Source organism: Scatophagus argus, chromosome 3, assembly GCF_020382885.2.
Source record: "Scatophagus argus isolate fScaArg1 chromosome 3, fScaArg1.pri, whole genome shotgun sequence".
Taxonomy (NCBI): Eukaryota; Metazoa; Chordata; class Actinopteri; family Scatophagidae; genus Scatophagus; species Scatophagus argus.
Genome location: NC_058495.1, coordinates 15,250,381 through 15,532,484, shown reverse-complemented (window position 1 = coordinate 15,532,484; position 282,104 = coordinate 15,250,381). Strand labels below are relative to the sequence as shown.

The 282,104-nt window shown below is 40.7% G+C and overlaps 21 protein-coding genes and 1 long non-coding RNA gene across 71 annotated transcripts in view; 11 read left to right on the top strand and 11 right to left on the bottom strand.

The window, feature by feature from the left end:
• Positions 1-4,613, top strand: part of prph (peripherin) — a 6,750-nt gene extending 2,137 nt beyond the window's left edge. The window contains exons 2-9 of the mRNA XM_046384086.1: positions 1,027-1,087; positions 1,527-1,622; positions 2,373-2,537; positions 2,623-2,748; positions 2,843-3,063; positions 3,306-3,358; positions 3,690-3,763; positions 3,874-4,613. Coding sequence (XP_046240042.1) covers positions 1,027-1,087; positions 1,527-1,622; positions 2,373-2,537; positions 2,623-2,748; positions 2,843-3,063; positions 3,306-3,358; positions 3,690-3,763; positions 3,874-3,948 — 871 coding nt within the window. The 3' untranslated portion in view covers positions 3,949-4,613. The remainder of the gene's footprint in view (positions 1-1,026; positions 1,088-1,526; positions 1,623-2,372; positions 2,538-2,622; positions 2,749-2,842; positions 3,064-3,305; positions 3,359-3,689; positions 3,764-3,873) is intronic.
• Positions 4,614-5,438: 825 nt separating this feature from the next.
• timeless (timeless circadian clock) lies at positions 5,439-15,118 on the top strand. Its single transcript, XM_046384084.1, has 30 exons — positions 5,439-5,610; positions 6,135-6,217; positions 6,335-6,488; positions 6,578-6,692; positions 6,780-6,842; positions 6,966-7,067; positions 7,176-7,331; positions 7,419-7,552; positions 7,889-7,976; positions 8,078-8,254; positions 8,629-8,846; positions 8,923-9,026; positions 9,292-9,461; positions 9,552-9,677; positions 9,784-9,935; positions 10,022-10,119; positions 10,205-10,325; positions 10,412-10,613; positions 10,728-10,867; positions 10,968-11,047; positions 11,154-11,277; positions 11,402-11,484; positions 11,619-11,773; positions 12,515-12,740; positions 12,863-12,931; positions 13,075-13,193; positions 13,424-13,670; positions 14,072-14,123; positions 14,237-14,301; positions 14,513-15,118. The coding sequence occupies exons 2-30, from the start codon at positions 6,136-6,138 to the stop codon at positions 14,638-14,640; spliced, it is 3,750 nt and encodes a 1,249-aa protein (XP_046240040.1). The 5' UTR covers positions 5,439-5,610; position 6,135; the 3' UTR covers positions 14,641-15,118.
• A 2,766-nt stretch (positions 15,119-17,884) lies between these two features.
• Positions 17,885-30,846, top strand: LOC124056538 (transmembrane protein 198-like). 5 transcript variants are annotated; one of them, XR_006842983.1, is made up of 6 exons: positions 17,885-18,393; positions 27,331-27,564; positions 27,763-28,338; positions 29,519-29,596; positions 29,783-30,208; positions 30,462-30,846. XR_006842983.1 is itself a non-coding variant. In XM_046384083.1 (5 exons), the coding sequence occupies exons 2-5, from the start codon at positions 27,411-27,413 to the stop codon at positions 29,833-29,835; spliced, it is 861 nt and encodes a 286-aa protein (XP_046240039.1). In that variant the 5' UTR covers positions 17,885-18,393; positions 27,331-27,410; the 3' UTR covers positions 29,836-30,846. The 5 variants fall into 5 exon arrangements, 2 of the variants coding, with proteins under 2 accessions (XP_046240039.1, XP_046240038.1); XR_006842982.1 differs by having other exon boundaries at positions 17,887-18,393; positions 29,519-29,667; positions 29,783-30,007; positions 30,051-30,846; XR_006842981.1 differs by having other exon boundaries at positions 17,887-18,393; positions 29,519-29,667.
• Positions 30,847-37,088: 6,242 nt separating this feature from the next.
• Positions 37,089-41,508, bottom strand: mmp19 (matrix metallopeptidase 19). Its single transcript, XM_046384081.1, has 9 exons — positions 41,209-41,508; positions 41,012-41,097; positions 40,693-40,823; positions 39,748-39,960; positions 39,416-39,661; positions 38,705-38,833; positions 38,232-38,396; positions 38,016-38,143; positions 37,089-37,903 (listed from the first exon to the last, which is right to left on the bottom strand). The coding sequence occupies exons 1-9, from the start codon at positions 41,299-41,301 to the stop codon at positions 37,673-37,675; spliced, it is 1,422 nt and encodes a 473-aa protein (XP_046240037.1). The 5' UTR covers positions 41,302-41,508; the 3' UTR covers positions 37,089-37,672.
• Positions 41,509-44,840: 3,332 nt separating this feature from the next.
• suox (sulfite oxidase) lies at positions 44,841-52,127 on the bottom strand. Of its 2 annotated transcripts, XM_046384077.1 has the most exons (6): positions 51,972-52,095; positions 50,710-50,759; positions 49,856-49,926; positions 49,305-49,485; positions 48,344-48,616; positions 44,841-47,206 (listed from the first exon to the last, which is right to left on the bottom strand). In XM_046384077.1, exons 3-6 carry the CDS (start codon positions 49,912-49,914, stop codon positions 45,983-45,985), a joined length of 1,737 nt encoding a protein of 578 aa, XP_046240033.1. In that variant the 5' UTR covers positions 49,915-49,926; positions 50,710-50,759; positions 51,972-52,095; the 3' UTR covers positions 44,841-45,982. The 2 variants fall into 2 exon arrangements, with proteins under 2 accessions (XP_046240033.1, XP_046240032.1); XM_046384076.1 differs by lacking the exon at positions 50,710-50,759 and having other exon boundaries at positions 51,972-52,127.
• Positions 52,128-54,237: 2,110 nt separating this feature from the next.
• Positions 54,238-59,813, bottom strand: mcrs1 (microspherule protein 1). The gene is made up of 14 exons (XM_046384080.1): positions 59,642-59,813; positions 58,669-58,823; positions 58,397-58,535; positions 58,146-58,310; positions 57,942-58,051; positions 57,730-57,838; positions 57,350-57,488; positions 56,649-56,724; positions 56,487-56,515; positions 56,074-56,166; positions 55,902-55,984; positions 55,693-55,780; positions 54,762-54,889; positions 54,238-54,653 (listed from the first exon to the last, which is right to left on the bottom strand). The coding sequence occupies exons 2-14, from the start codon at positions 58,821-58,823 to the stop codon at positions 54,567-54,569; spliced, it is 1,401 nt and encodes a 466-aa protein (XP_046240036.1). The 5' UTR covers positions 59,642-59,813; the 3' UTR covers positions 54,238-54,566.
• Positions 59,814-60,904: 1,091 nt separating this feature from the next.
• LOC124056533 (25-hydroxyvitamin D-1 alpha hydroxylase, mitochondrial) lies at positions 60,905-67,782 on the bottom strand. 2 transcript variants are annotated; one of them, XM_046384078.1, is made up of 9 exons: positions 67,439-67,782; positions 66,794-66,984; positions 65,564-65,754; positions 64,260-64,460; positions 63,462-63,625; positions 63,212-63,378; positions 63,039-63,120; positions 62,670-62,867; positions 60,905-62,066 (listed from the first exon to the last, which is right to left on the bottom strand). In XM_046384078.1, exons 1-9 carry the CDS (start codon positions 67,658-67,660, stop codon positions 61,953-61,955), a joined length of 1,530 nt encoding a protein of 509 aa, XP_046240034.1. In that variant the 5' UTR covers positions 67,661-67,782; the 3' UTR covers positions 60,905-61,952. The 2 variants fall into 2 exon arrangements, with proteins under 2 accessions (XP_046240034.1, XP_046240035.1); XM_046384079.1 differs by having other exon boundaries at positions 66,794-67,099; positions 67,439-67,567.
• A 10,315-nt stretch (positions 67,783-78,097) lies between these two features.
• On the bottom strand, positions 78,098-85,861 carry mettl1 (methyltransferase 1, tRNA methylguanosine). Its single transcript, XM_046384075.1, has 6 exons — positions 85,670-85,861; positions 85,367-85,494; positions 85,097-85,281; positions 81,142-81,255; positions 79,390-79,491; positions 78,098-78,826 (listed from the first exon to the last, which is right to left on the bottom strand). The coding sequence occupies exons 1-6, from the start codon at positions 85,747-85,749 to the stop codon at positions 78,710-78,712; spliced, it is 726 nt and encodes a 241-aa protein (XP_046240031.1). The 5' UTR covers positions 85,750-85,861; the 3' UTR covers positions 78,098-78,709.
• A 2,001-nt stretch (positions 85,862-87,862) lies between these two features.
• Positions 87,863-95,975, bottom strand: LOC124056529 (E3 ubiquitin-protein ligase MARCHF9-like). Its single transcript, XM_046384074.1, has 4 exons — positions 94,083-95,975; positions 90,925-91,080; positions 89,607-89,799; positions 87,863-88,842 (listed from the first exon to the last, which is right to left on the bottom strand). Exons 1-4 carry the CDS (start codon positions 94,428-94,430, stop codon positions 88,529-88,531), a joined length of 1,011 nt encoding a protein of 336 aa, XP_046240030.1. The 5' UTR covers positions 94,431-95,975; the 3' UTR covers positions 87,863-88,528.
• Positions 95,976-96,578: 603 nt separating this feature from the next.
• On the bottom strand, positions 96,579-98,897 carry LOC124057183. The gene is made up of 3 exons (XR_006843069.1): positions 98,614-98,897; positions 98,149-98,492; positions 96,579-97,001 (listed from the first exon to the last, which is right to left on the bottom strand). It is a non-coding gene; the product is annotated as an uncharacterized LOC124057183 (long non-coding RNA).
• Positions 98,898-100,312: 1,415 nt separating this feature from the next.
• On the top strand, positions 100,313-111,385 carry cdk4 (cyclin-dependent kinase 4). Of its 6 annotated transcripts, none has more exons than XM_046384069.1 (8): positions 100,313-100,523; positions 106,165-106,399; positions 106,492-106,627; positions 106,784-106,951; positions 107,508-107,617; positions 109,327-109,377; positions 109,479-109,614; positions 110,251-111,385. In XM_046384069.1, the coding sequence occupies exons 2-8, from the start codon at positions 106,182-106,184 to the stop codon at positions 110,350-110,352; spliced, it is 921 nt and encodes a 306-aa protein (XP_046240025.1). In that variant the 5' UTR covers positions 100,313-100,523; positions 106,165-106,181; the 3' UTR covers positions 110,353-111,385. The 6 variants fall into 6 exon arrangements, with proteins under 6 accessions (XP_046240025.1, XP_046240024.1, XP_046240026.1 ...); XM_046384068.1 differs by having other exon boundaries at positions 100,313-100,598; XM_046384070.1 differs by lacking the exon at positions 100,313-100,523 and adding an exon at positions 100,664-100,813.
• A 602-nt stretch (positions 111,386-111,987) lies between these two features.
• Positions 111,988-130,929, top strand: LOC124056527 (arf-GAP with GTPase, ANK repeat and PH domain-containing protein 1-like). The gene is made up of 20 exons (XM_046384067.1): positions 111,988-113,685; positions 114,232-115,498; positions 120,616-120,674; positions 120,765-120,852; positions 121,034-121,119; positions 121,219-121,360; positions 121,461-121,595; positions 121,704-121,825; positions 122,560-122,721; positions 123,505-123,588; positions 123,861-123,965; positions 124,066-124,225; positions 124,755-124,883; positions 125,014-125,151; positions 125,359-125,418; positions 125,641-125,792; positions 128,023-128,113; positions 129,380-129,602; positions 129,770-130,073; positions 130,644-130,929. Exons 2-20 carry the CDS (start codon positions 114,316-114,318, stop codon positions 130,887-130,889), a joined length of 3,669 nt encoding a protein of 1,222 aa, XP_046240023.1. The 5' UTR covers positions 111,988-113,685; positions 114,232-114,315; the 3' UTR covers positions 130,890-130,929.
• Positions 130,930-134,071: 3,142 nt separating this feature from the next.
• LOC124056526 (phosphatidylinositol 5-phosphate 4-kinase type-2 gamma-like) lies at positions 134,072-140,235 on the bottom strand. 2 transcript variants are annotated; one of them, XM_046384064.1, is made up of 10 exons: positions 139,492-140,235; positions 139,304-139,401; positions 138,320-138,416; positions 137,583-137,732; positions 136,509-136,655; positions 136,158-136,196; positions 135,110-135,223; positions 134,769-135,024; positions 134,506-134,609; positions 134,072-134,374 (listed from the first exon to the last, which is right to left on the bottom strand). In XM_046384064.1, the coding sequence occupies exons 1-10, from the start codon at positions 139,639-139,641 to the stop codon at positions 134,294-134,296; spliced, it is 1,236 nt and encodes a 411-aa protein (XP_046240020.1). In that variant the 5' UTR covers positions 139,642-140,235; the 3' UTR covers positions 134,072-134,293. The 2 variants fall into 2 exon arrangements, with proteins under 2 accessions (XP_046240020.1, XP_046240021.1); XM_046384065.1 differs by having other exon boundaries at positions 139,488-139,627.
• Positions 140,236-141,081: 846 nt separating this feature from the next.
• On the bottom strand, positions 141,082-143,889 carry LOC124056525 (insulin-like growth factor-binding protein 5). Its single transcript, XM_046384063.1, has 4 exons — positions 143,092-143,889; positions 142,466-142,494; positions 142,245-142,364; positions 141,082-142,138 (listed from the first exon to the last, which is right to left on the bottom strand). Exons 1-4 carry the CDS (start codon positions 143,405-143,407, stop codon positions 142,034-142,036), a joined length of 570 nt encoding a protein of 189 aa, XP_046240019.1. The 5' UTR covers positions 143,408-143,889; the 3' UTR covers positions 141,082-142,033.
• A 1,847-nt stretch (positions 143,890-145,736) lies between these two features.
• LOC124056523 (SPRY domain-containing protein 3-like) lies at positions 145,737-161,231 on the top strand. Of its 3 annotated transcripts, none has more exons than XM_046384061.1 (11): positions 145,737-145,868; positions 147,938-148,084; positions 148,255-148,330; positions 151,708-151,832; positions 152,869-153,001; positions 153,137-153,325; positions 154,463-154,612; positions 157,381-157,438; positions 158,106-158,225; positions 158,318-158,439; positions 158,546-161,231. In XM_046384061.1, exons 2-11 carry the CDS (start codon positions 147,957-147,959, stop codon positions 158,678-158,680), a joined length of 1,236 nt encoding a protein of 411 aa, XP_046240017.1. In that variant the 5' UTR covers positions 145,737-145,868; positions 147,938-147,956; the 3' UTR covers positions 158,681-161,231. The 3 variants fall into 3 exon arrangements, with proteins under 3 accessions (XP_046240017.1, XP_046240016.1, XP_046240018.1); XM_046384060.1 differs by having other exon boundaries at positions 145,774-145,922; XM_046384062.1 differs by lacking the exon at positions 145,737-145,868 and adding an exon at positions 145,923-146,059.
• Positions 161,232-161,792: 561 nt separating this feature from the next.
• On the bottom strand, positions 161,793-175,327 carry LOC124056522 (LIM domain and actin-binding protein 1-like). Of its 2 annotated transcripts, none has more exons than XM_046384058.1 (10): positions 175,185-175,327; positions 171,556-171,695; positions 171,148-171,190; positions 167,921-168,364; positions 165,746-165,800; positions 165,435-165,532; positions 164,761-164,839; positions 164,562-164,593; positions 164,322-164,455; positions 161,793-164,210 (listed from the first exon to the last, which is right to left on the bottom strand). In XM_046384058.1, the coding sequence occupies exons 2-10, from the start codon at positions 171,672-171,674 to the stop codon at positions 163,136-163,138; spliced, it is 2,079 nt and encodes a 692-aa protein (XP_046240014.1). In that variant the 5' UTR covers positions 171,675-171,695; positions 175,185-175,327; the 3' UTR covers positions 161,793-163,135. The 2 variants fall into 2 exon arrangements, with proteins under 2 accessions (XP_046240014.1, XP_046240015.1); XM_046384059.1 differs by lacking the exon at positions 175,185-175,327 and adding an exon at positions 172,095-172,657.
• A 2,330-nt stretch (positions 175,328-177,657) lies between these two features.
• znf740a (zinc finger protein 740a) lies at positions 177,658-201,386 on the top strand. Of its 28 annotated transcripts, none has more exons than XR_006842979.1 (21): positions 177,659-178,109; positions 180,943-181,105; positions 181,290-181,472; positions 181,965-182,111; positions 182,684-182,801; positions 183,051-183,134; positions 185,159-185,242; positions 187,007-187,090; positions 187,597-187,680; positions 188,119-188,202; positions 188,581-188,664; positions 189,323-189,406; positions 192,431-192,514; positions 192,860-192,943; positions 193,307-193,390; positions 193,862-193,945; positions 194,722-194,805; positions 195,261-195,344; positions 196,783-196,878; positions 197,168-197,251; positions 197,648-197,665. XR_006842979.1 is itself a non-coding variant. In XM_046384029.1 (21 exons), the coding sequence occupies exons 2-21, from the start codon at positions 181,061-181,063 to the stop codon at positions 198,094-198,096; spliced, it is 1,962 nt and encodes a 653-aa protein (XP_046239985.1). In that variant the 5' UTR covers positions 177,666-178,109; positions 180,943-181,060; the 3' UTR covers positions 198,097-201,386. The 28 variants fall into 28 exon arrangements, 27 of the variants coding, with proteins under 27 accessions (XP_046239994.1, XP_046240002.1, XP_046240007.1 ...); XM_046384029.1 differs by lacking the exon at positions 196,783-196,878 and adding an exon at positions 197,923-201,386 and having other exon boundaries at positions 177,666-178,109; positions 197,648-197,766; XM_046384031.1 differs by lacking the exon at positions 196,783-196,878 and adding an exon at positions 197,923-201,386 and having other exon boundaries at positions 177,667-178,109; positions 181,965-182,081; positions 197,648-197,766.
• A 1,312-nt stretch (positions 201,387-202,698) lies between these two features.
• On the top strand, positions 202,699-205,651 carry smug1 (single-strand-selective monofunctional uracil-DNA glycosylase 1). Of its 2 annotated transcripts, XM_046384028.1 has the most exons (3): positions 202,699-202,916; positions 203,017-203,212; positions 204,120-205,651. In XM_046384028.1, the coding sequence occupies exons 2-3, from the start codon at positions 203,177-203,179 to the stop codon at positions 204,648-204,650; spliced, it is 567 nt and encodes a 188-aa protein (XP_046239984.1). In that variant the 5' UTR covers positions 202,699-202,916; positions 203,017-203,176; the 3' UTR covers positions 204,651-205,651. The 2 variants fall into 2 exon arrangements, with proteins under 2 accessions (XP_046239984.1, XP_046239982.1); XM_046384026.1 differs by having other exon boundaries at positions 202,699-203,212.
• A 3,030-nt stretch (positions 205,652-208,681) lies between these two features.
• LOC124056518 (calcium-binding and coiled-coil domain-containing protein 1-like) lies at positions 208,682-216,006 on the top strand. The gene is made up of 13 exons (XM_046384025.1): positions 208,682-208,830; positions 208,927-209,029; positions 209,686-209,888; positions 210,126-210,338; positions 210,461-210,609; positions 210,695-210,764; positions 211,028-211,282; positions 211,409-211,534; positions 212,943-213,026; positions 213,599-213,686; positions 213,777-213,943; positions 214,535-214,617; positions 214,969-216,006. The coding sequence occupies exons 1-13, from the start codon at positions 208,699-208,701 to the stop codon at positions 214,994-214,996; spliced, it is 1,701 nt and encodes a 566-aa protein (XP_046239981.1). The 5' UTR covers positions 208,682-208,698; the 3' UTR covers positions 214,997-216,006.
• Positions 216,007-216,018: 12 nt separating this feature from the next.
• Positions 216,019-256,668, bottom strand: LOC124056516 (retinoic acid receptor gamma-A-like). Of its 3 annotated transcripts, none has more exons than XM_046384023.1 (9): positions 256,556-256,668; positions 237,315-237,723; positions 221,413-221,561; positions 220,435-220,576; positions 220,178-220,341; positions 219,858-220,034; positions 219,447-219,651; positions 219,144-219,302; positions 216,019-218,832 (listed from the first exon to the last, which is right to left on the bottom strand). In XM_046384023.1, the coding sequence occupies exons 2-9, from the start codon at positions 237,481-237,483 to the stop codon at positions 218,537-218,539; spliced, it is 1,461 nt and encodes a 486-aa protein (XP_046239979.1). In that variant the 5' UTR covers positions 237,484-237,723; positions 256,556-256,668; the 3' UTR covers positions 216,019-218,536. The 3 variants fall into 3 exon arrangements, with proteins under 3 accessions (XP_046239979.1, XP_046239978.1, XP_046239980.1); XM_046384022.1 differs by lacking the exon at positions 256,556-256,668 and adding an exon at positions 249,083-249,259; XM_046384024.1 differs by lacking the exons at positions 237,315-237,723; positions 256,556-256,668 and adding an exon at positions 231,090-231,672.
• Positions 256,669-261,841: 5,173 nt separating this feature from the next.
• On the top strand, positions 261,842-273,437 carry LOC124056515 (nuclear receptor subfamily 1 group D member 1-like). 4 transcript variants are annotated; one of them, XM_046384019.1, is made up of 9 exons: positions 261,850-261,994; positions 262,476-262,686; positions 268,550-268,861; positions 268,972-269,060; positions 269,181-269,325; positions 270,885-271,456; positions 271,562-271,747; positions 271,856-272,066; positions 272,172-273,437. In XM_046384019.1, exons 2-9 carry the CDS (start codon positions 262,668-262,670, stop codon positions 272,366-272,368), a joined length of 1,731 nt encoding a protein of 576 aa, XP_046239975.1. In that variant the 5' UTR covers positions 261,850-261,994; positions 262,476-262,667; the 3' UTR covers positions 272,369-273,437. The 4 variants fall into 4 exon arrangements, with proteins under 4 accessions (XP_046239976.1, XP_046239975.1, XP_046239974.1 ...); XM_046384020.1 differs by lacking the exon at positions 262,476-262,686 and having other exon boundaries at positions 261,842-261,994; XM_046384018.1 differs by lacking the exon at positions 261,850-261,994 and having other exon boundaries at positions 262,016-262,686.
• Positions 273,438-277,028: 3,591 nt separating this feature from the next.
• Positions 277,029-280,784, top strand: faim2b (Fas apoptotic inhibitory molecule 2b). 2 transcript variants are annotated; one of them, XM_046384017.1, is made up of 12 exons: positions 277,029-277,265; positions 277,793-277,838; positions 278,137-278,204; positions 278,294-278,358; positions 278,455-278,508; positions 278,595-278,645; positions 278,760-278,799; positions 278,929-278,966; positions 279,050-279,137; positions 279,238-279,333; positions 279,574-279,627; positions 279,726-280,784. In XM_046384017.1, exons 1-12 carry the CDS (start codon positions 277,251-277,253, stop codon positions 279,873-279,875), a joined length of 765 nt encoding a protein of 254 aa, XP_046239973.1. In that variant the 5' UTR covers positions 277,029-277,250; the 3' UTR covers positions 279,876-280,784. The 2 variants fall into 2 exon arrangements, with proteins under 2 accessions (XP_046239973.1, XP_046239972.1); XM_046384016.1 differs by having other exon boundaries at positions 277,790-277,838.
• The last annotated feature ends 1,320 nt before the right edge of the window (positions 280,785-282,104 follow it).

Genomic DNA, 282,104 nt, shown 5'->3' with positions numbered 1-282,104 from the left:
AACCAGACTCAGGGTGGGGCTGGCTGAAGAGCAGGGAGGGGAGAGAGTGAGAGAGGAAATGGGTCCAGAGGAAGAGAGACTGGATATCGGGCTTGGTGAGAATAGCGTCAGGAAAAATCAATGTGACTCAATGACTCCATTAGGTGTGTTTTCAGTGTCCCTCTGTGCTGATGGGACGGTGCCAGAGACCCCATTAGGACAAAAGGACCCCTGTAACACAACATGAATTAAAGATGAGGAAGCAGGGCTCACTATACGATGTGTTCCCCACTAATCCACTTTATGTCCTGTCTGGACATGACTTCTGTCTGGCAGGACAGATGGGGCTAGAATCAAATTCACATCCAGACATCGACCACACACACGGCCCATCAGACAAAAACTGTTAGCAGAGGATGAGTAAACTTATGTATTGTACATTGTGATGACTCATGACAGTGACTCATGAATTGTAACTGAGTTTGCCAAAGCATTAGTAATCATCCTGTTTCATTTTGATTTCATTTTGCTCATTTTTGCAGGAGCATCAAGCAATGTTTTGGCTGAAGGCGGCCTACTAATCTCTCAGTTTGCTGAAGCAAATCCCACAAAGTGAAGATTTAAAGTTACTGTCCTATAAATGTCACACCCATCATCTGTACGGCACCCACTGTATACTGGCCAATGTTAAAATGACCATTTAAAACCTTTAAAAGATGGGAGGTGTGTGTACATAACCTTGGTGAGTGTGTGCAATGACCTTATTGAACTGTAGAGAAACCACATTAGTTGAATGGAGCAGCTGCTGATCCCAATGGGCACACTCCCAAACCCCGTTTACAGAACAGTGAATTAACAAATTGATCCAGGAAGCTTTTTGCCAGCTGATGCCCTGGTGAAACCTCAGACAGGAAGGCTGTCCTTTGACAAATTCATCAACTTCTTCTGTCTTCTGTCTCCCTTTAGCACTAAGGAGACTCTTGTAGTCTGAATGAAATCTTTGCATTGTTTGAAATAATTTTTTTTGTCTCACTTCTTGTCCTCAAGGCTGGAAGAAGAAGCCCAGAAGAGGGCAGATGCTGAGAATAACCTGGTTGCTTTCCGGAAGGTAAACACTCAGCTAGTTTGGCCATGACTGTCATTGTGGTCACAGTGTCCTGGATAAAAGGTCATAACGGACAGATTTGTTCCATCCCAAACACTTTCACAATAATATTGACACAGTAATGTGGACAAGACAAACAAACAAACAAATGTTATTGATCTGGACTACTGCACAATAAAGAGCCATTTATTTCTGCTACAGCACTTTTGTATTGAAAATTTTCCCAAACATTGCAAATGCATTAGTCTGTTTTTATTTTACTTGGAAATAAAAATCCACACTCCTGAACAGAATTTCATAAACAATGTGTGTCTCAGAGATACTGTCACACCATTTTATGAAGTAAGTTAATAATGATCAGGTGTTTCAGCGATGAAAGATAAATATTGCAACTATGACAACATGATTATGGTAAACTATGTTTTTCTCACAAACAAACTAGGATGTGGATGATGCCACATTGTCCCGTCTGGAGCTGGAGAGGAAAATTGAGTCTCTGATGGATGAGATTGAATTCCTTAAGAAGCTCCATGATGAAGTGAGTGACTTATGATGGTAATACTCAACTTTTGCATGCACATGTACTGCACATATTGTATTTGATAGTAGTTGTAACTGACTGAAGATGTTTCCCTGCAATGAGATCATCCCAGTTAGCTGAGCAACACTGCAATTAGTGCTGCAGAGAGTAGTTTCATGTGCTGAGCTAACAAGCAGGAACATGAGTGGGTACATACCACTGGTACATCAGAAAATCTGAACAGGCAGCAATATCTGCAAGGCAACTAGTCACTATATATGTGTGTGTGTGTGTGTGTGTGTGTGTGTACACTATATAGACAAAATTATGCAGACACACCGACACACCTCTTTATGGGGCTGTTTTTCAGCGACTGGGCTTGGCCCCTTACTTCCAGTGAACAGAAATCTTAATGCTCCAGCACACCAAGACATTTTGGACGATGCTTCCAACTTTGTGGCAACAGTTTGGGGAAGGATCTTTTTTATTCCAGCATGCCCCAGTGCACAAAGCAAAGTCCATAAAGACATGGCTGGATGAGTTTGGTATGGAAGAACTTGAATGGCCCGCACAGAGCGCTGACCTCAACCCCATCAAACAACTTTGGGATGAACTGGAATGCATGAATGGGCACAAATTCCCATAATTCCAGAAACACTCCAAAGTCTTGTGGAAAGCCTTCCAAGAAGAGTGAAAGCTGTTATGTTGGCAATGCACTGTCAACATTTTACCATATTTTACCATTTGTCTGTATCTTGGTATTAACAGGAAATCCAAGAAGTACAAGTGAGTGTCCAGACCCAGCAGCTGAAGATGGAAGTGGACAGCAGCGCCAGGCCAGACCTAACTGGTGCTCTGAGGGAGATCAGAGCCCAGTATGAGACCATTGCTCTAAAGAACATGCAGGAATCTGAGGACTGGTACAAGTCCAAGGTGGGCAGACAGAAACACTGAGTGTCATACATGAACATACCAACACATAATTCATTCTTTTGTGCTTCCTGTTTTGCTCCTGCAGTTTGCTGATCTGACTGAGTCTGCAAAGCGCAACAGCGATTCTCTGAGGCAGGCCAAGCAGGAGGCCAATGAGTCCAGGAGACAGATTCAGTCTCTCAACTGTGAAATTGATGCACTGAAGAACACGGTGAGACCAAACAACACCAGTCATTTGTCAATATTAACTTGTCAGTATACATTCTCTTATTACACTGTGCTGCATGTGCTGCTGTGGTGTCCAGAATGAAGCTCTGCTGAGGCAGATGCGTGAAATGGAGGACCAGTTTGGCAATGAGATTGGTAACTACCAGGACAATATAGGCAGGCTGGAGGATGAAATCCGCCACCTGAAGGAGGAGATGGCTCGCCACCTTCGGGAGTACCAAGACCTCCTCAATGTCAAAATGGCTCTGGACATTGAGATTGCTACTTACCGTAAACTGCTGGAGGGGGAAGAGAGTAGGTAAGGGAGAACATACTGAGGGCCAGGTCCAAATGTTTTTTGACAGGGACTGCTAACTGTACACCTGTTGGGGATTTTCTTGTGTTATAAATGACTTTCTGGATGTTTAAGTTTCCACACAACAGCTGAATGTTTTTTTTTCTTGTAATGTCTTTAAAAATACCTCAGAGTTATTGATAAGTAAATTACTTTTCAGTATAATACAGTCTTTATAACAAACAAATTTTATATCCCCTGTTTAGGATTACTGTTCCCATTGTCAATCTTGGCATGACCAATCACTTTGGTGACCGAGGTAAGTTGCAGTTCTGTTCATTCAGGATCAAATATAACAGGATTATACTCAGAGACCATTTTAACCTTTTAATTTTAAAGTTGTGAAGTAGGAGAAGTCACTGGTTCTGGAAAAGATTTTCCCCACTCTGAATTTCCATTTTCCATTTTTCTTTAAGCAAAATCCTCAATAACCAGAGAACCAGAAATCTTCGACCGATTACAAAAAATTCTCGATAATTTAAACCTCTGAGGTGAATCCTAAAAGCTCAAAAACCACTACTTTGTGAATGCAACTGTATGTGGAAGTCTATCTAAAAAACTCAGAAGCACTTTAATGTGGCTCTTTACAGACTATGAACAAACTCCAAGCAGCGTAAGCAAGAAGACTGTGGTGATAAAGACAGTTGAGACTAGAGATGGAGAGGTATGGTGATCAGTACATAACATAATGCAAAGTAACTATCTTGATATCAAGATACCATATCAAGATACCATTAGAAGGTAAAATTGAACAAATCTGTTTTTGTCCATCAGGTGGTGAAGGAATCCAGGAGGGAGAAGGAGAGAGACTCAGATCGCTCTGATAGAACTGACAAGGACGACGAGTAGATGATTGATCAGAAAATGGGAAGAGGAAAAAACTAGATAAAAATAGGAAACAAAATGAACTCTGATCCATATAGTCTCCATTTCCACAAGTTAGGTTAGGTGTTTTATTGTCTAGCAAAATGTCTCTCAGTGTAGGTGCAATGTTGAACAACTCCCTTTAGACAGTGTCACTTTGGTGCTATTTAAGCCACCCAGTTTTTGCTAAACACTTGTCTCATCTGTAGGGCTAATGAAAACCACTTTATTAACATACCACTTGAGGCCTTGATTTACAGTGCAATCCCTTGAAACCCTGCAGTGACCACACATTTGTAGCAGAGTATTAAACCACAGTCTAAAAGGGTAGTTCAAATGTAGAATTTTAGCAGTTACTGTTGTAGATATGACTTACAAACAAAACTTCACACTGTCCTTTGGTCAACATACCTTCTAAGACACACTGAAAATAAATTAAGCTACTTGCATTTGTTTTAGAAGCTTTGCTATCCTTTTATTGCGCAAATCAACAAAAGACATGGATCACTAATAAACATGTAACACACAGAAAATGTTGACAGTGAAAATCTGACAGTTGGCAACTGAAAAGACTTGCTGAATGTGCTTTGCAATGCTGAGTGTATCTGGCACGATTGATGGATGAATATGTAAGTGCAAATAAACTTAACTGGAGCAAATCTGTGTTGTCTTTCCATATAACCAATGAATGTATACATTAACTCATGGTTGTTGTTTTTTTTTTTACAAATTTCCTCTTTGTATAAGAACATTTTGTTTCATACAACCCCAGGTCCCTAAACCTATAACCTGCACTTTTAGCTTTTAATGACACAAGTTTTAGGTCTGTCACTCACAGTCAGTGGCCTACATAAAATATTACATGTGCACATTAAGAAACAATGTGACAATGGGAATTCTTGTAGTATTTTGTCTTGACAGGTGCAAAGTATGAATATAAAACACTGTAAATTTGTCAAACTTTTTCTCACACATACAATTACTCAAATGTATTTTACTTTGTAAATACATCACATGGATAATTCTGAAAACTGAGCTTGGTTAGACATTCACACTGCTCTTTGGCCTTAGACATGTCTGACTTCTTATTCAGTCGTGTTGCCCAGCAGATTGCCTCAAGTTCTTCCCCTCTGGCAGTATTTTTGATTCCTACCAAGTGAATGAGGTAAACTGGTGGCTTCAGTATAGTGACAATAGCACAGATACACTCTATACTGCCACAAACCCAACAAGGCTCTGCCCTAAGTACAACCTCACAGGCGATACTTTAGCTCGAACTGTATTTATATTCCACTAATTGTCAGATCCCGTCACATCCAAACGTCCACACATACCAAGGCTAGAGCCCCAGGATTACCGTCTTTGCCTTAACTTGACACAGCCATTTTATTTTATTGTTAAGCCTGGAGTTCGTTTGATGTGAAAACTTGTGAAGGCGCAGCCTGAAATGCCTAAATGAGGGCAAAAATGCTTCTTCGTATGACGACATTCTACATCCGCTTTCCGAGTGGTCTTGGCGCGAGCGAGATCTGTTGAGTTTCTGGACTGCAGACTGGAAACCCGCATTATATTGATGGAAGAGCTCTTAACTTTATATGCGACAAGTTGCTGTAGACACCCGCAGAGTATCAGTATTTAAACGATTAGGTAAGTTAGTCTGTGTTGTTTTTCTATCTCCGGAAGTCTCAAATCTTTGCGCGGTCTGGCTTCTGTCATCCGAAGCTAAGTTGTTAACTGTCTCAGCTACAAAACATTAGCGGTAATTTACGTGGAGATAAGTCGTCCTTTGTGCTATTAGCTAGCTAGAGACTACGACTGGTATAAACATTTGAATGTTTAACTAAGTGATAACAGTCAACGTGTTCTTAATGTTAGCATCGTCCCCTGGTTAGTTTGGTTTCCACTGACTGTAAGGTAACGTTACAATGAACAGTAGAATACAAAGAAGTGTTGGTAAGCTGTAAATAATAACTATGTCAACAAGTTTACAAGTCATGTGTAGGCTCACCTTCTTAAGCAAATATTGATTGGACTGAACAGGTGCAGGTAAACACAAAACATTTTGAGATGCTCTGTGATCCTGATCCGTTGGTCTTTCTATATCCCACTGTGTGGCTGATTAAACTCAACCTCCAACTTTGGATCGGCTAATGGTGCTTGAACGTGTTCAGAATGAATTGCGAGATTTTGGCAACGTGTAGCGCTCTGGGCTACCTGGAGGGAGACACCTACCACAAGGAAGCCGATTGCTTAGGTGAGTCTTTTGCTTTCCCGCATCATCAAAGGGAAGAATGTATCGATGGTATGAATTAAAGACAGAGAGGCGTTTGCGGCTGTCCTTTTCCTGACTGTTTTGTGTACGTGGTTGCAGAGAGTGTGAAAGACTTGATCAGGTATTTACGCCACGAAGATGACTCCCGTGATGTCCGCCAGCAACTTGGTGCAAGCCAGATTGTACAGAATGACCTCCTGCCTATTATCATTCAGCATGGACAAGATAGGACCTTATTCGACGCCTGCATCAGGTATAAACCCTGACATGAAACTTCTCTCTTGAACGTGAACTGTGTGCTAATTATGGTTTCTCATACGAGTCTTCTCTGGTTTTTCTCAGACTCATGGTCAACCTCACTCAGCCTGCCATGCTTTGCTTTGGTAAAGTTCCCGATGATCCTGTGTTCAGACATCACTTTTTGCAAGTGACATCTCATTTACAAGCATATAAAGAGGTATCTCAGTCTAAGTGCCATACCATTATAATTTAATATTTAAAAAAAAATACTGTATTGTATAATAACAAGTACTGTTATTGTCAGGCATTTGCCACTGAGAGGGTGTTTGGCATTTTAAGCGAGACATTATACAGCCTCCTGCAATTGGTGAGTGTTTCACTGGTTAAACAAAAAAATCATCACAGCTGTTTGCTGTGATATATCAGGAAAATGGTGTTGTGTGTGTGTGAGTGTCTTTGTGTTTGTCCCTACTCACCTTCTTGTCTTTAGGACTGGGAGCAGAGACAGGAGGAGGATAACCTCTTGATAGAGAGGATCTTGCTGCTGGTCAGGAATGTGCTTCATGTACCTGCGGACCCCTGTGAAGAGAAGGTCTGACTTCAACTTGAGTGTTGATGTGATCATGTGCCAAATCTGTTTGTCCTCATCTTTTAGCACTTATCTCACCTGTATTCCTGCCCTAATCTGTCTCCCTTATAGAAAGTGGATGATGATGCCAGCATCCACGACAGACTGCTGTGGGCACTTCACATGAGTGGCTTTGATGACCTGGTCAAGTTCCTGGCTTCGGCCCAGAGTGAGCAGCAGTGGAGTATGCATGTGTTGGAAATAATCTCCCTCATGTTCAGAGACCAGGTTAGACTGAATAACCTGTTGGAGGTACACACATAGATCTCCAGCTGTTCTGTGTTTGAGCTCTTTATTTTTTTACTTTGCTTACAGACACCCGAGGCCTTGGTGAGCGCCGGTCACGCTCGCTCAGCAGAAGAGAAGCAGAGGGACTCTCAGGAGCTGGAGGCACTGAGGCAGAAGGAACATGCAGCTAAACGTTCTCGCACATTTCAAAGAGGAACCAGGTACGATCAAGCTGACGTACAATCACCACTTTAAAAACAGTTTCAGATTGGTGCAATTTTAGGTTTTTATACTGTGCTGGAATTTGTGGCCTGTGCAGGACTCTAAAGGAAAGCCTTTCCTGCTGTCACACAAGGGTTGTAATTTCAAACTCAAAAGACTTCAGCCAGTTACTTCTGGCTGAATTTCCCAGCCAATCATGCGAATTTGCATTTCAAGCGAACCACAGATGTTCATTTTTCATACGAGATTTGTTTTATTTTCTATTTTGGCGTGAAAGATGGCGTGCTTCATGCTTTTGTAAATAACTGTTCTGTTTGTGTGTGTTTCACTTTCAGACACTCTCGCTTTGGAGGGTCCTTTGTTGTTCAAGGCCTCAAGGCAATTGGGGAGAAAGATGTGATTTATCACAGAAATCTCCATAGTGTGAGTTGTAAGCTCCTGCAGCTCATCTGTGATCTGAAGTAGCATTGTGCTTGCAAAAATAAATTTAATTTGAATCCATGTTTTGTTTTGTTTTTTTCTAGTTCAAAAATTATACTCATGACACAGGAAAAGCAGTGAGACGTGTTCCGAAGAGGAATCGACAGGCTCAGGAATGTAAGGACAAACGACGTTCGGCCCTAAATGTTCGACTCTTCTTGCGCGAGTTTTGCGTGGACTTCCTGGAAAACTGCTACAATCGGCTGATGTACCTTGTCAAGGTTAGCTGATGTAAAAGTTATTAATTATTGTTTTTTTGTAGCATAGACTCACAGACCCAGTACAACAAAGGACCTTTCTAACTTCTGGTCAGTAGAATACAAATGGAAAATAGGATGCCACCGTACCACATCATCAAACCCTTAGCACTGATTGTTAGTAAGTCATGTTAATAAGAATATGAATAAAAAGCAAGAGATGCAGTAAAGTGGGGCAAACTTTACAAGACACTAAAACACTCAATTTGATGTTGACCTGTGTGTGTGTGGATATCTGGTATATTTATGTGGATTAGATATTAGATAACTCACAAGTAAATCATTCTTATTAGGTTCACTACAAAACTCAGCACTGTTATTCTTTATCTCCTCTACAGGAAAGTCTCATTCGAGAGCAAACTCAGCAACATGACGAGACGTACTACCTCTGGGCGCTAAGCTTTTTCATGGCTTTCAACCGTGGCAATGGTTTCCGCGCTGACTTAGTTTCTGAGACCATGTCCATCCGCGCTTTCCATTTCATTGAGCGCAACGTCACCAACTACTATGAGATGATTCTCACAGACCGCAAAGAAGCCACATCCTGGTCACGCAGGTAAGATTATTAGGAAGCAACTTGATGTAAAAATCTGTGCGCTGGTCCCTGACTCATTATCACTTGCTCTTTCTAGAATGCACCTGGCACTAAAGGCATATCAGGAACTGCTGCTAACTGTGAACGAGATGGACCGCTCACCGGATGAAAGCATCCGTCAGAGTTCCAACATTATTAAAAGTAGGATGCTTGTTCTCTTTTCAGTAATAAAATTTGAATTATAGCCATTTTCAGGATAATTAAGCTCAAATGGAGCATGTTTTTGCACATTCTTTCATTGCATAATCCTTCTAGTATATGGATATTGTTATTTTTATATTATATTGTTAAGACATTATTCTGGCTGGTACATTCTTGGCTGGTAAATCTTGTTTTAAGTCTAAAATATGGAAAAGGATTTTTATTATTGTACTAGCTGCCTAATGTACTTAACTTCACTTTCTAGGTAACATATTTTACCTGATGGAATACAGGGAGATTTTTCTGACCTTGCTGAGAAAGTATGATGAAACCAAACAGCCTCACTCCTACCTCATTGACTTGGTGGAGTCAACTCATCTCTTTTTGCGCATGTTGGAACGCTTCTGCAAAGGTCGCAGAAACTTGATGGTGCAGGTATGTTGAACATTCATTGTGCTAAACCGTGTGTAAATTGTTTCTATTTGTACCTGCTTGAAATATCATTTTGCTCTGTTACCTCTGCAGAAGAAGAAGGTGAAGCGGAAAAGGTCTCAAGGTGAAAAAAGACCTTCAGCTGTTGAAACTAGTTCAGAGGCCCTGGCAGAAACCTGGAAGGTTGTTGAGGAAGAGCTTAGGGCTACAGGGTTTCAGGTCAGTGAGAGGATCAACCTCAAGGGGCAGCAGAGGGTCTTGTTAGAGGGAAGAGGAGTGCAAATGCACCAACACCAAATACCACATCTTTGTCTTCTGTGTGCAGCTGTCAGAGTCTCTGACTGAGAGCATCGTGCCATTCGACGCCACATCTGAAATTCCTCTTGAGGAGCAGCGGACCGAGGCGATGGTGCGGGTGCAGGATGCCCTGCTGGTTCGAATGGGACCAGAAGCGCTGGGACTGCTTCGTGCTGCCAGGTCAGCGACACTCAACTCTCCGTCAGCCCCTCAAACTAATGGCACATGTTTATTTATGTAAGTATTTACCAGATTCTTGTGCTCAGGGAGGTGTGGCCAGAGGGGGATGTGTTTGGTTCAGCTGATGTGGAACCTGAAGAGGAACTGGAACTCCTTAAGCAGATCCTGCACGCCAACCTGCCAAGTATGTTTTTTTAAAAGTTGGACTTATGTTGCACTTTGTATAGCAGGATCTGTGCAGCTTTCCAGCATGGCCTTTTTACTTTCAGGGTCATCACCTCCTGAGCCTGTGGTGGAGGATGAGGAAGATGCAGATGAGTTAGAAGAGGAAGAGTTGGAGTCTGTCCAGGTTTCTGAAAGAGAGTTCAACTTTCTAGACTTCATCAAGAGGTGAGCAAAACAGTTATCATGTTGTTCCACTGCATGCCTCATTGTACTTTTGTGACATTTGTTACCCTTCTCTTATCCCCTCACAGGTTTGCCAACCCCAGTATCGTGCGTCCCTACCTCCTCTTATTAAAATCATACTCTAAAAACACACCTCACACCAACCACTGCATTGTAAAAATGCTCCACCGCTTGGCTGTCAACCTCAAAATGGACGCCCTGTTTTTCCAGCTGTCTGTCTTCAGTGTTTTCCACAAGATCCTGAGCGACCCTGCTGCAGCTGCTTACACGGTACAGCAGTGACATGAGAACAAACATTCTTCTGTGTTGTCAAGCAAGCTACTGGTGATATAAGGTCAGCTGTAGATTGGACACAAGTGCTTACCTATATTCTCTCCTTTACAGGAGCTGGTGACCTTTGCCAAATATGTGCTGAACCATTTCTTTTCAGTGGCAGCACAAAACAACAAGGCGTATGTGGAGCTGCTGTTCTGGAAAAATGTCGGGGCTGTACGTGAGATGACTGAGGGCTACAGGAAAGATGGGTCGGTGCTCTCTCTGTCTTGTATGTCTCTACTGTTGTGTGTCATAACTTTATGGCTCTGCAGTTTGAAACATTGCATCTTGTTCTCCTAAATATGTCAGCGAGGGAAAGAAACCAGCGTGGACCGAAGAAGAGGAAGAAGAGTTGCGCAAGCTCTATGAGGAGCATCGTGATACTGAAGGTCTGCTTTATTTATTTGTTGTGTTAGAAGCTACAAGATGCAGTTGTAGTTATGTGTGCTCGGATCTTGATTGATTCTTTTATTCACCGTTAACTCTTGCATTTAGTGCCAGATATCGTGGAGACTCTGCTTCCATTGCTAAGCAATAGCAGCCGCACTCGGCGCCAGGTAGTGACGCAGCTGGTACACATGGGCCTGGTGGACAATGCTAAGGAACTGAAGAAACCGAAGTATGTACTCCAGACAGAATGAGTAATATATTAATGTTAATAATGTATAGAGAATGTCTCTCTAAATCTTAGTCAACATCTTAGTCCGTTAACAAGTTTTTGTTTTTGTTTTCTTTTGCAAAAGGAAAGGTACCCGGATTGTTCTTTGGACTGAGGAGCAGGAGCAGGAGCTGGAGATGCTCTACGAGGAGTACAAAGACTCTGATGGTACCAGAAATCATGTTATCATTGTTTAGTGCATGAGAGGAAAATGAAGCAGCCATTCATTGTCCCTCAGTCCTCAGTTGAACATCATGGTTTGTTTGATGACTCACTTTATTGATAAATTTGTATTTTCACAGATGTGTTGGGAAATATCATGAAGAAGCTCACGGCCAAACGCTCACGTGCACGTGTGGTGGACAAGTTGCTCAGTATGGGGTTGGTGTCTGAGAGGCGAGAGCTTTACAAGAAGAGGAGTCGCAGCGCTAAAGAGAAGAACTCTGGACACGCAATGGTAAAGTTAATCTAGATGTACTTTGTTCTTTAACAATAACAGTATGAATCATATTAAGAAGATGAAGACAAAAAGAATCAGTAAAATCAGTTCTACTTTATTTTCATTAGAACGATTCTCTGTCATGGTGCATGATAGATGACATGAATTGTTTACAAAAAGAGGAAAATAACAGTACAATAACGGCAAACAATGTAGAATTGCACTTAAGGTATTGCACAGTAAGATATTATGTATGAGGCAGCTTTAGTTTACTGCAGTTGGCCAGTATGATTTCAACTCTACATCTGTAAGATGATTAAAAGATAATAAAATTATGGATGCACAATATGGATTTTCCTCATTCAGTATCAATAACTGGCAGCTTGTTATGGACATCACCAATCAGATCATCCATAGTGTCCCATTTTTGTGTTTTGTAAAGAAGTTCATAACCTGTATTTTATTCACACTTGGGGTTAAGAAAGGTTAAGATGTGTATTGAGCAAAGATGGATGATTTGATATTCCATAGCTCGTGTTTTCTTCATGTGAAACTGCAAAAAATTAGCGTGCAGGTGAAAAAAAATGTTTGTCTCTCTAATCTGCACTGTGTGGCTCTTCTCAGGTATAGCAGGTTGACATCATGAGTGTGATCAGAGCATCCTGTGTTGTTCTTCCTCTCTGTGTTTATTGGTGGAACACAAACAAACATGCATAATAAATTAAGAAATTCTATAATGAAGGTCCCTTTTTTCTGCAGACTGAAGAAGAGTTTCTAGAAGGCCTGACACAAGGTTTCCCAGATGATCCCGTGGACAGAGATGATGAAGATGAAGAAGAAGATGAGTCTGAAGAGAGTGAGGAAGAGGAAGACGAAGAGCAAGAAAGGAAGAAATCACAAAATGGAGGAAGGAGGAGCCAAAACCTGAGCTCCCCAGTAGAGAGAGCTGATGTAGGCTCCATGGTGTGTGCTCTACAACAGGAAGGTGAGACTTTCAAATATCTCTCTCTTTTTGTTAAATGAAATCAAGGAAATAAAGAGCAGTTGTTGATGTACAAAGCTGCTGTTGGCATGTGTGTTTCATTATGAACTCTGTGTTGATAACAGGCATGTCTGGGCCCATGTTGTGGCTACAGAATTGTCTGAATAGAACCGCAGAGGACCGTGAAGAAGATGGTAAGAGCAACTGTGAAACAAAACACTTTATTTATTCTCTATTGCAAGTGATTTTAGCTCCTATGTAAGCTGCAGCATGTGTGTGGGGGAAAAACTCGACGTTGTTAATGCTGTTGGGCTGTTAATGAAACTCTGCTCTCCAGGTTTCTCCCAGGCGGTGCCACTTGTTCCTCTGACGGAGGCAAATGAGGAAGCTATGGAAAACAAGAGCTTCCGGAAACTGTTGCGTAAACTGGGAATGCGAGCACCTGCAAATGAACAGGTGTGTTTTTCTTGTGTGATATTTCACTACCAAATAATTTGAAAACGTCAGTCTACTTAGAGCCCTTTGAACCACCCTTTGCACTTTAATTTGAGACCAGATTGTTAATTGTGATTGAGACCAGTTTATTTTTTTTATTTGATTACAACATGACTTTTAAATAATGGATTGAAAAACATGTGAAATGCTACACGTCTGATTTGGGTTATTTTTCGCTCTTCTGTAACCAGGAGACATTTTGGAGGATCCCAGCAAAGATCAGCGCATCCCAGCTCCGGAGTGCAGCTGCAGCTCTCAGTCCAACAGAGGAAGAACCTAAAGGAGGTGATGAGCAAAATGGCACTATGAGTCTAACCGGCGAATCCAAGGAAGAGGAGGAGGATGAGGGGGAGGAGGTCTCAGGTGAACAGAGAGCTCAAGCTCTGAGAGCTCTGCTGCTTGCACGCAAGAGGAAACAACACACCTCGGGGCATACAGGTAGGCATGGGAGTGTCATATTCTGTGTGTTGTCTCGAGTGACAGCAGTTAATTACAGCTTTATCACGCAGGTAAGCATTAAGTTACATGGTGCACCTAAAATGAGTCTCTTTAGTAGCCTGCTTTGGCTAATCTAATAGCAAAGGATGCGGTAGTGAGTATTTTTAAATGTGAAAAGTCGATGTTCATCTTTCAGTTTACTGAGAAATTAACAGACATCCACAATGGCAATGTTCTCACAGTTGAGTTTCATTTCAGCTCTGAACTGGAAAAGCAGAAATGTAATTTGCTAGACACAAAGAACATAAAAAAATCAATATATAGGCAGAAGATGAAATATAATAATAAGATAAGATTCCCCTGGTAAGCCAGTTTAAGAGCTGCTTTTTTGTTGTTTTTAGCTCCCGTGTCAGATTTCTCTCCTGTTGAGGATGCAGACAGTGCAACTGAGAGGTGAGCTGTCGCCCTATGTTTTTTGTTAATCCGTTAAGACGAACAACAGCTGAGGAACGTCTATTTTTAATTCTAAACACTTTTAATTCCTAATGTATTCCTGTTCACATCAGGTCCCAAGAGAAGACCTCAACCAAAAGAAACAGAAGCAGAGTGCTGGACGATGATGAGGAGAATGGTATTTTATTGTTGGAAATTCAGTTGATGCATAATGTGTTACTTTGATAATCTGGAGCTGGCCAGCCAGCCAGAAAGCGGTTAATAGTAAGTTTAGGATATTCTGATAAATGTAACAGCAGCAGTCCAGGACCACTATAGCCTCTGACAACAGTGCTGTTCAAGGATGACTTGACTTCAGCAGTTTGGTTCACACATTGCTGTCTTCACAGAGGATTCCAACACTGCAGTGGATATGGCTACCAACGGTGATGCAGATTCAGACAGAGAGGATATCTCCGCTCCTATGAAGCGTAGACGGAAGATGCTCTTAATTGACGAAGAGGAAGATGAGGATTAGTGTCTTTCTTTAATGGACTGTAACAATAAATAAAACCCTGCACATAAGGGAGACATAAAAGTCCCTCACTTTGCTCAGAGGTGAATGCAGCCCCCTGGAGGTCTGCAGTCCAGCGGTGGAAACTATTAATGGAATACCAAACAACCCAAGCAAAATAGGCCCTCAGATCCGCCCCTATGGATATGTAGATCCTGTTAACTTTGTCATCGTTTTTGTAAGCTTAATTGGTGCCTTTATATCCAGAGAAGTTATGCCAGTCTTGTTGTGAGTTGTTCTTTTTCTCTTAGCGTTCTCAGCATCATACAGATACAGAAGAGTTTTGTATCACCAAACTTTATAAATCAAATGTTTCTAAATCAATAATTTCATCACTTCTGTGAAAGCTGTTTGTTAATTGTGTCACTGTTCTGATAAAGTTCCATTTGAACCGGAATGAAATTCATGTCTACTTATTCATTAAAAAGCACTCTTGTCAAAATAGAGGCTCACTGGTGCCTTTTGATTTGTCACTTTGTTGCTCTGGGTCATTTTAAACACTAGAGGGCACATGTTGAGCTATTAGCCTCGTGGGTTAAAGAAAGAAGAATTACTTGAATGTGCAGAATATTCCATTTGAACTTTTGAATATGATGTATGTCCCTTTTATAAAAGAGTTTTTGAAAAACGCTGTTCAGTATTGAACCTCTGCAGTGTGTGAGGACAGGCTCACTAAAAATGAGGACAGATAAAAATCTCAGTTGGTTCATATTTGTCTTCAAAATTACACAAATGTCTTGTGTTTAAGCTTTCCTCAATGCAGGGATTCTGTTTGTGTCTGTAGTCGCTGGCTATAGTTGTCCATATTTTGCAGCTGTGTCTGAGGTGGTCTCTTGTCCTTACATCTGGACCATGTTAGTAACTTCCTGTCACAGCATCTGCTCTGCCCCCACTAGATGCAGAGCTGGAAATCCACACAGTGCTGTGAGTTAAGCATGTGAACACAATGGGTGGATGTAGTTTATGAAGCTAAGAGATTAAAGGTAGATCACTTTCTCTACAAAGCAATGTCTGTCTCCACGTATCAGCTTCAACCAGCCTCGGACAGTCTGTGTATAAAATAGACAGGGGTGACTCGTAATGGATGTTTTGTAAGAGAACATAAAACTCCAGTAGGCTGTGTTGCATAAATATCAGTAACATGCAAACTTTTAGTTTGAGAGGCTATGCTTTAGATGGTGAAAATGAAGGCTTGAGTGTTGACACAGTGACGCAAATCACCCCTGAGCGTTTGAGTTTACACGTTTGAGACTTAACAAATGTATAACTCGGATTCGAAGTAGGTGTTTTGCAGAAAAGTGTAAGAAAAGATGTTTCAAGCACATCTAAACCGAGTTGCAATGATAAGTCTAATAATCTATCTGAACTATTAGTCAAAAGAAACTTAATTATCAAATACTTTGATAAACACTTGATCAGTTCATTCGTTTCTCAAGCAGAGAAGTCAAACATTTGCAGGTTCCAGCTCCAGAGTCTTTTGGAGGCTCTGGGAATATGTGATGAGCATTTTTCTGACTTTTTTCCCCACATTTGATAGACTAAACAACCAAACGTTATGAGATTAATCTATAATAAAAATAATCATTTGTTGCAGCCCTAATGTAAACATCAAACAAGCAGAATACCACTTCTCACGCTCAAATGTCTCATTAATTGGAAAGTCTTGTGAAGGTTGTAGAAGGCCTGTGAATCATCCTTCTGCTGTAGCTCACTTTGAGGTACCAGCCTAATACTTTAGATTCATGATGAAACATACTTGCCTGTTCAGGTTGTGAGGGGTGGGGGGGGGAGAAAAATCCTCATTTGTTTGTCATTCAGTTTCCCAGAACTTGATTGTATTGGATTGGAACTGAGGTTCAAGTCACAACACAGTACTATTGCTTTAACATTGCTTTAATGGATTATACAGATGAGTAGTGACTTTTCAGAGATGTAGACATTTACTGGAAAGTAGAGAACAGCATCTTTATTGGCAGGGGGATATACCAGGAAGAGAACAAGAATCCAAGATTGGTTCAAATGCTCAATTGCAGTTTGTCGGATACTTTATCCTGAAGAATATAGCCAAATGTTTGTCTATTGCTAAATCCTCCTGGAAATGCAGTGAAAGCGATGAATAACGGTGCAAATAAATGAATAAATTACTGTGCTATTTTAATGCAAGTTCAAGTAATAATGCAACAGTAAAGTCAACCTGAATGTGTAGATGATTATGCAAATGTAGACAATGATGAACACCTGTGGGTGTAGGTATTGAACTGTTAGTGTTGTCTCCATGCAGTCTATGGCCGTGGCTATAAATAAGACCACCAACCCCTCCTCTGGGGAGAGCATGTGAGAAAGGAGTGCTCCTACAGTCTCAGCTGCAGCTCATTCCCTCTGCATGTACCAACACACTCCACAGGGTCTTGTGTCACCAGTTGTTACCCTCTGGACTCCACAAATTCCCAGCCCTCGTCAGTGTTCAACAGTGTGAATGCAGAAAGGAGAAGAGAATGAGTGAGCTTGAAACATACAGTACAACTTGTCTGCCCTGACATTCAAACATTTGGTCACCGTCTTAACACATGGTCATTGCAGTTGGGCCTGTTTCAGTTTCTAAAACTCATCCTTTAAAAAGCAAACTGAGTATTTAATTGTTAAATCAGGAACAGTTCTAATCCATCATTGGTTGTCAGGTTATAAAAATGTCTAGTTCATTATTGCAACATTTATTATTAGTTAAAACGCTCTATAAAGTGTTAGTGAATAATTTAATTGTCATTATTTAAAATTTAGCATTCACAAACTGGTGCTTTATTAGAAAATGAAAGCTCGTTAGCACTTAAGCTACTCCTGACAAGGGCTGTGATACATTGTCAGGAGTGATACATAATACGTACTCTATATTAGAGTTTGTTGGTTTATTGGACATTGTATCTTCCAACATCCTCTGAAGTTAACTTGTGTGGCCCTTCATACTAAGGGTTGGTGGGGGGGGGCGACTTCAGATAAAGTCTTTGTATAAATGGACTTCTGCGAGTCATAGCAGTTCATTGTTGTTTCTTCTATTTCCGACTGTGCGGAAAAAATTAAGAGCTTCTCAGTTTATAACAGGAGCTCAGGGACAGCAAGCCAACTCATCCATAGCTGTGCTCACAAACCACCCCCCTCCCTCCCTGCGCTTCCAACGGTCCAACTGACGACGCTGGATGGAGGTAGCGAGGGGATCGCCTCCGAAGGAGAGAGGGAAAAACTTTTTCCCCTTTGTTTTCTTTAAGTACCGTTTACTTCAGCAGAGGGAAAGGAAGAGGGGAGGTGTGTGTGTGAGGGAGGATCGTTAAGATTTTCCAGAGAGAGATGTGGAAGGTTTTTTTTGGTGTGGAGTCACAAACGGGAACTTCAACGGTTAATTTAGTTAGAAAGTTCTGTGACTCGGGCATCAGCGGAGAATGGAAACTAGCTAACCCTACTCACATCTGTGGTCAGAGCTAGCTTGTTTCACGTTTCTAAATATTTGCGTGAGTCAGGGGTAGGGGAAAAACGATGCTGTTGTCGTCTGTTTTGTTCAGCCTGTGAGTTAGAAAAGAGCCCAGGGAAAAGTTGGGAGAAAACCGGTTTTCCCTGGTACCCTACCACCGCTTTTGTGTTTGTGAATGGTGGGGTGTTTTTCCTGTTTGACAGGGCCGATTGGCAAGGAGAAGTAACGTTACAACTGCCGAAAAAACGGGCTTATTGGTAAGTTTTTAAAATCACTTTTACTGCAGCTTAAATTATTTCTTGTTTTGCAGATGTCTGAGTCACTCCGCCAGGCTTCACTTCATTTTAACCCCCAAAGTTTAGATGTCAGTTTGTTCTCTACAAGGAGAAATTTGAATTCGGTTAACTCCAATCTGTCACTGGAAACAATAGCCGCGTACTTCATTACCGATAATGACTGATTATAGATGAGCTGATTCTGGCTGATCATGGCCAAACTCTGCAGCTGGAAATGTTTGTAATAACACGTAGCAAGCCAGACTGCTTCCATGGCTGCTCCCCTTTCAAAGTATTTTACACTTGAGGCACATAATGCAACTTATCCTTCAGCCTTTAAGGACAAAGACATAATGATCCAGGATAATAAAAGCTGTCTTTGTGTGCACTGAACCAAACATTTAGAGAAAAATCTTCCAATTTTGTGCCTTAATCGGTGCTGGCTAACAAGTCCAGATACGCAGAAGTTGTGTTAATGAGAGATGAGAATCCTATAACAAAAATATAAAATCAGGACAGATTTGTTTGATTAAAATCCAGTACAGGTTGTTTGATAAATCTGATCAAACAGAACTCATAACCTATCCATATTGACTGTGGAGAAGTTTAACTATATGGAAACATCCTTCATCTTGTAGGGCAAACATTTCATGACTCTTTATGGCCTGTGTAGCGTGCCAAAAGCCCTGGCCCTGCGGTTCTGCTGTGTGATCCAGGGTAGGAGTGTCTCTTGGGTTTTTGGGCTGTGATGACAGTCTATGGGTCCTGTCTTTACTGCAGAGTGTAGTCTGTAGTTACACCCCCACAGCGAGCCCCCTCCATCTACATGACCTACTCTGTCAGCCTGCACCAGATGGTTTTGCCCCTTTGAAACAGCAGAGAGGAAGCCCTTCCCTGCTTTGGGGAAAAAGAGAAGGGTTGATGAAAGTTAGACTGCACATGTTTTTTTGCATGGTACCTTTTAATTAGCATAGATGCAGGGCTCTCATTTTTGTCTGGTCTTTGTTAGAAAATTATGCTAACACCATGACTTCTCTTCATCGATTAAACGCACGTCATTACATTTAATAATTTAACAGACATATTAAATAAAACTAAACTTCAGTGAAGATACTGGAAGCATCTTCATTAAAGTTTAACTTCACTAAAGCTAAACTTTAGTGAAGATACTGGCAGCAGCCTTCACTAGAGAGTTGTGTTGGAAGACAGAGTCCACAGTAAGAAAGAGCAGCTGACCAGCACAGCAAAGTAGGAATTCTCGTTTTATGAGGACAAGCTTTAATTTGAAGTTTGGATAATTACTGTGTTTGAATCTGCTTTCTTCTTTAAACAGAAGCAGTCTTTTTTCCCCCTTAAGCCAGCAGGGCCATAGGCTATAAGGTTTATTCATCTAATTAAATTCTGATTAAGGTATGGGCAGGATGGCCATCTCTACAGTATACATACATTTCCAAACTTATGTGAGATGGTGGCATTGGATAACTTTGTATTTTGCACTATAAAGTAAAAGTAAAATAATTATTTTGTTTTGTTTTTTAATTTACATTGTAAAAGAAAACTCTTTAGCTTAAGCTGTCCCAAGAAATTTAGGTTATTCCTAGTTTTGCTTTCAGCTGTTTTATGTCTGTGATGAACTTCATTGCTGCCTGTGGTTAGTTTAAACCATAATTTAGTTATTTGTTCAGCAGTATTATACCGTATATTTTCTTCAATAAGAACCAATGATAGAATCATGTATACTCAGCTTCTTCATTATTGTTAAATGTCATATCCGGATGTGATTTAAGCTCAAAGCTGTCACAAAGGCAAATTCCTTTTCACAGTGACACCTTGAGTAATGATTATTCAGGTGAGTGTACCTCAGAAGTCGTCAGAGTTGTTACGTTAACGCTCCAGCTCTGTCAGACCACATGCTCAGGCCACCTGCGTCTGTACATATGCGCCGCACATGGTCAAAAAAATCTGTTCACTGAGGACTGACTCTTAACTTGTCAATTTGAATAGATCTGAGGAAGAGCTGGAATGTACAATCTGTTCAAGATCCGTGTCTGTTTTCAATCTAATACTGAAACTGTTGTGCTCTTTGACTTTCTCTTCTTACAGCAAAATTCATTGTGTGTATTCCTATAAAACACCTCAATGAAATGCTTTATAAGGGATCAAACACTCAGAGAACAATTTAAATGGTGCCAGATGTAATGTTTTATGTATATTGTTTTTGAGTTCATTTTTAAAATACAGGACCATTAATGTAGTTGCTTTCATTATCAAGCGCACTTAATCCTGATTTTAATTCTGAAGTCACTAATTAAAAAATCCCAACTGCAAGACGAACTGACATGGCTGAGGTGCAACCTGACTTTGTGTTAGACTCTGAGATGGAAGGATCTCGAAACACTTGGGTACGAAAAACGGTGTCCCATTGTCACATGGAAACCACATAAAAAACTGATACCAGTCATTTCAAAACATCCATCCATAGGCTACTTATAGCACTTTAAACATTGGTTATAGTTATGACATGCGAGCAGTGTTGAGTTGGCTTGGAAAATGAAGGACATGTGATATTTTAGGCTCGTGAGATCGCTGTAGGAGGTACAATTATTGTCTACTGGAATTTGACAAAGAGGGTTAAATGTCTCCTCTAAATGATAGAGCTGCTGTGGAAGTGCTGCAAACATACTGTATATAGGCACCGCACTGAGGTCTGAACCACTACTGTGTCCTGACACAGTGATCACAATTCAATCAGGCCTATGTTTTATATTTGATTTTGCTTTAGTTGTCTGCCAAAGCAAACTATTTCTTGTACACCAATTTGACAAGAGCTCAACAAAGTTTCAGTAAGCTGTAATAATATCATCACACCCCAGTGAAATTTCTTCAGCTCAAGGTTTAAACACCCCGGGAACTTGGGTAGTGTCATTCTCAAAGATATGTCTGCATCATGGGTGGTTACATTTAGGTTTTCTACTCCAACCTAAAATTCTTCAGCAGTGTGTATTATCTTGTGCCATACTGTCATGCTCATGACATACCATATGGGCATCAGATGCTGCTTTCCACCACAAACCGTAGTAGAACATTGTGGAACTCCTTACTACACATACTGTATGCAATAACCCCTGCTGCTGCATCACAGCTGTAATTTACTTCAGCATAGAGAGTCATTAGTCCTTACCATGGTTTTACCATCTTAATGACCATGTGTATTTCTAATGTACAGTATACCTGCACACCACTGACATGTGATTCTCGTTGTGTTTCTGATTTTTTTTTTCCTGCCTCCCTTAAGTAGCTCTCTACAGTCTTAAGTTGAAAGGCCTCTATTGTTCAGACTAAAGTCAGGCAGGTATGAGATTGAGAGATTATGAGGAAAAAACTTGTACTCTAATAATACGATATTGCCACAAGTGATCATTATTGGGTCCATGATCAGAGGGAAAATGATTTGGCACTGTGACTTATAAACTATATTTATAATTTCTGAAATGATCTTTATTCAGAAATAGGAGACTTCAGTTAAAGTCTTTTAACCTCCAGTTATAATGAGATTGACATATGGTCATTTGAACAGGTGCCCATTGTCTGTATACAAAAGCTATTGAGTATGACCAAATATTGCAGAATGTCAGAAGTGTCAGAAAACTCTGAGTAGTGAGCAAAATCGAGGAACTCTGGTTGTGCTGCATGCAAAATGAAGTTGTTTGGGTGAACTGAGTTAGTTTTGGGAGAAAAACAGTTTTTCAAGTGAAGCATCTTTTTTCTTCAGGTTCCTTAGTACAAGAAAGATCCATTGCACATATTGCATATTTTTTTTGTCATATATCTTGTCAGAGAGTTGCATTAAAACCATGTTTTGGGTAAAGTCTGATTGAGATGGCTTTGGGTGAAGCAGCTGATGACCATGTGATGCCCTGAGAAGAAAACTTCAAAAGAGAAGACATAAATATGAATATGAGATCTGCACAGGACAAAATACACCAGTAATATAAGTTGTAAGCTGTTTTGAATGCATCCATAATGCAATGAGGACTCTTCACTGCACTCACTCAAGTCACATGCAAAAGTTTTCCGAGACACGTGTCTTTATGAGTATTGTCGATGCAGTAGTATCCAAAGGGTCACACACTTTGTGGTTATCTTTGTAGTGTGGAGATGTGGAGAACACAGCAGAGCTTTTGAAACACAGTCAATTAACCAATGCCACACACTCTGGTAAGACTCTGAAGCTGAGGGCTCCTGCAGCAAAAAGAAAATGAGAGGAATGTGGCTGGTGGAGAGTTGTGTGGCACTGACAGGTTGATTTTTCAATATAAAGACTGAATAAATGTGTAAAGCTTTTGCACATTTTTGTTCGCTGCACCATTGTGGTTTGGATATGGCTACATGGAGCTCATACCCAGAATTTATGGATAGAAATGACAAAACTGCTGAGCATTCAAAGCCTGGAAAGAAAAACTCACATGGTACTTTGTTCATTATGCAAGTTGTTACTACATTTGGTGACACAATAGCAAGTGTTATGAAGATTAGCCTGTGAGCCAGACAGATTACACCATTATTTTCACTGCAAGGGTGCCATTCCTGCTATTTCCTCAGAACGGCCAAATTGCTCATGCCCAGTCGTTTCTATTGACAGTTCTAACGTTCTTACTTACGCAGAGTCTGGTAGCTATCTCGTGCTTCCCAGCCCCAGATTCTCACTTGAAATCAAGGAAATGGTGTTGTTGAGGTAAAGTGATGTTTTATTGTTGATGAGCCAGCTTTTTGTGCCTGTCTCTGCTCTGTGTCACAAACACAAGGGTCAGTTCCTGCTGAAGTCTGATCTTCCACTTCCTCATCTGGTCCTGAGCTTCCTGCTGTGAAGGCACAGGAAGCTCAGCAATGGGCCATATGATATGCTGTAATCTAAGGTGAAACCAGATGGTATTGTGATGATGAGGATAAATTTATTCATGTTTATCCAGTGTTATGCTAAGCACAATTTGGCATCTGTTTTAATAGCTCTCACTGTGACAGCATATTTCCCAGCCTTTTGTCTGGATTCGATCAGTCTTTTCAGCTTGTTGGGGTGTTCAGCTGAAAGAGGCGTGACTTATGGCTGCAACTGCACAGCGCAGAATCAGATACATCTTGCATTCTTGCAAGTGAAATTGTCAGAGAGCCAAGTCGTAACACTGCAGGTTTTCAGCTTCTCAGCTGGCCCTGGTCATCAAGTCGGAGGAGCACTTGCAGCACCCTTGGCGGGGATCACGCACACACACACACACACCCCTTCATTAAATACACCCAAATTAGCTATGTGGGGAACTTGAAGTTGGCCCTGCCTGTTCCTCAGCAGCTGAGCACTCAAATCTGCGTACTCAGCCTCCTGCAGTATTTGTTCAGGGGGAGTATACTCAGGGGCAGGTTTCTGTTGCAAAGGCAAGCTAATGTTCCAGTAGCTCATCTGCAGCTGATGCTTATTGTGTGTTAATGCACAGATTCCACCTACTGCCTCTTAAGTAAATGTAAGTCATATTTCTGGAGGCCTTTATGTGTTTTTGCTTTTTTATGGCTGTTCAAGTACAAATAAATTGGTTTGATACTTTTCAAGCCTTCGATGGTGAAGCTAGTCCATGCTGGAAATGAAATAGTCAACTTCTTAGCTTCAGTCAGTCAGTTGGTCAGTTCACCACTCAACAACTATCAGATGTGATTTGTATTGATTTAGTTGTCAGGCGATTTTAGCTTGTAGAAATCTCAGCTAGGAAGCATGGGGAGGTTTTGGGGCCTCCGGACAACTCGGTCATTAAGACAGATAGTTCTGTTTCTGGTTAGGCGCCCCTCCCTCCATCACTCACCAGCCCTCAGAAGGAGAATACTTGGCACCCATGTTAAAGCAAACACTTGGGATCTACCAGTTTCCTTGGCGCTTTCAGCCATTTATACGCTGTCTCCCTTTTTGTCCGCATGGTTTCCTCTGAGTGCCACTAGAGGTCACAGCATGGGCCTCAGGGTCTTTGTTTTGCCCCATAATGGCTCTATTCTCCCAAAGCGGCTAGGACTTCCAAGCCTGCTAGACATAGGACACCATTGTGACTCTCAGAGGAGTAACATGAGGCTGACGCACAGAAATGTGGGAGTGTACATGGGCGTGCTTGTAGGATTTAGTGAATAATCTTTTTAAAATGGTATTGAAATAATAACTCACGCTCACGCTCATAGTGATAGTAGCTGGTAAACCAAAAAAAGTTGTTTGAATGTAAAGTTTAACATTAACCAAATGTGATATGTGAGAGAGAGAAGGACACTGGACTTAATTATTTTCTATTGGCGATGATGACTTCTCATGCCTTGTAACTAAATTCGATAAGCTTACCACAAAGCGCTCATTCAAAGTCTTGGGCCACTACAAGCCAAAGAGGAAGTTGTCAGTGTCCAATTGCAGTAATTATTAAGAATAAACTAGTGTGTTAGGTGATGTGTCACTATGTTATCTACCCACAAAATGTAGTACAAAGCTGTATTCAAATTTCATGTGTATGTTTAGTACAAGAGGCATCAAATCTCTTTTTTTGAGACAGCAGAAGAACTAGATGATTTTTTTTTTTTTTACTTAATTGCTGTAGGTTAATTAATTATCTTTGAACACTCAGTAACAAACACAGCATCTGTTGTTCCTACGAAAGTCCATGAAGTCCATTGTGTAGTAGAAGATGAGGTTATTAACTGTCATTAAAGTTTCACATTTCTCACAAGAAAAAAAAAAAAAAGAACTGCAAACGGCCAAAGGTCATGTAGAAGGTAAATAGGGGAAAGGCCTCAGAGCAGAGTCAGTCACAGCAAGCTCCACAAGTTACAGGAACAGGTGTTTCATATCCAAACCAACCAGGTGGCTTTATGCTACATTCATTTTAAACAAATGCAGACAGGGGTACAAGGCTCTGAGTCAAACCAGTGGCAATCAACAACATCAAGTTGAACTTAGTCGGAAGTTTTTTGGTTAACCTTTTAACAGTTCCTTGTTGTAAAAAATCTCCTCTTCTTCTCATATGGCTGAGTCAACACCAACATGCAGAGGCAGATCAAAGTTACAAGACCAAACAGTGAAACAAAAGGCATAACAATGATTTTCCTGTCTCTGTTAATCCATTTTCCAACCTCTTATCCTGTCCTGGGGTCACATGTAGCTTGAGACTTTGCTTATTGGTCAAGGGAAGCCAGTCTGTCACAAAGACAAACACACTGACACTCATATTTGCATCAGTCAGACGTATTAGGTGTCTTAATATGTAGACCATTATAGATAGAGAGAGGATTATGAACTAAAACAGAAAATCCCAGACAACTTTAAGTTTGTTGTACTGAGAATCATAAACCGAGTCACCGCAGTTTGTAATATTTTTATTGGATTTTTGTTTTATGCAACTGTCATACAGATTTTCTCTTTGTCATCTATTTCTTATCTTCATAATGTAACACCAAACCATGGTCTCCAGACTTTAACTGGCCACGTACACGTACTGGATACATTTCTCTTAAATTCTCTCACAAAAAGAAATGAGAGCAGTTGTCACTGATGGAAAGCAGAAGGGAGACATAAGTACTGGAAGTGCAAGTGACTAAAGAAGAAAAGAAAACTTTCCAGTGGACTTTCATTTTTTCCATGTAAAGTCATTCATAGGCAGGACATACAAATTACATAGTCTTGTGTCTGAGGAAAAAGGTGAAACAAATGAGGCCTTTCCATGAGAAAACAGATAGAAGTTTGGGAATATTCCAGGTAAAGAAGGAGAGGCGTAGGATAGTCAGTGCAGACAGAGAAAGATCTGGCAAGGAGCAAACAATAAAGGCAGGGCCGAGTGTTCCTGACTGTTTGTCTAAAGTAGAAAACGTGAGTTAGCTGTAATCGGATCTCAGCTGTGGTGAGATCATACAGGAGGCCTGCCAGCAGCCTCAGATTGAGCAGTCCACCCATAAGCCTTTAGCCCCGCTGCAGCGCTCTGTGGCTCTCAACAGGCCTGCCAGCTTAAATATCATATATAATTTTGAGTAGAGTACTAGTGCACTTCCTAGAAATTACAGAGTATGTTGAAGTGAAATGTAAAGTACCCTACTAATACTACAACAACCCTTTTTTGGACCAGTGGCCCCTGTCCACTATCCAGCGCCCTTACCTCCCTCATCAAATAAAATATAGGAAAATTAGCTTCCCTGAATATTAATTATTAATTGATTAGAATTCTGTATTATATCATTAAAAAAAGCAAAACTGAATGCCAAATAACAGGTCAAATTTGGACATTAGAAGTAGTTCCAGCGAAACTGTCTGTTCCCAATTCTAAATTAATTCATTGGCAGCAGATACCTCAACATTCAAAAAAAATTTAAAAAAAATCAGTTCTGAGTGTAATCTTTCAGTGCTTCATCCTCACTACAAGATGGCAGCTGTAACAGAAATAGCCTACACTGCCTCCTGAACCACCTGGTAATAAAAAACCTTTTGAAATTTTGCGTGCAAATTCTGAGTGCAAAACACATTGAAATATGAGTTAATATTCCACCTAATTAAACTAACTAGGCTAGCTAGTTAGTTTACTGCTCAGTTGAGGAGGAAACCATGACTTTACATCCCGCACTTATGAACACGAGCCTTGAGCAGTTTGTCTTTCCTTCTGTGCAGTGATGCGGTAGAAGCAAAATAAAGAGTTGAAAAGTTTCATTAAGTTTGTGACAGCTGCACACTGACAGAGCAGTGAGGAAGAAGTTACAGTTGACCTTTAGATTTCACACATCGCGTTTACCCCAGGAGTGCTTGAGTGTTCTGTGCTGATCAGGGTACTTTTAGTATGTTTTTTTTTGTTTTTTTTAAACAAATTTTGTTGTTTTTTTTCTGAAATTCGTGAACATTTTCTCTCCCCTTCCTGTCACCAGATCTGCTCAGATGGACCTAAGATAACACCACCAGATATCCTACCCTCGTCTCGAACTTCAGCCTCCCACAATCTCCCAGAATGGCAGATCCCACTGGGCTGAGCTCTGAAGGAGCAGGGGCAGGCGTGGTTGACGTCGACACCTGCAGTTTGGAGATAGAAAGGAAGTATGACATCATCCCTGCCGTCATCTGCTCCATGTGTTGCCTGTTTGGCATCATCTACTGCTTCTTTGGTGAGGATCCCTGCTGGCTCACAGACCTTGACATCAAGCAAGCTTTTGGGATGACATAACACATGATCAAAATGTGACTTGTAACCATAAACTTTCCTCCATACTGAAGCCTTTTAATATATCAAATCAAACAGCCACATTCTAGAGGGAATCTGTTTGTTGTTAAAGATTTGACATTGTAGCTCTCTCTTCTTCTAGGTTACCGCTGTTTCAAGGCTGTCATGTTTCTGTCTGGTCTGATGTTTGGCTCTGTCATCATCTTCTTGCTGTGCCACAAGGAGCATGTGCTGGACACTCAGCTGAGCGTGGAGGCCAGTGCGGGTATCGGTCTCGGTATCGGCCTGCTGTGCGGTCTGGTCACTATGCTGGTGCGAAGCGTCGGGCTCTTCATGACCGGCCTGCTACTGGGCCTCCTCCTGGCCCTCGCGGCCCTGCTGGTCACTCACCAATTCTACACTCCAACCACAGTCTGGGTCCCACTGGGTGCACTTTTGGGAACAGGCATGCTGTTCGCCGTGTTGACACTGCAGTGGCAGAAGCTCTTCACCATGCTGTCCACGGCTGTGTTTGGGGCAGCTATCATGACGGTGTGTGCTGATTATTTTGTGGAGATGCTGGTTTTGGCCACACATGTGTATGAATGCTTGCGCCTCACTCCTGGGCCACCTCTCTGCTGGTACAGCTGGGTCATTCTGGGCATCTGGCCTGCTCTCAGCCTCATAGGAGTACTGGTCCAGTGGAAACTGACGGATGACAGCTTCTCACACACCGAGGGTAAGAAGGAAACATTAAGATGCATTGAAAGTGATTGGCACCACAATCTTTGCAACTGTTTTCAACTTGATAAAAGTGTAAAAAGGAAGTGTAACATCCTAGTAAATGCTCAAATAATAAAAGGCTAAAAATATCATATTGTAAATATAAGTTTTTAATTTTAAGACACTGGGACTCTCTTAAATTCAAGATTTTGATAATGGTAATGGTAATTTTTTCTTAAACTGACAATAGATATGCTTTTGGTTTAACATGTCATTATGAAGTAAATATTGATTGCCAATGTAATAAATAATTTCTGACATCATCAACTGAGCCAAACTTGAAAGGTCAAGATTTCCATTATCGCAGACTGTCCTGTGACAGTCAGCTTCTTCTTGGCTTTACCAACTGAGCAGAGTTCCATGATCTCACTATCACATCAAACTGCTTGATGACAAAATGAATTAAGATTGCAATCTTGTATGCTTCTGGCTATGATGAAATGCAATTTGCCATAATCTGCCCAAACCTGTTTCAGGTGGGATTAGCCCAGACATGCTTTATTGATTTGGTCTATTACTAGTTGACATTGTCTGAAATTAGTAGTGAAAGACTTGAAATAAAATTAATATCTGTGTATTGAGCTAAGGATGCAACAAAACCAGGCCACTATAAGCTGTAATGTGCAAATTTCCTGAATCTGTATCACAAAGATAGAAAACCTTGAAGTCAACATAGTGTAAATATCTACCCATGAAATAAAACCACTGTAATATTACAAACAATGACAAGTATGAAAAGTTAGCTACAGTAGTTAAAAAAATGATTGAGTGATATTTTTAATGTTCAGATTACAAATTATTTGCTTTTATTAATGGGATTACTGTAAAACATTCTGCATCAACTATTTACATGAGTACATGTTGCAAATTATCTTTTGGGATTCTGGGATGTTCGATACAAATTTCAACCCAATCCAACTAAAAATCTGCAATTGTTGAGGCTTAGAATACGCATACAAGCAATCACAAAACTTATGACATTAAATTTCTGGATGATTTGTCATGGAACTGACTCAGTTCTGATTTTACAAATATACTTCATCTCTACTATATTTCATTTTTTGTCTAGAATGATGGTTGTGTAATGATAAAGTGATATTAAAACCCCCCCTTTTGACCCCCCTTTGTCCTCATAGTCGTCATCAGTCGGAGGCAGAAGAGAGTCCAGCTGATGCGGATTCGAGAGAAGGAAGCCAAGAAGCGACAGCAGGCAGGTGGGCAGGAAGGCACATACCGCCGTAAACCCACCCCAGTGAAACGTTACGCCGGGGACCTACTGGCACCGGTCAGTGCACCCAGAATGGCGTGTGCTGTAGATACTGATGCCTTAAAATCCTCTTCACATTGACCCCACCATTTTTTTGTACCTAAAGCATTTCTCCATTTGTTGTTCTTTTCAGAGCTACCTGCAAAGTCTGCGGGACAGACAGATGGGAACTGGCACTTCCCTTAGCAGCTTGGGCACTGCCAATCACACCATGATCGACTTGGATTATGACACCGGATCCACCGCACCCCTCACAGCTACCACCCCAGTTGTCAGGGTCTGAGCAACAAAGAGATGAGGAAGGGACTGCTTAGTGCTCTCTGGTTCTCCAGCTCTGTCTTCCTAATGTAGAGTAGAACCAATAAACTGCTCCCCTCAGCTGTGGGTTTAGCCTGCCCTTGATTTGGAACGAGGCTGGATTACTTTCTATTGGTGTGCCAGCCCTGGGTGTTCAGTGAAAGAGAATGCTGCTTTTTGGGGAGAAATAAGAGGTATCACGTTGTAACCTCTGCAACCACTGTATTTCTCAGAGCAACACTTAAAATCTGATACTAACCAAGTAAGGTCCTTCATTTCCTCTCATTGTGTATTAAATACATAAACAACATGTACGAGCCTTAAGAAAACTGATATATTTCTGTTTTGCTAGTGAACATGACAAAGCAATCTGTTTGACATTACATGTACTGTACTTAAGTTAGTCATTGCCATGAAGTGTTGTGTTTTTATCTGTCTTACTGTTTTAACTGTGTGATTGTAGGATTTATGAAAGTTTATTATTATAATGATTTTCGTTTTGTGTATTTTTTTAGATGGTGTGTGGAGAGAGTAAGATGTGACTTGTAGGTGGATACAGCGAGTATTACAAAGTGAAGCAAAAACTAAAAGATGCAAATAAAGTACAGTTTGTTTTAAAAGCTCTTTGCATGAGCCTGAAGCAGGATCTTTTACAGCAGCACTCTTTAATTCTGTGACCTTTTTAATGTTTTTAATGTAGCTCATTAATTTATATAAAGCCTGTGTACATGGTAATGTTTCATAAAAAAAAGACAAAAAACAAAGCATGTCTGTTGTTAATTTGTAGATTTTTAAGTGATTAGCAGTCTTTAGTTGAGGGGACAATGTACTTGTTTCCTGAATTTGTACATACTTGTTTATAGAAATGTCAATGATACATAAATGTGTTTGATACAAAAACGGTTTTTAGGTTTTGCTTATTGGTTGAGTTGGATAAATTGCACTGTTTGTCTCTTGGCTCTTGACACTGACCGCATTACTCACCAGATTTTTCACAGACAAGAAGGAGGTCATGCAACTGGTGGGGTTGCCATGGTGCCTCCAAAGTTGTTTTTTTGCCGGCAACACAATACAGGGCAGAGTGGCCTTTCATCATAGCAAACATCACATATTTTTGTATACTTTTTCTAGGAATGTTGAGCCTCTTTTATGGTGACAGGTAATTTAAAACAGAAAGATGTTTTCTTTGCTGACATTCTGTCTTGTTAAATTGTAAAAGATGTTATAGTTTAACTTAAAAGCATTAGGACAGGATCCGTGTCACATGGTTCCTCACAGACCAGATTTGATTCATGGGATAACTGAAGTGTTAGTAACATTTAAGGGCGCTGAACACACTTGAAAAGTAAACGAATGTTGAAACAAAAAGTGCACTCCCATCATCATATTACATCTTACTGAAACTATTAAGACATTTAATCCAACACATATGTTTGAGAGAAAAACAGAAGGCCTCCCTTGATTTCTTCCTGAGATCATACAAAAGCTTACATAATTCTCATAGTCACAAAGTGTACTCAAAAACTCAGCCTCATTATCGTCAGCGTGCCGTGGAGAGCAGGAGTAGCTTAATTAAAATCCAGTGAAATAAAATCTATTCCTGCACTATTTTTTTTTAACATGATAGATGACAATATGCAATCAGTCTCTGCTGTTGTGGTTGCCTGGTTGTCAGCGCCCCTGGAGTGGAACCAGAACCCCATACTGAAGACCCCTTGGTGCCTGCTGCCCCCTGATGGTCAATTTTTAGCATGGCAATGAGAAATCATACTTAATTAAGCTAAAAATACTCCAGTGGGCATCAAAACAACATTAAATAAAGAAATGAAAAATAACCAGCAGTCTATATATAGGTATTAGTGTCCTTTGAATAATGTAATGTTAACTTTTTCCACCTTTTCCTCTTTCTCCTCTTTTAACTTCTCTTTTAACCATCTTTGGCTTGAATTTCCCTTGGGATCAATAAAGAATCTATCTATCTATCTATCTATCTATCTATCTATCTATTTAACTCATGGAAACTCAACTGGTCCTCACTTTATCTGACAGGGTTGGCCAGGCAGCAGGACCAGAAAGTGCTGCCTTGTTACAGACTGTGCTCTAACCATACATGATGTTTAGGTGGATAAGTTTCCATCAGTAGCTACAGTAGTGGGTGAACATGGGGTGAGTGGTATAATTGGTGTGCCTGCAGGCAAAAACAGAAATGCATAAGTGTGCAACTGTAATTTGCAATAATAATAATATCACAGTAATCAAACCAGTTTGAAACTCACCTGCTGCAGGCAATGATGAAGAACCAGAACATGAAGGGTCCATAAGCTGAGTTTGGACTCGGAGTTTGACTGTCACTTTCTCAAACCCCTGTGGGGCAAAGTAACTAAGTACATCCATTCAAGGGTTGTACATAAATAAGATTTTGATTTGCTTGTACTTCACTTTAGCTATTCAGTTTACTGTTACTTTATACATTTTACTCCTCTACAATTCAGAAGCAAATATTGTACTACACTACATTTATCACTTAACTTCAGTCACTAGTTACTCTGCAGGTTTTGTTTGGTAATGCAAAATACAATCAACAAATAAATAATGATATAGTATTATAGATCAAAATAAAACTTTACTGATCCCAGAAGACTATAAAGTAGTTAAACCACCTTTACCATCTTTAACATTAAAAGGTTATTAACACATCAATGCATCAGTAATTGTAGTTAATTAATATAATGTGTATAATAGCAAAACGTGAATTTCCCCACTGCAGGACTAATAAAGGATTTTCTTATCTTAATGTGTACATTAGTCTGAAATATGGTATTCTGCATAATTATATACTTAATTTTTTGCATGACTTTTCCGTGTAACAGGGCATTTCTACACTGTAGTATTACTTTTACTTAAGTACAAGATCTGAGTACTACTTCTGCCTCACCCTAACCAAATACTTTTTATGTCTTAGCCTAACCATATCTACTATGTACAATCAGATGCAGAGAAGGGTGGATCTTTCCCAGATAAGCAGTAGGATTTATATATATATTATATTTATGGAGCCACAGATATATAGAGAAGACATTCCCATTCATATCTATGGATGGAGCAGGGGTCCTGCCACAGGAATGAGCTGCTTGTGTTTATGCCCGATGATAATGCGCGGATCGCAGTTATATCCGCGGTTAATACGCGGATCGGGCGGGCCGGGTCACAAAAATGAATGTCCTGATTGGTATCCGATGGCTTGTGGGACTGAAAACGTGACGGTCTTCTAAGATTCCTTTTTTCGTCAGGCACGGATTAGCAGGCCAGACTCTTACTGACTGCACCAACTGCAGGGTCCATTTGTCTTAGCAGTACGCAATGGAGGCAAAAAAGATCCGAGAGAAAATTAAAAGAGGGGAATTAAAAACAAAGAAAAAGGAGGGGTTGAAAAGTTCCGTGTGGCTGCGATTTAGTGAAGTAGTTTACCACGACGAGTCAAGCGCTGGCTACGTCATATGCAACGGCTGCGAGGCGCTTTATGTGTATGATAGCCACAAAACTGGTACCTCAAACATGGTACATCATGCATGTGCCAAGTCCAGAGGCCAGTCAAGTCCGACAAGCACCCTGACATCCTTCGTCCGACGAGACAGCAAAACAGCAACCTTACCGCTGGACGTGAAGTCTAAGTTCGTGGATGACTGTGTGGACATGTGTTGTTTGGATATGCGCCCTTTCGATACTGTCACCGGCAAAGGATTCGTCCAAGTGGCCCAGACACTAATAAACATTGGAGCTAAGTACGGTGCTGTTGATGCTGAGGCCATCATACCCCATCGTCAAACTGTGTGTGACAGGGCAAAGAAACAGGCTTCTGCATATAAGGAGAAACTATTTAAAGTCATCCAGAAAGCGGTGGACGACGGCGGAATCGCTGTCACCCCGGATATGTGGACAGACCAATTCACCAACAGGGCTTACACAGTCCTTACATGTCACTACGTAAGTGAGAAGTGGCGCCTGGAGAGCCGCGTACTGGCTACAGCGGAGTTTGACTGTCACTTCACAAACACCAGCGAAAATATCCACGACCAAATCACCAATGTGCTGATGAATTATGGTATATCGGCGGAAAAAGTCGTCTTCGTCGGTGATCATGTCTCTAATATAAAGGCTGCACTCCGGACCTACCACTGGGTCCCGTGCTCAGCGCGCACACTGAACGCGGTGTTGACAGACACGTTCACTGAGAAGGATGCACGTGAAGGCATCACTGACATCGACGACGTGGTGGAGATGCTGGACAACTGCAGAAACCTCGTATCATTCCTGAAGAGGACAGGGGCTGTTCGGGGTTTGTCGCACGTTGTGATTCAAGAATGTGAAGTTCGCTGGAGCAGCAAAGTCCAAATGCTGGAAACGATCGTAAGACAGTACGGTGACATCAGGAAGACGCTGCAGGACAGAGACCAGCTGCACCGGATGGACGGCATCTTTCAAGAGCAGCTGACGCACTTGATCGAATTCCTCACTCTCTTCAAACTGGCCATCAGCGAGATGGAAGCAGAGAAATACCCGACAGTCCACACGGTGCTGCTGTGGTTTCTCAAACTCAAGAAGCACTGCGAGCCCAAGTTTGGAGATCCGTCCTACATGGTCCTCCTCCGTGCTCGCGCATCCTACCTGCTTGAGGAGAAAATGCTCCTAACTCCTATTCACAAGGTCGCCACGTTTCTCTGTCCCAGATTTAAATCACTGAAAATGTTAAATCTGGAGGAGAGACAGGAGGTGATGAGCCAAGTGCGGGCACTTATAGATGAAGAGTCCAGCGTCAGTCCGGATGCAGGACTCACAGACGCATCATCAGGGGCAGGACAAGGTAAATGTAACCTAATGACTTCATTTTGGAAATTCAGCGTGAAGCGGTTTTATTTCCTACATACATACATACTATTGTGCAACGTTAAACTAAAACTAGACATGAGGACACACTAGTTAACTGAAATAACATAGAGAAAACTGTTTTATAAATTTTGATAATATGCTGAAAAAAAAACTAACTAACTAACTAAAACTAAGCATTTTTGCACAGTAAAGTCTAAACTGAAACAAGTAAACCCACTCTAGAAACTAGCTGATCGTAGACTGAACTTTAAACAACAGTTGGAAACAAAATAAAAACAAATGAAAGAGTCAAAATGATAATAACTGCCACTATGTATATCACCTGTGCAGCCTTGTATCTCTGTTTTTTGTTTCAGGTGACCGTGGCAGCAAACGAGCAAAAAAGAAGAAGGTGGACTTCACTGAATGGGAAGATGAGACTCCGAAATTTGTGGATGAGGTGGAGGAGTACTGCTCCACGAACTTCCAGCCTGAGGAGTCATCAGAGGAAAATTTGCTTTCTTTCTGGGAGAAACAAGACCGCTCATTCCCACGGCTGCAGCACCTAGCAAGGAGAATCTTGTGCATTCCTGCCACAAGTGCTGCAAGCGAACACTCACTCAGAGCAGCAGAGGCGGCGCGGAATCGCCTGAATCCTGGCACAGTTGACACTATTTTATTTTTGCACAATGCAAAGAAAAAGTCTATGTAGATTAAACCCTTGCATTATGTCTTTAGTCTGGCTTGGCACTTGAAATTTGTTGTGTTAATGAAGTTGCAGAGGCGTGAAGGGACTGAAGATGTCGGCCTGTGTTCGGGCTGTTGTTGGACATACCTGTTGCCATTTTCTTTTTTAACTTTTACTTCAGATGCACGTTCATTTATTTAAATGATTTGGCCGTACGTGTGGATTCGGAAGACGTCAAATCCAGTCCACACAGCTCTAATGCCTGAGCATGCAGGACTGGACTGGGTTCAGTTTGTGACAGCTGCACACACACAGAGCAGTGAGGAAGAAGTCACGGTTGACCTTAAGATTTCACACGTTTACCTCAGGGGTGCTTGAGTTTTCTGCCTTGATCAGGGTAAAGCTTTTTTTTTTTTTTTTACCTCACACACAAACTTTCATTTTTCTGAAATTCATCAGTCATCATTTTGCTTCTCTCTTCTTTTCACTTCCTGTCACCAGATCTGCTCAGATGGACTTAAGATAACGCCACCAGATATCCTACCCTCGTCTCGACCTTCAGCCTCCCACAAAGTCCTAGAATGGCAGATCCCACTGGGCTGAGCTCTGAAGGAGCAGGGGCAGGCGTGACGGACTCGACACCCGTACACACCATCAAAATGTGACTTGTAACCATAAACTTTCCTCCATACTGCAGCCTTTTAATATATCAAATCAAACAGCCACATTCTAGAGGGAATCTGTTTGTTGTTAAAGATTTGACATTGTAGCTCTCTCTTCTTCTAGGTTACCGCTGTTTCAAGGCTGTCATGTTTCTGTCTGGTCTGATGTTTGGCTCTGTCATCATCTTCTTGCTGTGCCACAAGGAGCATGTGCTGGACACTCAGCTGAGCGTGGAGGCCAGTGCGGGTAGCGGTCTCGGTATCGGCCTGCTGTGCGGTCTGGAAGCGGTCTTCATGACCACCTCTCTGCTGGTACAGCTGGGTCACTCTGGGCATCTGGCCCGCCCTCAGCCTCACAGTAACTGTCCAATGGAAACTGAACAGCCAATCAGAGACTTGGATTTACTTTACCCTCTTTCTTCATTCTTGTTCAAAACAAATCTACACATTTTCTCAGTGAAGTGTTATTCTGCCACATATTATGTGATTTAAATGTTTTAATATTTTAGTGAACTTCTCTATTTCTACACTGGCCATAAATATTTAAGAGTCTAAATAATTTGATCATAACTGTGGCAGGAAAAAAAACCTGGTGGGAGAAAACATACAAAAAGGAGAATAAAGTACCTCACTGACACATGCAATCATGCCACCAAATCTTTGCAGTTGCTTTTAACCCTGATAAATGCAATATATACATATATATATACACACACACATAAAGAAATAAAAGCGGAGACGTGAAGGGTGAAAGTAAGAGGTGTTGAGCTATAATCATTAACGCTGGGCTCTTGACGCTGACTGCATTTTTCACAAGAAAGAGGTCATGAATAAGACTTCTTGCTCTGAAATCCACCAGACAACACAATGCAGGACAGGCTGACCTGTCATCATTAGAGAACATCAAATAATTTTCAGAAATATAATTTCATTGCTGACAATATGTCTTGTTTAATTGTAAAAAAAAAGTTACATTTTAACTTAAAAGCATCAGAATAGGATCCTTTTCACGTGATTTCTCACAGACCAGTTTGATTCATGAGATAACTGAAGTGTTAGTACTTATGAGCTCTGAACATACTTGAAAAGTAGACTGGTTAAATGAAATGTCAGAAACAAAAAATGCACTCCCAACATCATATTACATCTTTCTGAAACTATTAAGGTGCTTAATCCAACACATATGTTTGAGAGAAAAACAGGCCTCCCTTGATTTCTACCTGAGATCATACAAAAGCTTGCATGATATTTGCAGTCACAAAGTGTGCTCAATAACTAAGCCTCATTAACATCAGCCTGCTGTGGAGGGCAGGAGTAGCTTAATTAAAATCCAGTGAAATAAAATGAACCATTATCATTATCATCGTTATTATTATTATTGAACATTTTAGATGACAATTCACAAACAGTCACTGCTGATGAGGTTGCCTGGTTGTCAGTGCCCCTGGTGTGGAACTAGCACCCTCTGATGTTAACCTCTTGGTACCTGCTGCCCCCTAATGGCTGATCCTTAGCATCGCATCCAGCGCTCCTTCTTGCTCAGTGGGTATCCTCTGTCGACTCTCAGCATCTCATTCACACGCCAGTAATCGTCTCCCTTAAAGAAGAAGATCTTGCCGTTGGTCCAGGTGAAGGCGGCATCTGGACTGGATGGCACACCGGTGAAGAGCATAGACAGCGGTTTGGGGTAGAGAGTCATGTCGGTGAACTTCAGCTCATCCCACTGCCAGTGCTCTGAACCCTATACAAGCAGACAGCAAAAAGATGGAATAAGAACTGACAGTTTCTGCAAGAAGAGTGATAAATATGGTCATATTTACTGCTGCTGCTCCTCAAGTTTTGATTGTGGGTACCTTGATAAAGACCAGCTTCTTGTTCATCTCCAGGTACAAGGCTGTATCGATATTAGGAGGGATCCGTTTGACCTCTTTCGGGTAGCCATAGTCCAACGCAAACATGGTGTACCTCCAAACTTTATTACCTGAAACAGTACAAACACTTAGTTCTGGACCCACAGCTGGAAGAACAGTGGGTATACACATGACAGAAGTACTGGACAACAACTGTACCTTTAAAGAAGTATGTCTTGTTGGTTCTTGGAGAGTGCACTGCAGCATTCAGGCTTCCAGGGAGTGCCCCCCATAATCTGTGAATCTTTATTGGTGTGTTGTGTCCCAGATCAGAGATGGTCCACACATAATCGCCACTGAAAGCAAAGGTTTTCCTCCATGGACCTGGTTAAACATACAGTGACCCACTAATCTATTTGTGACACATTTTGGTTCTAAAAATGACTAATGTACTGTCACAGATGGTTTGGTGTTTGTGGAGCTCCAGTGCTTGTTGTCTCATGTTTGTTTGGGAACTTTCATGTCACAATACAACATTTTCAGACTTTTATTGCAACCCACAAACACTGTTAATTTGAGTTACTATTATTTTGTATATTCCATCTAAATCCAGAGTGTTGTGGTATAAGGTAAAATCAGAATACAATGCACAAAACTGGAGCTTCACCAACAACAGCTAATTTATAACTTACCTAACATGATGGCGTCCAGTGTGGCAGTGCAGGGGTTAGGAATGCTCTCAGCACTAGGGCTGCTTTCTGTGGGAAACAGAGGGCTGTCTGAGGCTGTTGGACTGGCCAAACTACTGGTGATGCGTTTGCCTGTGAAACAGAGAGGTAACAAATATCAGGAAGATTGCAAGACTTTGTTATTTAAAAAAAAATCAAACCATGGATAATGTAGGTACAGTTCAAATAGATTATAACATGAATTGTTTTCTTATATATATATATATCTATATAATGATATAATATATATGATTAGTAGAAATATTGATAAACATACCTATCTTTACCTCATCATAAGATGAGTAATCAAACAGCATATTAATAATGTAAAATAATAAGATGTATTGATTTCTTAGAGCACACAGTTGCTAAAGGACCATGTTGTATAATGAACATGAACTATGCAATGGCATTGCTGTCAATTAAACTATCCATAAACATATCTTTGCCATGTCTGTACTGGATTTCTTTGATATTTACCAATCAACATCCCATATAAGCTGACATCAGCCCCAAGATTTATCTGTCAGACTAATCATCTGTATCTGCAGGTCAACACATGCATGAAGAAAAGACTAGTGTCAGGTCTAGTGTCAGATCCTGATCTTATGCAAATTCAGTCAAAACAAAATTGTCAGCTCTGACCAGCCCAGCAGGCCTCTGTGACGCACTCACCGTACAATGCCTGGATGCCTTTGACATCATCCGAATGCAGCCTGAAGTTGGCACGGTAACCAGAGTAGACCGGAGCCATGAGAGCACTTCTGAACTGAGAGTGACCCAGGCCGAGAGCGTGGCCAATTTCATGGGCAGCTACAATACGCAGATTAGTACCATAATATGATCTCTCAGTCCAGAACTCATCCTCATCAAAATGGACAATACCAGATTCTGGTGACTCAGCATGGGCCAGTACATGACCTGCAGGTCGCACAAATAAACACTTTTAAATTAGTGTTTCAGGGGACAGTAGGGCAAATAGCATTTGTTAAAAGAAACACACTAACCACGGCCATCAAATGGGACGGAGCAGTAGCCATCTTTCTTATGGAAGGAGATCCTTATGTCGGCCCTGCCATAGTGGACCTCTCTGAAGGTCAAAGCAGCCACATCACTCCAATACCTGAAGGCAGAGCGGATGGCTGCCGTGACATCTGCCTTCTTCATGTCAGGTGTGTAGTTATAAATGCGGTAGGTCAGACTCCTCTTTCTCCAACGACCTACAAAAGAAGAATCCTCTTTTCAAGATCACCACAACAAAAAGTCTACCTCCGTAAAAGTCTCATATTTGCTTTGGATAATGTTTTTTAAAAAGCGTTAGTGTACATAACAACAAGTTTGGATTTGATCTCCCAACAAGTAGTAAAACAAGTAGATCCAATTCCAGCAAGTTAACAAGTTTTCACATGAACATCTGGCTTTCGTTTTAAGATTAGTTATGCATGATCTCTTGCTGAACAATAAATGAGTATTCAGTCAGTGAGTCTGCTAAGAAAAGAGAGTAATCCACAGCTTTATTTTGCATTTCCAAATTTCCTAATTATTTTGTCTTTAACACAACATAGCAAGGATCATCTCTTTTCATAATACTTTGAGTACACTTTAGATAAAGCCTACTGCTGCTTGAGTTGAGTTCATTCAAGTGCCTTTATTTTCTTACCAGTATTTCTACGTGAGTGGAACTTTTCAACAAACTTTCTACTGTCCATTGAAATTAAAAGTCTGAAAGTTGCTGTCTTTGGGCGACCCAACAAAAGTTTCTAAATGTCTGAAAAGTCTGAGACTTAGCAGATATAGGCCTTTACTATTTAAGCCTTTGTGACAACAGTTGTCGCAGTTGCAACTAACACTAAATTTTCTCATGCTGCAGAACCTGTAACTAACTTCAAAGCACATGCATAGCAAAAATACAAAGAAACTACTTGCTGACAGTTTTGTCATTCTTGACTTACCCATCACTCTGTATTTGTGATATTTCTTGTTGAAGGGGTCCTCCATGCCACAACGCGGCTGTCTCATCACATACAGAGTAGCTTCATCTAATTCCCCAGTAGGAGGTAGATCATTCACCCTCTGGAAAACCCTGGAGACAAAACAAACATCTGCAAAGTGACTGAACAGCACAAGAAAGGCAGCTCAGATCGTCTTCCACCATGTCTGTTATTCCAACAGACCCTCATGTGGAGCCAACATGTGCTATGAAATTAACTTTATGTCAGTAAGGAACAAACAACCTGTGTTTCTTCTTGAAAGTACAATAATGTATTTTACCTGAGAGCTTCAATGACCTCTTCCAGGTGATGAGGGTCTTGTGGATCAGCAGGGTCGTTCAGGTAGCCGTACTGCTTCAAATAGGCCTGTGAATAAGGAAAACATATTTAAGATGTCTATACAGTACATATACTCATTGTTTAAATAAGCATCTTGTGAGTGTACTAATCAAAATATAATGAAACCTATCAGCATACCTTTGCTTCATCTAATTCTGTCCATTGTATCACTGCACAAATTACTCCACTGAGGTTGAGCAGCAGCAGCAGCAGCAACTGTGTGTAGTTCATATTCAGGTTTAATCGAGAGTTTTTGTCCCAAATATCCAGGCCTGAGAAGTGCTCGGCAGAGTCCCACAGAAGACTCTGTTTGTTCTCTGAGCGCTACAGCAGCTTTTAACTCTGCCCAGTGTATGAGTCAGCCCTGTGGCTACAGTGATCCATCCCTGAGGAATGAGGATTGCAAGATCAGCCAGTTGTCCTCAAGCCAACATGTCTGCTGTTAGCTGCTCAGAGAGGATACAGTGCAACAGCAGCGTTTTTCATACTTCACCAATTCATAGGATCAAGCTACTGTTTAACTTCCTGAGAAGAGATAGTTTACTGTGAACAAAACTATCACCGTAATACTTCTGTATTATTTCTCTGTTTTTTTGTTGTTTCCGTGGTGTTAGCACTGCACTGTATGTCCTATGTATCACAGTTCAGTTATGAACCCAAACCACAGACAGTGTCTTTGCCTTCTATTTCCACACTCCTGTCATTCCCACAACTATCCCATTAGAGACAAATATTTTTGTTTACTAAAATGCAAATTGATCCATTATTTGACCAGTTCATGTTGATGGGTGACAGGATGAATCAGATATTGTGCATCCTCACCTCACCACCAACATACAAAAACACATTTTTCCGAGCCGTTGACAGAGAGTAGAAGTGAGTAAATGTGGGACTTCACACGCAAATTCATCACATGGCCAGAAACATGACACCATTGTGAAGAAAATGTTGTGTTGTGACTGTTGGGTGCGTAAAAAAACAAAAACATTGTTTGCTAACACATTAGCCATGACATCTTTATTTGGGTTTTGTGTGGTTGTCAGTTTTTTTCCCCTGGTGGCCAAAAAGTAAATTTAAATGAATAGAGTTTTAAGGGTGCAATATGTAAGAATTGGTCATTCATACTCCAAAAATAGGGTCCGTTTCAAAAAAGAAACTGCTACCCGCTGCTAACTGTATTCTCTTCATACAACCATGACTGTAGATGCCATTAGCTAGTTAGCTCAGTTAGCCATGCAGCCAGCTGGACTACAGGCGGGACTTTAGGTGTTTACACATCCAACTCAGAGTCTCAGTGACAGTGATTTTTCTCTGTAATAAGGAAAATAGGTGTAAGAAAATTTAAGTTCCTGACATTTTGTGAGATTATTTTGTTTATTAGTCTATAAAAGTTTAGAGTTTGTAGTACATAGCAAACTTGCAGCTTGCACACACCTCCAAGCTGTACAAAGTGATATTATAAGATGGGTTGGGGATAGTTGGTTAGCAAGACAGCTTCAGACAACTTCTTTGCAACACAATATCTTTGACATAATGGCAGACAGTTATTTTGTTACATTCCATTAGCAGTTTTAGATGATTGATGATTTAAACTGAATTGCTACGTATTGCATCTTTAAATCAAATTCTTGAGCCATAAATAGAAATATAATTAATATGGTTGCAAATATTAGAAAAAAAAAGTTGTGCTGGACAATAATGCTGGTGGATTTGTGATGTATTTTGGGTATTACGCAATATTATATACCCTTTTGCTTTATTGAGGCTTTTGTAAGGAATCTACAAAACTTGGGTTGCGATCACAGCATACTGAATGTTGTAAATGTTAGAGTAGTATTAGCCACAAAACACCTGGTCTCAAGATGGGAGTGCATGGTGGATGGTCGGCATTGTACCGCTTTAAGTTCCCTTACAGACTTAAACCTGAGAAAACACACCTAAGGATTGTCTTTGTATGCCAACAGTGTCTGATGGACTGTGGGTGTTATTAGCTTTAGTAGGATTTAGCATTAAGCTTAGAATTACTCATCCACACAATTAGGTCAGGCCTTTCCTTGTATATTCCTTTGATAATTTTCACAAAGTCCTCCAACAGATATATTTAGCCAGTCCACATGTTGCACATTCCTCACTGTATCACAACTTACCACACAGAGAAATTGTGCTTCACCACCAATGCAACATTAGTGTCTGTATTTGCTGACCTAAAAAAATGGTAAAACTACTTATCAGCTTTATCTGCTTCCTTCTGTATATTTCATTATTGTGAAAGAATTGGTATTACAAACAATGTAAATAAAGGAACAAAAAGAAGGAACAAGCAAATAAGCAGTACAGTATAGTCTATTTTGGATGACACATTTGCCAATTATAATTCTTCCGTTGCTGAGTTTGCTTTCCTTGACTTTGTCATCTGCTCCTAAGACTTTGAGTAGAGCATGGTTACACTTTACTGAACACAAACTCATAGCTGCATCAAGTGTGCCACAAACCAACAATAGATCAATTCTCACACCCTTCAACTGCCAAACCAGAAAAAAGAAGTTTTCTTTATCTCCTTGACGCACTTACCGCTTACCACAATTTTAGTCATTTCTGACTCAGAAACACATCAGAACGAAAAGTTTACAACAAACGTAATTTCCAAACAGTTTCCCCCCTGCTTATGGAAACTTCTGGATATCTGGTTTGAGCATAAACACATATATCTGTAAAAATAAATGTAATATATGTAAATATGTTACATATATAAAAAAAAAGTATACTTAAGTCTCAGTGAAAACAACTTGTAGGAGACCATCTTCTATTTCAATTCAAAAAGTACATTTCATCAACATGACAATCTCATGACTCATAGTTCTTAAGAAATTTTACAAATAATGAACTGTTATTTGTAGGATGGATACAATCCATTAAATAACTGCACATTAGATTCTATATTTTATGACTGTTTCTCCAAAAGTTGTTTGTCTTAACATGACACCTCATCTGTTCCATCAACTTTTCCTCCCTTCAGTTTCCTGCTGCTCACCTTCCTGCCAGCTGCAGCATCTTTATTCAGGATGCTGTCTGAGTCGCTTCATATCCTGTTTCCTCTGTAACCACATTTAGGAGTCACTCAGTAAAAGAAGCATGATACATTTTGGACTGAGTGCATCTTTGCAGTTGAAACTTTCTGCATTATTATTGAAATATTTAATCTTAAAGCTGTTCTCAGTCAATTACAGCATTCTGTTGTTGACAGCCAACATGTGAGACTTATGTTCATTTTCAGGTTACCTCCATTATATTATGGGGGGGGCTCTTAAGTGGCACTTCCTAGACTTCCCAGTGAACAAAGAAAGATGCACACTGTAAGTTTGATACAGTAAATGGTAAACATGTATAGCACTTTTCATGTCTAAATGCTCCCTAAAAAAAATCAATCTGCAGTGAAATTTGTCTTTCATCAGATGAGGTGGCAGTCGTGGATCAGCGGTTAGGGTGTCGGACCCGTAACCGGTGGATCGCTGGTTCGATTCCCTGTACCGGTGTCCATGGCTGAGGTACCCTTGAGCAAGGTACCTAACCCCCACTGCTCCCCGGGCGCTGCACGCGGTCGCCCACTGCCCCGGGTTTGCTGTGTGTGTGTGCACGTCACTTGGGTGGGTTAAATGCAGAGCACAAATTTCGTTGGAGTGAGTTCCCTCCAATGACAAAATATGTCACTTTCAGATCAGGACTGTTTTGCAATTATTTTTTAGGATATTTCAGCAACAGAATCAGCAGTATTTCAGAGTAAAATTAGAGCTCTTTATTCATCATCTCAACGATAATGCCCATTTTACACAATACACAGTATAATGCAAGAGCTGATCAAAGGAATTCAGCACCTTTGACAAAATGACTCCTATGAATTAACATTAATAGAACTCAATTTCAATTTCAAAGACCCTTAAAAACATGGTTTTGAAGAGGTTGTGCGTTCATTCAAGATCAAACAAGCTTTTAAAATTGACAATATTTAGGTTGACACATTTCCTTTTACTCTCACTCTCTTCTCAAGAAGAAACCAACACTCACCCATCTTTCTAGAAATCCTAAATCCTTCCTATATGCACCCGCACAGAGGTCAAAACTGTGATCAAGAAATGTCCAGGCCACTGCAATATGCTGTAGTGTTGCTGCATAAACACAGCTAACTTTAGTGAGATCTCCACACTTAGGTGTGATGCTTCATGCTGACTTTGAAACAGTTAGGAAGTTCACCTCAGCTGCTCAAACTTCTCCCAGAAAAAGTATTATTTTCTTGTATACAGAGAAAAAAAAGTTCCCAATATTTTAAAACTTCCAACTTCAATCCAGTCATGGTAAATTCCAGTTGTTTTCTCTAAAGTGAAATGAATGCTCCATGCAACTTCATTTAAACTAGTGACTACTAATAAACTTAATAATAATAATACCACCTTTAATAACACCCCCTTTACAATTTTATAGTATTATTTAAAATAATGATTTTACATTATAATATCTGTTAAGTAATTCAACTCTTTCCATATTCATATGCAAACTTCTCCCACATTAAAAATGTCAGTACTGATTACAAAAATAAAAGCCCCATTTCTCTACAGAATTAACGGAATCACATGCTCACTTAAGATCACCTCACAAAAACTGGAAATATTTTTGGTTTTAATATTTCCAGCCTTTAGCTTTATGCTGGCTATGCAGTACTGGAAAAACTTCAAATCTCATAGGCAATATGAGTGCTTAAATACATCATGGCAGTGCATCAAAAAGCTGCTGTATTTGTCCCTACGCTTCAAACAGTTGTGTTAGCTTTTCCTGCTGAGCGTCAGATTTAAAACAACGTCCTCTCTGATGACTCTGTTTCACCTGTGAACCTTTAGGAATGTGGATAAAACAGCAGAGTCTATTCCTTGGTCTCATCCTCTCTGATCTTCACCTTCACTCTGTGCCAGGCGTTGCTGAGGACGCCCCTCAGGTTCCAGATGGGAGAAACTGTATCCGGCTGCATGTTGTAACTGTTGTCAACTGCTTTGCAAACTATCTCCAGCTCCTGAGTCTCAGGAGGAAGAGGCGTCGTTAGCTCCCACAGCTTCCATGCCCAGGCTTGTCCCGGTGGAGGCGATGGTTCAGGGGCTTGTCCCTTCTCGCTGCCCTTTAGCTGGGCCACCTGCCACGTCTTTCCTCCATCCAAAGAGACGTCTACTCGTACCACCTCTCTGCCACCACCACTCCAGGCGTAACCCTTCACTGTCACCTCTTCACTGCTGCGATCGACCACAGCACCATCTGCTGGAGTGGTGATTGCTGACTGAATGGGAAGCTCCTGGATGGCTGGAGCAGACTTGAAGTCCACTGTGTCCCAGTCAGTCCCAGGGGAGAAGCCCTTGTAGTCATTCTGCTGCCAGTGGCTGCTGCTCTCCTCTGCACTCACTATTATCTTCCCCAGCCATTTAACATTGCGTGCACCCACTGTTCCTGGTACTACAACGCGAACAGGGTAGCCGTGGTCGGCAGGGAGATCCTCGCCGTTCATTTCATAAGCCAGCAGGACATCACCTTCCTCGCTAACGGCCTTGTTCAAAGGTATGGAGGATCCGTAGGTAGTCCCAGTCACGTCTTTGTCCAGTCCTTCAAACTGAACATGGCGAGCCCACTTGGTCACATCTGGCCCATAACCAGCAGCCAGCAGCACATCCCTGAGCCTTGCACCGCTCCATGTAGCGTTACTGATGGCAGCGATGCCCCAGTTCAGTCCTTTAACCTGCTTGACCTCATTCATCTCAGAGCGGCGGTTACCGGCACACTGCAGGGTGGCGGTGATGGTGTGTTTGGGGAATCGAGCCTTCAGCTCTTCTAAAGACAGTGTAAGCACTCCTCCAGGAAGTCCCTCCACATGGAGTTGATAAGAAGCCGGGTCCACCTGAGGAACTGGCAGGTGGTTTCTTTTGAAAAAGATAGCAGACGGGGTGATGTAGGTGTCAGTGAGGAGTTCAGGAGGCGGCTCAGCATTGAAAGGCTTGAGACTGTTGACGCGCAGGACAGGGTGACGCTTGGGGTCTGATGAGTAGGGGTCAGATGATTTTACAGTCTGCTGCTTCTCCCGGTCTTGTGCACTCAGCTCGCCAACCTTGCATTAATCACAAACAAAGGTTTTATGAGACCTCATGGGGCTAACTCCATGCTCTTTTCTGTTCATCTTAAATGGCCTAAAATGCAAATCAAAGGCAAAGAAAAGACAAAGAGCTGTATATGTTTACAATGATATGCCATAGGAAAACATGAGCAAAGCATATTTCTCATGGACCACGAGAGGGAGTGCCAGTATGTACCTTACAGCTGTTAACTTTCCTTTTTAATACACATCATGTGTGACTCCAGTGATCAAGCAAGATTAATGGAAGTGAAGTAAGTTAATTTGAGGATAAATTCAATGAACATCTCCTGCTACACGGCTGCACTGGCTTCACAATGTAGTCTCCATTCCTCAAAAATACAGCAAATGTTTTTAATGGATTTGTAGGCTAAATAGATGCTTGGGGGGTTACTAATCGAGCAGTAATTGCTCTGTGTTTAAGTGAAAGCATTTAAAGGAAATGAGTATTACAGCTTTAGTTTTATTTTTCTAGCTTTGGCTATGAAGCTTGACGTGTCACCATGATCCATGATCTTGGATCATGGTGACACTGCTAAAACTAGGCTCAACAAGAGCCTAAATATGAGCAGTATGAGCAAAGCTACAGTATGTCAAAGTTCAATCAGAACCTCTGTCTGTAAACTGCAACGGCTAACAGACAAACCGGGCAATAGTTTTATCATTTTTTCTGTTTCAACTGGCTGCAGGTGGTTTTCTACACTACAGTTTCTGTTTGATTTTCCAGCCACAGCTACAGTGTTTGGTGCTCACAGCCAACTATTGTCTCAGATTTATGTTGAAACCCCTGTTGGATGGAACTTGTTCCACCCAGTGAAAACCCTTTCTTTCCATGTATTCGATTGTGAGTACTCTACCAAAAGTTCACCAGTTTTATAGTGAGTCTTTTTTTCTGTACAAGAAAATAGCAACAGTAATGCACCTTTTAATAAACTGCTACTTCTACTACCTGTAGTAGTCACCAGACATTTTAGTTTTTGATCTTGACCTCACGGTTTTAGAAGACAAAATTCTGTCTTTTATTGCACTTTGGTTTAAACAGAAACTTTTTAAGCCAGACACAAAGCGCAGCTCATCTTTACAATTTTCATTTATTAGAATTACTCAGCTCACCTTATATTCTGAGAGGATTTCCACAACGTGTTTCTGGTTGTGGACAGCATACAGCGCCCAAAAGGGTTCAAGGTCTCCACCTGCCGCCAGCAAGATTTTATCTCCACCGGGATGCATGGCCACAAACTCTGTGATGTCAAAGACTTCACCTTTGTAAGTGACCCACACGCCGTCCTCCAGAGAGCGGTGACTGGCGACCTCTTCCTGGGTGAAGATGGGAAGAGATGGGGTCTTTTCTATGGTCTGCACTCCAAAGGTATCTGCCCGTTCAGCCTGCATCAGAGACAAGAGAGGAAACATCCATTTTGTGATCCATCAGAAAGGAAAAGAGAAAGACTGAAAGCCCAGTATGGGAGACAATTATTTACCTTGAAAGGAGTACACATACAAAAACAGCTACAGGCTGACATTTTGTAACATGACTGTGTTAATCATTCATGAAATCTTTTAAGGACATATGCATTGCTGCTGGAGTTGTTAATGTTTTTTCTTTCCACTGTATTTGTGAAAACTTTATGGCTCTGTAAACATCATTTACAATATTTGAAACTCCCCAGCGGAAGGCTGGGGCTGAGAGTGCAGTTTGGCTACACAAAACCAAAATGAAGAAAAGCAGATGTCATAATCCATTCTTGACTTGATGTCAAGTCTAAACTTCCTTTTCTTCTGAATGGGTGAGCTCAAGATATGTATGCATGTTGAGTCACATAAAATGTGGGAGTGAAAACTGACAAATGAGCTGACATTGTGAGCTGGTCACTGCCCCGAATGTAAATAGCAAAAGACCACAAAAGGGTGTGGCCGAGAGGAAACACTGCAAATTCTCTTCTTAAATTTAACATTAATAAACACATCAAATAAAACAATACTTACATAATGTCAAATACCCATCCCCAGTGTCTTGATCTTGTTGTTTTTTTAAGAAGAACAAAATCAAATTACACACTTATCTCCTCCTAACCTTGTGTTGATGGAGGCCATAAGCCAGTACAGCCCCTGTCCCAGCCAGCAGTCCTGCCAAAGCATGTCTCCATCTGGGACCGTGGGCATGCCAATATGATCTCCGGTCCTCACCGCTGCTGCTGCTGCTGCTGCTCCAGACACGAACGGCACACGATGCCACGGCAGGTGCCACTTGATGCCTATTAAATTGAAAAAACAAATGTTATATATATATATATATATATATTTTATACACATCAAGCTGAGCTTATTATTTCTCAAGTGAACCCAAGTGTTTTAAAATAATGACACAAATCTGGTGTGAAATAAAAACGTGACGAACAGAACTAGTCAGATTACGTCAATCACAAAGACGCGGCAGAGGTTGTTTTTAAAAATGAAGTTGCAAAAGCACTGCTTGAGTTGTCCATTATAGCATGCTTCATTAAACTCAGTCATCTGACTGGGTAGAGTTCAGACTAGATAAAACTTAACTACTCTGCTAGCAGCAGGTCAAATAAATAACAGCACATAAACGCGACGCGTAGCCTTTTTGTTGCATTACTGTACCATTTAGTGTTGAGAGGGCCAAGTCGACTCAGGCTGTGGCAGCGTCTGAGAAGCAGCATTGCACTGATGTTCTGAGAAGAAAAGCAAATTGACAATGAAACAACAAATAATATCTTACAAAAGAAGTTTGGATTTATATCAAAGAGTTGCTTAAGTTCCTTTAATAAACCACAAACCGACGGTGAAATACAACCTACAGAGTTCAGACTGTTGCTTCTTTCTTTGCAGAGTAGATTGTGAACATGTCTCTGTATTCCCAACAATGGAAAGTTAAAAGCAAACCAGCAGTATGTGACATGTTTCAAAACACCTGGAGCCATTGATTTCAACAAGTTAAGATTAGCTTACAAAGACCTGGCTTGGGCTTATTTGTGTACAGTGGTGCAGTGAGTGTAGTACGGGGTAGCTGGTAAAAACAAACATGCAACTGTGTGCATGATGTTTTTAATAACCATGAAAGGCATGTACAGTCTAATTTACAGTTTATTTAGGTCACCAAACCTGCTAACGTGTTTCTGTTAAGACAACCAAGTGAACTTTTAAAACCTTCAACTCCTACTGAACTGGCCAACCAGGAGTTACTTCAACCTTCAAAAGCCAACCGGTTGAGGGGGAGTGACAAGAGGAGAGGAGAAGGAGGAGGCTTCAGTTCACTCTTCTCAAACCACAGACATGAACAGTAACAGCAAACACTGATAGCTTGTCCAGTGTTAAGAAACTTATTATCAGTTCACTGGAAAATCTAACTTTGTCTTCTTCTGTTGACAACACTTGACATTTTGACAGTAAGGAAGAAAGTAATGACTTAATAATCTCCAGCTTGAATCAAGGAATGAGCTAAAATGTGCTCTCACCTTTAGAAAACATCACTGGGTAGGGTTCCTTTAGGTCTGTAACTGACTAACTGGAAAGATAAAGATACACAGATCCCCTGAAAACAATGGACCAAAACTGGTGGCACAAACTTTCCTTGAGGAGGTTTCATTACTGTGTTTTAAAAGATGTTGTTGCAAACTGCAAGGTGGGGGACCAAAGCATTACTAACGGGTCACACATAAAATGACAGACAACATGTGCAGGAGCTCTGCTTTATCAGTTCATTGCACCGGTCTTATCACTTTCAACAGTCATTAAGATTACTCTGGGTTATCTTTAACCAGCTTTCACTGTGACAGAAGGCTTACCAGGAGCCAGAACAGTGCCACTTAATCTCCTAACGTTTTTATTGAGTCTCATTGCAGTTTTAGTAAGAAACACTACTGCTTTTTCGAGAAAGAAACAGTAATGCAGAACCTCTGAGCCATACCTTACCACCGGTGAATTAAAACAATGTCGTCACCTCAACTTGCCTTACTCAAAACAATGCAGGAATAATTCGCCCGTTAACAAAAGTTATAGTCAGTTATATGAAATTATATAATATTATTATTATATATTATTATTTACTCCATTAATTACATCAGGTAAACACACGACAGTTAAGTAGGATTGTTATCAATGAGGTGTTGAACGTGGACTCACTTAAAATAACGACTTTTCTGCAAAATAAAATTCCCTGGTGTTGAGAAATTACAGGATCCCTACACAAGATGTCTGTTGAACACCCATCACATCCTCCTGACAAACCTGATGCTGATTTATTTCTGCTGACAAGCTAAGAAGTCTAAAAGTCTGAATTAATTAACTTCACAGTTTCGAACCACATAAATTATATCTCTATCTATAGATGTAGATATAGCTATAGATATAGATTTTTTTTCCCATTAACTTAATTTAGGCTAGCTAAAATGACATTGAAGGCAACACCAGATCAAACCCTTCTAAGTCATTCAGTACAAACTGACCATGTTATCATACCAATAACAGCACGTTAAAGCTTCTGTGTGTAACTTTCAAAAATGTATCGTCTCTAACTAACGTCAAATCGGACGAAGTACCACTTCATCGCTATCACCATCACCATCATCATCCTCGTGGCTAACTTAGCTAACACTCAAGTTAGCAGCTGATGGCCGGCTTGTTCGTCTTCACCCACTCACTCTGATATGCTCAGAGAGACTAAACGTAAGTATTATTTGCTGTTGCCATCTAACATAAACCAAACTAACGTACTCACTTGTTTTGTGCCAGTTGCCTCCTTGTACCCAGATGCTTTCCACGATGCACAACCGAAACAAACAAGTACGCTGCACAGCCGTGCACTCAAACAGATCGCGTGGCGTTCAAGTGACGGAGTATTTTTTTTTTTTTAATCTCTACCCAAAGACTTTGAGGAGAACAGGCGAGGCAATCACCCTCAGAGAATAATTAGGTGGAAGGACACCAGATGACCAGGATGAGCGGTGCTTTAGTGCTTTTATTTATTTTAAAAAAAGGCTGCAAAATATATGAAACAACATCTATTTCCATTAGCTTATTATCGCGATGTATAGCTGCAGTGTTACAGAAAACAAAGAACAGTGAAGTTTTTTTTCCACACCCTGACGATCAACCAAAAATGTGTTCTTATTAATGGCTCATGGTTATTAAGGATTTACTTTATGACCTGAGTCTCGGTAAGGCCGTTAATTACAACTTCTTCACAAGAAGTGTTAAAATAAACGCGTGTAACAATAACAACAAAAAAATCAGCAGTGACAAATGAAATAATGTGACGTTAGATGCACTGGTTCTCAAAAGAAAAAACACATTTCCCATAAAGCACATGGTTTTGTATCAAATGTGAGCACTCTTCCCAAGCTTCACATGTGAATTTTTTAAGCTAATAATACTTTAATTATTTTCATGTATTGCTTAGAATCTGAGTACTTCCTCCACCAGTGTTTTAGGCATTTAAAGCTGAAAAGCCACTGAACTGAAATGACACATGTTTGAGAAGCAGAATATTACAGAAGTGTGATGTTTGGATTTGACCTGTGCTGTGTAAAATGTGGCTGGTTGGTTAGTGTGTTTCCCTTGTTTAAACTTTGCTAGCAGGAGCCAGTCAAAATATGGTCTGAGGCTCGTGCTGAGTTTCTATGGCAACAACAGATTCACTGGAACTGTGTTTTGATGATAATATTTCCGACAGGTTTCTTATTTATCCAGTGCCAGTGTCATTTCACAGACACAACAGTTGCCCGAGCTCACAGATGTCTCTCATCTCCACAGCAAAAAAAAAAAAAAAAGCCAACAACCAGGTTGCAGTTAAACTTTACACACACACCTTAAACACACAGTTAGGTGTGGCTTGTCAGTGTATTAGAGTTGTATATGCTTTAAAGGTATTCACAAATGTCATGTCAGATTTTTTTTTTTTTTTTTGACATGTAATATCAAATGCTAATCAGCTTTGAACGATTGTGTACATAATTGTAGTTTGTAGCAGTAACTTTTTACCAACTGCCCTGAGATGGGTGATCAGTAATTCAGCCTGACCAGGACGTTATACATTTGTTAAACATTTGTTATGTGGACAAACCATGTTATTAGCATGTAGAACCAATTACAAGGCCATTCTTGTCTTGGACTTAAATATTAAGTTTGTCTAAATTATTATTTTCTTTTGTTTGTTTGATAGACTCTTAATAACTCTGCTTTTAAAAAGGGGCTATTGAGTTTTACTTGTGTAGAGCAGCACTCTACCAAGCTGACACATTCTGATTTTACAGGAACAGACTGTAACGAGCTCACAGTTCAGTGTGATATCACTGCTATTAAGAGTTCTGAACACTTCAACCTTGTGTGATTTTGCTTGAGTGTTTGACAATGAAAACACGTTATAGAAAATCAGTCTTAAATTTGCACATTTCCATCATAAACCTCCGATCTCCAGCTTGATAACAATGTGACTAATTATACCCGATGCATCAACTAGATTTGACTCGAGCTCGAACTGATTTCACTGATAAAAAGGATCAATAAACACTTAGCTTTTCTATTCTATTAATTTACTGCCGGGCCATAAAAAATAGACTCACGAGTCTCATGAATTAACTGTCCATTCTGGGTGTAGGAAGCAGCCTTCACTGGTGCTCTGTGGTCCAGCATTAAAGTGATCTTTTACTCCACTAAGAGTTTGTGGTATATTGTTTCTGTTTGCTTTGCCGCTACTATTTTCTGACAGATCAAACATTAAAGAAAAAAAAAAAGAAAAGAAAAATAAAAGCATACAGAAGCTATAATATTAAAGATACACCGTGAGAGATTTGGGTCACAGGTAACAAGCTGAATGATACTGCACCTGGAGTCCCTTTATTACACCTCCATGAGTGCAGACTCTGATTTGTGATATTGGGATATATAAATAATAATAAAAAAAGACTCAACTTTTATTTCATTTTTTCCAACTACTTGTGGATAGATGATGGATGGGGAGGACTGATAAACAGAACTTTGGAACAGTGTGTATACAAGTTTAATACTTTACTGAAAAAGCTTTCCTACAGAATTTAAATACAATATTGTGAAAAAATTGGAAAAACAAAGCTCTACCATGAGAGTGTCTACATTACAAAATGGAAAATAATCCACACAAGTAAAACCAGTAGCCATCTTGTTTCAGGATTAAGCTGTAGTCTGTTTAAAATTCACAGTTAAGGTAAATGGCTGTCGGACTCGTGGCGGCACTACTGCGCTTCGTGGGATGAACTGTTAACTGCTGTTAGGCACAGACAGACAGGCTGGATCCAGTGTGTCCTGTATGTTCACTCTTCTGCTGGTTGGCTGACATTCACTGCTGCGTCATCTTGGCTGCTTCAGCTTTGATTAGTGAGATGAGCTCCAGGTTAATTAGAAACACAAAGCGAAGTCCTGCAATCTGAACAGACAGACACAACATGTTAGCATGTCTCACTCAGTGCGACTCAAATTTATCAAGGTGCTAAAATTTGAATCGTGTGCGACTCGGGCGACACCCTCCACGCACCTCCACCACTGAGTTGTTGTTGAGCTTCCACTTGTTGCCCGACAGGACTGGCCTTCCATCTATGTAGATGGGTCGCCTGCCCTCATTGGCGATGAAGAAATCACCATTATTCTTCAATTTAATAATCCCTGCGGACATTAAAAGATGCGGTAAAACACAAATTTTAAGTGACCAACTGGTAACTGGTAGTTTAGTTCCTCCAGCAGTATCAGAGGCTACCAACTGCAAACACTTACTGTTTTAACATGAGAATAATCAATTAAAGAGAAAGAAAAGAGTTGTCGATTAAAGCTGTGACCTTCTGAGATACAAACTACAAGAGGAAAAAAAATCTCTTTATTGTGTAAATTCTGCTGGCTGAAACCAAAGCAGAAGCTTAGCTGTTATTTTCAGATGAAACAAAGCACAAGCGATGTATATCCCCCCTCCCCGACCACAATGCTGTGGACCATTAACCAAGTTCCAGTAGAGTGCAGCACCCAAAGCAGGGAACTTCTGTCAGTCAGCTACAGTAGAAGAAATATATAGTCCCTGGTTCCTCTGAACCCCAGTTACTAAGAAAGTTCCAGCAGTGGAGATGAACTATAGTTTGTGTTTCAGCAGCAGTATTCAGTTAGACAACTCAAATTTGACACATTCAGGGTCCAGACTTGTCTGAGCCAAATACGAATGAGGTCACTGGCAACAAAATTCACTTTTAAAAATGTAACAGATGTGGTAATCATTAGGCTAAATAATTTCAATGTATATCTATCTATATATCTATATATATATCTATATATAAATATTATAAAACAAGAAAAATGTTCAAATGTTCCAAAAACTCAAATTGTGGGAATGTTTGCTGGTATCTACTCTTTCCATTCTCCCACCAGCTAGTAACCAATAGCAAATTATTTTAAAACATGTCATGTTTCAGTTTTGTTTTCACCTTGTTTTCTTGATATTTTCCAGGCTGGTCCCTCTAGTGACAGATCTACATCTATGGGTTTGTCCTTGGTCGCTCTACCCAAAGTAATCTGTGTGAACATGAATAAAATATAATCAGTAACACAGTGAAAATAAATCCTTACTTCTTCTGTCCATTTTCTTCTCACAAATATGATAACTCAACGACAACAATTTCTGAATATTTCTTACCTCTCGTGATCTCATGAGGTAGCGCACCATTCGTCCTCGTAACGCTGCCAGTGTCTGGTTGTCAAAGTCAGGCATGCTCATACCTGATGACCCCACATACACATGAAATCAAATAAGTTCCACCAAACTAGATTCCTTGACTGGATTCTGCGGTGAGTGAAAGTTAACATACCTGTGATATTGTCCACGAGGACCTGCCAACGAGGCAGCTCCTGCTCTAACTGTCTGATCTCCCTTTTCTGGTGTCGATCAGAAATCATCAGCTCTGGAAGGGGAGATGAAGGTTAAGCAGGCATGAGGAAATTTGTGTAATGTAAATGGGATGATCCAGGATTTCCATCAACATTAGACAGAAAACAAATCCACTAGGACATTTTAATTTCACACAACGTACAACAGAATTCTTCTAGCTGCCAATAGACTGAATGACTGTGCTTCCCTTACAATAAGAACTCAAATCTTATGTAAAGCAGACTTTGAACTCAACAGCTAATGAAGTTTCACTCTCATGTTGGTACATGAGGTAAGTAATGCTGTGTAAGATTCATTATATTCAACTTCATCATTCATAATCCAATTTCTTACCGTGTTCCAACACCTCATCTCTACTCTCCCTGTGTGAAAAGACAGGAAAAAAACTGGCATTGAATTTTTATGGACAAACAATTCCTAAGTGTGAAGATTGAAAACACTTTCTTATCAGCAACAATAACATGAGATGAAAACAGTAAAACGAAAGATTCTTACTTTAACTTAACGTCATCAACCATCTGCTCAGCATCAGAAAAGTTGAGGACCTGGTCGCCTTTAGGGAGAGGCTGGACTGCAATACATAATGAAATCCAACAACACATGAAGACAGGGAACCGTTACACCCATCACTTTATAAAAGGAAACAACACCCAGGATTTCCACGCATATCACACTCATACAGGTTTTTCAGAATTTTGTTACACAACTGATAAAATAGGAACCTAATTACAACTTGGGAAAATTCAATTTTCTTCTCAATTACATGAGTTTGCCATGCTAGTTAGCTCAATTAAGAGCTGAAAAGCCCTCTTGTATGTCATGAAAATCACAAAATTTGAACAGTCAAAATCTAGTTAATTTCCACAATTATCCTAAACTATCTGTTTAGGATAAAGCTGGGGTAAGCAGCATATTTTTTTGTGGGCAAAGATTGTACAACATTTCAGCATATTGTAATTTCTGCTCTTCGGGCTTAAGGAAAAATCACAGGTCATTTCAACAGAAGGAAGTTCATACTGGCTTTGGGAGCTTTGGGCTCACTATGTTCAATGGCTTTTAAAGTTACTGTGTGCTGCTGTCAGATGTCAGAAATACTCAAGACATTTTTTTCCAATGTGCCCTAATAAAACAAAACAATTAACAAACTAAATGCTTTAAAGTTATACTGGAATGAAAGTGTAGGCAACTCAACATACCACTCTGGTCATCCAGCAGGTAGTACTGCTTTAGCAGCTGCCAGTGTACCAGCAGGCTCTTGGGCGTGCGAGATGGATGAAAGACACTGGGGTGTTTACTCAAAAGCTCCTGGAACACATCCAGCTTGGGCTGACTAGTCTGTTTAATGACAAATTAAATACAAAACCATTTGTGAATACAACAGACATCAGCAGAGGTCAGTTATGACAAATTAAAACCTGCCAGAAGCTATATAAACAAAAGCTGTTAAACAGTTTTTTAATTATATTTAATTCTCAATTATTTGACCAGTAAATATAAGTTATTTAGATTACTAGATTTTATGTTAAATTATTTTACTACAACAGTGAAATGTTCCGAAAGTAACAGCTTCACTTACTGAACCAATCTTAGCCAGCAGTGCTTCCTCAGCCTGACTGAAGAGAGCTTTGCTTTGGATTGCTGCAATGGCTTCTGGGTGAAGTTGACGCATGGCCTGCCATGCCAGTCTAAACAAAGAAACAACAGAGAGAATTTAAGTACCTTATAAATGAGTAACTAATGTAGGAACTTGGAATGGAGGGCAAAGCTAGGCCAGGTAAAGTAACTTACTTTGAGATGACAGGATCGTAGAGAAGGGCGTACCACCTCTCTTTAATTTCCCGCAATGTGAAACGACAGCTGAACTTGACCCCCAGGTGAACAGATGTTAGATCTGTGGTCTGCGGACAAATACTGCCTCGTTAGATCATAAACTGACAAACAGGGTTACACAGATAAACTCGTCACTATACTTTCAGACAATATACTACTCACCTGTAACACTGCATTTATAAGCAGCAGGTCATCAGTGGGCTTCCATCGTCCCAAGTCTTTAGTAATATGTAGAGGCTGCTTACTTTTCTTTACTCTCTTAGTGATGGGTGCATGGTTCACTACCATGGTGAGAGGTGGCGTGAGAGCAGTTCCTGATTTTGTCACCTGACAGAACCACAAAAGACATTAAAATAATCCATCAAACCCATGTAACCATATCAATATCTCCAAGAATCTGTTGTCCTACGTACCTTCTTCTTCTCATTAGATGAAGGTTCACTCCCCGAACAGCGAACAGGCTCTATGACAGGAGGGCCTTTGACTCTACTGGACGACTTGACAAGACTGCTCTCCACCAGCTCATCATCAAACTTCTTCCTCTTTATCGACCTAAGAAACGTACACAACAATTTTTCGTAGATAAACAGAAACAGAAATAACAAATCCGTATTTACTTTTAATGCAAACAAAATGCACTAATAACTCTAAGACACAGTGCACAACACAAGACATTAACTCAGACCTGGACGAACTTCTGCGCTTGGGAACAGCACTACCAAACGCTTGTGTTGCCGTCCTTTTCACGTCTTTCACTCCAAGTGACTCTTCATCCTCTGACCGACTCTGAGCACCAGCAACTGCCATCGCTGCACTGACCACGGGGTCACCAGCTTGCATCTGTTCAGCCACAACATGAAATATATCACAAAACAAAACACACAGATTCTCAGTGACCTCATCAGAATAACAGTGTCATCCCGTCAATGGCGCACGTCAGAGTTGCCGTGTCCATGGAGCATACGCTTTAGCTTATTGCAGGTTGCACACAATTACTGCAATCCAAGACCAGTTTCATTTTATTTTGAAAGAGTTGCTGACTTTAAAGGTGATGTTGTTTATGAGGTAAGCATCAAGTATGTGGACTTCAGGAGTATTTTACTTTACCGACCAGTTATTATTGGGTCCTTAAGAGTAAATAAATAAGGAACGAGAAGGCCCGCGTTCAGCCGTCTATAACAACTGCTGTTCATCCTTGACACAACAAAGCAACAACATTGTATGGCAACATATTACAGCTTTCCAAAAACTACAATTGGAAACGTAGCATCAAAGCTATATGTAAACAGAGGGATTACTTCTCAGATAAAAATAATTTATTCACTTTACTTTAGACCCGAGTATGTTTATGGGTGGGGAATGGTCAGGCTAATAAACTTAGCTTACTTGCCTTTGTTTACATGTGATGTTAAATGTACAAGCTCTCCTGTTGCCTTCGATAGATCATAATTAGTACAGAATAGTTGCGGCACGCTAGACAGCCAGCCCCACTAAAACTGCGTTACTCTCCGTTTGGTTAACCAACATAATTCGATCCAAATACGCTGGTTTATTTTGGCTAGCTAGCATTAGCACAGCTAACACAACATTCTTACGTCAACGCTAGCTCATTAGCAAGCTAATACAATTAGCTAACGATACATTGTATTGTGACTCACCTTTCCTCGCTATTTACCTACGCAGTGATATCTGATATCAGTCAACTGGAGTCTTATGGTCTATTTAAGCATTTTAAAGACCCATCGTTCGCTTGCTACATTGCTAACTGGCTTAGCACTAGCTGTTCTGTTTTCTTCCTGCGGGGTTCTATCGCGGTTGTCAAACAGCTTTACGGCTCGCTACCTCCGCCCTCTGGCCATTATGTGTAGGCCTACCTAGGCCAACTTTATTGCGTTTTATATGCTGTTTATTATTTATTACATGGCTAATTTACATCTACATGAATGATTTACGCCATAATTGACTCATCCATAGTATTTTAAAGTGAAGTTGTACCTTTTAGGGGAAATTTTCAATGTTATCACATATACACCTTTGGTTTAGTCTGCACGGTATCATTACCAACATGTCATCACTCTCCCTGCCCCTGAAGATACTGCAGTGTTTGTTTGTTCTTCGAAGACCACATCTCATTCTTTGTCCTTTTCCCAACAGGAATCTAAAACTTTTTAGCTTTGCAGTATTTCTGTTTGTCCTTGCATGTTTACCCAGCATAGACACTAAACCAGCATTTCTCTAAACTCTGGGGTTGTTTCTTTCATGGTCCATCTCTCCACACATAAACATTGATCTTCTATAGTCTTTTGCTACACAGTCTTTCCATATCAAACGTCTGTTAACTGTAATAATACACATCTGTAATACACACAAGTGTGAATGCAACAATAAATATTTCAAGTCCACAGTGAGGTGTCCATTTATATCATTTTGTAAGTCATAATTTGGGTTCTACTTTAAGTTTTAGAACTGATGTCACATTCTGAATGAAAATTTAAAGTTAAATAATATGATTTCTGTTTTGAGGTGGATTGTTGGTTTTATTCTCTTTCTCAGAGACAGGTGACCTTGACAGGCATGGCAGTGGAGTGATTTGGTCCAAGTTATCGACCTACAGCTGCTGCACCACAGTGCACACAGTCACGTCACACAGGAGCTCAGTGTTGTATTTCTTAGAAATTACTGCCTACGTGCTTATTGGTTGTTCGCTGGCATCAAACTAATGACCATTAGAGACACATCTGATTGGTTAAACCTAATGTGACGCAGCCGCAGGCATTAAGTCTTACAACTAATGCCGAGATGTGACAGAAGGAATTTCTCTTTTAATAAGAGTGTATTTCATTAACGTAAAGGGAGCAGGTGATCTTACTGATGTAGAATGCATTCTCATTGGTTGAGCCAAAAGAAAAAAAAAGCAAATGTCCAACTGGAAACCTTTTAATGACATTTACAGTAAAAGTTTCAAAATGTGTTAAATTAGAATAAATACAGAGTTCAGATACAGAGGCTTACATTTACAAAATTGGTTTTCTATCACTCATGGGAGGTTAAGAAAAAAAAATTAAGACAGATAATTTTGCATTGCGCTGCACTGTTGAATTGTGGCATACACTTACATTTCAAAGACAATACAAACAGATTTACACAACCTAAGTGTGGGGCTTTTAAACAGTGGCACCATACATTCTTACACAAGAACAATTTAAAGAGCTGCCATTTGTTTTTTAAGGAACATTAAATACTGAACATCATATCCACACAAACCTCTCACAGTAACTCAATAAGAGCTGAAGATATTAGAAACAGTGTGTTCATGTGCCAGTCTGAGACTCACCTAATATGCGTGGATAATTTAAGGCCGAGTATCTCAGACTGAGCGAGACATGTAATGTGCCTCTTAGCATACTGGAGTAACATAAGCAGAAATGCTCTTGAAATGAAATGTTTGCATGGCCAGGACACACAGGAAATCACTGATGCTGCTGTCTCTAGTAGAGAGTGCAGAAGATCCCAGTTCATAATCAGATTTAGATTAGCCAGACTCAGAAAAAACATGGAGATTTCAAATTCTATCAAACGCAACATGGTCTGAGTCACTTTAAGGATAAAACAAAGTCGGCTGGTCCTGAAGGAGATCACTGGCTTGCTCTTGCCCTCTGTGCAAATAAGTGCATAAGTGCTTGATGCCGATTTTGTTTTAAAAAATTTGGAATTATGCCGCTCCCAGTGCAAAGCCCTCAGTGATGAAGTGTCACAGCTCATCCTTCATTCGTGTGTCCTCCTCCACATGTCGGCCTCTGCTCAATAGGTGACAGGTACGGAGGGATTTGGCCTCTGCTGTGTCAAAGGTTGAAGGTCCACTCTAATATGATCCACTGCATGCTCAGGTTCCTGTGATGACCGCCTGTTCGCGCTCTCTTTTGCGGAGAGACTTTCGTACTAATTCATGTAACAGCAGAGGAGAGTGGGTCATCGTTCAATAAACTGGAGGTTAATGACATTTTCAGGGACCAGAAGAGTCCGTGTCATGGGCTTCACAGAAATCCCTTCTGGATCTGGCTTCACATCAAACTCCATGAGGATCTAATGAGACCAGAAAACAGAGAAACCAGATTTACTACAGTGTGGCTGTAATGAAACAGATCAAATGTTCATCATGTGCTATGATAAATGTTTGGTAGTGACTCTTAACTGAAATCACTGGGTTAAGTAATCAAATTAATGCATTAGGAACTGGATAGGCACAATGGTTTAGATCCTCTTTGTGAGAACAAAAAAGCAGCAAGAGGATCTGATGGAAACGATGCAGTCTCTGACAAACCACATTTAATCAATTTAAATGGCTTGTTATATAATTTAAGTGAAATAATTTGAGTACTTGCAGGGTGTGACAGGCTGTGTTACACTGCCTTGAGCGTCAGCACATATTTTATGTTAAAACTAGTTAAAAACTGATTTGCAACAGATAATCAAACAATGAATTCCTGCTGGATATACAAAGTGAAGCAGTGCATTGTAACTGGGTTTTGTTGGGTCTCTCCAAAAATCAAATCAAAGAGTTTGGTCTAGACCTGCTCTGATTGGAAAGCGTCATGAGACAACTTCAGCTGCGATTTGTCGCTATATAAATTAACTGAACTGAACTGGATTGAAAAATCTAAATTATAAAAAGTTCAGTCAATTCACCCTGGCAAGAGCGAGGTAGAGCTCCAGCTCAGCGATACGTCGACCTATGCAGCTGCGTTTCCCCACCCCAAAGGGTACAGAGGCGTACGGGTGATGAGTCTGATCCTTGTTCAGCCATCGATGAGGGTGGAACTCGTCTGGATTTGGAAACACTGCTGGGTCACGTGATGTTGCAAAATGGCACAGGGTAATCAGAGTCTGGATGGAAAGAGTTTACTGTCAGAGGTGTACCATTAATCCAACATTCACATTCAGCCCATTGTGAAGGCTCCTTATAGCTTGGCACAAGACAGGATCAACTCCACATACAGAGTATCACACAGAGTACAAATGATTTCAAAGTGCACTTAATTCCCTCGACACACTCACATTTTTAGGGATGATGTAACCTCCAACCTGGATGTCTCTCTCTGTAATGACTCTTGCATTGGCAGGAATAACAGGGTACAACCTTGAAAACAGAAGATCGATAATTTAATTAAACCTGAAAAATTGAAAACCGGGTGTTTTTTAGGAGATGAAGCGAAACATCTGATTTGTACCTAAGCACTTCTTTGACTGTGGCCTTCAGGAGAGGCATGCGCGCCACATCTTCTGCCAATGGGATCCTCCGACCCCCCATTACACTCAGCACCTCCTCCCGGAGCGACGTCTGTACCTCAGGGTGACGGGACAGCTCGTACAATGACCAGGACATCGTGCTGGAGATCTGAAAAGACACAAGAGGTTGGTAAATGTACAGGACAGGCAGCAGAGGCCGGTGAAGAAGATGGGCAGAGCGATCGTTCTTACCGTGTCGACTCCTGCGAGAAGCAGCTCTGTAACGTTGCTGTACACGGTCTTCATCGGCAGCCCGGTCTGCGACAGGAAGTAGGTGAGATAACGGCCCTCCACCTTCTCTCCGCGTGTGACCTTCTCTGCCTCGGCTGTCATACGCTGGTCGATGTGACCTTTTGCTGGAAGATTGGAGATTAGAAGCCATTATGGCAGTGAAGGCACAGTATGAAAAAGCAAAGAAAATCTTACTTAGTTAAAGGGGGGGGGACACAACAGTTTGATCATCGTGACTGATGTTTGAGAACTCAAGCTGGTTTCAGCGGCTCTTGCAGTGCGTGAGGGTTAAAGACTTTAATCTCCTGCTTCCTGATCCAGTTTACCCCAGCGTGATTATTTTAAACATGTTCGATTTTGACGTCTCAGATCTGGATAAGTCTTCATGTACCATGAGAGAGAGAGAGATAGAGAGAAAGGGGGATGATAACCCAGTGCTGAGTGGAAACCAGCAATGGCCAGTAAGGACTGAGAAGGGGCAGAAGGAAAATAATTACATAAAGTGTGAAATGATGCACAGTATGTTCCACTGCCATGTTTGTTTTGGTTCCACATTGTAGTCCAGCTCCAACTCATGGAGTGCATCTCCAGCTTGTAAGCTTCCTTTTTAATATCATCTAGATCCCTTTTATGTTTGTGCATTTATATATGAATGTTTTTTTATTATGTCTTCCTATTTTCTCACTTTGCGTAAAATACATATGTTAAATATTAACTGTCACTGTCACAAAACATAAATGTTTAGGACAAATGACCTACCAAAGTCAAACATGTAGTCCCAGCACTGACAGAAGATGCTCCAGGGTTTAGGAAACAGCTGGTGCAACCAACTTGGCATGGCCATGGTAAGAAGCGTCATTACAAACATGGTATTGATTGACTGGATGAAACGCTCCGTCTCTTCGGGAACAACCTGATCCAGGCAGCCGATTCGGGATTCAAACAACACTGAGGAAATGCCTGCCAATAATTAAAAAAAATAAAATTAAATTAAAAATAAAGGAAATGAGGAGGTGAGAAAGACAAGAGCTGAAAGAAATGTACCGCAACCTCATCATGAAACCACATCTAAGGCTTTTTAATATGAACTGTTTTTCAAGTTGTCAGCGGATCCGTCACGGTAACAATGTAAGTCACAGTACACAGTCTTGACCCAGCTTCCATTCAACAATGATGTAATTTTGGCGATGAGTTGAAGTTTGAGAGGCGTGCATGTGACCACACAGTCACCAGATTGAAACTGTGTGTTTAGTCTGGTAAAATCTGGGAGAGGAAAATGAATGAATGCAGTTCTCTCTTAGTACAAAAAGAAGAGATGAGGAGCCTTGAGGCATGTGTGTACCCTCAATTCATTTGATTTAAATGGTGAGCTGTAAAATGAGCTTAACTGTATTCAGCATGCATTCCTCACTATGAGCTGATACCAGGGCTGAAAAATGAAATACTGAAATACTGAAATACTGAAATACTGAAATAAAAAGTGTTCTCTTCAAATAGGAAAGGTACAGTGGTGGAAGGTAACAAAATGTATTTACTAAAGTATCCTACTCATCACGTACTCTAATTCTGAGATGTTTGTAGTTTATTTTTATTTTCCTATCTACTTCCACGTGAGTACATTTTCGATGTAAACATTGGTAATCCATTTATCTGATAGTTATGGGTGTTAACTTAACTTACTGAACCAGTTTGTAGACTATGATGCTGTGTTATAGCTTAAACTACTCAAAAGCATATACAGTAGTTTAAATTACAATTACTTAATTGTTATTAATTACTATCACGTATTAGTTGGTATTACTTGTAAATTAGTATGAATTACTACTTTAATGCAATGCAAAGATCCTGAATACTTTTTCCATCTCTGGAAAAGTGACATGAAGGCTACTTGAAAATATGTGGGCACGTCAGGCTTTGACAGACGTGAATGTTTAAAATGTTAGTGTCCTAACATAAATCTGCATCCTGCATGTGGCTGGTCCTAATTACCAGCTCTCACATGTGGTGGCACAATGTGCAGCGACGCGTGATATTTGCACTCCTCAAACCTCAGGAAACCTTACCTTCGAGGCCGAAGCGATAGAACTCGCTGGCAATGTCGGTGATGAGGCCTTGGGAGCGTCTCTGAAGGCGAAGTTTAGCAATGAGGTCACCGACCACGCTGTTCAGGGTTTGATCGTAAGCTTCCACTGCCTTCGGCCGCAGCATGTGCTTCCCCAGGAGGCTTCTCACCGACTGCCATTCCTCCCCCTCACTGGGAACCCACACAGAGCGAGAACGAACAAACTGTCACGTCAGCGTAGCATCAGTGCACACAGTTCAGCAGCAGTAATTCAGGGTTTCACAAGTACTTGACTGCTGCATTAAAAAGGTTTAGTCCTGTTTACTTCAGTCAGAATCTGCAACTAAGTATGCTGGTAATAGTAGTATTAGCAATTGTAGTTTTCCATTGTGTTACATAAGAGTAGACCATATTTATGGAGTTTTGTTAAGGAGGAGTGATTACTCATATGGCACTGCCACTTTATAAGGCCCATGCTGATCAAATGACATCAACATCGTTACTCATGTACAACAACTTCCTTACTTACTGCCAATAACCAGTAATTAGAAGGTTAAACTCCAAGTTAGTGAACTATTTTGTTGTAGAATATAATCACACGTAATAAAGAATTAATAATTGCTTTATAATTTTTAATAATAGTATATATGCAATATGGAAGCAGCTAGTTAGTGGAGAACATGTGTTCCTGGTCTAAAGTGTTACCCTGTTACTGTTACTCATATTAGTATGAAGAAAATCATTCAAGTTTAGTTTGACTTTGTCTTTTAATGTGGGAGGACCAGTGGTGGAAAAGAGCCAAGTACATTACTCCAGTACTCTACTAAAGTATTGTGCGTTTTACTCCATTAAATTTATTTGGCAACTTTAGTCACCACTTACTTCGCAAATTTAGTTGAGTAATGCAAAATATATTCAGTAAATACATTGTGATGTAATTTTACAGATTCAGATAAAACTTTATTGATCCTCGAAGTGAAATTCACAAGCTCCACCAGAAGACAAACTACACCAAGTAGTTAAACCATATACCATAATACACATTATTCTGAAATATGCCACTCTGCATAATGAGTATTTTTACTTTTAGTACACTGAGCATATTTCGATGCTTATACTTCTGTACTTTTTGTAACGGAGCATTACTGCACTGTGTTATTGCTATTTTAACCACACAATCTGAGTGCCGAGGACAAAGAACAGGAAACATCTGAGTCAGTGAAACACTCACGATGTCAGGAGTCCATAGTGGTGTCCTCTGAGCTTCCTGTAGTCCTTCCAGGAGGACAGGTCAGAGCGCATTGGGTGCTGGCCCTCCTGCCTCAGCACCTGCTCAATGAGCGCTGGATCAGCCACATGGACTGTCAGGATGGGGCCGAAGCTCGCCTTCCACATGGGCCCGTACCGCCGCACGCCTTCCAGCTGAGCCATGGGACAGAGAGAGAGGGGTGACCTCGTAAAAACCCCGCAGCCTATGAGATGGCTGGCATCATCTTAGGTGCCTACAGGCTCTTCTAACGCACTTATGCTCATGTAACTTTAATTGAAGATACATAACTTTAGTTTAGGTCAGTTTGGAGTTTCTTTGCGGAGGAGCCACAACAAACAAGACGTATTGTTCAAAATGCTTCAGCGTCTTAAGACATTTCACAGTCATTTACAAGTTAAAAGTACAAATTCTTGACCAGTTATTATTTTTACTTTTAATTATCTTTTTTTTCCTCTTCAAACTTCTCTGTATCACTATGTTTTGTTGTTGTTTTTTTATCATATCCCACCATGATTCAGCTTGTACTGCATGTGGTAAAAAAAAACAAAACAAGTATAGCAGACTTATAACTTTAACTTCAGTCCCTGCTGTACGTCATCGTCGTACCTGTAACTCGTGCAGCCTCGACAGCCCACGTTTGGCGAACAAGTCCCAGGCGAAGCTGGCGACCGACGGTCCGGGCATGTCGTCCAGAGTCCTCACTGCCTTGGCTTCCCCCGGGCGGGCTGATGCGCCCTCAATCCACCTCTCCACCCACTTGACGAGGGGGAAGGCGCTCCGGCCGGACACTCTTAGGGCTTGCTGCAGCATCCTTCTCGCAAAGTGCATGAAGCGGTGGCCGGACGCGAATCTCTTGCAGCCCAGCGCTCATTTTCATTTGCCCGACCGAAGGCCGTATTTATAACGAGCGACCTGCTTCTCGAACCCGCGGAGATAAAGCTGTAAATTTTATTAGTCTGGGCCAATCACGGGAGTAAATGCAGGACAGGCCCCGCCCCGCCCGGTCGAGACGGCGAAGGCGTGAGGCGAGAGGAAGGTGTGTCCAATCAGAGGGCAGAGCTCAGACCATCCCAGACACAGCACACGTGCAGGTCCTGAATAAATAATACACGACTTCTCGCTCCATCCACCATCCCCTCCCTTTAAGAGAGATAACGCCGTTGTGGAAATGGTGTCTCGTGTGCTTAAAAGATCACTTACCCTCAAGGCCAATGCAGTTAAAAATCACTGGCTGAATGTAGGCCAGCCACAAGCACAAACAGTTGGATCAATGAAGTGCCACAAATTCCGATTTTGCCACTGACACAAAGCAACAGAGACAGGCGTATTATTAAAAAGAATAAGTTTGCATAGTGGGAGACAGTAGAACATTATGTCAAGCTTTGCATGGAAAAAGAGGCCCAGGGTAGCTGTGTCCTTTTCAGTCCTGCTGGAGCTTTGTTTACCCAGATCTGACCAACACTTTTGCTGACTTGGTGAGTTTCCTAGTGAGGGAGAAAATCCTGACCTGATTTCATTTGAAATGGAATTAGTCCAAGGCACCATGTGTGTGGACTGTGAAGTAACAACCCCGGGGCTGTACTCAGAATCTGCTTTGACATTTACTCCAGTATTTCGTATGCTCTAACTGGAAATCTTAGATCATCCCGTTTCAGAGAAACACAGAGGGAAACGCAGGAGTGCTGGTCAGTCCTCAGCTCTGAAATAATCAAGCGCTTTGCACTCCACTAGACTAGCATGCATTATTTTTATCCATTACGATGCATTTAAACACATTCAGTGTTTACAGCATTAGCCTTTTGTTTACAAGAGGCTCCTGGTAAGTTCAAAACAAAGACAGAAATACTGACAAAAATCATGATGCAAAGTGAATAAGAAAAAGGCCAGTTTTGATTGATTATGAATTTAATATGTAACATTTATGTGTGAGGGAAAGTTATTCTAATCAAAGGGAGCCTTAAAAGAAAATATGTGAATGTAAAAACCCCTTTGAATTCAAACCAGTGAACATGAATATGAACTAAAGACGTATAACACAAAGACTTCTGGGATTCAGACAATTAAGAGCCTCAACGAAAATTATATTTTAAAATAAATATATGCCTATATAACATTGTTGCAAATAATATCTAAAGATAAAAGATGATACTTAAGTCAGTTTTATTTATTTACAGCATAATCATAAATAGGTACAACAAAAGATTTGGCGACATTAAAAGACATAACATATTTGGACCCATAACACACAGATTTTGGTTTACATTTTGGAGCTCAGAATCAACACCAAAGTTTTGTAACCCCCTCCCCCCACCACCACACGCGCACACACACACACACACACAGGATGTAAAACTGAAAGTACATGCGAGGACCATTTACCATGGCCCTGTTGCTTTCAAGCTGCAATTTTTCTTTGATAATGCATGATTAATAATGATCCTTTAAGCCACTTGTCCCCCTCCCATTTCCGGGCCTTAAGAAGGCCCTGAGTAATGAGCACTATAACTTGCAATAAATGCCCCTTACACTAATACTACAGCCAATTCCTGCAGTCCTGTAAGTGCATATATAAAATGTGACCAGCCTGAAGGAGAAATAAATATGAGTTTGGTTACAAAAGGTTGTTAACAACGTGAAAGTTTTGCCTGTTTTCCTGTCTACTTATAATGACAATAGTGGACCAGCATATGATTTATACATGCAGCACATTTACTACGGTGCTGCAGGTCTGCTGCCCTGTGATGTTGTGACTGAATCATGAACAGACTAAGTGCTTTTTGCCACAGAAGTTCTTCCCATGACAGAGTCTCGTACCTGGTCGGCCTACCGCTGGGTCACTACTGAACATTTTGACTTGCAGCATCTAGCTGGTGTCATGGGATCTTTTGCAGAACACTTAGAACACAGTCTTTATTTTCTGGGCCGATCTCATGTGTCAGTATCCTGCAAAGCTCAAGTAAAGTGAGTATGAATTATTTTGCTGTGGGCTGGAGGAGAATTCAGTCTCCTGAGTATGACCTGCTACTGCTTCTGCAGGCTGGATGTGATGAAATTGTAATGACACAAAGCAAATTTACTCTAATAAACAGAAACGATGATAAATTAACAAGTGTTTCTTATAGATGTGGAGAAACAGTTATAAATTACAACCAGAATAGTTATAATCTGTCTATCAAACCATGAAATTCATTTTAATGCACAGAAGTCGGTGTTGCTTGCAAGCAGCTTGAAAAGCTTGAATAAGATAAAGAGCAGTGGTAGGACTGTGACATAAGAAAGGCACATTAGGTTGCATAATGATGAACATAGACACTGAAGATGACAAAGATGGATCGATGAAAACACTTGACAACAGCTTCAGCCATATCGAGTGAAGCCTTAAAGGGGGAAAAGTAATATCGGTATACCAATTTTAAGCATCGTAGCAATCACCGCATATCTGACCTCACTATTTACAGTACTTGACCTGAACATGTGAATCGGAGCTCTCTTTCAGAACAGACAAAACAAACTGTGATGCTGAGTTATAGGGATGAAACATAGAGCAAAGATCAAACCCGGTCTGTCGGAAAACGTCTACACAGACACACGAGACCTCCTGAGTGGAAGACTGAGAGTTATCTTCGAGGATGAAAGATAAACATAATGACCTCTGAAATGTATGTGAACACATAAACAACTTTTAAACAGGGTCACCAGTGTCTTTGTGATTTGCTGGTCTTACACAACACACTCCAAACAAATCAAACCAAAGATTTATTTGGTGAAATTGATTTTTTTTTCTTTATGACATCTGTCTATTCAGGACTGCATGCATGTTTCTGCTATGAAAATTTATTCAGCATTTCTCTCATCTGAGTTCTTCTATCAGAAGATGCACATATCTTCACATTTCTGCTGTAGTCTTACAGATATTCATTTTCAGGTTCTTCTTCAGCTGGCTGGTAATTTAAGACCACACAAGAAGCTGACATAAATAACAAGACATCCCTGGTTAATCTTGCCTTGTTTATAGGGGATTAACATTGATTATTGACATAATAAGAAATCCTGTGAAAGAACGGCTTCTTTGTGCTGTTGTGTGGTGTGAATTGATGTGGTCCTGTTGTAGCTCATGCTACAGCCTGAGAGGTACCTGGCATTTCCTTTTATTGTATTGGCCCAGTGCCCAAAAGGGAGTCTGCTATACTCCCAGACTAGTGAGTTTTAAGTTCATGGCCGCAGTCTGCCTGTCTGTCTGGGTGGTATCACAAGGGTGTGAATGCACCCCGAGGTGCAGATGAATCAGTAAATGTGTTAACTGTTCTCACTCATTCAGCAAACTAGTCAGGATGGTGTATTTATTCCACCCTGGGTTTCTACTATAGACTTATACAGTGCTTGAAAGGTCATGTTTGTGAAATGGTCACCCCATATATGCATTAAGTTAGAGGTTCAGTATCTGTTTTCAGATGAGTACCCATTTAATGCAATTAACCACCATGACACAAGATATTCCCATGAATGGGAAATAAACTCCATGTTATTAAACAATTTTATTACGATAAATGGACAATATTGTTATACAGAAATGGATAACACTACAGCATTTCTTTCCTACAATTTAACTGTCAACTACCACTTGGAGTGGCGGAAGCTGAACCAAAGTCAGTTCAGATGGTTTTTGTTACTGAGACTGTTTGGTATCCATTAGGGGAGAACAGGATAAGTCGAGCTAGCGAGCAAACCGAGCCACCCCGTGTCTAGGCAACCATTAAAAAAGCAATAAATATGATTTGGACACTATATTTTAGACTGACTTAAATTAAATTTAGGTCAGTGTAAGCTACAAAACAGTCAGTATAAGCTGTGAAACAGTTTTGTCAAGAACATGGTTGTGGTGATAAAATGTGCCAGTGATGTTAGGGCATGTTGGGTCAATGGCTCGATTTAGCCCTGAAAAGTTGTAACAGGCTACATATGTATAGAGAAACCTGTGCTTTTAAGTGTTTTAATGATTTATGAAATAGGTCAAGATGGTAAGGTAGAACAAAAGAAAGACAAACAGAGTCTCAACTTGACTGGATGATCTAAAGTGTCAGAGGTCCATTCAGTCTGTGGCACAACACAGGAGACAGAAGTACCCACGACAGGTCGTGCCAGACTAGCAAACGCTCACCAGACCTTTTTGAAAATGATAACATGGAGTTTAAATTTGCCAAGCAGCTACGTCAAGAATATAATAAACCAGTTTAATAGACTGACTCCTTTAAAATGCAGAGAACCTGAAAACCGGGCAGAGTTAAAGAGAGAAGGTTGGTTGTGTTGTTGTGTAAGTTATTTTTATGTTGGAAGTGCAATCTTAAAATATTTTTATTACAAAATTATTACTTTGATGGGTTTCAGCTCCTTTCATGTGTCTTAAAAATGAGGCCAAGGCAGAAGTGCTAAAAACTGCAGTTCCTCAAACGGCGACTTGAGGCTGGCTCCATAAGTGAGTCAATCCCAAAAAAAATCCCATATTAAATGACCCACTGTACTGCAGAAGATATTTACAGCCTAGCCTAATTCACTCAGTTATGACTAGGGGTGAATTTTTATATAAGGTTATTTGCTATAATTTCCATGTGCACACAACAACCTGAGACATATATTGAAACAACATACTTTTATTTTGCAGTATTTAAACTGTTCATAGCTTTCATCCTTTTCAATTTCTTTATTCGTTACTTTTATCTATTTAAAATCTTTATCCACTACATTTAGCCGAAAATATTTATTCATCATAACTTTTGAGCAAAATATTTCTGTTTATTCATTACTTCTAACTAAATATTTCAACAGTTTATCCATTAGTGTATAACAATTTTGACTCTGCTTGTTCACAAACTCAATGTTTGTCAAATGTTAGCTGTATGATAATAGACTGAGGAGCTGAGGTGTGCAGAGTTAGGAACAACATTGTCCACATGTCCAACAGCTGCTCATGAGCACACAGGATATGAAGATGTGGTAATGAAGAACAAAAATAGAGCAATAAAATTACTGAATAATGATTTTCATTGCCTTCCATGCAGTAATCAATTAAGACTGTGCAGATTTTTAAAGACATTTTCATGTCATTAATATAAAATAGGTTTTTAATGTGTAGTAAAGGGCATCTGTTGAATTAAGAGCACACATGGACACCAGATGTGCTCTGTCGATATGTTAGAGACTTTTGAGAGAGACATTCTGGCAACATATGATACAGGTCCACTGCAGTGACAGGATGTGATAGATAATGAACTATCTTTGCTCTTGAGAAGTACGTGAAAAGGTGCAGGTCCACTGACTGTACAGAAAAAAAATATTTCAATGATGATTTCTCACTGAAAGTGTGAATTTAGCATTTGCAGTATTTGTAGTTTAATTATGTCCATGAAATCACATCACATCTGAATGATAAAGCTTTGCAAAAGCAGAAGTATTTAAAAACTCAGACTGGAGATGCCCTCATAATATAATACCTGTTGACCTCACTGCTGTTACAAAACCATGATTACAATTTTCATCGCCGCTGGTTTTTTTTTCATACTTATTGTTTTCTGTTAGCTTTGGATTTGTTTCCGCTAAAGTTTGTTTTTATTCTGGGGTCTGAGCTCCTGTATGACATTTTCAGCAGCAGCATCTTTGTATATTTGATTAGCAGCATATAAAAGACAAAACCAGACACTGGGGTGGTTTACCCTACATGCTTGGAAGATGAAGAAGTGGAAGAAGATGAAGGATGAACATGCAAGAAACTTATGGTAACGGAAATAAATTTATAGAATTTGTTCTCAGTGTGAATAAGTTTATTTCCTATAATGAACTATCCCTTGAAATCTCCTCTTGGACCACCAGACATGTGAACAAATCAAATGACTTTACCAACTTATTATGCTGTTAGCATGGCAAAGACAAACCAGGCAGGACAAATCAAAGAGGGGAGACTGAGACTGAAGACAGAAAGACACTGGTTCGGCCTGAAGAGAGACACAGCTACAACCTCAGGAAACACTTTTGTCTGCTATCAGATGGTTAATGTACAGCCAGCATGCAGCGGTCGAGACACGACTGGTGAACACTCGGCACTGGTCATCTGATGCAAGCTGTCTCAAATAATGAAGCAATCATGAAGTTATGGGCAGCAGGTGTAAACAGTTAGGGAACCAAAGAGAGCCGCAGCTGCTCTCCACTTCAGAATAATTACTGGTGTCCATCAGCAGCAGAGCTTACTTTGAAAAGTTTGGACATATCGCATTTCCTAATAGTTATCACTTACACGTGGTGGAGAGACAAACATGCAATAAAGACCGCTGTTTTGTTTATTTGGTACAACCCTACTGACAGTCATTTATTTTCTGAGCTGGTTCAATTGGTTATGTGGTCAGATTGAGAAGTTTTACTTTTGATGTTTAGATTTCCACAGAATTTGTTTCACTAAATGTAAACTGATTTTGAGATATGAAACGTTCAGCTGTTTAGCCGAGTGCGTGACGAACGTACCTTTGGCCTAAAATTTAACCTGTGATCATACAAAATAAAAGTATTATAAGTAATGGGTCAAACATATTACTATTTCACGAGCTGACACAACATCATGTCATCTGCTCTCTGATCTGAAATCTCCCTGCCATTAAAAATGTGTTTTTCTTATTGTTCTTTTAAACTATATGTTTGAGCTTTGCTGTGCATATGTACGTGCAGACTTTAACAGTAAATGGATCTTCTCACATTCGTTTGCTGAAGGAGGAATGTTTCTCTTTGTTCGCCTTAGTTTAACACACATATGTATGAGCTGAGTTTGTACCATCACAGTTAATTTGGAAGCCAGGCCTGGTCCAGTATGTACCTTAAGAGTATGACATGGACACCTGAAGCTTCCTTTGGTAAAACACTGAGATGGACTTTCCAGTCGGAGACTTCTTATTTCCGGCAGTTCCTCTACTGAGGAAGAAGTAGATGTGAAGGAATTTCATTTCATAAAAACATGTCTGGTTAGTTAGATAAAACTATAATCTATGTTTAAAAATATTGAAATTAAGACATTTATGTTTAGCTTGTGTATGCGGTCATGTATGGACGGTGTCTGCGTGGCATTCTTTTTTTTGTTTTATTTTTTTGATATTCACACTTTCTAATGTCTAATGAATGCAATCATGGAATGAACTTGACGCCCATGAACATTTGAGCAGGAAATGCTGCATGCAATGGTCAGGAATAACATACTGACACTGCATGTCGGTCCACAAATGAAAGAAATGTGATTCCAACACAATAAAATGAAAGGAAAAACTGTTTTGTTATATATATTTCTTTACAAGTGAAAACATGAAAGGTTGAAGAGAAAACTTTGGGATAGATAGGGTGTGACTCCTGAAAAGTTATTTCAGTCTGAGGGGAGCCAACAGGTTCTAATGATGGGTTTGGGTGGAGGAGTTACCAAACTATTGATGGACAGGAGGCTCAACCACAATGGGGTATTTTTGTTCACTCTCGAGGGTGAACATAGAACAATTGGGAGACGTCAGAGACAAAGAGAACAGTTTTTCTTTGTTTGAGCTGAAGGGCCTGAAAAGATTGGGTTGGAAACTCCAGTCAGTAGAGGTTTCTCATTAGTCTAGACCTGAGTCTCAAGTGATGAAGAATTTTATGCTAGCCTGCAGGATGGCAGATCTGCTGTGATGTGGTTGTTTTCTGCGCAAGCGCAGCAGCTCAGATTGGCTAAAGCTGTGCTTGAGGTGGTGGGCACACATCCAGCTGGAGATGTCAACCAGACAGCAGAGATGCACGCCTCAACCTGAGCCAGGAAAAGAGTGGCAGAGTTTTGTGTAAGTAGGGACTGTTGTATGATCCATGATAAATGATGAGCACACACATCCAGAGATCCTCATGTCAGCTTGTGCTGGAGTCTAAAGGTTGACAGTATTAAAAGCTTTGAAATAGTCCAGGGGAATGAAGACTGAGGAAGATGAAGCAGTTTAAAGGACTAGCTCAGCATTTTATGGAATACTCTTATTGGCTTTGAGAGGATCATTACCACCCTGATATTGGAAAGGTTCATGTGAGATTACAGCCAACACCCAGGTGTACATCTAGCCTGGCTCTGTCCAGAGCTAACAAAATCAGCCTCTAATACTCACTTATTAACATGGAAAACCTCCACGCATTTGTTTAATCACTACAAAAACCCAAGTATAAAAACAAGAAGTTGCATTTTTTACTGTGTGGTCATGTACCGTCCTGTTTCTTGGCCAGTCTGGAGACTGCAGACAATAACTGCTCCTGGCTAAAAACAAAAAGCACAACCTCTCAAACTGCAGGCTGCTGGTAGATGTACTTTTATTTTGTCGCTAGCTTGTGATTTCTGTTTCCATTTTTCCTTTGTGATAAACTAAGAGAGAGTGTTATCAATCTGGGAATAAAGGAAATATTTCTCAAAATGTCAAACAATACTGCTTTAACTGTGTGAAATGATCGCCAAATAATTTGCATTTGGTTGCTCATAACAGTAGACAGCTGCCTCTGTAAACACTCTCAGAGGGGCATTAACCTTTGACCTCAATAACTGATGTCCAGATGCAACAAATTCTTTCAGTATGAAGCAAAGACAACATTCACATTTGCTTCGCGTTGCCAAATGCTAATCATTAAGTTTCTCTTTGATTTCTCTGCAGCGCATTCAATTAAACTCTTGTTTGATGACCTGATGGTACTAAAATGCTAGTTGATGTACTTTGGCTGATTCTGGTTGCTTTGCTGCCACATGGCAATAATAAGTGATAACATCGCATATTTCATGGACTTCAGTGGTTAAAATTTTCACACCATAAAAAATTCCATTATTACTTCCTGTATTTATTAAACCAAATGTGGACCTGAGGAAATGACTCAGAGATATGAGTTATAAGGTTCATTCTTGACCTTGGAATGGGTAATTAGGCAAATAATCCTCAGCACAAGGTCCAGACAGCCTGATTTTTAAAGCTTTCAGCTGCTTCTCATGGCCTTCCTCCAGAAGTGGCTGAAAGCTTTTGAAGATAAGCAGCCAGAAGGACGCTTTTTTGTTTGAAAAACAAAACAGCAGCTAAAAATTTATTGGGATTGTTCACTGTATGATGAACAATATTACAATCGCTCTGACAAATATGAATAACACATCATATGAAGCTTGATAATGTGCCATAAAGAAAAACACCTAAGGCTTCTTTTTTTCTTTTAGTCAGACCACTTCTCATGTCACGATTAATTCTGCACAGGAAACACTCTCTCGCTCCCTTTATCTTGATGATAAAAATGTTGATCAATCAGTTTTCCCCCTTGTGGCCGACACAATTTCTTGAGCTTCCAAGAACAGAAAATTCAACTTATTTTAGAATCAACAATTGCATTCTCACGGGCACAGATAACCAGAGAGGTTGCTTCACTGTTAAACGGTTTCATCATAACCTGGAGTGATTTAGCATAAAGCGTCTGAGCAAATACTGCTGCGCGACGGCGGGCATGTATCATACATGTTGATCAGGCCACAGATGTACTTTAGCATGCAGACACATGGTGAATATGTACATTTTGTGCTGTACACTTACGAAAATTGAGAGAGGAAAATTAAACTGTCGCCCTACTGAACAGTCACAGATGCTGTTTCCAGATCGGCTTTCTCTGAATACTGGAAGCAATCCAAATACACCTATCAGTTTGCAGAGTGATTCCAAAATGCCAATAACCTGAGCAAAGGACACAGAAGCTAAATGTTTTCTAATACTGATATGCTGCTTCAATTATTCTCTGCGATCTTCTGAAATTTTCCAGTGTCTGGCTTCAATCCCAGAGGGCATGTTCAGCCCTCTTCCTTATCATCACATCCTGCAGCAGCAAAAGGTCACATTTCTAAACTCCTGACAGACTAAAATACCATTCTATAACATACAGCTAAAGATCAAGAAATGAACACAGAAAACCACTGTTTCTGTTACAGAGTCCTTTGATTTGGGCATCACAGAGATTCTTAGCAGACATGTCTAGCGGATGAATGTAATATAATGGGTCTTTCAGTGCGTATCATAATGCAAGTGGGGTTGTGGTCATATTGTGCATTACATTTAAATCACATTAAAGAGAACTACTGCTACCGTCTCAGGCATTAATTCCACGGCTTTCACGTGTTGTTGACTGAACAAGTTCTTCAAAGAACTTTGTCAAAAAGGCAGAAAAGATTTTGAACACGACTGAGTCGCCAGTCAGCGCCTTGAACACATTCAGCGTGCTGCAGCTTGCCGTTTTATTTTTAAATCAGACAATGACCCACAGCAAACAAGCTAGATGCAGACTGTTTGCAAACTTCTTAGTCTAATCCATTTCAGACTCTGCCACCAATGCTGCCAATTACCATCACGGAGCCAACAAAGTTATATCATCACATGGAAATGTTTGTCATTTTAAAAAGGCTTTGAAAATGAATAGCAAACACAAAGGCTCTGCCTCCAGAAGCAGGAGTTAGAAAAGATGGATGGATACATACACTGGAGAAAATTGGGGGGGGGGGGGGGGGGGTTTAAAAGTTATACAGCAAACCCAAAACAACCGCAATACAAAACCAAAGATATAAACTAAAAGTTGAGCCTGAAGACACCCTTTAACAATTCACTTTCCTTGTGCTGTCTTTCATGAGCTGGGGAAAGAAATATATAAATTAAGTGGAAAAAACTCAAATCCACATTCAGGTATTGATGTAAAGGTTTGTTCCATAATACCAGAAAAGCGGTTCATCTGCTGGGTGGGGGGACAAGCCACAGCTCTTCATATTATTCTCCAAGCAGACCAGACCGCGTAAGAGCAGCATTTCAGTTTATTGTGCGTCCAAACTGCCTGGACTCAGTTTGAATCCTCAATCCTCCTGAAAACTGCAAGGAAGTTCTTGCCTCCATTTCTTTGGACTTTCTTTCCTTCCTCTGTACAGGTACCCAGTCGACTCACAATGACGTCACCGACCTGTCAAAATAAGGTCAAACACTACTACATTATCACACTCACCTAAAGTTTTGCTTGTGACAGAGTTTATTCACACCATCTGTTAACTTATTATCACCACCGTAGTCTTTATTATTATACTGAAGTATGTTAACTGTAAAAAAGTAAACTAAACATAACTTACTTATGCTGGTTATGCTCAGTGACGTAAACATGACTAGTACAACATTTCAGAAAATATGCTTATTTACTTTCTTTGTGAGATAGTGAGGTTAGGGGTGGGTTTTCTAACCATCTTAGAATAATATGCAAACATTAGCATGTCAGAATAACAGGCAGTTTTTCTGCATGAATGCTGTATAAGCTTTGGCTTCTTGTCTGCTGGCTGCAACTTCATCTATTATACAGACGAGAGAGGAATGTTTCTCATCAAACTAAGAAAGTGACAAAAAGCATTTATCCCAAAATGTAGAAAGAAATGCAAATCACTAGTTTGACTTCCTTTCCCCCAATGAGCAGATGAACAACATATGCTGTTGTCAGGACCTGCAGACGCACGGACGAAAAGCGGCTCGTCGACCTACCAGCTCTTCATCGGAGACACGTGTAAACAGTGGATGTTCTGTGAAATGCTTCACCATCCAGACGTGCACTTCCTCCACATCCGTCATGGTATACACCAAGCCCTGACATGGCCAGACAAACACATGGAGGTTATTAACACAGTTCTGTGAAATTAAAAAAAAAAACAAGCTAACAAAGCTTCCCTGGCTATCGAACACAAAACAAACTGTAGCATTTGCCAAAACAAACAAACAAACAAAAAAAAGATTAAAGCTAACTAATTTTTTTTCCCCCCTTTCTCAGTCAACATTTCAGCTTTGGAGATAAATGGTTTCTTCACCTCTGGAGAGTAACACTCCTCCCTAAAAAGATAAAAATAACCTACAGACAACATGGAGGTTAATCACCTGTGTCACTGAGGTTTACTTTGGAGGTTGGACAGATAACATTTCTGGAACAAGGACTTCTTAGAAAACTCAGCATGGGCACACATGTGGTTTTGTTTCAGAGAAGACAGGTTGAGGGACTGCGTGCCTGTTGTCATTGCTCACAATCACGTTAATCACACCTGTTTACTCTTTCAGGTGCAGTGTGGTTCAAAAGATATTCTCTAATAAACAACAGGCTTGGGTTTGTTTTGGCATGAAACTGCCTCTATAAATGAGTGTTTTCTTCACAGCCTCTATGCCCACCAGCACAGCTATGGCTGCATACTAATGATGAAGGCCCTAGTAGACACACACACACACACACACACACACACACACACACGAGGACACACACACACACCTTAGACACAGGCTTTCCATTGTTCCCAACAACCTCCAGCACTTGCGTCTTGTTCAAGTCCCACCGCGGCTCTGACAGCTCTGACAGGCAGAAGCGGTTTGCAGATGTGTGCAGAAGTCAACCAGCTGCAGGCCACACCGGCTGCTCAATACAATATTGTACACTGCAATCGACTGATAAAATGATGAGGAGAGAGCCAATCTGTTGTGCAACAATTAACTCGTTTTGAGATGTTTTTGTGTTGTTACATCTATGAGGGCAGCCAATCCTCCAAAATCCAATTCTCCTTCACTTTGTGTGTTGAGGTTGTGAATAAAGTCTCAGTAGCAGCTACGTAAAAACCTCTGAAAGCATAACTGAAACTGCAGTATCTTACACTGTATATTTTTTAACCCATCCCATTAAAAGCTCAAAACCAACAACAGCTCTATCATACTAACAGGTTTGACTTCCTGTGTAGCCAAAGCCTGATATGTCCACGGCTCCATTATTGTCTAAAAACTACTAAAAACAAGCATGAGCCACACCGCCGTGCTGGCTGACTTGTTCCTTTATTGCAATGAGAGTGAGAACTTTGAGTAATTTTAAGTCAAGCCACCGTCCCGTTTCTGGAAGTACTTCAGCCACCACGTATGTATTAGTCCGCATTTGACATTAGTCCCCAACAAATGGTGACTATTTATTGCAGTCTGAGCAATGTTTTTGAGCTATTTATGTTATAAAAAAAATCTGCCTTTCTTTCTTTCTTTTTTTTTTTTTTAAGATTAACTGATTAAACTTAAGTCTAAGAAATGTCAGTCTCACAGTTTGAAATTGAAATTTCTTGCTCAGCTGAAAGGTATTCCATTTAGAACAATCTGTATGTCTTTATGTCTGAAACCACTGAATGTTTGGAATTTTTGCCTAATAAACACCTCTGAAAAATATCAAACTCATTGCTAATTAAACATCTGTGGATCCACCAGCCTTACGGATGTACGTACCCCGACTCTCAGCGTGTAGGCATATTCTGCCAACAGTGTGGGACTAATGATCCTCCATTTGTGCTTGGTCTTCTTAAAGTGAGGGTCAGGGAAGAGGAAGAACATCTTACTGAGCTGAAAGACACACACATAAACAAACACAAAGATTTTTTTTTTTATTATTACTTTAAATCAGTGTCATTCCCTCACAAACTTACTATTTCTATCTACTTTAATGCTATGCTCCTAAAATGTATGAAACTTGTCACTTAAATGTGGGCCCCACGTTATATTTTTGTGGTTTGTTTTTAGGCTCCGCTGACTGCCAAACTGGAATTTCCCTCCTGGATTTTTTTTTTCCTTTCTGTGTCTCTATCTTTGACCACAAGTGAAGGCTCCATTGATATTAGTCTGGCTGACAAATTCAAAACCACTGCGGTACCTTTTCATTAGTTAAAATAAATAATGTCAGGTACAGACAGAGAGAGACGTGGGGATAATCACTGGGGACTGCTGCCGCCTAGGGGCTGACGGAAGATGGAAAAACCTTCACACACTGAATTATTTTTGGGTTACAAAACATAGAAATAGTAGCAGTAGTGGTAGTAGTAGTAGTAGGGGAGGGGAAAAAAGCATTTCAGGCCTCTTAAAAATGCTGTTTCAACACTCGAAACACATCATGCATGTAAGAAGGTCTGGGTATAGATTTTGAGAACTACTGGGTGGTCCCTTAGTTCTCCTGTTCAAAAACCTGGGTATGCAAGGGAGACGACAACTACAGCTACAGCAAGCTGCAGCTAAAGAAATGTTCACCTCCAGTGAATAAAACGAGTCAACAGATGCGGTTCATGAACAGGATAAAGGCAGCGCTGCCATGTGCAAAATAAAGCAGCTTAATGCAAAACCAAGCCAACCCTCACTTTCCTCTCAAATGTTTCTACTCTCAGCTTGGCAAGAGGCCTCAACTCGGGCTGTGCAAACATATATTGTTTAAAATGACCTGAGACAGCATATTAAAATAATTATAAAAGATTAAATAAATCCATGCACTTTTACATGAAACACATGTATGATTTGCATCCATAAAATGTGTCAGTTTTCCAGCAATTACTCTCCCGTGTTTGTCTTTTAGTTTATACCAGCTCAGGGCATTTGAGGTGAAGTTTCTTATCCAGGGTACCTAAATTAACCCTGGTACACTAAGCCCACTGTATAAACTAATGCCAGTTTCAACAAGTCACAGATTACCTCAGCTAATTGGAACGGATAAGTGGCGTCTTGCAGTGCTTCACACTCAGCTGATGTGATGCCTTGTGTGTCAATCAATGACCCCATTGTTGTGAAATCCTGGATTTATTGAGCAATCCCTACAAATTAATTCAGTCCATATGTTAAATACGAGGAAATCGATTATTTTCATTCAGAAACATTATGCCTGCGTACTCTAGCCAGGAGAGACTTTCAGCTTTAGTTTAATTGTATTGCAGGCCCAGTCAGATGAGCTATTACAGAGCTGCAGACTTTTTGTGTGCTCCAATTCAGCTCCAATTAACGTCATATATGTGTTATTTCTACATAAAATCGAGTACATAAAAGGTCAGCTGAAGTTTACAAAAAAATGCGCCTCCAGTCGTGGGGCAGTCGTGGATCAGCGGTTAGGGTGTCGGACCCGTAACCGGTGGATCGCTGGTTCGATTCCCCGTCCCGGTGTCCATGGCTGAGGTACCCTTGAGCAAGGTACCTAACCCCCACTGCTCCCCGGGCGCTGCACGCGGTCGCCCACTGCCCCGGGTTTGCTGTGTGTGTGTGCACGTCACTTGGGTGGGTTAAATGCAGAGAACAAATTTCGTTGGAGTGAGTTCCCTCCAATGACAAAATATGTCACTTTAATCTTTAATCTTAATCTTTTTACCACACAGCTTTAGTTTGTAAAGATGGTGTGCTGTTTTTATTCTTAATGTAATAAACAGTCGTGAAAAATCAAACTATTTCTGTTAATGCCATTATCACGCTGATTTCAGAGAGTGCCGTGAACACAGCACACCTCCCCTGCCTTTATTAGCAGTTTTATTTTGATAACCCACGACAGTCAAACAGATAGGGCAGGACCAGGAGCAGAACCAGGCTCCTTGTCTGCCCGGTTTCAGTCACTCTGACCTTTGCTAACGCTGACAAAAACTACACGACCTACTGATGTGTGGAAATGCTCTGATACAATTTTTCCTTCCTGATATGATTTTGACAAACCTGAACCTGAATCTTGGTTGATAATGAGCACCGATCTGATACCAGCGTGTTATATATATATACACATCATAACACACTGGAATAATCTGGAATGAAGTCGTCGCCTTCTCTCGCCAAGAAAAAAAAAAAAAAAAAAACACACGAGGAGAGAAAAAAACGAGCTATGATATTTAAAGAGAAATGAGGCGTCCAACTAATGCATCAGCCTGATGACATGAACATCTGACCACAGCTGGATGTCAGTTGGCTTTAACAGCTGTAGAGCCTTTTGACGGACTAAAGGCATATGGTTACCACTGCAAACTGGTGCCTGCTGTTTAACAAAGAGCAAGACATGAACAACAAGCTGCATTCTGTGTTTATGCTTCTCGGAAGCGCAAGAACCGTTTCTACTATGATGATTATGTTGTCATTAAAATACTGGAAATTATTTATTATGTTTCAGCAAAAAAAATGGAAATAATAGAACATATCAAATCTCTCACTCAGGAATTCTAAGCCTCACACGTGACTGAACAGAGATGACGACAAATGATGTGAAACTTGTTTCCTGCTGACAGACAGACTGACTCTCGCTCTGATTTTAATTGCATCTTCAAGAAAAGTTAACATAAACTCAACTCACAAATCATAAACTGTGACAGAACCAAAAACACAAAAAAACTAATTTCCAGTCAACTGCCTCGAATGTCTGTTATTTCTTTCCTTTTAGTTTCTATTTGCTCAGGTGTGATGATGGTGTGAAGTCACTTTTTTTTTTTTTTTAATTGTCCAGGTGTTGAGAAAACTATCGCTGGGATTCACCGTCTCCACCCCACAACAGAAATGGACAGAATGTAGTCTCTTACTGGACTGAAAAATGAAATTTAAAGTTGTCACGGGTTCAACAGTTTTCCAGTGAAAACCGTTCATAGTAATGTCTTTGGATTAAACAGGGTATTGATTTTTTCCAGACTCTTGAAAGAGATGCTTGTAGAACAGGATGTTGGGTGTAATAAAACCTTTAGGGTCTGTCCCACTCCTGCCTACACAACCCATCGGGGATCAGACCGGCTTATCGCTGGAAGAGAGCATTTTGTATCACTTAGACATATTTACAGTAAACACGTTTGCTTTTCTGACAAATGTATAAACATGTGTAAACATTGTATTACTGGATATAATTAAGAAGCACAACAGTTAAACATACACGACTTAATCTTGTGGATTAGTTAAACAAACCATCCATTGTGCTGGCTGTGTGCTGGCCTGTATTAACATTTATATGATGGTCACTGAGAATTCTTGATTCCTATTGGCTGGAAGGTGTTGACTGATGTTGATGAATGCGCCACATGAGGTAAAGACAGCCCATTGGTTCATTTCCCTTTCACTATTCCGTGAAAAACATCAGCGCTGAGATGTCTCCTTTTCTAACTAAATGTGAGGTGTGTGTGACTTAAATATTGAAAAAACAAAAGTAAAAAAAAAAAAAAACATTACAAACAACTACCATTTAACAGGTTCTGATACCAATGTAAACAGAAGACTATGGAAATAATATAACAAATATCTAAATCTAACTTATTTGTACTCGTACTTTGAAAGGGTTGAAAATTATGATTCTTAACTGGGTCATTTTATGTAGTCAGGGACAATTATTTGCAACATTGTGAGGAGGACAACACTGCAAACTGTCGGGACCAAAAGTTCCTGGAGGGAATGACTCCCTGTGCACGTGCAAACCTACCTGTCCTTTAGTAAAGAAGTTGGGGAGGTACTTCATGGCGTTGCTTCGAATGCAGGCGATGTTCTGGTAGCTCCCAGGCTCTGAGGCCCGCAGTGACTGGATACGATCCCGGACATAATCGGACACTTTCACTCGGATCTCCATGCCCAGGATGAGCTTGTCTGGGAAAAGTGGAGACAACTCCACTGTGTGAAGATAAGGACATGAACAATCAGCACAGAGCAGAACTAGGACCTGTAAGAACTGTATGTGGTCGGAGCAGCAACACACCTAAAAGCCCCCCGTATCCACATCCAATGTCTGCAAACTCAACACAGTGAGTCTCCGTCCCAGAAGGGCTGCCGGTGAAGAAGTCTGGATACAGCTCGGACCAGTTCATGTCCTCAGGACACACAGGGCTGAGGAGGAAAGGGGGGAGGTTTTCACTGTCTTTATGGTGAAGAAAACTTTTTACATGGCTACATATCACCAGAGTGAAGAGAGCAGCTACATTCATATATGCACAGCTGACAACAACAGTGTACGTGAGCAGGCGGTGACAAAGAACAGGCATCAAACATGGACATCACTCACTAATCAAACGTGTGGTAAGCCATCGGGTTTGAATGGGCTCGCTGTCTGTAGTAACGCTTCTGCGGCATTGACAAACTCATGATGGACGAAAATAAAGACGTTACTCCCCCAGAAATGATCAGACCGCCTCGTAATTGTTAAATAAACCCCTTGTGAACTTTAACTCCCAGACAGTCACGTTTATTTCTCGTTAGACTACGAGAAGTTTAGTGTCGCGGCGTTTTTGCGTCATCACCAAGCGTCCCCGAGGTTGCCAGGTTTGTTGAAAGCAAAGAGAGCCGTACTTCACACAGGTTTTCTCTCTCTATGTGTCTGTGTTTAATTCTACACTATATATTTAAAAGCGGTGCTATAATGTAGATTAAATCATTACAACTTACTCGCTTCTGTTCTTGTTATATTATCTGCTGACTCGCTATTAGCCTACTTATGCAGAACTGCGACTTTTTATCATAGGTTGTTGTACGTTGTGATAGGCTTGTTAAATCTGAGTAGTAGTAAAGCAAATAAATTAAATAGCATAGTTACATAAAAGTCTGGGAAGTAAACTTAATTTCAAGTAGTCTATTTTTTTCCTTGTTTCTTGCTTGAGTGACCTACTCAGTATAGGTACTATGAGGAAGTTTAATTTTTAAGTTTATAAGCAAAACTGCTGCTATCAAGTAAATCACATAAGCCTAGTGGGAAAAGTAGGCCGAGGTATATAACACATTCGTGCGATACAATGGAAATAGTTAAGAATAATGCAAGCAAGTTAAAAAAAATTGTGGTTAATTGCAGTACATTAATAAACAAACACTTATGCTGTGTAATGAAGCTACACGCTGTGGTATATGCATAAATCCATGTGTGATGGGAGAGTCTGTGCTTTTTATTTTGCCGCTGTTAAAATCAAATGATTCCAATAGAAATTGCAGCCCAACCACCATTGAATATCAAGAATACAGAGTTTGGATAATTTAGCAGGAAATAAGCAAAGTGCTCTTATCCTAAAAATGTTAGAATTTCCCCAGTGGATCATATATACTTCAACAGCAAAGCCTCAAAGCAACAGCCAAGTTTGTTTTACACTCTGCAGGATGGAACTTCACCTCACGGGTCCAAACAGCCACACAGCCTGTTGTAATTGTCGCTGTGTTGTGTATTAAATGGAAATACTTCAGTTGTTCCCCCTGGGTGTCTTCTGCGTCACCTCTAATATCCTTTTCAACCCAGTCTGTTGAGAACAAGGTGACACATTATGGTCCCCTCCTGGTGCGAGGCTGCATGCATACACAGAAGTCTGTCTGCTGTAAACTGAGCTGTGTCTCTTGTCCCTCTCCATCCTTAGGTATGAGATTTATTCGTTTTTGGGACACAGTTGTTTTTCTGATTTTCTGTCCAGCTTTTTTCCCAGGTTTTCTACATTTGATAGTTGACAGTGAGGAGAGACTGAGGAAAATGACATGCAACATAACACTTTGAATGTATTTAAACTCAAGATTTGTGTTGTTTGATTTCTTGCACAGTAATTTGCTAAATGCTGGTTTGTACAAATAACTTGTTCAAAGAAACTGAAATTCCTGCAGAGACATCATCTCAGTCATCAGCATGCATGATAAAGAAAAACAACAGTAGAATAACATTCATATTTTTATTTGAACTTTAATTTACTGCTGTATTTAAAATCTCGCCCTTTGTTTCTATCATCTGTCTTCATAACTGATCTCAGAATGCTGAAATCATTCTCACCTGCATGTACCTGCATGTTTTGCCTGAGGTACAGCACCATGTTAGCGCCACATGAGTGGCGATGAGTGAGGTTAGCCTTAAGGTAAGGATTTAAAATGCAAAAAACCCAAAACAAAATAAAAACTGCAACAGCATTCATGTTGAAGTTTGATAATCCAAACTGTAATATGTGTTAACAGGAAACGGTATGAAGTGTACTATTCTTACAACAACATCTGAGTACCACAGAGGACATTAAAATGATATAGAATGAAATAAACAAATATCTGCCAGTGAAATCAGTTGGCATGTGAGATGAGTGTTTTTATTCAGTTGTTTTTACCAATATTTGAACATAGCTGCATTCATTTATTTGATTTGCGTAATCCCAACAGGAAAAATTAAATCCGCATATACAGATTTGTATGTTCTGATGTTTGTTTTCAAGACAGATTTGCTAAAAGATCCAGCAAAATACCAAAGTTTTCCTCTGAGATCCACAAAGTCTTTATTACAAGATGTGAATCGTACTTTAAGGGTATATTTTAAGCAATTGTGTCATGTATCAAAGTTTTATTGGGCATCTTAATGTCTGATTCATCCATGCTGCTGCTTCAAGTGAAAATCTACCAGACTGTAGTGGACCCTCAGGGGTATGTTGAATAAATTAGTGAGGGGGTGAGGTCATTAGATAAGTAGGATTACAGTGATTTTCACCATCGTGCTCTCTATTCAAAATCCAATTCAAACATATTAACATTATTTTTATTTTTTCTTTAGAAAGCAAACCTGTAACAGTTCAATGACATTTCATAACAGTAGTCAAGGTGCTAGAAAATGGTCAAGAGCTTTAAAAATCAAAGCTTTTTGTTTTTCAAAATGTACTGGTGTACATTTTTCTTATTTGTCTTATTTTCAATGTCTGAGTCCTTAAAGACTCATAAAACTGCAATGTGCTCCCTTTGCCAAAATCTGAGAAATATTTCTATTGTCCACTCTGACCCAAAGGAGAATCTGCAAGAAAAATACAAGACTAGAAGTTAACGGCAGTGATAATGTGACAAATTAGGATTTCTTTTTTATTATTGTTATTATTAATCCCAGTCACTCCTTAATCATGGGAGCATTTTATGTCTGTATAACCCAGCCTCATACAGTGGTCACCCTCATGACCACCTCCTGGTTGGCACGGTGAAGGTTGTTGGGTCTTAACTGGCTGAGGATGTGCAAAATAGTGTAGCGGCAGTGGTGGCTGAGAATAGTCCTGACATGTCGACCCGCCCTCCGCCTGCTGTCTGTAACAGTGTGAGCAGAGTTCCTCTCAGTACGACCTTTACTGTTGGAGCTGATGGGGTCGTCCAAGTCCTTCGCTTTCTCATAATTCAGCACTTTCCACTGCTGGTTCACCGCCTGCCAGCGCTTAAAGATCCGGTACACAGATGATCCTTCGTGGATTATAAGTCCTGGGCATAAAGAACAAAGGTTAGGGGAGGTCAGAAACAGGAAACGCAGTTATATATACACAAACAGTTGTTTATTTATTGAGAATTAGGAGGTACTAAAAGGTTGAAGGTACAGAGTTTATAGAAACTGTATATTCTCAAACATTGTCATTGCAAGCACGTTACCACATTGGAGTTAGCATTTAGCTCAAAGAATTGCTGTGGTTAAGTGCAGTCTCACAGAGCTGCTAGCATGGCTGCAGACTGTCAGTCTTGTTAATAAGATGTGTAAAAAAAAGACGTGTTAATTGAAAACCAAACTATTAACGCTTTATTTACAGGGTCTCTAATTTTCTAATGATTTTCTGAGTAATTTCCTGGAAAAAAAAGTGTAATTTTGTGCTAACTACAGGGAAATGGGGAATTTCCTTGAAAGAGCTGTTCCATTTAAACCAAAATAAGTATTAATTCATCATTAATTTGTGATGAAAAGCATTTGTATACATATATATGTTGAATTGTGTGTTTACTTTTCCATGCTGAGCTGACCTGTTGGGCACGTAGGCTACCAAAACACTCTCTGATAGAAATTAGTTGGAATGAATCAGTTGCTGTACACATACCATTAAAAACTATCTCGACATTCCTGGAAATTATTAGGAAATCACGGACATGTGAAATACAGTGTTACCACATTATGTCAAAGTGACCTCGAAACTTGTTAATATGCCCAACAGCCACCAGTGAAATAACACAGCGCGGCAGCCTCGATGTCTGTGTTTTACCTATACAAACTATGTCCATGAAGCCATACATGCCGTAGCATATCTGGAAGAGAAGGTCCTGCCGCTGCCATTTGGCTGAGGGGCTGAGAGAGGACCACACCAACCAGGAGATACTGGCTATGAGGAACAGAGATCCCAGGATGATGGCTGCAATCTGCACCCTCTCGATCACAGTCAAAGAGATGGCCTGCCACTGGAAAAAAGACACAAAAAGAGACTGAAACCCTCTAGACCTTGTAGTGTACATTGCGCAATACTTCTTGATCACGTGAGATGCTGTAATAGTGAAGGGTTTGTCTCAGTTTCTGAAAAAAAAAAAAAAATCAAAATCTTTATCAATCAAGTGATTGCACGAAACTGTGCCTCTAAAGAGCACCTCACATTCAAGTCAACATTTCATGTCCAGAGTGTAATCAGTGGGCTTCGCAGGGACTGAAACACAGCTGAGAATAGAGGCAATAATGAACTTCAGCAGTTCTTTTTGCCTCATTTATCCGTAGCAGGCAAATTATATAAACCAGTCTATCTTAAGTCAGTAAATTTAAATTTTTCTGTCTTAAAATCTAACAAATGATGCCACTGGTTTCACATCAAGCACATTCTAGAGACAATTATACCACAAAACAAAGTTAAAGCAATGCCAACAGCTTGTTGAGATGGATGAAACCATGTGTCACATGGTCCACACTCTGGACATTACACAGATAATAAAAACCTGTTAAATCAGACCGCTCTTAAATGAATTAAGCCATTTTGCAGATACTACATCACATCAAGTCTCCAAAAACATTCCACTGTTTCAGAGAAGCCATGATTGTCCGATCGACAAGCGTGTGATCTGATATTATCTCTGCTCCAGCATTCAGAGGCTGAAATCGTTTGCTGATCCTGTCTGCTCGTCTGCTGTCCATGTGCCACACACATTGTTTAAACTGGGTGCCAGTTCTTTGAAATGTGTTCCTGGCATCTTCCTATAAGTTCATCTTCACTTTCTTCTTCTTCTTCTTCTACTCTTGTCTTTAAAAACAATATAAATAGCTCTGTGGAAACTGAGACTGGCATCTCGCTCTTTCGTCTGTCGGCAGCAATGTGGAAGTAAAGAGCCTGTTGTCGGGAATCAGCGCTGACTGGATAAAATTTCATTAAATTCACATAAAGATCTAATGTGATTAATATGCTTTTCATTCAACTTATGGAGCTCACAGACAGACAGACAGACAGACAGACAGACAGATAGATAGATAGATAGATAGATACTTTATTGATCCCGAGGGAAATTCAAGCTCTTTTAACTGTTTCTCCCACAGTACCCACATACCTGCAGTGGGTTTTTGGTGCTGATGGCCAGGACTTGGTACTTGAAGTAGCAGAGCTCACAGCTCCAGGAGCCCCTCTCACTGATCCAGCGGATAAGGCAGGACTGGTGGGTACAGCGCACAGAGCCGTCACAGCGACAAGGGCTCAACAACTCCCCCTGCAGGACACAAAGAGCAGCTGCATGGGATGCACAGCATTCACAGAGGACGCTGGGTGTTCCAACTGTTATTGAATCTGTTTCACAACTTGACTTTAAAAAATAAAGATAAAGGTCTTTATGATGAATAGACCGACTTGGGAATCTCCAGCCTGGACAATATTACAGTCACATTTTATCTCCTGACAGTATGGTTTGAGGGTATGGCGTGTGCTGTCGTCTCTGCCTTGAAGCTGAGGATTTAAAAAGACAGGTGACACTCTTGATCAAGAACCAACAGATATGATCAATATGAAACAATGCTGCATGTATGCAAATGACACGATAATATGTGACATAGTAACTCTAGAAAGGTTAAACATTAGAAAAACGGGTCTGTTTTTTGTGGTGCACCCCATCATTATGGCAAAGTGAACAGAAATTTGAGGAAAAAGTGCCACTGCAAAGGGCAAATTTAATTCGTTTTTTTTGGTTTTTTTACCCAACACATCTTATGTTTAGCTGAATATGATGTTAGTCTGTGTGTTTCATATATTGACAGTCGAGGTGCAGCGCTGGTATTTGTCAGAGAGAGAGAGAGGATCACAAACTGGCATGACATAATAGTGACGAATTGCACATGATGTCAAAAAGCTCTGTCACAGACTAGTTTTGTCGTATAGTATATGGACCTTTCTTTTAAAAATGTTCAATCGACCGCCAATCTACTGCTATTTTTATGTTTCTTTGAGTCCACTGGATCAAACCGGCGCAGCTCTTTTATCTTCAGTTGTTGTGAGACTGAGCGACGTCGGCCTGTTTACAGGGTATATTTGATACAGTCGATACAAATGTGATCAAATTAACTCTAAAAGTGGCACTTTTGCTCTGCTTGGTGCTTCAACATAAAACCTCTCTCGCTTTTTCAGTCACTGATAAGTTTGCATCGATTAACCTCACAGTGTTGAACTGTTTCCATCAGTAGTTTCCACTTTCTGTCCTTTGCTTTTACTTTGCACCACCGATGAAGAATTTTTAAAATGTATTTATTTATTTTTACAGCTGTTATAACTCCGTGAGCAGTTTCACAAAACAATCATCTAATTGCGCTTGGCTCAGTCCAGATGAACATTTGGGATGAGATTTTTGGAGCGACTCCCAGCTTGTCACACTTGCAGAAATAACTAGAGTCAATGCAGGCCAGAATTCCTGAGAAAAAACTTTTGGCAGTTGATCCTCCTTGTTTATAATTTTATCATAGCTATTTAGGGTCTCATTAATATGAAGATATTTCAAGCATCCTGCACTCTGAATAGATAGTTAGATGATGACTTGAAAGGAAAATGTCCCTGGTTGTTATGTTCACTGCTCCATATCCAGTCAGAGGATGCACATGCCTTTATATCTTCAGCTTCAGCCATTGTAAACATGAATCAAAATGTAATAAAGGCAGATTACACGACATACTTGTTTTGACACACTATCTGCTGCCTAACTCCTTCATCTGAGTAAAGTTTGCTTCTCTCGCGTCACTTTCCTGCAGCCCCAAAAGAAATCACAGGACATCTGGTGCAGGTTTTTTGTTGTCAGCGTGAGAGTCCCTAAGGCCCTCGGACTGACAACGCTCTCTCACATCTCACTTTATTTTCTGTCTTTAATTAGTTGAATATCTGGAGGGAAAACTAAAACTTTCCGAGACCTCCAGCGAAGTCTGTCTCTTCAAGGTTGATTTCATCCGCTACATTTGACGCGCTCAGACCTCCACGTCTCGCACTGAGGGCTGGCGTCAACATTTTAGAAAACAATTTCACTTAACTTTCAGCGCTTCCGCTCCCTCTGTTTTCCTTCACGTGGGTCGAAGATATTTACGTCGTATTTAGCGTGACCTTCCTGCAGCCTGAAGAAACGACTAAAGAGTTGATTCCTTGACTGAGGCTCTTTGCAACTTGAACTTGAGCTTGTGCTGCCTCCCTCATTTAAATCCCTCAGAATAATAATGAGTATAAATGGAAGACTTTTCTCCATTGCATTTTCAAAAATAAAATCATTTTGTGCATCACACTGCTGTAAGGCCTTCTTCGCTGGTTAAAGCTCCTCCTGCTTCTCCCCAGCCTATTCTTAACTGATGCCCTTCGCCTGCCCACTGCTATTTTCAGATCTCTGTTGATAGACTGAGTCCTTTTTTTAGTCTAAGTCATTCTGGGGTTTCACTTTGCATCTGAACAGACTTGATGTAGCTTTTTTTTTTAAAGAAATGATTTGAAACAGTTTGATATTGATGGTGACTCACGTCTTCATCACAAGGTTTAACTACTGAATTTGTTAATGTCTTCTGTGATGATCTCGTCCCGGTGATGTTTGTCTGGTTTATCTCAGTTTGAGTTTGGAAACTGCACTTGGAGAACAACAGAAAAACCTGCTCTACAAACTGACATGGAGGTGACACTGGTGAAGCAGAAAAAGTCATACAAAAAGATGCTACGATTTTCTTCCATACTAAGGACTAAAACTCACAATATGTCAGCCTCTGCTGCTACAGTTTTGATGATTCTTTGTCCTTTGCAAAGAATCATCAAAATTTACCCTAAATTCACTGAATTGCTTGAGTATCTGTTTAATGCTTAAAAAACTGTTTCTAAACTTGGATATTGTTTGGGGATATAATTCACTGATACTGTAGCCTACAAAATATTCTTGAATGGGTAAACTTCTCAACAGTGTCGACATTTTAACGTCTTGAGTGTTGCCTGCTGGGTTTGTTTTCCTCAGATATACAGCACGTCGATGAATTGTCACTTCTCACTTTTACTGCTTCATTTTCATGATAGCAGGAGTTTTTATGGATCCTTGCCTTCAAACAGGGTCAGTCTATTGACCTGCTTGAAAAGCTGAGGGCCCATGGACCACAAAGCAACTGTGCTGTTGAGGAGCCTGCAAGCTCCAGGAACCTGCACACATGTGCACCAGGGTCCAGCTGAACAGTTAAAAGAAAAGGATCCCACAGTAATGCCTGTTTTATTTACCTTCTCCGGCCCCTGGAAGCAGATCCGGCACTGCGGTGATCGCATCCCGCTCTCTGAGAGACTCGGGAGGGAAGCGGCGTCCAGGCCTCCTCCCTTGGGTTTGGTCTCGTCCTCATTACCTTCAAAAGCCAGGCTGCGTGGCCGGGGGTCAGAGCCGTAATATTCCTCCTCATCGTCCCTTTGAGAGCAGTTCAACGGCGGCCAACCACAGCCTCCAATGGCGAGCCCTCGCATCCTGGTCCGAGTGTCCGGGTCTGTGCCTGTGTCAGTCCTCCTGCTTGATCCAGAACGCATCAGTAGCAACACTTTGAGTTCATTGAAAAACATCCGGATCCGATACTTAAACATTCTTCAACAGCTTTACACAGACACCACTGCTTTGCGAAATAAAACAGTCCTCAGCTTATTATTGTTATTATTAAGCTGAAACATTTGATTCAAGTGTACAGTTCACATCCTATTTAATAAAATAAAAAAACAGATCTCGGTCAAAAAAGCGTGCGGAAAACATGATAGGCTATTAGATCAGCCCATAGCTCTTTGCATATCCTGTTGTTATAGCATGTGCACCGCAATCCAGCCAATGGGGAGGGATTATTTTTCATGGATGGAGGCGTTTTGTGTAGGGATTCAATGGAGGCTGAAAGCCACGAACTGAGAGGCACCGACGTTAAAGTCCGAAGGGTCCAGCAGCATCCCCTCATAGCGACATTTTCTGCCCGGTTTGTTTGTGAACATCCCGCGGTTCAGACGGGTCCTGTTGGTGCTCACGGTGAACAGGAGCTGTCCAACAAAATTCCGGGTGTCTTAGTCTTCTGCAGCCTGAAAAGGCAGCGAGGGTGCCAGAGGTGGTGGGGGGATATTAAATCCTATTAACAACTAAGTTGAAGCCGATTTATATCAGAGCTCCTCAGTCCCTGCGGGGGAGGTGAAATCACACGAGGTAACAAGCGTGCACACTTCGCTTTGTCGCGAGCCACCAAATCACCATCCAAATCTCCAGCTTCCTCTTCCGAGCTGCTGGTCTTGGTTTTTTTTTTTTTTTTTGACCTGAAAATCGAGCCTGTTTCGTCCCACACTTTCACCCCTTAAAGCAAGTCCGACGACCCGGTTTCAGAGTTACAATCCGGCAGCTTTGCATGCTGGAGATGGATGCCAAAAACAAAAAGATGAACAATAAATAAACAAACAACCCATTTCACTTGCAATGCGGGTTGTCTGCTTTTCCCCAACCATCTCTGCACCACACATCAAGACGGGGGTGACAGATGTGGATTCCTGCACAGCCACGAAATGAGCCGACGGCAGAATGCAGCCGGCCCTTCCGGGTTGTCAAAAACAACTGCAAATCATCATCATCATCATCATACCTTCATCAAATGAAACCAAGGCCCTGCGTGAATCAGTGGGACAATAAAATAGCCGTTCACATGGCAGGCTCGAGTCGAGGATCTCCGGGATGTTAAAACTTGATTTCAGCCGGTGTTCAGGCGCGTCGGGTCAAACACCTGAACTTCTCCGTGTGTGCGGTTCCACGCCGCCGCTGTCCGGTGAAAACATCCTCCCTCCGTGCGCCTGAGAAGAGCTGAGCTCCGTCCATAGGCAGGCAGGCTGGCTGAGGCTGCTGTCCAAGGTGCTGGTATTCACGTGACGTGGGGGCCACGTGCTGATATTCATGGACTGATGGTCAAAAGAAAAGAAAAAAAACAATTATTGTAAGAGACGGTCTGACTGTGTGTGTGTGTGTTTTGCCCTCTCCTGCGTGGTGTCATGAGACCAGTAAAACGGGACAAAGACACCCACTGGGGGCAATGAGCACACGGTGGATTCAGTGGATCCCCACAGGACCACAACACGATCTGTCACGTCGCTGTTTGAGAGGAGGCTGACTGCTGTCTCTTATCAGATGAACAGGCGCCTGCTTCACCATCATAAAGACAAGACTTGAGGCAGTTTGCTGAATTGGCTAAAGATATAAGCATTGTGAAATATTATCTGCAGAAAATCAACTGCCATTTCTAAAGTAAAATAAAATAAAAATAAAAAGACTTTCAAGAAGTGTTCAGGTTTATGGATTATGTGGTTTCTTGTGCATGATTTATAACATGTTTTCAGCCTGCTCCCGTCGTCCTTCACCGCAGCCAGTGGGGCAGAAAATTCTTTTGTTTAAGGGTATCAAAGTGAAATAAGTGTTAAGGAGCTGCAGGAGAGGCAAGCAATCGAGCTCATGTTTGCATTAACATTTTGCTCTAGCAGCACACGTTCACAAAAAGAATAACATCATGAAATTCTGATCTCATTTTTCTGGTTTGCAGTATTGAAAGCAATCAAAGTCAAATTTGTTTAATCCTTGAATCAATTATTGTTTCCAGGAAGTTAACACATTAAGTAAGTTAATTTGACTATTCTCCCACAAAAATCCAACAGCGATCGGTGAATATTGATCTACATGGGTCAATTCATTGACCTTAGTGGTCAGAGAGCAGTGGTAAGTATATGGATTACTTCTCAAATGAGTGCTTTATTAAAATAGAGAATAATAAAAGACTACAACAATGCAAGCTGATGAAACGCACAAAGAAATAAAGAGGTGCTCCGGCTGACTGCGCTTGGTGGAGATCTTGAGAGACTGAGGCTGCTCAGTAATGCAGAGATGATGATATGTGTTAACCTTTTTGTTTTAAGAAACTTACTTCAGCCTGGAGATTATAAATGCTTATAAGTGTACACAGTTAGCAACACACTACAGCAGGGAGGAAAACCACCTACAGGCGTAGGCTGTAGATTGCTGTGGGCTGATGGGTCCACACGTTATTACAGAGCCAGAGGGGGGTTTTATGTCCCACGTGAGCTGGTGCACCGAAGCCTCTTTGGGATAACATTGGTTTTAAGAGGAACGTCCACTAAATCTCATCCGCTCTATGAAACGAATACAAATCAGAAACGCTGTGTCAACCGATTAGTCAGCAAGGGTGGAGACAAAACTGAGAAGCTTTTGTCTTACTCTCAGCACAAACAGGAGTTGATATCTCTAAGCTAACTTCTTGTTCTTCTTCCTCCTATCATTCAGAAATGAGCACAGCTGAGTCTGTAAGTGTTTCTTTCTCAGTGCTGACATTCTTAGGGGAGCAGTGACTTGTTTTAGACTTTTGTCCCAGCCACCGAGACAGTCTGCATGCCAATGTCCCTGCACGGCATCCCCATTTCTGGCTACAAGTGCGGATACTGGCACTGACATGCACTGGGAACACAAATGTAGAAGGGACGACTGGGAAGAAAACTGTAAAAAGCACTCAAGGACTGTATCTCAAATGGAACGGCTGTGCAGGACGCATAAACTGTAACTGACAAACTGGGATTTTATTTATACACAAGCAAAAGTCAACAAATGCTTTTTTTTTTTTTCTCTGTGATCATGTGTTGTTTTCAAAGCAGGCAGACTTTATGCAGTCGGGTTGTAACCAGTGAAAATCAGCGAAGGAATCAAATTTCCACATCTAACGTCTGATCGGTTAATAGTAACTTGTATTTTCATTGCAGATTATTAGCATTAAGTCACAAACCCAAACTGCATTCAGTCCATTTCTCTGCAAAAACACACAAGCCAGGAGGCAGCAGAATGTAGACAGCCAAACGTATTATTTTTCCTTTTTCTTTTATAGTTACTACTGGTTTATTATAAATGAATAAAACAAAAAGGGGTCTTTCTGATATTTATGTTTCTGTATTAAAGGAGCAGCAATCAGAGTAGCCGTCCTATTTACGAATGTTTTCATTTTAATAATTCATTTCAATAATAATGATTTACTAATGAAAAATTCATGTCAGTACACCATGTAGCACTCATTGTATTGTTAGATTTCAGATGTTCAGTAAAGCAAAGTCCACCAGAAGGAGACAACACACAGTGGCACAAACAACATGACGAATTAAAGGCAAAACCAACATTAAGTGTCACCATCCATCCCCATCCTTGTGAGTGTGATATCACATTAACACCTTTAGCACAAACTAACCCTTGATTTATTTACCCTTGACCGTTTTTTGTTTCTCTTTGGGAACTTACACACTACAGCAGTAGTCCAACACGAGCTCATTGGTTCTGATGATACTGAGCCTCAGGCGATTGTCGCTGCACCAGGTGGTGAAGCTCTCTGCTGGCGCTCTGAGTAACCAGACTCTAAATGTTCATTTTTCTCACTGGAAATTATTCAGCGGAGTCGTACGCGTCAGCATAGCGATGATCTTCATTGTGCCAAAAAATACACTTTTTTATTATTTCAAAGTGTAATGAAGGTCCTCTTTCAATACTGATTTTCCTAGCATTTCCTCTCTTTTTGAGGGTATTGAAAATGTTTGGTTTGGTGATGTGGGAGGTGCTTCTCAGTTGAAGTGGAATTGAGTCCTGGCCTACAATGATAAGAGGAGACAAAGCAAACTTAGTGGGGCTAATCAAACATGTGGTCTTAGTAGTGTTACCACTTCTACAGTGATGCCTTAATTATACACTATTGTGTGGAAGATCACTCACCTGTGGTCTTTGTTCCAAGGTGTTCACGCAAAAAGAATCCCTGGGAAAACTGAACGCCTTTTTAAGGTTCTGGGAGATACCATATTGTTAATAGGAAAGGGGGTGAAAATGTATTGTATGTTTTCTTTCCAGGTTTCTGTCACATTATTGTATAGTAGGATATAAATTGAGAGCATGCCGGCTGTGGGAGACAAATGTAGGGGATATGTATTTTAATTCTGTTTGTAAATTGTTGTAATGTTTGATGTTAGGAGAGGGGTATATTTCCCTATGTTTGGTAGTGGCTGAGGTCCCAATCAGTGGCAGAGTATAAAAGGCTGCCAGTATTTAGGAGGGCTGGCTGTCATGAGTTCATCCACCACATGGCCATCCTAACACAAGGTTTTCACTACATCTGTCATATTGTGAACAGACACAGATGTGCATTGCAGTTTGACTGCTGTTACTACCTTTGGTGGAATAAATATGTGTTTGGAAATTAAGTTATAACCAAAATTTAGAATACTTATACCTAATGAAACTCTTTCCAATTTTATAGAAATAATAGATGAATTTAATGTGTATAAGTGCTGGTAGATGTGGTAAGTATATAAATGTACAGTGTGCGTACACACATAATAGATCAGTTTATCAGAGTGTCTGTAAGCAAATATATATTTCTCTTTACTGATTCTACTGAATTATTGAGTAAATGTGTACTGAGTTTTCTGTCTATTCCACACACACTTTATCACATTTCCTTTCTTTCATTATGAACACTTGGCAATGACATGACTGAAGTAGTGAAATGATGACAATTTAAAAACAAAAAAAAAAAATCTGTCAAACATGTTAAAACAAAAAGACAAATCTTTGCCACCAGCTCCATTTACTACTATATACTGTACATATAACGAATATTTAAATATTTGTTTAAATATATTTACTTGACCAGCCAAACTACTATAAATTTTTTATGTATGAATCTTGTATTTATTTTCTTATAGGCTCTTTCATATAATCAATTGTCTATTCTTTTTTTTCCTTCTGTATGTTGTGCTAATAATTTTGATTCTTGCTTTTTATTTCTTTATTTATCAATTTTGTACTCCCTTAAAGTATTTTGCTATTTTGTAAATTGTGCAAAAAAAAAAAAAAAAAAAGAAACAGAAAAAAAGGGAAAGGAACTAAATGAAAAAAATAATATAGTATATAGTATAAAAGGAGTTTCACTGGACAATAAAGTATACTCATACAAGGAATTTGGTTGCTTTCAAAATATATTCTATTTAAATATAGAAATTATTGTATATATTATACAACAATACGATACTGAATAGGTGATGTAATAGATTACTGGATATGACAGTCTGAAATGTCTATATGCAGTGTGCTTGGACTCATATGTCACAATGACGGTGAGATGAAAGCGCTCACGTCACAAGAACAAGTGAAATGATTCGGCTTATCATTATTATCAATCACCTGTTGATATTTTAGGATCACTGCGCGCGAAGGGAGGGGGGTGGTGGGTGGCGTTTCGAGTATCTGCAAAAATAAGAAAACAAAAACATTTCTCTCTTCATATAAAACAAATACAACAAATCAAATCAGCAGTCGGCTGCTTTTAAGTCTTCATGAATTATATTAACGCTGGGAAGATGTTTTAGCCCCGCCTCCTGCAAGAGTTGCTAGAAGCAACAGGAAGCGACACCCCCCCCCCCTTTAAAAAAAAAAGAAGAGTGCAGGCTGGAAGGAAAAAAAGCAGTGGAGGAGGCCGAAATCATATCGCTTGATTGGCTTGTCCACATCACAGCCGCTACCGGGGGCTGTGAAACCCTCAGCTCGGGCCCGACCTGCCACTTGTGACCCGGTTCTGTCGGAGTTATACGTGGCAGACTAAACGAGCATGTCCTCCTCATGAAGCTAAAGTGAGCCTTTTGCCTTTTCTTTTTTTTTTTTTTTTTTTTCTTTTATTAACCTGCCGCACAGAAGAAACGGGCGAGGTGAGTTCAAGTGTCTCAACTGTCCGCTTGCGTGAAACTGATTGTGATTCGTACGTGTGACACTTTGGCAGCGGACATTTATGTAATGTGGCACAGATGTGGAAGTGGAAGTTGCTGGCGGTGATCTGTCTCATCCGCGTCCCCACCGCCCGGTCTCTACTTTTTGTGTGTGCGTGTTACCGTTTTCTCCCTCCGCCACGTCAGTGATCATGTAGGTGAGGAAGAAAGACCTCCGTGTGGCCTGTTTGTTGTTGCTTCACTTTGTAAAGTTAGTTTAATTGACAAAGGAGCGCTATGGAGGAGCACCACGTGTCGGGAGAGGGCTTTTCCGTCTGTCCCGGCCTGTCTCTGTCTGTCTGCCTCCGCCCACTGGCCTTCAGTGTCCGTCTAGATTTGAGTTGATCAAGCGGATAAATGAATGAAATGTGAGCCGTGTGATGATCAATGCTCACAGGCCTGCAGGTTAACGACCTCAGTGTTGTGAGACATCAGTGAAACCTCCAGGTGTTGTGCTAAAGTCTGTCCTGTCTCTCTCTCCTTCGCTTTCCCCTGGTGGTATGAGCTGTTTGTGTCACTGAACCAGAAAAAGGAGGAGATGTTTTGAAGGTGATAAGTCATGTACAGTCTGTCCACTTCCTGTAGAACCCGAGGGGGTTTTACCTGAAGACCACATCAGGCCTGAGCCTTCACATTCAACAGGCTAATCCTCTAATCTGTTAGTTTAACTCTAAACCACTTTGTTCTGTTTTGTCTTTTCACTTAGACTGGAGACGTGTGAAGGGTTAAAAGGCAGCCAGGTAAATCAGCCACATGGTATTAACAGGAAAACAAGATACGTTATCGCTAGTTTAACTTGTTATCTAGTTTGTCATTTACAGAGCAACGATGAGTTCATTTTTTGACTTTTAAATATCCTGCTCAGTGGTCGTAATTCACATCCTTAATTTAGGTCAAAGTACTAATACCACACTGCAGAAATACTCCACTACAAGTAAGAAGTAGAAAGTATGAAAATGTTCCTTAAGCAAATGTATGTAATCAGGGAACTGTACATAAAGTAAAAGTCGTCATTGTAGAAAAATTGTTCTCTGCTACAGATATATTATTATTTTCTCTGTGGATTATTGTTACTCATGTGGTAATATTAAAGTCGCATTGTACTGTTGTAGTTTGTTGAGGCTATTTTTATTTATAGAACTGCGGCTAATTATAATTTTCATTGTGGTGAATCTGCTGAAATGTTTCATGAATTTTTTTTTGCCGTGAAAAGTGACTGAAATGCTGATCAACCTTCTCATTAATCCCCTGCTTGTTTCAGCTGTTTGTCTCGAACCTTAATACATCCATCACCTGTAAACCTTAACTTGTGATGCAACCAGCAACTAAAGCCATGCGATGTTTGTGGTGGAGTAAAATGTACAATATCTCCTCTTAAATGTGATGCAGTAGAATGTAGCATGTGAAGCAGAAGCCTGCCTCAAAGTTGTACTTGAGTACAGTAAAAGTACTTGGTTACATTCCGCCGCTGGTTTTATGTTATGCAGTTCAGTTAAAAATGAAAACGAGCTGCTTTCTCGGATCTTTGCGGCTGTGTTGCCTCCCACAGTCAGTTGCCACACAGTCTGCCTGCAGTGGAAAGTTTGACAAGTGCAGTGAGCGGTGGCTGATAAACACCTAATATCAGCATCATTAATTTTATGAGTCATCTGGGAAATCTGAGAAGCCGTAACATGAATGATCAATACACCACAGTCGCATGAGCTTTATTTCAACGCACGATATGGAGTCTCTGCCGTGAGGCGGGGTCTCTCAATAAAAAGAAATTAAGCACATTAAACAAAATAAACAAATGAAACTAGTTTTGAGTGGCATTTTTGACAGCAGTGTCAAAAAGTTCTGTGAAAGTTACCGAAGTTTATCGTTAAACACTGTAAAGGGTGCTGGTCGTTTGCTTGTGTTTTTGTAAGGCAGGCTGCCTGGTTCCTTGTTGTATTTGGCTGGTTGTCGCAGTTTTAGTCGCCTGAAAATTTTAATTCCATTGTGGCACAATTTGTTTCCACATAAAGACTCTTTAATTCTAAATATGAATTTAAAACTGTATATTGTATTCATATCAATTTATTTCCAACACAAAAAATAATCTAAATCTATGTTATAGCCTGGTAAGCTTCATCAAAAACTGAGTAACATCACACTATGTTTGAGGAAATATCATTTGTCTTATGGCGTGTCAGTGAAGGGTACTTCAAGACAATTAAAATCAAGTTTTTAAAAAAAACAAAAAATTTCATTTGAATGGTTCCAGTTCATGATCTCCTGCAGGGTTGTTACATGAGCTTTTAAGATAGACAGACAGAATTTTCTTTCCGTAAAAAATGTTTTATAAGAGCGTCACAAAGGTAAAAATCCGAGCAATAAAAGCATTCAAATGTTTCTTGGGTGATATTGGTGGTATTTTTATTTGATGTTTCTCTGTACGGCTGAAGGAACTCAGTTAAGTTTCAGGAAAGTGTTATTTGTCAGTTCAGTCTGAACCTGAACGTCGTCAGAGGAATTTGTATTTGTTGCAGACTCAGGAATGCAGGCAGATTTTTTGTCTGCAGACGCTCTGACTCAACGTTCTTTGCACAAGAGGAAGAAATGTGGTGTGTTGGGCAGGAATAATGCAACGTCTCTTCCTCTCAGTAGCTATTATTATAACCGTTTATAATGGCCACTTGAGTAATTGTGGTTTGGGAGCACATGTGAATATTCAAGCCCTCAGTGATGAGATGTTTAAACCTTGTGTCAGTTTGCGTCATGTTCCCTTTCACCTGCAGCTGATCCGGTAGTTCAGTCCACACAGTTAGACTTCACTCAGTGTTTTGTAAAGCCTGCTGTATGTGTACCTGTTGGTCTGTAAATGGTTAGTAGAAGAGTTGATCACAGCTCTGGTGACATTTTTTCCTACGGACCCAAAGGGCTGTTAACATTTTATCAAATCATCTGAATCTTACAAATCAGCCCCAAAAGGCGTATTTGTTGCTACATTCAATAGCAGCTCAGCATTTTGTTTTTCTTCTTCTTCTGAACCGGACTCGATGTTGTTTACAAAGTTAGAGTCCAAACTTGCTGTCTCATGCTGTTAACAGAGAGACTGAAAGCCATTCAGAGTGTTTGACTTCTGCAGTAAGCAGCTTTAGACGGCGAAGCTGCGGAGCTGATGAAGCTGGTGAAGCACAGTGTGCTGAAGAACGGAGGAGAATGAACTTCTCCTTGTTGAGTTTGACTTGCCGGTGGATTGTGTTCATTGTTGCTTTATTTTTTCTCACTCGCCTCTGCAGAAACGGTTGCCTTTACTTCATCTCTGTCACACTTCATGTCGCCCACCAACAAGTTCGCTGTGATCATAGTTTATATATAGTTATACACTGTAATGTCTTCCACTGGCTGCTCTTTTTTTCGTTATTATTATTCATAATAATATCACACGTTCTCTCGCTGAAGGAGAAGCAAAGACGCGTGGTACTGGAGCTAACTTATTCAACTTAAATTGATATAGATGGGAAATAGAGTGTAAGAGTGACAATAAAGACCGTGAGTCAGTAGAAATGTGTCGACTGTGAGATAAATTGCAGTGAGGTAACTATAGTTTAATTATCTCTGCTTATATTGGGTCATAAATCACTGAGCAGAACTGCTTTGTGACAATATTTGATTTACAATATCAGATTTTCATATCACTGAGATGAAATACTTTCTTTCAGGTATTTATTTCACTAGACATCACACATCAGACACTCCCATGCGGATGTCTATTTTAAAAAAAAAATATTTTCTACAATGTGATATGTGTTAATAAAGTAACAAAATAGAAAAGATTCTGTGAGAGAATATTTGACTCACGTTTCACACTCCCACTGGCCCATTTAGCTCCTTGGCACATCTGCCATTGTGCTGGGTTTCTGCATATGGCTGTACTGTGACACTACACAGCAGTAGACGGTGTGAAGCAGTCACTTGTACAAATCGAATTGCTTAAACCGTAAAACAACACCCTTGTCCCCCTTAGGAGAGCGTAGTGGTACACCAGCTGGGTGTGTTGTTGTACTGGTACGTGAAGTACTCCCACTGAGACACAGCCATGACACATCCATCCTTCCTCCACGGACACTGATGAGGGTCTGTGCTTCACTGAACTCCTGCAATGACATCTTTTTGCTCATAAGCTGAGCGTGTTTGGATGTGATATCTTGACTAAAAATAAATGAGTTAAATCAGATATTATCAGACATCCAAGGAATTCACAGAACTCCAGAACACAACTAAGGACACAGCGAGACACGCTGCTGGCAGTGAGAATAGACTCTTCTTTCACTCAGGAATTGATATTGAGGCATAAGGGCTCTTGGGTAGCATCTGTTCGCTTTGGATGCAATGGGGTTCAGAAATAAAACGGCAATGAATTTCAGCTTCTGCAGCGTGTTATTCTTAGCCAGAGGACAGCTCTGTCTTTATTGCTGAAATATCCATCAGCTTCTCAGAGAGGAATGGACAGTTCATTAAGCTGGTTTACTGTTGTGAGGTATTTTTTTTTGTTGACATTCGAGTTGTTCTGCATCCAAACATTTCTAGTCTAGAGGCTCCGTAGAAAGCAGTACACTAATTTGGTCCAAAATTGAATATTTCCGCTGTTGGATCGATTGTCATGAAATGATGTACAGACTTTCAATGTAACAACCAGATTTTATTTTCTGCCATTAAATTTGTTATGGAAATTCATGTCTTCCACAATATGCACTGTAATAACATTGGTGCAGCACTGTCAGGGTAGTAATTCAAGTGGCCAATACTTGGTATGGGACCAAATGCTAGCAAAACTAACAACTTTTCCATCAGCCTCAGTTGCATTTGTGTTTAATGTTAAATGGCAGATGTTAGTGTGTTAATACACACCTGCTAAACATCAGAACGTTAACATTGTCACTGTGAGCATGTTTGCATGCTGGCGTTTTACATTAAAGCACTGCCCTGTCGAAGTACAAACTCAGGAGGAGCTGCTAGCAAGGCTGTAAAGTCGTTATAATGTACAACATTTAGAAATGCAAACTTCTGTTGCATTTGGGCGTAGTCTGCAAATGTAATAATAAGAAATGACAAATTATCGAAAAAGATTTTTGAAGAAAATTAACAAGAAAATAAAATAAACGTAAAACAGTCATTTATCTCAGATATGTGAGCTTTGAGGATTATTGGTTGTTTCTTCAATTATGTGTTTCGAGGGGACAATTTGCTGCAGCTATGCTTTCTGCACAGTCTGGACTGGGTGTGTTTGGGTCGATTGTTGTTTTGGCTTACATGGGCAGTGAGACCGAGACTGTTGAGAGCAGGTTTATGTTATTTTCTGTTATGGTGATGTGTATAAAGCATGGGTCAGGTTTAACAGTTAGTACATTGTTAATTTCCCGTATTTACTGGTTTCACTATTGGTGTGTTGTTTCAGAATCTCTTTTCGTCATCTCAGTATCGTAATTAATAGCATTTAAAGCTTTTGCGTCTTACACGTCTGTCGCTCTTTGTCTCTCAGTCTGTTTCATACTGGCCATGGCCCAGGGCACCAGTATCCAGTATGAGCCAGTGGCAGAGATCGGAGGAGGCGCTTATGGGACCGTTTATAAGGCCCGAGACACGGAGAGCGGGCAGTTTGTGGCTCTGAAGAGTGTGCGTGTCCAGACGGACCAAAACGGCCTACCGGTATCCACAGTCAGAGAGGTGGCACTGCTGAGGAGGCTGGAGCAGTTTGACCACCCTAATGTTGTCAGGTAAGACTGTTATCAAAGTGTTGTGTGTGTGTTGTCTACTGCTCACTGTGAACACCTCTCACCAGATTCACTGTTTGTATTGTGCACGGCAGGCTTATGGATGTGTGTGCCACCCAGAGGTCGGACCAGGAGACTAAAGTCACTCTGGTGTTTGAACATGTGGACCAAGACCTCAGGACGTACCTAGAGAGGGCCCCAGCCCCAGGATTATCCCCCAGCCACATTAAAGTGAGAACTAGCTGAAGCAACATCTAAACTAATCTGAATAATCTGTTAAATTGGTTTGAAGGAAGAAAGGGGTTTTAGGATCTTTGAAGCCTTTTTAAAAGCAGCTTCTGTTGAAATATTTAACTTCCGTTGAACTTATCCTGTGTGTGTTTGCAGGACCTGATGAGGCAGCTGCTGTGTGGTCTTGCATTCCTTCACTCTAACCGCGTGATGCACCGAGACCTGAAACCGGAGAATATTCTGGTAACCAGCCAAGGTCAGGTGAAGCTGGCTGACTTTGGCCTGGCCAGGATCTACAGCTGCCACATGGCCCTCACTCCTGTGGTAAGAGCTCACCTGGACCACAGCAGTACCTAACTGTATCTGACGCTTACAGCATACTGTGATTTGTATTTAATATTATTTTATTTCTGATTTCCAATCACATCGGCCATTCAAAGCCATTAATATATGTGCATTGCTTTAATGTTCTTAGATGTTGAAAATTTTAGCATCACTTTTTATTAAGATTAGAGATTTTTCAGCCATGCTATTGGATCTGTGAGGCAGCACTTAGGCTACAGTATGCAGACATTGACATGCTGCCCTTCTAGTATTCATCAGGTCACATTTACCAAGCCAAGCCTCGGTTTAGCCTGTTAGCCTAATAACACTGGCTAAGTTGATACTTGTATACTGTAGTAAAATGAATTCAACAAACTGACCACTTGGAAGGCAGGAAGTCTGAAAACATATGATGAGCTTTGGAAAATGGTCGGTGGAAACGGCTAAATTATGTGTATTTTGCAAAGAAAAGTACAATTCATGTGGCTGTAAGTTTGTGTTACTTCTCTCTCATTTGGTCTTACCTCTGTTGATGAACTCTTTGTTTGCCTGCCAGGTGGTGACCCTGTGGTACCGACCCCCCGAGGTTCTGCTGCAGTCCAGTTACGCCACACCTGTGGACATCTGGAGCACCGGCTGCATCTTCGCTGAGATGTTCAGACGCAAGTAAGTCAGCAGAGTAACGTTCAGACAGAAGAAGGCTGACGCTATATATATTTATGTTTCTAATTTTGTCATGATCTTCATGTTCTAATTTTTCTATGTAATTTGGTAGGAGACAAAGGAACAGCGCAGTTTGCTGGTGATCAGGCGTCATTTTCATAAAGCTTCCTCGTGCAAAGAGTTGACGCTTGTGATGAAATTCTTTATCCCTTTAAAGTTATTGCTAAATCCTGGTAAATATAAAAGTTAGTGACAAAGCATCTTAGCCCGTCGGAGAACTCCAAAGGTGAAGAGCTTTTCAGAGTATGGAGGAGGACTTTTAAGAAGCTTAAGAGTTTCTTAAGCCGAGGAGAAAATGGCAGAAAGACGCAGATGCAAGAGAAATTTTGTGTCTTACCTAGCCAAAGGTTAAACCACACCTCCACACTAAGACAAAAGTTTCTGTCCCTTTTTTAGGAGGATTTTTTCTAAATCACTCCTAAGCTAGGACTTCTCGCTAGAATTTTTTTAGCCTAAGTTAGAAGCTACCCGAGAGTATTCAGCCCCGGACTGATTAAATTTCAAATTAACAGAGATTTGATTACATATCCTGAAGGTACCTTTGCTGAGTAGAAGCTTGTGTTACAAAGTGAGCTCTAGTGTCTCATGTAACTCCTCAGGCTATCTGAGAGTTTGAAACTAACAAAGTTGGAAATCGAGTTGCTTGACACACACACCAACCATGTCTCCTGTAAAATACATTGATGTACTACTGTTTAGCTTTTGCAAATACATTCTGGAGGAAACTTGCGCTTGGATAATGTTTTGTGGTAACGTGTGGGCTCTATGGCATCTTTATACCACACATATCATGAGTAGGGAGGTTAAAGCACAGGACTTTTTTCAGAAAGTCTTATTTGTTAGATTTTACAGGACTAAAACGAAGGGTTCGGCTTAGGGAAAAAAATGTGTTTTTTGGTAAAACAAAGTCTACAGCATGTATGTTTCCTGTCAAGTCTTTTTGCTAATGCTAATTTAAAAGAGGAATATTTCACAGTTTTGCTTTTTTCACAGTTCACATTTTAAATCAAACACGTCCTACATTTTTGTGTCAGCGTCACAGCAGCTGTGATGAGTGTGACAGCAGTTCAGGAAGCCTAAGATTTTATCTGTAAATGTTCTACATTATCAGATTAACTACATGCAGTATAGTTAATATGCAAAGGTTTTGTTTCAGTCCTGTCCTTCTTGTAACCAAGTCCAGTTATCACTAAACAAGGAAAAATAGATTTTAAATGCCATAGATTTTAAATGCATTTCTGTCTGTCGGCTTGGAGACAGTCGAGCATTTTATGATTTTGTGATCTCTGCAGTCACATACACAGCAGCTCCATCTGGTGGTAAAATGACACATTGCATGAATTTTATAAAGAGATTTATGTCTCAAAATAATTGCCTTGGGAACGATCAGTGTAATGATGGTGGTAACATAATGATACATGGACAGAGCAGAGGCACATCACGGTGATGTTATAGCTTGTAGTATCATGAATAATTAACAAATGGATCTTGGTGAGATGTTGCAGCCTAACAGTACAATTACTCAGCTTCAGCCAAGCTGGTAAGCAGTTGCTGTTTGCCCTCATGCTCAAGCAGGGACTGCAGAGAGGAGAACTGATAAAATGACACCCGCTTCAGTCTAATGACTTTTGTAAAAACCTTCTCTCTCTTAGGCCTTTGTTTTGCGGAGAATCAGAAGTGGACCAACTTGGGAAAATTCTTGAGTGAGTCACAAATATTTCTATCACATGTTACTTGACTAGGAGATTCCTTGGCAGAGGATTCATATTATGCTGATTTCAATGAAAATTATATGTGATTTCAGAGTTATTGGCTTGCCACCAGAGGAGGAGTGGCCGACCGATGTTACACTCTCAAGAACAAACTTCCCCCCTCTCTTACCTGGCCCAATCACTGACTTTGTTCCAGAGATAAATGAGCAGGGGGCACAACTGTTGCTGGTAAGACTTTGCCATGAATTAAGGCAACAACATGGTATTTTAATTTAAGCTGTATATAGAGTTGAAACCAGGACAGTAACTGATAAGTAACCACAGACTCCAGAAGAATTTTCTGTGCTCACAGTCTGCTGATGCTCAACTAAAGCCACAAGAATTTTACTGGTGCAATACTAGAGGTTCTTGTGACTAATGTTACTTATTAAGATGGTTAAACTACATGAGCGAGAGCGGGACTCACAGCAGGCCTGGTAAAATAAAACTATTCCTTCTGCATTAAAATTTTCAGTGTGGATGAATCTTAAAAGATGACTTTAAACTCGACAGTCGATGACAGTGCAGATGTACAGTAAATCTGGCTTTTACATCTGGCTTCAACATCATTAAAGCACTCCGCACATTTTATTGTGACTCTATGATGGAGAAAATACAGATTTAAGTGTGCCTCATGCCTCTAGTCTTTATGCTCAGCTAAGCTATCCTGCTGCTGACTTCACATTTAATGGTCAGACATGAGAGTCCTTGGCTAACTCTCAGCGAGAAAGTGAATAAGAGTATTTCCTCAAAATGTTCTTTTAAGACAAAAAAGTCTTGAGAAAGTGACACAGTTCTCATATCCTGCTACTCTCTCCTCTACAGAAAATGCTGACCTTTGACCCCTTAAAACGAATATCTGCCCTGAATGCCCTGGATCATCCATATTTCAAGGACGAGGAGACATTGACTCAGACAAAAAGCTGAAATGATGCAGTGAAACATGCAGAGAGAGGTAACAGCGTCTAAGTTTAGACCCTGACCTAACCATAAAGGATTTCAGTTTTAATTCAGTGCATTGCCTTTCAAGACATCTGGGTTTTGCTTTGGGATATATTTTGTTACTCCTGCATCAAAAAAGGATTAAAGTCTGAGAAATGGATTTAAAAAAAAAAGAAGAGGAGTGAACTTAAGGATCACTGGCATGCTTTCCAACATGTAAATGTCACAATTAATGATGTTAACATGTCATGTCTTCAAGGACAGTACCAGTGTTTTTGATGTTTGATTTTTATATCAGTCTTATCCGCAGGGACTGATGAACAGAGACGTCTGACATCTCTGAAATGTTGCTGTGGTTATTTTTGTATAATGTTTAGACAGAAGGAACTGGAGATGTCGCCTTTTTGCGTTACAGGCTGAACAGAGTCTGACAGAAGGGACACCTCAGGGTTAGAACAGCCAGTCTTCAGTGATTTTACTGTATTTGTATTAGTATTTATCCTATAAATGGAACAAAAACACCATAAGCCTGTGACGGGCATTAAGCTGTATGAAAATCATGAGGAAACTGAAAAAATAGTCTGAAGCAGTAAAAGAAAAATGCACAAGAAAGACACACATGACAAAAATACTGGTATTGCCCTTAAATACTCTAATGAAGTGAAAGAAATTGTTTCTTCAGAGGACTGAAGGGTTCATTTCATGTTTAACATTTTTTGCTAAAACCGCGTGAAATCAACCAGCATTGCAACTTCAAATGGAAATAAAACAAAAATACATTTTACTCACATTCAGACTTAATTTGTGTATTGCCGTACAGATGGCGGTCCATATGAATACATATGAATAAATGTGATCCTATGAAAAAAGGACTGAAATATTGTGGAGAAAAACAAAACAAAACAAAGAACTGTATTGAATACTAACAGAAATTAAAAAAAGACCAAGTAGCCTCAATATACTGCTTTTGTCTTCTAATATTGACCAAATAAACTGTAAACCCATGTGGCTCTCTAAATCAGTGAGATGTTTTCTTTGTTGTTGTTTTTTTGTATTATGTTTCACATAGTTGAGGTTGAAAGTGTCTTTCTCTTAGACCCTTTCTGCCCATCAATTCCACCTCCAAGCCCTGATGACTTGAAAAAGATCTTCTAACTCTCACGTTTAATTTATGCCTCTGTCTGCGCTGAGTAGCATTTCACATGGGGAGACATGGTAAATACAGCTAAAGTCGCTTTTCTTTAAATTATTTGAATTTGTCACTCTGCTCACAATTGGAAATGAATCTTATGAACTAATATTCTCAAATATAAGATAATGTCATGTCAAATTGGCAAAGTCAACCCCTAACTTTCTGTGTTATTCACATAGTCACCTCCCTGCTGAGAGTTAGAGAAGATTAATATTATTCTCACATCTGTAAGCTAAGTATGTAGCTGGAGTCAGCAGCCAGTTAGATGAGCTTAGCATAAAGAGTGGGAGCCAGCTAATTAATGTACTATATCTCAGTTAATCTGTGACATAATCCGCACAAAGCCAAAGTTTCCCATGTTTATGCTAAGCTAAGCTAACTGGCTGCTGGCTCCAATTACGTGCTGAGTTTACAGGCATGAAAATCTTCTCCTAACTCTCAACAGGGAAGCATATAAACAAATAACTCAAAATGTCAGTCGTTTAAGCAGTCAGATTATCCACTCAGCAGCACTTAACTTGAGTAAAAGTTTAGTGCTAGCTGTTTGGCTACAATTAATAACAGACGATCAGCGGACACAGTTTGATCAAAATAATCAAATTTCATAAAGTCATATAGTATGTAAATCAAAGGAGGAGGAGAAAAAAAGTATTTTCACCCTGCTGAGCCACAAATCTACAAATTTCATTTGTGACATGACTACACTATTAGCATGCCATGTAAAATATTCACATGCACACATAAGCTTTATCTATATTCTAAAGTAGATATTTAAACAACTTTGCTTTTGCTTAGTGTTTCGTGCTTTAACCTTGTGTGGTTATAATTGGTGTGTTCTGATTGCTTCAAATATCAAGTGGATTTATGGAGGGCTCATGTTTAGCTGAGTGACAAGAAAAAGCTAATTAACTCGATTATTTAATCACTTTTTGAAATGTTTAACAGGTTAACGGTTAGGGGATGAGCAGAGAGGCAATATAAGTGGCTTGTCCTTGAAGAGTAGTGTGTAGTGGTGGGAAATATTTTAAAAGCTATATTCTACATGTTTTATTTCTGTAAAACACATTTTACACTTCCCTCTCTTTAATATTCTTCTCCTGTCCTGCATCATCACCTGCACACCCACATTAGGATCCTCAGTTTCCTCTCCAGGGAGTTTAATTACATGCTACTTAATTCAGTTTCCCTTGCTACACATTTTTCATTGTCTTTCTATTTTAATGTCCTGCTGCAATGATCCAAAGACATCCAGATTTTTCCCTCCTGTGCATCCCGACTTTCTCCCTCAGCGGGGACAGACAGTGAGGCAGGGAGAGAGAACAGGAGCTGCCCATAAATCGAAAAGGAGAGGGGAGAGAAAGAGCTGGAGACAGAGCAGATGCATTGGCAGGAGCAGAGCCGAGGGCTTTTCTTTCTCCCTCCTGTCTCTTTTGTTGTGTCGGCACAGATAAAAATCTGATGAACGTGGACCACCACCACCACCACCTCACTGCAAGCCTCTTATCCTCAGCCTGTTGGCTGGAGCTGGAGCTGGGTGTGCGGCAGGCTAACGGCGAGCTAGCAGGGGGGCTGCAAAGCTCTGTGGCAGCGAGAAGAGGAGGAAAAAAAAGGAGGAGGGGCTGTGGTGAGCTGGTGGGCTTCCTCTGCCTCACAGACACATTTTATTGACTTGCTAATTGGATGAGGCACTCGGAGGAGAGGATGCAGTGAACGAAAGGAGCTGCTCTCCAGAGGGATACGGCCAAAAGGAAGCATTGTTTGGGTTGCATAAATCTGGCTACTTTATCTCTTTTTTTAAAAAAAAAATTCTGGAGACATAACAACAGATGTTTTTCAGCGTCTTCCAGTGACCCTCACACCGTGCATACATAATTTTATGCATGACATTGTCGAATGGAGGCTCCAGCTGCCAGACGCTTCGTGACAAGTGAATGATTTCCATTTTGATGTTTTTGCACCCTGTTCCCTTTCACCTGTTTTTTTTCCCCCTCTTGAACTCCTTTTTTACCTCAGCCTTGTTTGATGTGCCATTTGACATGAATGGTAATCTGATGGTGAGATAAATTCTTCAACAAATCAAATGTACAAGGAACTGTGCAATGGATATTCTTCAGGGAGAAATGAAGGTATGATATGAGCAAAAGCCCAGACATATACTGTAGTAAGGTGGCATTTTTCATCCAGTATTCATTTATTCCTAGTCAAGAAATGGATCAACCTAATGCACTGACTGTTGCATAATTCCAGGCTGAAATCAACACAGTAAAGGGAAATGTCGTGCCTCATATCTGTCTGTGTGTCTACATGTCAGATTTGTGCAGAATAAATTGAGTTTAGGAAGCAAAGCAAAGCAAAGAGCAGGGAGGATTATGAATGAATCAGTGTTAAAGACCAGTAGTAGCGGTGTGCATTGAGGAGGATTAATGGAGGCATTAAAAAAACAGTCTAGACTTGTTTTACCACTGGGTCAGCCCTTTGAATATATTCTAGAAATTTGCAATTCTAAGAATTCATCTTTTTTTTTTAAACAGACTTTCTATGTCTTTATTTTAAAATGACACTGGGATTCCTGTCAAGTGATCAGGCCTGATATCAGACAAAATCAGCTACACATGCAGGATTTGATCAGGTACCTGTGTTTGATGTTAGATTTTCTCTCTCCCCTGCTTCAGTCTTGTCATGGTTGCCATGACTGAGGTGTGCAGGTCTGGCTAGGTCAGAGAGCAGGTGCCACTGTGCTGAAGTCTGCTGTCCCAATGAGCAAGGCAGGCAACCCACAGAGACGCACCACCTACCTCATTTCCCTCACTCTGGTGAAGGTTGAGGCTGTGCCAGAAAATGTAGCAGCGAACCAGAAGGAGGCTCTTCCAGAGGGGGAAGGGAGCCCTAAAAAGGAGGAGGAGGAAGACGAGGAGGAGGAGGAGAAGGAGGCGGAGAAGGAGAAGGAAGTGAGCAATGCCCCTGAAAAGGAGGAAGGACCTATATGTACACAAGTGGTGGAGAGAGAAACCACACAGGTGGAGGAAGAAGTGGAACAGGTGCAGGTCAGGTATGGCAGCCCCATTGAGAGCTGGGGGAAGTCTGAGAGGAGGGAAACTTATGGACACCAAAAAGACATTGTTTCAGTTGGTAAAAACAAAGACACTTCTTTTGTACATCCGCCTGTTAGGCAGATGATCAAAGTGTATGGAGGAGCTACCACTGAGGGAACTGTGCGTCGAGAGGGCCCGCGCTCAGATGCCCTGCGCCCCAAGACGGAGCTCTACAGAGAGCCCCCGGTCCTGTTCCTAAAGGGTGAAAATGGAGCGGACCTGAGCAGTCGCTCACGTTGCAGCCTCCCTTTTTCCATCCCACCGCAGGTCAGCCAGCGTCCTGAAGTCCTGATGAGGTCACATGCAGGAGGCAACTCCGCATGCTGGAGGGAACTCAGAGAGGCAAACACAAGCATGTATCACTCTGCTAAGACTTTAGATCGAAGGGACAACCGTATCGGAGACCAATCCCCTTTAATGGCAGCTACAACTCTTGGTCCTTACAGGGCGTCCTGGGCCGACAGCGATGGCAGGGGCACACTCATTCGCCCCGGAGCTCCCATCAGCGGAGGATTTTCAGGGGTAATGACAAGGGACAGCCCTCAGGGGGAGAGATTTAAGACGGTGTCTGTTTCCTTCCCTGCACCTCTTGCCACCGACATATCCAGGCCTCAAAGAAAAGGTACAAGTCGTACCCTGGACAGCAGTGAGCCAGATTCCCTCTCTGAGGAGCTGAAGAAGGGAAAGGAAGGCCAGGGGGGAACAATCCAGCGAGCTCCTCCCCGCGACAGAAAGATGCTGAAGTTTATCAGTGGCATTTTCACCAAAAGTACAACTGTGCCGCCCAGCGTCAACACTGCACCTCCCCTCTATCCAGCTGTGGAGAGGGGCTCGAGTGAGGAGGAAGGTAAGGCCATCTCATGCATCTACTGTGTCTGTACACAGAACTCTACGACTTTACTGCTTACTGATACAATGCGCTTGATAATTTATATCACATGATTTCATACATTTTGATTCTTCTTATTGATTTGAACCCCCAGAGTACTTGACATACTTGGAGGAAAACAATAATAAAGAGGACAAATGATCACATGAAGCGATGAAGTTATGCAATTTGGTGAATGAAACGCAAAACGGCTCTTCTGTGAGAATTTGGTGATGGTGGTAACAAAAGAAACTTTCTCATCTGTTGTTGAAGCTCACAGCGATCAGTGACCACTTGGTATGAAATTCAACAAACTAAGAAGAGCATTTTGCTTAATGTGATTACACATTCATCACTCAGTTGTGTGAAACTAAACTATCTTAAACTTGTTTAGTCCCAGTAATGATCTTCTATGTTATTTTACTTAAACATCGATCCAATACTCAGTTATCAGGTGACCATAAATTTATTGCTTATTTTCATTCAAAATGGATTTGAATTTGACTTTAGCACTAAAAATGTCTTCTGTGGTTATATGCACCTGCTTTGATTTAATCTCCATCTGATGTGACTGAAAGCTTGTCCAAGATGACAGTTAAGTAACCTTTCAAATCTTTGAGAGATTTGGTGAGGATTTGGTGGATATTGCACTCTCGGTGTATCTAAAACTTGTTCTTAACTTTCAGTAACTGCATCTGGTGAAAATATATCTACAATCATATATGATGATGAGGTTCTCCTTTGTTGAAATGCAGGCTTACAGAACAGAACACGTGCAGATCTTCCATGGGAGCTGCAGAATGAAACACTGGCACAAACTTTCAGAGCAAAATGACATCTCAGGTGTTAGTTTGGCACATATTAAAGACTGTGCTGCAAGTTATGAGCGTTTATGTGGCTTTTTCCTCTTAATAGTCCGATTTTACTCCGTCAAGGCACAAGGGGGTGAGTTATAACTGATTCATTAATGATGTTGAGGTAAAACAATTTGTTGTGTATCCAGTTAGGTGAGAAAATAAATCAACAGCTTTTCTGATCATTGATTAATCCTTTAGGTCATTTGTTTAAATTTTAGATTTTTTTTTTCTTATTCTCTTAGTATTGACCTGTGTTCAAACAAAATAAGCTACTGGATTGGAGGGAATTGTCGAGTCCATTTTTCACTATTTTCTGACATTTCAAACAATCAATTGCACAAATTGTCAGACTGACTGAAAATGACAATAATCTTTTCCGCTTTGTAATGTTTGCTAGAAATGTTTGCTAGATTTGTGATCAAAATATTAAATGTCAGGTTAATCTGGCTCTGTTTCATAAGATCATTTAGACCTCCAACAGGTCTGTTAGAGAAGTGGATGGAATGTTTTGCTGTAAATAAAACAGCTGTTACGGATACACAACTAAAGTACAACCACCCACAGATTAGAATTTTAACATTATTAATGTTGCTGACAAAGTTTAAAAATTTAGTACAGACTGTTCTTTATCAGCTTTTAGTAGTAAAAAAATGCTATGGTCTTTCTCAACACTTGTGTCAGTACTTGTGACTTCTTAGTGCTAATGAACATTTTCCAAACTCTGACACTACAAAGGAAGATTGTTAAACTTTAACAATCTTGAATCTTTATTGATATGTTCTTAATAAAATCACCTTTGACGGAGAGTGTGGTGTCGGAGTAAGCTCTGAATAATTTGTCAGTAGTAAGTGGGACATGAATAATTAAGGTTGGGGATACACAGAGCTGTGTTCATCAGAGAAGAGCGGGAACCTGCCACTTCCTGCTCTGTGCATAGAGTTAATCAGCCTTCAAATGGAGCCTATTCATTCGTTGATGTTATATTGTGTTCAAGTCTCTGGGCTTGTTGAACCTGTGATTCCAGCATTTTGTATCAGTTTGCTGATGACAGATGAACATCATTGAACACATTTAGTTTATAAAGTATTGATCAGAAGACACATGCCTGCATTTTTTCAGCATCATATGTGCACAGGTGGACATCACGTCTGTGTGCCTCTCACACACGTTGCTGTATCCGTGAGAGACCATTTATTGTATAGAGACTGGGTCTGGAGGCTTCTGGAAAATGGAGTTGCCATGGCAACAGCAAGCCGTGAGAGATGCTATTCGGTGTGTGGTGTGACGCTGTTGATTGAGGGGAGTGTGTGGGGGTGTGGGGATTGCCCAAAGATGGGGATGAAGGGGTTTTAAAGTTAGAATCTGTGTCGCCCAGAGAGGCGACCGATGCTGTGGCTCCGCCCGAACACACCATCGTGACCTGACAGTTTCACTGTGTGTGGGTGTGTCTGTGTGTGTGTGTGTGTGTGTGTGTGTGTGTGTACGCAGACATGCATTACTCTGTATGGTGATGATGATTTCTACATGATTTACATCTGTAGACACTTCCACAGTGTGTGTGTGTGTGTGTGTGTGTGTGTGTTTTATTAAAGGTCCATTCACAGAGGCACCTTGGCTCTAATTCTGCTGAGGTTAGAGCTTAGACATTCAAATCATAATGTTAAGTGCAACCTCAGTACAAAGATACCCCCAGCTACTCTTTTAATGGGGTACTTAAACCTTCAAAATGTGAAAAAAAAACCCACGTCTGTCAGTAGTGAAAAGTATTCGTAGTAATTTCTTTAAAGAAATCTTGTTTTAGGTATTGTTTCCATTTGTCATTTCCTGACTCCAGTGGACTGTCTTATCCCACCTCATTGCAAGGTACTCGTTATCCAAAACCCTGAAACTGGTGGAGGCTTTTCTGTAATGATGTACCGGCTGAGTGATTTCTTTGCAGGAAAACGTTATGGCCGAGTGTGAGAGAGGAAGCTGCTCATGATTTAGATTTTTTTCTAGCGCGCAGAACAGAAATACATCCGTGACCTCAGGATTAAATTAGAGAGTGAGCTGTGGAGTAGTAAAACTAAGAATAAGAATACATTTAAACATCTACAGTAGTGCTGTAACTCCACCTTATGACTCCAGTAAAAACTGAAATGAAATTGAGCTTCCTTTCTGTACCACCTCTATGATTTTTTTTTTCTTTTACAAAGTCTAATTTTAGTACATCAGTGCCAAATCTGATAAAGCATTACTTAGTAACACAATAAACTCGCACAGCTGGAGGATCATTATGATCACAGTTGAGGAATGAAGTAGATATATTTGGCCATAATCACGCAACTATTTATCATCAGGACACTTGGAACATAATGGGGTTGTTTTTAATATTAACACCCAGTCATCATATTATCACTGCCAAGTGGATTTCCTTATCACTAAAACCAATTCCAGACAACCAACACAATCACGGCTCTATTTGAGCTGTTAAACCTTAAATAAATGGTAATAAATCATCTCAGGAATGTAAAAGTGAAAATAAAATAGAATGAGGTGCATTGGGTTTTCACTGGCAGTTCATTTACATTAAACACATTCCACTTTTCCCTGTTTAAATTAAAGGCATTTGTCTTTTTAGTTTTGTTTGATATCCTAGTTAAAAAGTGATAAAGTGATTATATTTAGTAAAATCTGTAAAACCCTGACTGAGGAACGAGTTTTCTCATCTCTGGGGAGGCTGACGTCTGCTGCAACCTGAACACGATGTTTTGTAACAGAATGAGTCACTTGACAGTAGTTATCTTCAATCATCTCTACCAGAGCCATTTCCTTTCTGTCTGATACCACATAATGCTGCACATTTAAGCAACCACAACCCCACTGTAGGTCATTCACCATAAAAACAACCGTGTTGACAAGTAATCTGGTACCATATTGAAAGAAAAAAATCACCAGTGCCATAATTTCATTTGTCCTGCCGCAGTTTCCCCTTTTTCCGGAATATTTTATGAGTTATAGTCAATGTAACAGTACTGGATAAGTGAATCTTTGATGAAACTGCAAAATTTCTGCATTAACGTATAATTTTAAAAAAAATTTAGGTTGTTTGAATCAGGATTCACCTGACACCGCAGAGCACCAAGTGGCATATTCTGTCTTGTTCCAGCTGACACTAACTTCTATAAAATTCATGAAATGAGGGAAACTGCACTGGGAATAAGATGATTTATCTCACCACAGCTGGCTGAATTCTTTGTCAAGGCTGAATTAAAGAACAAATGACTCGTTAGGAGAGTTTTTTGGCAGGCTAACCATCATAAAAAGCAAAAAACTTGGTGTGTCTAATGGTATTAAGGTAAACTAAAGATATCTGGCATGCTCTCTGACTCAAATATACTCGCACATTTGTACACTTGATTGAATTTTCTGGGTGCTCAGTGTCTGGGAGCTGCAGGTTCTCCATGCCCAGTGAGACATCATCCCGACTCTCCTCACTGTGCTCACAGGCAGTCAGACGAAACCTGGCCAGCAGTCAGCAATTACTCTTTTAAAGGAACACTACAACGTTTTGGGGGAAAATAGTGGGAGTTTGGCTCAGAGTCTGTTATCAACTTCTTCTTCTTCTTTGTACATTCACAGAAATAGGTTTAGCTCTTGTTTAGCTTGGCTTAGCTTGTCTTAGCTCAGCTTGGCACAAAGACTGAAAGCAGAGGGAATGGTTGGCCTACTTAGCTTTTCTCCAAACCAGTGACCAGTGGTACCTACCTGCCACAGTTTCATCACTCAATCCCAGGTGTCTTATGGCTGTGTTGTTGACAATGCTAACAACTTTTAACATATCAATAAGAAGAGTTTGGGAGTTGTCAAAAGATCTATGTATGGATGATGGAGGACAACCACTTTTGCATCCTGTTTGTACCATCTTGGTCCCAGCATGTGGTACACCTCTTAAAGCAGTCTGATATTTCTAAAAATACTTGGCCTTCTTGCTCACAGTCAGATGGGACAATCGATGATGTGTTTCCAGGGCAGAAATTGATCTGGGGAGTTAATTTTTAGCCAAGGCGAGTGCAAAGCCGGGGGAAACCCCTCTTAGTTCTGTTAAAGCACAGCTTCCAGCAATAGCAACGTTTTCTTATCTGCAGTTTGTATCCTGTATACCAAAACATCAACTCATCACAGACTGAGCTTAGTTTTAACATTTTGTTAATGAATCCTTTCTCATCCTCACCCATTGTTATTTTTTTTCGTCTTCAGCTGCATGCACCAGCAGTCAGGAATGGACCATGAGCCAAACTATACAAGAGCTTCACTTGGTAAGTGTTGGGATTTAACTTTCGCAAATCAGTGAGCAAGGTTTAATATTAAATTCGTGTTTCCTCTCCATGTGTATCTGTGCACTGCAGGGTGTTTTGGGAGGTCTGTGCAGTGGGAAGTCTGCCCTGGTCCACAGACACTTGACAGGAAGTTACCTACAGCTGGAGAATGCTGAGGGTTGGTTACACATGTCCTTATCTGAAACACAGATCAATAGACATTAATACTGACTGTATTCCATTTAGATGATCCAGAGGCAGGGCCATGGAAAGATATTCATGCTGCTATAACAGGTTAAAATATCTGCTGTGCAAAAGGTCTGTTACAGCTCCCGTTTATTGCCTCTGTGTATATGCAGGGCGCCAGTACATTAAGGATGTCCTTGTTGATGGACAGAGCCACCTGTTGATAATCAGAGAAGAGACGGAGCTCCCAAGTGCTCAGGTGGGTTGGTAAAACTGGACAAGCAAGTCAACTTGATGTAAACTGGTCCTGACGCACCTGTGTGTTTTGACTGATCCTCCTCTTCTCCATTCCCCTCAGTTTGCAAGTTGGGTGGATGCAGTTATTTTGGTCTTCAGTCTGGAAAATGAGGCCAGCTTTCAGGAAGTTTACAAAATCTACCACCAGCTCGCTATCCACCGGCCTGTTTCTGAGATACCGTTCATAGTAGTCGGCACTCAAGGTAAGACACTCACACATAAGACTGTGCTCTGATTTCAGATGTTCGCAGAGTTGGAGCTTTGTCACATTTGTGATTTGGTTTTTTTTTGTTTTTTTTCTAGATAAGATCAGCAGCACCAATCCCAGAGTAATAGATGATGCCAGAGCCAGACAGCTTTGCTCAGACGTGCGGCGCTGCACTTACTATGAAACCTGTGCAACGTACGGCCTCAATGTGAACAGAGTCTTCACTGATGGTATGAGTCCCTTTCAAATTCACACCCGAGCACTGAGGGTTCTAAGATGAGATGCAGAAATATCAAAGTTTTGTGTCTTATTAGAGCTAATGTTTTTTTGTTCCACAGCTGCTCAGAAGATTATAACAGCCAAGAAACAAGCTGCTCTACTGGCGTCCTGTAAATCTCTCCCCAACTCTCCCAGTCACTCTGGAGGTTCCACCCCAGTGTCGGGAGTCTTTCCAGGACAGGTAGGACCGTTGTGAACCATCTGCTCCACACTATCTGAAAAAAAAGGTACTAAGTTGTACCACTTAAATTTAAACTATATAGACACATCCAGACACACCTCTTCATGGGGCTGTTTTTCAGGAGTTGGGCTCAACCACTTACTTCCAGTGAAGGGAAATCTTAATGCTTCAGCATACCAAGACAATGCTATGCTTCCAACTTTGTGGCAACAGTATGGGGAAGGTCCTTTTCTATTCCAGCATGACTGTGTCCCAGTGCACAAAGCAAAGTCCATAAAGACATGGCTGGATGAGTTTGGTGTGGAGGAACTTGATTGGCCCACACAGAATCCTGACCTCAACCCCATCCAACACCTTTGGGATGAACTGGAGCAGAGATTGTTAGTCAGGCCTTTTGGTCCAACATCAGTGCCTGATCTCACAAATGCTCTACTGCATGAATGGGCAAAAATTCCCACAGAAACACTCCAAACTCTTGTGGAAAGCCTTCACAGAAGAGTGGAAGCTGTTACAGCTGCAAAGCTGTCTGTGTGTTTAGAATGCGATGCCATTAAAGTCCCTGTTGGTGTAATGGTGTAGTGTCCCAGTGCTTTTTTCTATATAGTGTACATTTTCATGCTGAGTGTCTGGTTATTTTTGCTGTTGTAATAAACTCACTCATCTCACTCTTCTGTGTGATTATCGCTTACTTTATTGGATACATCCCCTTTGCTTGGACTCTTTCATTTCTTTAGGCCAGTAATGGTGGTCAAAGCAGTGACTACTCCTCATCACTTCCCTCCACTCCTGTGATCAGCCATAAGGAGCTCGGCAGGACAGTGAGGGGGGAAAAACAGGAAGGTGCCACGCCTGGGTCAGTCCGCAGTGCCACCCGGAGACGTACCTCCAGATTTGCGGTATATACTTGTCAAGTTATTGTTTTTCAGGGGCCTAAAGCAGCCATGAGGCTCAACCAAGGAAAATTTTTCCTTTTCCATCTTGTCATGGAAATTGTCTGTGAATACGCAGCACCTCATGAAATGAATACACAAAAACATTGATGGTTTTAGAGTAATCATATTGTCAAATCATCACAATAGGAGATAAACAAACTTTAATCCAGGAAGTCAGAAGGAGTGTCTGAACGGACAGGATGGACACACTGTCTCATATAGTTTTCCAGCCAGTGAGCTGACCATTGGCAACTTTCCAGGTGGAATAAACAAAGGCTCATTCCAGGACTTTACCTTCTAAAGAGGCTACACAAGAGGCTACAACTGTTGTTCCAATGAACAGAAATTTAAAAAAAAGTTCAAAAAAACAAATTTACAACCACTTTATTTTTATATTTCCTTTCTTTCTTTTTTCTTTTTAAATTTTGACCTTACTTATTACCAGAATCACATGCTTTTATTTGACTCTAGACACTGGTAATAGTTGTCAGAAATCTTGGTGCTTAAAAACGAATCAAGACCCCGGGTAGCAGAAATGGAAATGGTTAAGCTCAATTTATAAGCCAGCTTTTGCAGTCAGCTGAAACTCCATTTACATTTCCAAATACCTTTAATACTTTTGTGTTTAAATGCAAAGCAGCTCCTAAGAAAATCTTCTTTCTTTAATTCTAAATTATACATATATATTTTTAGCCAACTACCCCATTCTTCCCTCTGATGCAGTTATTACTTCTGTTGTTTGCTTAGGGCCGGAGAGGCAGTGACTCAAACAGAAGGAGTGCAGACTGTAAGGCAGATCTGGGCAGTGGACGCTCCATTCCCATCAAACAGGTAGGACACAGATTCGCACCCGATGCAGAAACAAATATGATGTAACTAAATCTGTCTGGAGAGGGCACACGACCAGCAATCACTTGAAATGTGTGAAGGCAGCCTCATCATGCAGAGTGATGAAGTGTTGTGATCTCCCATGTTGGCCTGATGAATAGGCTAGTGGGTGTTTCTGGCAGCCAGCAGTCGTTATGTTGCAGGAATCTGTGAGATGAACACACAAGACTTTGGTTATAAATTCTCACTCCTCAGTTTTTTGTCACCTGCATCAGGGCATCTTGCTGAAGCGCAGTGGGAACTCACTGAACAAAGAGTGGAAGAAGAAGTATGTCACGTTGTCCAACGATGGCATACTGTCCTATCACTCCAGTGTCAATGTGAGTCAGTGTGTTGACAGAGCCCTCTGAAGTATTATGCCACTGCAAGCCCCAGTGGCAGCTAATGGTTTATGGTAATGACCGATGTTTGACTTGGCAGGACTACATGCTAAATGCCCCCGGGAAAGAGATGGACCTGCTGCGAGTGACAGTGAAGGTGCCGGGAAAGCGACCGCCTCGTGCTGTACCCGCCTGCGGCCTTCCAGTTGGACTCAATGGACGGGTCAAAGATGCGCCAGCACTTGAGGGTGTCAGCCCAGGTCAAAGAATAAATGTTTTTTGAATTTAAGTCCTTAAAAACAAGTATACAAAGCTTAGGTACAGATTTTTGAAAAAGCATAAAACAATAAGAAAAAAATACAATCTGAATAGTATTTCTTAACTAATCTAATCTCAACTTTGCAAGTTTAAAGACACATAATAGCTCTGGTGTTGGGCTACATGTGTGTGAGGACTTGAACAGGAATGATGAATAGTAAGAAAAAACAGAAACAAAATCCTGATGAAACATACTTGTTGAGGGCAAAAAGCAGAGAAATTCAAGACTACAGTAAATGTACAGTTCCTTTAATCTGAAGACTTTTGTGACAAAGGATTAAGCATGGCAATGTTTTACAAAAGAAAAGTGCACTGAGAGTTTGAAAGCCTTCAGTACTCCATGCGTCATGCTGTCTCTGGAGTTCAAACATTACCAGTAATGCACTTTTTAATTGCCTTTGCTCTATTTTTCATTCGATGTTTGCCTAAATTACTCTATTATTAAGTACATGTTTGATGTCATCCCTACAGTTCCTGTCAGTGCCAGCAGCCTCCTGCAAGTGGAGGAAATGGAAGGGCTGGGTAGTGCGCTCTTCCTGAGGAGTAACAGAGGTGTGCAGCGATGTCCATCTGCACTGTCTAATCACGCTCAAAGTGTTGGTGAGCAAAGGACCTTTTAATCTGTGCATATGTTTAGCTTAAAAGACATAAATGTTTTGTATCTGATTTAATTTGGGTTTTTGTGTGTGTGTGTGCGTGTGCGTGTGTGTGTGTGTGTTCTTGTGGACAGACTCTGCAGTTGAGGGTGTGTCTAGCTCGTCCTCCACCAAAGACGTGGGCTCCTCTTCCCCCGTGACAGACAGGAAGAAGCATCGCAGAAAGAAGAGCATGAACCAGAAAGGGGATGCAACCATTGGCCAAGCAGATGGTAAAGGCTAAGAATTCCATGTGTCTTTGTCTTCAGCGTTTAGCAAATCCCAGACAATAACTGCAACAATCACACTCTGATCGTTAAGATGTAATGTTAATTTAATTTAAAAAGTAATTTAATTATGTTTTATTTCATCATGTAATCTTCATTATTTCCTTTTTTCTCTCTTTGGCTTTTTGTAACATTTTCTGTCTCCTCATGTAGCCAAGCGCAAAATGTGGAAGCTTAAAAGCTTTGGTAGCTTAAGAAATGTGAGCAAGACAGGTAATCTGCCATTTTACACCTTTTAAGCTCTGACATAAAAACATGCTTTTACCCAACGGTGGTCAGACATGGACACTTGACTGCAATATTGCATGCAAACAAAACTGTCTTCTTAGTTCACAATGCTTACTGTTGCTGAGGTTTCTACGTTTGAATGACAGTCGATGAAAAGTCTCTTGTACGTTCCATGTTGATGTTTTTTTCTGTGTGTGTGTCTGTCAGATGAGGATAACTTTGACTTCCTCATTGTGTCGAGCACTGGCCAGACTTGGCACTTTGAAGCCCAGAGTGTGGAAGAGAGGGACTCCTGGGTCCAAGCCATTGAGAGCCAGATCCTGGCCAGCCTGCAGCTGTGTGAGAGCAGCAAAAACAAGGCAAGAAGAAACAAAGGCATACACTGCATTAATACCATGATCATTCCTTTTTAATATATTTGACTGACATGTATTAACTTCACTGATTATGTCCTGAATTCCTAACCCTGCAGTTGTTATGATTTAGCTGTTGTCACTGTAGTCATGAAAACTCTAAGAAACTCTAAGAAAGGTAAAAAAAAATAACAAAAAGAAGAAGGAATTTGATTTAATAAATAAAAGTGTGTCATTTACAATGAAGCTCAGTAAGCTGTAGGTATGTGTGAGCATAGTTTATATCAACATACAGAGCCAAATACTTTTAATTGCTTTTAACTTGCTTCACAAAAACAAGAATCTGGATACCACAGAAATGTTCAAAACACATTATGTTGCACAATTCCAGTAGATTTGAGCATTTAGCATGATCAAAATATGTGGGTGTATATGCAGACGAATCAAATTTAACGTTTATTGGTGGTGATAAAATAACACAACACAACATAATAAAAAAACACCTTTGTATCTTCTTCGTATAATCTGTCCATGTGTGTGCAGCAGTAGTGTTATGTGCACCACCACAATGATAATTTAAATGACAACTGACAAAATATTATGAATATTGCTTGAAAAATGTTCTCCCACGCTTTCATGCAGCTACAAAGCAAACAGTGGCACAAATGTGGTTAAAATGCTGTTGTTTTGTTTTTTTATGGCGCACAATGCCTTTTTTGTTATCAGCATTATGTTGCCCTGCTTGCACCAAGGAGGGCAAAGTCCCACACCTGAGGTTGTGTTTATGCAGATGATCAAGTGGTGCAGTGCAATCATGTGCCCATATTAGCATGAAATTGTGTCCTTGTCCTTGTTTCCATCTGCTCAGACCAACTTTCAATGCAGAACAATTCTTAAGACATTTTATACAGAGAATATGCATTAACTGTTTATGTAGTGAAACCATTTGTACACTAGTTGGTGGGTATAGGATGTGTCTGTAGGATGCAGCTTAAGCTCTATCAAAGATTTACTCAAAATTTCTAAAGCAGATTTTTTTTGTTTGAAATCAGAAATAATCTATTGGTTGTGTAAACTCTTATCAGAGCTTCAAAGCAGAGGCACTGTTGTACTATTGTAAATGTATTCAAATATGACCAGTGGAAGGCAGCCTTTGTTATTTTAGTAAGCACAAAACAGACAGCAGTCCCGCAAACACCTTTATTTTATGACATAACATTTAAATTCAGTTTCAAAACTGATTTTATCTGCCTTGGCGTACATTTTTAGGGTTGTATAATCATATATCTGTGCTGCGTATTTGTACTTTGGGACTCCTGGATAAGAACAGTTTCCTCATAAGAGAAGCTGGACTCTCTTCTCAGCCCATTAGGAAACTGTTACTGCTGTGGCTTTTAAAAGGGATGAGGACAGCTAATTAGGTTGGCCATTACCAAAACCCGCCCCATCTCCAGAACTGTATGCGGTCCCGTCCACTAATGGGCTGTGCTGGTTTCTTGTGTTGAGAGCCTGTCCTTCTGTGGAATCACTTTCATCATCTCCAAAAATGGTAATTGCCACTAATATAATGATTCTCAATAATTACTTTAATCCCTGATGCGTTAATGTTATGAGGACTGTATGTCTTAGGAGGTGAAAACTGATCACTTTACAGCTCTAAATGGTTATAATAATGATTATAGCCTTCTTGCACAGATTTTTCTCCCTCTCAGACATGCACGCTTCTGTGGACATCATGCATGGGGTGGAGGGGGGCGACTTTATCCAAAATCGCTTTGCCCAGACTTTATCCAGCCAGCTCAAATCTGACTGAGCTCATGTGTGAATAGAGCAGGACATTGTCTGGAGAATTTCCACTGAGCGAGTAGAAGTCTTGACGACATTGCAAAGAACGTAGCTGCTTCTTACCCTTTTCTTCTTGCTTGTAGGTTGCTCTTTTATCAATATATTCCCAAATACATGTAGTAAAATCAGTCATCATTATGGATAAGTTCTCCTGTTCCTGTACCCAGCTGCCACCCCTTGCCTACAATTAAATGGAAGTGAGAACTTGGCACTGAAAATCTCCTCTTATGTGCTACGTGTGTGGAAAAGGCAACTCTGTGACGGAACCTGATTGTTATGTGTAAAAACAGCTTTGGAAATTGTAATCATTGTTGTTGATAATGAGAGCAGCTAGCAGAGCTAGTACCTCATGGGGTTATCTCACTGGTGTTTCTCTCTATGTTCTCCACAGGCTCGCAAGAACAGCCAGAGCGAAGCAGTGGCTCTGCAGGCGATCCGCAACGCAAAGGGCAACAACTTCTGTGTTGACTGCGATGCTCCGAGTTAGTGGCGCATACTTATAAGTTTTCTCCCACATGTTCATAACTGTGTCTGGCTTTGGTACATTGTTAATCTTGTCTCGTATCAACACTGCATGTGTCTTCCCTCCTGAAGCTTTTTTTTTTTTTCATTTGCTCTTTGCTCGTGTTTTCCATGTTAAGCGTCTGTGATGTAGCATAGGCATGAGGCATAAGAATCAAACAGTTTCACACTACAGCCAGGATGTCCATACGTTTTAGAGTACTTTTATTTAGGTGGGGCAATAAGCTGTGATGAATGTGGAGGAAAATCATTTGTTAAACACTTGAGGCTTTGTATATTTTCCCTCTCCGAGAGCAAAGTTGGTCAGTCACTAGAAAATGGATGTGACACTACTACATACATTTTTTGACTACATGGGAAGTCAAAAAAGACCGAGTGATTCTGACCCTCCCCTACCTTTGGACTATTCATATACATTTAACATAACATACTATTTAAAAACACTGTTGTCAGATGTTGTAAAAACACAAAATGATCGTATCACTCGAACACAAATAAAGTTACTAACTTGCCCTACTTTACATGTTATCACAGATAAACTCAGATGTGGCATCACTTTTTTGTTTTCTGTGTGGGTTTTCTGAATTTGAATTAATGTAGAAGAAAGTTAGTGTTTCTTTCAATAATAATTGCTTTCATGTTGTGTAACTGTGAAGGCAGGCTTAAGAAACCTGAATTACATGAAACTCATAACCTAAATACCGAATCTTTTCTCAATCCTCTTATGTCATAAAACAAAATGTCTGCCTAAACAGTTGCTGCAGTGCTAATTGCAAGGTAAATGAGCCAGTTAGGCAGGGACGTACAGACATTTGGATGCGTTCGGTTTCAGTCCAACGCAGGAGCAATAAGCTGCAAAGCATATTTATGGTGAACTTTTTGTTATTTTTTAGAAATACAGTCAGCAAAGTTTCATTTCAATGTCATTAATATACTCTGTAATTATGATGACTTAGACATCACTAAACCAAATAAAAATAGATGAAATGCTGAATATTCTAATGTTGGAAGACTTTAAAGGGCCAGAGCTTCAGTGGAAAATATTCTTTGGCACATTGGCCACAGATTTAACAGCTCAGCTTTAAAATTTGTCCAAACAGGATTTCACACAACTTTAGACACTTGTGTGGCAACTGGGAGAAATCTACATGGAAAAAATCTATCAGCTGTACACAAATAGCCATAGTCAATGAAGCTGTGGCCTAATTCATTGTGTTCTCTCTCAGATCCAACCTGGGCCAGCCTGAACCTGGGCGCTCTCATATGCATTGAGTGTTCAGGGATCCACAGAAACCTGGGGACCCACCTGTCACGTGTTCGCTCGCTGGACCTTGATGATCTGCCACGGGAGCTCACGCTGGTTCTCAGTGCCATCGGCAACCACATGGTGAACAGTATATGGGAGGCGCGCACTCTGGGCCATCGTAAACCAGCACCTGATGCTACACGGTAAAGACACACCGTCGCAAAAGACAAGAATGGAAAACAAATATGAAGAAATGATGTGTCTGAGGTTACCAGTTTCAGTAAAAATCAGTTGTCATTCTTGAACAGCAGAAAGACAAGAAGCTTTTTCACTGAGTATTCATCATCTTCTACTCGTTTCTCTTGTTCAGTGAGGAACGGGAGTCGTGGATCAGGGCCAAGTATGAGCAAAAACTGTTTGTGGCACCGTTGCCTCCTCCCACTCCTGGCGAGGGCCCAGACATCACGCTATCTGGCCGTCTTCTTTTGGCAGTGATGGAGCACAACCTCCCCAAGCTGCTGCTACTTTTGGCCCACTGCACTAAAGAGGACATTAATGCTCCTCTCAGCATGGCGCTCTCCTCCAGGTCACTCTTAGCGCTGCGACTGCCCGGCTCTGCCCTGCACGCGGCCTGTCAGCAGAGTGATGTGGTGATGACGCAGCTTCTGGTTTGGGTGTGTTTACCTCCCTCTCCCTCTCTGATATAGGAATCATTAAAAATGTTGTATAGATTATCTGATTGCATGGGTACAGTGAAGGTACATTAAAATGTAGTAAAGGATGATCCACAAGGTGTGAAACTGTGGAAAATACTCCATCAGTATATTGCATAAGTTACACAGGGAGAAAAAGGGGGACTGGGTATGAAATAAGTAGCTATAGATGGGTGGAGGAGCCCCATACACAATGTGCAGGACCCAGAATTTTGTGCTGCACCCCTGGAGTTACGCCAGTCTGGCAAAATAATAAATGTTACCCTTCAAGAACCTCTAAGCAATTTCCTCAGCAAAAAACAAAAAGCATTTAACCAGATGACTCAGCAGACCACTCAAGGGTGATCAATATGTGTGAAAGGCACTAAAACTCACCGAGTCACACCTTGCCGGGATCATTTAAGACCGTCCTGCAAGGCTGAGGTTGCAGTCTGTTCCACATGTGATAAAAACCTTCTTAAAATGAATATGGGTTAATTACATAAGCTAATAAATATTTTATTTTCTCTTTTGTTATATATGCATCATCAGTATGGCTGTGATGTTCGATATCGGGACGCTCAGGGGCAGACAGCACTGGTTCTGGCTCGCAATGCTGGCAGCCAGGAGTGTGTTGACATCTTGCTTCAGTACGGATGCCCAAATGAACCAACCACCGCTGTCGGTTTCACAGCACCTGCGACATCCAGCCTGACGGTTGCCACGACACTCAAGATCTCGCACAAGAGCAGCAGCACCAGCTTGAGTTACAGCACGTCGAGAAGAGCAGTGTCATAATCAAAACGTGTCATCGTGGTAAACTCTGTGTGTGTGTGTGTGTGTGTGTGTGTGTGTGTGTGTGTGAGCATGTCGCTTTGCCGTCATAGAGTCCTGTACACTCAGGACAGGAACAGCAGGACTGATGGATATGTTGCCAGATGTTGCACTCCCTAAGGTGTGTCTGCTGGAATGATTTAACCAAAACTAAAAGAGACATTTTCCTGATTACACTTCCTGTGTAGACTATGAAAATGAAAAATGTTATCAGTAGGAATGTATTGCACTGTGTACCAGCTGGTATGATTCATATTTCACCATGCAGTCAATATTCAACTTTACTCTACACTCAGTTAAAGAACGGAAATTTGCCTTCGGCCTCAAACAAGCTTATCCGAGCATCACGAACCCAGAGAAAAAGAACTGCAATAAGTTTGCGATTTCATAGATGGATGTCGCTATTTTCAAGTCTGCCTCTGTCTGCTTGAAATTCTACCCTTACAAACGTACCCATATTTCTTACCTTTATTGACGGCGAATGTCGGTTTTCGTTTCAGAGTGCATATGCTGTGTTACGTTCAACACAGCCGGTCGCTCAATGCATAAATAATGTTGTGCAAGCCTGGGAAAAAAAAAAGAAGAAAAACAGAACAGTGACTGAAAAAGAGAGGCTGTTTCAAAGCTAATCAAAACAACTGTATAGAAATGCATTGATAAAATATTATAATTCTAAAAATTTAAAAAAGTGCTTCATTTTCCAGATTGTTATTGTATGATTTGTACAGTTGGTTCTGTGTATAAAACTCAAAGGGTTACTCTCAGCTGTTCAGAGGCTTGCTGTGCAGCGTCTTGGTTCGGTTGTCCTTTAAGTAACCACCTGATTAACTCTTTGACACCCAAGACTGAGATTTCTATGTTACGTTTGTATCACTGTGTGTGACATGAACACTGTACATGATGTGTGCATTATGACTTCAGCAGCAGCAGCAGCTCGTTATCAAGGCGAGTGTAAAACTAGATGTGTAAATGAACAAGTGAAATGCCTTGATATCGATTGAATGTATACAAAAGCCGATGGTTTGAGTTCATTATTTCCCACACTTATGTGTTTTATAGATGATACAGTTTTGGTGACTGTCAGGGCATTTATTTTTTACTTACAACATATTATTCTTACTGTGACTAATTAAATAGTTTGGTTTGATAGATTAAAATTTGGCAAAGGTTCTGATCTATAAAACCGGGCCTTCGAATGACTATGATTATATTTGTAAGTGGATGAAGATCAACACAAAATAAGGGAATGTTGCCCAATTTAACATTTAAAAAAAAAGGTATAAAAAATAACCCTCCTGCAGTACTGTGTGTATTTTTGTGTTACTCTGAAGACACCGCTGAGTGTACATGTCTGTGATGTAAGCATCTCTCCATTTGTATTATTTGTATTTTTTTACTCATGCGATGGTTCATAGAGCATTCATTATCAATACACTCTAAGGCTACTGCCCAAGATGTGGTCGTGTTGTTCAGAGTTGTGTGTGTGTTTATTTCTGCACCTGGACTAACAGCAGACCTCATTTCAGAAGGTGAGCTGAGTTTTTGTTTGTTAAATTTCCATTAAGGAAAGCGAGGAAGACTTTAGCAGACAGTATAATCGTATGCTGGTGTTCAGAGGGCTGACATTTCAGATGGAACCAAAAGCTGTTTTCTGGACACGCAGAGCCAGTGGCCATGACTTAATACTCAACCAGTATTTGAATGTGACGTCTTCCGGATCAAACCAGCTCTCGCTAAAGTCCTCTACTGGCTTTGATCCACTTACTTCTAGGTCAAAGTCGTGGACTCATTTTTTAAAAAACTATTTATATCTTCCCTGAGATGGTTTCAGTTTCATATATTCGCATAAATAAAGTGATTCACTGGGCACACATAGGGACAAAGGTGACATCACGAGGGTCAGACTTTCAGCAAACCCTCCAGCCTGTGGGCCACACCTTCTCACATACACAGGTTGAAGATCCAAATGTCAGATTATACGTATTTAAAAGTCGATTCTGACAAGCCAACTATAAATTATTAATAAGCTCCTTTAAGAGTTAATCACTATAACTGACTAGTAGAGATTTAATTTTCACATTCTAACGTGTCATTTCCACTTATGAAGTTTCAGGTTCAGATATGTTAACTATCATCTGGTTTTCTCTTTCACTCTTCAGTCTTAATGGGTCATATGTTAGTAAGCAACGTTAGTTAGTGAGCGACGGTGGATGGTCAGTTTGTCTGTTTAAAGAGTAGGCCTATAAGAGATAATATGGCTGACATATCTGAATGTATTTGTATGGGAGGCACAACACCAATCTGGCGTGAGCCAAAATCTTTTCCAGTGCTCTGGTATACTCCGATCAGCCACCACAACATTGAAACCACTGACAGGTGAAGTGAATGAAATTAATCATAGGTTTACAATCCAGCGTTCTGAGGGGAAATCTTGGGTTCTGTGACACACACCACCCATCTCCCCATCTGGACAATGTACCCCGTCACATTTCAAAAACAGCTCAGGAATGTCACAAGGACCACAACAACAACCTGTGGACTCCCCAGATCTGAACCCAATCAAGAATCTGTGGGATACGCCAGAATAAGCTCAATCTACCTTTGCACGAGGTGGGGCCACCCACCTGGAGGCCTAAATAAACTAATAAAAGGCCTTATAAGGGCCTATTTTAGAGTGATTTTTACAAACTTTGTTTCTCTCAATCTTGTCCCTTCACCCTTGTTTGTCCACTCAGCTATTGAAAGTAAAGTCCTCATGATAATCTTAGAAGTAGATTAAGGAATGTATGCCAGGAGGACTGGGACAGAGGAGACTTTCTAAATAAAGACCAAAATGAATGCTTTACCACTGAGAATAAATTTTAGATAGATTTAGATTTAGATTCCACGAATCACATTTTTTCTTTCATGCGCAATCACTTGTTAGCTTTACACCAATCTGAGGTTTGTGGTTTACGTTGTTGAATAGTTAATATCTTTCAAAACAAGCGATAACCAACATGAGTCTGGATCAAAGCTACAACATCAGAAAAAAGCTGGACGGTTTATTAATTAGTGCGCTATGTGCCTGTCAGATGATACAAGCTTTCTGTTTTTAGCAATCCTGCAATCCTGTATGTCTGGCTGACGTCAAAGGACAAAGCCCCATTAACAACAATGAGTGGCCAAGAGGACTTTTCCTCCTGTCTGCAAATTCCAGTTTTCCCTTAATATAAAAAGCACATTCCAACAACATGGATTATTTATAAATACTTTATAAGCACTACATGTTCAGTGTTTCTCAAGTTGATTTGAGATGACATGAAAAACTGCTCAGTGAGACTCCTCTTGCAGTAAATTATGTCCTTGGCCAGGATTAAGTCTTTGAACTAGGCAAAGATCTTAGCGATGAACTCCCGGAAACGTTTGGCGTACTGCTCCGGGTGAACTGTCGAGATTTCAGCTCCCGCCTGCAAAACACGCACAGACACAGTCAATTAGAGATAACTGGATGGAAAACAAAACCTTGTGCGTTTTGCAGTGTAAACATCTAAACACAGCACAAGCTATCAGTCCCTTTAAAGAACAACTAGTCTCTCACCCCGTGTTTGACAGCCTTGGCAGCGTGAGCAGCTTTCTTCTTGGTGTCGTACTGCGTCAGCACGTCAATCAAACCCATAAAATACACCTCCCTCTGCGGTGCACCTACGTGGCAGTGATTCAGAGCATTTGGTGAGTGATATCGATCTGCACGTCCAATCTTATCTGCTGGAGCCCAGCAGAAAATGTAGGGTGTGTTTCACAGCATAGGGCTCCTGTAACCTACTTAAATCCACCAGAGATATCTCAGCTCTCAGGACTCACCTACAGCGCTCTGAATGGCGTACACATCCACGTAAGGGTCGAACTCTCCGGGACCCATGGGTTTGAAGGCGTTCATGTAGCCACCGATACCCTCAGGTGAAGGGGATCCCTGAGCAGGAGCCAGGTTACTTTCATCCTCCTCTTCCTCCTCATAGGATGACTCCATCTCCTCCTCCTCCTCCTCCCTCTCAGCTCGCTCCACATCATGGATGCCCAACAGCAGGCTGTAGTCCATAATCCTCATTCGCACCAGAAACTGCAGCAAGAGGACACACGTGCACAAAGTTATGTCAGAGGATTAAAAATAAAGGCTGCATGCTTCTTCAGTGCCTTTTTCTTACTTCAGTATCTCTGCCGAGCTTGTCCATGATCTTCTCCTTCTCCTCATTGCTCACATAAACTTTTTGCATGTTATTCCTGAAGTCTACATCTTTATAAGTGGGGAGCTCCTTCACCTGGAGGTACACAATGAAGGTCAACTACTGTGAAATCACAGTATTCATTAGCATTTTTCTCATTAAAACATAATCAGTGGTCGTGTTCCCAGTGAAACCAAATAATTTTACCCCAAATAGGCTTACTGCTTTCCAAATCAACACATTTGGAAAGATCAAAGGTTTCCACAGCTCTGCAGTTATTTGATCTCCATCCATTCTGCTATTTGTAAGTCTTTCTATTGAGGTCAGAGGGGTTCTGATGTTATTTAAACTTTACTGATGGGTGATTTTTCGTTGAAAACATTTCCAAAATTCTAATATTAAAATCCCATTTGTCACAATGCACAAACAACAACAATTAGATACAATATAGGTTGTGATTTCTCACTCTGCCCTCAACCAGACATTTCTGTGGTTTGTTGGTTTGTTGTTAGAGGCAGAACATGAATATCAGGGCGTCATGAGTTGTTCTTGTCAAGCAAACAAGAAAGAATTACAGGTTTAATTATATTTCACCATAATTCTTTCAGTTACCGGGGTCTTTGTTTTTGTTAGAAATATGAATCAAAAGCACAGAACTGGTTCAGGGGGTTGAAAAAGGGGCATCCCACCAATTTTACATGTTAAAATCAGTTCTTCAGAAGAAATAACCATCAGCTGGTGAAAGCAGTTATATTGTGTCTTCTGTCCTGTGCCCATTGTATGATGAAATATCTCAGCAGGATACCATCAATTAAAGCTAACAAGCTCAAACAATCACCAATTCATCATCTTTTCAATGAGCATGAGTCAAAAGAAAAAGATGAAAAAGAACAGATTAATGTGGTTAGTAAAACTGAAAAACTGAACCTCTCCAAGACCACACTCATGCTTGCTTGTTGCTGAAAACAAGCTGCTAATGGTCCACCCAGCTGTAGGTCTGCCTTCTGCAGTCCTACAGTGTCAATCTCACCTTCTCTTTAAAACTTGCTTCACGAGACACCAAGGAGCCCTGAGGAAAGAAAACACCTCCACAGTCACTCATACTTGAAGCCAAAACACCACAGAAACCATATTCACACTTTACTTTTCAAAGCTATGACTGTTATCTCGGCTAATCCCTATCAATCACGAGCCCCTGACAGTCAGTGTCTTCGGACGTGATACGTGAACGATCATGACTCCAAATGTTTGATCAGTGGTGATCGATCAGTTTACGGTTTATGCTTCCAAACAAGACTCAACGAATTCAGGAATATAATGAAAGTTCCAACACGTCCAGTAACATGAGGTGGTCAGATGAGGTGAGGCCTTGAGGATTTACCTTGAGGTCATACTTCCTGTGTACATGCAGTCTGTGGCTGAACATGTTCCTCATGACTAACAGGTAGGTGTCCTCGTTCTCCACAGTGACTCTGTACATGGCCAGGAACTGAGGGAGCAGCGTGTAGCCGTGGCAGGTGACAATATGCTAGAAGAGAACAGCAGTGAATGGGCAGTGGATGACGGGAAAATTAGGGAGACTCACTGCATCTACGGGCTTAACGAACCAACAAGGACAACAGTGGACGACGCTTTCAAACACATTTTATGATCTTCACTAGCATAACTCTGATCAAACTTTACTTGCTGATGACCACTGTGTGATGCAGTTCAAAGCTCTGGAACCTGATATGTGGCCACTATGTCGTGGTTCTTATCAAACAGGGTCCGTCTGCAAGCATTTTTACATTGTCATGGACTTTTTTGACAATAGATGCTTTAACCTGTCACAGTAGCAAAAGAACAGATGGAAGTACTACGATTAACGACAGCTCAATTCCATTTAGCTGTTGTGACAAAAAAGGTCTATTTGGACAAAAAGATGCAAAAATCCATATATAAAACTCCAACATTTTGTTTTGCTTGCATACAAACTCTAAATTTAGTTCAATGTTTTTATGGAGAGCATCATGTTCGTCATGATCATGATCAGGCTGCTCTTCATATATTTCTGTAGAAGCATAACACAGTTGTGACAGTGTGTCTTTAACTTTTATTAGATAGCTTTATAGATGCATTTAAATATTCAGACAAGAGCAGGGGTCATGTGTCATTACTTGTGGGAGAAAATCTCTGAAACACAGACTCACATCCTCATCTTTCTGCTTTGATGCTGGAAAAACCTTTGCCATGGTAACCAGGGATATCACAAAAAGAGCACATTTTCTCCTGACATACAAAAGACAAAAGGAGTGGAAAATATGTGACTAATAAGTGTGATCTCAGATTTTTACTGACTTTGAGTGTGAGTCTCAAGCTAGACCAGACAAGGCTCACTAAAATGTGGGTCAAGACCTTGTGAAATGTCATTTAAACCTCCTACCAGAAGTGCATTTTCCACCCATGTTAATTCTACCTGGTGATACTCGGAGAGGATGTTGTGCATTTCCTCCACCTCCTCACTGGAGATTTCTTTCACCACCAAAGTGCGGTCGTATGAGGTCAGCAGCAGCCCCACGCGCTGCCCGTCCTCGTCTTTGAGTGGAGGACTGCGGGCAAGAGACACCTGTTGGTGAGAGAGAGGACGGCACCTCAGAGCACTGCAAACATGTGACACGAGCTGTACAACACATCCACCCAGTGAAACCTTTTACATCCATCACACTGGCATCCTATTTCAAAACAGTCACTAAAACAGTCATTTATAAATGTAAACAAGATAGGAAATTTAAAAAGGTCAGACATATTTGTGTTATCAGGCTGTATTTTGCATTGAGGCACACAAAGCATGCACCTCGCATTGCCCTTGCAGATGTGCAGAAATGAACTGTCCATCATCGTACACTTTAAAGTGCACATGCAGCACACATCACATACAGTAATTGTGTGCTTAAGCAAATGTGTACTGAGCAGAGCGAATGATGAGTGTGTGCCACCTGGTGCATGCAAATATCATACAAAGAAATGCAAATTTAGAAGGGAGGAGATCATTACATGGAGACAAATGTTTCATATAGAAGAAAAAAAAAAACTTAAGATGTTCTGTGTTTGTGAAAGTCTGTGTCTTGGTTTTCAGACATCCTGTTACTCTGAACGCATCTCTGATTGTTGCAAAGTCAAACGTTGATTTGCAGGGGAAGTTTATCATCATACCTGGTAATCTTGATCCTCGATTCCAAAGCGCTCTCGCAGGTTTCTGAACACCTGTGGACAGTACTCTTTGAATTTGAACTGTCCGGGAAGATTCTCTCTGGGAAGCAAAGACATTTAATAGATAAAGAAAAAGTCACATAGCTTGAAAACATTAATTGTGCGTGCGTTTAATAGCACAGTGGAGTCTGCCAGCATTTTCATCATCCAAATAGACAACAACATCATTGGTTGAATCCTTCTTTAGCATCCTGCTGTTCCACTTGAACATGATTTCACCAAGGTAACAGCACTTCAGCTTCAGAAAACATATTTCATTGTTCTTCCCACCTCTCTCTTTATGAGTCTTTACGCGACCTGGATTCCTGAATGGATTAAAGGATTACTGAAAGCCACTCAAGTTTTCTAGATTCCATCCGTATAGAAACCTCTGAGCAGACAGGGTGCACAGCTCAGCTTCCATAAATCATTACTCTTCAACAGGCTCTGTCGAACACTTTGCCTGACTGACGCTCATCCTCTGTGAGCCGCACAACATCTTCTGATGAGTTCATCCATTTGGTTCGTCTGTGACTTTATGTTAATGTTCTGTAAGAGTAATGATCTGGTGTTACACAACCACTTAAACAACTAACAGGTTGGAAATGATGCTGCATTTCCAACTCTGGTCTGCTGTATGGTGTCACTCTTTTACAAAACCATAACAATATTGCATACTGCATCGCCAGGAAAAGCCAAATCATTTCTTCTTTCATCTTTTTGGCTGGTTTCGCTCTTATTGTCAGCGATAATAGCTGTAGCTGTGGTACTTTTAAAAGGTATTGTGAGGGTGGAAAAGCATCGTTGTTCTCCAAAAGGGTCTGCAATTTCTGATAAGCAACATGCAGGCAAATAAATCATAAGAGCCACATGAATCTGTGCAAATAACAGGAAGAAGGATGAAGGCTCCTACAGTCTGGCAGACAGAGTTGAGAGGAGCACAGTTACTTGTTGAAGAGGTGGTTGTTCACTTTGATCTTGGTGCTGGCTTTGAAGTCGTCTGGAAGCAGCATGACAGGTACAGGCACCTGGCCCAGGTCATTAATCTGCGCATGATCGATGAGGAATAGTTAATGTACAACATTCACACCCACGGACCAATAGAAGAGGACTCATGAAGGGGCGCACGCACCTACCGAGTGACTGACTCCCCACATCAGGACGCTCAACACGGGGTCACTGGCTCGGAAAACCTCCACTTTCTGCTGCACAAAGTGTTTCTTCTTCGTCTTCCTCTTTGGCGCCAGGGTGCTCAGGGTGTTGGAGGTTGCGCTGGGAGAAGACATCGTGCTCTGCCTGAGCACCCGTGTCTCAGTGTGAGCAGGTTTTTTTAGTTGTCATATGTGGCGTCCTGTTTATGTAAAGTAGCCTGAAGCCCGCCTTGTTGGGCGTCTCTGAAGCAGGAACCTGCAGGGCGCAGTGAAGCCAGTAACACCTCCTGGTCCGGAGACTTTTGTTCGGTGCAACAGGTGCAAACACCGGGACAGCGTCGGGAAAAAATCAGAACGGAAGTCAGTAAACTTTCTTGCAACCTAATCTTTGCTCGCCCCATGTATGTCTTGATGGACTGACTTTTTAAAGTATTTAAACATCAGAATGTGTTAACATGTTGTTATTTAAATGTAGCACTTAAAACTAAAATTAATAGGACTACTACTCCTACTTCTTCTTCTCCTACTACTACTCCTACTACTGCTACTACCGGGATTAATTTCCCCCGAGGCCCTTACAAATACACCAGTAGTCCTGTGATAAACGATGCATCTGTGAACCTGTAGAAAGTGGTGTTTTTGTTTAAAATGACACCATATTCAAAGCAGCATTTTCTAATCTTTTTTCCTCATGTCTAAGCTATACTACATAGACAAAAGTACTGGAACACGTGAACATCACACCAAGAGGGATTGTAATGACATTGCATTCTACATGCACAGACAGCTTTGCAGCTCTTCTGGGAAGGCTTTCCACAAGATTTGTGTTTCTGTCGGAATTTTTGCCCATTCACGCAGTAGAGCATTCGTTAAGTCAGGCACTGATGTTGGACCAAAAGGTCTGGTTCACAATCTCTGTTCCACTTCATCTCAAAGGTGTTGGATGGGGTTGACTTCAGGGCTCTGTGTGGGCCAGTGAACACCGAACTCATCTAGCCATGTCTTCATGGACTTTGCTTTGTGCACTGGGGCACAAAGTTGTTACAAAGTTGGAAGCATAGCATTGTCCAAAATGTCTTGGTATGCTGAAGCATTAAGATTTCCCTTCACTGGAAGTAAGGGGCTGAGCCCAAACCCTGAAACACAGCCCCATAAAGAGGTGTCTGGATACTTTTGTCTATATAGTGTATATCACCACTGACAGCATATAAAGATTATATAGCCTACATCACACCTTATGGCCTTTATGTTGACTTGCATTATGAGCAACCAGAGAGTCATTTTTCCCTAAATGAAGCCTGAAGAGTCAGTTTTATTTCCATAATGGTTTACTAAAGCACAAAGGCACTTTGATGAAAAAGAGCTTATTGAGTTTGAGCTCAGGATAGTTTATATCTCCTCTCTGTTAAATTTTGTGAAAAGAAGTTTTAAGACTTATAGGCTTTGTATGCTGCAATCATAATAAACATAATTCATCATCCCTGATGTTGGTTTAAACCCCAGGACCAAATTTATTTTCTTTAACAATCCACCAAGCACCACATTGACAGAATGTATGAGTATTTTGGTCAATTTCATGCGTGTTCTTTAATAAAACATCTCAAAAGAAAATTCTTATCAGATGAATTGTGTGGTCTAAATTGTGTCAGTCTAGAGATCCTTGACTTAAAGAAGAGAAACTACATGGATTTACTACTTGAGCAAAGAAGTTTTTTTTTATTTAAAAAATGTTAAGAAAACATTATTTAAATGCACAAACGTTTACAGTCTTGCCCGTCAGTGTCAGTCTTTTTATTAAACACACCTAACACGCTAATTGTTCAAGAGGCAAATTTTCTTGATGAATGTCAAAAAGAAAGCCATAAAAATAATGCCACCATTAGAAATACTGCTTATTTAAAATAATACCTCAATTGTCTGCTCTGATAAATTACTTATTGAAATGAGCATTAATATTAATATAAATAGAATATCATATTCAAAGTAACATAAATAGGATTATATTTAGAGATTATGTACAGCAATTACAGTAATACAGTTACAGTGGTTTCAAAGTAAAATAAAATACTGAAAATACATGATTAAATACAGTCTGTCCAAATCATATTGATCCTGAAAGCTGGTTGATGGTGTGAAATATTAACGGTGCAGTTATTGTTATCGGGTTAGGTTCTGGGCAAGAGACAGTTCAAGTTAGTTCAGCACAATCTCTTTCATTGTGACACACTGGCTGGATAATTTTACATGCTGGTATAAGTTTGATATCTACATCTAATATAAGTAGATGTCTAAGGATTGTCTGATTAATACCATCCTAATATGTTCAGTAGAGGGCGCAAGGAGGCAAAGTTAAACCTGTTTTTGAAGCAGATTCACGCTGACAGAGAGCTGCTTCTGACTGGTGAAGAGTGAAACATGAGACTGTGTGCTGTGCTTCTTTAGACTCTGGTATGGTCTTCCTTCATCTTCATCTCATATCGGTGATGAAGCCTCAGCCTCCTCTGCTTCAGTCAAGGCTTTGTGCATTTTAACAACTCAGACTGCCCTTTTGCTTAGTGCCTGAGGAGACCGGCATGCCATTCTGGTCCACGCACCAGCACTTGCCACGCCGCATCCCTCGAGATGACCAACACTGAATCAACAGAATAGAAACAGAGATACAAACCACATGTCTGCAGGAAAGTATCATTAATATGACTTCAGTGTTTGTCTGTGATTCATCATGTTTGCAAACTCACCTGCTTCTTTCTGAAGAAGCCACGCTTGTCACAGTTGGGCATGTAGATATCATGGTTTGAGTCAAATAAATGGGCATCAAGACCTTTGATAAGTGTAGTTAGCAGTCTACGACATGGAGCCTGTGGGTACAGATCAACAGATGTAATTGCCACCCTGGTTGCATGTACTGTTTCTCTCAATTATTAGGGTCATTTGATAGAGGTTTAGGTTAGATTTTTACCTCATTTGGGTCCTCAGTGGGTGCTGGGTCTAGCGTCAGATAAAGACAAAAGCATTCTGTTGGATCTGTCATTACTGTATGAACACCTGTTTAAACTCATTTCATTTCATTGTGATGTCGCCTCAAATATTGTTTTATTGTAAACTTTTAGATTTATTCTTGTCAGTTTTGGTCATGCACTTCACTCATAGTTCACTAATAATAAACCACTAATAGTAGAGCTATTAGTGATCATTTTTCTTGAAGACCAAATCAGTGGTTGTACTGCCGTCACTGAGACATGAAAACATTTTTATATAAACTACTGTGATATTTCACTATGTGTGGATTTATGTTAACAGGTTGTCCAGACAGCACTTGGCTGTGGAAAAAATAAGCTCAGTGTGTATACACAGGTGTGTTTCTCAGTTCATATATACTCTCTACTAATGCAAACTCATGATCTCATTACAGGATGAATGACTGAACGCTCATTTGTTGATTAAATGTGAAATGTAAGGAAATAAAATTTTCAAAAACTGACAAATAAATCAGCAAATATTGAGTATTGCTGTTGAAAATCCATACGCTATCAGCCTCACCTAAAGCCTAAGTTACTCTGCGGGCACAGTGAGTGTGACCCTTACCTGCCGTGTAGATGTTCTCAGTCGGGCTGAGGCTGCTGACGTTAGTGCAGAGTCCCCTGCCTTCCAGCAGGGCGCGGAGGGGCCTCGGCTCATCCTCTGGAGGTGCACAGCGTAGACCCTGGGCGCAGCTCAGCGTGTAGACCCCACATGGCTCTCCAACGCCCAGAGAGGTGGCGTTTAAATCTACAGACAACTGACTCTGTGTAGGCTTCGATTTACAGGTGGGACATCCCCTGGACGGTGTGGTTAGCAGCGTCGGGCTTTGCAGAGCCGGCTGCAGGAGGAGCAGCACCAGAATATTTAGATACAGAGACATCTCACACTGGAAGAGTGGAAGTCGTCCACTGAGAGTTTTTGATCGTTAATTTCTATGAGGACTTCTGATCTTAGATTAGATCCGCCGACGGTGGATAGTGAGGTGGATAGTTATTCTCTCAAGTCAAGACAGAGTGGTAATAAGGCTGACAGACACTGCTGGCAGCAGCTTTTAAAGAGCGCAAACCAGTGGGGAAAGGTATGGGAGGGTACGTGATGGAGAATGTTAGTTTTCCCTCTCATTTCCACACTGCTGAGCACACCCCATTTCCCCTTGTCTCTGACACACACACACAGTCACGCATGCTCATACCATTTGTTATTTGTCATCTTGCAGGTTAGTAATGCTTCTACACGGATATAAATCACCAGTGATTGCTGTGCATGCTTCTCCATAGCTCTGCCTTTTCCCCTCTGAGAGGGTCATTTATTTACAGAAGTGACACTTTCATGTGACCAACCAATCATGGATCAGCAGGCAAGAGTTTCGCCTTGTAAGTTTAAAAATTACTGCTGTCCATCATAAAAAAAAAGGACAAAAATCAAATTCAATATCGCTATCTGCATGGACAGAATTCATTAGTTTTTGTATCTTGTAATCAGTCACAACAAAACTGAAGTAACCAAGTCACGTAAAAGTATAAAATAAAATGAGAAGGTCAGCCAGCAATGGTGGGATCTAAATAAGTACAGATGTTCCTGTATGGTATACTGTAATTTTACAGTAGTTATAATTTAGTTGTGTACTTTGAACTGATGCTATGTCATAGTTATTCTTTACTCATTTTTACAAGCAAATATTGTACTTCTTTCTCCACTATAATCATATGACAGTTGCAGTTACTTTTTAATTTGGAGATTTTACATCCAAAACTTCTTAAGAGATTATTGAATATAATATAAAATGTTAAACTTATCTCCGTATGGCTCTAGAGTAAGTCATTTGGCTACAGCACTGGGGAGTTGACAATGCAGTACTTGTGTGCAAAAAAATGTGCAAATAAACTTACAATAAAATACCTGTAATAAAACAACAACAAAAAAACAACCAATCAAAATAAAAATGGATTTATTTACTTCCACCCTTTCTATCCTTGTTTCGGATATTGTTATGATTTTTCCTTAAATAGCAACCACTTAATAAACACATTTTTGCCAGAGCGCGTTTACAGAGTCTATAACTGCAGGGCTAAAGATCGAGAGGAAGCGACCCGACGCTGAGAGGGTGAAGGAGTGCCACTCAAGGTGGATGACTAAGACATTAATAGCCACGAGCAAAAAGTCACACCCTGCAAATTCCACTGTCTGTGAGTCACAAACAGATTAAATTGAACGGGGAGACACGATCTTAAATGATCTGCCAGTCTTCTGACTTGATGTATTAATATTCAGACTGTGATTACTTCATCTTGGATACAAATATAATTTAGTTACAAACATGGCCCAATACACCGGGAATGGCTTAAATATCTCTTAAGAACATGTCTGAATGATTTATTTATTTTTTTAAACTGCTTTAGATGTTTAAGGTTAAGCTCATTTAAATACTTTAGATATTGTTTGGTAGTTTAATCTACAGCAGTGTAGTGTCCTATTCTAAAAGATAGTCATGTTTGTAGCATTGCTGACTTGTGACAATGAACCATGATTCTCTAAAAAGTCAACTATTCACGAGATCAGAAAAATATCCGTCTTTTCATCTTTGTTTTTAAAGAGTTTATTTAATTTAAGAAGTAGGAGACATTTCTCAGCCTTTACACATAACCCCTCACTTTATCAGAGAAATTAACTAAAAAGTTTCTATTAACTAAAGCTGACACACAAATGTCTGAGATGTTGGTCTAATGAAGCTGAAATATGAAGTTGTGTAAAGTCAAAGTACTTCAATAGTACCTTGAATCGGGACATAAATATTATACTTAAGTAAGCAATGTGAAGAAGTATTGTACTTAGAAGACAATGAAGTATGTCTGATTGTTTTTAGAATATAAAACCAAAAACTATAAAAAGCCTTATCCCATACAGTCATACCTTACATTATTATCATTTTTTTAAGGAAATAAAAAAAACTTTTCATAAATTGCTGCTTCCTTTGTTACAAAGGTGTGTTAAAGTATTTTTTCCTGTCTAACTATATATGCTCTTCATTTAAAACATATGTAAAAGCAATATGTAAAACACTTACTGTAAAACCAAGGGTAAAACAGACAGACAGACAGACAGACACACACCCACACACACACACACACGTACACACAGACACACACGTACACACAGACACACGTACACGCACACACACACGGGCGGCACTGCAGAGGTTAATGACGCTGTATTTATTCTGCAATGTGATTGGTAGAGAGGGCGGGACTTCCGGTAGCGCAGGTTGGACATAAAGTGACATACTTCACCTCGTTAAAATTGGAAGAAAAACCAAAGGACGACGCGTTACAAGTTTGTAAACAGTAAGGAACCAACACGAGACAAGCAGGTTGTGAACAGTTTGTGGATAACCTGAGGTATAGTCATGTTTACGGGACATTATTAGCCATACGGCACGATAATGTTGTATCGCTGAAAGCAGCTAGCCGGCCCACAGACTCCTGCCCGTAGTTTGGGAAATGCGATGCTGCGTTTAGGATAAGCTCGTAAATAGGTAAACACCTGAAATGATAATATGAGGTTTTTTTATTTGTATACTTTATTAAAACATAATACCAGTTACAGCCTCAACTATTTAATTCAGTCGTATCTGTGCTGGTAAAGTGGAAATTAGCCCTTTCTTATTTGTGAATATTACCCCTTTATTTGCTTTCGTTTTCTTTTTGTTGGTTTTTTTTTTAAGCGAAACAGACAACATTTTCAGGTTGTATTTATTAGAACTGATAGCATAATTCCGCGGGGAACCGTATCACATTGTTATGATCCAATCAGTGAAATATTTTTGCTCTTTAATGTGACTTTGACTGGATAAACAAACCCCGGTTTAAAAAGGTGCGTTCACCTGATTCACCTCAGCTGCGATTACATAAACTGGCATAAGAAATTGAGCTGAAACGATTAATGGATTAGTTGATTGAAAGAGAAATAATCTGCATATAGTTTGATGATTAATACTTTATGTCATGTATTAAGCAAAAAGTGCCAAATACTCCTTAGTTCTTGTGTTTCAGGTTTGCAGGTATGTTTTTTTTTTCCTTCAGTTATTCCAGAGTTACTGAATGTGTTTCAGGTTTTTAAGTGTTGTTCCTAGATTTTATAGAGTAAACCATTGATTAGTTCATTGAGGAAATAGTCAGTCAATCAATAAAGAAAATAATCATGACTTGCACCCTGCAGTTCAAATGTTGACATTCAGTTTGCAGTATTTCAGACACAGGAAGACGTGAAACACATGAGTCTGTCTCTCCTTACAGAAGAGCCAGTCTCTACTTGATTAAGTCACAGTTGACATTGGGTGGAAGACACCCACACCTGACCATCACCGTACTAACACGAATAGGGGACTCACGTTCATGCCTGTTGGCAGTGCACAGTCACTGTCCAGGCCTTTGCTTGTCTTTGGAATGCGGGATTAAATGTAAATGGAAAAACACAAATGTGCCAACTCCTCACGGGGAGGGTTTGGCCTGAGGTTCAAACTCAGGTCCTTCTAGTTGTCAGGCAACAGTGGTAATCATGTTGTGGTCAAACATGTTTGCTGTGGAAGAGGACCTGTACTGTTACTGTATTTGTTTCTTGAAGGTATTCCTTTTCCCCAATAGCTTTTATATGCTTACAGTGATTGACTGTACAAACATTTGTTTGAGATATTTATATTTCAGTCAAACAAATAATCATGCATAAGTTATACTCCGAAATATATAAAAAACAGCCTTTTTTGAAGAAGAATTAGCTTTATTGGCAGTATATATATTTTTACATATGCACACTGAATTTTTCCTCTGCATTTAACCCATCCTTGGTTACACACATGCAACACCCAGCAAATTACATGCAGTGAAACACACAGGAGCAGTGGGCTGCCACTGTCAGGCGCCCAGGGAGCAAACTGGGGATTAAGTGTCTTGCTCAAGGGCACATCAGCTGGCTAATGGTGGGGGGAAGCATTTTTCTCATTAATCACTCCATCACACCCAAATTTTTTTCTGTGAGGGAATCAAACCGGCGACCCTCAGATCACAGTCCCCTTCTCCAACCTCAAGGCCACGGCTGCCCTTTCTTCTGAGCATATCTCTATATGTATCAGCCGACAATGAAATTATGACTGAAAAATAGAGCCGATAAGACAAAGCTCAACAAGACCAGACTACATGTTTGAAATCTGGAGTACATGTTTCACAAGGGTTCATTACATTTTAACTTGTTACTCACAGGTGTGAATAAACTACACAAAAATGTTTTTTTAAAATACAAGAATGTGAAACTGTCAGTTTCACATCAGTTTCTCGAAGCAGGTAGTTTTTGGTTATTGGTATCAGCTGACTTTCTAAAGCCGTGATAGATCTTTTTCACTTGTTTCTCTGTTTGCTAGATTGTGATGATTTTCAGACATGGACGACATAAACCTTCATTATCGCTTTCTGAATTGGAGGAGACGAATTCGAGAAATTCGTGAGGTGCGTGCGGTGCGATACCGGGAGCGGCTCAAAAGGATGCTGAGAGACGGAGACATACTCAGGTAACAGTGATGAGGAAGCGCCACCGTGAGAGTTTGTCGTGTGGTTTATTGCCTCATTATGTGGTCGAGCTCTTCTTTTGCTTGCTGAAACTGCACTTCGCTTTGCTTGCATCTGGTAGAAGTGATGATTAGAGTAATACTTTTGTGTTTGTTTATGGATCTCTCTGTAGGTATCATGGGAATTCAGATGAAGTTGGTTGTTTTGTGGCTGCCAGGCCATTGTCGAGAAGAAATCGCTATTATGAAGTAAGAACTGATCATTTTCTTTCAATCTATGAAAATAAATGTGGCACAAGAGTGGCAATTTAAAGAAATATCACTTTGTTAAGGATAAATACTGCCACACCTGATTTTACATGTGATTTCGTGTCGCTTATGAGTCTCAGTGTGCTGTTCCACCCTAACTTGAAACCTGGGTTATTATGTATGAAAGTGACATATTTTGTATCACAGGCGGTCGCAGCTTCAATGCTGAATGAGAATGGGATGAGATAAAACAGTCTAATTTTAAGACTTGTTTTAACTTAAGTCACTTTATGCCAGAGGAATATACCAGTGAAAAGTTCTGGGAATCATGAAAAACTGGGCTATCCATACATACGTATTAATATGGAAATATCTGTATGCACTATGGTATTTCTACAATACCACACTACAGTACTCATTTGTCAGGAAAGTACTAATGAGCCATGTGTTCATTTCATTTCTCTGTAATTATCGAGTTAAAGCATTCTGCGATGTGTTTGACGCTGACAGCAGTTGATCTTTTATCATTTCTGGTGAGTATAAAGTGATAAAGAGCATTCATGTCTTGTACACTAAGTTAATGATGGTGTTTCTTCCTAACATTAGTATTTATAGTGGCTTACGGACACAGTTGTTGTTCTGTGTTGATGAGAGGAGACTCGTCAGGCCTTCTTGTCTGACTGCTCGACTTCATCTTGTTTAGGCATAACCAAAAAAGAAATCACGCCCCTTGTCTGAGAAACCAGGAAATGGAACAGACTGGAAATAGATTTGTTGAATTACTTGGCAGCTCCTTGGACATTGTGTGCCGGGACTGGGTGTAATTAATTGCTGAGGCTAATGCTGATTTTTCAGGTCATGTGTTCCCAAATTATTTACTCCAAACTCAGGAGCAGGGTCAATTATTGAGTGACGGAACAAATATAATTTTTTAGATTGAAACACATTCATTTCTAAATGCTGAGCAGGTTTGCCACTTTACACCTTTTCCACAACAATTTTGATGTTGACACACAGTTCAGTCGACTTGCCAAGTTCAGTTAGGGTTTAAAAAAATTAGCCTTTTGAGTGCATCACTTTTATCGTAAAGCCTTTGTGATTAAGAAGCGACAACAATGTATTTTTGGATCAGAGAAGTGGGAAGAGCTTCCAGTAAATATAGTAACTGTGGTCCCACACATTTCCTGCAGTTTTTCTGCAGAATGCTTTTGTTGTTAACACTGATTCACTTCATACAAAATAAGCCCCGCCCCTCCTCAGGTAGTGTTGCTCTGCTTGTCGAGCCCTCCGTTCTAAAACTGATTACTTGCTAGTTTGCAATGATAAAGAAGGCAGATTTTCAGTCCTCAGTAATTTTTAAAAGGAGTCCTTGATTTCAGACAGAGGCAGACAAAAACAGGCGTCACAACTCTAACTGGCAGCTTTTGATTTTGAAATTACAGCTGCTGTTGGCAGGTTTTATCAGCTGTAGCTAGCACAGTGACTTGTTTGAAAAGATTATGTAGCTCATTAGATTATGTTGTGCTAAAATGACAGCAACAAGTCTTAGTTGATTGGCTAAAATTTTGAATACTGTGCTGTTGATACGCAAGTCAGCTTCAGCCTCAGTTGGCCTCTAAGAAGGGTCAGTACTTCTCTATGTATTGTAACACAAGAAAGCAGACGGTGCTTTCGGTCGTGCTTTCGTCTTGAGGGGTGCACTAACAGCGGCTTTCTTATCTCAGCCCTGACGAAGTGGTTTCACAGAGGCAAATAAGTTTCGTCTCATTTCAAATCATGTGCTAGTCTGTTTATTTCACTGCCCTTGGTAATCTAGACACTGTAGTGCACAAACATCCTGAGACAGAGACTGTTTCTCAGAGTAAACCATGTTCAGGCTTGCCTAACAGACACATCCTGCCCCCAGTTTTACATGTAGTGAAACAATAACTAACCCTCTCAGCCTTTATACTTATGTGTCTTTCATTATTGTGACTCACTTTGTGGGAGTCATGTAGGAGGAGAGAGGAAGCCACTTGCGTAAATGGGCATATGAGCAAAGAAATGACAGTGAAGTGGATGCTGATTGCAGATTTTAAGGTTCATCTGCATGTTTCACACTGACACAGAAAATGGGGACATGCTGCTTGTCACTCTCTGGAGACCAGTGTTGAGGTCATGGGAAAGAATTTAAGTTTCCTCTTCTTCTTGCCCTGGATTTGCCAGTAGTGCTCCGATTGCAGTGCGTCCACGTAGGGCTCCCTTAGGATGATGTCATATAGTCAGCATTCAGTTATGATAACAATGGTGAAGGGCTGCTCTTTACTTAAGCGTTTTCACTGTGAGCCGGTGTGGGACCGTGTGCAAAGAGATACTGTAGAGCTTCAGTTTGAAAGTTTCATGAAGTGAAAAGAGAAGATGTGTCAACCCAAAAGCGAAATGTAATATCATGTGAAAGTCCAGGGTGGAGCCTGAGCTTTTCTGGCAAATAAACCTGCAGCGCTTGTGTGGGCATTTCAAAAGTTTTCTGCCCCTTTGTATGGATTTCCTGTAATATAATAATAAAGTTTCAACCAGGAGGTATATTGTGGTTCACCAGCGCGGTGACAGAGAGAGTTGAAACTGAAAGCCACTGACCCTGAAAAAATACTGACATTGTACTAAAACACATCATTGGGAAAAAAGACAAACATGGAAAAAAAACAAACAAACAAACAAACAGGGGATTGTCACTGAAAAATGCATCAAAATACAACAAATTTCAAAATAAAATGAAAAATTTTTGAAAGGCTGTTTTGATTTTTAGTGGACCATTTTTTTCAGTGTCGTATTTGTTTTAGTGACAATACAGCATTTTGCAATACAAATGCTTCAATGCCAATGTGTCAGTACACGTTTTGTTTTCAATGCCAAATTTTATTTTTCAGGCCAAAATTCAGTGTCGCTGTTCTAGCCCTATAATAATTGAACAGAAAGGTTAATATCTAAAGCTACTCGCTCTGTTTCGATGCTCTGAGGTAGTTTGTATAATGTAATGAATGAATAATGTTCATCAGTATGTATTTCTTTGCACTATTTGTATTCTTTATTTTCTTCCACAAATTTGTACTCATTCCTGACCATTCTTTATTCTTTAACATACTTTACTTTTATTTCTTCAGCTTTTGTTGCCCTTGTTTTATATGTTTATTCTTGTGTAAGTACATTGAGAACAATGGAAAGAAAAACACAGTCAAATTCCTCGAACGTCTGCACACGCTGGACCAATGAAGCCAATTCTGATTCAGGCTTACGGTTCTAATCAGGCACACTTGAAATTACTGTTTACGGACATACCTGGTATGATCAGGTTTTTTTCTCATGTTTCTTTGTGATGATTCAAACTGTTCTCTTTGCAGGTGACCCTCATCGATACAGGAGTGAGGGGGATGATTGCTGTCGGTTTGGTGCCTCAGTCCTACAAGCTGGACCATCAGCCGGGCTGGCTGCCGAACTCTGTGGCTTTTCATGCCGATGATGGCAAGTATGTGACAAAGAATGATTTTATTTTCCAAGTACAGCACGCGAAACATGTTTTCCCATCACATCTCAGCCTTAAAACAATAGACGGGTACTGATATGAACATTGAAACATATTTTTGCTTACTTTAATGCTTCATCCTTTATCCATACTAACATTCAAGAGATTATTAATTACCGTAATGCGCTTTCAGTGTCTGTTCAAAGGAAACTTTGCTGATTGTCAGCCAGCTTTGTATCATTACAGTGTGAGTAGTATTTGGGATGAACAGTGTTAACTTCCCTCCATGTTACCTGCACTCACAGCTACCTGCTTACTTGACAGCAAAAGTCTACATGTTGTTCAAATCATAGATTGTACCTTTGTGGTTTTGTTTTGTATGCTACCCTAAAAAGACACTAGAAAGAGAGAAAGAAAGAGAAAGAGTTGCAGTGCTGATCAAATATAATTTAAGTGTCTGTCACTGCATTGCCTATTTCTCACCTTGAATGTTTTCAGAATCATATTTTAGTTTCCCGTTTACCTGCTATGTTAACATGAAGGTTTGACACAAGGACAAGGCCGCAGCAACAACACAAGAATTCTGAAGCTGAAAGACACGCAGAGCAAAGAAAATAGAAAGAGCTTTGTTGCCAGACAGCAGAACTGAAACACCATTTCAGCACATGTAGCCGTGCAGGCAGCACAAGGACAACACACAGCTAAGCAGTGCTTATCACAAGTGTTTTTTGATATGTGGAGCATCAAAACAGAAGAACAGTAGATACACATAAAACAGTAGATACAGATACAAAATACAAAGTAAATATGTTGATCTCGATAAAATGTTAAAAGATGGAACATGTACTAATAAACTGGTAATGTATTCATAACACACAGTTGGAGAAAAACCTACTAAATCAACTAAACCAGTAGATGTACCCATACCTAAGCTGCGAAGTTTGTCTTCTCATGTTACTCTCTCACTCTGTCAGTAAATTGTAAAAATGATGAGCCTCAGCGATTGCCGATCCAACCTGTCCTACTTGTCTTTCCATAGGCTGTATAATGGCAACACTGTAGGGCAGCAGTTTGGTCCAAAATGCTGCAGAGGTGACAGAATTGGCTGTGGAATATCCCTGGACTCTGATGATGGGCAGTTAACTGTGTTTTTTACCAAGAATGGCAAGGAAGTAAGTGCTTCATTTTCCATCATATTACTTTACCATTTGTAGACAGAATCTATTCAGCTAGTTTTTATAAGTGGATGTACTTATAGTTCCCAGCTTCAGTTCCTTGAATAATACTGAATCTGAACATGTGCCCAGGTTGGCAGCGTGGAAATCCCAGCATCTCCTGATGCTCTCTATCCTGCCGTGGGAATGCACTCTCTTGGGGAAGAAGTGCTGCTGGACCTGAACGCTGAGTGGGGGACGGAGGACGACGATGGACAGATGATAGTGGATAGTCACGAAGAGGACTGGAGCCGCCTTCATGACGTTAGGGTGACTGGCACAGTAAGTCCTCTTACTTTTTTTTAATCGTTTATATTCATCTCAGTCGATACAGAATTTTTAAGTAAAAGTAAATATTAGCTTTTGCTAAATACCTTGTTTGACCTCCTCCTGTTGGGCGTCCACCCCTCCCTGTGATGGCAGATCTGCAGTGTTTGTGTTTGACTCAGCTGTTGATACACATAAAACCTGAATTAAAAAGGATGGGAGGGGATCACAGCTAAATAGCCGTAGGCAGGAACAAGTAACCTTCATGCAACCCCCACATTTAATTATCCTTTATTTCTGCAAATTTGGCTCTGTCCTGTATGAACGCAGGGCCCACAAACCACAGTCTGATCTCCCTGGAACCCATCAATCACACATGTGCACGTTGTAACACTACATGAGTTGTCAGGACAGAAAAACATGTTGGTAATAAAGCAAGATGTGGGATGGGAAGGCTCATGACAGACAAAGCAGCGTACTTTCATATTGAAGTTTTATTGTGGTATTTAAGCTTTGGATTATGCATCCTGGTTTCTTGATTTTTTTTTTTCTATCTGAGCTGTATTTGCAGTTGCTCTCATTTATACAAGTGATAACTTCAGCTGTGATTCTTCTGAGCTCTGCTGACACTGTTCACAATTCATATGTGTAAGTTTTTGTTTTGCTTTTTAATCAAAGGCCACATTGAGCACTTACTCCAAAATCATTTCCAGTGAAAATAAAAATGAATGTAACCATTCTTTTCACGAATGACTAAATAGAGTACTGGTTATCATGTGAGATTCATAATTTAAAAACTGCCACATTTTTAAGATGTAATCAAAAATTTAATCAGTTCATCCTTGTCAGGGTCCCAACCCAACCAACCAGAGCACGGCTGAAAACAGCTGCCTGACACTCGGAAAATCGAAACCAGGAACTAAAAGAAGCATACAGACACACGGGCACATTTCTTCCATTGTTAATATAAAAGATTGATTGCTGCAGCTTTAGATATATCTGAAATTAAATAACAGCAGAATAAAGCAGGCTTCATAGCGTACAACTTGAAACTGTTTTAAATCTGTGTTCTATTGCTAACAAATGATATGAGACATTAACCCAGTCTCTGTGTCTGGCCATAACCTGTATTTGTCTGCGTTATTTCCGCAGCTGCTGGAGTATGTGGGTAAAGGGAAGAGCATCGTGGACGTGGGCTTGGCTCAGGCCCGTCGGCCTCTCAACACACGCTTCCACTACTTTGAACTGGAGATCACAGATGCTGGAGAGAAGTGTTACATTGCCCTGGGACTGGCACGCAGGGTAAGATCCTCAATGCTTCAGTCATCGCCATTCACCATAACGATCACACGTCATAGTCACTGACATGCTGTGATCAGAAGAGATGGAAACATGGCACCCCGGCGGTGTAATTTTCTCTCTTTTTCTGGCGCGATGCTATGATGCTTCAGGAAGTTAAGCACTTTAGCGCTTGAATAGTTTTCATTGTCCAAGCAGTGCTCTTGCATCGATCAGTCGGCATTGAGTTTAAAAGACACAGTGGAATAAAAAATCATAACCACCGTGACATGTCATTGGCATCTGTGCTGCTTTTGACTGTTCCCATCTTCAATTCAATTCAGTTCAGTTTAGTTTATTTATAAAGCCCCAGATTACAACAAAAGTTGTATCATGACACTTTCCAGTTAGAGCAGGTCTAAACCAAACTCTTTAAATCTTCCAGCGCGTTTGTGACATTGAGTGTTGCATACCAGAAAAAAAGGAAGACAAATGGAAGCCCAACAACCAGCAATGGGAAAGAAGTCAATCAGCTATTTTAAAATTTAGCCACATCTAAAAAATGTGCGTGTATGTTCTAATTTGGGTGTAGAAAGGCTTTACTGTACACATTCTGTGGTTATCAACTACCCCCTTCCACACACACACACACACACACACATATGTTGTCATCGCTCATACACACCACTGTGCTCTCACTGTTTCCAGTCTGAGTGATGGATGACCGAAAGAGGAAAAGCTAACAACAGAATAAATATTGTCTCATTTCATCCCCACATCTGGTTTCCCATAAAAAGCAGCAGGTTGTTCCATTTACATGCTAATCTACCATGTTAACTCGAATACTGAAGTCAAGTATGTGAAAGGTTACTTATGAGCTAAGATGAGATTGTTGTATTTGTTGTCGGTTTCTTTCTGTTTCGGAATAACTTTATCCAGTCACCGCACACAAGAGGGAATAAATAGAAAAGAATTAAAAGTATGCAGGACTTCCTCAGGCTAAGCAATTAATGGTTGATATCCTAATTAATGTGGCTCTAGTAGGTGGTTTTAATCTGAAATGATGACAGCAAATGATGATCCATATTTTGGAAATAAGCTGGGTCTGAGAGAAGACTTGATGAATGTTTACACATCAGAGATGCAATCAACTGCATTGGGCCTCACATGAAATCATCAAGAACTTGTGCACACTGTGTTTAACATAAATAAAATCAGTGTAATAACTACTTGGGGTGCAGTCATCGTGTCATTTTAAGCGGCAGATACGAAGTAAAGTGTGGCTCAGAGGTTGCTGCTCTCGTTGTTCTCGGATATTGGACACTAATTGCTTGAGTGTCAAGCTTGCTAATCATGTTTTGCCAGCTGTGATGGCTCTCACAGCCTGGGAGGTGGCAGATCACTGTTTCACTCGTTCTTAATATTAACTCCCCCTTGACTCCTCTGCCCTTAGTTACTGTGTGCGGGCATGTCGCGCCCCCGGGTCAGACGGCATGGAGAAGCGAGCTTTGTCATTTTGATGATTGTTTTTCCGGGAATTGTTTTTCTCGATGTGTCTGCGGTTCTGGTGGAGCATTATAAATCCATCAAACGGTCATTCCTGAGGTTTTGTATCCTTCCCCCATCATCTCCTGCAAGATACATCAGCCTGCTGATGGGAAGCATTACCTCGTGCTGAAAAAAAAAAGGATGAGAAAAGGTGTCTCTTTTCTGTGTCAGGGTAACACATGCTCAACAGTTAACAGTGGCTCATTGGTTGCATATATTGGATAAAGGAGCACTTGTTTGTGGTGCATTCCTTTTCTCTTTTGTCGCTTCAGGGAAAAGTCTTGTTTTCTACGCACCAGTCATTATCCTTATCTCTTTAATTCAGTGTTATTCCTTCCGTCTTATCTCGTGCTTTCTCCTTCCAACGCCTAATTTTCATACCTGTTGCTGTACCTATCATCACATGAGTGCTCTGAGTCCTCACAGGGGTTTATATGGCTACTCAGACCTCCTAGAATTAGACTAAAAACCTCACTTTAAATTCAATTTTAGCCTAGTTTTTGTTTCAAGAACCCCACCCCTGCATAGTTACCATTGTCTGGAGATTTAACTGATCAGCATCACATTACTTGATGAAAGATGATGTTGGTTTGCCCTTTGTCCCACAGACCATATTTGTTAAAAAGTGACATGACAGGCCCAAAGTTTGATACAAAATATGTGTGTTGCTCTATTTGGAATAAAGAAATATTAGATGATAACAGATGGTTGACCTGTGAGCAAACGGAAAGACTCACCACCCCAATTAACTTAAGATTTTATTGACTGATAATACAACCCAGATATGATGTTTGCAGCTTGTCAAATTGTTATGATGTGCCTCCTCATATTTAATTAGGGGGAACATTCTTAGGTAATTTGCAGTAATGTTTTTGCCCTTCTTTGCTTCATCATCTTTTTTTTTTTTTTTTTTTTAAATAAATGAAAAATCTCACCACTCGGTTTGGTGTCACCTCACAGTTGAGTTCTAATGTCCTGTCTGCATCTGTCTGAGATCAGCCATCAGTTTGGGTTTGAAACTGTGTTGCTGTCTTCCTAACCTGTCACATTAAACACTGACATTTGAAGCAAAATTTTTGCTTTATCATTTTAAAATTTGAGTTCATTTGAGACTCAGGAGACCCTCACGATTCACGAGAAAGTTCCTGAAAGCTTCCATCAGTAAAGAAATAAATGAATGAATAAATAAATGGAGTAATCGTTCAGACTAGTTGATGAATGTGACTTTCTCTTTTGTTCGGCAGGACTATCCCAAAAACAGACATCCAGGTTGGAGCAGAGGGTCCATAGCCTATCATGCAGGTACGTGCTGGCTGATCATGATGCTACATGTGTTTTCTGTGTGAACATGTGCGTTCAAATGAAATCCATATAACGGTAACCTGATGTCATTATGGGCAATGCCAGCATCTTATACACTATGGGTCACCAACAGTCACACTGGTAATGGCAACAAATTGTTAGTCACGTTTCTGGCAGCGGTCAAGAGAACACATTCGTCAGTATTTTATTATTGTTGATGTCAGTAATAATGAAATATTTAACGGTTTAGCTTTCTTTGGCTTCCACCAGCCGGGAACAGCCAGCGGAGTGTGTTGCTGAAAACACTCCCACTTAAGTATTATTGTTCCAACTTAATATTTGATACATGTTCTCCCCTGTGTCTGTGTGGGTTTTCCTCTGGTTGCTCTGGTTTCCTCCCACAGTCCAAATCATACCGGTCAGGTGGACTGGAAACCCTAAATTGCCTGTAGGAGTGAGTGGGAATTAGTCTGCCTGTCTATACAGTGTGGGTAGGCTGAATAGGATCAGTGGTTCAGAAAACGAATGAATGGACGGATTACTTTACGCTACTCAGCCAAACAAAGAGATTTGTATAAAAGCTAGTCATGGCAGAGGTCTTGTGTTCTGACAGTTGCATCTGTGTCTTGATTATGTCTCTCATGCACTAATCAGTTGTCCTTTGTAGATGATGGAAAGTTGTTCCATGGCAGTGGGGTCGGAGACCCATTTGGACCACGCTGCTTTGAAGGGGACATTATGGGCTGCGGGATCATGTTTCCACGTGACTACAGTCTGGATAGTGGAGGTGAACACCTTTTACGTTGTCCCCAAAGCACTGTCTCTTATCATGCACAATCTCTAACTGTCTTTCCTTTACCTGCATCTGGGTTCTTTTAGATGACGCAGATGACTGGGACCTTGAGGTGTTTCCCAAGCCCAGCGAGGTTCAGAATGACTTGTATGCAAACAATGAAGATGAGGGGGACGAGGGAGAGTATTTAGAGGGGAGGAAGGTCACGGTGAGATGCTGTCAAAATCGAGGAACATAAAATCAGGGGACTCTTACATCCTTGAGTGAGATACTATTCATATTATACTCTTTGCTGTTCCATTGTGTTTGAGCAGGTGTTCTTCACCAGAAATGGAAAGGTGGTGGGTCGGCGGGAAGTGGCCTTACCTGTGGGAGGCTTATACCCCACGATTGGCATGATGAGCACTGGTGAGAAGGTCAGAGTGGACCTGCACCCCCTCAGTGGCTGAGCAGAGTGGAGAAAATGAAAACTGAAGAGTGGAGTGGAGCAAGGAAGAATGATTGAGCTCTGGTACATTTTGGAGATCAGATTTTAAATAATACCTCCACACCGACGGGCTCCAAGGTGTGACTTGAAAAGTCACTCCAGTGTAGGGGAGGGGGGACAAGGCTGTGGCGCCTTCATGCTGTAAGAATGATCAGAATAATGTATGTTACTTTTACATGTGTGCCTCAGAGAAGTGTGCTTTATAAAGAAATGGTTTTCCAAAAAAAAAAAAAGTTAAACCAGGGCTTCATGAGGGTTAAACACTATTTATTACAATTTCATCAGAGAGTAAAGTTAATATAATAACATATAATGCCCCCAGAAAGGGTCTTCCTGGAATAATAATCGTAAAGATCCAATCAGAGCAGACTCCAGCTTACAAGCGGACCCTCTTATCAGCAGTCATACGCATCGGCAGATATGTAGCGCCACTCTCACAGCCTGCAGCCACACTGTGATCACTATCTGAGCTCCGCTGTACTTCTTTCAGTCGGCGGTGTGTTACTGACACTCAGTGGTGAGAGTCAAAAATAATGCTCAGAAAGTCTTCCAAAAAACGTGCACTGAATGAGCAGGAAAAGCTAGCTGCTTTAGCATTAGCATTGGTCCTGTACAAGTGCGGGTGCTTTTTCTGAGTCATTACAGCATGTTGGCAACTGTACAAGCCACACGCATTAGGCATTATGGGATAATTAAATGCAATAACAATTTGTTGAAATTAAATCCAAACCGTCATTATGACCTTTAATTGTGATATTTAAAAGCTCAATTCCATCCAGGTTGGTTTTTCTGTGTACCTGTTGTGGTTTTTTTTTTCTGTCATTAAATGTAGCCATAATCACTTCAAAATCTTCAAAACCAAAAAATATCAGAAGAAGAACCCAAAAGAAATGTAGACCAGACTGAGGTGATTGTATGGGTCTAGTGATACATCAAAATTCATACTGTTTTGAGCGGGTTTTTCCAGTATTACGTATTTGCTGAGTGTAACTACACACATGTTCCTGGAGCTTGCCTTACACATTGACACACAAACAAAGAAGATTGCTGATCCTTAATGATACTTAATGCCAAACTCGGTGAAGCCTTTGGATAGACTGAACTTCACAGAAAAAAGACCTTTGAAGTTAAGGGTGGATTCTGTGGATTATGAGGTATTTTTGGCCTCAAAAAGGGAAAACCGTGAAGGGGAAATTCTCTGTGGTGTTAAACCCTGTCAGGACAAGAATAATTAAGGACATAGTGTAACAGTAAATTTCTTATTAGTCTTACATTTGATTATTTTATTAGAGACCTGAATGTTAAAAATGAAGCCATACTGTAACTAATATTTGCTGCTCTCAGGTATATTTGAAAATCAAAATGAGATACCTTGTCTTTTTTATTGTTATTTTTGAGGTTTTGCTGTATGTTGGACCATTGACACAATCTTTTAATGCATTTTTTTTCTTTTGTTTAGTTTCAAACTTAGTTGTTGCTTTACTATGAATCCATCTTTTTTTGCATTGAAGACTATCATAGTGGAAGAGTTTTGGCAGTTTTTTCCCCTAATTCATTTCAACTTACATTAACAAATTTTCTTTTTGTGATGCCAGATTTTACACACAACTCCTACCTTTTGCCAAAACTGTAGAGATAAAAGTGCTGCTTCCTGGTATCAATTCATACTACACTTGTAAACCGAGTTCTCTGCAGACTTGTGTGCTACAGGTTATTCATAAACATAAAAAATAGGCTCATTATGGCTGGTGACAACTGCAATTTTTGAAGGGCTCAAACTTTGGTCTTCATATTGAAAATGACTTTTTTTCATACATAAATAGAAGTACTTGATTGATGCTGATGTAAGTAGGCTTTACAACCAGACTGCTTTTCAACATTGGACCTAATGACCTAATGAGCAAAGCACCTGCGTGAAAAGGTCCAGTCTGGAACCTTTATTAAATGATATGCCTGGTTGTAAGGTCCAGGTGAAGACTCTGCAGCTCATGGAAAAGACTGGGAAAAAAAATGCGTATTGGACTCCATAATGTGTTGGGATGTTCATCTGAATTGCATCCAGGAAATGTCTCCCTGGTTGTGGAGATGCTTTAAAAACTCTGATGTTCGTGTGATGCTCAACTGCTGCTAACTGTGTCCTGAGGAAACTCTGCCCATCATTACATCAGCCTGTACTGGAGATACGGTCTGCTCATGTTTTTCATTATCATTGTCTAGTTTTGTTGATTCATTCTCTTTTTGCATGGGAGCTAATAATGTATTCTGTTGCCTGTTGGCCACCTTCCACTTGCATTTACTATTTAGTCCAACTTTATCTTTTTTTGTAATTAATCACAATGTTAAACACAATCACTGCATCTATCAGTCCAGCCCTTGTGGACACCCTTTTCATGCATGTTTTCCTTTTACCTTGACTTTTCTCTTGTTCCCACTCGTCTCTTTTCACTTGAAGCAATCAGAAAAAAACTATGTAAAAGCAAATTTCAAAAATATTACAGTCACTACACCAGTAACACCTGCTTTCACTCGTTTCTTTTGTGTCAAATTTAATATGGATAACGTTTCATGTCATCTGGAGAGGCGCGGTGGTTAGCCTTGCCGCCTCGCAGCAAGAGGATTCCAAGTTTGACTCCAGGTCTGGGCCCTTCCTTTTGCATGTTCTCCCTGTGCCCACGTGGGTTTTCTCCAGGTACTCTGGCCAGCGTCCTCCCACAGTCCCAAAAACATGCACATTAGGTTAATTGGCTACTCTACATTGCCCCTAGGGGTGAGTGAGTGCGTGTGTGATTGTCTGTCTTTGTGTGTCTGCCCTATGATTGACTGGTGACCAGTCCAGGGTGCACCCCTGCCTCTCGCCTGTAGGCAGCTGGGATAGGCTCCAGCCCCCCCACGAACCTGCATGGATAAAGCGGCGTATAAAATGGACGAGTGGTTTTAGTGTTGTCTGCTGATGTTTAGTTAACCCTCAATGTGTACGGTATCTAAAGTTGCTGTTGTTCCTTACTAAAGATGGAAAACAAAGGGACAGCAAGTCAAATATCTGGTGAAGCATGAAAAAAGGTAGTGCTGAATTCTCTTATTGATGCATTTTAATCGTGTTTCATCAGCAGTTCAGACAGAAATGCCCAATATGTGATCATACAAATAATTTAAAAATATTCTGCAGTGCAAGCATATATTCAACAGCACAGGTTAAAGTACAAAGTGTTTTACATACCATGTATAAGGAATCACATTTGAAAATGCAAATGCAGAAAACCCAAAGAGATGATCTGCAGTGTATTGTGCTATTGAAGGGACAGTAGCACAAGGGTCAGTAGAAATCCTGATTTATTATGTGCTCCCTTTATTGTGATAATGATGACTCGAACAGTTGAAGAGCAGATTTTGATTGGAATCAGGTAGAAAATTTGCAGATAAATAAATGTATTGGCAAGTGAAATTCTTTGACGAAACTATAGTGGAGACATTCTCACTCCCTTCAGATAATTTATAAACACAACTTCACAAAGCAACTTCAGCAAACTTTTTTTTGGTTGGTTTTTCAAAACCAGAGCACCACCTGCAGGATAGTGCTATGAAGGTTTTTAAGTTATGTATATGTCAATTACTTACGATGATAACAGTCAAAGAATTAACTGCATGTTGTCTGCCAAGTCGTATTTTAACAGCATATTCATTTTAACACACCTGATAGCGTCATTGTCCCACAGTTTAAATGCAGTTGGACATGTTGGAGCTCTGAGGTGGTGTCTTCATCCCTGACAAAAGACAAGATGTGTACACTGTGTTGTTTTGCTAAAGCCTAATTCAGAGTATTCTCATTTGGGTGCTGACTTGTTTTTTCTTTATTATTTAGATTGAGTCAATGTGTGAGGATATGACATATAAAATGTCAATGACATTTATTCTTCACAAACACCTTACATGGTGCTGGTGTACGCTTTTTGGTAAAAGATCTTCAGGTTTTTATTTCCTGCATTCTAAATACAAATAATGACTGTTTTGCTTCATGCAGCAGGCTGCTCCCATCCTCAAAAGTGCCACACAAAGTATAATGGTTTTTGGACACACCACCTGCAAGTACTCCACTGATGCTCCAGAGATGTAGTGATTCGATTTAATTGAGGCCCACCTTCCAGAATAATCACAAATCATATAAAAGCTGTATTAGACATTTTTACAGTATATAATTAAAATGTAAAAAAAAGGAAAAAAATCAAACATTTGTACTTAAACAATTAAAGGCAGATATTGCAATATGTATAGATATATATGCACCTATTACACTCTTGTGCTTCTCTCCAGTAACACTATAAAATCTGGCAAAGCTATATTTGTGATCTACCTATAAACTGAGAAAACAAAACTGACTGAACGTGTTGGTATGGTGGCTGGATGTGACTGTCGGATGTTCCTATGAGTCAGAGTCCTCCTCTTCATAGTAGCGGTTCCTCTTGATTATATCCTCTGCACTCAGCTGCTCTGTGTCACTTCCTTCTTTGTCCTCCTCCCAGAAGCCCACATCCTGCGAGGCGCGGTTCTGTTTTGGCTGTAAAGGTGGAGAGGGCGATGGTGAAATATCAGGGGAGATGCTTCTGAGAGAGACCTCTTCTGCTGCCTTCTTCTCTTCTGCTGCCTCTTCTCTCTCTGCTTGTCCATCTCTTTCTTCCTTTTGTTCAGGCCTAGTCTCCACGTCCTCCTCTGAGATGGTCTCACTTGGTATTTGAGGCATCACCTTCTCTTTCTTTTCCTGCTGCTTCACCTGCTGAAGCGCTGGCTTTTCTTCTTTGGGCGGCTCCTCAGGTGGGTTTTTTTCCTCAAATGATTTTTTCCATTCCAGCAGGGATTTGAGAGGGCGACGAGGTTCCCTGGGTCCCAGAGTGGTCGCTGGACTGGGTTTAGCTGCAATTGTAAAAGGCCGACTGCGCTCCTTTAGAGAAGAGCTCCTCCTCAGGCTCACCAGTTCGGCCCGATCTGAGCTCTGGAAGGCTGATGGCACCTCATCCTCTGGAGGCCATTTGGCTCTCCTGGATCGACTTGGGGCAGCTCCCTCTGTGACCGGGCTGACTGCTGCCATTCCAGAGTGGCCCTCAGCTGCCGGAGGAGGCCAGGCGACCCTCAGCCTGCGTGTCTCAGCCAGCCTCTCTGTGGACTGGGCTTTCTCATCGGAGCTGGCGTGTGTCTGCACACGGGTCTCCAGTAAGGCAGTCAGGTCGGTAACCTTGACCTGTGGGGATGTTTGCACAGTTGGTGTTGGCTCTTTGTCTGAGATGCTCTCAGCTGCCACTGCCACTGTCACAGCTGCTGGTACCACTTGTTCTTTTGGCTTCACCGCTTCTTCGCATTCATCTCCATCAGCTCGAGGCTCCCAAAGCTCCTTGTGAGGTCGATGGCCAAAGCCCTCATCATAGTTGCCTTTAGCTTTAAATAGCTGGTTGAAATGGGGCTTGCAGTAGACGTTGCCATGCAGAGAGGCATAGTTCCCAAGACTAGAAATGGAGAGGAGCAAAGATTGAGATTTAAAGTATGTTTACTACTTACATTAAAAGACATAATGAAAATAAGAAAATTCAGGAAACGAGAGACAGTGCGAGACCTACCTGAGCTTTGTGCTGCAGTGAATACAGCGGAAGCAGCTTTTGTGGTAGACGTGTTGAAGAGCCACCAGTCTCTCCAGCGGGTACACGGTCTTCAGGCAGGCGATGCATGTCTCCCTCACAGATGGAGAAAATTTCTAGAGCACACAATAATATTCATATATCCATAAACAACAGTGGTTGAACTTGGTTTTCTTTTGATGGTTCATGCATGTCTCCTACTTGCTGTGATGACTGACTCACCCGAGAAGCTTTGGGTTGCTCGCTGTTCTCCCCTGAAACAGACAAAACACACAAAATGTCAGCTGAAAAAGGGTCATCAAACCAAACAGCATCTCATTCTTGTGAGTTATGTAGGCATACGAATATTGTATTTCACATTTTATACTGCAGGTAATACTGTATCAATAACTTTAAGGCTGGAGTGTCCACTAAGACTCACCATTGCACTCAGGTGCAGGAATGTGTTTCTGATTTACTGCTGCAGATGTTTTTGGAGCTGGCACCTCTGGGGTCAGACCCTGGAGGAAACACAGAGTGAACGAAAAGAGGAAAACAAACATGTTACATGATTAAGTGTTATGGGTTTCTTCTGTGTCTGGTATAAGCAGGAAGAAATAAATTAAAGAACAGGAAAACAGCAAACAATACACAATGATATCTCCATTACTACTGTGTGTAAACTTTATTTTGGGCTTGTTAACAAATGTGGTCATCTTAAAACATCTAAAAACTGGCTTATTCCAGTTCACACATATTTTTATTTTTTTATTATTATTTTTAAACAATCTAAACAGTTATTTTTGTGATGTGGCTGGCAGAGCTGATGATCATCTGAGCTGATTTGTTTACTTATTTACAACAATTACGGATTATACTGTATATTTATTTATATACAAAACTTTAAATAGTTATCTGAAAATCAACAATTGGCTCTTTTGTTTAAACTGAGATTAAAATTGATAATTTTTTTGTGGATCTGAAGATTAAAAAAAAATAATTTCACAATAATCTACCGTATATATAGATAATATAAAAAGTTTCACAAATCATTCATATTGTAGAGAGATATGCCTTGAGAAAGTGTTAAATTCAGCTCCCAGTGCATGAACTCACAGGGCGAGTTGTGCCTTGTTTAGAAACAGCAGCCTGGTACTTGGCCATCTTCTCCTTTGTGGATGTCGACTCCAACACTCTGTCAGGCACAAACGGACCTACAGCAGAGATATAATCACACTTCATCATTTGACAGTAAACGCACATCCAAACTGTGGCTGCAGGTCACTTAGACAACAACTGACTGCTCTTCAGTTCACAAGTACCGATCATGATCCATGATCCAGTATCACCTCCCCTGATATGTAAAAGTCTCAGTGATTATTCAAAGGGTTGTGTGTGTGTGTGTGTGTGTGTGTGCTTGTCTTTACCCCCGTGTTGGTCCGTGTCCTCAGATGAAGTACTGCGCAGTGTTGTCCTTCCACCCTGTAAGAGCAAAATGATTTGTGGAGTCAGAGGTCCAGGTTGTGTTTCCTCTCCTGACTTCAGTTCAAGGCATAAAGCAGTCATTCCATTTTTTCAGAAAATTGAATTATGGTCAACTTAAATTACTTTTTTCAGCAGCGCACAGAGCAGATTGTTTCAGAAACAACGTACTGTAAAAGGGATTCAGACTGGACTGTGATACTAATAATACAGTCTGCTACTTTAGCCTCTCTCAACCATTGTGAAGGGCAAGAGACAGTCTGACATTAGTTCTCAGACAAAGATTACTGGTGAGTACAAGTTTCACATCCTGTATGTGAGACACTGTCTGTCCTGTTGCGTGCCTGACACATGGATACTGCAAACCATGAAGGCTAGTGTAAAACCATCCCACGCAAGACAGCACCGTGAGGTCTCATCTTAAAACAGGTAGAAGATATGAAATGTTATGTTCTCATAAATGTGTTCAAATATAGCCCAGAGTCCCAAATTAACTAGAGACATCTGACATCAAGTTACTGTCCAGAGTGATTCTGGGCAGATGTGCAGCTTTAAAATAAAGCCGTCAGGGATGCTATACCTGCATCCTTGCACCATTTTCTACCTTTACTGATCACATGAACGCCTTTGATGCAGTGTCACAACTATAAAGGCTAGACTACATGTTCCATGTAACAACACTACAATGCAGAGAGAAAAATGCCAGGTGTCCGCATGGACGGCCACCAACATGCCTTTGACCTGGAGTCCAAAGAACCCAAAAAATTCCATTGCATTTAAACTAAAATGATGAGCTTTGTGTGTTGGTGTGTGTGTTCCTACATGTTGCCAATACTAATGAGGAAACCAGACAGTTTTCTCTCAGCAGCTCAGTGATATCTCACACGTTCCTTAACCATCAGCTGGATTATAATAACACGACAAGGATCACTGCATTAATATACAGTCCTTATGTTCACTGAAGACACCACTATTGACAGAATAAGTGTTAAAATGTTTAACCTGTAAATATTCACCAGTATCTGTTAGACTAGTATCTGTTTCCTAGCAGTGATGTTATGGTGGTAGTCATACTCTTAAGTATTTTCAAAAGGCTACAACTTCCAGAGCTGGAGAACCAGGACGCTGGTGGTACAAGGACAAGAGGGTGCTGTTCATTTTCACTTGATTATGAATATTAACCCACGCAAATTAAGTGACGGCTGCTGAATTGAAGACACTGAATCGCACCAAATGACATAAAGACTAAAAACCTAAAACTGAGACCAGGACTGTTTGAAATGCAGACTACACCGTGTGGCTAATGGGAAGTGAGATAAAGACAGTTGCTCCTTAGAGGTGATTCTGTGAAGAATGAGGCAGCCCCAGGTCAGGAATGTTCCTGCATTCCTCTGCTAAGGAAGGTGAAGAGTGGAGGGCTTGTTGTTTTGGACTCAGAGGGAGAGAGACACCCAGTGAGGGCCAAAGGGAAGGACGGCAACTCCAGGTAGAGAAGATGTCATTGTGGTCAGTAATAGTGACTTCTTATCTCTTTTTTACTAATTTAACTAACTAATCACACACTCCCGGATTCACAAGAGAAATAGTAATACTAATTATTGTGTTCTCTTTTGTTTAATATCTTTTTTTATGTTTTTGATTAGCTGTACTAACAGCTTTTTAGTAGACAAACTTTGTAAGTGGCAGCAACAATCGTTGTCGATTAGGATCTAAGTTGACAGAGTTCCTTAAAAAGATGCAAATTAACTGTGGTCATGAAAGCAGCACCAGGTTGTTCAACATAGAATTAGCCACGTGTGAAAAACATTCAACATCAGTGCAGAAAATGTCATCACGAACACAGCGGTTACAGTTTACGCCTGAGAAACATGGCCAGTGGATGCTCAGCTGTCACAACTAAAGAAAAGCTTCATTCATAAGGCTTCAGTGCAAACAAGTATGATCTAAATTAATGCTGAATGTATGCACAAACTGGAGACTTTTGTGCCAGTATTGTGGGTGCTTAAATGATGTAATTATAAATTTGACTGAAGGAATTTAATCCTTGTTAGAGTGTTCATCGCATGGTTCTCAAATGTAGTATGCATGTGTTCTTCTGCAGTGAACCTGTCAGAAGGTACCTTGCTCATGGACTCCTCTCCCCTCTCAAACTTCATCTTCAGGTTGTTCAGTGGCACTCGGGGTTTTTCATAAGAGGCACAGGGGCTGGTTGGAACTTGCTCTTCAAGCTTTTCAGGTCTTTCACCGTGTGTCAGCTCATCCCTGTCCATTCTCCTCTGTTCTCCTCCCTGGGATGCCTTTGGCACTGCTGGGGGCTTCTGGTCACGACTGGCTGTAAGTTGATCTCCTTGACCAGTCAGTGGACTGGGGCTTTTCACTGGAGGATGGTGCTCAGTGATAGAGGCAGGCCTGGCCAAAGCAGGGGGCCTGCGGCGAGAGCTGGACTGGCCGGGAGGTGCAATAGAAGAAGGCTTTGCCTGATCAAGGCTCCCTGCCTGCTCCCAGCGCTTCTTCAGTGCACTCAGGTTAGCTGTACGCAGGGAGGGTGCTGTACTCTCAGAGGTCTGCGGGGGAAGAGAAGAAGAGATTAAAAAAGCGAAAATGACAATCAAAAGCAGCTGTGGTGTCATTCTGTATACAGGCTGAATTATAAAGGTATTTCACATGGCAACAAAGCATACTCTGTAATAAACACACACTTTAAACCCTTAATGCAGCATGATGGGATTAAGGAAAATGTGGGAATCTGAACTTGGCTTCACTGACAGATGAAGTGAACAGCTGTTCAGAGTTGGTCCAGAAAGTGGATGATTTGCTGCGGCTGCTAAGAGCAACGGCAGGCTAAAGACGGAGATGACAGAGCTGGGCGTGCAGGCAGACGATTTCAGACGACTGCATTCTTTTCCACACACACACACAAAAAAAAAAATTCACTGAGGAGGGCTCTGTTCACCACTCAGCCATTCATGACAACAAAACATGAGCAGCAAACAGCACGACAGAACAGGAGGCACATTACTGCTGTGTGACCTCCGAGAACTTCCTCAATTATAGAAGAGCTATGATGTGTTGAAGAAAGAGGACGTTGATGTGTGAATAAATTACCCTCATATAAGTTAACTAATCAAGTAATAAATCCTTGAAAAAAACAAAAAAACAAACAAAAAAAAACAATGAGTTTTTGTAGGCAAGCTTCCCACCCAAAACCAGGGCAGTAGAACACATTCAAACACAATTACACTATGAAAATCACAAAGTGAAAACTCATTTTCATCTAATGTAAAGATGATTAGACATAACAAACAAAGCATATCTTTAGTCCCCGAAAGTCATAAATACTTCAGCGAATCACTACGTAAAATTACTCTGGTACACACAATACATGCACATCTACAGACAGACAGACAAAAAAAAAAGAACGAAAGAGAAGAAGAGAAGAGAGGAGAGAAATCAGGATTCAAAGATAGGGAACCCCCCCTCCACTAGAGTGGACAAAAAACAGACAAACAATTACTGTCTTTGTGAGGCAAGTCCAGAATGAAAAGGAAGAACTGGACAGTGACAACTTGTTCCCCTTTTTTTAAACAAAAAGATGAAAAGAAAAAAGAAAAAAAAAACCTCTGTGCGCTGGAGTGGCCAAACGAGTTGTAAGTACAAGACAGCAGAAAAGTCAGAGTCCTTCGGTTTGTCCTTTTCAACAGGTCAGTGTGCAGAGAGACAGCAAGAGGCAGAGCTCTCCCATATGTTAGCAGCAAGGCAAAATCTGCTTGTAAGGGCCAGTCCAACCCCTTTAACACCAGGAAAGTGAATGAGAGAGAGAGTCAGAATACCCAGGAAACCAGAGCAGGAAATGATACGTTTGGGGAAAAGTTAACTCTTTGTTGACTGTGTCAGAGTTGACATTTTTTGACTTGCAAATTATTCCTGAAGTTGGTAGCGCTAAAACTTGTCCACATTGCACTAATCCTCACAGACTGAACAAAGATGTCAGATAAGAAAAAAAAAAGCACAAAATTTGGAAACAAGATGGAAGGAAAAATAGCAGAGCAACAGAGCTCCGACACTCTGGGAAGTTGTTTCATAAAAAAAACAAGCTCTAATGACAGATGCTAAGTCAGATCTGGATTTGGGTGCACTACAGAGAAATAAACCACACATTATCAGACAAACCACTTACAGTTTTGTGTGTTTAAGTACAAAACTGACTGAGGTTCTTTGTTTAACACAATTTAAAATTCAGTGCATTCTGTGCAAGCTGGAGAACAAACTGACCAGGTGACTTGGTGGCTGGATGTGTTAAGGAAATCATATCAGCCTAAAATGGATGATAAAAGTCTGAATGCTCCTCTACAAAATCCCTCAAGAACGCAGTTGCTTATACATATTCCTTACTGAGCTGAACTAAGCAGATATTGGAAAGACAAATCTCTGTACCAACCCCATCTCATGGTGTCTGATCAATGGTTCAAGTTCTGAGACCAGCTACATCAACTGATACATGAAGATCAATTCTGAGAACATCAAGCCTGTTTGCAGATTCTGAGGGAGGAACATGCACCATAAGAACATTGCTTCCCCCATAGAAATTCTGTAGGGGTAACTGGCCTTAACTGCAAAACACATATGTCTGACTCTTAACACAGTTTTTCCCTTTATCAGTGAACCTAATCTATTCTAAAATTGATTTAAAAAATAATTATAGATGCCCTTTACAAGCTACCAGACCCCAAAGTGAAGCTCAGAAGCTCCATCATAACCAGCATTCACTGACATCAAACAGAGAACAGAAGAAACTCTTCACATTTGAGAAAACATAACCAAAAATATCTGTTATTTTTAACATCTATCCATGTGTTTTACATTACCTCGTATTTCTTCATTGTGTTAGCCGATCAGTTACTCATTTAATCTCAGTCTTGCTTTGTTTATCAGTCGTTCACACTGACAAAGCAGCTAGACACAGAGCATTGCAAGGGGATTACACTGTAGTAGGATTATGTGTTTGATAGCCTGCCCATTGCAACAAGTGGCCAATGAGAGGTCAGCTAAGACATTTGGCTCAGACGGGGTGTTGGCATGGTGAGCATGTGTGTGTACACTCCTGATCTCAACGTGCAACAATTAGTTTAGCACTAGCAGCAGCTACGAAGCAAATGAAGCAAGACATGCAGCATGCACACGCTTCATTAACTCATGTAGCTGATGAGGAGAAGCTTGTCAAAGTGATGTAAACAAGAAGTATCCAGGATTTTAAATTGTGTAAGATGTATACAATTATTTCACAACCCAAAAGTGTGTCTACCTGAAATAAAATGTGTCTATCTTTCGGAAAGCTTAACAGAAATACCTTTTTCTTCTCTGCACTTGACTCCTCAGCAGCTTTCTGGTACCTGAGTGAAAAAGAAACAACACTGACCTCTGGTGACTCAAAACAAAAACAAAAACAACACTGTTCTAAGAACCGTGGCATTTCTTCTCGCAAGAATTTTCAAAGGTCTTCAGGATCAGAAAAGCTGTAGGGATAGCTGTGAAACTTTATATTTTAGTTTTAATTTTTAGATTGTAGCACATGAGGTTATATTTTCTGTTGTATTTTCAACATATGTTAAAACACAGATGGACTAGGTAATGTCATCAACAACAAGAGGTAGTCGGGGCAATGTAGCATTACCTAGAAACGTATTTAGCATTCATGTCTCATACTACAAAAGTGTAAATTAATGGCAAACATTACTGAAGCTCAGGCGTTACTCACTTGGAGAAGCGCTCAGCTATGGCGTTGTTTCTCCCTCGGCCACTCAGTGACAGCTCCTTCGCAGTGACACGCAAAGACTGCGTCACCCAGGACCCACGACTGAATGGACGACTTTCCATCTTTGTCAGCTACTTGAACACCTGAAAGGCAAACACATGAAACTCTAGCCACACCATTAACCATTACCTCATGCCGAGGCACATCCTAGTTTAATTAAAACCAAGAAGTGAGGCCTCACTGGCTTGAAAAATCCTTGCTTCTTGTTGCCAGAAAACAAAATTCTCCTCTTGTCTGCATTTGTTCACCAGTCTTCTATATAAAAGTTGGGTGTTTTAAGTGACTGAGATAAACGTACTGGCAGTCCTGCGTGGTAGTATGGCAGCCCTGTTTTTAATGGATAAACAAAGTTCTACCTATCTAATCTATCTTAACGCATACAGACCCTTCAGTGTGCTGGTGCAACAGTCCAGGTTTGTGCACGTAGAGGAAGTACCTTCTGTGTGAAATCACTGATTTCCTAGATGCTCTCTATCACTTACCTCTTGTCGACCCCCACCATCTGACAAACATACCAAAGGGTGCTCGCACATGTGTGCTCATACAGATATGCATGCAAACGAGTCAACATGTTCAAACTTGCACTCCATCTTGAACTTGATTGCTAGATAGAAGCACAACTACAAATTGTGAGCACATTGTCATTATGAGAGGAGAACTCGCCGACGGCAACATTTACATAACACAGACAACCTTCAACTTCACTCAGTCAAACCCCCACTTAAATTAAACGCTACAGACTGATGACAAGCCTCTGATGCACTGTGAGTCTGGAGAGATATCCTAATGCCAGGCTACGAATCCCTGCTCAGACAGTATGTATTTAAATCACCACCGAGCACGGCCCATAGACTCAGTCATAATCAGCCATTATGTCACCACTCAGATGCAAAGAGATACTGGTGTGGGGACTTTGGACTCAACTGAATTTCAACATAGCAGTGAAATGCGACAACACGTCTAAACGGTATTATCTACAGACATAACGATTTAGATAAATGTAACATGCAACAGTATACATTATTTACTAACAATATGGAATTATATATAGTTATATGTACCTATCTACTGATTTTAAATCAAGAGGTGAGCCGTGAAGATCGCAGTATTATACATCTTCTTACTTCTTTTTCCAAACTTCACATAACTTCACTATAGAGTGATGTAGCTGACAAGATGGTGATGCTGATTGGACAAAGTCCTTCATGTGGCTCTTTCTTGAGTGAAGGATTGTAAATAATGCAATGTGGGTTATAAATAGTGGCATGGCAGATGAGAATCTTGTGCTAAAAAAGAACCATCTTTAATGCAATAGTATGTCTTAATGGTGAAAATAAAGAAACTCAAAAGTCATTTCAAGTCTGACCACTTTGAAGACTTGAAATGACCTTTGAATTTCTCGGTCTGTGAATGCCATTAAATAGACCACAATGTTATTTCTTGGCCAGATCGCCACACCTTGGCCGTTGTTTGTGTTTCTGGATGAGCAGAAGCAACGATTAGTTAGATGCAACAGAGTGATGAGTGATGGTCCACAGCTTAAGTACTTTAATTACATTTCTCACCTCTGAATAGTCTGGGGCTTTTTGCTACAGGCTGTGAGGCCTGACAGAAAAGTAAGTTTACCTTGAGCGCTTTTTTTTTTTCAACATGGCCATCAAGTTATAATATTTTACTTATTCAGCGGTAACTGTACACAGTGTAGTGTATAACTACCTCATTCGCTAACTTGTCTTTTCTACCCTCTGAGTCCTTTTCCAGCATATCAGGGGTGCTGGAGCCTATTCCAGCCTACACTGAAGGGAAAGGCAGGGACACACCCTGGTCTGACCACCAGTCGGTCACAAGGAGGTGGACTGAGTTCAGAGTCGCCAATCCACTTCTTTTGCATATTCCTTGAACCGCTGAGGGAAGCCAGAGCAACTGAAGAAAACAGAACTCCTCACAACAATGTCGAGAGTTGAGAATCAAGTTCTCGTCACTATAGGTGCACAATGAGAAAAGCTGAGCCGACCACAGCTGTAGTCTGAAAATGAATACATGGCAAGAAATGTCACTGATTTAAGAAAAGAATAGGGTGTGGTCATGGCATGTATTTCCTGTATGAGAAACAAATCATAATGGGCTACATTGTTACTTTCTTTCGTGTTACACGCTTTGGAAGACAGAGAATAAAGAAACTAAACTGTCTTTACAGTGTTGTATAAGAAGCTACTATTTCCATTTTAACTCTGCAGATCACCCTCACAGATTATGGCATGTAAGCCACCACTGACATTCAAATAAAGACTGTTTACACCTTTATTTGTGATTTTAACACCTTTACGTTCTCTTCATATCACATGCTCACAAACCGTGGCACGTCCAACAGATGATAAACAGATTTGCATTTACCTGTAATTGAATTCATTTTCATTTGCTAACAGAAGTCTTTCATACTTTTGACAGACAAACCAGAGGCACAGTTTGCAGTAAGTTAATTATTATATAAACAGCAATAAATAAAATGGTATATAAGTCTTCTTATGAGAACAGACCCACCTTTAGTATCAGATAGTAGCCATCAGTTTTTGTCATACAGAAAGTATGACAACAGATAACTGTAATCTTTTGTAAGCGTGTATTTGCTTTTGTTTTTGACAGCTCCACTCTTCCTGGAAGCATATTATTCATTTCACGTATTTCTTCCTTGAATTCAAGCATCAGGACAGAGAACACTGATGAATTCATTATTAATCACAAATAACAAAGGCAACAGAGAGTAAACAAAGCTTTTCCATGGGTGGACCTGTTTGAGCCCCTTACACTGCAAGTAGAGCCCTGAAACCATTGCAGGCTATCTGATGTATGAGCTTTTGAAAACTGATAATCTAAACACACATATTCAGCTTCATCTCCATCACTTGTTATCAGTGAAAAGTGATAGATACTGACCTTTAACCCTTACTTTAAGCCAATCTCTCCCGAACAAGGAAACATAAAACAGTCAGATACAGTATGACTCACAGGTAAGGAGGAGCGTGCATTGCTTCACACACAAATGACCTAAGACACTATTATCATTATTATTATTATTTCAAAAGGATGTTTACACAGGAATGACTTTTTGACTTGAAGTATCAGTACTGAGGCGATGTAATGAACAGACCTTAGAAATCGTAAAGACTGGCAACCCCCTCTCGAGGGTAAACATGTTATTTGAAGAATTTTAATTTAAGGTGTGCAACACTGCAAGCGCTTGGTAGAGAATGTCTTCTGGGAAAAGGCCAAAACTATAGTTGCATACAGGAAGTATATTTCTTTACTTTCATATATAACTCCGTACGTGTGAGTTTTATTTACTGAGAAGTATAAGCCCACAATACGGCCTCAGCAGCTATCGATTACCTGGAGGAACAGTGAGTTTTCTTTTGAGAGCAACACTACGTGCACGTGCGTTATTACATAAAATAACGCAAACCTAAACACTTACAGACTTATTCCACTTTTTTGGTATTCTTTCTTTAAAAGAAAAGCCCTCGCTAGCCGTATTTACACATGTTTTCACGTCCTTGCTGCGGGTTTTGTCTTACCTGTGCGAACTTCCGTTGAGTCACTCTCCTTTTGTGAAACCTTGAGACACCTGACGCTTGCTGCTGCGGCTGCGTCACCGCCCGGTGTGGAGCACTCAGAGGTGGAGTGAACAGGAAGGTGTCGTGGGAGTGGAAGAGCCAGGTCATGTGATTTCAAACACCAATGACCTTAGGTGTTGCATTACGCCTACCTTGTAATATTTACTCATATGAGCGCGCTTGCATACCACCCACCAAAATTCCTGAAGGCAGGAGGTATCTGCTCCCTTATTTTTGAAGCGAGGAGAAAAGAACAGAGGGAAGTGGAAAGAAAACAAGCAGACATAGGCCCACCGAACAGCTCAACTTTGCCAGTACAACGATTGGTTTTCCAGGAATTAGCAATGCAGTGATGTAGGCTGTGACAGAATGTGGTGCAGCACTTTCTGTACCTAATATGCAACCAAAAGTATCGAAAACAAAAGAAATAAATGAACAAATACATACAGCTGATACTTTTAAAAAGAGAGTTCTGACTGAGGCCTTTTCATTCTCTCAAAAGCCTATGTGACAATGTAGGGCCTCACAGCATCACAATGTTTTTGCCAGCCTACCTGACTTCAGAACAATAAAAATAAAATAAAATTCTGTCTTTGTGAGATTTTAAATTGTTAATTATAAAGGCAATATAAGCATATTGCCGATGTGCCTGCTGAGTTGGATTTTTGCATAGCATTTGCCTTCCAAATGAGATTAGCCCAACAGTATAGGATTTAATTTGAAGACCTTGCTTGATGCTCCAGTGTTGCCAGGTTTGCAGTCTACTCAACAGTCCTGGAGTGAGGTAAATCCCAACAACCCAGGGCCAATGCAGTGAAGCAGACTGATTGCTTTATGATCACGAGACATTATAGGTCAGTAAAAGAGAGGTTTAGAGTTTTACAAGTTCATGGTCTCACAAGTTCATGGTCTCACTGATATAAAAAGCGTATTTTTTATCTCTTTACTCACCGACAGTGTAAAGCTGAAGCTTATTGAAAAACAAAATATGATGCCCTTAAAGCATATGATCGCCCCTTCGTTTCCTTTCTTAGTATTGCTCAGTTCCTAGATGCCTATGGGATCACTGGTTATCTGATCTCATAGTTTATAGAAACTCAACAATTGAGCCAAGATAGCTTTATATTGCTGTTTGACATAAATTCAGACTACATCAAATACATAAAAAAGGTCCGTCCCGAGACAATTAATGGTTTCTGCCAAATTTGGGAAAGTGGGAAAAACAGTAGGCCAAAGTTCTGCAAAACTACTGATCTTTTAAACCAAAAGCTAGACTATTCTAAGTCATATCCTCTTGATAATGTAATAACTAATCTATTTTTTTTTTCACTTCCATTCACTGAGCCTTCCGTGAAGCTGTTTGGAGCCCTGCTGTGAGACCCGCTTCCCACTTTGAACCATTGACATATGATACAATATGCTTCTTGTTACTTCAAATTCATTGATGTCATATGATTTTCAAACAGACAATATCAGGGTAGACACAGTTTTAATGTTATTAAACACCACATACATAGACTTGTCAACAGATGCAGTGATTTTATAGACTAGGATATCTGGACTAAAAATGTCTGATTTAAGATGAAAAGATGAAAGTGACATATTTCGTAAATGTTACCTTATAATCTCTCATTTGCATGAACCAGTTTTTGACTCTTCTTTTTTTTTCTTCTTGTTCCCAAAATGATGTTTAAGTGCAATCAAAATCATGCATTCATTTTCAGAAACGGAATGAGCCAATTGCCTAGCAACAGTGTGCTGAAGATTTGCACCAATGGAGTGTCTCCATGTTGAAATACCCACAGTGTCGTGTAGTCTCCTAAAATTTTCTCTTTACTTCTTACTAGACAAACCATGTTCAGTGTTTATTCTGTAGAGAATGGCTCATGGGTTGTGTTTTTGGTTAGATTTTTGTTGTTACTTAATACATAAAAATACACAGTGTTAAGGATATGAGCTCCAACATGATGTTTCCATAGTGTGGGGATGAAGAACTAAGACCGTTATAGAAGCACTCAGTAATCACACAAATTATTATTTCCCCAGATGCATAAAATTTACACAGCGGTGGAGGAAGTATTCAGATCTTTTCCTCAAGTACAAATACCACACAAAATATAACCATGAAAATATGCTTGATGTATTGCAAAGAAAAAGCAGATCCACCACATGCAGTCAAATTAAGCGAAATTAAGAAAGAGAATGTAATAATAATGTTACATTTTAGTTTCAGGTGTGCATGTCAGCCAACCAACCATAAAGAACAAAAAAGAAAGCAATTTGCAGAGTAAACTAATCAAAGGAAATCAATACTGAAACAATTGGATGACGCTATACCCTGTATGACGGTGGCTTGGGAGGTGCTACCTTATATTAATTATTATTTAACATTCATTTGCATGCAAGCTTAAAACATTCAGCGGCTGCAATTCAAACAGCATTCAATAATTTTTATTTTCCCTGGTCTGGCCCGAGGGGCAGTTCAAACAGGGAGCAGCAGATTGAGCCCCTGGGCCTCTATGTCTGCACGTCACTGTTTTCTGTCATTTTAGCGTCCACTCCTTCCTTTTCATCTGCGTCTTTTCAGTCGTCGTCTGAATGTGCAACAATCTGAGGGAGACCAGCTCCATTATAATATCACTCATCGGTATAACCTTAAGTAGTCGGCGTAAAATATCCACCGCAATATAAAATGGATTAACAAACTGGTTTTGTTCGCGCTTTCAAACAACGCTCTCTGTTCCCGGGGAGCTGATGGAAGATGACCCTTTTCTCTTCGCTTGAGGAGGCTGTTCTGCTGTGTGGGGGAGTGGGTTACATCCTGTGGCGTTTCCTGTGTTTGTAAACTAGACCGTCTTGAAAACGTCGGGCGAGTGAAGCTAAAAGGTAAATAATATCTTTTATTTTTCTTCGATGTTCGGTGGATTGTGTTTGTGCATTAAATGCTCTGCGTTTTCATGAGTGAATATGCATGCTCGGATATGGCAGCAAAAGGATTTACCTAATATTACAGCGTCAGTGTTAGCCATGGCTAGCTCGCTAACAAATGTTAGCTTAATCATCGAGAGGGGGAGGCACTCGCAACGACGGCCATCACGAATGTCTTTATCGCTGAATCTTGTCTTGAACGAGTTTGTCTTATGTCTAGTATTATCACGGTGGAAAGGTTCATTGATCAAGTCTGCAAGGTAGGCAGTCTCGTAAAGCTACTGTATCAAACTGATAACCAGATGGGCTAAAAAAATGATCGATTACTAACATTTCTGTGGGCGAGGGCGCCAGCGAGCAGCTAGCTGCTGGCTAGCTTATGTTAGCTAGGTTGTTCAACATCAGCAAAACTAACGTTAGGTCGGATGGTAGTCCGAAGGCCACCTCAGTCTGTGCAGAAAATGCATATTTATTTTCAAAGCAACATTATGTTAGGGGTATGCCGTGTCCTCTGTTGGGACATAACTCAACGGCAGCCGAAAACCTAACGGTACAAAGTATCCATGAATTATTTTAATTAGCGTTAGCCAATGATAGCTTTGCGCTAGCTGTCTATTTTCCTAGCAACGTTAGCCAGCTAAGCAACGCCAATGGTGAAAGCACTGTAGCGTTAAAAGTGTCTGTCTACCGCTATCTGGCTACCGTTAACCTTTTTGTGCTAGCACAGAAGTGTAACAATTAACTTATGCCACAGTTGGAAAAATAACTGACAAAGTCAAAAGGTAGCTGTAAGCCATTACAAGAGCAGTGTTTCTTCGGGCAAAATCATGGCCTCCTCGAAATGTAACGTTTCTTGATTAAAAACCCCATGTCAACAAGCCAGACGTACGGTTTTTATAGACAACTACATATTGGAGATTAATGGTTTCCTTGTAGGTTTATTTGAATTTCGGAGTCGCAGTGTTCTTCTCGGGTTTCCAGACGCTCGAATCCGCCCACTCCAAGTTTACATTTCTGTCTCATATCAGTACTGTGCGAGATGACTAACATGAACACCAGAAACAGACAGCAAATGCTAAATTGTAATTTCTCCCCTCACACTACTTTTTCACAATTCATTCACATTTTTGAGCGATTCTGTTGTATATTGGCAAAATGTTATTCTTATGACCATTTTTCAACACTGAAATACACAGTAATATGAGCATATCTGTTTCATGCTATTTTGAGTTTATTTTTGATTGACCCTGGTCTGTTTCTGTATAACAGTTTTTTTTGTGATTTATTACATGTTAAATATTGACCCGTATTTTGGGAAACTTTAATATAGTGTCATACAAATATAAACCTTGAAATGATGGATTTTAAAAATATAATGAGTAACGAGACCATACATTTAAAAGTAATTGTCTTCCCATCAGTTATACTCATAAAATAGCATTATTGTTTAGTTTTTCTGGTTGTGTTGAACATATTTGTCCTTCAGATTCTTTCTGCTTCCTAAATTTCTCCACAGTGCTCTCTTCATGTTTCAGCTTGTTTCCCTGATGTCCTAGAAACAGTTGTATAAAATATAAATTCTCACAGAACTTGGCTATCGAAGGTCTGTGGTTTTTACAGTAGTGACAAGAGGTAACCACTTAAGACTATTGGCAAGCTCCACAAAACCCTGTAGTGATGGAGTATTTCACACAGCTTGGAAATTTGTGTCGCTAGAGGAAGCATTAGATGTAGCACACTAGAACACTATATTGTTTTGATATCCCTAGTAATAGTCTTGATGGCCTTAAATAAGTTGTTACTAACATAAATGTAAAATACAGACTTGAATAAGAAGCTAGTTTTCCATACATAAAAAGATAATGTTATTTCTGTTTATTGGAAGAATGATCTTCTGTAGTTTTAGGTCATTTCTTTCTCTCTTTTTTTTTCTTTTTTTGCAAATAATTGTGGACGTCCATTAGGCTTGTGTCAGTTGGATTATTTATTGACAGTTGAAGAGGTAACTGATGATTGGTTTGGATTGATGATTGGTTAAGACTGGAAAGACTGCTTTAATTAACCTAGAAAATCAGAAAAAAGATATTGGAAAAATAGTGTCTACAATCTGCGCCCCGCTCTGCATGTAAAGATATTTCTACTGAAGTGTTAGCTGTGAATTTTAAACTTCTAGACAGTTTGCTGTCTCTGTTCCATGGATTGGCACCCTGCATTATGATATGAAAGATAAAATTATGGTAAAGGGTACATGATGCTGTGATACTGTTGCACCAAAGCACATGGACACAAGATATCCCCAAATACAAGATATTCCTTTTTTTAAAAAAAAAAAAAAGTGTCCATGCTTGCATTTGCATTGCATTTCCACCTCCCTGGGGATTGCCTGTCAGTGATTTCATATAACCTTGATTGGATGTATTGAAAGTAGAAGTGATCACCCAACCCTAAAATCCATCAGCTGCAAACCATTGTCTCTAAAATAATAAGAATCACAGCTACAATGTAAATGCAGAGTATGATTATTCAAATATTTACCAGTAAACATTGTGGTCAGTTTTCTTTATGGTGAGTATAATGACTTAATTTGTATGAACAAAAGTCAAGCTAAATTTATTAACGTGGTTATTTGTGCAACTGAATAATTTTTGTGTGTTTATATTATGTGATGTTATATGTCATTGTGAAAAATGACGATCCTAACTCGAGTTAATGGAATGTATAATGTTAAAAGCAGCAAGTGATGCAGAGAGTTAATGTTTGTATGTTTCATCCACATCCTCCTCTTCCTCAGTTTTAATGCTAGATGAGTGAGGTGGGTGTGGCTTCCCACCAGCCCGACCATCCTGACTGACGGATCTCTGGATGACCTTGTCCCCACCCCTGTCCCTGCGCTCACATACACCACAGCAATGTCACATCTGCCCAGCAGCTCAGTCCGCGACCATATGAAATGGGTTTGTTTTGAGAACACCAAAGTGGTTACAAATAACTTTATTTAAAGTCTTGTGTCACTCAGGATGTTGTCGTTGATGACTAGCAAATGCCGTGTCACTGGCAAGAGATTCAGATCATTTCAGATTGTTTTAGAATGTTTGATATTGTTGGTAAAGTTTTGCTTTTCATTCTTTTTCTTTGCAGGCGGGGCTGCTTGGCTGTGAAGCTGTCCTCTCCAGTATGGCCCTAATGCAAGCCAGCTCCATGGCTGCTCCGCCCAAAAAAATGATGGCTCCACTTGGTCATGCACCACCGCAGCGAGAGGGACCTGACCGTGGTCCCCAGAGCCACATGATCCTCCCATCTGGAATGAGCTGTCCACCCCTGGTTAGGACCCAATTGAGAAATTCAGAGTAGAATTGAGGCTGTTTGCTATGCTTTCAATGTTGTGAAGGGTGTGAACCCATTGCCTGAATGGGATTGAAAATTTTGCCATGGGAGGATTTTCCCTCTAAAGTCATGAAGATTTATTTTATGATTCAGCAAATGGATTTGGTTTTTGAAGCTACATTTATCCCGTTGTCCTTATATCTACTCAAATGACAGTTTTCCTGTTCCTGTAAATTTCTGTTGGTTTAAATGTACAAAACCTTGCACTAACCAACATAGAATATGATATTCCTCCTTTTAAATTGTTAGTTTTTCCCAAAACTAAATTACAACCCACAACACACTAAGATTGGCTTTCATATGCTGGCTGTGGCAGAAATGACACATAATGAGTTTACATTTAGCACTTCACTTCATTATAGTCATGTTAAAATAATCTTTTTTTTTTCTCTGAATCTGGGAAATAATTTGTTTTTTCTGGATCTGTAGCTTATTCGGAAGGAAGGTGAATTCCAAGCTCCCCGCCTGCTGGACGAGAAGGAGATGAGGGCCAACGAGGACATGCAGCAGAAAAAAAAGAACAGGAAATCAGTAACGCCCTGTAAAGTGAGAGAACAAGAGGGAAGGGGTGGGAAGGTTAGTGGCTGTGGTTGCTAAATAGGGAATGGTCCGCGTATGTTCATTTTCCTCATTATATAAAATATGCTGTTAGCTGCTTGCATGCATTTTTGTAAAAGCGTTTAACTCCATTCAAGTGTGGCTGACTTGGACCTTTCATGTGTGTACTTTTTGTTTGCGTGGGGGTGGGGGTGGGGGGAGGAGTTCAGGGAAGATGTGGAGGGGGTGGAGGATCTCTAGAGAGGAAAGAGGGGGAGGGGAGCAGAGTGAAGCAGAGCACAATAACTGCAGTTGTGTGTATAATGGGGAGCAGTAACATGAGGGCACTAGGCCATTGGAAGGGAGTGTGGGCTATTTCTCAATTCAGATGTTAATTAAATGTCGTAATAATTGCTGTTTAAGAAAAGAAAAACCATAAAAAAAAATATACATGAAAAATGTGTGCTACGTCTATAGAATGTAATTACACTTGTTGGTTGGTGTGTCTTACACAATGTGCCATTGTGGTAAAATGCCCTGTTTCTTAGTTCATGTCATTAGTGGAAGTTTTAATTGAATGTTGAACCATTATTATTTACTGTCGTCATTAGGGCACAGGAGATGAGAATGGTCCATCATCCAAAGTGCAGAAAAACTTTATTTGTGATCACTGTTACGGAGCATTTAGGAGTGGATACCACCTGAAGAGACATATCCTCATTCATACAGGTATGGATCATGCTTGGAACAACTTGAGTTTCCAGTTAAGCCAAAACAGCTTTTTAATGCCTGATTACATTAATAATTGTTTTGAAAGAGGTCCTGAAAGCTTGAGTTGGACTGAATCTAGGAGTGTGCAGCAACTGTAAGGTTTTGCAATGGCCTGCTTAAAAACCTTGTTTGGTAATAGCTTTTGCCTCACAGCTAATTGGTGGTATCTGTGGGGACTTGAACTAAAACTGGTGCTCTTCGGTTTAGGGGAGAAGCCGTATGCTTGTGCCGTATGTGACATGAGGTTTATTCAGCGTTACCACCTGGAGAGACACAGCCTCATTCACACGGGTATGCGTCCTTTAACCGTACCCATATTACATAAATTGGACTACATCTGTAGTCTGTCACTTGAATCAATGGACAGATGCTCAGGGTTCATTTTGTCTATGGACAGTAATTTCCAACAAAGCCACCCCTCCCCCCTCCAAAAATCTGGTCACCTCAAAAAATTAAACACAGCATTTGTTTTTGTATGGATATTGGTCCCCCAACACCAGGAAAAAATTACAGAAGGCAATATAATACAGTGTGGTCCAATGGTCCCGAGTCCACTATTAAAAACAGTTGTTTTAACATTTGTGGTAAAATTGCTTTTTTCTTCTTTGGGTGTCCGTTACTTGCCATAATCATAGATTTAAATTTTGACTGGTGTCAGATGTAGACATGTTTGGAGGATTGAAGAATTCTTATTATTTTTTTTGCGCTGTTGTACAGCATCCCAGAGATGTAGGAGATACCTTTCTCCTTTTCTCCAGAATGTTAGGTGAGGTTGAGACAGAAGCCTCCCTTGTGACAGTCGTATAACTCTTATTGCAAATCCACAGTTTGATTCATCTGTAAAAGCAAGTTTCTCACTGTGTTCACCAGTGATAGTTGGATGTTGTTTGGCCCATGTACACTTTTGGCCCTTTTTTTTGTTTTGTTTTGTTTTGTTTTGTAGTTAGCAAGTCAAATAGGAGATTCTTTGTTTATTTGTGCTCATTCAAATGTTACTGGTTGCTGCAAAGATGTCATCTTGATACACTGGTCTTCACATGGTGTGGTCACTTGAAAACATAACTCCGCCCAGGCTAATAATTTTGAGTGTTCAGCCATCTAGCAGTTGCTGCATGCTCTGTAAACAACTTGTGCAGTGCAACTCTTCACTGTGCATTGTTGAGCAGTTTTATCACAGCTGCTTGTGATCACAAGTTCAACAGACCACATTTGACAACCCACACTGCTTGACCATCTTAGAAGCACTTTTGTTGAAGCATACTGGCTGCTGTATTCTGAAAAGTCTGCCATGTCATGGCTTTAAAAAAAAAAATCAGTGAGCAGAACCTGTACAACTTTTAGTTTAGAAGATTTGTGCAAGGAAAATTTCTTACTAAAGAGAATCACTTGGATACACAGTATGGGTTTCCAACAATGATGATAGACCAGTTGAAAGTATGTTTCAGTTGAAACATTGAGACCTACAGACAACAGTGACACATAGGCAGCCATATTAATTTTGTATGCTTTTTGTAGACCTCAGACCTCAGTAATTCTCAGCATATATTGAATTGAATTGAATTGAATATATTACAGAGAATGCTTGTGCCACTTATTTAATTAAATGCTCATATTTTTGTGATTTTTTTTTTCTTTGTACATCTCTTAAGTACCAATTAAGTTAGTCATTAATATATAGCTACATGATGACAACAAACAAAAGTTTTTGGTAGTGGACTTGAAAAGTGGACTCAAACATGTGGACCCCAGTGTATATATGTTAAGTCTCTAAGCACAGGCCGCAAAAATATGGAAGATTTGTTTTATTTTTAATTATTTTGTATCTATTGCATTGTTTGTGCAAATGACTGCATGGACATCAAAGGACTATTTTCTTAATTGTTAACATAAAATGAAAATTGTGGACTTTAGTTTAAAATATTTGCATTGTGTCAATATGTGCGTTGCACCCTTTCACACAAAATTCTTTGTTTTTCATTGTTTAAGAAGTATGCTGTGGGTAAGTGAACTTTCAGCCTAATAGTTTCTTTCCAAGCTAGTGCCTTCTGCCCCACTATACGCCAGAAGAAATGCATCAATAGTAAACTAATGTTTTCCAAATCTAGCCAATCAGTTGGCATGATTTATGTACATAACCATATATATAGTTATTTTATTCCAGTTTCCCAATGGCTTGAGTAAGAAGTTGCTCTTAGTGGCAACACTGCATCTGTTCTTTCTGTTTTCCACGTAATAAATTTTGTGACTTTTTTTTCTCACACATTTTCGCATTTGATAGGCTTAATAGCTAATAATTTTATGCTCTGTGTGTGTAGGGGTGAAGCCGTACGCTTGTTCCATGTGTGACATGAGGTTTTTCCAGCGTTACCACCTGGAGAGACACAGACTCACTCATACGGGTATGCGTCCATTTACCGTACCCAGTTCAAGTTAAAAAATAAATAAATAAATAATCAAATCAGTCTCATTGAGAACAAAAACATGACGAAACAACATGCAAACATGCAGGCCCAAAGTAGCCCTTTAGGAGAAAAATCAGATGTTGGTCTTTTACATGTGAGACAGACTGACTGCTGGATTTTTCATTATTTCCCTATTAAGGGATCTGAACTGTAGGATCAGTGTACAAATTGATGTTGATGTTTGGCCCGAGGAATATGTATCTTAATTTTTTTTTCCTTTTCTAAACATGGATTCCCCCCCCCCCCCAACATCATATAATACAGTCCAATTCAAAATCCCTGCGAGTGGGGAAACTATAGAAAGATCCTTTTTGGAGTCCAGAAGTTGAGACAATAGCCTGTAGAATTTCTACAGTGTTGAATCAACACCTGTCTCACTTTTCCCAATATGTAACATGACCATTAAAGCCATGTAATGGACTGTATGAGAAGTTAACGCCTGAAAAAAATTAAAATAGCTCCTGTGGACCCCTCAAAGTGTATTATCCCTCTTGCACCATCGCTGCTTGACAAAATTTTTATTCTCTGATGATATAGATTCTGATGCTTTAGCAGATGGTAGCAGAGCTAAAGAGAAATCTAGCCGTTAGCGGTCATACATTGTTTACATAGTATTGTGCATTAGTACGACACGTATCATGTGTATACATGATATCAGCATATTATGTGATAACTGAGATGTATACACAATATTTATCATTAATCAAAGTTAAGATTGTTAAAGAAAGCGACATGATGTCGTAGCTGCAGAGACGGGCGTCATTGGTCACAATGTACTAAGGACAAAATAATATAATTTCGCAGACAAATTGTGCATGGCTTTGCTTAAATTTGTGAATGAATTATTAATTATTTTAACTTAATGTTTTATAGTAGGTAACAGGTTATGGTAATGCTCCCCTGTCTGATCTAGCTGTATTTTAGTAGCTGATGAACTGGCCATGGTATATTAGGGAATAGTCCTTTGATGTCCACATCTGTTTTAGGTACAGTTTAATGGCTGCACATCTCATATGCCTTATCTGTAATTGTCTGTCTTTTTAAATCTATATTTTTATTATTTAATATTACATAGTTATGATATGGTAGTAGTTCTGTTATATAATATGTTATACCAGTACTTCTACTGTGAGTTATTGCGAAGATCAGATTGGAAGCTTTTGAAAGTTGAGGCAAATCCTTCCTTCGGAGTCCTAGAAAGCAAGCACACTTGTCAAAGCAACACACTTTCTTGCCACCATATATTAACCAGTACGCACTATATTGACATTAAACCCGTTTGACCTCGCACTATGATGCAATAAGTATCCCCACTGCAGTGCTAAACAATGTTGACCCTCGTAGCAGTAAACAGCGAAGAAGTTTGCTAATGTTCTGCTTTAGCTGGCCAGTGTGATGACTGTCTTACACGTTTTTTTGCTATCTTGCTGCTGACTTGTATGTCTTGTTTTAAACATGCTTGGCTTCTTGTTGCTGCTTTTGTCTCATGATGTACTCCAGATTATTTGAAAATGAATGCTACCCACAAAGGAACACACTTAATTTGCAGTAAGAAAAAAGGAAAAAATCACGCTTTCGCATGAAGCTTGATTGGAATATGTAATGTCTGCCAGGTCCTGGTGATTTAATGCCTGTGAATGATGCTTTCCTTTGATTCTTGAGGAACATCCTAGCTAATATGTTGATACTTTGTGTATGTAGGGGTGAAGCCGTACGCTTGCTCCATGTGTGACATGAGGTTCTTCCAACGTTACCATCTGGCAAGACACAGCCTCACTCATACTGGTATGCGTCTGCTCACCCTAGCTCATTAGGTAGTGGTGTTTTAGAAGTGCCAAAACTTTTCAGCTCATAGCAGTGCAAACAGAGGTTTAGGTTGAGTGAAATGATCACCAGCTTCAAATATGCTCTTATTCAGAAAATGAAGATGTATCCAGACATGTGTTAGGATGGTAAGACGGTAAAATGTAAAACTTTTAGCTCTTGATGAAAGTACATGCATACATAGTGGGGCACCTGAATGTACATAACTTGAGCTTTTCCCCTGCTGAATGCTCTGCTTAGTTCTGCACAATTATTTATTTGTTACTACTTGTTTTTAAAGATTTTTTTGTGTGACTGAAATTAACCACTTGTGCTCCCTAATATAGTGCAAAATATACAAAAAGCAGAGTGATGACGTGTGGAAGCATAAGAAGAGCTATTCTAAGGGAAAGGCTGATGGTTATGTGTTGACACTTATTATTTTTTTTCTTTCTAGCTTAATATTTACATACTTTCTATGTGTGTAGGGGTGAAGCCATACGCTTGCTCCATGTGTGACATGAGATTTTTCCAACGCTACCACTTGGCAAGACACAGCCTCACTCACACGGGTATGGGTTCACCACTCTTTGCTACAATAGAGCCCAAATACCCAGTTTACTGAAGTTTCTGTCCCTTTTTTATAGAATGGCTTTTAGTCAGGTCTTTAAAATATTTATAAGCATCAAGCAGTTTTGACAGTTGGAAGGTCGTAAGCTAGTTAGTTAGTTATTACCCAAGTTACCTCCATTGGTACTTCACTGCACTGCCTGCAAATTACACCTCAGACTTTAAAATCTTGGGATTACATGTCAGCTTTGAAAAGCTGACATGTAATCCTGACATTTCCCAGTATTTTCAGTTTCAGTAAGGTCCTTTTTTTCAGTATTTGAAAGATTAGAATGTTAGTGGCCACTGCTTTTGGCATGTCTGGATACATAATATAAGTGAGTGTGTCCTGTTCAGTTCATTGTGATGTTTTTACAAAATATTTTGCTCTGTGTGTGCAGGGGTGAAGCCATATGCTTGCTCCATGTGTGACATGAGATTTTTCCAGAGATACCACCTGGCAAGACACACTCTCACCCATACGGGTATAAGTTTTAATTATCTCCCACTTGACAGTATCAGGGGCTCTAGAAACTTACCCTTGTGTGTAGGCTTTGACTGCCTGTGAGAGTACTTTGACATAAAACAAAATGTAATTTGTACTTCTCAGTCCATAGTCTTGATTATGAAAGGTTCAAGTTTAAGAAGTTTTTTTTCTTTTCTGGTGTACTTATTTTATTTGGTAACTGATTTTAGGGTTGACATGACTTATTTTATGTGTTGTTTGTGTAGAGACCAGTTGACCATGAAAAATACTTAAGACCTTGTAATGAAATAACATTGACTACTGCATGTAAAATGACCTATTTTGTGCACATAGTTCATAAGAACATTTTCTAAAGTTTGGTACTGTGTGCGTTTAGGGGTGAAGCCATACGCTTGCTCCATGTGTGACATGAGATTCTTCCAGCGTTACCATTTGGCAAGACACAGCCTCACTCATACTGGTATGCTTGACTTAATTGTTCCCCTTTCACTATAAATATATAATAGAAGCAACCTATAGAGTTTTTTTAAGTGCCTTAATCTACAATACCACAATTGCCATTGTTGATAAATGAATTTCCCCCTCTCAAAATGTTTAATAGAATTTTTAGGCTTTGTTGGAAAACTGTCCACTGAAAAAGTGACTCCCTCTGTCAGTAACCTTGTTTTGTGTGAACATTGTAATGGTACTATTGCATGTGTATTGTTGAGTACTAAATTAAATATCCAATGAAAGGGACATTACACTAAAAAGCATTTTTAATGCAGGCATCAACAGTTTAAAATCAAAGATGTTGCACCCGGAACATTTGGCTCCCATTAATAGCTTTAAAATTAACTCAAAATGGGTTTTTTCACTACTATAAAGTGTTTACAGGATGACTGACTATTACTCAAGCTGGTCTGAAGTACAGTTTGAAATCCCCTTTTCTGAGCATTTGATGATGCACCTAAACTTTTGATGTCTGCAGGTGTTTATATTGTAATGTCTGTAATAAAGCATGCAATAATAAACTACCTGAAAGTATTGCATTAATTTTTATATTTTCTTTAGATCTTGGTGTCCATGAACTTCATTGGTATGTTGTAACACATCTAACATTTTTGTGCTCTGTTTAGGGGTGAAGCCGTATGCTTGTACCATGTGTGACATGAGGTTTATACAGCGTTACCAGCTGGAGAGACACAGTCTCACTCATACAGGTATGTACTAATTTTTCAAACTTTGATCCTCGCTTTCCCGATCATGCATGCGCTCCACGTTATGTTTACATGGCTGCTTCAAACTCGAGTTTGTATTGCTTTCTGTCACTGTATTGAGTGCTAATGTTTCATGTAGCATGTGCAAGGAGCTTCGTAAGCACTTGCATAACAACACTTCGCCCATACTTTGTATATGAAATGACATGATGACCATGAAGCAAAAATCCACCCACACTCTTTGGTTTGAAGATTTATTCACAATTTTTTCTTAAAATTGTCAGTTTCTAGACTCACTGGCTACTTTATTAATGTTCAGCTGCTCATTAATGCCAATATGCAATCATCTAGTAAAGTGACAGCAACTCGGTGCATTTGGCATGTAGAAATGGACAAGACAATTTGCTGAAGTTCAGATCATCAGAGTGCCAGGCGGGCTCATTTGATTATTTCAGAAACTACTCATCTACAGGGATGTCGCACACCACCATCTCTAGGGTTTACAGAGAATGGTCCAATGAAAGAGAAAATATCCAGTGAACAGCAGTTCTCTGGGCTAAAATGCTGCCAGGGGTCAGAGGAGAAAGGCCAGTCTGATTCGAGCTGATAGAAAGGCAGCAGTTACTCAAAAAATCACTTATTACAGCTGAGGTATGCAGAAGAGCATTTCTGGATTAAAAGTTAAATCAGATGGGCTACGGCAGCAGAAGACCACACCGGGTGCCACTCCTGTAAGATAAGAACATGAAACTGAGACTACCATTGTCATGGGCTCACCAAACTTAAAAAGATGGAAAAGCACTGCCTGTTGAGATGAGTCTCAATTTCTGCTGCGACATTCAGATGGTAGGGTCAGAATTTGTTGTAAACAACACGAAGGCATGGATCCATCCTGCCTTGTATGAACGCTGTAGGCTTGTGGTGGGGCCGTAAAAGTGTGGGGGATGTTTTCTTGGCACACAAATTGAACATTGTTTAAACACCACAGCCTGCCTGATGTCCATCCCTTTATGGTCCACAGTGTACCTGTCCTCTAATGGCTACGTCTGGTGGGATAGTATGCCACGTCACTAAGCTCAGATGATCTCAAACTGTTTTTTTTTTTTTTTTTTTGAACATGGCAATTAGTTCACTGTGTTCAAATGACCTCCGCAGTCACCAGAGAGACCACATTTGGAATGTGGTGGAAAAAGATGTCAGTATGGCCCAAAATCTCTGTTTCACGCAGCTTGTCGATCCTTCTCGGTACTAGCAAGGTATACTTAACAAAGTGGCCGGTGAGTGTAGATGTTCAGTATATTTTTAATTTTTAAATGTTTGGCAAACCAAAATAACTTTGATCGCTGACCAGTTTATTTTCAGACTTTCTGTATTTGAATCAGCTCGGCTTTCTACTTTGATATAGTTCACCATCGAGTAGAGTCAGCTCGCTTGAGTCTGTCTTGTGAAAATCAAAGGTACTGAAAGATTGACTCAAAAAAATTACCAAAACAAAGGAGCCACATCTTCTCATATGTACATGAAATGCATAATGGTTAAAAAGAGGATCTGAAAATTGAACAGACATTTTAATTCAAGCCCAAATAGAGTAAGGAAAGTTTTAACTGACCTAAAACTGGGTCAAGGAGGGCTTTACTATGAAGCAGCTACAGGCATTTGACTGTCTGCAGCTGATCAATTCTAGATCAGTGCTTTTGCACAACTAAAGATAAACAGGAACCAGACTGGCTGTAGCTTCCATGATGAAGGACTCAAGGATTTTCGAGGTTATAGCACAGACTGAGTCTTGTTCACCTCATAACGGTTGTGAGAATGATCATCAAATTCTGAATTTAAGAGGATATGAAACATGCCGATTTAGAGCTGACTGCTCACAGATTTAGTCATTGTGTCATTTCACATTCAAAATAAAGGTGTGGAATAACATATAATCCTCTGCCATGAATAGTTTTATTGTCTGTTGTATTTGAAAACAGGTTTTGTGTAAAGATATTACTTGTATTGTCAGTCTGCTTTTACAGTACAGTTTTAAATTTGAAGAAAGAGCAGAGTTAATGTTTTATGTTTGCTTAAATCGTTTTCTAGGTTCTGTATGATGGTTTCCAGAGCAGCTGCCGTTAACTATAAATCAGTTTTTAAAGTTAAATTACAAGAGTTGCTCTGCAAAGGAATGTTCAATCTTAAAACTGTAGTGCGGGACTTGTACATACAAATTTAGGTGAGTCACATTCAAGCACTTGACAAAAGAGTTGCCACCAGGAAAATCTGTATTTTGCAGTTTATCAGAGTTATCTGGATTCTGTGGTAACATTCCTGCATTGGCTGATGGTGATGCACGATTGTAACAACAGAGAAAACCTGGGAAGCATCCAAGAAAAGTTTCTGGTGCTTCAAATTAAAAAGAAGCATGTTGTTCAGAGGATTTCTGTAATTTCTCATCCTGCCAGAAGGGGGAGACAAAAGTTCCGCACTGCAGGTTTAATGTGTTGTGCATAGTTGTTTACAACTGCCTAAAATTGTCTAACCACTGTGATCAGCGTTACAAAAATTCAAGTATTTACGTTCACAAATCTATTTCAGAAATCTGTATGCGGTATGTTGAAATTGAAACATGAAATATGTTGAAATGAAACAAACACAAGCACCTATTGGCATAGATCGAAAAACTTGATTTTGTGCTAGTTGGAATGTGCCCACTGGGACTTTGTTTTCGCCTCAATTAATTGTCTGGTCATCAGGTATGATTTTAGGTTTGAAGATAAGTTCATTTGGCTTTTTATGCAGGATATTTTTATTTTGACTCAATTTTTCTAATTTGAACTTTGGTCTTAGACCATCAGCAGTTTTTAGATGGGAACATTTAATTTCCAATTGGAATAGCAAATTTCTGAAGCATGCTCAAATTTCCAGTGTAAACAAAGCGCTGATAAGTGCAACCAAACTTTACTAAGCAATTAGTAAAGTTTAATTTCGATCATTTTTGGCAGTTGAGTGTTTTATGCTAAAGTTGGTACTTTGTGTGTATAGGGGTGAAGCCGTACGCTTGCACCATGTGTGACAAGAGGTTTTTTCAGCGCTACCACCTGGCGAGACACAGCCTCACTCATATGGGTATGCGTCAGCCAATCATAACCCAGTCACAAGATTAGGATGCTGCAACATCTGTATGCTTGATCTAGTCTTAAATATCTGTATTTATACACAAATTATTCAAGTAGTAGATGACATCATCATCTCATTTGTTGTGCTGTTTAAGTGGATTTTAGATCTGAATTTGAAACAAGCATCTTATATCATATTGTACCCTTGTAAGTAATTTTAGGGTATGACATTGGTTATTAACCACCGATATCAATTTAGTCCAGATTGGTATTCTTCAGTTTTGAAAAGGAGTACAGATTTATTTATTTTCTCTTGGTGGCAGAGAAAATAATTGTTTTGATGCTCTGCGTTTAGGTGTGAAACCTTATGCTTGCACCATGTGTGACATGAAGTTTTTTCAGCGTTACCACCTGGCGAGACACAGCCTCACTCATACGGGTATGGGTCCGTGCACCGAGCCCATGACATTCAGCGCACATTTAATTCTGTCAGTTCACTTCAGACATATGCCTGTTCAGTTTGAGGGAAATGTCAGCATGGAGTTTTAACAAGGTAGTCTGTTGATATTAGCCATCATCAGTTGAGCAGGATAAACGTTTCATTGTTTTTTTTAATGTTTGTTGGTAATTAGAGCACTATGCAATAGATAAAGGCATTATGAAGAAAATATTTGAGGGGGGGGATGTTTTTGCATGAATTGGCAAATTGTGTGGTTAATAACCAATAGAGTAAATATTAATTCCTAAATTATAAAAATGAAAAGTGAGGCAAAGTAATATAATATTGCTACTTTGCATTTAGGTGTGAAACCTTATGCTTGCACCATGTGTGACAAGAGGTTTTTTCAGCGCTACCACCTGGCGAGACACAGCCTCACTCATATGGGTATGCGTCCGCCCACCTTACCCATGTCACTGAGATCAGACTGTAATTACATTATGTCAGAAATATATAATGTATTAGCTACAGAGCCAGCCATCTTGAGGTAGTTATGAGTGCTCTCTTAAACTGATCACCCTAACCTACATCATGTGTGTAAATGCAACATTAAAGCCAGTCTTAATGTGTTAAGAGATACAGGACTGCAGCATCATCAGCTCATGTGATGTGTTAAGTTGTGGATGTGAGAATTGGTTCACACAGTTTTGATGCATTTTTATTGGATTTGGAGGGAAATCAACCGTTTTAAAGAAATAGAAATCATTTCTTAAAAAGGGAATTTCAAAACCATTGAAGAAAGTGGTTAACAACCCATCAATTGTGAGTAGATATTTAAAGTATATTGCTTATTGATGGATTGTGAACACAAAACAAATTACAAAGTCTGAAAATAATACCGTAATGCTCTGCATTTAGGTGTGAAACCTTTTGCTTGTACCGTGTGTGACATGAGGTTTGTTCAGCGTTACCACCTGGCGAGACACAGCCTCACTCATACGGGTATGCGTCAGTGCACCTGCCCTTGCCACATTTTATACGTCATTATCACATAGCCTTTATTATGCTAATTTATGTAACACAAACACTTTAAACATAGATGTCTTATTTTTGAGAAACTAGCTGTTGTCAGAATTTTAAGCAAAGCGTGTTACATTTCTGTGACCTTTATTGATGCCCTCCAGAACATTAAGCATCTTTTAATGATAAAAGACTGTAATGACTAGCAGTGTTGGGACATTTGGGCCCCATCCTGTGCTTTTAAAAATCTGCTGCATTTTTGGTCACCACATTTCGCTTTTCCAAAAATTATTTACTTTAACAACCCTTCTTTAAATAGACATAATCACTAGTTGTGAAATTACTCTCACTTAAAATGCATCTTGGTGTTATGGTGTCACATTGAAATGTACTTTTAAAAACACACATAACGAAAAATACTTTAATTCTTACCGTGACTTAATTCCTACTTTTGTCAACAAGCTATTAACATGAGGTACACAAACGTAAAGATAGTACTTGCAGTGATTCCCAGCTGTAATTGTAACTCTTAAGAAGAATAATCCATAATCATATTGGCTGGTGATGGCAGCTAAAACGGTCAGTTGTGTAGTTGTCTTTGCTGGTAACAATAAGTGTTACATAGAGGAAACATTTGACTCATCTTTTTTGTTTGTGCATGAATTGGCAAATGTGTGCGTTTTAATGATCAATAGCTCAGGCATTTATTTGTAAAGAATGGAAACTGAGGTGATATAATATTGCTACTTTGCATTTAGGTGTGAAACCTTATGCTTGCACCATGTGTGACAAGAGGTTTTTTCAGCGCTACCACCTGGCGAGACACAGCCTCACTCATATGGGTATGCGTCCGCCCACCTTACCGTTGACACTGAGATCAGCTTGTGCTTGAGGATTACATTAGCTACAGGGGCAGCTGTCTGAGGCTGCCATTATTATTCTGTAAATGGAACTAGCTGTACATTTTGCTTGGTGAGGGCTATCCTGCATTATGTATGTTAATGCACCATTAGAGCCAGTCTTTACATGTAAATGAAAACAGGACTGTGATATCATCAGCTCATGTGATGTGTTTAGTTGTGGATCTGAAATTTTATCAACACAGTTTGAGGTGTTCTTGATTGGATTTGGAGAAAAACAAAAACTCCACATGTATCCTTTTTATAGGGAAAATTTTACACAGTGAAAGTGGTTAGCAACCCATCAATTGTAAATCAATATTTAAATTACTGATTGATGGATTGTGACACGGAAATCAAAAAGTCCTGAAAATAATGCATTGATGCTCTGCGTTTAGGTGTGAAACCTTTTGCTTGTACCATGTGTGACATGAAGTTTGTTCAGCGTTACCACCTGGCGAGACACAGCCTCACTCATACGGGTATGGGTCCGTGCACCTGCCCCTCTCACATTATATAGATCATCATTTCCTTTTTTTTTATCAATGTGAGGTACATATTTGAGTGATTGCAGTAAAGATCAGAACATGTGTTTTTTGTTTTTTTTATTTGTAGGTGTTCCTGTTAGTAAGTGCTGTTAGAAATGCGTTTAAATTACCGGTATATACTCCACAGCTCCGATTGTCACCTGTACTTGAAAGTAGGTAGTTATTTAGCCAAAGAAAAAGAGAGAAGCAGAGAGAGAGTTGCCGTCCAGAATTGTTGGCAGACAGTGTGAACCTTTTGTGTGTTACACACTCCTGGTTAGGCTAATACCCAGCTAGCAAAAAAGCCAGGTATTAAAATACAGTCAGTGTCTAGATATTTTACTTGGATAAAGAAAAACACATTCATGTGTTAGGGACATGTTTAAATGCAATTGATACACTACGACATCGTTCTTAAGAAGAAAAAAAATCCACATTGCGAACTGAAAGGCAACCTAATTTAGCATCCTCCTGCTAGCTTAAAGGTACAGTCAGTAGGTGTAGATAACTAGTGTTCCCTAGTTAAAAGGAATTGAGAAATGAATGAAGCCTGTCAGTCACATTGCTTTCCTTAACTGATGAGTCTACCAGCCCCACCAATTGAGTTTGCATGTTGAGATCACAGTGCACAATCAAGACAATGAGAACATGTTACGGCGGGTTTAAATGTGGCCCATGTCTATGTCTGCTGCCTCGTCCTTAACAACCCTAAAATTTGTGGCGGTTTACTACTGGTATGTAAACCAACAATACTGGAGGGCACTTCAAGAACTGTAATGTGGATGCTCAGAAGTGAATATGTTAGCTTTTAGGTTGTGTTTAGTAGTTTAGTAGCAGTAACAATAATAAAGTAAATAAAGAATCAAATATGTTCAAAGCAAAAAAACTTCTCTCTAGGACATTTGGGTACATATTGTCTTTTGTCCTAAATCGTTTTGTGATTCTTTTTGCTTTACGGGTAAAAATAAATAAATAAATGAAATTCTCTTGCACACCAAAATGAAGTTGCTCTAAACTTTACTCTCCAAAGTGGATAAGCATAATTTAAAAGCACTAAGCTAAACGAATCCACAGTTCTTCCAAATCTGAAATCAGAAGAGGGTCTTAAACTCTGCGGCCTGTTTACTGCTGTGAATCAATGTGAAAGGACTTTAAATAGTTTTGGGGGTTTTTTTGTTTTTTTTAGCGGATCAACACATTCCAAAGGACAACTTTCGTGTTGCTCATAGCTTCCGATTGCACTGATTCAGTGTGTCAGATATTAATTATAGATAGAGATAACACGTATGCTAAATATGCAGTGATGACACGTTCAAATTCAAACTCAAAGACTTGTCGGGGGAAAAATGTTGAAAATGTTCCTAAATTGCGTATTTCTGTGGTTTAAATATAGGTGGCATAGACTGAAGGTGAGAGAGGATGCTGAAAAAGTCTTTTGACAGATGAGGATGTTACTGACGTTTAGTCAGACAAAACACACCGATGAAACGTTAGTCACACACCACATATGATAGATGGTGATTTTTTGCTTTGAAAACACATTTAGCGCCCCAAATCTGACTTAGCTCTATTCACAGTTTAACATATGGTCTTGGTTGCATGTCTGAGCATTCTAACTTATTTTATAAAGAAACAAAAAAAGAAATGCACATTACACACTTAGACATGATGAGCTGTTATTTCTGCCAGTGTTTTAGTCCTAGTGCTAGCTTGAGCAGAAAACTTGTATTTCCTGTTCTTGTGCGTGGTAGGGCTAATATATTGCTCTGTGTGTGTAGGGGTGAAGCCGTATGCTTGTTCCATGTGTGACATGAGGTTTATTCAGCGTAACCACCTGGAGAGACACAGCCTCACTCATACGGGTATGCGTTTCTTTACCGTACCCTCATTGCTGAGACAGGCTCTGGCGCTTGTAACAGAACGGGGTCACAACAAACTCGAGTTTGGATTGTCAAGTCATTTGATGGGATGTTGAACCAGCCTCAAAATACTTGCCCCAGTTTTTTTGGGGTGGGCCACTATGTTGCGTAGATCTGGGCCACGAAAACAAGAAATTCCACTCTGATCTACACATAATGAGTTGATGACGAGGCCTTTAAGAATACCACTATTGAAACACTAATAGGGCAGTTTGTTTTCCAACGTTTTGTAAGTGTTGGAAATATAATTGTGTAAAATTAAAATTAGTGAGTTAAAAATTGCTTGTTGTTACGAGACGCTAAAATTGATGCATTGACTGTATTTGTGTGCTCTTTCAGGAGAGAAGCCATTTGCTTGTGACATGTGTGATATGAGGTTTATCCAGCGCTACCACCTTGAGAGACACAAGCGTGTCCATAGTGGGGAGAAGCCTTACCAGTGTGAACGGTGCCAGCAGGTGTGTATTATGTTATTCATGGGTTGTTCATTCACTTTATACAAAATGAAGATTGATTTCTTGATGTTTTAAAACAGACTTTTGTGTCATTTCTTGCCGTTTGCTCCTGCACATTTCCTTGAAACATTGACGTTTTCCGCTTTTTGTGTTTTGAAGAACTTTTCACGGACAGACAGGCTGTTGCGGCATCGGCGGTTGTGCCAGGGTCGCAGCGTAGCCAAAGTGGAGAACCAGCCGTGCTGCGAACCGCGCCCGTACCCCCAAGAACCCCCACCTGCACCCCCGACCTGGAGTCCCCTGCATCCCCCCCCGGGCCGACTGGCGGTCTGACATTCCACCTTTCCTACATCCACCATGCCGGCAGAGACAGGACAAGCCACAGGGTTTCTTCACAGCTCTGTTCTGAGTGACGCCACACTCTAGCACAGACTGATCTTGCAGCTCCAGTCTTGGTATTACTAATGACCGAAAGACATTCGTGTTTTTGTTTTGTTGACTTTTTACTGTGTCGTTTCCCCCCCCCCCCCCCCCATTTTTTTAAAGACAAGACTTTTCTGTGATGAACAGTGGTCCTGTTTTGTACTTATTCTATTTGATTTTTGCAAAAAAAAAAGGAAAAAAAAGTTTTTATTGTTGTTCAAATATATCTGCATTTGGTGGTACTCGGGAGGGGCGGCGGGTATTGTTTATCCTGACGTTTTAGCAACAAAATGGGATGAAGTGGTGAGAAAACATATTTGAGCGTCTTTCTAATTTTTCCTCATGTGGCCCATTTTGACTCAAAAGGATCATTGCTCAGGTGAAAATTAGTAAAACCAAACTGTACTTCCTGGTAAAGCAAGGAAACCACTCTGCTGGACCTGATCTCACCTGCTGTAGCAGCTAATACAGTGTTGAGCATTATGACATTTCACTGAAAGCAGTTTCTGGTCTACATAGGATTAGAGCAATAGGATTTCCCTGACTTTATCAATATGGGAGGTACAGTTTCGCTCATTATATTGTGTAAATAATTTAAAATGTTTATTATTATTTTTGTTGTGGAACTTGAGTGATGATTTTTTTGTTTTTTTTTTTTAATGTACAAAATGGGCCAGTAACAAACTAAACATTAGAAATTTGTTCAAATACAGCCTGTTACCGCAGTTTCGATGAAATCCTGAGGGAACCTGAGTAACTTTCTGAGTGTGTTTTATTAAAAAAAAGAAAAGTGATATCAAACAGTGCTTCATAACTGTAAACCAGGAGTTCAAAGAAGTGGATGATGAGAGGGCAGCCTGCCGTTGACTGGCGCTTTGTCATACATGAGAAGCATAGTTACGGGAGTGTCACCTGTGGCTCTCATGTTCTGTGTTGTTCTGATGTGCTGGTGACTCAGGAAATGGCACAGGACGGCATCCTTAGCGAGTCGTCCTTCCACACCTGTCGTGTGTTTGGCAGAGAAGCGTCTCTCCTCGCTCTGTCCATACACGCGGTCTAAAGTAGTGCAGGTTGGCCACTTGAAGTCCCATTATGTTGTTTGTACAGATTCTCACATCGTGAGATTAGCGGGGATATACAAAATCTTGTGGCCTTAGTGTGTTTCTTTTTTTTCTTTTTTTTTTTCTTTTTTATTTGCCTTTTTCTCAACTGTTTATTATCGTGGATCAGATGTATTTACTAAGACAAGACAGCCTTTCATCATCATGGTATGTTTTTTTGTTTTGTTTTGTTTTTTTATTAATCCTGAAGCTGTCGTGGTTACAGAATGTTGATGGCTTCCATGGCGCTAAAACAGACTAATGTGTTCTCCTGTCGAGAGAGGTTTGTCTTTTGATGATAATGAATATTTTGGATCATTGTTACTGATTACAGTGTAACACAGTCTATAGTCCTTAAGGAGCCCCTTGGAGTTTGACGGTCCTTGTGAGAAGTCAGTAGTGCTAAATTTTTTCCTCCTGCAGAGCTTTGGCCCCGGTCACAGGCCACAGCAGAATCAACTCTTGCTTGACTCTGTTACACACTAACAATTGCCTTTTTTTATCCAAATATTATGTGATTGGTGTGTATTAATGGATGTCTGTCATGTCATTGGGTTTGGCCTTAAGTAAGTGCGGATACACGAATAATCGTTGTAGTACTAAATTATATCGTAACGAACGATTCCTTTTACTTACGATGAACTGTACTTTGTGAAAGTCTTCGATGGTCAGCCAGCAAAGAGCTGGTTGATCAGGGCCACTTTGCAGCCTATTGGAAATATTTCCCAAACTTGCTCAGTGCTGTGACTGGAGAGCTAGAGACTGATTTGTCCTAACTGTTCTGTTTCACCACAAAATGTCAGTGCTGGGTAGGAGGATTATTCTGCAAGGCCAAACATGCGTGTACTTATCAAGATGTTACAGCTGTTCTCTGATGCAGAGCGAACAACCGCTAACTGAAACCATCAAGGGTGATTTCAGGGGTCAGATGTCTCGTTTGGATCATGCTGAGTGAAGAATTTTTTACAATTTCTTTTAAAGGTCCAGTTAAGCCCTCGACTGAATGTGGAGGTGGAATCCCAGAGTGCTTTATCTGGTCTCTGATTTGTCAGATGAACAGTTTGTTTGATACAAATAAGTGGGTGCTTACCAAGTTATGTGATTTTTTTTTTTTTTTTTTTTTTTTAACCAAAAGTGTTGGGAAAAGTTCTTCTTAAATGGTCCATTGATATCAAGGTGAAGTTGTGTTCGGAGGTGGGATTCAGTAAGTAAAACCCAGTGGCAGCAGAGGGGCCAAGTTTGAGAAATGCATTCGTTTGTGATGGAAACACTATTCCAAATCTGTGGAAGGGATACTGCTGGCACGAGCACATAGTGAAATGGCTAAAGGGCAATAGAGTATATAGTTGACGTCACTTGTTAATACCTTTTTTGTCATTTATTGTTTTTAGTATTCTCAATCTCATTGTCAAAATGCAATAGAATCCTTGAGTCTCAGATCTTTTGTTTATAAGATTGAGGTTTGATTTTTCAGACGGATACGAAGAATCGTTTGTCTGAGAATTTCTCATCACGTTTTGATGATTGTTTCGAGGACCTTTTTTTTATTGATGAAATTGTAAACACTGGAGTGAAAGGAAAAAAGACAAAAAAGAGATGGATATTTTTTTTCCTTCAGACTGTACTAGATTTTAGGTTTTAGACAAAGCCTATTTCTCCTCAACTTGACACGGAAGGTGGACAGAACAATTTGGATCAGTACGGTTGCGAGCCCAGTATGTTCGGTAATTTTGACATTAGAGGCAGTAGTACCACAAGAAAATGTTTTCTTTCTTATATGAAGTCCCTGGTATTTGTAGTAAATTATATTGATAATGGTATTAGATGAACAACAGCAACAGTAGCTATCACAGATTAGTTGTTTTCTTTATTAGTCTTGCATGCAGAGTTATGGTCCTCAGTTAAGATAGGATCTTGATATTGATTATTTTGTGTAGGAAAATGAGTGCATAAGAATAACTTCCTAAAAAAAATGTTACAATGATTATTGTAAAATGGGCTAACTAATATGTACCCTTGTGATCCAATTAGTTTCAAGTATATGAAAATCAGAGGAGAGGCTTCTTACTATTACGCTGAAATAAAAGAATTTGTAATGGACTTTCTTTTGTGTGCTCATTTGGTGTGTTTACCTCAATTTGGTGTTTTTCATTTCACACACACAGACATGTGAGCCGTGTTTGAAATCCTGCTTTAGTCATGCCAACAGCAAAAAAGAAAAAAACCAAACCTCGACACTCATATTTTCTACTTGTTTGCTTGGGTTTGCATAATCTTGCAACCACGTAGGCCTTTTCTGATTTTAAAAATGTTGCACAAACGCATCAATGCAGACCCAGAATTCACAATTCCCATTTGATGGATTGAAAGTATAATTTCAAGGTGTTTGTGTATTCTGAATTAATCATAATTATCATATGAATGGGCACCACCTTTAGTTTGTTAGGACAAGCCTGAAGGTCTGATCTGTGATAGCGAGGTAGGATAACCATCTAGGCTGGAGACCCCAGACCCCTAAGGTCCCAGTTTTCACAACATGTCACTTGGTCTTGGGAATTTGCTCCACTGAGGTACAGAGACAACTAAGGACGAGTCCGGCATTGTTAGATCATTTTGTGGCTCTCAGTGTTTTAGTTCATATTTTTCATTCATGTGGTACATCCTCTAAATAAAAAAAAATAACAATTAATTGTCATTCTTCATTTCATCCCAATAGGTGATGATTTTTTTAATTTATTTATTTTTGCCCCAGGGCCCTGGGTTAATGCAGCCATGAACATAACAGCACACATAACAAAACAAGAGGTCAAGGGATAGAAGTAAAAGCACCCAAAACCAAAACAAATATTCTCATGACAAAGCAATAGTCGTAGATGTCTGAAGAATTGAAAGGTTACACCTTCAAGTGCATTTTGCAGTTTGTGTAGACTTGTTTAGGGAATTTTGCTGCTTGCCTCAGACCTTTGGTTACATCTTTATTGCAATCAGGTTTTATACATGACTTTTCAGCTTTTATAATATTTAATTTGGGCAGTGGTGGATTCAGGCTGACTGAGGGACAGGGATGAAAAAAGTGAACTGTTCCTGTAAAGCAACAAGCAAAAAACATAGAAAGACATTCGTCTGCGGTGTTGTCCTAGTACTCTTCCCTAGTACCCTTTTAAATCATCCCATCCTGCATCACTCGCATTAGAGAGTCTTTATAGCTCACATCCTCAGCCAGCGTCTTTTCATGACAAACTGTATCCTCCACAAACTGACTCTGAATCAGAAGATAATCTCCATACTGATGCTTCTGTACTGACTGCTCTTAACTTAACCCTGACCGCCCCCAAGCAAACTATAAAAAACGTGAAGTACAACTCTGTGCTGTAATGACACAAGTGTTGCTGTAGGTGGCAGTGGCCGCGTTGAATGTGGACCGGCGGAAGACGCAGAAGAAGAAAATACTGCGTTGGAGGAAGTTGTGGTTCATTACGGAAAAAGCTTCCAGCATGATACGTTTTCACTGTCAAAACTTTAAGGAAGTTGTTAAAACGTAACGTCAATGTACTGTTATATCTAACAAACCGGAAGTCTTTTGATACAGCCATAAAATGTCAGGTGACGACACATCTGCAGATGAGACCGGTAAGCTCGCTTGTGGACATGATGGGGACAAGCCTTTGTGTGACTCCAAGGAACAGCATTTTAAACCGACCCCGGAGGTCAACCTGACTCCCTCCTCCAGATTTCTGCAGGTTGAGCTGGAGCTGAACGCCCACCTCCGGAGACTCACCTTCAGCGACCCCGTCCGGTATATTTACAACCCGCTGGAGTACGCCTGGGACACCCACCGCTGCTACGTGGAGAAGTACTGTCGAGGGGGACAAAGGATCCTGTTCTTAGGGATGAATCCAGGACCTTTCGGCATGGCGCAGACAGGGGTGAGCAAAGCACTGAGACAGATGTGCATTTTATTTCATTGGATGCTAAGCTGCCACATCAGGATGGTTGCTGTGAACGCAGTAGCGAACCCAAACAATAACAAGCGTTGTTGTTGTTTTCAGCTGGGGCAGCCATATTTTATAATTGTCTTTCTGTTCTTGAACATCTACATGCGACCCAGCACGTTGCCAGTGTTTTTCTGAATATGCATAAAGCATTTAAAATCAAGAGTCGAATTACTGAATTACCAGCCAGAATAGACAGCTTCGCATCCTGTTGTCTCAGTGTGTCTGTGATTAATTGCGTCTTGATTTGGAAAAACTCACTTAAGGCAGGCTGTTCCTGCATTTCTTCCCCCCAAACCCCCGTAATGGATCAATATAAGATAATATGAACTTTATTGATCCCGCATTGGGGAAATTCACTTGTCGTGACAGCTCACAAGAACAGAAAAGGAGTGCAAAAACAGCTACAAAAAAGTACAGCAGACACAGTACAATGTACAGCTATATACAAGTCCTCATAAGAGAGGAAAAGAGGACTAGACCATTGAATTATACAGTCTAACAGCAGTGGGAATGAAGGACCTGCTGTAGCTCCTTCCTACACTGAGGGTGTAGCAGTCTGTAGTCTGCCGCTGAAGGAGCTGCTCAGGGCCTCCACTGTCTGTGAAATATGTGGTGAAACATACATGTATTCATGAGGAAATCATGTCCAGTCTGGCACTGTTGTTGCTATTTGCTTTGTTTATTCATGCTTTTTTCTGGTGTTGGTGTGCTGGTTACTTAATACAAAATTAAATTTCTCACCTGTTGAAATTGTTGTAATTTTGCTGTACCGCAGTAACAGAATTTTGTGTCTATGACGAGTTCATGAAAGCTAAATAACCTACTTTTCTTTACACAGGTTCCCTTTGGTGAGGTGAAGTCAGTTGTTGATTGGCTGAAGATCACTGGGCAGGTCGGTCATCCTCCTGATGAGCATCCAAAGCGACGGATCACGGGACTTGCCTGCACCCAGAGTGAAGTGAGTGGTGCACGTTTCTGGGGTTTCTTCAGGAAGTTGTGCGTTGATCCAACACTGTTCTTCCAGCACTGTTTCGTACACAATCTGTGCCCTCTCATATTCATGAGTGCCAGCGGAAAGAATTTAACTCCCCCTGAGCTGCCTCTCGCTGAACGGGAGTCCCTCCTGGCCTTCTGTGACACTGCACTGTGCCAGGCGGTGGAGGCCCTGGGCGTCTCCATGGTGATCGGAGTTGGGAGGGTGGCAGAGCAGCGGGCGCGGCGAGCTCTGCTTGCTGCTGGTGTCAACGTGCGAGTGGAGGGCATCATGCATCCGTCGCCGAGGAACCCACGGGCTAATAAAGGCTGGGAGGACGAAGCTAAAACCAAGCTGGAAAAGCTTGGAGTCATGTCGCTGTTCAGCAGTGGGTGAGCAAATCAAACTCCTCTGCGCTCACTCCGACAGTGGATCACCACGTGAAGAGTTCGAGTAAGAGACTCAGTGTGTGTGTGTGTGTGTGTGGGATGTGATCAACGGTTTAGTGTACTGCTAAAAAGTACAGACTCACTTTTCTTCTGCGTAAACACTTTCAGCTTCAGCAGCAGTCGGCTCCGAGCAGAGCGTGTATGACACTAAGGCCTTCACTGCTGTTATCACTAATGCCATAAATACATCTGTTCAGCAACTGCACTTCTTCTTCCATGAAAGTCTGTTTGTTTCTTTCCCGATCAGTGAATAACTCCATTCATTGTAAGAAAAAAAAAAAAAAATACATGATACATTTATACATGAATGTATTTATAAGCTGCTTTTACTTACATACATACATTTATTGTATGTATAAGTTTATATTCAAAACATAAGCTCAGGGTTTTTAAGTTTTATTGCGTTCATTAAACTTCATAAGGCCATAGCTTGGGGGAAAAGCACTAAACTTAATATTAGGGTGTGTGTGTGTGTGTGTGTGTCTAAACTTTGAATTCAGCCTGGGGCACACACAGTGACTTCTAAATGTGACATAAGAAATACATTTGAAATTGCAGTACAATACATATGGCACATTAGACATTTTAATATACCTGCATATACCCTGTATTAATTCACCAGACTGAACAGCTGTCACTGTAACCGTTATGCATATGTTAAATAAACTAAGTCTTGAATGTTCACAAAAAGAAGTCCATGGGAAGAAATACAAGTACACACTTTGCACACACACAATGACCGTGACGTTACACAGTTCAGAAATATTCTGATATGGCCAAAAAAAAAAAAAAGTTGTACAGGTGTCAGTATTCATGCTGAATTGTTACTTTGTTTTAAACTATTTTTTAATTGTCATTTATTTTGTTTATGTGGGTTTATGTGCATTTCTGGGCTCAGTATTCTTGAAATGAAATCCTTTCTGTTTAAATAAAGATTTGAGACTGAAAGACGAAATCACTTTCTACAGAAGCCTTAAAAGGACATGCAATAAACATATTATTTCCTCTGTTTTCCCATGATAACAAATTAATTTTACTTGTTTTCTCGAGATCACAAGTTATTTATGTAATCATCACGAAATTCCATGTTGTTTTCCAGGGACAAGGAGATAATTGTCTCGTTTATTTTACTTACTACGGTTCACTAACAAAACATTCCCACTCCTCACTTCACATGTCAGAGGAGGGAAGAAAACAGTTAGTGTGCCCTCCTTCATAGGTTTCATCCATTTGTACAATTGCATTGTGATTTGAAAAAAAAAATAAATAATACATATACATGAAAATGTTAATCTGAAATTTACAAGGAAGGATCACCAAATGTGTTTAAACTTACTTGCTTTTCCCTGTCACTATTGGGTTTCCTCCATAATAAATTACTGGAGGACTGTGTGATCCAGGTTTCTCTTCATCGCAGACCTTAAGGATGATCTCCTTTGCTGTGACTAATCCATACTAGACCAACAAAGTCTAACAAAGACTTAGAGCCTCTAGCTGTTTCAGCCCGTCTGGGTTAGTTGTTTCTGGATTAGAATTGAGATTGTGTGCATAAACGTGTGAGTAATGAGGAAAAACCTCAGCCCACTTGTCAGCACCAGACTTAGACTAGCTTTAACACCATCTAGTTCTCCATCATTCAAAACACCAACAGTTTTGTGGGGGAAAAAAAGTTCTTAGCAGAGGTATTTGCTCACTGCTGGTTTGGTACACAGATCTCATCAATTTGTTTACCAAAAGAGGCAGTGGAGGAGCAAAAGGAAGTAATTTGATTTTATTAGAAAGCTCAGAAGGATGTCGTCTTTGTGTGTGTCCTTACCAACACTGAGCAACAGCCCATCCAGAATCCAGCTCTCCAGTCTTCATCTGGTTCTCGCCGACACAATATGAATGCTTACTGACAACTAAGCAGGTTTGCAACATGGGGCCTTGAAATCCTTTTGAGTTAAGTTAAAGTTAAAAAGGCCTTGAAAGTAAAGAATACATACAAACAGAAACTGCCTCCCTCTCTCTTCTTGTTGTCTGTGACTAAGGCAAACATCTAGAATGTTAAGATGGTAATGTGTTAGCATGTTACTGAAATGTGCTAAACATTAGCATGCTAACATGCTAAGTAAGGCTCAGTCTGTTTGACGAATCATCCCCTGTGCAAAGGATTGTGGGTCAGAATGGTCAGAAATGCTGACTTTCATACTGGTGGGTTTGTTTGTTTGTTTTGTGCCATTTTGCATTTGACATAAATTTGACTAAATAGTATGCTGGCGTCTGTCTGGCTGGTACAACCAACAGCACTTTCAGCCCTTAGCCAAAAGCTGCAGTTTCTCAATCTACATGTTGGAGCTGAGAAAACCACAGACTTTGACAACAGAGAACAGAATGAGTGAAGACCTTTTGAAAGCAGAAGCTATTGCTTACCTACAAGTGCAAGCGGGAACTTAAGCCACGTTTTGCATCAGCACCACATGGAGAGCAGGATATTCTCTGGTATTTGTGGCAGAGGTCCCTGAGAGGGTGAGGCGTTATGCAGTGAAGTTAGTGGGACAGGAGATGTTTACAACTGTTTACAACTTTTTACACCACTATCACCGACACAATGTCCTGTCCGCTGCTCGGCATTCCAGTATTCACCACCCAACAGACCTGCATTCATGTACACTTTTACCACACTCATGCCACGTGTATATCTGTCTAATCATCTGCCACAATAATCCCGTTTGATTTTGGGCGTACTTTCGTGAATCCCTAAACACACCAAAATATCACTCACTCACTCACTCACTGTGGGATTGTGCTAAAACTACACTGCCATCAAGCGTTCACAAGCAGGACCACTATTCTTGCGCAATCTCCATTATACCACGCAAACAAGAGTCAAGCTTGGAGAATATTTGTACTTGTAGGTTGTATTCAAATTGGAAAACTGCTGTTTGTTTTTTATGTCTTACACTGACTTCAGGACAGTGAGTTCAACACCCCCAAACACGAGAGAGAGCAATAACTACCAGCAGCAGATCCTGTATCCTCTCAGCCCATCCTGTGATGGGAGTTGAAGTGTGCAGCACTACTGTGCCTGCTCACGACCTGCGCGCTCCTGAACTCCATCTCCCATGAGTCACCCAGCATCACTAATTTTACATGGTGGTTCACATGGCTCAGGGGATGTTGTGAAACTCTTGCACCTGACAGGACTGCTCATCACTGTCTACAGACTGATGCACAGCTCTGTCCTTCATCAGGTGGCAGAAAAGACATCACATTCATTTCTCAGCAGAATAAGGTAAGAAAATGTTAACATCACAATAGTTCTTAAAAGCCATGAATTCTTAATTAATTACAGCACTTAAGAGTAAAAGCAAAAGGAAAGATTTCTCTGTTAGAGCTAAATATCTGTTTCGTTTTTAATTCTGCATTTTTTTAAATAATGGCACACATTTAAGAGCGGCTATCACATAATGTCAACTGTCACATGAATTCTGTGTATTTATGACTGAGGTTATGATGTCAGTTTTGTGGCTTTTACAAATGAAATATAAGGACTGGAAAAAGAAAGAAGAAAACAGTTTCGGTACTGGAAACAAACAAACAAACCAAAGCTATTGGTTGGCTATCTTATGTGATTAATAACTAAATCTAAAAATTACAATAAGAATTTGATATCACTTGTAATGTAGGCTGACCGTTAATCATTTTTAATGGTAAAATAATAAAAAAGGATACCTACTCTCACAAGTATACAGTGCAGAGCTACAAACAGTCCTCTCAACAGCTCCGTTTTATCACAGATTACAAGGTCTAAACTCAGTGCTCAGTAGGTAAATGAGCTTGTTGTTTATAAACATATTATGGGACCATAGGACACTGCTGTTATGACCAGGCCACATTTCTGAACTGACTCTGCTATCACCTTTCATCAGCTGTTCTCCTCTGGAATGAAACTGGAGTACATTACACTGGATCCACGTCTGCTTTCTTCCTAAACAGCACAGCTTTCTATTCCCATGGATAAACAGCCTGCGGTGGTGTTTCGAAATGTGGGGCAACTTTACTTCCCCCAAACCAGAGTGGAGTGCCACTACAGTCTGACCCCTGACCATCAGTGGAGCAGCAGTGACTGGATAGGGATCTTTGAGGTAGATTCGCCCCCTGTAGCGCCATCCAGTTGTCACATCAGAGAAATAAGTTCAGCGTCTCAGTTTTATGTTTTATGGTTTGTTATCACGTCACAGGTGGGCTGGTCTTCAGTGAAACAGTATCACACATATTCATGGGCTCTTGTTCCTGAGGGCTACACTGAGGGCACCGGTGTCAACTGCTGTGTAAATTTTCAGGGTAAGAATTTGGTCAGAAATTCGACAGAATACGATGACACCCTAACATCAAGTTAAAATGCAGAGTTTTGCTGCTGCGTCAGGTGGAAAACGTCTCTGACCACACGCAGCATCACTGATGGTTAGATGCTCTGTTGTAATGATGGAAGGTAACTGAGTACATTCACTCAAGTACTGCACTGCAGTTTTGAGTGTTTCTCAAACTGTCTGCTACTTTTTACCAAATAATATGTCAATAATATGCACTTTACACTCTACTTATTTAATGGCTTAAGTTAGTGGTTACAACCAAAATTAACAATCCAAAATATAATCACCCAAAAAATGCATCTGTGGTAACACCCAGCAGTGATGTCACAGTGTACTGACACATCCTGGAGTACACAGCCACATCACTGTGGATTACAAGTTTAACCAGTAGAAATCAGCAAAAACTAAGATTTTGTGCTGCTGTTAAGTTGCCGGAAGAAACTCGCTAACACGACTGCCAGCACTGACTGTGACTTAGTTTGACCACTGTGATCAAATTAAAGCTCACCTGGGTGGGTAGCTGAGGGGTAATTCAAAGTTTGTTCTGTTTCATCACTTCCATTTTTTGTACTTATTTTGCTTCAATCTGTCATACATGCTGGACATTTTTGTGTCTACCTGACATAGCGTCCTACCTGCCCCACCCCAGTGCTGTGGAGTATGAGTTCGTATATTTGGATAGGATGGGACAGGTGTGTGCCCGTAGTCGCCCCTTCACCTTCTGCGCTCCCAAGCCTCTGGAGGAGCTGGAGACCCTGAAAGAGGAGCGAGACGAGGAGGACGGAGAGGAGGAGCTGCTGCTCGTCGTCCCCAGGGCTCACCTGCTGCAGGTGGGAATTTAAAAAAGCCTCTGCATTGCATGGAACTGTTCCTGATAGGTTACCTTTCCTTTCATAGTCATAATAAGAGCTGGTGCAATGACTCCACACTACATTAATCAACTGGGCAGAACCGCTAACATGACAATTTCTTCTCTGCGTGTAAAATGTTTTGATATCTTCTATTTTAAAGCGTCAATGTAAACAATAAATAACCTCCCCCGTCCTCCCTGCCTCTGTTGCGGACAGAGTCGGCTGGAGGAATGCTTAAAAAAACAAGCAGAGATACAGCAGGCCCTGGATGTTACGAAAAAGGAGACAGAGAAAGAGAAGGAGAGCAGCGAAAAAGCAAGGATGGAGTGGGAGCTTGAAAAGGAAGCAATGAAAGAGGAGATCTCAGAGCTCAGAGACAACATAAGACAAAACTATGAGACGCTGAAGAAGATGGAGGGGAAACACAAGGTACAGACAGGCCATGTAGCCATCTCCCTTCAGCCTCTCAAATGTTCTCAGTTTCACTGATATGTTGTTAAAAATGAAAAAGCAGCTGTAACCCCTTTTTCTTCTCTCCACAACATTAAAAGGATGTCACATACAGTCAGGAAAACCTGACCTCTGAACTCAGTAAACTTACAGCTGAAAAAGCTGAAAGTCAGCAGCGAATCAAAGACCTCGAGGAGCACATCAAGGTCCTGAATGACAGGGAGAAGGAAGGAAACACGGAACTGGAAAGGAAAGTGTTTGAGATATATGCTAGCAGTATTTATTCTGTAATCTACTCCTGGGCCTAAAACAACTGTTTTTCTTTTGTCCTGCAGGCTGAAGGAGAGACTGAAGAAAATGTCCAGTCAAATGAAACACGATGAGGAAAAGAGAAAGTCTCTGCAGGTAATTACTTCCTCTTCTTGTGTAAAAGCGCAGAGAGCTTGTTTACAGAGGGGATACAGAGGAACCCCGTAAAGTCCTCCAACTCAACTATTAGCACAGATTTAAGTGGTTAGGTGTCATCTCAACACCTTTATTACAATAACTTTCCTTTTCCTTCTTGTGGCTACATTAAGCCAGAATAGGAAAGGCTGAAAAGTTTGTCTCCCTTATATCATCTTTGCCATTTCGTTTGCCGTTTCTGTACATCTCCGGTCGCTCTTCAGGCGGAGAACGAGGCAGCTCTAGTGGAGGTACAAGGCCTGCAGCAGCGTCTGGAGGCCGGTGAGCATTTAGTCGAAAGCCTGCGCCGGGAGCTGAGGGAGCTGGGCACCCATCAGGGCCACACCCACACCAAGCTGCACCAAGCCCGGCTTCAAGTGGCCCAGCTGACCCTGCAGCTGTCTGAGGAGAACCTGGTTCTCAGGGAGGAACGTGCCAACTGGGCCATTGAAAGAGAAACATACAAACATGCAGCAGAAGTGAGGATGCTGCAGGGCTTGTAGCTGCACATGCTCTACCTATGTGTCTACCTGCCTTAGTTGTAAATTTACTTTTCAGGGTTTTGTTTTTTTTTAAATTGCTATTATTATTATTATTTTATACAGGCTGATAAAAAGAAATTGCAAGAATGGAACTGTGAGGTGCAGAGGACCGAGGAGTGGCTCCAGGAGGAGAGGACGGAGAGGGAGAAACTAGAAGCAGAGCTTGGGACTGAGCGAGACTGCAATCGAGTTAGTATATCAAAGTACACTGCAATCACTATTATTCAACAACACACAAACACATTTAGCCCTAAATATAACCGCTCGCGTGCCACAAATCTGCAGCATCAGACGCTCAGATTACACTTATGGAAACCGCAGAACGGTGCCAGAGTTCAGCACAGTTCTTTTAGAACTCACATACAGGCACAAATAGACAGGCTTCCATGAACAGTGAGTAAACATTTCCTCTCATTATCACATGATCAGCAGCAGGAAAGAGGACAAGCCAGGTCAGATGTGTTTAGAGCAAGGGTGTCAAACTCAGTTGCACACTTTAGATTGTGAACACGTTGAACACATTTTTAAACATACAGAATAAAACCAGACAGGAATATCATTCCAAAATAAATTAATATATATATATATATATATCACCAATGACACAAGGTTAATTGAAGAAAATTCATTTATATATATATATAATAAAATCTCCTGTCAAAACAAGTTAGAAACCTTGAAAAAAAGGGCTTTTCTCACAAGAATGTTTGTAATATACTGAAAAGACTTTAAAACAAGAAGTGTTCAGACATTATTGCTTGAGTAAATGGCACATGATCTCACAGAGGACTTCTTATGGCTCAATTATAGTAGTTGGAATATAGTTTCACATATTGCTAGTGAACTACAATATTTATTATCACCATCAGGCATAGTTTAATTAACTTTCTTTGTAAAGTGTAGGCCTGGTGTTTGCCATATGAGCTAGTAGCAGATGAGGAGATAACTCAGGCCATTCGGCGTCTCCTCGTTAGCTCACAGATCCGACGTCCTTGGCTTTGTTTGCACGTAGGAAATGAAAAAAAAACTCACCCGATCGGTTGGTTTACCGAAGCGATCATGTGGCAGTTAACGACACAGCACGTTGGCGCCATGTTTTAACTTGTTGAAACAAAACAACAGAACGCAAGAGCAGCATCGCGCATGCAGCCGGCGTAAACACACTTTTCAGTCGCCTGCAAAGCCCACAATGCATTGCGGTTTTTCCACTCCGCTACATCACCCTTTCGAGCCAGGGGCGGAGGGAGGGAGCAGTGCGCTAACTGCGCAAGTAGAGACGTTGTTGTTGTGTTGAAAATAATAATAAAAGAGCAAGCTAGGCCAACAAAATCAACAGCCTCGGTTGTATATGACAACAGAGCTCGACTTGATTGACGTTGTTTCCAGGTAGTCAATAGTAAGGCAAGGCGGCAGTTGCGCTGCATTATGGGATCTGTAGTTTGTGTGTTATCAGCGCTTCATATTGGCGGCCCATTAGTAACAATAATAATAGATTTATATGAAATGAGCTCGCGGGCCGGATATAATTACATGCCGGGCCGTGAGTTTGACACATATGGTTTAGAGGGTCTGAGTATGATGCTGCTGCCCCCTGCAGGTGCTGCTGAGAGAGCTGCAGGAGCTGAGGGCCATTCTGAGAAAAACCCAGAAAGAGACAGAGGAGCAGCAGGCAGACAAACAGGCAAGGATTCCACATCAGATTATACTGATTTATACCATACAGTACATAGACAAAAATATTCAAACACACCTCTTTATTATTGAACTCAGGTGTATGTTATGGTATAGGGCTGTTTCTCTTACCTCCAATGAAAGAAAATCTTAATCTCTTTTATTTTTAGCCTCATATTTACTGTCAATGATGGAAAGAAACTCATTTACCCAAATACCTAATACAGTTATATACAATTTTAAGGTACTTATACTTAAGCATTTTTTTTCTGCTACTTAGTTCTTATAATCCACTACATTTCAGAGGATTGTACTTTTTACTCCACTTATTTCATTTGAAAAGTTGCTATGGTGTTTCAGATGAAACAGCATGAAATTTATAAGTCAAGATATGTCTTTTGTTACTGATTACAGTCAATATTTAGTCAATACCTTAATTTACAAAAAGAGAGAAACAACTTCAGAAACTCCAAAAAAAAATGGATTACAATGCCATTATAATGTGAAAGCCACTCAGATTTACTCAGTCAGTCAGTTCTTCTTCTTCTTCATTTTCTTCAAATCTGTGAAATTGAACTGCAGGACCTGGTGAGCTACGCCCGTCAGCTGGAGCAGAAGTTGGTGATTGTGCCAGAATCCGAGTCAAATGGAGAAATTCCCACATGTGTCTGTGAGTGATGAAGTCTCCTTGTACACGTCACTTCTGTTTCACTGCGCCGTAATGAGTACCAAAGTGACGAGTTTGTCCTGATTCAAACAGCTCTCGGCTCTTCCTCTGAGGATGAGGAAGAGGCTTCCTTACCCTCCCCCAGATCGATCAGTTCACTTCTTTTCCTGTCCACTCACCTGGAATCGCCCAGCAGAGCTGAGATCCCTGCTGAGACACACATCCAGGACGAAGAAGGCACGCCAGCCTCTGACACACAGGTATGCTATCCTATTCACATGCAAGCTAAACCAAGTTTGACACCACCTGCATTCCCGTAGACCTCAATGGGCAAATATTTGACTTGTTTCCCAACTGAGTCCTGAAGCTCCCTTGAGGGATTTCATTGGTTTAGAGCTGACTGGTAGAAGGAGGTCATGACAATGTATTTATTCTAAGTGGGTCAGGTCTAAAAGAGGAAACAGGAACACCAAAGTTGCAGAACCACAGAGAAACACAGGTGGCTTAAAAGATGGTCAGACAAAATTATTCCTTCATGCACAGCAGATTATATGGATAAAGAAATTCTTAAACGTCAAATCACATATTTTTAACATCTGCCAATGCAAAAACGCTGTGTTCTTTTGTTATTTTTCAAGCAACCCATGATTGTGCCTTTGTTTCACAACGTTCTGTCAGTGAGAGATCAGGGATGCACAAGGTTCTAGACTACAGATTAGGCTTTCAGACATAGATATTAGATGTTGGATTTTGATTACCAGTCCCTACACAAATATTGTGGATGCGTGTGTGATCAAACGACAGATAAACTTGCAGTTTAGATCCATCTCTGCTTCTGTCTGTTCAACCAGGACATGAGGAAGCAACACGGTGAGAACAGAGCTGATGAAGGGAGGCGACTGATCCTACCACAACTTGCTGACCCCATCCTGAGGTGACAAAGCTGACTTTCTACCAGTCGCAGAGCAAAACCTTGTGTCCCTGCTCTCCTCCATTACAGGAACCACCTCTCCTTAAATGTCATATGAGGACTTCATTCACACCCTCCTCCCTGCATGGCAGAATGGTTTTTATTGTTTTATAAAAAGCTGCTGTTCCGCTTTCTTGTCTTGTGGAGTCACAGAGAGCGTGGGAGAGTAAGAATAAAAGTTTAAATTAAAACATTTGAAATGAGTTAAATTTGATGTTAGGAAAGTGGTACATCAGCATGAGACCTGGGACCAGTGTAGTGTGATTTTATTATCCTTCTCACCATCTTTAAGACCGTCTGTCTCTCTCTCTGCAGTGAGCTGGCAGACTCCCCCATGTGGTAACCCAAAGGAGGATGAAGGACGCCAAGTCCCGCGTCTCCCACCACAGTGCAAGTTCATGTATGTCAAAGGAAAACCAAGTAGCATTTTGTGTTTTGTGTTTTTTTGTGTCTGTTCATACAGAAAATGGCCTTCAAAAATGTCATAATTTAGAGTGCTTTTACCTAATAGTATTGAAAGAAAAGTCTTAAGTCTTTGTAAGTCTTAAGTGGTTTGTTTATTTTATTAGTGTAATACTGGTTTTATGATATTAAGTGTTATTAACACAGTTTTTCATATGCTTCTTATCTTCATGCTGTCCTTGAGACTTTAGCAAGATGACAACAATTTTCTAAGAATGTCTTTCGGCTTTAGGCTTCACTTGCAATTTGTAATTTTCTAGCTTTTTAGCTGATAAAAATGTGAATATTTTGCCACCGTGTACAGAAAAGTGTCAAATGTTGCCAGGATTAGCTTGAATTTGGTACACTACATTTTGCTTTGCTGGCACATCAGTCCATAAGCTCTGCATGTGAGTGTGAATCCTGAAAAAAAGCGTGGGTGTGTGTGTGTCACAGACGAGTGTGAAATGTTCTGGGGCAGATTGTTGAGCACAGAGTCAGGCTGCAAGAACATGAAGGTTAATGTTTGATACTTTCTCTTTAATAAAATGCGATAATAAATACATGTTGAAGGGACTTCTTATACTGCCTTCCAGTGCGGACATACTGTTCTTTTAAAGCATACAACTAGAGGCTTCAAAAGTCTAAAAGTTGCCTTTCCATCCGGAGAATTTCAGTGTAAAGGTGTGTGTGAGAAGCGAAGGCAAAGAAGATGACACCTGGACGCTGAAAGGTCTGAGAACAAAAAAGCGCCTTTATCAAAATTCAAGAAAGACAACAACAAATAACAAATAAGCAAAAAGAAAAAATGTAAAAAACAAGGACAGATCAGCCCAGTCAATGTGTGTGTGTGTTTTGGTACACGTCCAATTAAAATAAAACTCATGAGATGTCTGAATCCCTGAACATGAACACAAGTTATTTGCACGCCACATAGATCCTGTTTATGAAAAGTAACACATCAGTTAAAAAACAACATCAATAAAACGTAACAGAGATAAGATGGTTCCAGCTTCAAAAGGAATTTGGAGATCGTGAAATCTCACCTGCCACACAACACAGAGTGAATATATTTCACATCAATGAGCTTAATACAATGTTTTATTAATTACTGTTTTGTCTTGCTCAGATGTGATGTAGTAGCTGTCTTTGGTATTGTTTAAATTTACTCACATGACCTCCACTGTGACCTCCATGGCTTATCTATTGCACCAGTTCAAATTTAAGAAAAGAAACAGGTTTAAGAAAGCGACAACACAAACAGGAAAACTCTTCATTATGGAATATCATGGTTATGTGTTGTAGAAACTGTTTTAAATACTAAACAACATAGTGTGTACAACTGGTTGACTGTGCAAAATATTGTGTGTGTGAGAGAGAGAGAGAGAAACAGAGTGAGGTAAAATCTGACCTCAGTCACGTGGTTGTGATGTTTCTGTCCTAGAATACAACAAATGACAATTTAACAGTCTAAAAAAACATATAGAAAACAAACAAACAACAATTTAAGACCAGTTTAAGTTTCATATATGCTGGTGTGCTGCCACAACGGTCATGTTGTTATGACAACCAATAAGCACAGTCCTTTTTTATCAGGAGTCACACAGTAGCTCCATCACTGAAACTCACTGCATCCCTCATATCGATAAACTACATCAAAACAAATGTTGCAGCCGTACTGCTGTGATGCTTCACGAAGGACAAGATGCTGATGGAGAATCTTTTTTCCCTTACTGCTCATCAAGGTGTTCAGTAAGACCCACCTTGTCTTTCATTACACAAATAATGACAATTTTGTACATCTCATAAAGCCGTAAATCCTCAATGAAAAACAAATAATGATTTATTTTACAAAATCCATGTTTTGCGTCACTCGTTATAAACAGCACTCGCCATTCGGAAGTACCGTCCTGTGCTTCAGCGGGCAGGCCAGCAACAAGCCCTCGTTTAGTTGTCAGTCATATCGGACGGCTGCAGCCTCGGTTACAGTTGATCATGTGATTGTTGATCAGCTTGAATCAACGTTGCTGTCCCACTGTCCACCAGAAGTCTTCGGGTGAGTGAAAACATTTAGTTTTTGTTAGGGTACACAGCCTGTCAATGTACATTTTTCAAAGAACTAGTAATTTTCGATAAATGTTTAACTGATTATTGGCGGTGATGACAATAACATCTCTATAACGTCACTCTGTGTATTGGAAGTGCTTTTGGTTACACACTGAGCGCACACACATACACACCTGAGGTTTTCTGTGAAATAATCTGGATGATTCTTTTCTCGTACTTACAATATTAAAAGGCTATGGCTTACCTATGTCTGGCTGCTGTACCGAGGGCTTATACAAGCGCGCTCAACAACTTAGATTTTTGATCATCCCTATTCCTTGGTGTATAAAGAATTTTTGCTGAAAAAGGGGGAGTTATATCGAAGCATTCACACCAACAGTTTTCTTGAAATACTGTGCTGACAGGTGAACCTGATACGATCAACCTGAGATTGTGTGATGACACTAAATCCACCCTGCAGATTCTTTCATCTGAGTATTTTTTAAATGACAGTAAGTCTGTATTTTTGTTGAGAGGCGGAGTTATGTTGTTGCATTTGTTTTGCATTCTTTGTTAATATTTTTTGGGGTTTTTTTATCACAAGCACCAGAGTTGAAATTACAAGTTCTCCTCCTTTTATTCTCATTCAGATGTTTTAGATGTTTTCATACCGTGTGCTTGTCATGTTGCGAGGCTTGAGTCCTGCTCTCTCTTTGCTATTGCTTTTCATTGTGTCCAATAAAGCTGAAATGCATAAAATTAAAGACAAGCTTTAAACACACACACACACACACACACACACACACACACACGTCTGGTCAAATGGGAGCAGGACTGAATGAAAAATATACAAAAAAGCAACAAAGAGTACCACAAAAAGGCATAACGAATGAGCAGAAATGTTTACATGCTTAGAAAAAAAAGTACAATAAAAAAATAAGTAGCATATCTCTGAATAGTAATAAATGGAATTCTGAGAAGACATTTGCGGCAGATGGACACCACATAGAGTTCTGTTGTTGCAATGTATTTTTACCATCAATTTTATACAAAGCATAGCCCTTATAGATAGCGGAGGAGTGCATTTTCTTCTGTCCACCACCTCTCGTTCCTCTTTTGGTGGATGAAACACTTTTGTAATACGTTTTAGACAGTTTCATTTTGGCACAGTGATTTTTTTTTTCATGACATTTAGTGCTTTAGCTTCTCCCGCTTCCTTTACAGAGTTTAACACATTTTCCTCTCGGTCAGCATGTACAGTATATGTAAATACTGTATGCGCTGTAAGCAACATCATTGTTGTGTAAGAGCCTAATTGTGTGAGGTTTCTGGGAGGAGATCTTGCTGGGCGAAGGCTCAGTGATCTGAAGAGGGAAGCAGCATCACGGTGTCTCTCTCACTGTGTTTTCCCAGTCACCTCTCCACTTGGCTCCCAGTCACTATCTGCCCCTCCTCTCTCTTTCTCCTCATCCCAGTAGTCGTCGTCTTCCTCCTCCTCTTCCTCCTCAACGTTCGACTCATACGTGGCCTTCTCCTCTTGTTTAATGGTTTGAATTGCAGGGGGAGCAGCTGCAGCACTGTCCACTGAGTCACTGCTGTCCTCGAAGGCCTCAGGGTTCTCCAGCATCTCCCTGATAAGTGGAGGCATGGGTCCTGGGATCTCAGTCTTCAGTGTGATGGCTCTTTCTGCACCTACAGGTGTACACACACACACACACACACACACACACACAGTTATATAATGTCTATTAAGTCTAGAAAGAGTCCTGGAAGCCTCTCACACAATGTCAATATTTCACCTTTAACAGGAGTAACTATACTAGCCTACAACTCTTGTTCCGGTTTAGAAAAAATGATTCCTTTTCATGCCATGTTCTTCATATATGCAGATGATAGTATGTAGTCTCTGAGAGAACTATTATGCATGCATGGTTCTCAGGATACAATGATTTTTCTCTGTCAAATCTTTGTAATCTTTGTAAATTTGTAAAACCTCAGCTGACCTTTGGTGCTGATTCCTCGGAGGTCCGTGACTTTCATCAGCATGCGGGGAAACATGTGAGGCTTGTTTGGGCGTCTGCGGCGGGTGTAGATCTTCAGAGCCTCTAGCAGCGGCTCCTGCAGCTTGTCCACCTTCTGTGGCTCCTCAAGGTCCATACGGTCTAAATATTCACACAAAGACACAAATATGATAAGGTAAGGAAATGTTAACAGTTGTTAAAACAGATGACAAGATGATAGTGAGGGAGAGTAACATTATTAAAGGCTGTAAACTATTGACAGCATGTTAGCAGGCACAACCTTACCTCCGCAAATTAGGCAGATTGCGCTAAGTAGGCCAGTCTCTGTGTCGTCCATCTCCAGAGGCAACAGTTGACCAGCAAAGGCAAACACCAGGTCTGTGAGCGGACCGAAACCAGCATTATGCATTTGGGTCCTGTTGAGAGTCAGGCCATCTGAGAAGGTCATCGTGTCCTGTTCTGGGGTGTAACGAGTGCATATCCTCAGCATCTAAGAGAGGCAAGAAGGCGACAAAGATGAAGCGAAAAAGTAAGCAGTTAGTAAAATTAGGATAGCAGCTTCAGAATCACATTTTAATTTTTCAGAAGATGTATGTATCAGAAAGTTAAGTAGCGTGACAAATGAAAAAGTGTGAGGGAGGTGGAAGGGGTGGAAGCAGAGTCTGTTAAAGAGTAATAAAACCATGTGGTTGGTACCAGGATGTCCAGACATGCAGATTTGAGGAGGGTGATCTGGTCAGCAATGGTGAGCGTAGTGAAGCCTGGTAGTCGCTTGGCAAACTCCACAATCTTTATAATGCACTTAGTGGACAGCTCACTGAACTTATCCCACAGGCCCAAGTCCAGCTGCACTCTGTGGTCAGCACTTGAATTCTGGGAGACACAAAGAAGGACACTTTTGTCTTTGTGGCTATGCAGAGTCCATACTGTGTCCGTCCTCTTGGCAAAGCAGTGAGCTAATGCTCCACTGGAGTGTGAGTGTTTAATCGTGGATGTGATCATACATTAAAACTCACTGTGGTATATTTTCCCAGTTGACACAGAGAAGGAAAGGTCTCTTGGTGAGCTTTGCTGACTTTGTTAACCAGCTCCTCCAGCTCTCCACTCAGCTCATAGTTCTCTGGCAGCACCACCTCCTCCTTCACATCCTTCTTCTTTTTGTTCCTGTCGTTACGCACCGCTACAAGGAAACACGAGTTTCAGGTTTTCCTTGATTGTGATTCCAAAGTATCATTTTTTGAATAAATTATTGAGGTTCATGTTTCCATCTCACCTTCTTTGGACATGCCAACCTCAAAGCACTTCTGCAGCCGACAGTACTGGCAGCGGTTGCGGGTCACTTTGTTGATCTGACAGTTCTTGTCTCGGTGGCAGGTATACACCATGTTCTTTTGGATACTGCGCCGAAAGAAACCCTGGAAGAGACAAAAGAAAATGTCCTGTATACTGTTTCACAACAGTAAGGCATGCTCTCAATAAGCTCTCAGAAAATAATTTTTAGCCAAGCGAGCATCTACTGATGGGTCCCAGACTCACATTTGTTTTTTTTTTTTGTTTGTTTTTTTGTTTTTTGTTTTTTTTACTGAAATGTCCGAACAACTAGTATTTTTATTTAAAATACCCGCAAAACAAATAACACTCTGTACTAAATAGCAAATGTTAGCATGCTAATGTGCTAAACAAAAATTGTGATCATGGCTGATATTACAGCAGCATGTTAGCATTGTCATTGTGTGCATATTAGCATGTTGCTAGCTGTGCTTGCACTTTGTGATTAACTTTAAATTTCATAATTCTTTCAAAATGAAATGCAATAAGCTCATGACTGATGCATTACATAACATAGTAGCCTGTTACCACAGGATTGGCTGGCTGTTGTCTTGCATAGTACTGAGAAGTCTTCTTTCACTGTCTCTTTCTTAACTGTGAACATCCATTTATTGGTTTATCTCCAAATGTTCTGCATGTTCACTTTTTACATTTCATTTAAGCTCTAAGTCCCCACTTCAACAATTTTATCAGTTTTATTCAGCTTAGATGAAGTCACCATTTGCACATACAACACACTGTTTAGCTCTATTACACTGATAATGTGCAGTATTATTCAGGATACACTAGAGGGCAGCTTAACAAAAGCAAATGTTACAACTACGCAGCGCTGCCGCTTACATCTGTGAGGCTCTAATTGAACGTCAGCTGGTCGCTTCATACATGTCCTGTAAACTCTTTATGTGTCTCCTGCTTCATTTACCTTGCAGCCCTCACAGGAGCTTACTCCATAGTGATAACCAGATGACTTGTCCTGACACACAAAGCATGGCTTGTAGATACGGGGAGGAGGAGGAGGGGAAGGAGAGCTGGGCACCATCTCCTCTGAGCTGGTGCTCTGAGTCTCCACGGCTGCAAAAAGAGAAAAAAAACAACATTTAAAGTCTCTTATTATATCAGATCATGTCGTTTACATAAGCCCTTAAAGTCTTTGAAACTGTGATGAAAGCTAATGCAATAACAGATTAAGAAAGAGTGGTCAACAAACAGTCCCCCAACCTCTTACAGGCCACCCCTTGGAGCCAGAAGGCAAGCTCAAAGGCAGACATTTTTAAGAGAAAAGGGAGGAGGGGGAACACTGCTGATTGACAGGGACTTAAAAGAGACACAATTAGCTGATTGCCAGATGGCCGTGCTGATAAAATGGTGATTGGCAGCTGAGATTTGATTGGCTTCTCCATTTACCGGTGAGTGGGGGAGCAGCATACCTCTGTTGACTTTTTGACTGACATCTGAATTTTTTGCATTTGCTCAGCGTGTTTGTGTGCACACACGCACATGTGCAAGCTCACAGTTTTATTTGAAAGGCTGTCCAACCAGACCTGCCTATATAGCTCGAGTCCCATGTGAACAAACAGAGGCGGGATGTTTATGGGACTCGGCTGTCTCCCTCAGCTCCTTCGCACTGTCTCGCTAAAGAAAGTCGCACACTGTATAACACCATTTGCTGGCCACAGGCAAAGTCACTCAACTGCTGCTAATGAAAACGCTCAGAACAAACAATGTAAAACAGACGCAGTGGCAAGTACGTCCATTTGATTAAAACACTCAGATTAGAGCTTACAAAGAGTGAAACCGTAACACGCCTGGTACACATTTGAAAGTGATGACTAAAGAACAACTAGATTTCTTCGAACACGCCTTTCAACTTTCACCTTCAGTCACCCCAACTTCACCTCACTCTGCCCATTCCCACCCCCACTCTCTTGTTTCCTGGCCCTAAATTCCTCAGTGCAGGCTGGACAGGGTTTAATAGTTGCCCAGGCTCATAAGCGGCCCTATAAAGGCTGTGTCTGGGATGGGAAGGAGGCCCCCGGCCAGGCTGACGGCCTCTTTATTGGGATCCAGTCACCTTGGGCAGCTATTCACATCAACTGCTCCATCCTTGGATCCCTTCCTTGTAAAAATAAAGAATCTGGGGTCAAAAACCCAAAGTCACAGCCCCTCCTGCCACCTTCAATGGATAACACAGGACTGGACCAAATGTGGCCCCCACCCCACTGCAGCAACCCCAACCTGAACCCACAGCTTGTCATTAACAAGAGTGGTAAGGTTTCAAAAAACAGAGAGGCAAAGGCACAAAGGAATAATCTAATAAAAACAGAGAGGCGAAAAATGAAAAGAGAGAGAAAGGAAAGGAAGGAGGTGAGCCCGAGGACAGAAACTTCCCAGTGGCCGAGAGGTTAAATAAAATCCTGACCATTTAACTTTGACCTTGACTGAAGAAGGCCATTACTGACTACATGACCAGCAGCTTGCGTCAAAGTTCAAAAATGTCTTCAAATATGACACAACCTTCAATTACTTCATTCTAACATGTTTGTGCACAGCACTTGTCTTGCAGCTATTCATCAAACAATGAATCACTGTAATCCGATCAAAGACATGATTTAAGAAACTTGTTTTTAGCTGGATAATCATATATTTTACACTGACTTGCTTCAACATTTGACACAGTGATTTGTGTCATTCTTTAATAAAAGTGTGCGTATTAGTCACTATTTCTCTTAATGAACAATATGAAAAGAAAATACAAAACACGCCAACTGGGATCACTACGCTGCTTAAATTCTAGTGTATAAATTGGAACATTTCTGTTGTTTTTAAGTCCCATGGTGGGCTTAAACATTACAAATGTAATTTCTAACTTGCACATGGAAAATATTCAACACATTGTAATTCAAGTCATCAATCTGTTGCAGCCACATGACATTGAATACTTCTTGTATTTCTCACATTGACGTCATAGAAAACAAAAGGCAGCCTATGATCAGCTGTTGTTGAAACATAAAAACAACCAAACGTGATGCACGACCAAATTCGTTTATGAAAACTTTAATTTCAGCTAAATGTGGTTTGAGACATCACATCAATTAGACCTAAAACTTCTCATCAGGACAGTGTGACATGTATTTTTCACTATTTTCTAATATTTTATAGACTAAATCATTTGTTTATCGATGGTGAAAGTGATCAGCGAATTGATCGATATGGAAAATAATTGTTAACTGCAGTGCACTTATTCCAGAAAAGTATGCAGGAAATAAGTGTCATGTTTCACCCAAGTTTATGAGTAAACAAAGAGCTGCTTGTTAAGCAGAAGGTAAACACTATTATGTAGATCCAGGTGTAGGAGGCGGAGGTGAGAGGGGTGGAGCTGAATGAATGGCACTGTAACCTGATCTCTGTTTGCTGTTTATATAGTAACACTGACAATGTAAAAGTGGCCCAAACAGAACAAGTGGAAAAAGAGCTCCCACTGAAACAGAGAAGCTGCATCTGGCGCCAGCAGAGAGGCAGTGACTGACACCGTCTCAGGGTGGTGAGAGCGGGCGAGGAAGGACGTGTCTCCCAGAAACACGACGGAGGGAGACAGGGTGAGAGACGCTGGGCTCAAGGCGGTGAGAGAGAGAGAGAGAGAGAGAGAGGCGGGGAGGAGGGGAGGAGGGGAGGAGGGGACTTTACCTGGAGTGGAGAAAGAAGGAGAGGAGCCAAAAGCAGTTGTCATCACCCTGAACTGAGCTCAGCCTCAGAGCCTTGGCTCAGAAAAAAACTAAACAAAAAGCCCTCTCTCTTCATAACCTACAGCTCACCCCTCGGCATATCACAACATCAATCGGCACACCTCTGTTGGACGCAGTGGAGACAAGACGGCTCGTGTGAATCAGCCTCATCAGGTAGCTGGAAACAGCTTTGCATGCAACCTGAACTATAAATACAACCTGTCACTGGAGGAAGGAGACAGGAAACACTGCAGTGTTTTCCATTGCTTTTATTATTATCTTTCACTACCTATCCAAAGTGACTGCTCAGTGGTCACCCATTTACTCTGTTTGTTGTCAAATCAACACATCCCCGTTTAGACAACAGACGCCCCTCTCAAAGTAGACACCCTCCCTATCAGCTCTGATGCCCGAGAGACCCAAAGCACAGGAAAGATACTTCTTACTATTTTTACAGTACACTTTTTATACGTACAAGAAATCAACCATTTTATACTTTTGTGATCAAACATAAGTCAAAATGTAACTTTAGAGAGTCAGTGCTGATTAAACTTCACAAACAGATGCCAAAAAATGTAATTTGGTTTTGTTGTCTAAGGTATTTTTGGAGATTGTTTTTACTACCATCCACAATCAGCCTTGTACTGTCAGCAGGTCTGTTTCCTTTGTGCATTCTACCTTGTAAGGAGAACAATAAAATAAACCTAAACATATACAATTTCCCACAGCGCCAATCAGTCGGGGTGAGGAAGCTGATGTTTCAACAGGACTGAACTAATCTGTCATCCTGTATTAACAAGTTCATGAGAATGAAAAGACAGTAACTGACACCGCCTGCCATCGAGCTGCAGCTGAAGAACTTCTACAGGCTGAATCCAGCACACAAACACACGAACTGGGTGTTTTACCCTAATACTGAAGGTGTTCTTTTATTCCTGTTGGAGTGGCTGTGTCGTCGACACATTGTGACATACGGCCTGTAGAGCCTGCAGCCTGACTCAAGCTGCCAACACCGCACATCTCATTGAACTAGACTTTGGCCGGGGGGCTCCACAGAGCCTCGCACAGGGGAGCGCAGGATACAAAGAGTTAAATAATGACCAACCTGAGTCTTATCTTTTTTTTTGTTGTTGTTGTTTTGTAAGCCAGACCAGAAAGGAAAAAAAAGACTGTGACAGACAGTAAAAGCACAATAAAAATTTGCAGCAGAAGCACAACTTTGACTCAAAAGATTTATGTGGATTTCAAATTCAGTTTTTACACAACTACACAAATGTTCAGCAGCATACCGAGGAATGTGCATGCACATGTGAATATGTATGTGTGTGTGTGTGTGTGTGTGTGTGTGCCAGGGGCCACACATCAGTTGGACTGTATGCAAGGGTTTTCACTGTGACTTTGAGTGTGACGACACCCACAGCACCAGTGAGGACTGAGGGGGAGGAAAACAGTGGAATAAATGTTATTCATTATTAAACAGCCACAACTTTTTCAGGCCGATTTTAAAAGGCAAGCAAAAGTTCATGCGACTTTAATTCTGATTGTGTGAACTGTAAAACTCATGTGTTGTGTTCAAAATGACTGCACTGTGCTGTAATTCATGAGCAGAGAAGCAGCGGGGGAGAGCCACAACCTCAAATATGCTGAGCGAGTAATTACCACGACAGCAGGGAGGAGATGGGGCAGATCTGAGTGACAATCCCTTTCATCAGCTGTTCTAAGTTCAATACCAATGTCCAACCCTTCCCCTGAACCCTCCCCCCGAGCTCGGCCCTCACTAATAACCCTCTTCCCCCCACTGTTCTATCCTGCCTTCCTGCCCTGGCAGGAGGAGGAGTCCTTCCTGTCATTGGCAGCGCCTTTTAAAGGGAAGGCTGTGAAAACCAGGCTACTGTCCAGGAGATGGCTCCGTAAAAACAACAGCAACAAACACTTAAAAAGGAGGCAGACACACACATACAAACAAACAAACACACAAGCACAAAGGTACACACACAAACACACACATTTGCACAAGCTCACTTACAAAAACAGAAATGCTGGACATGTCCTCAAACCTTTGAGCAGCTGTGAACCCTAACCTGCGATTTCAGATGCACCACTGCAGAAATGTGGACCAACAGAGTGTGAAACAAATCTTCAGGAAGCTTGACAATGAGCCATTCAAGGTGAGATTCAGACAAAACCTGGAAAACAACATTCATGTAATATTTTGGTCTTTTTGACTTCATGGTCACGAGGTTAAGGTTTGTCTGTAGAGTTCAGGGTGAGGGGGTGTGTTTACGGGACAGGTTGTTAACGCTGGGTTTGTCCCTCCCATTCATCATCATACATACAATACACCCTTTCTTTTTTAAAACACCACAGAGTCAGCTCCCACTTCCATACTGGGCACCATGAATACAATGCTGGGAGCCAACATGCATCTTCTGCTACTCAGCTGAGTGCAACCATCACGCAGTTTAAAATTTAAAACTGTTTAAAAGCTTTCTGATAGGAAAATAATAGAGACATTAATCCCGTGTGTCAGTAAAATGAAAAGTTTAATGTATAATACATTTGTGCCTGGTTTCGCTTAAAGTTTACAAGATTTAATTTTTTTTTACACATTTGCAACTAGTGCATAAATATCTGGCACACAGTAGGATATCTGACAAATAGTTTAGCAGACATGTAAACTGAGCATGTTCGACTGCCTCCATTACCAAAGCTTTAATAAGAGTAACTGCAAATATATGCTACTTTAAACTTTGTCTGATCTCATCTACCATCCGTCACCCACAGTATTTGTTGTGAGGCTTTAGAAGTTCGGAGTCAAAGGAAAATGTTGACATGCAAACTGTAACTTGATTACTGTTAATAATCAGCTTAGAGTAATAATTTGATTACATCGCCTGCAGGATTCACGGTAACTAAATAATCTGACATGACGTGTGTTTGATAATCTGGTTTATGACGTGTGTGGCTGGCTGTGGGAAAAGGCAGCGGTGTATGCTTCACTTTTTGCATATACGTACAATGATAACTTATGATACTGTAGGGACTATTACTGAGTCCTTATTACAGGTGACTGTTGAGAAACGTTGACCTCCAGGTTATGCCTGGTCAAGAGCATCCGTAACTTATAATTCACATTAAGTCTCATCTATAATGTTTTATGACTGTTCATATAGTTCATATATAGTGGGTGATGATGCATGGATGCCCCCATAACGCACAATAGATGTGGTCTTCACAGAAGGCGTTACTTGGAATTGTTAAGAAAGAAAGAAAGAAACTTGAGGCCGTGTTTTTTCTGTGATGATGAATCCACGGAGCTCTTCTGTGAAGAGCCTGTAACCTGAAACCTTCGCCTTGGCCTGTTGTTCGCTCAGTGACTTCTCTGGCAAAACTCAAAAACTGAGGGGGTGGGAGGGGGGGACTAATGTGTAAAGACACATTTACAGGTCCAGATGTATAATTTCAAACCTATATTGTAGTTATTAGTAACTGCATGTTCAAAGGCGTCTCGTGGTTGTGGTGAGGTTTTTCTTTTTAATGACTGCCACAATCACTGACTGCTGGCAGTGTTTGACTGTTTTGGAAGCTGTGTATTATGTCCCCACATGTTGCACACACTCCCTGTTCCCTGCCCAGACACACCTGGTGGAGATCTGCTCTCTACTGGGTAAACTGTTCCAGTTTAACCTGGTTCGGGTTCTAATCAGAGCGTTGCTGTGTTGGCATTATTTATATTGACCACTACTAATGTAAACAATGTTGCTTTTGAAATTTTTCAGAAAATGATCACCACATTTCAAAAGTCTACTGTGAAAAATTAGAAGTCACAGGTTTAAGATCCACAGTTATTGTCTTGAGAGTGTCAGCTTTAGTACTTGTGTCTCAAAAACGGAAATATTTTAACTCAACACATTGCTATTACGGCTGCTTTAACTTCACACACTGACTGAACTTGAATTTCCAGGTTCGCAGAGGTTTTTTGGTCTTCACAGTTTAATTTCTTCCTCCTCAGAGCTGACAGACTGACGGTGTTCAGGAAACACATCCCGCAGGCATCACAAGTACTAGAGTGTAGGCCAGTATTTCATGACCCAGTGACACAGATTACCTAATTTTATTAAGGACTACTGATACTGGTGCAGCCAAAACCATGACATGAGCTCCTTCTAGTCCAAGAAATACAACACGGAGACACCTCTGAAAAATCTTTTATCTCATGAATGTTGTGTGACTTAATCAACTACTTTGCAGTAGCGACATCCCCATTGTATCATAGTAAGCTGTTCTCCTCCTGTGTGATGATATGGTGGTTGAGGAGCATTGTTTAACTATCTTTAAAGAATCCATTTAAAGAGAAGAGGGTGCCAGAGGAAAAGGAGATTATCACTGAATGAAGAGGAGAACTTTTCCCCTCAAGGCCTGAAATACCAAGATACAAAGACTCAGAGTTTCTTTCTTTCACCTCTCATCTCTTTGAACTGCCCGTTCCCCTACTCACCACCTAATCTCTTAATTGACCCTTTGTGATTGTAATTGAATCATTAAAAGTTCTCAACACAAGGCACTTACTATGAGCCAAAGAGTACACACACACACACACACACATTGTGATACACACGACTGGAAGGGAAGATCAAGTGTAGAAAGAGAGGATCTTGAAAAGAGAAGAGAAACAAATGTCACATAGAGGAGACCCCCACCCCACCCCCTCCCACTGGCAGTGACAGAGAGAGCGAACAACAGAGTTTGTCGTGTCCCAGCTCCCTTTAATGCCTCCTGACGCTGAAACAAAGGAAGGCAGTGAGGTGCTGAACTGCCTCACATAAAAAAAAAAAAAAAACACAGGAAAAGATGACCCCCACTCAACACACACACACACACACACAGGCATCTCCAGTAAACATGAACAATTGTGGTGAATAATGCTTAAGCATAACATGCATGTGAATGCAGTTGAGTCAACACCTTATGGCTGCAACACTTATTTTCACTATCAATTAAACTACCAATTATTTGATTGACTAATTAATGGATTAATCATTTGAGTGATTGAGTGAAAAGTCCAAAAATAGTGAAAAATGCATGTCGCACTTCTCCATAACCCAAGCAGACATCTTTGAATATTTTGTTCGACCGACAAAATAAAAAACAAAACAAAACACAAAAATAAATCATTCAATACATAACAAAAAATCAAAAAATATTTTAAAAAATTTCCAGTGATATAAAGCAGAGAAAGACACAGACTTAAATGATTAATTATCAGAACAGTTTGCCACTTCTTGTTCTGCCAATTTACTGATTAACTAATCATTTCAGCTCTAGTTATGTGAGATTTGCAGTCCACCGGCCTGGCGTCATGTTTGAGAGAGACGGGCTGAGTTAAAATTAGAAATAAGGGTATGAATGTCAGAGGTGAGTAACACCTCTGTGCTTGTTACTGTCCATTAATGTTAACAGGTTACTCAGAGACAGAGAGGGACTGAATCCCCCCCACCAGAAACCCCACTAAACATCTTTTTAAGTCCCTTCACTTCACGCAGAAGATAACCTTCACATGTGTAGTTTCTTTGCCGATGCTGGATAAAGAAAAAAAGGAAAAACTAAAAGGATGATTTTTATACAAAGAAAAGATGATTAAAGAACATTTGTGGGCGTTTGTCTGTCAGGCTGGCATCTGGCGAAGCTCCTTAGCGAGTTGAAACAGGCCCTGCTGTGGTGTTTGTCATGCTGACTGCTCATCCATCATCATTAGCGAGCACTAGTGGACTCAACAGTGCTTGATGCCCTGGTATCTAAATAATTACTGAAGATAAATAGACTCGAGGTGCTCAGTGTGGGGACATCCAAAGCTGTTTGAGCGCAGTGGAAAGAGTGTATTTTAAAATAAAAAACACACACACAAACGCTGCGCTCAGCTCAGCGACACATGTGAATAGATTTCAGCAAGTCTGTTTCTATAGATAGATAAAGTCAATGTTTGATTTTCCGTGCCACAAAGCCAAGTGCAATCAAAGAGTCTGAAAGTGGACTCCATGACAGTAACAAAAGCTGTGCATATTATTATTCCAGACAGACGTATTTTCTCCATTTATCTCTGCAGTGTTTGTCTGTGTGACCGTTCCTGTGTTAGGGTTTTTTCTGTTAACACAGATATCAGGTAACAGGTATCTTAATACCTGATGCAATGTGTGCCTTTTCTGCTCAGGTCTTTGGAGGAGATGTTAAAAGAATGTCTTACGTGTGGAGTTAGGAAACAGGGAGTGCTAACATGTCAAGTGATTCATGCTTTATCTTCTAACAACTGACTTGTCATTCTCACAGTCATCTTTTCCTCTCAGAAATATTGCTAAAATTAGTTTCTTCAGATTGCATCAACGCCAGCACGAATCAAAACTAATAAAAGACTGGTCACATGGTAAAATGATCACTTAACAGTCCCTTTATGTGTTTCTATTTAACTGTGGCCAAAACCTCCCGTATGTGATTTCAAGGCCCATTTGACTTCTATCTGTCAGTGCTGTTTCTGTTTGGACGCTGGTGGTTGTTGTCTTCTGGACACATCGCTGGGTCAGGTCTCCGAATTGTTTAAAAGAGCTGTCAATCATGTGAAGTCATTCATAAAGAAAACAAACACGATGACGTATAAATATGCGCTCCCCAGCTCACTCACTCACCCTCACAAAGCACACTAAGCACATAAACAAACAAAAAGCGGGGTGAGAATGGGTACATAGAATCGAAAGGAATCTGACTCTTCCTGTGCAGAGAGCTCTATGATAACAAAACCAGGACTCTGATAAGAACACACGCCAACACACACACACACATATACAGCTGGTCTTTTCCAGTCTGATGGACAGGATGGAGTACTTACACTGAAGGCTGCTGGTCCCGGCCCAGGCGAAGGGGTCCAGGCCGGAGAAGTAAGGGGTGGCCTTGGCGAGCATGCAGGATCCTTGTCCTGACACATCAAACAGGGGCCGCGGGGCCAGCCCCAGAGCCTCCATACAGTCGAACATGCTTCTCTCAAATCACAGCACAAGACACAACAGCAGCCCCTCTGCTTTTGTTCTGCGGCCAAGCAGCGAGAACGTGACTGTAAAATCGGAGACTACGGCTTCCTCTGGCTGAAACTCAATGCCCTGCTTGGTCCAGGTGTTCCCTGTCTTTCTGTCTCTCTGTCTCACTCTGTCTGGCTGCCTGTCTCTTGTTGCCCACTGCCCCTGCCTCTGTCCCGTCTCTTCCAAACTTCTCTGGGTGGACAAAATCTCTTCTTTCTCTCCTTGTGTCTGTTTTACAGGCTGAAGCACTTTCAGCCTCACTGTTCGTAGATCACTTGCTCGCCTGCCTGCTCTGCCTTGACTGCTGTAACTGATCTCAGCTTCCCTCTCGTTCTGCTCTCTGGGCCTCTCACACTCCACCACACACTCAGTCAACTATCTGCATGCTCTCGCAGCACAGAAAAAGGAGGTGGGCTCGAGGAAGAGGAGGAGGGAGGGACGCAGTGCCTGAGGGGGGTGTGTACCTGCTCTCTGATTGGCCGTTCACCAAACTTTCTCTCCCTCCCTCTTTTCTCCTTCAAGTTTTCAAACCTGCCTCTTCATATTTCATATTCAGCAAATGAAAACAAACACTCCTCACCTCCTCTGCCTCTTCCCTCAACTCGGCCTTCTTTCATTTTCCTGCATTAATTTGCTTTTTGTTTAGTCACAGCGGGGAGCTTTCCCTTTGCCTCTCTTCCAAACAGTTCAGTGTGTTTGGAGCGAGAACGAAAGGTGCTGAGAGAGAGGCAGTTTAGTCAGGGTGTCATCTGCTAATTTTCCAGGCTTTCACTGTAAGTGGATCCTCTCATGTGGTGTCTGTACAGGGAAGATTGCAAAGTGGCCTCAGGAACACACCTGCTCACACACACACACACACACACACAGTTCCTGCACTTTTCCCCCAAAAACTAAAAGTCTTTTACAAGACTATTGTGTTATATTTTACTTATTTAATTATATTTATTATTATTAGATACTGATGAGCTAAATTAATGAGCTGGTTATTGGGTTTTAGTTATTTGTGTTGTGGGTATAAGCAGCTGATGATTTACAGAAGAATATATATGAATAACACTTTAAACAAAAGCAAATAGTCATTCATTATTTATTTGTCCTTCATACTTTACACGTGGTGAACTGCATGCTTACACGGACAGTTCGCAAAGTTTTGAGTGTTTGCCTGACCTGCTGTAGACTAGCATGTAACTGAACATAATTTGTTCGAACTGCGCCCAACTGAACCACATCTGTATTTACCACCAACTTAATAGGAGGTCATTAGAAATCTACAGACTCATGAAATAAAATGAAAAGTAGGAATGGTAGAGAAATAACAGGAACTGAACATGGGTGAAAGGCAAGATGGGGATTTTATTTTTATTATTTATTATTGGACTCCACCTTTTGGGATGTAAGTTATGACCTAATCATGTTCTTAAAGTAGAAGTCTGATCTTTAGTCCGTAGCCATTCATCTCTAATGTCTCTCTATAGCTTTGTATTTTTTTCCAGTTGTATTATTTGAGTCTCTTAAAGCTTCTCTGTCTCTTTTTCCATTTGGTTTTGGCATGTGCAGATACCTACTTCAGTTCCTTCAATTCAGTTCAACTGGATCCAGTTATCTTCCCTCCTGGAGCTTATTGGATGCTTCAGTCACACTGAAGTGCGACTCGGCTGCAAGCGAACCGCACTGGCCCGGAGTCTGGATAGTTTGTATACGAGACAGACTCACCCTCCCCTCCCTCTCCTCCTCCCTTTCCTTCCCTTCTTCAAGAGGGATGAACTCTGGAAGAAACCCCCACTGGGGCTCTACCCCCCCCCCCAGCTTGTGGCTTTATATGCTTCATACTGCCCGTGGATGGTTACACTTTTCTGTTTTCTTTTGTTTTTCTCCTGTTGTTTGCTTGTATTTCTCCCTGAATCCATTTCTTTATATATTTTTTTCCATTATTATTTTCTGCGTAACTTTGTTTTTTTATTCATCTTGCAAGTGCACTTTTTAGTTATCCCCTCCTATTCTTCCTCGCAGTGACGGGACTTTTTTCTTTTTTTGCCTGACTTTCACCGTCACTGCCACATGCAAACACACACTCACACACACTACAGCTTGATACAGTGATTCTGCGACACACTGCAGGGAGCAGAGCTACACAGTATCAGCCCGCTGAGCTCTCTCCACACCTTGAGACAATTACCCTCCATGCCTCGCAGCACCCTGCCCCCTGTTGCTCCTTTGAGGAAAGAGTCACACAAATGCAGGGCAAATGTGAAGAAGAAGAAGAAGAAGAAGGAGAAGGAGAAAAAGTCGCCTCTCTTCTAACAGAACATAAACTCACTTCTGCCATAGCTGCAGTTCCATGCCTGCTGTCCAGTCAGTTGGTTAGTTAGTCACATTACAGTACAGTACATTACAGCTATTCACAATCAGGCTTCTTCGGCCATTCATTCAGTCGTCATGTCTGTACAAACACACAGAGACGAACAATGGGGCCCCCCCCACCCCCGTCTGTTTCTCCACCGGCAGCTCCTCCAGCTCGGCCACAGATATTTGCACAAAGTCTCACTGTGGTCATCAGCAACAGCACAAATATAGTCGCAACTGTGAGGCAAGGAGAGTGAGACTGCTGGCTTGTGATATTCGTGGGTGTTGGAATGTGCAGCCCACAGAGTGGCAGTGGAAATGTGTGTGTTTCTGTGCATTTGTGTGTGTGTTCACAGACAATTATGTGTGTGTGTGTGTGCTTAAAGAGAGTGCCTGTGATGAAAGACACAAAGAAAAAAAAACCCACAAGCCTCACTCTGTGCCTTTAGGTTCAAGTTACTAATATCACACCACACACACACACACACACACACACACACACACTCAAAACATTACAAAGAACAAGATGTGACTAGTAGAGAAATACGAAAGGACATTGTGTTCATTGTGGAAAAACACACTTCTTTTCTTTGTGAGATTTCTTCCTTTTCACGATAAAAAAATGATTTTCATATAGACAGAATTTCGATTCTGATGTCATGAAAAAAAGACTATTTATACTGTTCCAAAAAAACCTTTGAGAAATATTTACTTATCCCTGAGAAAATCCAGAGATGGTATCACGTATTTACACCAGTTCCAGGAAGCTCTGTGCAGAACAGCATTAGTCAAAGAGTTCCCTGTGAGTTACTTACTTACTAATTCCCGGTTCCCACTGCTAAGGAGAGGAAAAGACGAGAAGACTTACTGTATGATTGAACGCACAGCAGGGAGCTTTTGATGTGGATATCCGCTAATTTCAAGTCCAGAGATGTTTTGGGTTTCATCTCATTAGGGAACAAAGTCCAGTCTTCCTCTTACGCTGATTAGGAGCTGGTTTGAATTAATTTGCAAATCCCACTTAAACCTCTGCTGCAATTTTGTATAATTTTGTTCAATTTGCACTAATGAGAGATAAGTAATTTATTATAGTGTCACTTGATCGTTAAGAATGAGCTCCTTAATTGCATGGTTAATCCTCCTCATTGAAAATAATCAGAAGTGAAAACCCTTGTTGCTCAACCGCCAAAACAAACTATCAGTTTACATGCAGAATGTCTACCGAGTTAATTAAAGTGATTTTTAAAATCCAACCGATAAAAGTGTCAGCTCCACATTATGATGTGAAGAGCGTGAAGCTCAAACTACGAGACAGAAAGTAAAAAGCTGGAAATGTCTCCTCTTATATTTAAGTGACACTTTACACATTCTGTGTATATGAAACAGTATTAAAGAGTAACTTAACGTGTCAGCAGTGATCTTGAGTGAGCCGACTCAGGGAGACTGAAGTTTTCACCACATGTAAAGTCTGACAGAGTGTGACTGTTGTGTGCCAGTGAGACCATGACTGATTGTTTTAATACGGCGGCATGCAGTTTCAAGTCAGAAGATTCAGTCTGTCCTCGGTTGAGAGATTAAAGAGGAGACGTCCCTCGCTCAACTCAACTCGATTCAAAGGAGAAACCATGAAGGATCTGTGAAACCCACAGTCTTAGTCATCGTCTGCACCTCATACCATTCCGGGATGGAGTCGCTTAATGCCAGTCCTGGCATTAGATGGCATTTAAATAAATAAGCCCCACACCATTTGGGTGGTTAGCGACCAGGTTGGGGTAAGAATTCTTGTAAGTATTTATCCCTGGTTTTAAGAAAGAGTCCAGTGATTTGCACGCCCAGCATTAGCCATGGCCCACTGATAGGTCTGCTGTAATTCCCTGTTCTCAGACTTTTAGATTTGACAGATGACAGACAATTTTAGGCCAGTAACTGTGCTCCCTTGTATGTTTGGTATCTGTCCAGGTGACCTTGTAGTGGGGAAAGTGAGGACAGATGGGAATGTGTACTTTTATCATGTATTCTCATTACACAAAGCCACACTTTTACAGTGTAGCTATTCTTACTGTCAAAATAAATAAAGCCAAATAAAGTTGAAACCAAATAAAGTTGAAATAAATGCCACATTCAGGTTTTCTGGGCCTCTTTTTTTTTTGTTACATATCACCCGTCTTCTGAGTGGCATAATCTGTCCTCTCATATCTTTCTGTCTCTGTCTGTATATGCATAAAATCCCCAGAGGCAACGTGTCAAAGGTGTAATGACGGTCGGTTTGAGTGGTACGTGGGCCCGAGTCTCCAGAATACAACTGCAGATAAACAGCCAACAGCTACTCTCTGAGTGACACACACACGCTTGTACACAAACAAACACTGATTGACAGGAGTGTCCGGCAGGTATTGTTACACCTGATTTCAGTCTTGCAGGATGAGAGACACTCAACATACAAGCCTCTGTGTAAAACGTTTAAAACAGAGTACAGAATATTGATCAATATATGGATTAATGTAGAATAAACCCACCAAGTGACACATGTATAGAAATAGCCTGAGGATAGTAGGATACATGGGTGTATGCTGCAGGTACTGCATCTGTATGTTCTGAAACTGCAAAAGTACATGAAATAAGGCCATCTAAAAGAGCTGACTGGGTTGAGTCGAGAATGGGAATTGGGGTCATAGTTATTGCTTGAACGCAGCACTGTTCAGTTAAATAGTGCGGTGACCCTGCAATGTCTGAGTAACATCATTAGACATTGCAAAGAGAAGAGAAAAAATAAGTAAATAAAAATAAAGGAAAAAATCTAAGGAAAGAAATTAAGCAGTTTTCAGGAAAGGAGAGATGTCCTGTTCACATCAACCTCATTCTCAAACTCTTGAAACGACTCCCTCTGGTGTCTCGCCCAGTCTGTCTGTCACTGTGAAGTGCAATAGCGCCCCCTGTGACTCAAAAGTGTCAAAAAGAAATGAGAGGCTGTCATCAACCATGTTCAATCTTTCTTCTAAGGACATTTCTGTTTCTTTCCGTTCTCATGACGATTTGAAAGATTATTTTTCTACGGAGAGCAGCAAATTACACATTGGACAATGTGGTGTTGTTGTGTTGTGCTGATTTTTTCTACCCTGACTTCTCTGCCATCTGCTTGGTTTACCACAAGCTCAACTCTTCTCTTCTCTTCTCTTCTCTTCTCTTCTCTTCTCTTCTCTGTGCATGATTTAAACCCTAATTATAACCCCAAATTGGCCCTGAAGACTTTTCCAAAATTGTGGGGAGTCTCCAGTGTTTTACACAGGACGGGGTCGGTCAGGACACAGACATTTGGCACACTGTCTTGTCATGTACAAAGGGGGTGTGGGATCAGGATTTCTCGCCTCTTGATTAAATCATGAGCCCCTCATTATTATGTCGAACATTTTTTTTTAACAAATTTACTCTGGAACCTGAAATAAACTGAATGTGATGCTGTAGTTTCGAGCTGGTTAAATATGTAGGAGTAAATATGATGAGATTTTGTTCGGAGCATCTTGGTGCATCTTGTTGTGTGCTAATGTGGGTTTTAAGTGAGGTCATGTGGTCGTGCAAGCAATTTCCAAAGAGATGTCTTGAAGTGACAATGTTTTTTATGGCATGGTCTCATGACTTGTACCAAATGGAAAATGTAAGTTCTGTAAGCTGCGTGATAAATTATTCGCATTACTCACACAATGCAGCCATCTCTTTGGGAAGGTCTGCCCCAAACCGGCTGAAGAGGTGGCTACTGGCCAGGAGGTCAAAGGGGGAGTGGCTCCGCATGGAGTTAAAGGTGAACGGGTACATCGTGCGAGGGAAGTTGGTCATGTGACGCAGCTGGTGCTCCCTGTTGGTTGCCATCGTGATAAAGCACTGCTGGTGGTTCAGGTGACTCTCTGACTGTCTTAGCGTTTCCTCTTCCTGTGTTGTCTTTGTCAGGGGCCTACGGTGGGTTCGAAATGGGACGGTGCCATTCAGCCCCTCCCAGCTGCTGGCTTCCCCGCTGTCAGGCTGTAGACACGTGAGTGGGATGCTGAGGAGAAAGGAAGAGCAGGGCAGAGACCAGGAACCACGTCACCAAGACCCGACCAGATCCAGATTCTGCAGAGAGAGAGAGAAGAGAAGGAGGAACGGATTAGATACTGGAACCAAAGTCTGTTCATTATCACCTACAGAGCACAGTGAATTAATACTCACCTACAGTCAAATCAGTAAAAACAATTCACACAAAAATATCACTCTGTGCAACTAAAGCAATGTCTGAAGTTACTCAAAGCAAACTCTAGATGAGCCATGAAAGTGAAGAAGATGAAAAACAAAAAAGGGCTGACAGAGCAAAGCAAAGCAGAGGGTGCACAACACTGTTCTTCTGCTTTTTGTCTGTCTTTAAAGTAGCGCAATGATTTCTGGCAATGCCATATGATTTCAATCAGCACAACTGTATTATAAAGGGTCTCTCTGTTCCCTCTGCCAGCCTGCCCGAGTACAGCCAGCCACAACATGGGTACAATTAACCCTTTACAACAACAGACGTACACATAACCTACTCACTCTGGCTACAGCCCTCACCATAAACCCTCTGCTGAAGCTGAAACCACCGAAGGTTTGTGATGATCACAGTGTCTCACCTTTGCTGTGTCTGAGGACTCACGTAGTGGCTCTGTGACCCTCTCAGTAAGTTAAATGAGGGCAGGCCTCCACTCTTGTTTCTCTATCACTATGATCATCCCCTTCAGTGATTTCATGAATGGGTGGAGCTTAACTCTCTGTGGTGGAGCTGTGGTTAATGCAGCCCAGTCAAAGAATGTCGTGTTGTTTCGGGCCCACTTTGGCATGGGAATCAAACATCCAGGGTGGGTAAGAGAGAATTACACATTTACAAATGTCCCACTACTATGATGAATACACAAAATGATGTGAGGAACCATTCATAATTTGTTTTTCAAAATGGATATAACTCAGATACACAACTACAGGCACGATATACACAGTGAGACACACACACACACACACACACACACACAGAAGAGCCTCTCATATACAGCTCCACCACAAAGTGTTTCCCCATAACTGACTCAAATTCGACTGTTCAAAAGATACAGGCCGGAGGAGGGCCCCTTTACAAGATGGAGACATGCGCAAGCACACACACACACACACACACACACACACACACACACACCACAAATACTTCTTAATATGACCAGAACACATTTCACAGCTTCTATCTTAAAGGATCTCTCAAATGACTTCTTGTGCTAGTGCACATTATTTTATTTTATATTTATTTATCCGGTGTTTGTATTGGGACACCTGACCATTACACTAACAGGGACTTTAATGACATCACATTGTAAATACACAGACAGCTTTTCAGCTGTAACAGCTTCCACTCTTCTGTGAAGGCTTTCCACAAGAGTGTTTCTGTGGGAATTTTTGTCCTGCAGTAGAGCATTTGTGAGGTCACCACACCAAACCTCTGAAAAACAGCCCCACACCACACCTGAATTCAGTAACGAAGAGATTGTCCTAATACTTTTGTTTACACAGTGTATCTATTTCTGAGAACTCAAACAACGGAGATAAATAAATGTTAATTCTAATACACCCCTTAAATAAATCCTGGCTTTGCAATGGATACAAGATTTAAGTTTTGGTTGAAACAGTATTAGAGAGGTGCTGTTTCAACTGTTTGGGATGCTGTTGAATTTTATTGCGTTATACTGAGGGGAGTTTCTAATATTTAGTCTGTGCTCATTCATATTAATGGTGTGGGGAAACTATTAGACTAATCATAGGGCATCTGTGCTACTATTATTGGAGTAAAATTCTTCTCCATCCTTTTGTTGTTACAGCAGCTATTTCTTCCCACACACACGCATGCATAGTACACGTTCACACAGAAAGCCACAAAGTCAGCGCAGTGAGTGCTGTTTCTAGTCATATTTCCCATATTGACATTTTTTCTGTAACTGCTTGGCTCTGCTGCGGTTTTTCTTCACTGCGAGGGCCAGTTAGGGAGAGTCCCTGCAACTATTTCCACAAAGAACTTTTGTGTTTGGCCATCAGAGAATGTCAAACACAGGTTGAAGAAAGTGTGTAGTGATTATAAAAGTGATTACACACGTGGTGTGGAATGGTTACATTTTTGCAAAACATATGCATACACATGCCTCCCTAAAAGCAGAGCACAGAAATATACAAGCACGGACATGCAGGCTGCAGAAGTGAACATACACAGATGTTCTGCGACTTTAATCATGTTCATGGGCGAGTAATCAGTGGAAAACACACTGCGTTCACACATGCCGAAGCACCATTGAAAGCTGCAATTGACCTTGAAGAATGAAGGAGTAAATATAGGATGGAGAATCCTTGCACAGATGCAGCTTTTTAGTCCTTCATGTGGACTCTTTAACCAATCAAAGACCAAAATCACCAGTATGAAAGCCAGATGTAGAAAAGGATTGGGATGAAGAAAAATTAAAGTGTTGAAAGCAGAGAAAAGATGGAAAACATAGAGGGAAACAGAGGAAAAGAAAGAAAGAAAGAAAGAAAGAAAGAAAGAAAGAAGGGAGAAGCTCATAGGAGGGAGCTTTGAGCATCTGGCAGGCCATGTGTAAGAAGTGAACAGAGTTCTATTAATTAGAGCCATACTGGAAACTGGATTAATAAGAGAAAGTATGAACTGTGGTAAAACAGCATGGGAGGATGGGAAAAAAAAAAACACGGGCTGAGTGATTGCAGAAAGCATACGTAAAAAACGGTTTTATTTCCACTAATAAACTATGAAATGATGTCCAAGCCAAGGAATGGTTTCTTTCTCTCTAATGAGTACCCCCCACCCCTCCCCACACCACTGCCGCCGACACCGCCTCACCCCCTCTGCTCCCCCTTCACTCTCCCTCCAGGGGAATACACCTTGGGTAGGGCAACAAAAGCAGTGCTGTGTCCTTGGGCCTCCAGTCTTCAATGCTGCTTTTATGAGACCTGGCTGGGTCAGGTCAAAGTGGGTCACCTGGTCCTGGTCCTGCTGACACACACACACACGCACACAACTGATGGTCCTTTCTTCCCAGACCACGGCGATCAAAAACAGACTCGGTGTAAAAACGGGGCTTTCCATTTCACCGTCTTTTCCAACGAGCTGTTGCATACTGTCAAATTTGCTTGTTTTCACATAACTTCCTTCAAACTACACTTTCTTTGGAGGCACGTCATTGTGTTCAGCACATTGTTGCAAAAGTTGTAAACATTGTTCAGCTGTAAACAAGCTGAAATGACACAAACAATTTTCTCAGTAATGTTTTAAACACTTATTAGGAGCATCATCTGGATGTGGTTATCCTCCATGCAAATCTGAAAACTGAACTTTCTAGTTTTTCCAACCCAAATCAGCTTGAGGTTACAATTATGAAACCACACAAACACACAGATACACACACACACACACACATACAGATACACACAGAGTCCATCAATATTAAACTGGTTAAAGGGGAATTCTAGTATTTTTAAACCTGGGTCCTGTGTTGACATATTTTGGTGCTTAAATGAATCATGCTTAAGTCCAGTAGATCCCCTCAGCTGGCAGCCGTGACACGACAAAAATGGCTGCAACGTAATTCTTTAGGGCTACATTGACGGTCAAAGTTATGTCTCAAGGAGAATCACCCAGAAACCTCTTGAGAGGTGAGTTGCTGCAGTTATTGCCTCATCCGCGCTGTTGAAGTCGACTAAATATTCGGTCATGACTTTGATAAGTAAATTCTTGCTGGCAGTTCCTCGAGGTAAACTCCAAACTCCTCTCTCCAACTCTGACTCATGTTTTCACCCTCGTCTTCCTACAACAACTCACCTATCACGAGATTTCGGCGTGAGACTTCTCCTTGATCGACACATGTGTTTCTGGTTAAAACAAAAGGAATTTTACTCTTTTCCAAAAGGTTTATCTTTGTAATGTTGTCACCACACGCTTAGAGTAACAATCTCAGTCGGTGAGTAGCACAAAAAAACACTTTTAGTGGTCGTAACTTTGACATACTGAGTTGCCCGAAGGATTACATTGCAGTCGCTTGCAGCCGTGTCACAGCTGCCTGCTGAGGTGATCTACTGGGCCACTTCCCAAACTTTTGTTAAGTATGAATCATTTACTCACAAAAATTGTAAGATTTAAAAACATCAAAATTTCTCTTTTGGATTTTGTCATGTATCCAGACTGGCATCTAAGGACGCATCTCACCGAATTTTCAACACGCAGAGCTCCACGTTATCATTTCTTTTCACTCACTTTGACATGTTCAACCAAGCAAAACAAATGCCGTACTTGACACCCCTGCATGAGCATGAAATAGCCCTGTAGGACCCTGCCACCATTTCCGTTATGCATGTTAACAGTACTTGGAAATTACCCCGGGCTGTTTTCACAAGATCTCTGTTCAGACTTCATGTGCAAAATCCCCTGACAAAACCAGCATAAATATAACTTAATGACATTTTTTTTGGTGATTGGCCGTATTAAAGTTAAACATTTCTCTTAGAAGTGGCAGAATCCTCAGAGAAAGAAAAACTCTACTGTCAGCTGAATAAAACATACAGAAGCTTCAAATGTGCTTTCAAATGTAGCTGGCTTAGCGTGGACGTATATCCTGAGCTGGGTCCCCACCACGAGCTCAAATTAAACTCCCTCTGACTTTAACTGGTTTGCTGTATGATTAATTGCTCAGTCATTTCTTCTCCTTGGCAGACCCTTTTTTTTTTTTTTTAAAAAAAAAAAAAGTCAGTTCTGTGTGTTTATGGGGTGTACATAATGAAAAACTTGCACAGCATTATGGCAGTAATCTGCTTTGTTAAAGATCCATCAATCATTGGTGTATTGAGAATTTTGGTTACACTGCTGTTAAATTTTTGTCACATTATAAAAATTGTCTTGTTGGTGTTGAAATAAATGCCAGCAGAATTACAGTCAATGTTCAGTTTTACAGTACGTAAAGGAAGTCTGTCTGTCTTCCACTGTGAATGAACGACAGCTTCACTTAAATTATTCTGAAACTGGAATTTGATGAGGGTGCTTCTAAAAAATGTTCATGTAGCTTAGAGCTGGCACTCCTGACAGTCTTTAGTATAAACAATCAACACATCATGGAGACATAAAAGAATTTCATCGTCTTGGAAATTAAGGTAATTAGCTGGAAAATGTGTAATCACGTTTTTCTGAGCAGTGAGTAAAGTTTCAAAACCTACTAGTCTGCTTTGTCAGTTTCCTTGAATGTTTTCTATCACATAGGTTACAGTCCGCACCTGAGAGGACCAGTAGCTTCAAATGTCCTGCCCTGCTCTTACTGTTTGGACGAGTTGTAGTGCCCATGTACACTTGCATGGTGGCCATCAGTACCTCAGACTTAAATATTCAACTACTGCACATCGAGGACTCTTTAAGCACAGCTCATCCCTCTTTATTTTGACTGGAATCATCTGACTCTGTCTTGCTCTGAACAGGCTGTTGGTCACACTCAACACCTTGTTTTTTTTTGTCTCAGTCATCAGTGAGCGCAGTATGATTGCAACATATCGACTTCTCATTATCACTGACATTTTGAAGAGAATTCTCCTTGAAACAGAAGAACTAGCATTGCATATACGGGATGAATTTGGATAGTTTTGCTTGGAAGGTGCTGACAGCAGATTGGCTGCAAGAGAGGCAGTTTTTTGGTTTGAGTTGCCCCTTCTGGCTCTGCATCTGGACCTGTTTGCCTCCGGTGCTGTTGAGTCCCTCCTGTTAATGTTGTAAGCTCTGTTCAAAACTGAATGCGAGAGAAGAGAGTTCATAAACGCCGAGGTGCATGAAAAGATTCACAGATGGAATTTCAACATTAGATGTCATTTCTGTGTTTGAACTTAACCTGAGATGCCACATTTGTTAATGAAAAAGCATCATGTGCTTTAAGAGGAGTTTTCTCAACGACAAAGAAGTACGCGCACGCTGCCAGGTTTTAGGATTTCAGTGAGAAACTTTTACAGAAGAACATGGGAGAAGTGAGCAACATCAAAAATAGTTCCAAAGGCAAATATTAATATTTTCCACGAGCTTTGAACCAGTGTCAGTTAAGTGACTTCAGGCTGTAACCAGAGGGATGAAATGCTCTGCTCCACATTCTCATAATGATGCCCTTTATTGTGTTTAATCATGTGGTTGATTAGTCATCAGTGCTAGCATATCAGATTGATGAAGTGCTCAGCCCAGTGAGAGGGTGAACACTTGTCGTGACTTAAACTTAAAAAAAAAACTGTTTGCCTGATTATAAACATACTTTGATGTTCTGGACTGAGTACAGACCACACGGAGCGAAAAGTGTGCTCCTTTCCTCTGCACATGAGCTTTTTGCTCTTCACTCCTGTCAGTAAATAGAAAGATTAAAAAAATTTGTCTTTTTTTCTCTTCTCAACTATTTAGTCATTTGTGTTTCCAAAACTGTTTTCAGACCAGAGCGAGTCAGCCGGATCCATGATAAAGACCTCCAAGCCTTTTGAGTTTCTTGGTTTTGTTATCTTTTTTGTGTTCTTTTGTGGAAACAAGTTTTGCTTATCTGCTTTTCTTCCACTCTTTCTTTGGTATTATCTATGTAATGCTGAGAAAGTAATCTTTTTAGTCCCTTGAACAAGAGAAGAAGGTTTGTGGTTTTGATCAGCTTGCAGATGTATCTGTGGAAACATCAGTGTGTGATAGTGGGAAGGAAATCAAGAGGACAAACTTGAATACAATCTCTGTGTCTGAAACCACAGAGTTTCTGCGTATGTAGTAAACTAAAAGGCAGACTCTGAGTGGAAATGAAGGCTAAAAACTCCCCAAAAAGCAGCCAAATGCAAGGAAAAACATGACTTCAGCAGGGACAATTAGCAGTAAACCATAAAACCACAATCAAATCTGGCATATTCTGAGAAAATGCAGCTCAGTGTGTTCAGGGCTGCTCTGAAGACACTGAGCAGAAAATGCACATACTGACACACAGGAACCATTACAGATGAGAAAAAAAACACATACACTCCATCACCCACAAACAACATAATTAGATTTTACAACAAATGACCCTGCTATATTTTATGTCAGACTGACATGTAAAAATGTCTTTTGAGGAATACAAATATTGCTATTCCATAAACCATGAGTGTCAGCCAGCCATCTTATAACCACAAAATGTTTCTGGCTGTGGTGGAAAACACATATTTTCAATTTACTCAAACTGTTGTGTCAATAATGTACACACAGATGTACATAGGGCTCAAAACAACATTTGATATCTATTTTCCCAGTGTTATTGTTCAGGAACATCTATCAGAATGATTTCCAGGCATTCATTTTATTAAAATGATTTCCAGCAAACAGGATCTGATCTCCCTTTTCCTAGTTTACTGAGGCCTACAAAAAAGCTATGTTGCTGTTGAAGTTTGAGGAGGACAAGGCTGATGATCCATTTGGTCATGAGGCAATATGTTGTCTTGCCAAGAGTTAGATGAGAAGATTGATTCCCCACTCAGCAAAAGCCAGCCGCTGGGTAGCTTAGCTCATATAGCTATCCGTTAGCGTGGCTCTGCCAGGCCAGTAAAGCATCTGTATTTAAATAAATGAGATATAACATGTGCACCATTGAACTTTAGCGGCGCCGGCAGGCCGATTTTGTTCCCATTGGATGAATCGAGCTAACTGTTTCAGTCTTGACGCTAAGCTAGCTTCATATTTGACCTACGAGCATGGGAGTGGTATCAATCTCAGTAAGAAAACCCACAAGCACATTTTCAAGCATACTTAACTTATCCTTTAAATTCACTTGGACTTGCATTTCAGTTTCCAGTCTCCATAATACATTTATGAAAACAGATTTAGTTCAGTTTCTTCTAAAGTTATAGTATATCTACTCAGGGAGTGTTTCCATCATATAGACATGTTTATAAGCATTAATGCTGTTCCCAGAGAGGAGTTCAGTTACAGTTGGATTCTTGAATTCAGGACTGTATTCCCAACAATGCAATTCAAGTAGGTGATCAATGGAATTATTAATATAAAACTGTTTTCATGTAGTTTTAATGACTCAAAATGATGCACACTCATGTTGACTAAAACAGTAGGTTTCTATAACAGACAGCAGATTAAAGATTTTAGCATTACAACTACAAGCTAAGAGAATTGATATCAACAGGCTGCTTTATGTTATGTGTCAGAGCATTCAGAATAATGGATACACTATAAGTCAAATGTATTTAAAGCTGAAATAATTTTTTTCAGTTGACCAAAAATTAATAGCGTTTAGAACTGATTAATTAGTTACTACTTTTTTACACACAAATAAATCTGCTCACAAGACAGATTGACTTCTGGGGGAATATACATCAAATGATTAATTAATTAGTATAGAAAATATTTGACAGATTAATAAGCAATAAATATAATTGCTAGCTTCAGCCCTAAATGTAGTACCATTAGTGTTGTAAACTTGGATTAGTTGTTACCTTGACTATAACTTTGCTTTCTTTGGTCCTTATTCAAAAATTCAGCAAACCAACAAATATTCACTCTATACTTTGGAGCACAGCAGAGTGACAGAGAAAAAAATCAAATAATCTCACCCCAATAGAAAGTTATCCAAAGGTAACTATGGGCTACCTCCAACCTGGTCATTCTTTACCGCAAAGTGTCACTTTACTAACTTATGGCTTTACTCTTGTACACAAATTTAAACGGTCTTGACGTACTTGGAATAACACAGGGTGAAATCTGCGTTAGCAATCCTAATGGGAATGATGTTGATGATAATATGGTTTCATAAAACACACACACACACACACACACACACAAACACACACAATGTTGTCATTATGTGGAGCCAACCCTGTGGGCCGTCGTGGGGTCTCCGGGTCAGAGCTGGGGTCAGACCCTTTTAGCTCCAGGCTCAGCAGCCTGGCCACAGGTCAGGCCTAATTGAGCCTTTTGGTGGGCAGCTTTTCATTTCGTATTAAAGTGAAAAGTGAGCCTAAAGACTGCCTTAAAACCCCCAACCTACCCCACCCTACCTGACACCACCTATGTCTCATGCACAGACGCACACTCTCAAAGTCTGCGGCCTGCCGTTCCTCCACAGAGGGGATTAGAAGTGTGTTTAAAGGAACTTGTAGCCGGTACCGAAGAGCAGCCTTGGGTCACGTTTTAACACACTGAGAACCTCTTTAGACACACTGAGATGCGTTCAGCCTTGAATTGTGAAAAAGTGCAGTGAAAGCAATAACGAATGTTACAAGTGACTTCTAAAATCTCTGAAGCCAATCGGGCACGTCAAACTGAACCACTGCCAGGCTGTGGCTCTCACCAGAATCTCTCAAAATAACTCCGTGGACAATATGTAACTCTGCAGAACAAAAAAACATTTGTATCATCCCCTCTCAAAAACAAGAAGCAAACGCTTGCTTCTTTGTTTAGGAAGTTCCAAGTTTCCATTTTTACGTAGCGTCCATGAGAACAACTCTGTACAAAATCAAACTCAGCTGACAAGGACCAACAAAGAAGATGGAGTGTTTTTTCTCATATTGAGGCAATAAAGAAGAAAGAAGTCAGTGAGACAGAGAGAAAGAAGGAGAGACAGAAGGAGAGAAAGAAGGAGAGGAGCCAGACAGCCTCCTCAGCCTGAGGGGCTGCCATTCTTGAAAAGTGTAGAGAACAAAGATGAGATTGCAATGCATTTAAAGGGGTTACATGCAACACACTCAAATCCCAGGCTCACACACTCATTTTTTCCAGACGTTTCTTCCCCGTGTGATGAGAAATGATAATAATAATAGTAAGAATAAGAACAAGAATTAAAAGACAAAAATGCAGATGCACCCACACTGAAGATTTTAAAAGCTGGAAACATCTGACCTTGGATCAGTGTGACAGATTTCGCTCAGCAGCAGACACTCTGCGGACGCCGACTGACAGAGAAAATGACCAAGTGATGACAAGTCAAATCAAATCCATTAAATCGGAAGATGAAGCAGAAGAAGAAGACGCGGAGGAGGAAGAAGAGTTATGTTAAGCGAGTCTGTCACTGCTGTCCAGAATGCTGTCTCTAATACACTGCGCACTGTTTACACCCAGCTGTTTATGGTCTGCTTATAGACTCGTGCACCTATTCCTGTGGACGTGCTGATGAACATTCCTCCAGACATTAAGGAAAATTAGTCTGGAATAGATTTGTCAAGACTTTGTTAGCTCCTTGCATCGGAGTGCGCAGCACATGGCGGCATGGTGAGGCTGGTCAGCAGTATGGTGTTAGCAGCAGCTCAGATCAGCCAGGAAGAAGCACTTAGCATCTTAATCACGATCATCAATCAAACAATACATTCACAATTCAGTATTTATATAGCACATGTCGCATAAAGGATGCTATTTCAAATGATTCACGCAGAGTCAAAAGTGTTTCGACAAGAGTACCTCAGTTTGAGTTTGTTCACACACACATATTCACTCTCGCACAAACACAACAGCAGCAGCAGCAACAACAGCAGCGATCAGACACACAGCAGACTGTCTTGTGATATCCGGAGTAACCTATTTCAGTGTATCCATCCTGCTGATTTAATTGTGTGGATGGAAACCTGTTTACATAACCTTCAGGAGTGGTGGGGTGTCGACTAGTGTGTGTGTGTGGGGGGGGGGCACACTGATGAGTGTGTACATACTCAGGTAGACCAGACCTACTCAGCCATTTGTGATGTTGATGGAGTGATCCATCAAGTGTGACAGCCAGTCTGTTGGCTGAAAGCCTGCAGGCTAAAGCAGCCACTTTGTCTGCTGCTGGAAAATGGCCTGAGATGGTTGCCGAGCTCACCTGTAGCACTCAGTCTGACTAGGACGGATGTAGCAACAATACAGAATACTATACTGTGTATTTGTATAGTAACTTGTCCTCTTATTTATGTCATTCTACTAAAAAAAGGGGGGATTCTAACATTTTTTTAACATGACACATTCCCCTCTCTTCTTCTGTGTAGAAGCTGTGAAACAGAATCTATGAAGTCAGAAGTAAACACAGAGATGAGCATCCCGCAATGAGGTTAATAAATGAGAACACACACACACACACACACACGCTCTGCAAGCGTTCTTCTGCTCACATGGAGCAGCCCCGGAGCACATGCAAGCGCTGATCAGCTTTCATTCCCCTCCTTAGCTGTTCCTGTTGTTCTTTCTCCCTCTCTCGAAATCTCTGTTCTCAATTAAAGCTGTCCTCAGGAAGCTCAATCTCTCTGCTCATGTTGTCCCAGAAACACACACACACACACACACACAGAGGGACAAGAGAAACACACACACATCTCACTCGTGCTCTGACATGTCCTCTGTCTGTCTTCTTTTCTTACACGCCGCCAACAGAGTGAAGTCGTCAGGAAAAGGAACATCTTAAAAATGGACACTGAAAACTATACTTACCAGACCTGGTAAGATGCAAACTGAGCACACAGTCTGCTCGTCTGTGAGGGTAAGTCAGGAGTCAGTGGAGGAATAAGCTGGAGTGTAGTAGTTGTGTTTGTCAGTCAGAAGTCCTCCTGGCAGAAGCGATAGAGCTCAGCCTGTTGCATTCCGCCTCCCTCTCCTTTTCCAGTCTCTCTCTCTCTCTAACACACACCCTCTCGCCCTCTCTGCCTCCCTCTCTCTCTCTATCTATCTCTATCTCTCTCTCTTTCTCTCTCTCTCTCTCCTCCTGAAATCATTGTGTACTTTGATTCACAAACCCTGCCTTTGTCACGTGATCCAACACTTCAAATATACAGCACATTTTTTTACCAGCCACAGAATGCCCGAAGGAAGGGAAAACAGGGTCCAGAAAGCTTAGGTTTCAACTTGCTACCCACCCCCTTCTCTTTCCCTCTCTCACTCTCTCTCTTTCTTTGTCTCGTAGTTTCTCTCTCTCTCTCTTTACCTCCACTCCTTCAACACTGTACTGTCAATCAACACTCTTTTGTTGGATTTCAACTATGTGTTTGTTTTGCATTTCTAAATATGTTCCTCCTCTGCTCACTGTCCAAAGATAGGCCTACATTAACACACAGGAGAGCGGTGTATGCATACGTGTATACACACATACACATACACACACACACTTGCACTAATGAAACAGTCATTAACTCAACGACGTACACAAACACACATGCTGGAGAGGGCTCCACACCTTTGGGGATATCAGTATCAGCCCTTGGCTTTCACACCATGTTTACAGTGCCTTGACTTTGGGACCGTGGCCAGCCAAAATGGGAGTCCAGGGCCCCAGGGCCAATCAAGGGCCACTCAGAGAATTTTTGAGTGGGCCAGTCAAGGGCTACTCATTGCATTATTGTGATTGCACATCCCTAACGAGAGACAGATACACCCTATCAGCATCAGAACAGAAAGAGTAAATGCAAAATGAAAACGCAAAATTCACCATCAATACTGATTTATATTCAAAATGTGTATTAAAAATTTAAGAAAATTTGTAATTTTGCACAGACTAATCACATGTAAACAACTGTATAAATTCAGAGTACAGTAAATTAAAAACTACTATTATACATATATGTACAGTACTTTTAACTACACATTAACATTTGCTACAAATAAAAACAGTGCACGTGTAAATGTGTAAATATCATTTACATAACAAACCCAAGCTCTAAAATCTACTCTTAAATCTTCTCAATCTTCTCTGAAAGTCAAACAGAGTCTGGTGTATACGTTAAATGACCACCTCGAGCTGTTTTCCATCTTCTGTGGCCTGAGAAGTACAATGGGCCTTTCTCCTGGCGGCTTCCGCACCTTTAAATCAGTTCAAGCGAACTCTTCTCCTCCTACAGGATTTTCCTAAGCAAATCAACCCGGCCGTTTTCTGGTAAGGAAGCATTTAATGGAGGTACATTTGATCCGTGATGAGATCAAACCTGGCCAGTTTGCCCCTGAGGGGCAGTGCTACCTGCCTCTTCATGTCAGAGATAAAACTGTCTGCTACTGTCTGACTGACTGAACTCAGTGGCCATTCAGCCCACTACAGGCTGATCCATGACAGCCACAGACAGCGCAGGTCACCTTCCACAAGAAAAGCTAAGACCAAAACACTTTTAATATTCTCAGTCTGACCAGCGAATAAGGTTGTAAAACATGAAATAACTGTGTTGAAGTCCTCAACATGAGCCCAAATAGCCTAATAAAAAGTTATGTTCTTTTAGACCATCTCTTATGTTTTGAAGTAAATTATTTATCAGTCCTGAAATTGCATTTGCAACAACCAGGTGAAATGAACTGATGCGTGGACAGAAGATTAGAGAACTGGAACTTCTATAAAAACACCTAAAAAATGTTAGATTTTTAAAATCATACATTCAATCTAATCAAACCAGGCTGTGTACAGGCCTTTGAAATTGTTATATCTATCCTTAACAAAAAGAGTGTTCATGATAAAGGTAATTACACTGAGATAACTGAGAACTGTTTAATTCTCGCTCTTATAAAGGAGTACATTATATACGCCATCAAAAACATTCAGGTAGTGTTTTGCATTAAGACTGGAATGAAGCATCGCACCATCAAACTCCAGACATCATCATTATTAACCCCACACGCAAAACTAAATGATGTGCTAAAAACTAAATGTTTTGCAAGTGTTAAATGCTCAAAGAGAATTAAATATCAGCGCCTTTATTTTGTATTATAGGTGACACACACTGAGTTTATTAACATAAAGTTGGCATTTTACATGCACATTAAACCTTTGTCGCAATCCGCATTTTCTGATATGAGACTTCACATCGGGTTGCAAATTTGGAACTGGCAGCATCCAATCACAGGCCCACTCCTTCGACCAGCTGGGTTGCTGTCACACTTCTCAGCAACAGCGTCGGCGAGGGAGGTGAAAGGTGAGTCCTGTTTGTGTTTCTGTGTCAGTGAAATGCGCAAAGAGGAGGGGAGTGTAAAACGTCTGGCTGAGTGTGAGAGAAGCGTTTGTGTATTTCTGACTGTAAATCTCTGTGGCACCAATAAGCACGAGTCTACAGATTGATACACGTGCGCGCACACACGCACACGCACACTTCTGCTCTCGTTTAGCGTCGATGAGTGTCAAAGCAGATTGACTGTGAAAGAAGATTAGGAACATGAGAAGGGTTTCGACGAGGCCCGCAGGTAGGGTACTGCAGGCGTCTGATAAAAACAGTCTAAAGATGTACAGGAAAGAAGAAAGAACAAAGGAAAAAAGAGGGGAGCTTATAACTTTCTGCAGAGCTTGAAATGGGGCCCTTTTTGGCAGCGAGCAGTGGAGAAACCGCAGAATGGTGCGACTCTGGAATTGAGGGGTGGAGGAGGTAGGAGCTTGTGGAGGGTGGGTGGGGGTGAGGGGTGTTGAGGGGGGGGGCAAGCAAAGGACAAGGAAGCAGGAGAGAGCAGAGAGGAGGGAGAAGAAAAGAAAGGGTGAAGGAGGAGGGGTGCAGACGGCAGGTTTTAATCAGCAACAGGCTGTCGGTAATGAGATCACTATCCCACTGCTCTCAGATTGATGTCATGTGAAGCTCTGTGGTGCACAGAGAGGCATGCAGAAGATGACAGGCATGCATGACAAGCTTACTCACTTGCTCGGGCACACACACAAACACACAAGCATACATGCAAAGAGTTAAAGACGGAGGTACACTCACATTTAGGCTGGAAAATGCCCAACAAACAATAAACACTGGCGCAAAAAAAAAAAAAATGCACAAGGCACAAAGAACCTTTAATACACCACAACTCCCTGCTGTTAATTTTCTTCAAGCAAGAAAAAGAGCTGACACAAATATAATCACACCCACACATACACCATAAACACATTTCGAGTCCCAAGGCTCCTTTATGTCTTTTCAGTCTCTCAAACAGCTAAACATACACACAAAGAACATACTGTACCAGTGGTGAGGGCTGGCTAAACTTGCAGGCAAAAAAAAAAAAAAAAAAAAAAATTGCGGGAGCAAAGGAGGAGAGAAAACGAGGACTGGGGGAATAAAAGGAGGGAGAGAGAAAGAAAAGAGTGACACTCTGGGTAGCAGCTGTCAGTTTGGGGTTATAAAGTTTAACACACAACCTGAGAGACGGGGGGGGGGGGGGGGGGGTTGTTCATTTAAACACTCGGGGTAACCACATATGTACACAAACATGCACAAATTCAATATACTGCGGCTCAAAATTGCCAAAGCAAATTTGCATATTTGGCGGCAAATATTAGTGTTTTGCGGCTAAAGAAAGAAAGAAAGAAAAAACGGGTAAGAAAAAGTAGTTTGGGGGCCTACATGTGCATCCAATGAACAGTGAATAGTTTTTCCTACATAAATGTTCCCTAAAATTCAACCATGATGTCACTATGAACCTGTTGTGAACCCAGCTCTGTCGAGTACCATTACTGTCTCATTCCCTCTCTTTTCCCCAGCGCTGCCTCCTGCTTTACCACACTGCCTCTCCATCTCTGTTGTCTGCTCTGTCCCCTTCTTGTACTTCTTCTTGTACTTAGGCTTCCACTCTTTATCTCTTACCGTAGGATGTTGTCTGCAGCGTTTTTGTTTTCAGCACAAAATGCATGTGCCCCACTCCACCCCACCACACCCCACCTCCCCCTCTGCTCCTCCTAACCCAACACACACACCCAAACTGCTCACAGCCATTTGGAAAGTCTCTGGTACAACAAGGACAGTTTTAATCAGAACAAGCTGGCATATTTTGGCCAAGACCTGCACTTATGGTAATTCAATCAGAAAGAGAGGGGAAAGAGGGGGAGAGGAATAGTGAATAGGGGCACACGGAGGGTAGTGGAGTGTGAGACGGGAAATAAGAAAAACAGAGGGAGGAAAAAGGAGACAGTGGGCGGATTGGAGGGTGAGATAGGGGTTGAGTTGAAGGAGTTTGATCCACATGTGGAAATGATTGTCTAATTACGGCAGATATGTATAAGTGTTACTGCCTGGAGGACAGATGGTGATTGGAGGGCGCAGTGCTAAGAAAATGAAATGATTGGATGAGGGAGAAAACAAGATGGGTAATTAGAGGAGGAGGAGAACAAGATCGAGAGAAGAAGTGCCATGGTGGACCCTACATGGTCTCCCTGAGACACAAGCTTTTCTGCGGTTCATCAGGTTGTCCATCGTATCGGCCTATGGCCAAATGCAGCTTGCTTCTCTTCTCTAAATGATACAGTCCACCGCAATAGTAGATGTTGCTCTCGAATGGCTAACAAAGAGTAAATGGCTATTTTAAAGGAGTAGTTCAACATTTTGGGAAATAAGCTCATTTGTGTTCTTGCAGAGTTGGATGAGAGGATTGATACCACTCTCGTGTCAGAGAGTCATGTAACTTTAACAGCTTCCACTCTTCTGGGAAAGCTTTCCCCAAGATTTTGGAGTGTTTTTGTAGGAATTTTTTTTTTGCCCATTTGTGAGGTCAGGTACTGATGTTGGACCAAAAGGCCTGGCTCACACTCTCCATTCAAGTTTATCCCAAAGTTGTTGGATGGGGTTGAGGTCAGTGCTCTGTGTGGGCCAGTCAAGTTCTTCCACACCAAACTCATGCAACCACATCTTTATGGACTTTGCTTTGTTGGAATAGAAAAGGGCCTCCCCAAACTGTTGCCACAAAGTAGGAAGCATAACACTGTCCAACATTTCTTGGTACAGTGAAGTATGAAGATTTCCCTTTACTGGAAGTAAGGGGCTGAACCCAACCCCTGAGAAACATCCCACTCCAGTATTTTTGTCCTTACACTGTATGAAGCCACAGCCAGGAGTGGATTAGCTTAACTTAGCATAAAAACTACAAACAAAGGAAAACAGCTAGCCTGGTTCTATCCAAACAAAATAGTAAAAGCCCATTTAGCATGAATGTTCGGTGAGAAAGTGGTGTATAAACATATATTAAATGTAATAAATGGTTTCTAACACCCTATAATGTAGACGTAAGCAGACAAAAGTGTTTCATATAAGTGCTATCGACAGTGTGATAATGCAGTAAAACACTGCTGCAATAATGTAAAAATGGCCCAGAAATGGTAGAAATGGTCCCTGCAAGTTTACAGTTTAGTGAGCTTAAGAGGTGTTAGTAGTTGAATTTTGTTAGCTTTGGATAGAGCCAGGCGTATCATTTCCTGTTTTTTCCTCCCACTCGTTATGCTAAGTTGAGCTAACTGTCTTCTGGGTCCAGCAACATATTTAGTCTACAGACGTAAGAGCGATTCCTTTTTAACCCTTGTGATGAAACACAGATCTCGGACACCAACAACAACTGCCCTCTGAGCTCTACAGAGGATTCCTTACTGTTTTATTTGCCCTGACAAACTCCTCATCAACCACCCTTTATCATCACTCTGACTTCACTTTTCTCACCGTACTAAAACAAAAGTAAATACATTAAACTGTCAGGATAGAGCAAGGATGGCGTTGCAACCCTCAGGATACCTTGGCACTTCACCAAAAGAGGCCCACTTGTCAACTGATCTCAGCAGATCTTGGCTGCCTCCTATGACGCTTGTGTGCCAGTCAGAAAACATAAATGCCCTGCGGGGAGTAAACAGGGGCGAGTATCAGACATATGTAGGCCGTTATTACTATCACTAAACTGACATTTTTTGTTTTGTTTGTCAGGGTACTTTCAGAAATATGGTCTCTGAATGTTAGCGTGTCCTAACGACTAATGCAGACTGTAGTACAATATTTCATAGCTGATTGTTGATGTGTTTGTTTTTTTTTCCATTTTATTGTAACCAGCTGTTTTCTACATTCCCATCAAACGTCCTGCACCAGTGAAGTTAAATGCTTTGGTAAACTTGAACAAATAACACATTGCTCCCTTTAAGAATTACATGTGAAAACAGATTTTTTAATTTTTTTTTAATGGAAAATGGAACAACTATTGTTGGTGCAGAGATAAATAACAATACAAATGATTGCATTAATATTAACTGTATTGATTGAACATGTTGTGCTTATTCGTACTGATAAATTTAGAGCTGACATTAATTAGATAAAGCCATTTTTTAAAAATAGCTTATTTTATGAAATATTATATAAAGAATATGATATCTTGAGCTGTTTGTTGTCTTTATAACATTTCTTCTAACATGCTGAGACCATTTTAATCCACAGTGTGGATTAATACTTCCCTTATATGGATTATGTTGCAGGTGAGATTAATTCACAAGGTTTATGCACTCAAACAAGACATGCAAATGCTGGAGTTTTTCTCTTTCATGTTTCACAGGTCCCCCCATCAGGGTCATCCTAAATATTAAGTAAAATGAGAGCCATTGTTGGCACAAAGACCAGCTTTTCATTTTCAGTCCACAGACAGACATTGGCCACTTCTTTGTCTTTTCAGCAACTAATATTACTGATACAGTATATGCATTTAATCCTCCGAGCTGGACACACCAGCACATTAGAACTGTTTGAATGTGTGTGACATTTCCATTCATTTCTTAACATGATGGTTGTAGTTTCAACAAAGACAGACAAGAGAAACAAGGAACATCTGAGGCCTCAGGAACCCTCGACTGCAAAAGATACCCTCCTGCCTGAGAAGTCTGCACTGGCCATGTCTTAGTCTAGAGCAACATATCTAGTATGTCTTCAATGTAGCCCATAGCCAGAGTAGGTCTCTACTGTAAAACCTCAAGTTCTCATGAACACGGTGATATTTTACAGTTAATTTGCCATTGCAAACCTCAGTCATTGTGTCACTTTTTCCTACAAGTCTTCCTCCAAACTCCCTACCAACCACAGTTTTCATTACTTTTTATGTTTCTGTCTAGAGGCTGTGGTTCATTATATCCTAAAACTAGTTTTCTTGTCTGTTTTGGTACATGAACCTTTGCATTTACTGTCCATCACATTATTTCTGCATTTTGATAAAAGTTAAACTCACCTGTCCCGGCACAGGACACAAATGTCCCATCCATGCTGGCTGTCATCACCATGGTAACTGATATCTTTTCAGCCACCACATGGTAGGCCAGTAGAGCTGTTTCTGCATTTCAGCTGGCAAAGGAAAGTAAGATAACGGTAAACAGCACCACTCAAAGTAAATTGACATGCATATAATTAATGTTTTTCTATGTCTGTATGTGGAGCATTTCTTTTAGTCAGTACAGTTATGACTCCATTCAGAAGAGGCAGCTGTGGGGGAGAAAGCTCAGTCATACAGAGTCTAAATCCAGGCTTTACAGAAACTTTCTTTCTATCAATTCAAGTCCACACTACTGCACTGCAGGGCCAATTTCATACAGGAGATAGAGAATCAGTACCTATCAAAACCATGCAACACTGTAGAGAAACCACAGTGTCAAAAATAATAAAGGTAGTGGTTCTTTACTGAAACTGTAAAATTTTCTTATGTAGGTTTGTGTATCTGTTTATATTTTTAGCTGTATATATTGTTGTACATTTTATAATCTTTATTTTTCTTACTCTGTGCGTCTGTTGGCCTGCTCTGAACGACATCTCACTGTACTTGAATAGTGACAATAAAGATTCCTATTCATCATCTATTCATCATCCTCTTTAACGCTTTCGGGGTAAATAAAGTGAAGTCAGTGAGATAAATAGTCCTGCTGACATTACATTGACACTGAACTTACACTTTCAGGAACTGTAAATATACTGTTAGTTTAAGTGTCAATAGTGAATGTGTCGTGAGGAAGTCGTGAGGTGATGGATGACTGCCTCGGGTACGTGTCTCTTGAAGCAGTTACAGCGCAACAATAGGAGTGGAAAAACACTTGCAAATTTCACAGTCATTTTTGACAACCCTCAGATACAGGGCCTCAGCATCGTGTGAGCATATACCACAAATAAAGTTATTGACACTTGAGTGCTTATTATGCTTTCATGGCCTCAGAGCTCTAATTAGAATGTACTGTATTCAGCCCTGCCTGCATCTTTGCTAATATTTAGTGCATCTGGAAAGTATTCACACACTTTTTCCACGTTTTGTTATGTTACAGTCTCATCCAAAATGGATTAAATTAACGTTCTCACTCAAAATTCTATACAAAATACCTCATAATGACAAAGTGAAACAAGTTTGCTTGATTTTTTTTGCAAATTTATAACAAATGAAAAACAAAAAATGCAACATGTGCATAAGTTTTCTCACCCTTTGCCATGACACTCAAAATTGAGCTCCAGTGCCTCCTGTTTCCAATGATCATCCCTCAGAGGTTTCTACAACTTGAGTTGAGTCCACCTGTGGTAAGTTCAGTTGATTGGGAGTGATTTGGAAAGGCACACACCAGCCCTCACAGTTGACAGTGCATATCAGAGCACAAACCAAGCCATGAAGTCAAAGAAATTATCTGTAAACCTCCGAGACAGGATAGTGTTGAGGTGCAGATCTGGGGAAGGGCACAGAAAGATTTCTGCTGCATTAAAGGTCCCAAAGAGCACAGTGGCCTCCATAATCACTAAGTGGAAGAAGTTTGGAACCGTCAGGCTTCTTCCTAAGGCTGGCCGCCCAAAAAAACCTGAGTGATTGGGGTAGAAGGGCCTCAGTCTGGGAGGTGACCAGCAACCCAATGGTCACTCTGACAGAGCTCCAGCAGGACAACTATTTCTGCAGCACTCCACCAATCAGGCCTGTATGGTAGAGTGGCCAGACAGAAGCCACTCCTCAGTAAAATGCATAAGAATGTCTGCCTGGAGTTTGCCAAAAGGCACCTGAAGGACTCTCAGACCACGAGAAACAAAATTCTCTGGTCTGATGAAACAAAGATTGAACTCTTTGGCATGAATAACAAGCGCCATGTGTGGAGGAAACCAGGCACTGCTCATCACCTGGCCAATGCCATTCCTACTGTGAGGCATGGTGGTGGTAGCATCATGCTGTGGGGATGTTTTGCGGCAGCAGGAACTGGGATACTAGTAAGGGTTGAGGGAAAGATGGCTGCAGCAATGTACAGAGACGTCCTTCTTGACAACCTGCTCCAGAGTGAACTGGACCTCAGACTGGGGTGAAGGTTTATCTTCCAACAGGACAACGAGCCTAAGCATACAGCCAACATCACAGAGGAGTGGCTTCAGGACAACTCTGTGAATGTCCTTGATGTTCTGCATTGAAGAGTGGATGAAACTGCCCAAAATGAAGCGTGCCAAGCTTATAGGATCAACCATAAGCTTGAGGACACACATAAATGCTGAAACATTATGACAGCAGAGTGCAAATTTAAACCTCGTAAATATCTGAAAAACTGAATGAAATAGCCAACACAACCCACTACAGCTGAGCCCAATTCTCCACATACATTTGTCTATACAAGCACTGCCATCTTGTGGCACATAAAGTAGCATTCCTGAATCATTGATAGGCCTAATGAGATGAACCCCAAACCTCAGATATAGATATAGATATAAATATATATATGTATATATATGTTTTAAAAGCCTTACTATTTTTCATGAACAAAGAGCTTTATTTCCTTTGACACATTTTTATTTTATGCGACGATTCAGCAACTAAAAAGTAAACAGCACTGACTATATGACCCGAAATAAGCCTTCGTGTCCACATGACCTGATTCTCTGTGGGGTACAACGACAACAAATACAGACATATCTGTCTAGTCGTCTAATCTAGCAGAAGTGACATGCACATCTGTTTTACACCACGGGGAGGCGCTGTGTACTTATGTATTACATCTACTGTGGAGCCTGGTTCAAGACCATATTTGTGTTAGGAGCGGGGTCCAGCTGGGAGGTCTAAGACAAACTTCATTCATTCATTCATTCATTCATTCATTCTTTCATTCCACTTTTAAAATGCTGGGTTGATTCAGGTATGGGACAATAGGCATCATAAAGCATTTTAAAGAACTGTACGTATTTCCTTTCAAGACATATGCTAGAACGAACTACATTCATTCAGCTTTTAAAAACACACTTTTATCAATATCTCATCGTTCCGTTAATGTGACATCACGGAAAAGTGCACAGCAAGCATCAAACAGGAAGTTGTGCTAAAGAACTGTTATTAATGTTTCCTCCCATCTTAATGTGATGTAAACGTGAAATAATGGGAGTGGGAATAAACAGATTTACTACATGTTTATCAATGATATTACTGCATAAAAACAGATATGTGTCCTACTGTTCTCTGAAGGAGAAAAACAGTTAACGAAACAAGTTAGCAAGGAACAACTCGAGTGTGCATTTCCTCTTTTTACAGCACAGAAACCTGCTAGTCCTGTTGTGTCACTGTTAGTAGGCCACATTTGATGCCAAAACAGGGAGTGACTGTACGCTTGCTTAAAACTTGTGTTAGTAACAGAATTTACTTCAAATATCGACAGTAAAAGAATCCATTGTGCAGAATGATATTTATGTTAGTAGAGGTGGAGCTATTATATACTGCTGTTGGGCGATTTAATTTCTAACTATACATTTCATAAACCGAGCATATGTTTCTGTAAAATCTTAATCTGAGATTATTAGCCATGGCTGGTAGATATGGGTCTATTTCTGCCTGACTTGCAGTGGATTGGTGTAGAACTAAAGCAGGATAAAATGGAAATGCTCAAGTGAAGTACAATTACATCAAAACTGTAGGCTACCCGATGAAAGTATTCAGCAAAAGAGCCCCATATTGTCAGGCCACTGTCCCATATTACCAACCCTGAGTCCGCTCAGCGTGTACAAATACTGTGTCATGTCTAAAACGTCACTGTTCGAGTTCAAATGTGAAGAAATGCGTGGATGAGTACGTCACAAAGAAGGTTCATAAGTGGAAAACGCAGTCATTGGATAAGCAGGTGATGAGTTATCAAACATGACCCCATAGCCTATTTGCCTAAAAGCTGAAGGCTGCAGTGGGTTTTTCAACCAGCTCACCTATCCAGAAAAACAAAAAGCTGGTGAATAATAACATCCCACCCAAACCCCCAGAGGGGCTGCATGACCTAAATTTCTCTCTGTACCCGCCGGCAACAGGGGGTGTTTTGAGTGCTTCCTGCTAAGGACACCGCGGTTTTAGGCACATTTGGGCTATTTAACGATGCTCATGTTTGCACAAGCAGCTCCTGACCTACATTCACTCCTACCCAGCCAATCTCCGGCGTTATTTTAGCTTCCAGCGAACACAAGAGAGAGAGAAAGGAAACGTGACGGGGAGGAGGAGGGACTGTGGGAGTCACGGTGAGCACCGCCCCGTTCGCACGTGCCAGCTCCTTCAGCCGAAGATCGTCTATGTCTGAAGAAGGCGGCCACTCGTCAATCAAAAGGCAGCACAGGTTTCCGGTTGAAATGTGTGGGCGTTAGTCCTTGCGCATGCGCCCTGTTCATGCAGCTTCGACCTACACGTCACATTCTAATAGGACGTTTTGGCGTCTTACTTTGTGTCTTGTGAATTCTTTTTTTAACACAAAATAATAACGGAACAAAAATTCCAAAATAAAAAGACAGAGAAAGAATGAACACGAGATGCTATACAACGTGATAAAGATGCCTTCCCCGATTACCCATGTAAGACTGCATTATTGATTTTGCACATAGTCCAACATTTCATTAATGCACACTGACATAGGATGACGTTTTAGTTTTCTAATTTAGATTTACTTATTATTGGTATATATTTTGCTGTACTGCTACTAGCTCAGCCCATCATGTTGTCACCTCCCTCTCTGATCTGGTTCTTGTGTTGTTTTAGTTGCTAAATATGTCTGGGGATTAATAAACCTTGATTATATCTTATTTTTTTCCCCCCTAAATGATAGAATGAAATAATGAATTTGGGTATAAAATAAAAAGACTTCATCAGTCTTAGTATGTCATTTTTAACATTACTCTAATCAACATACAAAAGTAAATGAAAACGGAAAATGTAAATGTCGATGAAGCAGACAAATGGGATGTAAACACATTACTAAAGGGCTTTCCTGATTTAAAAAAAAACAACACAATGCCTCATGGGATACATTTTGCTTAGCTCACAAACACATGCTACAGTGCACGTGTGTGCAACCCAAAACCATACTCCCTCACTGTAACTTTTCAACTGGCACTGACTTAAAAAGGCCATAATCGTGCGCTCGACACCTGCAGAAGTCGACTCGGCGAGGCAGGAGTGAGACCTCTCGCCTCCTCTGCTTCTCTCCTCCTCGTTTCCTCATCTTCTTATCGCCGAGCCCAGGCAGCTCATTAGCATAAAATGTGTGTCAGTAGGACAGCGTGATCTCACGTGCCATGCGCACATGCTGTAAAGCTTTTAACCAGCATTCCAATGTCGAACGAGCCCAATGTGCCGTCTCCACGGTCAGCTCTCGGCCAATGAAAAAGTGAGAACGAGTAAAAAGGACTGGGGGCATGAGAGGAGGAGGTGGGTGAAATGTTTTCAGAGAGCGTGACACACACACACACACACACAGAGAGAGAGAGAGAGAAGGGAGGCAGAGAGACATCGCCGATACACATCAACAAACAGGCGGTAGACGGGACACACAAAAAGAGAAGAGAAAAAAAATGGTCACATTCCTCAGGCACCTGAAAACGTGCTGGTTATTTTAGGACGCGTGTTGCTTATTGATGAGTGGGGGGAGTGTTTCAGCTACCTCCACTCTGCTCATGTTTTAATGGTGACTGTACATGGCAAGCAGCTGATTGTTTTGGGACCTCTGTAATTTAGAGAAGCCCTATACAGTGATATCATACTGCAACCTGGCATCACACGGTACGCAGACGGAGAGTCGTGGTGCCCTACGCATCCTTGGAAACAATTTGGATCACAAAGAGATCTGCTCTAATTTCCTTTAAAATATATATTTCTTGTACTTTTTCCTTCGCTGGCCGGGTTTTCTCAGGAACCCCAATGCCCTGTGCACACTCCTGTTGGTCTGAGCTTTTGGATACACTCTCTATGCCTCGGCAGTTTATGACTCTTTCACCTACATCAACGAAACTCCTCGGTGGCAAGCAAAGGCAGTCAGTCCAGCATTAAACGTCCACAATTAAACAGCACGGAACAACCGCACAGCGCCGATCAACAAGGGAACATGGAGAACAGTCCTGGTGGTAAGTGGATCTGTACTTTAGTGTATGTGTTTTGCTTTTAATCCACCGGAACAAATTATTTTATTGGTTATTTTTTAAAGAAGATTCCACTGCTCTTCTGTGCATAGAATATAATTCTCGTACAGAAAATTATTTGATTCATTTTAAAGCTGATTTATCAACATTGTCCATTTACGCACAGTTGCGTCAGTCACAAATTTTATAGTGAAATGTATGATTTTTTGATTTTTTGATTTATTTTTTGGGTACCCTGCTCCACTGTGTGTCACTTTAAAACAACGTGTCCAATGTTACAGTAGACAGAAGACGTTTATCAGCTCTGCAATTTCTCGTTTTCCGCCAAATTGAAGCCGCTGTACTTTAAAGCCAGCGCGCAGCTTTTTGGTGGAGGATCTCACTGCTTAGAGTCATACTCGGGAGCAGCCACATACACGTGTGATGAATATGCTTTTAACTGTAATTCAGCTGTGTGGCGCCTTGCCAAGCGCTTCTGGGCTGCAGACAGCTGAGAGTTATGAGTGAGTGAGCGGACGGAGAGGGAAGTCCTCTCTCTTTGCGGCGGACTTCCGATTCTCCGCATGTAAACAAACTCACGTGAAGCGCGACCTAAAACGACCCTGACCGGGCACGTTGTCTTTTCGACCGTATCACCTGTACAGAGTTGCACTTATTCTCACGTTAGCTACTGAATGTCAGATAATGCGAGTCACACCCTCGCTGTACAGTAGCCTCTATGTCCTTTGGTTGGGGTGAGTGTGTCCTTAAAAACGTCCCGAATTCCCATGAACGCCGCGTTCATGGGAAATGAGTGTGAATTGTGGCTTCGTTGCAACGCGTGAGTCATAAAGCTTGTCTGTTTATGAGATCGCAGTGTTTTAGCAAAATACATGTGAGTCGGGTAGGCTATGTCAAGGCGTAGTCACGCCCACTGAGTCAAAGCAAGTCGGCTAAGCGGTGCCAAATCTTCCAGGCATGTACTTATTTGAAGAGCAGTGCTGGGAGGGGGGATGTTCAGTTCTGCCAGGACTTGAATCATGCTGATCCAAATGTGAGATATCTCAGGCTACTTTTCATGATATCAGTTTAACCCATTTCTCGTTAACGCAACGGGGCGGCTGTGTTTTTCAGCGGATACGGGAAGCAGTATAACATCTGTGTGATTTTTCCCTATTAAAGACTAAATCAGCGATGGAATGTTCTATCAAAAGCCACAGCGGTTCCAAATTGAACATGGCGACCTCTTCAGCGCCATAGACCGCGATTTGAAAATAAGATAATGCACCCAGACGCCAGCACAGTATATCATCACATAAATCCCAGTAGACAGTCAAGCTAAGCAAACCAAACAGCAGACAGACATAATGCCCTTGAACAGCAAGGCGACCATTATAGCTGACATGTTGCTCTCCGCCCAGTGCACACTGGGTAAAAACAGTCGTGATAATGTTGGGGAATCATGCGCCTGATTTTTTAATACGCAGCTACCAAGCCTCTAGCTGACAGCACGTGTACACGTCCACGTGCCGCGCTTGATTCCCGAGCACCCCCGCCCCTCTGCGACCACTGCTCCGCGCCGCGCGCACCCCACTCGCGCTCAGCTCACACGGGGATTCCTCTCTCTCTCTCTCTCTGTGTTTGTTGACAGCTTGGTCAGTGGGTCAGGGAGGTTTAGAAGCACCGTTCTGTCGTTAACTGTCTTGAAATGGTGGTTAGTAACTACACTGTGTCGTGTTAAACGTCAAGTGTCACTGTTTGGCGGCTGGAATGATCATCCGTTGACATTTGACTATATTCAAACAGGGTGTTGGGTGACATGGCTAACCAGTTGCTGGTGGTACCCAGTAGTTGCAACACTTTAAGTTCCTGAATGAACCATAGCAAAAGACACATTTTTTTTATCTTCTTTGAACAACTTGTCATTGACAACATAAAGAGAGATTGGTTAAATTTAACACAGACGAAGCTGTGAGTAAGTGTCAGATTGTTTGTGTTTTCTGTTTTAATTAACCTGAAATAGTCTTATGTGATGTGTAACTGCTGTACTCTTGTGTATGTTTATTTATAGTTAAGGAGTTTGCAGACTGTCATTGCTGTAATCTCACACAGATGTGCTATGTGACAGGATTCACATAATTAACTTATTTCTACAAATTGTGTATATATATTTAGTTTTTTTTATCAGCCAAATGAAAAGTAAGTGCATCAATAAGTCATCACCATAAATCATAAGAGACTACTTTAAGCAATATGAGCCTAGTCCCTGATAATAATAATAATGATAATGATAATTTTTATTTGTATAGCACTTTTTAAACTCATGCTTCTCATAAACAGCATAAAAACCATGCGCAGATACAATCCAAAAAAATCAAAAACAAGAGCAGCAAACTACAAGCACACGAGTAAAAGACTGCATAAAAGAAATTTACAGTTAAAAAATAAATTATCCAAAAGGTAGAATAAGTGAAACTATTAAAATAAAACTAAGTAAAAAAATTGCTTGTTTCACAACAGAAACAAATTAAATAAACAAGTTTAGTGGACACTCAACTTTCGCTTTCACTTCATTTGAAGTGTAGTTTTGTCTCTGCAAAATGGATGATGACTCTTTGGTAATATGCCCTTGTAAGTTTTTGAAAGACTGTCTAATGACCGTCCTTAATGTAGCCTGCAGTGTTCAGAGAGCTGACCTCGTGACCTCGAGGCGAGACTGTGGCCTGGCTATTGTGGTCTTTAAACACCCCAACAACATGTTCTCAGTTAGACAGATTAGATTTCCAAATTGGTGGCCTGTTTGTATAAATGTAAAAGCATGCAATATGTTTAATCAGATGACTGTTGCGCAGGTGCCACCCATGCTAACAGGAACAATAAGCTTAATGTTGAGCTCTGATGCCAGCCCTGAAACCAGAGCCCTTGTGGTTGTCAGCTTGGCAGATGATCACACAGCTAACTAATTCACATTAAAAGCCCTGACTGACAGATAGTATTTCAGTCTGAGGACTGCAGTGTAACCTGTTTCTTTCTAGTCTGTTGGGTGTGTATGGGTGAACCCATGAGGTCCTACATGTAAAACTTGTAAAACCTTTGAACTACAGAACTCCTTAAAGATGAGTTCAAACTGGGACAGTGCGCGATCATTAATGTTTCTCATGTAGCAGTAAAAGATAATTGGAAGTTCGGGGAAAAAAAATGTTGCCATCGGAGAACCATCCTCTTTGAAAGCGCTTCATAAACAGACACATGACATGAGGTCAGCTCTTTCACGTGGAGTGAGGCTTACTGCCCATGCACAGTTGTAAATGTTCTCATGTAAGAGGACAGACAAGTTGGAGGGGGCGTTCCCCACCCTGACAGACATGATGTGAAAGAGATGTCTATACAGTTTGCCTGCCGTGCATGCTTATGTGCACGCCCAGAGGGGTGGGAACACATGCGAGGGGAAGTCATGGAGGACTGGCAGAAGGAGGGGCGGAGAATAGTTTTTGTTTATACTGTAGTTCTTATGGCTCTGTGTGTATCCGCAGGTCACATGTTGTAACCTGTGCGTGAGTACAGTGGAGGCGATATTCCCAGAGTTCGCTCTGGCGCCCTGTCAAACCAGATTCCAGGAAATGGTTACGAGGAGACAGAATATGGGATGTTTTTGACCGTCGGGGGCGGAGGCTGTGAATGTACAAAGTGGGTGTGTAGTTCATGTGGCAGTGGGGTGTGACCCTGTTCTCTGCAGGTGACACACATGTCCATAAAACTTTATCTTTCTCACACAAACACAAAGGAAACTGCGCGGGCACATGTAACGTTTGTGTGCGAGGTGAAGTCACCGTCTCGCACCGGAGTCGCCACCGCACACACAAAAGGCATCAGGCCACCAGAGTACATCGCATTCAGTGTCGACACGTGTGAGCAGAGGAATTAAGGAGGCACTTAGAGCTAAACAGAAATGCAGCACGTGTTTCCTCAAGGAGAGAAAGCACAAGAGACCAGGGAGACTCTTTACTCAGATGATTCAAAGTCCTTGAGAGGAATGCATGCATAGGATGACAGCGTAGACAACCCAAGGGAATTGTTAGTACTTGAGATAACATTGCCACAGTTAGATACTCATAGATAGCCTTACTTGGACTACAGTAACCTGTTGGGCAGGACAGAGATTTGTTTTGAAAAGCCATGCTGTTAAATGAAAATCTCTGTCTGTAAACGAAAAGTGCATTCACGATCATCAAGATATGAACCGAATGACGCAGACTGTGAATAAAGAATGTGAAGCATGTTATTTCTGCACATAGGAAACGTTGTAGTTGGCTCTCTCATGCCAAGGTATTTGGATACCTGACACAGTGATCTAATAACAGATTAAAAGCAGGGCAAACTGAACTGAAGATGTCAGATGTCAATGACACATGGCTGCCATGGTAGAGATTTAGTTCTCATCAGTGTTTTTTATATTTATTACATGATATTATAAATTGTAACAATTGTGTGAGCCTTAAAAGTGGATGAATGCGTTTTGGATTTTCCCATCCTTAAACACATGTGACATAAATGCATTATAAAATGCTCGCTTTAAAGCTTGATTTGCTTTAAGTGACTGCCCTGAAACACAGCTTTTTAATGTGTCAAAATATTGGCCAGCCACAACGTGACTGTTGCCTTCTGCACAGTCTCTACTGACTCCGTGCAATGCAAAGACGAAGAAGGGAACTGTGCCCTGCTCGCCTCCCCCTGCGTCTGTAGTCACAGCATTAAAGCCCTCTCTATTCCAAACGTGATCAGCCCTAGTGCTTGTTATTGTACTGCTGCTGTTGTCTACACGGGACTGCGCAAAGAGCCTTGTGAGCCGGGCGGGAACTGTGTCAAGAGTCCATGTGAGCTCCCGGTCAGGTGGCTGGCGGATAGATGGGCCTACAGGCCCACAGCCAAAAAGGGGAGGGAGGAGGCAGAAGGGGGAGGAGGGTAGAGAAGAAGGGAGGGGGTGGCAGGATGGAGAGGAGAAAAGACTCAATGCTGAAAGCAAGCAGGCAGGGAGCTGGCTGGCTCAGCCTGCACGTGAGAGGCAGTCTCTCATCTTGCAGGGAAGAACACAGTCTGCAAAACAAGAGGGGCGGATGGGTGTTGTGTTGAGAGGTAATCGGGCATTTCCGACTTGACGTGACATCCCTAAACAAAGGCCTGTTTACAGCCTGCCTACAGCACTTATTGTGGACATATAATGACTTAGTGTCATATAATGTTAAGAATTTTATGCTGTTTCCCATTCCACGTAGATTTTTTTTGTCATGTTTATGTAATTTCCCTGAAATGCGTTTTGCTAGGATATGATACATTATAGGCTCTTGTATCACAGAAATGTAACTGCTGTTTAAAATCTACCTCAGACTTTGAAATTTAGTGTTGTTTATGGTTAATAATCTTTGTGTGGGTCTTGGTTCAAACGAAAGATAAGGCTATTTGTCTTTCCCAGTCATTGTGTATTTAGCATTACTTATTCACAACGCACCCTTCAAGGGGCTTCCAAGACACCAAAGTATCATTGTACGGTGAAGGCAACAAGCCTGCTGGCATGACAAAGCCTTTTTTCATTTGATCGTCTTTATAACCAAGTAGGTTATAAAGATATCCAGGTCAGAGCTGTTGTTGTTCTATCTGTGACATTTTTTCTAAATTATTCATCTGATCAAATTACTGTTGTCCTAACATGATCTTGGTTTTGTGTGTGTTTTTGTGGAAGTCTGCCAAGTAAGCTCACTGAATCAAAGTGGAGCATTGCTCAATACTTGCACTCCCACTCACATCCTACATGTGAACACCGACCTAGATGAAGATCGGTGAACTGAGTTTTTGCCCTTGTCTCTTCCGCCAGGTGGTGTTATCTTGTACGCTGGCTCGTCCGGCAGTGCCAGCCCGAGTCCTGGCAGTCCTTCAAGTGGATACCAGACCCAATCGCCCTCCTCCCACTCGCAGCCTTCATCCCCAGAGGGTGTCTCCTTTCAAGAGATTGGGGCCCTGAAGCAGAGAGGAGAACAAGGGGGAGGAACTCCTTCCCCTCGAATGGTCTTCCAGTTTCCTGAAGTAAACAATCCTCCCGTTGCCCAAATAACAACAGTATCATCAGCAACCTACAACCAACCCACAGTGGCCAAAAGACCCTGTGGTTTCACTGGCACCTTCACCAGTAAGTACCCACTCACTTCCCTCCTTCCTGTTCTCTTTCCTCATGTTTACCAGCCAGCACTTTGCTATTGTATTTCTCTTTCTCATGGTGCATTTGTGCCTCTTCCACAGAGACCGGAGGCATGGTGCTTCTGTGTAAGGTGTGTGGGGACATTGCATCTGGGTTCCATTACGGCGTGCATGCCTGCGAAGGCTGCAAGGTGAGACCAGACAAAGACAGTATTATGTCATGTCTTTTGTGTTCAGGAGGTGCGAGCACAAAGGCACGCTGGCACAAAAGACACCCTTCAAAGTCTTTATCCTTCCTGTGCCTTCTGCAGGGTTTCTTCAGACGCAGCATTCAGCAGAATATCCACTACAAGATGTGTGTAAAGAACGAAAAGTGTCTCATCATGCGCATGAACCGAAACCGGTGCCAGCACTGCCGCTTTAAGAAGTGTCTCTCCGTGGGCATGTCCAGAGATGGTGAGAGACAGTGTTAATGAAACACAAGGCAACAATACCTGGAAGCTTTTTTTTTTTCTTTTTTTTCATTGTGTAGAGGACAGAATTTCATTGATCCACATATGCAGGGCTACATGGAGAATCAGATGTTAGATAAAAATTAAATAGTTCCAGCAGGTCTCACTTCTTATCATAGAATTTCATTTTCTCTTCATCTTGCTCCCCTTTCCCCACCTTTTCTCTTTTGTCCCCCCCCCCCCCCCCCCCCGTTGTCCTCTCTTCCCCCCCCTGCTGTCTGATTTATGGCAAGAGGAGCTCCAGAGTCCCAGTAGTCATCAGTCATGGAGAAACTGTGACAAATATAGTTTATTTTGGGAAATTGGGGCACAAAGTTGTTGAATACCTCATGTGTTCACCAAGATGTACAGTCTCACCTATTTATTTTTTTCGGTACTGACATTTACAAACAATCATTTGAGGCGTAATGTTATTCTGCCTTGTTAATCATGAAAACCTACAGTACTTAGTTTGAAATATCTTTTTAATCTGCTGTACTGCATTATTTTGTCACAGGATCTTTTGGGATGCGGATAAGCTAGATGATAATAAATCAAGCTGGGTTTTTTTTTTGTTTGTTTTTTCTGGAGCAAACATTTTTAGCTGACCCAAAACAGCCAAAATGCAGCAGGGAAAAATTCACCTGCTCATTCATCAAATCCAAGCAGGGAGTCTTTATTTTCAAGAACCGTACCTGATATATATCTGTTCATTTTCCAAGAGTGCACACAAATTATATTAAAGATCAAAATTCAATCTAACTGGTCTTAACACATGTTACAAAATCAGTATTTCATGCAACATCTTAGGCTTGACAACATTTGAGCCCACAAATTCATTTTTAATCATCCAGTTTTTTCCTAGCTTTAACCCTTCTCTTCACCTCCCCTACCTGCCTCAATTGTCACTTGTCTTTTTTGACCTTTCAGCTTCTCACTCACTCTGTCACTTTGCTAATGACATCATGTTCGGTGCTATTGACCCAGTGACCCAGTTCCACAGCAAAAGAGAGGGCAAATGCTCAACTAGAAGACAGAAAAGAAGAGAGAGAGAGAGAGAGAGAGGGAGGGAGGGAGAGGGAGAGAGGCTGGGGGAGGTGGTACAGCATACAACATGCTATAAATAGGGCTGTCAGTGGAGGTGCAGAAGTGAAACAGGGGGGAAGGGAGGATAGGAAAGGCTTGAGAGGAGGATGAGGCAGTCAGATGAGATGAAGGCTTAAGTGTCCGTATTGTGGTGAAACAGCTGTGATGAACACAGAATATCCATGCGCAGTGTAGAGGTTTCGGGATTAGTAATCCACATAGAGATTATGGCATGAGTGTCAGATGTAGGATTTGTTTTCTAGAAAAAGAAGTGGTTGTTTCTCAGTATTGTTTGAATGTGAAAATCATTTTAACTGCCCGAGTGTTTCCGCTGTTCACTGTATTAATTAAAGTCCTGCCAGTAAGAAGCTGGCAGCCGTGTCGATGCTTGATGCCAGAAAATGCTAACAGAGGATGCTCTCTTCTGGTTGTCCTCAGCTGTGCGTTTTGGGCGTATTCCCAAACGGGAGAAGCAGAGACTATTGGATGAGATGCAGAGCTACATGAACAGTCTCAACGAATCAGCTTCCATGGAAATGGAGGTGTCATCTCCCCCCGATGCCCCCTGCAGTCCACAGAACCAGACAAATGAAGGAGCGGGCTCCATATCGCAGTCTTACCGCAGCAACTTAATGAACAGTGACGAGAAACCGCTCAAGATGGCTGTCGGTAACATTGGCACGTCGTCTTTCCAGAACGGCTCAGTACAGGAAGCCTCCGTGTCACAGTCGGCAGCCCAGACTCACACGGTTCAGGGGGAGCAGGCGAATCTGACGTCGAGCTACCGTGTCCCCACAAGCTGCCCTGTCAACAGCCCCACCAATAATGAAAACTCCACTCACGCTAATTTCGACAATGCCAAGTATACCTTCTCCAATCAGAATCAGTGCCCCTTCAGTGGAAGTCTGTCGGCTCAGTCCTACTCAGCCAATCAGAACAGTCACCCAGCCAGGGATTCCCAAAACCCAAGCCCTTGCCCCTGGAAGCTAAATGGAGGAGCCAAAGTGCTGGTGAGATCTTTTTCCCCTTGTTCAGTGTGTGAATATCTATCAATTTAATTCCAATAAAAACAGTCCAACAATTGCTTTAATTTCTCTTCTTTGTCTCTCGTGCAGGCATGTCCACTCAATTCCTGTCCTGTGGCTCCGGCCAGTCGTTCCAGTCAGGAGGTGTGGGAGTCTTTTTCCCAGTGCTTCACGCCTGCTGTTAAAGAGGTAGTGGAGTTTGCAAAGAGCATCCCAGGCTTCCAGACTCTCAGCCAGCATGATCAGGTCATGCTGCTCAAAGCTGGCACTTTCCAGGTACATCTGGTTAAATTTGTCAGTGGGATTGTGCGAGTTTTGCTTTACTTCCTTTTTTATCGTTTGGAGTATTTTCTGATGCTGATCTGGTCCTGTTTCCATCTACAGGTTCTGATGGTGAGGTTCTGCTCGCTGTTTGAGCCCAAGGAGAGGACAGTGACCTTCCTCAATGGGCAGACATACTCACTGGCATCACTGAGGGCCCTCGGCATGGGTTCCTTACTGGATGCCATGTTTGATTTCAGCGAGAAGCTGGGATCTTTGGGTCTGGAGCCAGATGAGATGGCCCTTTTCATGGCCGTTGTGCTTGTTTCTGCCGGTAATACTCATGTTCATAAACATGTACAAAAGCAGCTACTGTACGCACACATTTCGAACCCTAATGAGCCACAGTCGAACCCTAATTTCTCTTATCTTTCTCCAGACCGCTCTGGTATAGTGGAGGTGGGAGCAGTGGAGCAGCTGCAGGAGAATCTAATAAAAGCTCTGCGGTCTCTCATCACCAGTCGCCGCCCAGATGACAGCACCCTCTTCCCAAAGTTGCTGCTACGTCTGCCTGACCTGCGCACCCTGAACAACCATCACTCTGACAAACTTTTAGCTTTTCGCATAGATCCTTGAGCACGGAAAGCTGAAGCCGAATGAAGTATCCGCTTTGAGGAACGTCTCTGCTTCCCCACGCAAGCCTGGCCTGCCACATAAAGCACAATGGCCTGCGTGATGGACAGTTGTTGTGGGAGCTGTGCCAAGTGTGCTGCTGTGTGGAAAAAATATCAGAGACGGATGTAGGCACAGCAAGAGGCAGAGGCTCCCAAACTCAAACTGATTCCTCCACCAACTATCAAAACATAAACTGTGTTCTTCCATGGGTTCTTCACGTCAACATCAGACCACCAAGTCACCACCTCTCCCTCCTGGGGTTTGTCAGCGCCACGTTTCTGTTCAAGACCAAAAAGAAGAAAGAGCCTATTGTTCCTCACCAGACTTTATCCTCCTATCCCAGCTCACAAAGCTAACAAGAGGGAAGCACATGTTCTAGTTCAGAGAAAAGGAACATGTACAAACATTCACCATCAGTGATTTCTTAAAATACATTCATGCTACAGTGTGTAAAGGGCACTCTCCATACACTGAGATGACCTCTGAAATCAATACATAACATAGCAATAGAAATGTCTGATACACACTGGGAGGATGGTTTCTGTGTTCCCTTTTGAAATGACATAAGCTATTTTCACACCATGTCACCATGTCTGAAATCTTTATGAAAATCACCCATTTGTGATTGAGAAATGCATAACATTTTTAAGAAATGAGAGCAAGTTGCATTGTATTTGTATGCAGTTATCAGGGAGAATTTATTGGTCATTTTAGACCGCGTCTGATGGGTTATATGTTAAGGTGTTTTGCTGTAAATTTTTGTATATAACCCTTGTTAGTATGCAGATTCTTGGATATGTAAATGAAGGTAGTATTCAATTATTGTACGATGTCACAGATTAATAGATCGCTCTACAGACTGCAAAGAGAAAGCAGCGTTTGAGCCGTGCCCTCTGAAAATAAACTTTTCATCTGAAGATATATCATTGAAACAAATGTACTGTCAACTGACTGCTTCACCTTGTGAATATTTTGTAAATGTTTTATGGTCACAGCATAGAGTACCATTATTAAATAATGTTATATCGGATTTTTCCTTCTGCTTCTCTTTTTTTTCCACTTTCTTCCTTAATGTGATGCTCCCCTCAGTATTGCGAAGCATACCATAGAGCCGTAACCTAGCAACAGAGGCAATCAGCCAATCATGCTTCGGGTCTCAGAGCCATAAGGGGCTTTATTACTCACAAGAAACACCACTTGATTTTTGAGCATGTGATAACAAGTAAAGATAATTTCAAAAAGCAATGCACTTTGGTAAATACATAGTGATATTCTCTGCCAATAACACACAGTCAAAAAGCAGCCATTGGGATATGGTCCTGTTCTGTGATCTGTGCAAATTTGACACCGTAGGTTAATTTGGGACATGAGTACGTTCCAGAGGTGAATAGTCAGGGTGCCAGACAGCACATATCTGCTCTCTCTGCAGTAAGGTCTGGGAAATAATTATTAGTATAAATGTTTGGGAACTTTTTCCATAAACAGCAACTCCGACCTTCAGAAGTTTCCATATCATCTGTACATGTTTGTGATTTATATCCAGATACCTTAAAGCGCTGCTAAAATCAGACAAGATATCCAGCAAAATAGTAAGTTGTAATAGTAAATGATACATTCTGTTTGAGGTAATATTGATTGACTACTCTCCCCTTCTGTACATACTCAGTGCAAACAATCAGGAGGAGCTGTGGCTCCTCAAAAGAACATCAGGAGATACAGCAGCTGGATGAAAACATCAGAAGAATCAGATGATTGTCTGGAGGTAAAAACTGTCTGAGAGCCAAAGAAATGAAAAATGAAGCATCAGCCAAAAGCTATGTGCCCTCCATTTATTTGAACTCAGCAAAACTTTCTACCTAACTATCTTTCTCCCCCCCCAAGAAAAAAACCCTGAAAGTCGGTACAGTGTGTCTCCTGCTGTCTCTGCTGGAGCTGTGACACAACCAAATGTTCCAGTCATTTCTATGAATCCCGCAGTGGTGGTCACATGCCACCTACTGGACAGGACGATAACAACAAGAACCAGGACTGGGACAAGGCCTATTACTGAAAACCAAATGTCTCCTCTCTCAAAAACAATAAAAACACCTATTACTAAATATCAACATAGACAAATGTATCAATAATTATGGAGAAGTGTGTAAACAAACAAACAAACAAAAAAAACCTCAGACTCAGACTTTCAAAGGATTTCAGCTTCAGTCTAAAGTTCATTCAGTCATTATTAGCTGATTTAGAGCTTTTGATCAGCAGGCTGAAGTTTTTCATGTGCTCTTCATACACGCACGGATGCTTTGTGTGTGTATGTAAGAAAATGCTTCGTTAAATTTGCTGCACCAAAATCAATGAAGCATGAATTGAATGAATTTTGTCTTAAGCCAAATACACACGTGTGTACATGGTAATTATGCTTGAGCTTTGAGCCCGTGTTGTTTTCCACATCAGTAAGTGTTTTAGGTTAAACACTAACTAAAGTAGTAAGTGTTCACATTGTGTTTGTTAATTTTGCAAAAACTGATTGGATGGGAGGATCACGTTGGGACTGGGTTCACGTGTTGTCACTATCAGAAGTAAACAAACAGGCTGCATTTTTGTCGGTCTTATCCCTCTTGGCCAAAGGTCCACTTACTTCTCTGGTTAAAGAAGCAAAGGACCAAATTCAGTATGATCACCTGCTGTGTGTCTCGCTCAGGTCCGCCCTCGCGGTATTTCAATAAGCAATGTAGTCTTGTCTGCTGATGCCATCTAGTGGCTACACACGAAACTGTATAAAGAAGTACTTCATTTAGCATGTTTTCTGGGCCAAAGATTTGAGGAATGTTACTGAGGTATCTGCATATACATTTCTTATGTCATTTTTTATGTCCTGAAGCAGTAGTGTTAGAGGCATTCAGATCCTTTATTTAACTAGAAGTACTAATGCCACGCTGTAAAAAATACTCCATTGCAAGTCACGAATTTAAAATCTTACTTAAGTAAAAGTATATCCGCAAATCTTACTTACATTATCAAAAGTAAAAGTATTCATTCTGCAGTAAAATGGATCCTTTCAGTGTTTTTAAAGTATATCTGATGTTTTTGGATTAATATTACTGCTGCATTAATGAGTATGCATGAATGTTTATGCTTTTACTGCTGTAAATATTTTTGGCTGTGTTCATTTTAACTGCTTTATAGACTGCTCAGTAGTTTGATCCACAGCAAGATCATCATGTTTATAGCGTCGAGATCCTGTGAAAACCACGCATGTCTGAAAAGTCAACTTTTCATGAGCTCAGAAAAAACTCCCTGTTTTCAGCTTTGTGATAAATTGTTTTAAGTTTTCTTGCATTAGCTGGAATCAATAAATTTTCCAGCTAATGCATTTGAATTTTAATTCATTTATTTAGATTAAGTTGGGGAAGTAGGGGAATTTTTATAAAATGTAAATACTCAAGTGAAGTGCTTCAGTACTGTACAAAAGTGCAGTACTTAAATGTACTTTCTACCGCTCAGGGGTTAATCATTCAGTATGTCGTAATGTAGGCTAAAATTTCAAAATCCAAAGAAAACTAATTTTATCCAATGCCCAAGTAAATAATAGAATCATATCATATATATATATACATATCATATCTCTGGGTAAACATGTTAATGGATATGTTAATGATCTCAGCTGTAAACCACACATGGTATATTCATGGGTATAACAGGCCATGTAGCAGCACTGTGTGGTGGTCACATTCATTTTCACTGGCTGACTGTCGATGGAAGGGGAAGCCATAAAGTGTGACCTTTACCCCCTCACGTATGTCAGCTGTGCTGAGACAAAATTTCATTTTAAAATATCACATTTCTTGTGTGATGTTTATGTTGTCTCTGACAGTAGTTCAAAGGTGGGTGCTTGTCTGTGAATCTCACCATTACTGTTTTTAAAGGTTATGTGGATGCTCAGTAATGTTCTTAACGTCAATCTCATTACGCTCAGTGTGCCTGTTACTAAACCAGTCTCTTACACAAAAGCATGATGTCATATAGGTGCTTAGATTGCTGTTGTGCTCCTAAAAAAAGAAGACAGTGGTTTTATGGGACAAATAAATAAATACTAGTCTGTAGCTTTGTCCGGTTGTTCCACTTACAAATAAAAATGCTGGGATTTTATGACAAAGTCTTTATTAATTCTAAACAAAAACTCACATGTAATCTTGATAATAACACATTAATGTTATCACCCACCATGTTAACACTGATGTCAGGGGCGGTTGGTTTTGTTTTAATAATATATTCTTAAATAACATGAATATGCATATGCAGATCATCATATATCCTCCATGTCTGTGCCCCTCATTTTTCTCCTAAAATGGAGCAAGAGTAGTTATGTAATACATATGTAATTCTGAGATATAAGTCCTTTGAGTCTTTCTGGTGACCACTAGGATGATTAACTGTCCTGGAACACTGTTGAGACAAATTGTGCCAGCAAAGAGAGACATAAACAGCACCCCCGTTTGGCAGCACAAGTGGTACACTCTGGCTTCGTCTCAGTGTTTTGGGCCTACCTGGACGTTGCTGGAACGACCTCATTAGGCAGAAGATAGGGGTGGCGTGGGATCAGGGTTAGAGAGAGATTAAGCACATGGAGGCCTATAAAGCTTCAGTGTAATCCGCACACTGGGGACAAATTCAGAGCAACAGCTATCATACAAACAACATTTTTCCTCGCAACTTGCGGTAGCCCTCATAAACAGGAGGGAGAGGAGCTGAGAGTTTGTGGTTAAAAGACTGCCTACAAGCAAAATATTTGATCTGTGACTTCAGAATAGTCTTTCTCATCACCCACAAAGGTGTAAAAAAGGGGGAAATCATGAAGAAGGGAAAGGTACGTACTTAACTTTCTGCCTTATAATGCTCCGATATCTGTAACATTTTAATTTCATGAGTTTGCTTTTGTTGTTCTGTAATAGATTTAGACTTCGAGTTGATGTGGGCTCTTCTGTATCTGATCCCTTTTAATCCCAACATCACAGCCAGGCTAAAAAAATCATCAACCAAATAATGACATAAAATTGAAGGCTTTTATGATGAAGGTGTGTTAAAGAGCTCATTTAGTGAAAGCCTGTTTCACTGTGCTTCAACTGAGCTGGCCAAGAAAGATGGAGGCGCATCACATCCATCCTAATCATCTGAACCAATCAAACATGGAGGCTGTTTGTAGACAGCTCTGTTATGGAAAATTGTCTTAGCTGTTAACAGTAAACTCTAATGTGTCACATGACATATGACAGCTTAAAAAATGAAAATAAAATTAGTACTGTTCTGGTTCATGATTCTGTAAAACCATGTAGGGAACGTATAGAGAGTTTTGCTTCTGATTAAAAATTGCAAACTGTAATTTGATCCCAGCAGGTGACAGACGGCAATGAGCCGCCCACATACCAGGAGGCGACTGCAGGTAAAAACTAATTTCTTTGAGTTTTGACTTTTTCTCATTAACTACTTAGACTCAGTACACAAAATATAAACTTGTCTGAGTTTACACACAGACAACAAGTGGATTTGTTTTTTCACTGCAATCTTAATTATTCATCATAAAAATATTGCGCTTTCGTCAAGTTTAAAAGTTGAACTATGCTCAATAATCACAAATCATGTCAGTACCAGTCGCTGCTGACTCCCACATGCTGCCTCAGTTTGTCTGAATGATGTTTTCCACACAGCTGAACCCTCACACGTTTCCCCTTTTTCTTCAGGCTACGAGGACATGGAGGCCCAGTTTGCCTGGGATGACAAGACCATCCGACGGACCTTCATCAGAAAGGTGATGATGTGCTACATGACACAAGTGACACCTGTAAACAAAAACACAGAGACACACATTGCTCTGACACAGTGTATGTCCTCCTGCAGGTCTACGCCATTCTCATGGTTCAGCTGTTTGTGACAGTGGCCATCGTTGCTCTCTTCTCGTTTTGGTAACTGCTCTTGTGGTCACGTTTTTTTGGGAGGGAGTTTGACTACTTTGATTGAAATGATGATGATTTGAACGTGTTTAATGTTTGTCTCCACAGCGCACCTGTGAGGTTTTATATTCAGACTCATCCAGGCTTGTACATGCTATCTTAGTAAGTGAAAACACATCATAGCTCACGCCACAGTGTCCCCTTTTCCTGTGACTCTATGAAAACTCATCGTTTTCCTTTTTTGACAGCCTCATGTTCTTCGTCACGTATATTGCCCTGTCCTGCTGTGGAGACCTAAGGTAAAGCTTCCTTGCAAAATAACTCATAACTCAAATAACCATTAAAGCTCATACACAGTGCCCTGTGGATACACATTTGCTGATAAACTGTATTTTCCCTTTTCACCTAAACAGGAGGCAGTTTCCTTGGAACATCATTTTGTTGGTTCTCTTTGTGAGTATCCCTCATTATAAAAACAGCACATTGAAGTTGTAACAATGCAGGAGCACACAAACAGTACGCAATACGCTCTTTTTTACATGAAGCCCAACTGTGGTGATAACACTTTACTCTTTCTCTCAGACTTTGAGCATGGCCTTCATGATGGGATTCGTGTCGAGGTAAATACTGACACATTGCCAAGCCTATCTGCAGTAAAACTCTGTGCAATGAATGTGACAGCTCGCGCGTTCTCTTCCTCCAGCTTTTACAATACCAAATCAGTGGTCCTCTGTCTGGGAATCACAGCTCTGGTGTGTTTTTCTGTCACCATCTTCAGCTTCCAGAGCAAGGTGAGAAGAACTTCAAAGTGCCTTCAAACAACCAAACACACAGATGTTGTTAAAACGAAACCAAGTCCATCATTCCTTTCCTTTCTCTCTACCGCTGCAGATCGATGTCACATCCTGTCAGGGCGTCCTGTTTTCTTTGTGTATGGTCATGCTTCTCTGTGCCATCACCATCTCCATTGTCGTTCCTTTTGGATACGTGAGTTCACTTCCCATTCAGTTCAGCCTTTTCTAGAAGATGTTTTAAATAGCTGTGATTAATGGTGAGTTGAACAGCAGTTGTGGTTTAATGCTTCAGGTGCTGCCAGCCATATTTGGGTGTGTGAGAAGGGATTAGCCTTGCAGTTAATCTAGCAAAGCTCTGTGATGTCTTTCTTCAGTTAGCATGCTGATGTCCTTCTTAACTGTGTTTTGTAATGCTTTTCATCTTGCACCACAGGTTCCCTGGTTACATGCCATTTATGCCGTGGTAGGAGCCATCCTCTTCACTCTGGTGAGAATCAGATACTTTATCAAAACCTCAATATTGTTCAGCTGAAGTTTTTTATTTTTATTTATTTATTTTTACTAATTTCCTCGCTTTCTCCACAGTTCCTGGCTTTTGACACTCAGTTGCTGTTAGGGAACAAGCGCTACTCTATAAGTCCAGAGGAATATATTTTTGCCACCCTCAGCATCTACCTGGACATTATCTACCTGTTCAGCTTCCTGCTGCAGATCATGGGGGGAGGTCGCGAATGAAGCTCTTCACCCAACTCATGTTAGTTGCACTCTTTGAGCTCTTATCAAACTCCACAAGCAACTTGGATTTATTACCTTACAGAACAAGATGACATCAGGGCTACCAGTTTTTGATAAATCACTATGGTTTTTTTATTTCATTTCAGAAAAAAATGCATTAAAACCATGTAAGCAAAGTGAGAACAATCTGTTCGTACTTTGCTTTGGTTATGTAACCTTGTCCATACAATCCTGCAGCTGGTTTTGTCTATCTATGTCTTCACATAGCCAACATCTGCCTGATGCTTTACTGTACGTTGGCCATTCCTGTTTTGTCTGTTTTTGCATGGCTCTGAGGTGTGCGGTGACCCCACCATCCTACAGTGTGTGTTTAAACAGCCATTAGGCTCATAAGGGGATAACACACCAAAGAGCAGAGCTGAGTATGATCAGTGTCCTTGACTGCATTACTGTGTTTATCTCTCATTCTGCCCGAAATGGAAAATCTGAGTTGAGAGTTGAGAGTTGAGTTTGCTTTATTAACTGTTTCACAAGCTTTGTACAGCAGATACATTTTATTTTATACTGGTTTTTAATGCACATCTTCATAGATGATGAACCTAAAACTTCAACAAAGAAGAATTTTAATATTTTAGCTAATAGGATATCAGTTGCAATTTCTCTTGTAACTTTATGTGTGGCCTTTGGGATGTGATAGAAGATTATTGATATTAATAGAACTGTTTTAACTGTTTAATGAATAAAATGTGTGGCATGTTGATTATTTTTCTAAAGACAATGAGATGTGTCCATGTGATCCTGACATGTAAAATAAAATAAAACCAACACGTGACAAGCACTGTGTCTATTGCATGTGAAAGATGGTAAATGCAGGTTGTTATGATTAAGTATTAAGGCATTCAGTAATTCCTTTCTCTTCCGGTCCATCTCGGATGTTTTTGCAGAACTAATCTTATCTTACAGATAAGAAGCCAGTGACTCAGCTGGCATCACATGTCCTGGTTTGAACCTTTGGGTAGTTTGTTCTCTCTGTGTTTCCTCTCACATTGCACGTGTTGCAGTTGTAAATATGAGTGTGAATGGTCGACTACCTGGGTGTTAGACCTATGATGCACAGGCACACTGTGACCATATGTCACCTTTTCCAGACAGTGAACTGGTGACACTAACTAACTAAACTGTGCTGGTTGTTCAGATCTTCTGGGTTGAAGATGTGTGTGAAGAATTTGTAACTTCTTTACAGCAACATCCATATTTGAAGCTTTGTAGTCCACCACAAGCTTATTTTTGATGATAATGGAGTTGATGATGATGGTGATGGTTATTGCACCACTACATACACTATATAGAAAAAAGAATTGAGACTACTGACCATTACTCAAATGGCTGACAAATAGTAAATACCTATTTTAATTTTGTGGGATGGGATAAGAGGACTGATACGATTCTTCTAACAGCCTGGTAAATACACTAAATAGGCCTGACCATTACATCAACAGTTACTTTAGTGACATTGCATGCTAAGGTTGGAGTTCTGTGTGGGCCAATCAAGTTCTTCCACACCAAACTCATCCAATCATGTCTTTATGGACTTTGCTTTGTGCACTGGGGCACAGTCATGATGGAATAGAAAAGGACCTTCCCCAAACTGTTGCCACAAAGTTGGAAGCATAACATTGTCCAAAATGTCTTGGTGTGCTGAAGCATTAAGATTTCCCTTCACTGGAAGTCAGGGCCCGAGTCCAACCCCTGAAAAAGAATGAATGTTGGGTGCTCTGTATTACAATTTAATTAAAGAGTTTGGTCTAGACTTGTTCTAATTGGAAAGTGTCATGCACTATATAAATAAATTGAATTGAACTGAACTGAATTGAAAAACAGCCCTGTAAAGAGTTTTGTCTCTATAGTGTACATTACATGAGTCTGGATAGACATGGATGTAAACTTTGACTTGACTGGCATCCAGTGGCAAGCAACCAAAAGGTGGTAATTCCAGTTTACAATCTTTCTATCAGTCAGGAAGATAACATACCACACATATTGTGAAACTGGGCTTTCCAAAGTGATGTTGCTCTAACTGTTACATAAACAGCGGTGATATCTGCATGTATAATAATTAATAAAATAATTTCACTTCACATATATCTTTAGTTGATATACCTCATCATTACTTTATTACAGATAAATGGTGAAATTGCATCTTAAGTGTAAAAAATGGACAGATGATAA

Coding starts and splice junctions, on each gene's coding strand:
- timeless (XM_046384084.1), top strand. CDS start 6,136: ATGAATTGCGAGATTTTGGCAACGTGTAGCGCTCTGGGCTACCTGGAG. Junction 8,255..8,628: donor GGCTGATGTACCTTGTCAAG/GTTAGCTGATGT, acceptor TCTCCTCTACAG/GAAAGTCTCATTCGAGAGCA. Junction 11,485..11,618: donor GGAGTACAAAGACTCTGATG/GTACCAGAAATC, acceptor GTATTTTCACAG/ATGTGTTGGGAAATATCATG.
- LOC124056538 (XM_046384082.1), top strand. CDS start 27,411: ATGGCAGATCCCACTGGGCTGAGCTCTGAAGGAGCAGGGGCAGGCGTG. Junction 27,565..27,762: donor CATCATCTACTGCTTCTTTG/GTGAGGATCCCT, acceptor CTCTTCTTCTAG/GTTACCGCTGTTTCAAGGCT. Junction 28,339..29,518: donor CAGCTTCTCACACACCGAGG/GTAAGAAGGAAA, acceptor TTGTCCTCATAG/TCGTCATCAGTCGGAGGCAG.
- mmp19 (XM_046384081.1), bottom strand. CDS start 41,301: ATGAACTACACACAGTTGCTGCTGCTGCTGCTGCTCAACCTCAGTGGA. Junction 41,098..41,208: donor CAGAATTAGATGAAGCAAAG/GTATGCTGATAG, acceptor CCTTATTCACAG/GCCTATTTGAAGCAGTACGG. Junction 37,904..38,015: donor AGAAGCTGGTCTTTATCAAG/GTACCCACAATC, acceptor CTGCTTGTATAG/GGTTCAGAGCACTGGCAGTG.
- suox (XM_046384076.1), bottom strand. CDS start 49,914: ATGCTGCTTCTCAGACGCTGCCACAGCCTGAGTCGACTTGGCCCTCTC. Junction 48,617..49,304: donor ATGGCCTCCATCAACACAAG/GTTAGGAGGAGA, acceptor TCTCTGATGCAG/GCTGAACGGGCAGATACCTT. Junction 47,207..48,343: donor AAATCCTCTCAGAATATAAG/GTGAGCTGAGTA, acceptor GATTAATGCAAG/GTTGGCGAGCTGAGTGCACA.
- mcrs1 (XM_046384080.1), bottom strand. CDS start 58,823: ATGCAAGCTGGTGACCCCGTGGTCAGTGCAGCGATGGCAGTTGCTGGT. Junction 56,725..57,349: donor CCTGCTGGATGACCAGAGTG/GTATGTTGAGTT, acceptor TATGTATTGCAG/TCCAGCCTCTCCCTAAAGGC. Junction 55,985..56,073: donor CCTCGTGGACAATATCACAG/GTATGTTAACTT, acceptor TGGGGTCATCAG/GTATGAGCATGCCTGACTTT.
- LOC124056533 (XM_046384078.1), bottom strand. CDS start 67,660: ATGCACTTTGCGAGAAGGATGCTGCAGCAAGCCCTAAGAGTGTCCGGC. Junction 66,985..67,438: donor CGAGGCTGCACGAGTTACAG/GTACGACGATGA, acceptor CCCATGGCTCAG/CTGGAAGGCGTGCGGCGGTA. Junction 63,626..64,259: donor GGACTACATGTTTGACTTTG/GTAGGTCATTTG, acceptor CCAATCTTCCAG/CAAAAGGTCACATCGACCAG.
- mettl1 (XM_046384075.1), bottom strand. CDS start 85,749: ATGAGTTTGTCAATGCCGCAGAAGCGTTACTACAGACAGCGAGCCCAT. Junction 85,282..85,366: donor TGGATACGGGGGGCTTTTAG/GTGTGTTGCTGC, acceptor ATCTTCACACAG/TGGAGTTGTCTCCACTTTTC. Junction 78,827..79,389: donor GTGTCTCCGATGAAGAGCTG/GTAGGTCGACGA, acceptor TTATTTTGACAG/GTCGGTGACGTCATTGTGAG.
- LOC124056529 (XM_046384074.1), bottom strand. CDS start 94,430: ATGTTTAAGTATCGGATCCGGATGTTTTTCAATGAACTCAAAGTGTTG. Junction 89,800..90,924: donor GCACCAAAAACCCACTGCAG/GTATGTGGGTAC, acceptor TCTTTTTTCCAG/TGGCAGGCCATCTCTTTGAC. Junction 88,843..89,606: donor CATGGACATAGTTTGTATAG/GTAAAACACAGA, acceptor CTTTATGCCCAG/GACTTATAATCCACGAAGGA.
- cdk4 (XM_046384069.1), top strand. CDS start 106,182: ATGGCCCAGGGCACCAGTATCCAGTATGAGCCAGTGGCAGAGATCGGA. Junction 106,628..106,783: donor TATCCCCCAGCCACATTAAA/GTGAGAACTAGC, acceptor GTGTGTTTGCAG/GACCTGATGAGGCAGCTGCT. Junction 109,378..109,478: donor CAACTTGGGAAAATTCTTGA/GTGAGTCACAAA, acceptor ATGTGATTTCAG/AGTTATTGGCTTGCCACCAG.
- LOC124056527 (XM_046384067.1), top strand. CDS start 114,316: ATGAGCAAGGCAGGCAACCCACAGAGACGCACCACCTACCTCATTTCC. Junction 120,675..120,764: donor CTATACAAGAGCTTCACTTG/GTAAGTGTTGGG, acceptor TGTGCACTGCAG/GGTGTTTTGGGAGGTCTGTG. Junction 125,793..128,022: donor GTGAGAGCAGCAAAAACAAG/GCAAGAAGAAAC, acceptor TGTTCTCCACAG/GCTCGCAAGAACAGCCAGAG.
- LOC124056526 (XM_046384064.1), bottom strand. CDS start 139,641: ATGTCTTCTCCCAGCGCAACCTCCAACACCCTGAGCACCCTGGCGCCA. Junction 137,733..138,319: donor TCGAGGATCAAGATTACCAG/GTATGATGATAA, acceptor TCTCACCAACAG/GTGTCTCTTGCCCGCAGTCC. Junction 136,197..136,508: donor ACAGGAAGTATGACCTCAAG/GTAAATCCTCAA, acceptor TTCTTTCCTCAG/GGCTCCTTGGTGTCTCGTGA.
- LOC124056525 (XM_046384063.1), bottom strand. CDS start 143,407: ATGTCTCTGTATCTAAATATTCTGGTGCTGCTCCTCCTGCAGCCGGCT. Junction 142,495..143,091: donor TGAGAACATCTACACGGCAG/GTAAGGGTCACA, acceptor ATCTGACGCTAG/ACCCAGCACCCACTGAGGAC. Junction 142,365..142,465: donor CCACTGAGGACCCAAATGAG/GTAAAAATCTAA, acceptor CTGTACCCACAG/GCTCCATGTCGTAGACTGCT.
- LOC124056523 (XM_046384061.1), top strand. CDS start 147,957: ATGGACGACATAAACCTTCATTATCGCTTTCTGAATTGGAGGAGACGA. Junction 153,002..153,136: donor TTACCAAGAATGGCAAGGAA/GTAAGTGCTTCA, acceptor ACATGTGCCCAG/GTTGGCAGCGTGGAAATCCC. Junction 157,439..158,105: donor GTCCATAGCCTATCATGCAG/GTACGTGCTGGC, acceptor TGTCCTTTGTAG/ATGATGGAAAGTTGTTCCAT.
- LOC124056522 (XM_046384058.1), bottom strand. CDS start 171,674: ATGGAAAGTCGTCCATTCAGTCGTGGGTCCTGGGTGACGCAGTCTTTG. Junction 168,365..171,147: donor CAAGTGCAGAGAAGAAAAAG/GTATTTCTGTTA, acceptor CTTCCCCCGCAG/ACCTCTGAGAGTACAGCACC. Junction 164,840..165,434: donor AACAAGGCACAACTCGCCCT/GTGAGTTCATGC, acceptor TGTTTCCTCCAG/GGTCTGACCCCAGAGGTGCC.
- znf740a (XM_046384029.1), top strand. CDS start 181,061: ATGTCACATCTGCCCAGCAGCTCAGTCCGCGACCATATGAAATGG. Junction 182,802..183,050: donor ACATATCCTCATTCATACAG/GTATGGATCATG, acceptor TCTTCGGTTTAG/GGGAGAAGCCGTATGCTTGT. Junction 192,515..192,859: donor ACACAGCCTCACTCATATGG/GTATGCGTCAGC, acceptor CTCTGCGTTTAG/GTGTGAAACCTTATGCTTGC.
- smug1 (XM_046384026.1), top strand. CDS start 202,883: ATGTCAGGTGACGACACATCTGCAGATGAGACCGGTAAGCTCGCTTGT. Junction 203,213..204,119: donor TCGGCATGGCGCAGACAGGG/GTGAGCAAAGCA, acceptor TTCTTTACACAG/GTTCCCTTTGGTGAGGTGAA.
- LOC124056518 (XM_046384025.1), top strand. CDS start 208,699: ATGGATAAACAGCCTGCGGTGGTGTTTCGAAATGTGGGGCAACTTTAC. Junction 211,535..212,942: donor CTGAGCGAGACTGCAATCGA/GTTAGTATATCA, acceptor TGCCCCCTGCAG/GTGCTGCTGAGAGAGCTGCA. Junction 213,687..213,776: donor AGAAATTCCCACATGTGTCT/GTGAGTGATGAA, acceptor TGATTCAAACAG/CTCTCGGCTCTTCCTCTGAG.
- LOC124056516 (XM_046384023.1), bottom strand. CDS start 237,483: ATGGCAACCAACAGGGAGCACCAGCTGCGTCACATGACCAACTTCCCT. Junction 221,562..237,314: donor CAAAGAGATGGCTGCATTGT/GTGAGTAATGCG, acceptor CTCTTTTTGCAG/CCGTGGAGACTCAGAGCACC. Junction 220,577..221,412: donor GCTCCTGTGAGGGCTGCAAG/GTAAATGAAGCA, acceptor TGTCTCTTCCAG/GGTTTCTTTCGGCGCAGTAT.
- LOC124056515 (XM_046384019.1), top strand. Junction 271,457..271,561: donor ATGGAGGAGCCAAAGTGCTG/GTGAGATCTTTT, acceptor TCTCTCGTGCAG/GCATGTCCACTCAATTCCTG. Junction 271,748..271,855: donor TCAAAGCTGGCACTTTCCAG/GTACATCTGGTT, acceptor TTCCATCTACAG/GTTCTGATGGTGAGGTTCTG.
- faim2b (XM_046384016.1), top strand. Junction 278,359..278,454: donor GTTGCTCTCTTCTCGTTTTG/GTAACTGCTCTT, acceptor TTGTCTCCACAG/CGCACCTGTGAGGTTTTATA. Junction 279,628..279,725: donor GAGCCATCCTCTTCACTCTG/GTGAGAATCAGA, acceptor CTTTCTCCACAG/TTCCTGGCTTTTGACACTCA.